This window comes from Homo sapiens, chromosome 9, assembly GCF_000001405.40.
Source record: "Homo sapiens chromosome 9, GRCh38.p14 Primary Assembly".
NCBI classification, from domain to species: Eukaryota; Metazoa; Chordata; class Mammalia; order Primates; family Hominidae; genus Homo; species Homo sapiens.
In genome coordinates this window covers 33,450,348-33,659,459 of record NC_000009.12, presented here as the reverse complement: position 1 = coordinate 33,659,459, position 209,112 = coordinate 33,450,348, and the positions used below count along the sequence as shown (strand labels likewise).

The 209,112-nt window shown below is 42.6% G+C and overlaps 2 protein-coding genes, 1 long non-coding RNA gene, 1 other non-coding gene and 12 pseudogenes across 9 annotated transcripts, besides 31 other annotated features; 6 read left to right on the top strand and 10 right to left on the bottom strand.

Annotated features, from left to right (window-relative positions):
- Positions 663–863: a silencer, noted in NCBI's record as "peak7219 fragment used in MPRA reporter construct". NCBI's record gives its function as "represses an SCP1 promoter by STARR-seq MPRAs in K562 erythroleukemia cells {active_cell/tissue: K562}" and the evidence as "EXISTENCE:reporter gene assay evidence [ECO:0000049][PMID:32103011]".
- Positions 2,495–2,789: a silencer, noted in NCBI's record as "tiled region #11708; HepG2 Repressive DNase matched - State 22:ReprW". NCBI's record gives its function as "represses a minimal TATA promoter and a strong SV40 promoter by Sharpr-MPRA in HepG2 cells {active_cell/tissue: HepG2}" and the evidence as "EXISTENCE:reporter gene assay evidence [ECO:0000049][PMID:27701403]".
- Positions 8,015–8,309: a silencer, noted in NCBI's record as "tiled region #1692; HepG2 Repressive non-DNase unmatched - State 22:ReprW". NCBI's record gives its function as "represses a minimal TATA promoter and a strong SV40 promoter by Sharpr-MPRA in HepG2 cells {active_cell/tissue: HepG2}" and the evidence as "EXISTENCE:reporter gene assay evidence [ECO:0000049][PMID:27701403]".
- Positions 9,808–9,816: a recombination feature (RSS nonamer).
- Positions 9,817–9,839: a recombination feature (RSS spacer).
- Positions 9,840–9,846: a recombination feature (RSS heptamer).
- TRBV24OR9-2 (T cell receptor beta variable 24/OR9-2 (pseudogene)) lies at positions 9,847–10,329 on the bottom strand (annotated as a pseudogene). The gene is given in 2 exon segments: positions 9,847–10,147; positions 10,281–10,329. Coding segments are annotated over 2 exon segments (350 nt in total).
- Positions 20,913–20,921: a recombination feature (RSS nonamer).
- Positions 20,922–20,944: a recombination feature (RSS spacer).
- Positions 20,945–20,951: a recombination feature (RSS heptamer).
- TRBV23OR9-2 (T cell receptor beta variable 23/OR9-2 (pseudogene)) lies at positions 20,952–21,423 on the bottom strand (annotated as a pseudogene). Its single transcript is given in 2 exon segments — positions 20,952–21,249; positions 21,375–21,423. Coding segments are annotated over 2 exon segments (347 nt in total).
- Positions 25,119–25,127: a recombination feature (RSS nonamer).
- Positions 25,128–25,150: a recombination feature (RSS spacer).
- Positions 25,151–25,157: a recombination feature (RSS heptamer).
- Positions 25,158–25,607, bottom strand: TRBV22OR9-2 (T cell receptor beta variable 22/OR9-2 (pseudogene); annotated as a pseudogene). Its single transcript is given in 2 exon segments — positions 25,158–25,426; positions 25,559–25,607. Coding segments are annotated over 2 exon segments (318 nt in total).
- Positions 29,834–29,841: a recombination feature (RSS nonamer).
- Positions 29,842–29,864: a recombination feature (RSS spacer).
- Positions 29,865–29,871: a recombination feature (RSS heptamer).
- TRBV21OR9-2 (T cell receptor beta variable 21/OR9-2 (pseudogene)) lies at positions 29,872–30,317 on the bottom strand (annotated as a pseudogene). Its single transcript is given in 2 exon segments — positions 29,872–30,169; positions 30,269–30,317. Coding segments are annotated over 2 exon segments (347 nt in total).
- ANXA2P2 (annexin A2 pseudogene 2) lies at positions 33,926–35,235 on the bottom strand (annotated as a pseudogene). The gene has a single exon (NR_003573.1). The product of NR_003573.1 is annotated as an annexin A2 pseudogene 2 (transcript).
- Positions 34,894–35,393: an enhancer, noted in NCBI's record as "H3K4me1 hESC enhancer chr9:33624065-33624564 (GRCh37/hg19 assembly coordinates)". NCBI's record gives its function as "activates a minimal SCP1, AML or CMV promoter by ChIP-STARR-seq in naive H9 embryonic stem cells {active_cell/tissue: H9 hESC(naive)}" and the evidence as "EXISTENCE:reporter gene assay evidence [ECO:0000049][PMID:30033119]".
- Positions 40,913–40,921: a recombination feature (RSS nonamer).
- Positions 40,922–40,944: a recombination feature (RSS spacer).
- Positions 40,945–40,951: a recombination feature (RSS heptamer).
- Positions 40,952–41,615, bottom strand: TRBV20OR9-2 (T cell receptor beta variable 20/OR9-2 (non-functional); annotated as a pseudogene). The gene is given in 2 exon segments: positions 40,952–41,255; positions 41,585–41,615. Coding segments are annotated over 2 exon segments (335 nt in total).
- PRSS3P4 (PRSS3 pseudogene 4) lies at positions 45,451–45,612 on the top strand (annotated as a pseudogene).
- CYP4F26P (cytochrome P450 family 4 subfamily F member 26, pseudogene) lies at positions 54,167–78,765 on the bottom strand (annotated as a pseudogene).
- Positions 58,506–59,446: an enhancer, noted in NCBI's record as "H3K27ac-H3K4me1 hESC enhancer chr9:33600012-33600952 (GRCh37/hg19 assembly coordinates)". NCBI's record gives its function as "activates a minimal SCP1, AML or CMV promoter by ChIP-STARR-seq in naive H9 embryonic stem cells {active_cell/tissue: H9 hESC(naive)}" and the evidence as "EXISTENCE:reporter gene assay evidence [ECO:0000049][PMID:30033119]".
- Positions 72,240–72,857: an enhancer, noted in NCBI's record as "H3K4me1 hESC enhancer chr9:33586601-33587218 (GRCh37/hg19 assembly coordinates)". NCBI's record gives its function as "activates a minimal SCP1, AML or CMV promoter by ChIP-STARR-seq in naive H9 embryonic stem cells {active_cell/tissue: H9 hESC(naive)}" and the evidence as "EXISTENCE:reporter gene assay evidence [ECO:0000049][PMID:30033119]".
- SNX18P7 (sorting nexin 18 pseudogene 7) lies at positions 82,446–83,958 on the bottom strand (annotated as a pseudogene).
- Positions 84,018–135,209, bottom strand: ANKRD18B (ankyrin repeat domain 18B). Of its 2 annotated transcripts, NM_001353432.2 has the most exons (20): positions 134,765–135,209; positions 130,619–130,733; positions 130,287–130,460; positions 125,915–126,021; positions 124,953–125,090; positions 122,515–122,582; positions 118,233–118,313; positions 116,205–116,275; positions 110,605–111,522; positions 108,881–109,030; positions 103,640–103,752; positions 101,273–101,402; positions 92,960–93,241; positions 92,146–92,357; positions 90,567–90,789; positions 88,169–88,214; positions 87,091–87,144; positions 86,173–86,261; positions 84,445–84,540; positions 84,018–84,291 (listed from the first exon to the last, which is right to left on the bottom strand). In NM_001353432.2, exons 1-20 carry the CDS (start codon positions 134,968–134,970, stop codon positions 84,019–84,021), a joined length of 3,546 nt encoding a protein of 1,181 aa, NP_001340361.1. In that variant the 5' UTR covers positions 134,971–135,209; the 3' UTR covers position 84,018. The 2 variants fall into 2 exon arrangements, with proteins under 2 accessions (NP_001340361.1, NP_001380540.1); NM_001393611.1 differs by lacking the exons at positions 84,018–84,291; positions 84,445–84,540; positions 86,173–86,261 and adding exons at positions 119,248–119,382; positions 119,958–120,011 and having other exon boundaries at positions 86,447–87,144.
- Positions 84,825–87,030, top strand: bA255A11.4 (melanoma antigen pseudogene; annotated as a pseudogene).
- Positions 96,002–96,202: a silencer, noted in NCBI's record as "peak7218 fragment used in MPRA reporter construct". NCBI's record gives its function as "represses an SCP1 promoter by STARR-seq MPRAs in K562 erythroleukemia cells {active_cell/tissue: K562}" and the evidence as "EXISTENCE:reporter gene assay evidence [ECO:0000049][PMID:32103011]".
- Positions 98,950–99,089: an enhancer, noted in NCBI's record as "active region_28299". NCBI's record gives its function as "activates an Ori minimal core promoter by ATAC-STARR-seq in GM12878 lymphoblastoid cells {active_cell/tissue: GM12878}" and the evidence as "EXISTENCE:reporter gene assay evidence [ECO:0000049][PMID:35858748]".
- Positions 135,793–135,842: an enhancer, noted in NCBI's record as "active region_28298". NCBI's record gives its function as "activates an Ori minimal core promoter by ATAC-STARR-seq in GM12878 lymphoblastoid cells {active_cell/tissue: GM12878}" and the evidence as "EXISTENCE:reporter gene assay evidence [ECO:0000049][PMID:35858748]".
- On the top strand, positions 146,751–146,934 carry VN1R47P (vomeronasal 1 receptor 47 pseudogene; annotated as a pseudogene).
- SUGT1P1 (SUGT1 pseudogene 1) lies at positions 148,294–158,704 on the top strand (annotated as a pseudogene). The gene is given in 7 exon segments (NR_003667.3): positions 148,294–148,641; positions 148,749–148,840; positions 150,124–150,330; positions 151,031–151,097; positions 154,869–154,922; positions 155,617–155,633; positions 158,670–158,704. The product of NR_003667.3 is annotated as an SUGT1 pseudogene 1 (transcript).
- A 10,847-nt stretch (positions 158,705–169,551) lies between these two features.
- On the bottom strand, positions 169,552–185,320 carry LOC107987061 (uncharacterized). The gene is made up of 3 exons (XR_001746648.3): positions 185,263–185,320; positions 172,160–172,220; positions 169,552–169,866 (listed from the first exon to the last, which is right to left on the bottom strand). It is a non-coding gene; the product is annotated as an uncharacterized LOC107987061 (long non-coding RNA).
- NOL6 (nucleolar protein 6) lies at positions 185,536–198,107 on the top strand. Of its 3 annotated transcripts, none has more exons than NM_022917.5 (26): positions 185,536–185,671; positions 187,048–187,254; positions 187,340–187,456; positions 189,269–189,448; positions 189,793–189,961; positions 190,119–190,253; positions 190,339–190,502; positions 190,588–190,708; positions 190,894–190,952; positions 191,038–191,139; positions 191,315–191,430; positions 191,592–191,769; positions 191,944–192,066; positions 192,198–192,346; positions 192,473–192,548; positions 192,751–192,891; positions 193,035–193,152; positions 193,235–193,389; positions 193,563–193,726; positions 194,101–194,253; positions 194,484–194,581; positions 195,299–195,423; positions 195,540–195,629; positions 196,019–196,213; positions 196,326–196,427; positions 196,647–198,107. In NM_022917.5, exons 1-26 carry the CDS (start codon positions 185,618–185,620, stop codon positions 196,794–196,796), a joined length of 3,441 nt encoding a protein of 1,146 aa, NP_075068.2. In that variant the 5' UTR covers positions 185,536–185,617; the 3' UTR covers positions 196,797–198,107. The 3 variants fall into 3 exon arrangements, with proteins under 3 accessions (NP_075068.2, NP_631981.2, XP_047279696.1); XM_047423740.1 differs by lacking the exon at positions 185,536–185,671 and adding an exon at positions 186,723–186,951; NM_139235.4 differs by lacking the exons at positions 192,751–192,891; positions 193,035–193,152; positions 193,235–193,389; ... (5 more) ...; positions 196,019–196,213; positions 196,326–196,427.
- Positions 185,585–185,924: an enhancer, noted in NCBI's record as "active region_28297". NCBI's record gives its function as "activates an Ori minimal core promoter by ATAC-STARR-seq in GM12878 lymphoblastoid cells {active_cell/tissue: GM12878}" and the evidence as "EXISTENCE:reporter gene assay evidence [ECO:0000049][PMID:35858748]".
- MIR6851 (microRNA 6851) lies at positions 191,525–191,591 on the top strand. The gene has a single exon (NR_106910.1). It is a non-coding gene; the product is annotated as a microRNA 6851 (primary transcript).
- Positions 200,107–201,306: an enhancer, noted in NCBI's record as "P300/CBP strongly-dependent group 1 enhancer chr9:33458152-33459351 (GRCh37/hg19 assembly coordinates)". NCBI's record gives its function as "activates an origin of replication core promoter dependent on BRD2, BRD4, P300/CBP, MED14 and CDK7 cofactors, with strong dependence on P300/CBP, by STARR-seq in HCT116 cells {active_cell/tissue: HCT116}" and the evidence as "EXISTENCE:reporter gene assay evidence [ECO:0000049][PMID:35650434]".
- Positions 200,703–200,862: an enhancer, noted in NCBI's record as "active region_28296". NCBI's record gives its function as "activates an Ori minimal core promoter by ATAC-STARR-seq in GM12878 lymphoblastoid cells {active_cell/tissue: GM12878}" and the evidence as "EXISTENCE:reporter gene assay evidence [ECO:0000049][PMID:35858748]".
- Positions 206,315–206,609: an enhancer, noted in NCBI's record as "tiled region #5008; K562 Activating DNase matched - State 8:EnhW". NCBI's record gives its function as "activates a minimal TATA promoter and a strong SV40 promoter by Sharpr-MPRA in K562 cells {active_cell/tissue: K562}" and the evidence as "EXISTENCE:reporter gene assay evidence [ECO:0000049][PMID:27701403]".
- Positions 206,315–206,848: a biological region, named in NCBI's record as "Sharpr-MPRA regulatory region 5008".
- Positions 206,335–206,848: an enhancer, noted in NCBI's record as "H3K27ac-H3K4me1 hESC enhancer chr9:33452610-33453123 (GRCh37/hg19 assembly coordinates)". NCBI's record gives its function as "activates a minimal SCP1, AML or CMV promoter by ChIP-STARR-seq in naive H9 embryonic stem cells {active_cell/tissue: H9 hESC(naive)}" and the evidence as "EXISTENCE:reporter gene assay evidence [ECO:0000049][PMID:30033119]".
- Positions 206,383–206,512: an enhancer, noted in NCBI's record as "active region_28295". NCBI's record gives its function as "activates an Ori minimal core promoter by ATAC-STARR-seq in GM12878 lymphoblastoid cells {active_cell/tissue: GM12878}" and the evidence as "EXISTENCE:reporter gene assay evidence [ECO:0000049][PMID:35858748]".

The window sequence follows — 209,112 nt, the reverse complement described above, 5'->3', positions numbered from 1 at the left end:
AAAACAGAAATATTTCATATATTTTCATATGTATACATCCCCCTTTGCATGTCTTCTTTTTCAAAACTCAGATTCCATTAGGAAAACAGCTTTGATTTCCCCGAACATTCTCCCATGTATGTTTGGGATTATGTCACTTCACTCTATTTCTCAATCATGTAGTACCATCAGATATTAATATCAGATAATAATTGCTACATAAGTCTCTATACATTTTTTGTCCAGTAAAACCCCCTCTTTTTCCAGCCTTCTCTTAACCAAACATATTTTCTTTGTTCTAAAGAGACTTGTAGATGGGAGGTGTGGAGGACTTAAATACACATGTACCAGACCTGGATTGCTCCGGTCTGAACTCAGATCACGTAGGACTTTAATCATTGGACAAACGAACCCTTGACAGCAGCTACACCATTAGGATGTCCTGATCCAACATCGAGGTCGTAAACCCTATTGTCGATATGGACTCTAGAATAGGATTGCGCTGTTATCTCTAGGGTAACTTGTTCCGTTGATCAAATTATTGGGTCAATATATGTATAGTAATTCACGTAAACTTGTTTAGTCTTAGCATAGGTTGCTCGGAGGTTAAATTATGCTCCGAGGTCACCTCAACCAAAATTTTTAATGCAGGGACAGTAGTTTAAGGCCTGTGGGCTTATTTGAGCTTTGTTTGCATTAATAAATTAAAGCTCCATAGGGTCTTCTCGTCTTATTTATTCATGTTTGCCTGTTCATGGGCAGGTCAGTTTCACTGGTTGGAAGTAAGAGACAGCTGAACCCTCATGGAGCCATTCATACAAGTCCCTATTTAAGGAACAAGTGATTATGCTACCTTTGCACGCTCAGGGTACTGTGGCTGTTGAACATATGTCACTGGGCAGGCAGCGCCTCTAATACTAATAATGCTAGAGGTGATGTTTTTGGTAAACAGGCAGGGTAAAATTTGCCGAGTTCCCTTTCTTTTTTAACCTTTCCTTAGAGCATGCCTGTGTTGGATTAACAGTATAGGTAATAATAAATTTGTTGGGTTGATTATTAATATTAGGCTGTTAATTGTCAGTGGGTTATTCTGGTCTGATGTAGGCTTGTGCAGTGGAGAATATTTTCATGTTGCTTATATTAATATTATTGCTTCTATAAAGTAATAGATTAGTCCAATGTGGTGTTAGGAGTTCAGTGGTGTGATTAGAATTTAGAGTGGTTGGATGTTGATCTTGAACGCTTTGTTAATTGATGGCTGCTTTTGGGCCGACTATGGGGATAACGTTTTTTACTCTCTACATGAAGGTTGTTTCCTAATGTCTAAAGAGCTGTCCCTCTTTAGACTAACAGTTAAATTTACAGGGGGATTAAGTGGCTCTGTAGGTAAATTTAAAGTTGAACTAAGATTCTATCTTGGACAACCGCTATCACCAGGCTTGGGAGGCGTATCACTGCTGCTCATGAATCTCCCCACTATTTTACTACATAGATGGGTGTGCTCTTTTCGCTGTTCTTGGGTAGCTCGTCTGGTTTTAGGGGCCTTGGCTTTGGTTCTCTATGTAAAGATATTTCTAGTTAATTCATTATGCAGAAGGTATAAGGGTCTATTTTTGCTATTTATGCTTGGTTAACTTTTTCATCTTTACCTTATGGTACTATGTCTATTGCGCCAGGGTAAAATTTCTATCGCCTATACTTTTGTTTGGGTAAATGGTTTGATTAAGGTTATTCAGTAGTACTATTAGTTAAGTTTAGGGCTGGAGTTGGCTCAAGGTGGTCAAATTATGGTGAAATCTTCCGGGTGTAAGCCAGATGCTTTGTGTTAAGCTACACCTTGGTTCATCCAAGTGCACTTTCTAGTACACTTACCATGTTACGACTTGTCTCCTCTATATAAATAAGTAGGGGTTTTAGTTAAACTAATCTCTAAAGTAATATTTGAGGAGGGTGACGGGCATTGTGTGCGTGCTTTATGGCCTCATTCAATTAAGCACTCTGCTCTTAATGTACTGCTAAATCCTCCTTGAGCCCTTAGATTTCATAAGGGTTGTCGTGAGATTTTCTGGGTGTAGAAAATGTAGCCCATTTCTTACCACCGTGGGCTACACATTGACCCAGCATTTTTACGTAGATACTTGTGCTTACTTTGCAGCCTTTGCTAGGGTTTGCTGAAGACAGTGGTATATAGGCTGAGCAAGAGGTGGTGAGGCAAATTGGGTTTTATCCATTATAGAACAGGCTCCTCTAGAGGGATATAAAGCACCGCCAAGTCCTTTGAGTTTTAAGCTATTGCTTGTAGTGTTCTGGTGAATAGTTCTGTTGATTTAACTATTGGAGTTTAGGGCTAAGCGTATTGGGGGGTATATAATCCCAGTTTGGGTCTCAGCTATTGTGTCTTCAGAAGTATTAAAGCCTCCTTCGTAGTTTATTTTATTTCAGCTAGGGTTTTTTACAACCTAGATGACGCTTAGCGTTGTTAAGGATAGATCTAAAACACTCTTTATGCCGAGTTCTATTAGCTCAGGTTAATTGTATGGCCGCGGTGGCTGGCATGAAATTAACCAACCCTGGATATTAGTATAGCTTAGTTAAACTTTTGTTTATTGCTAAAGATCTATCACTGCTGTTTCCCGTGGGGGTGTGGCTGGGCAAAGTGTTTTGAGCTGCATTTGTGCATGCTTGATACTTACTTCTTTTGATCAAGGTGATTTAGAGGGTACTTTCACTGGGATGGGGATGCTTGCATGTGTAATCTTACTAAGAGTTAATAGAAAGGCCAGGACCAAACCTGTCTGTTTACGGGGCTGTATAAGCCCATCTAGACATTTTCAGTGTCTTGCTTTAAATAATTAAGCTACATTAACTGTATATATGTTAAGTGCAAAATTGGAGTATAGAAGAAGATACAAGCAATATTCACAGTTGTAGGGTTCAGGGATTTAAAGTTGAGTTAGCAGGAGTTGGTGGAGTAGATGTTAGTACTGGCGAGTGGTTGGTGTAGTACGAAGTCACAGGTTTTTTGGGGTGTGTAAATTTAGGGTATGGGCTTAGTAATGGATGGGCATGCATATTAGATATAATTGTTGTAAAAGTAGAATTACATTGGTGGGGGCTTAGTTTCTTTAAAAAATTTGCATTAGTTGAGGGGTAGCTGTTGGGGATAACCAAAGCTAAAATACAAATATTTTGGGGTCTGGCAGAGTTGAATTAAGGCTTACTTGTTTTTGGAGTTTGGCAAGGTGTCTTTTTTCCTGGGTTGATGGAGTCAGAGATGGGGGAGGGGGCATTGCAGATTTTTATTTTAAAAGTCCAATAAGGGGAGCGGTTGTGTGTGTTTGTCTATTAATTACTGTTATGTCCTTCAAGTATGAATTAATTAGCACCTTAGGGTGGTTACGCCCAGTTGGAATATTGAATTTAGGCACAGCTAATATAGGTGATTGGTAGGAATCAAAGACAAGTCCGGCTGCAGGTGATGGGGAGGGGACCAGGCCTTCTGTGATGTGATAGCATACCCGAAAACTAAAATACCAAATGCATGGCAGTGCTCCTGTGACTGGTTAATAGGGTGATAGTCACTGGTCCATCGAGATGTCTACTCTTAACTAAAGAATATATAGCCTTGTGAAGAGCCAGTATAAAAAGAAAACCAGCACAAGACAAAGATACCCTCTTTCACCATTCCTATTCAACATAGTAGTGGGAGTCCTGGTCAGGGCAATCAGGCAGAAGGAAGAAATAGACATCCATATAGGAAGAGAGGAAGTCAAACTATCCCTATTTGCAGATCATGGTCCTATATCTAGAAAACCCCATAGTCTCTGCCCTAAAGCTGCTTGATCTGATAAACAACTTCAGCAGTTTTAAAATACAAAATCAACATTAAGAAATTGGCATTCCAATACACTAAAAACATACAAGCTAAGAGCCAAGTCAGGAACATAATTCCATTCATAATTGCCACACACAACAAATATCTAGGAATACAGCTAACCAGAGAAGTGAAAGATCTCTACAACAAGAATTACAAAACACTGCTCAAAGAAATCAGAGACGACACAAACAAATGGAAAAACATTCTATGCACATGGATAGGAAGAAGCAATATCATTAAAATGGCCATACTGCCCAAAGCAATATAGATTCGATGGTATTAGGTTGGTGCAAAAGTAATTGTGGTTTTGGTGAATTTTAAATCATTATAACTAGGCTCAAGCACATCTTTATTAATCAGAATAGGAACCATTACAATCAACACATTTTTTGCCAATGAGAAATAAGTTTGTTTATTCCTGTAGCATAAAAATCTATGCTTTAGAATTCAACGAACTCTTGGAAAGTATTTTCTGCATCTTGTTGGCTGTGGAAGCATTTTCCCTGCAAAAAGTTGACAAGATGCTTGAAGAAGTGGTAGTTGGTTGGTGAGAGGTCAGGTGAATATGGTAGATGAGGCAAAAGTTTGTACCCAATTTATTCAACTTTTGAAGCATTGGTTGTGCAACCTGCGGTGAGGTGTTGTTATGGACAAGAATTGGGCCCTTTCTGTTGACCAATGCCAGGTGCAGACATTGCAATTTTTGGTGCATCTTATCAATTTGCTGAGGATACTTCTCAAGTGTAATGGTTTTTCCGGGATTCAGAAAGCTGTGGTGGATCAGACTGGCAGCAGACCATCAAAGAGTGACCATGACCTTTTTTTGGTGCAAGTTTGGCTTTGGGAAGTGCTTTGGAACTTCTCGGTCCAACCATTGAGATGGTTGTTGGCAGTTGTCATATAAAATCCACTTTTCATTGCATGTCACAATCTGATCAAGAAACGGTTCATTGCATAGAATAAGAGATGACACTTTAAAATGACAATTTAAAAAAAGTTTTGCTCACTTCATGAGGCACCCACTTATCAAGCTTTTTCACCTTACCAATTTGTTTCAAATGCTGAACAACTGTAGAATGGTCAACCTTGAGTTCTTTGACAACTTCTCGCCTAGTTGTAAGAGGATCAGTTTCGATGATTGCTCTCAACTGGTGATTGTCAACTTCTGATGGCCCACCACTATGCTCCTCATCTTCAGGGCTCTTGTCTCCTTTGCAAAACTTCTGGAACCAACACTGCACTGTATGTTCATTAGCAGTTCCTGGGCCAAATGCGTTGCTGATGTTGCGAGTTGTCTCTGCCACTTTACAACCCATTTTGAACTCAAATAAGAAAATCTCTCTAATCTGCTTTTTGTCTAACACCATGTGGATAGTCTAAAATAAATACCAAATAAGTATCAAGTAATAAGTAATTAGCAAAAAGCATAAAGTGAAAACGTGCATTAAAATGATGTATAACATAACCACATTTACTTAAGAATGTATTTCAATACCAAATGGCAAATTTCAACAATGCAAAAACTGCAAATACATTTGCATTAACCTAATATTCCTATCAAACTCCTAACGATGTTTTTCACAGAATTAGAAAAAACAATATTTTACAATTCATATGGAACCAAAAAAGAGCCCGAATAGTCAAGGCAATTCTAAGCAAAACGAACAAAGCTAGAGGCATCATGTTACCCAACTTTAACCTATACTGCAAGGGTACAGTAACTAAAACAGCATGGTACTGTACAAAAACAGATATAGACCAATGGAACAGAATACAGAGCCAGGAAATAATGCCACATACCTACAGCCATCTGGTCTTTGACAAAGCTGACAAGAACAAGCAACGGGGAAAGAACTCTTTATTCAACACATGGTGCTGGGGATAACTGGCTTGCCATATGCAAAAGATTGAACTGGATCCCTTCCTTATATCATATACAAAAATCAACTCAAGATGGATTAAAGACTTAAATATAAACCTAAAGCTATAAAGCCCCTGGAAGATAACCTAGGAAATATTATATCATCCTAGTCATATGACTTCGCAAAGATTTCATGATGAAGATACCAAAAGCAATTTCAACAAAATCAAAAATTGACAAATGAGACCGAATTAAAGAGCTTCTGCACAGCAAACGAAACTATCAACAGAGTAAATGGATGATCTACAGAATGGGAGAAAATATTTGCAGACTGTGTATGCATCAAAGGTCTAATATCCAGAATCTATAAGGAACTTAAACTTACAAGCAGAAAACAGATAACTCCATGAAAAAGTGGGCAAAGGGCATTAACAGACACTTTTCAGCAAAAGGTGTACATGTGATCAACACGCATATGAAAAATGCTCAACATCACTAATCATTAGAGAAATGCAAATCAAAACTACAATGAGATACCATCTCACACCAGTCAGAATGGTTATTATCAAAAGTCAAAAAATAACAGATCCTTACGAGGCTGCTGAGAAAAGGGATTGCTTCTATGCTGCTGGTGAGAGTGTAAATTAGTTCAGCCATCATGGAAAGCAGTATGGTGATTCCTCAAAGAACTTAAAACAGAACTTCCATTTGACCCAGCAATCCCATTATTGTGTATATACCCAAAAGAATAGAACTCATTCTGTCATAAAGACACATGCACACAGATGTTCATTGCAGCACTACTCACAATAGCAAAGACATGGAATCAACCTAAAGGTTCATCCAACAGTAAGCTGGATGAAGAAAATATAGTACATATACATCATGGAATACTATGCAACCATAAAATAATGCGATCATCATCACAGTTTGCACATAACTGTTTAACAAACCTGTACATGTCCCCATGAACCTAAAATAAAAGCTAAAGAAAAGAAATATGAAGGAACATAACAACTATGATAACTTTGAAATGCATAAACTATCACACACAAGAGAAAAGCTGAGTCTTTGTCTACAGAAGTTGTAAAAACTGTTATAGATAATCTTTGACCTGAGAATTAAAGGATGTGTGAGGATTAGCCAGGCACTCAAGATTTATTTCAAATAATAGATGTTGGTGAGGCTGCAGAGGAAAGGGAACACTTATACACTGTTGGTGGGAATGCAAACCAGTTCAGCCACTGTGTAAAGCAGTTTGGAGATTTCTCAAAGAACTTAAAATGGAGCTACCATTTGACTCAGCAGTCCCACTACTGGGTATATACCCAAAGGGAAATCATTTATTCTATCATAAAGACACATGTACCCATTATGTTCATTGCAGCACTATTCACAATAGCAAGGACATTGAATCAACCTAAGCACCCATCAACAGTGAATTGGATAAAGAAAATGTGGTACATATACACCATGGAATACCATGCAGCCGTAAAAAAAAAAACAAAAAAAAAACAACCAAAATCATTCCCTTTATGTAACATGGATGGAGCTGGAGGACATTATCTTAAGCAATTAATGCAAGAACAGAAAATCAAATACTATGTTCTTACTTTTAAGTGGGAGCTAAACATGGAATACGCATGATTGTAAAGATAGAAACCATAGACACTGGGGCTCACTAGACAGGGGAAGGAGGGAGCAGGGCATGGGCTGAACAACCACCTGTTGGATTCTATGCTTATGGCCTGGGTGATCGGATCGTTGGGACCTGAAGTCTCAGCTTCACGCAATTTACCCATGTAACAAACCTGCACAACATGTGCCCTTTAATCTGTAATAAAAGTTGAAATTAAAAAATTAGTTTTGACAAAAAAGGAATAGAGAAGCTCATTTCAGATGAAGGAAAGAGCTTTGGCAAAAGTACACCTGTGCAATTCAGCGTGGTATATTCAGGGAAATATAAAAAGTTCAATTGAACTAGAGTCTAAAGTGCTGGAGTGAATTCGGCCAATTTGGCCAGATGTTTAGTTTGAGAACTATTTCTGAAGGGCTTTGTGTATTGTGTAAGGAACATCGTACATGGTCATGCTGGTGGCAATGTGAGAAATAGGGTAAGGGAAAGAGGTAAGAAGCTAGTAAGCCAGGGAGAGGGCATTGCATTTATTTCTAGGCAATGGATGATGAGGGTCTGCACTGAGGTAGAAGCAATGAGGAGGGAGAGGGGTAGCTGAATCAGACAAATATGTGTGCATTAGAAACTGTGATGCTGACATCTCTCTGTGAATGGCCTTGTTCTAAAGAGACACTTCCTCCCCATTAAATTCATGAGTGCTTCTCAGAGCAACTCATACAATGACATGGTTACAAGGAAAGTGGGAATAAGACCTGCCATCTCACCTTGGGATGGCGCTAAAGGACCATCCAGACTCAGAGCTCCCTGTGGGGTCAGTGAAGGACTTTGTTGAGGATACAGCACAGCCCAACTTCTCCCTCTGCCCCATTTCTCTCTGCCCACGTGGACTGCAAGGGCAGTTTCCACAAACATTCCCGCACACTAATTTCCCTCTCAAAATCTGCTTTTGGAGAACACAAACCATGACAATGTGGGATATAGAAGTAATAGATTTAGAAACTGATTTAATATGAGGCATAGCAAAAATGAGGAACCTAGAATGGCTGTTCCAATCACTGAGATAGAAATACAGTGTGTGGCCAAAATGGGCAAGTGCAAGGATGGAGAGACAGTTCATTTCAGGGGTAAACTGAGTTTGAATTGCCTGTGGAGCATCCAGCTGGAAGTGTCCAGTAGATAGTTGAATTTGCCAGGCAGGAACCTGTGAAAGAAGTTGTCATGACAATGAATGGGAAGGTTGAGGAAAAATATGTATACTGAGGAAAAAGGAGGGCAGAAGGAAAAATCCTGGGGTAATCTATCAGAAATGTCCAGGAGACAATTAATTGGGATAGTTAATAGCTTATGAGGAAAGAATTATTGCTGATAAGACTTGACGAGGTGTGCATAGAAAGCAGGAAACAAAACTCTGGAGAAACCTGCTTTTTAAATAGAAAGCAGATGAGAAAGAATCCCTAAGCGTAACATTCTTTTCACATGAGAACAGGTAGAAAAGGGAACAAGTTGGATTCTTTCTTTCTGAACAGTCACCAAGTCCCATGGATTCTTTTGCTGAAATAATTGAGGCTTGTGGGACAAGAAGACAAAACCCATGAGGACGACATCAACTTGACTCTCAGGAAGACTTTTACATCAAGCTCTGGCAGTCCTTGATCAATGTGCCTGGGCCTCCCTGGCTCCTAAAAGAACTCCCACGGCAGGGGAACCAGGGAATTATTCCAGTGCCTGGAAAGAAAACAGGCACCTCCAAGCTCCTAGCTTTGACCTCATACTGGGGACAGGGAATTTTATTTTTTGAAATTCAGTACATCCAGATAATATTGCAAGTCTGTCTGCATCTGCACGTTAAAATGAATCTCAGCAGAGATGAAAGTGTGGGGTAGTAGATGAAAAATTACTTTTGTAAATCAGTCTCTGATACTTGAACTTTAGCTTCTGAGTCAGATTTAATGATAATTAAATTTACTTACAGTGAAGTTTTAGAAAACAAGCTAGTTATTTTGTTTTTAGTAGAAAGGCAATCAAATATAGAGCTAAATGGTGGAGCTGAGCTTGGAAGAACTGGGGCAGAGAAAGGTTAGACAGGATAAAAGAGTTGTCTGTGGGAACAGAACAAAGTGTGGGATATTGCAAAGCAGGTGGAGATAATGGCAAAGAGACTATAAAAACTACGTTGTATTGAGCTTATAAGAAATGCTCTTGTTGAAAATCATGAGCTTCTGTCAAATGCTCAAGTTCATTCTCCTGAAAGGTCACCATTGGGCTAGCTCCCTAGGAAGAATAAAATAGGGGAGATTGATTCTGTGGTTTCAGATTCATCACATGGCTTGAGGACATTGATCCAAAGTGGCCCTTAGCTCACACTACCTAAAACCACTGAAAGCTCTAAACACCCCACATCCCACAAACCACATCCAGGTACCCTTCAGAGCAAACAACTCACCCATGTGTCTGTCTTTCTGTGTAGAGAGCAGGTGGCCAAGAAGCACTGTGGAAATCACTGGTGGCACTGAAGTAACCTAGAAGCTGTCTGGTTGGGGGTGGCAGGCTCTAGGGACAGGGAGAATTTAGCCTGTTCCTGTCAAGAGACACTGTATCCATCAGAGATCTCTCTTTTGTTTATATATTTTGACATCAAAGGAGCAATAGATCAACCGTAGCCCCAGTCCTGGGTCTTGTCGATACCAGTACATTCCATCATGACCCTTAGTCTGAGAACATGCCAGCATAATCCTCTTTCCTGTCTTTGTGATCCTATTCCTTGGGGTCTGGATAACATCAGCATCCATGGACCCTGTGGAGAAATAAGACAGAAACTGAAGACAGAGACTGGTAAATGTCTTCAAGCTGCAATCTCTATGGATAGGCTTAATCCAGAACCTGGAAAATTTAAGGCAGTGATTTCCCCATCTGTTTTCCAAACTCACCTGTTCCCAGGAGACAAAAGGCCACACAGAAGAGGAGCAGGGAGGCCATGGCATGAAGAGGAATGATGGAGGTGTTTCCAGCTCTGGATGTTGAGGGAAGCAGGGCATGGAAATAGAAAACTAGGAGGATTCAGGAAGTGATGTCATTGTCCCTTCCAAGGTACTGGGTCTTAAAGATGCCATGTTGGCTTATGTATTAGATGTTCTTAGCAGATGCTGAAATTCCTGTACTTGCTTCTCTTCTCTCTCTGGTGCTTTACTGACAACCACCAGAGAGTTGTATCTCTCCCCTTTCTCAAGGCATATCTATTTCAGTTGTTCAAGGAGACATCATCCTCCTGATAAAGCAGGCTGGAGAAAATTCAAAACCAAGTTGAATTTTGAATAAAGGGAGTCTAGTCTCACTTGAATGATAGGACAATATAATTGTTCTCCTTTTTTTTCTGTGCTTAATCATTTATTCTAACTCGGTTCTTGGTAAACTATGCAATTTGAATACATTCTCTGTAAAGTTTGAGACTTTTTTGTTTTAAGAATGACAGGATTCCTAACTTTGTTTCAAATTGCTCCAATTTTTTAGTGGCTCCTGCTTTTCTGGTCAGTGTTTTCTGGGCACAGAGCTTTATTAAAAATATTGGTTTATTGTAGAAAGGTGTTAGTTTAATGTGGGTATGTGCTTCAAAGAAGCACTTAACACCTTCATTCCTATTTTGAATTAGCTGAAAATACAGTGGTTCATTAAATAATTCATTTTATTCTAAATAAATTATTCCTGACTTTAGGAGGCAAGAGTTTAATATTTAATGCAGCAGATTGCAAGCACAGAACAGTTATAGTGATAGTGTGAGATATTGTCCAATGTAATAAACAACTGGCTCTTTGCTGCTTCAGATCTGTGCTTGTCCTGGTGAAAAAGGAGAGTTCCCTGACCCCCCTGGAAGGACGTGCAACAGGAGTGTTGCTCACCTCTTCGGTTGCTGCAGGGGCTCAAACCCCTGAGGGGAAAGGGAACACGCAGACGGACAGATGCAGGAGCCCAAGTGTGCAGATAGTTCTGCCATCCGCGCACGGCTTGAGTGTTAACCAGCTCAGTGGACCCTCTGCCTTTCTGCAAAGGCGGAGGGCCGGTGTGACAGCTTTCTGTATCCCGAGCTCTTGCCCAGTGTCCTGGAAGAATTGGGTCACACACGGGCTTGAAGGATGAATGTGGGGTTTTATTGAGTGGTGGCAGTGGCTCTCAGTGGGTTGGATGGGGAGCTGGAAGAGGGGATGGGGTGAGAAGATGATCTTCCCCTTGGAGTTTGGCCATCCAGGGACTGAACTCTTCTCTGACCACCCCCAGCTGAACTCCTCTCGCGGTTCAGACGTTCCTCCTCTTTTTCTCTGCCATGTCGTTTCGCCCTCCCTCTGCTTGTCTCCTAGCCTGCTTGCCTGCCTCTGAAGCCTGGGGTTTGGGGTTTACATGGGTACAAGAAAGGGGGCATGGTGGGTCAAAAGACAACTTTTTGGGGATGAAAACAGGAATGCCTGTCCCTATTTACAGCTGCACGTCTCCAGGCTTGAGGGTGGGGCCTTTGCTGGGAAACCACCCTTTCTACCCAGTACTTCTGTCTCCTGTCCATATCACTGTCACTGGCTCTCCCTCACGCATGGGTACACCATGGCATCCTACCCTAATCATTCCTGCTGCATGTCAAATTGGTAAAGTCTTATTTTTAGATATTTTTACTTTTAATTCTAAAAATTTCAAACATATACAAAGTAGGCTTAATAAAATAATGAGCCTTTGTGTCCTCACATGAGTCATCTTTGGCAATTACCAACTCCTCATGGCCTCTCTTGTTCATCTGCCACCTCCTTCACCACTTCTGCCTCTTCTGTGTAATTTTGAATAGTTGTTGCTTTATTTAGGAGTACCCAAGCAAATTTTTTTTATTTTTAATTTTTTTAATTTTTTTTTTTTGAGACGCAGTCTCGCTCTGTCACCCAGGCTGGAGTGCAGTGGCGCAATCTCGGCTCACTGCAAGCTCCACCTCCCGGGTTCACGCCATTCTCCTGCCTCAGCCTCCCGCGTAGCTGGGACTACAGGCGCCCGCCACCACGCCCGGCTAATTTTTTTGTATTTTTAGTAGAGGCGGGGTTTCACCATGTTAGCCAGGATGGTCTCGATTTCCTGACCTCGTGATCCGCCTGCCTCGGCCTCCCAAAGTGCTGGGATTACAGGCTTGAGCCACCGCGCCCGGCCCCCAACCGCATTTTACAGCTATTGTCTACACTCCAGATGACATATTCCAGTGTCCCCTCCCTTTTTCTCTTTCTGGTTAGGGTTCTCTGTTAGCAATATGAATAAAAATGTGGATTTGTTCCAGTAAATGGCTTAGCCAGGGGTCTGATGAATATAAACAAGACGATGATCATAAGAACTTTTATTTTGGGTTTGTCTTCAATGTAAAAAAAAAATCATTGCCCTTATTTGCATTTCTTAAAGTAAACATGCTGTTTTGCTGTCCCCTGCTGTGGGCACTAATCTGAGTGGAATTAATATTTGGGAGCTGAATATGAACTATTCGTGGTGATCACACTAGTTGAGAGAAGAGGGGACTCATATCCAGTGGTTGAGAGACCGTTTTCCTGGGCATTTCTAACAGAAGTTTGTAGGTGCAGAGCAAGGAAAGGAGAAGCAGATATCATTCTGGGAGCAGAATCTATGCCCGAGGAGGAGTGAGTGAGCATTATCAGAGGAATGAATGGAGGGGACACACATTTGCCTGGGAAGGAAATTGAAAAAGGCATCCCAATTTCTGGTCAAATGAGAGGGTTCCTAACGGCACAGGCCAATATATTCTCTACTCTGGGCTGGCTCACGTACCTCTCAAATCGTATTTATAATCCACTTTTGCTCTGACCTATACTCTACCACAGGCAGAACACAGACTTCTTTGTCTTACCCACAGACCATGTCCATCTGTGTGCTGTGCGTATGTACGTGATTCTAAGGACTGTTGAACCCCTCATTCCATGTGTGAGTTATTGATCTGTATAACACACATCCTCTGACATAAAAGGCTGCCAAAGGATAAGTAATTTTATTTCTTTACTACTGCTTAGAGTTTTTGGTGTCCTAAGAGAATTTTGCCTACTCTCAACTCACAAAGATGTTTTTCTGTATTTTCTTCTAGAACATTTGTGGTTTCAGCTTTTATAATTACATCTATGAAACATCTCAATTTAATTTTCATTTATGGTGGTAGGTGGCAGTAAAGGTTCATTTTTTCCATATGATTATCCAGGTTTTCCAACATACTTGTTGAGAATTACCATCTTAATGCATTGAAACTTCCAATCCATAAGCATGATATATCTCTCCATTTAAAAATATTTTCTTTAGTTTCTCTTTGTGGAGTTTTGTAGTTTTTAATTGAACATCTATTGCTAAATTTTTCTTAAGTAATTTGTTATTGGTACTATTGTAAATGGTATTATTTTCTGAAGTTCGTGTTTCAATTGTTTGCAACTAGTAAAAAAATTTGATTTTTAAAATACTGATGTATCCTGTGATATTGGTAAATTCACTAATTATTTCTAGTTGTTGTTCCTTGATTTCTTATGATTTTCTATGTAAACAATCATGTAATCTGCAAATAATTGTACTTTTACTTCTTCCTTTTCAATGTTTAAAACTTTTATTTTTGTTGCTTTATCACGCTGGTTAAGATCTCCAATATAATATTGAATAAAAATAGTGAGCAGCTTAGCACAATAATTTATTAAGCCCAAGAATTCAAGTCCCACCTGGGGAATATAGTGAGCCCTCATCTATAATTAAAGCAAAAAGTAATGAGTAAACTTCATGGCTTGTGTCTTATTATATTATAGGAGGAAAGTGCTCAACACGCTATTCAATCAGATGTTATTTGTAAATTTTTCATTTACAACTTTAATCAGATTGAGATAACTGTCTTACCAGTTTACTGATAGTGTTTCTTTTGATTTAGTACTGATTGTGTCAAAGGTTTCTCTGCATCTGTTGAGATGGTCAAGTGATTATTCCTCATTATTCTGCTGATATGGTGAAGTATATTGATTTTGGAATGCTAAACCACTGTTTCTCCCGCAATAAACTCACTTGGTCATGTTGTAGAATTGTTCACATATACACATATGTATATGCACACAAATATATACATATATTCATACATATTTGGATTTATTACTTATTTATTTTTGATCCAAAAGTATATTTTCTATTTTTTGAAGAAAATTAATTTTTGGAAGACTTTGCTAATCAAAATTTGAGTGAATTATCTAGTTCCCGCCCCCCCCCCCCCCCATAGAGTACTTTATAGCAACTCTACTTTTTTTTTTAGTTCTGGAGTACATGTGCAGGATGTGCAGGTTTGTAACATAGGTAAATGTGTGCCATGGTGGTTTGCTACACCTATCAACCCATCACCTAGGTATTAAGTCCAGCATGCATTACCTATTTTTCCTAATGCCCTCCCTCCCCCCACTCCATCCCCCAACAGGCCCCAGTGTGTGTTGTTCCCCTCCCTGTGTCCATGTGTTCTCATTGTTTAGGTCCCACTTATAAGTGAGAACGTGCAACGTTTGGTTTTCTGTTCCTGGGTTAGTTTGCTGAGGATAATGGCTCCCAGTTTCATCCATGTCCCTGCAAAAGACATGATCTCATTCCTTTTTATGGCTGCATAGTATTCCATGGTGTATATATACCACATTTTCTTTATCCAGTCTATCGTTGATGGGCATTTGGGTTGATTCTGTGTCTTTGCTATTATGAATAGTGCTGCAATTAACACATGCATGCATGTTTCTTTGTAATAGAATGATTTATAATGCTTTGGGTATATACCCAGTAATGGGATTCCTGGGTCAAATAGTATTTCTCATTCTAGATCTTTGAGGAAGCACCACATTGTCTTCCACAATGGTTGAACTAATTTAGGTTCTAACCAACAGTGGAGAAGCATTCCTATTTCTCCACAACCTTGCCAGCATTTTCATAATGGCTTTTCTGACTGGTATGAGATGGTATCTCATTGTGGTTTTGACTTGCATTTCTCTAATGATCAGTGGTGTTGAGTTTTTTTTTTTTTTGGTATGTTTGTTGGCCGCATGAATGTCTTCTTTTGAGAAGTGTCTTTTCACGTCCTTTGCCCACATTTTAATGGGGTTGTTTGTTTTTTTTTCTTGTAAATTTGTTTGGATGTCTTGTAGATTCTGGATATTGTCGGATGGGTAGACTACAAAATTTTCTCCCACTCTGTGGGTTTCCTGTTCACTATGATGATAATTTCTTTTGCTGTGTAGGAGCTCTTTAGAACCCATTTGTCAGTTTTTGCTTTTGTAGTAATTGTTTTTGACGATTTCATCATGAAATCTATGCCTGTGCCTATATCCTGAATGATATTGCCTAGATTTTATTCTAGGCTTTTTATTGTTTTGGCTTTTACATGTAAGTCCTTAATACATCTTGATTTAGTTTTTGTATAAGGTGTGAGGAAGAAGTCCAGTTTCAATTTTCTGCAAATGGTTAGCCAGTTCTCCCTGCACCTTTTATTAAATAGGGAATCATTTCCCCATTGCTTTTCTTGTCACATTTTTCGAAGATCAGATGGTGTAGATGTGTGATCCATTTCTGAGTTCTCTGCTCTGTTCCATTGGTCTATGTGTCTGTTTTTGTACCCGTACTATGCTGTTTTGGTTATTGTAGCCTTATAGTATAGTTTGAAGTCCGGTAGCATGATGCCTCCAGCTTTGTTCTTTTTGCTTATGATTGTCTTGGCTATTTGAGCTCTCTTTTGGTTCTATATGAATTTTAAAGTAGTTTTTCCTAATTCTGTGAAGAACGTCAATGGTAGTTTAATGGGAATAGCATTGACTCTATAAATTATTATGTGCCGTTTGGCCGTTTTCATGATATTGATTCTTCCTATCCATGAGGATGAAATATTTTTCCATTTGTTTGGGTCCTCTCTGGTTTCCTTGAGCAGTCAGTGGTTTGTAGTTATTCTTGAAGAAGTCCTTCACTTTCCTTGTTAGCTGTATTTCTAGGTATTTTATTCTCTTTGTAGCAATTACAAATGGGAGTTCATTCATGATTTTGCTGTCTGCTTGCCTGTTGTTGATGTATAGAAATGTTTGTGACTTCTGCACTTTGATTTTGTATCCTGAGACTTTGCTGAAGTTGCTTATCAGCTTAAGAAGCTTTTGAGCTGAGACAGTGGGGTTTTCTAGATATAGGATTTTGTCATCTACAAACAAAGACAACCTGACTATCTCCCTTCTTATTCGAATACCATTTATTTCTTTCTCTTGCCTGATTGTGCTGGCCAGAACTTCCAATACTATGTTGAATAGGAGTGATGAGAGAGAGCATGCTTGTCTTGTGCTCGTTTTCAAGGGGAATGCTTCTAACTTTTGCCCATTCAGTATGATATTGGCTGTGGGTTTGTCATAAATAGCTCTTATTATTTTGAGGTATGTTCCTCAATACCTAGTTTATTGAGAGTTTTTAACATGATGATGAATTTTATTTAAGGCCTTCTCTGCATCTATTGAGAAAATCATGTGGTTTTTGTCTTTAGATCTGTTAATGTGATGACTTATGTTTATTGATTTGCATATGTTGAACCAGCCTTGCATCCCAGGATAAGCTTTTTGATGTGCTGCTGGATTCAGTTTGTCAGTATTTTGTTGAGACGTATTTGGATTTAATCTGTTCATATATTGTGAAAAGTTTTCTTTCATTTGCAGCCGTGAAAGATACTGTTCTGTAATGCATTTGACAGATTTTGACATTAGGGTTCTGCTGGGTTTATAAAAGTGTTGTGAAGTGTTTCTTCCTCTTCTATTTTCTGAAAAAGTTTATGTAAGAAGGATAGTCTTTTTTCCTTAATTTTTTTTATAGAATTCATGAAGAAATAATTCAGGTCTAGAGTTTCTTTGAGAGAAGATTTTTGATAAAAAATTTAACTTCCTTCATTTGAAGTTCTTTACATTTCTTATTTCATTTTGAATCATTTTGGTAAATGGTGTTATTCAAATAATTTCATTTCATCTAAGTTGAAGAATGTATTGCATATACTTATAATATTCTGTCACTATTTTAATGTCTTTTGTGTCTATAGACATATGCTTTCCTTCATCATTGATATTGTAATTTGTGTCTTTCCCCATTTTGTCTTGATTGTTATGGGTTAATCAATTTCATCAGTTGATTAAATCATGACCATATTTTCCTCCAAATTCTTGAACATATTTCTATAATAGCTGCTTAAAATTTCTCATCTGAAATTTCCAACATTTGTGTTATTTCAGGGTTGGTTTTTATTGTTTATTTTTTTTCCCCATGTGTAACATTTCCTAGTTCTTCCTATGTCTAATATTTTTTTCATTTCAAGATCAAAATTGTAGATGCTACACTGTTGACACTCTAGAGATATATCTCTCTCTACAGACATATATATCTACAGATTATATATATATGTATATATTTATATATATATTTGCCTTTATTTAGAGAGTGCTGAGATATTTTTCTTCAAAAGGCAGCAAACTTAACTGGCAGATCAGTTAGATCCTTTTGAGACTTGCTGAGCTTTGTTAGGGCAGTTCTGGGGTGGTTTACTCTACGACTTTGGTAGTCCTTCTCTTGAGATGTGACCCCTATGTGGTGCCAGCTGCATTCCCAGGGGTTTCAGCAAGGCCTCTTAGCTCTGCCCGGTCAGGATTCCTATCTCCCATGCCCGTATGACTGTCAGAATCTCCATTCCTCTCACAGCTACCCAGCAACTGCTCTCTGCCAGGTCTTATGGAGGCTTTTCCTATGCATTTGCTGCTAAGTTTTTGACCAAAGAGTTAAGGAGACTTCATACAATATTTGGAGGTCTTATTCTGCATAGCTTCCTTCTCTGCAGTAGCTTATCCCTATCACTATCAGCCATGTCCACAGCTCTGAATTCAATCTCTGCCTCCCTATGCTGGAGAGACCACTGCCCCCTCCTTGGGCTTCATATCCTGGAGCTGCGGCCCAGAAATCATACCAAGACAGAGTCTTAGGACAATAGTGAAATTTCCCTTCTAGGTTTCCTCTTTCTCAGTGATGGCAACCCCATACTGCCTGTTGTCTGATGTCTGAAAATAGTTGTCTTATAATTTTTGTCAAGTTTTATAGTGGCTTAAGGCAATAGGACAAGTACAGTAACAACTATCTCTTTTGATTTAAAGCCAAATCCCAAAAATAAGCATTTTAAAGGTTTTTGTTCCATATTGTCAAACTGACACCATTATAAGTAGTTTAAAAGAGTAACACTTTGACTAGACTCTTAATCAAATTGGACAACAAAATTCATTTGTAAGTGTTCTCAAGCACATTTTTACTAATATCTCATTCCATATTCATATGAATTTTCTGTATTCATATTTTCTCATTCATTATTAAATTGTTTGTTGGATTTTTTTAGATTGTTATCTTTATGGTAAACCCTGATGGTTTTCAGGATATCATTTAAAATTTGTTTTCCTAAATTTATTTTTTCCCAGACTTCCTCAGGAATTTGTTTTAATTTATCCAATGATAAATCACTCCCAAAGAGAATATAATGTTCTAATGTTTTTCATGAAAGTAATCTATATTTTGTCATCCTTATACACATTACTTGAAATACATTTTTATGGTTCTTTTTACTCTTCTCCCTTTCCCCAGAAATCAAAATTCAATGTAGTGTAGCTGAAAGTTTCTCAGTGCCTATATGTCTCAGTGAATGGGAGTTGCTTTGCAAGCATTTGCGGAATCAAAATGGATCAGCTGTCATATCAAGAGCTCAAGGAGATTGGTGTTTGCAGTGGATGGAATTTGGCCCTAAAAGAGATAATGTGTGGGCAAGTATTAAGTCTTCCAAAAAGATGTGTGAAGTTTTTCTGTCCTTTGCTATAATCAGACAGCATAATCTACTTAGAGCAATGAAAATTAATTTGAATCAGATTTACCCCAGATTGTAAAAAAGCACAGCTAAATGAAGTGAAGCATTTTTTTCAGCAGTTCTGGATGGAAAGGGATGTCGATGGGTGACAGTAGTTTGGGGACAGCCATGGCTGGTAACTTTTCTATGCTGCTTAAAGACATGAGTAATAATGGAAGAGACAGCATGTTGAGCACTCAGCAGAGTGGAAGTGAAAGATAGAAGTCTCATTCACATAATGGAGATAACACGCATGCACCTACTAAGGTAAGAGACCACCTGGCTCCTCCCACATCTACTAATTCTTTGAAGTCTGGGACAGGGGTGGTGCCATATTGGGTGGTGGTATTTCCAGTGCCTAAAATTTCAAAAAGGAGACTAATATCTTGTATATCTTAGGACTTCCTACAAATTGTTGAGGAAAATATAGAACTCTCAATAGAGAATTTTGCCTGAGGATATGGATAGGCCATTTTGAGAACAGAAATCCAGGACCACTATCACATGAAGAAGTGCTCAAATTCATTAGTAGTTAGAAAAATGCAAGGGAAAGAAAAGGAGGGAGAGAACATTATTCAGCTTTCTAGATTGTTGCCACCTATTATTATAGTAGTATAAAGTAATCTCTCAGTTCCTTTAAATTATTGGTTTTATTTAGTTTTAAAAGAATTGTCACCTGTTTCTTTATGGTAAACACTGATGATATTCTGGTGTTGGGTGAGCAGGGCTGAGGGGATGGAGAGAGAGGGAGATTGGAACCTCTTTACATCGCTATACTGATAACAATCTAGATCACTGGATAAGGATTAAAGGAGGTATTAGGATGTAGGAAAACACCCTATTCACTTTTATGTGGGATTGCAGATGTATACGGTGATCCTGAAGAACCTGTGGTGGCATTTAGATAGATAAAATATGCATAGAATTACATGTCTCAGCAATCACAACTTGTTCTTGGTATATAATCCTATAAAGCAATCATACAAGTCTATGAAGGTATTTGTACAATAATTTTCAATTCTGGCCGGAAACCAGAGAAAATCTGGGTATGTATTTCTGAAGAAATGGGTATGAGTACTCTCTATCATACAGAACCAACAGACCGAATGTACATACTGAAAAACAGAGCATTTCCCTTGCTTGAGCTGAGTGGAAAAGTAACGTTTATGTGATTTTAAATACATACATACATGCCTACTGCTGAGTGCTCTATGAGAAGGTTCATGGCTGGATCATGACGGATCTGTTTTTTTCTCCTGGGATTTTGAACTCAGGCTTAGAAAGAGCTGGGGTGGTATTTGTCACTGTAGGGAAATTATGGCAACTGAATTTGTAATCTTTAGTGACCATCTCATTCTCACCACGAGGCCTGGAGAAAAAGGGATGGTGTACAGGGAGAGAAAAGCATGCAGCTGCAAAACTGAATAAAAATCAGAGCTGGAGAGATAGTCATTCTAGAGCCTGGCCCTAGTGGTGCCTTTTCAGAACTGTCTGTCCTTTTCAGAACTGTCTGTCCATCACCTCTTGACTTCTGCTAAACACCCTTTATCCTTGTGTTAAATTCCACTGTGGCTTAAGCTGGCTCCAGTTATTTTCTGTTACTCCCTTCCAACCTAATACATCACCTGCTTCCTGAGCTGGGTCTGTGGCAAGTTTGTGTGCTAACAGGAACTGACATTTCAGTGCTGTGGACGGACTGGTGGCACAGAGATACAGTGCGGTGTCTCCCGGTTCCGAGGACAGGATTGCCAGGCTGCAGGGTGGGTTCTTGGGGCATTGAGATGAGAATCGCTTCTTGTGCATCTCCATTTCTTGAAGAACTTGTTCATTCTGAAAGGAAATCAAAAACATAAACTCTTTATTCTGATTCTGCTGATACCAACAAACAAAAGTATGTCCGTTTTTGGGGGTACAATACATCTTTGTTTTCCTTCCTTTTCCTTTGACCAAATATCCTGGAGTCTGTGTGACTTTGGCATGAAAACAGCCTGTAAGAGAAAGAAACAGATGCTGTAGACAGAGTCCAGGAAAGACCTTAACAACAACAGCAAAGCTTGGATCTGGGGGTTGGCCAGCCCAGGACAAGGGTTTTTATTCTGTGCTCAGAGCTCACCTGCTGCCAGGAGACAAAGAGCTACCCAGCCGAGAAGCCTGGTGCCCGTGGTCGCATTGACGTCGCAAAGGGATGAGGCTTTTTCATCCCCGTCTGCACCTTCTTGTGACGTGATTGCTCCACAGATTCATAATCATCTTGTTACTGCTTCATGTTTCTGAGCAAAAACACTTCATGGTATCGGGAAAAAAAGCTTTTATTCCTAACTCAGTAAATATAACTAAGTTATTTTGTATTCATTTAAAATATTGTATGTCTATTTTTGCTAATATAAGCAAAGCACTGATATTTTAGAAAGTTAGAAAATAAAATAACAAAATAAAAATATACCACTGCCAGAAAGCAATTATCACTGTTAACACATTAGTGAGAGTCTTTCTAGATCCTTCTCTCCCCATATATAAATGTGTAGATATATAGACACATTATTTTTTATTATAAACAATATTCTTGAAATTCTGTTTGATAAGCTTTTTTTTTCAGTTAATGATCATCATCCTTTCTCATCAATGCAGTTTCATCTTATCTGCTATTTAGTTTTTATGCAGAGTTTTACAGTTGTTTCAAAAATGTCCTTTGCCATTAATTTGAGCATCAGTTTCTAACTCACGACTAGACATTTCTTCTGGCTATTAATTATCTAATTATCTTTTAGTATAATATAGATCTCTATTGTAATTGCTATTTTTATGATTCTGAAACTAGCCACTGCTTTGAAAAATACTTCACCTTTTAGCTCTTTTTGGTGTATTTTAGCTTGTTCATTTACTAGTGTTTCTTTTAGATAACCTCCCTTTTTTGCTTTTCTTTCTGTAACTATTTATTTTAAATAGTGCATTTTTGGTGATTTATTTATTTTTTTACTTTTTTCTTCCTCCATCTCATCCTCATTTCAGGTAAGTAATGTTAACAGTTTAATGTATATCTTTCCATAGATTTCTCCTTACTTATTTAATTGTTCAGTGAGGTTGTTTCCTCCACATTACAAGATTGTCTTTGAATATATAGACAATAACTTGATAACATACCAACAAAATGACCACTTAAAAAAACAACTTGGCACAGGAAATAAAATATTACCAGAATATTTGAAAGCACTCATTTCTTTTCCCAGATCCCATGCCTCTGTTCTCTAACTCTACTGAGGTGTTTGCTTTTATATTTATTTGCTTCTCTTTCATATTTTAACACATAGGTACATAAGCAAACAAAAGTGTTTAGTTTTACATGCTTCCAAACTTTATACAAATGAGACAATACTGTACCTTTCTTCTGTAATGTAATTTTTCTTCAAATTTGTGAAATTCAGTCATGTTTGTGTGTTTAGTTTTAGTTCATGAATTTTTACTGCTGTGTAATTTCTTTATAATAATAAACCATAATTTATTTACTCTTCTGTTAAGTTACATTTGGATATTGTATGCATTTTTGCTATTACAGATGTATTACAGTGAATATCCTTGTCCTGATTTTCACAGAAGTGTTTCTCTAGAAAAGCCTTTCTCAAGGGTGGAATTGATGGACAGTGGGTACACACATCTTGAACTTTACTAGGTAATGCCAAATTGTTTTCCAACTTAGATCTACCAATATACACTCTAGCCAGTGATTCAGAGAATTCTTGTTGACACTTTTGCCTTGCCAACACTTGATAGATTACTATTTTTACCATCGTAGAGATTCTTGTGGGTATATATTTCGTTGGACTCAATTTCCATTTCCCTGATTATTAAATTTAGCAACATTTACATGTTTAATGACCAGTGAGATTTTGCTGGGAGCTTATGGTTTTCACTCACTTTTTCTATTGACAGTTACCTTTTTCTCATTGATCTGGAGAAAAATTAGTTTCTAGGTTTTTAAAAAATAAATTATATATACTAGCTTTTCTTGAATATATAAATATAGATAGGGATATTAATTTGGTATAAATATATAGATATTTAATGATATGTCACTATACAGTCAATCTTGTCACTCTTATATAATTAACTTTGATAAATTCAATATCAGTTTTTATATAGCCATTTTTATCAATCGGTTCCCTACTGATTGAGGGAATAAGAAATCTTTCCCTGCTTTAAGGCCATGAAGATGTCCTTTTATATTATACAGTATTCTAGAAGCCTTGTGATTTTATTACAATTATGCTTTTAATATAGCTGGGATTGATTTTGGCTATGTATTGAGATGTGTCCAATTGCACTTGTTTTCCTTTATATAGATACCCAATTTTCCCATCACCATTTGTTGAAAAATGTATTCTTTGATTATTGCAGTACCATTGCTGTGTGTTTATGCACATGTATTTTTTTCCTTGGATCTATTTATATATCAATGCCCCTATATTATACCACTTTTATTATTGTGGTTTTATAATAATTCTCTTATAATAATTCTTCATGTCTGTTAGATTTAGTCCTCTCACTTGGAGCTTCTACTTCAGTGCCTCAGCTATTCTTTTATCCTTTGCAGCTATTCTTTTATCCTATCCTTTATCCACTGGTAGGCAGACTCATGCAACTTCATTCATGGAGGTTTTTCATTTCCTACTTTGGTGATTTCTTGGAATCTTAGCTAAGTCTTATGTCTTTCCAAATGGAACCTCAATGGAAAAGGTTCTGTTCACCTCAGTAAACTAACATATAACATTTTACCGACTATTCCCTGTTACCCAAGAAGTGTTTGTGGCTTCTTCTGCCTGGGTTACCTTTATTTTTTTCCCTAATTTTCTTAGAAATATCAGACAAAACAAAACTCTCACTCTCTCTCTTTCCCTCTTTTGTTTTTACATCCCATGTTCTAATCACTCCTCACTCTCAGGCTTCTTTATTCTCCATAAGGAACCAGAATACTACAGTCTTAATTCCCATGCATTTTATCTCTGTGATCTAAATCTATATTTGGGTGGAATTTTCTGTCCCCACAGTTCAATTATTGACATGCTGTAATCTGCAGAATCTCAACCTCTAGTCCAGCTTTATGGCATCTCAATTTCACATCTTGTCTATGCAGTTGCGTACTTCTAGTTTTTATCTGATTGTTCCATAGACAGTTGAACCCTATTATCCCAAATGGGAACTGCTACTGCTAACGTGATTTCATATTGTTTGAAATTGTGCCCTTTGTAAATGATCAAAGTTATATGAGGAAAATTGAAAAATTGTATCATTTGCTTGTTTGCTGATAACAAGCTTCAGCTCTCTCTTTTGAGCAACAGCCTACAAAGGACTTTCATACTTATTATATTCATGGAACCAAAAACTCAACTTTTTCAAAAACTCCTTTCTACTTCCTCAGATATATTCCATTTCTTTTGATTCATATACATTGATCATCATCTTTCTCTTTGTAAACTGTTCCCCAAAGTGTCAAACTCTTTAATATGCCTTTGCAAAAGTTGTTCTCTTTGCCTGGAATGCTCTACTCAGAACCAGGTCTATCTGGTGAGGTTCTAATGGGACTTCCTCTTTGCTTTTTCTCATTCAATCAAACAGAATTGTGCATGTCCTCCCTGAAGCTCCCAAATGACTTCTGATTGTAGTATTATATATGATATTTTCCGTTCTATTATAATTACTTTCTTGCTAGACTCTTAGCTCCTTGGATAAAGGATCTATTTTCTTTTCAGTTTTGTATCCTTTGTGTTTGCAAAAGTAACAGGACATAGGAAAATCTCAAGAAAATATTAAAAATGAAAAAATTAAACTAGAGGATGTGGTGGGGACTACAGGGCTAGGACACATTTCCGCACAGAGAGACAATGGCTGTGCTTCCACTGTGGTGCACTCCCAGGACAGAAGTACAGAGCTGTTTGGCTGGTGTGGGCCAGCTTCACCATGAGAAGAAACAGCCCCTTCTCCTCTCGGGAGACACCGTAGCCTTCAGTTAGGTCTCCTCTCTGAATATCCTTTTCAACCCTTGAGTAATAGATCAGTCTCAGATTTTGCTTTGGGTCCTGCCAGTACCAGTACCAGTACATGTCATTGTGTCTCAAATTGTTTCTACTCCAGGGTCACATCCCATCCAGCCCCAGTGAGCTGGAATGGCGTCTGATAGATGTCAGCATCCAAGGGTCCAAGAGACAAAGGCTAGAGATCATGCCCAGAAGGGAGGTGCTGGCCGGGGAGGGGCCTGGCAAGCCCAGGATAGGAATTGACCAACTGGATGTGTGCTGAGCTCACCTGCTCCCAGGAGACACAGGGTCACATAGCAGAGGACACAGCTGCCCATGGCAGCGATGAAGTCTCTCTGAAGTTACAGACACAGGCTCTGAGAGAGAGAGAGGCTGAGATCTAGCCCCTCCCCAGGGCTTAATATAAAGAATTTGTCATTGCTACATGATGACTGATTGTCACAGCTGATTTTGCAGATGGTGAGACTAAGAATTAGAGAGATCAAGTCACATGCACCTCCTCTTCTGCTTATAGAAGCTTTTTATATCCCTTCTAAATGGACAAGTGCCTGCCTGCATGGTCAGAAGAGCCAATCCCTCATTTCCTGGTCAGAGTCATACACAGAGTGCCATGCACCTGTGCTCAACTCAACACAAGAAGGGGTTTGGAAGTTTAGTTTTTTGTGGTTGTTTTTTTTTAAAGAACCAATTCTCGACACTCTCTGTATTTACTATAAATAATTAATACAGTAGAGATGGGGTAGGCGCTACTCCTGTAATTTTAGGAATAGCAAAGCGTCTGAAGTGCCCCTCCCCTTGTGACAATGGATTAGAGCAGGGACTTGGGACACGGCATGGGCTTTAGTCCTGTCTGTGCCATTTAGCATCTACGTAACCTTGTAAAAGTTACAGAGCCTCTCTTCAATCTGACTTTACCTGTAAAATTGAGATAATAAGTAACTACCCCCAAACCTGTGATGAACATTACATAAATAAAGCATTTAGAACAGTTCTTAGTACATAAGAAACACTATATTTGTGTTTGCTATTATTACGTTCTGGACCTGATATTCTAATTCACAGGAAGTTAGGAAGTCAATACTATATCAAGTGAAATCAGACATTTATGGTCATAGGGTTGTACCAGCTGACTAAAGTATCATTTTCCAACACGAGTAGAAATTTGTATGAGTGTAAATTCACTGTATAACATAGGTTCTTCCCAATAGATTTAGTAAATAAAAATAGGATCCTAGATGATTTCTTTATTATTATTATTATTATACTTTAAGTTTTAGGGTACATGTGCACAACGTGCAGGTTTGTTACATATGTATACATGTGCCATGCTGGTGTGCTGCACCCATTCACTCGTCATTTAGCATTAGGTATATCTCCTAATACTATCCCTCCCCCCTCCCCCCACCCCACAACAGTCCCCAGTGTGTGATGTTCCCCTTCCTGTGTCCATGTGTTCTCATTGTTCAATTCCGATGATTTCTTAATGAATGCTTTTGTTTTGGTAGACAAATGTTGTTCTGAGGTTATCTGCCATTAAAAGATGCTTTCATGATGAAACTTTTGGTTGCAAGCTGGTGGGGTTTAGAAGCTGTTGCTATTTCCTCCTAGAAGAAAAACAGAAGGCAGAGAGAGAAAATAAAAGAGCAGGAGAGCGAGAGTGAGAGAGAGAGAGAGAGAGAAAGAGAGAGAATGCAAAGTAATTATTTAAAGTGAGAAGCATTAAGAGGTGCAGCAGTGTGGGTAAAACTCTGAGAAAGAATGCTTCCAACATGGTTGCTTCCAATGCGTGAGTCTAGGTTTCAGGTTGTCAATCATGCCTGCGTTGAGGATCTAATTCTGTGTCCAGGAGTTCTTCACATTGTACCAGGGACCTCTTTGTCAGACTGGTAAATCCTAGGGACCCCATCTCAGGATAACATTTTAAATGCACAAACTAGAATATAGAAAAACAATTATTTTGAAATGCAGACATCAAAATATTTTTTTAAATTTTCATATATTAATATAGGAACACTTTTAAATTTCATTAAATAAAATATAACCTGATGAATCTGAAAACTGTCACGATTTCAACATAGTGATGAAGGTATATTTACTGCATGTAACATGATATGAAAATATCTGACTTTTATATCAACTGTCACTTATGCAACATGTAAGCAAATGTTTGTGATTTCTGCAATTGATTTTGTCACTGGTATTACTAAAACTACTCTGGTTTACTCACTATATCTTAGAGGGAAAGGTATATTTCAGTTGGAGATTAGTTAAAATAAAGATCTATTTTCCCATTCAAATTTATGGATTCCCTGAATTTTATCTGTGCACTACTTGGAGGTCCATGGATCCCAGGTTAAAAACTTCTGCCTTAGAAGAGAATATGCATTATGCTGGAATCCACAGAGAGGAAATGTTTTTTAGGAAGTTCATATAGCCTCGGAAGTACTTAGCCTATATGTGTAGTTTGCAGATTTGTCAAGGTGTCAAGGGAAAAAAATTAAACTACTTCTTTAGACTGTTTACAGACTTCAATTATAACAAGTTTTATATTATACTTACCATGATTGTATTCTAGTCCTGGAAACATGGTACAAATTCTATCATCTATCTTTCTACATACTGTCTGCATTATCAATTATATTCATCATTATCCACGTCATCATCATGATTATCATGTATATTTTATTCCTAAGGAGCATTATTGGAATAGAAAACTACAGGGACGTAGTATGATAGTATATACTCTCTTTCATGAAAGAGTGAGGCTTTACGCTAAGAAACCATGTAATCAGAAATAGTATTCCTAAAATGGAATCACAAAATTATCTCCACACTACGTTTTAAAATAATCTCTACAGTACTATGTGTTACTAATTCTGAGACACCTCAGATCCCTATATTGGTAATATATACACTATTCTTAATGATAGAATTTAGACAGTTCTACTGTATTTAAGATCCTCGTTGTAGTCAGTGTTAAATAGTGTCCTATTTCCTAGACAAAGGAGTAATAAAGTTTGTCATTAAACACTCTTCCTGTATTGCAACAGATTCAACAGTATGTTCCCATTTCGTGCCTCCAATATGGTAATTCTCCATCTGAATACTTGTATCCATTTTTAAATTAGTGAATTGTATTTTTGGAGCAATTTTAAGTCCGCAGCAAAGTTGAGCAGAAACTACAGAATCCCAAGTATTCCCTGTTCTCACATGAACGACCTTCCCTACTACTGACACTCTGTATTGTAGAACTGTAGACCTGATGAAGGTGGCCTATGGGAGAAACAAGAATGGAATTCAGAGGCTTGACCAGCAGGGCTTCAACACCCAACCCCTCATTCCAAATCATGTGCTTAACTGCAAAATATTCCCTTTAATTAATCTTAACTCATAGGTATGTTTTCATTAACAAAATATACCTCTTCTTAAAGTACACCTTGCAGAAATTTCACAGCTTTTCCAATACATGTGAATGCGTATAATTTACCTGGAAACAGAGCAGCACTAACACTTGATTGGTTCACATGGCGAATGAGGCTGACGCTGTGAGCTCACATATGGTTGCTCCAAACCATATGCAATTTCTGGAGAAGGTATTTTTATGTAATATGCTGAGGTAGAGATGTCAATTGAAAAATGTAAAGATGAAATTGAATTAGGCTGAGTCAGGCTGATGTGAAATCTTGGCAGAGAATATTTTTATTGAGTACATTTATAATTTATTAAAATAAAATTTAGGAAAATATGTATGAGATCTGTATAATAAAAACTACAAAGCAATGCTGAGAGAAATTAACGAGACCTCAATAAAGAGATGTGGGGGACTTTTTGAGATGATGAAAATGTTTTGTATCTTGATTGTCATCATGGTTACATGGGTATAAAAATGTGTTAAAATTTGTTGAAGTATACACTTACAATGAGGGTGGGTTTTGTTGCATCGGTTGCATATGTTTATTGCCTACGTATTCTACATGTATCTTATGTCTCAATAAAGGTGCTTTAAAAATTTTTGTGATTGTAACATTCCAGAGGGTGGGAATTGCTAATGGTTCCTACTAAACTTCTATGGCAGGAAGAGCTGTGAGAAGCAGTCAAAAAGCCCTTTAGAGTCTGTCTCTAGTTCAAGGAAATGTGCTGGGTCAGATGATCAGGGTCTACCTGAAAGACACAGTTGATTTGCTTATTCTTATTTCTGAACTCACAGCTTTACCAAGTGAAAAGCACAGAATCCCATTCTTTAAATAAAGATTGTTAGAAATCCCTAAAGCTCATATGAAAAGAGAGACAGAAGGTAACTTAGTATATCTTAACTAATATCCTGAACACGGAGGAATCCGAGCTTTTTATGCCTTCTGCTTCCTTCCCTGGGGTTTTGTCCCCATCAGCTGTTTTAAGTACCCCTCCCCCTTTGTTTTTTGCTCACTTAGAGCTGTTATTTACAAGTTTTTCCTTCTGATTTATTGTCTTTCAAGTTGGCTTTCTGTTATTATAGTGTGTACCAACCTGACATACACTTATTTCCTGAGCTGGGTCCATAATGAGTTTGTGTTCTAAGAAGGGCTAACATTCGGCACTGTGGCTTTGCTGTTGGCACAGAAATACCGTGCTGTGTCTCCTGACTCCGTGGACTGGATCTCCAAGGTACAGGGTGAGTTTTGGGGGCATTGGGCTGAAAATCGCTCATTGATTATTTCTGCTTTCTGAATAATTTCTTCATTCTGAAAGTAAATAAAAAACTTGAGCTCTTCTTCCAGCGTCTTATGATACCAGTAAACATAACTATGTCTTTTTATAGGAACACAGTCCATCTTTGCTTTCTGTTCATTTGCTTTGACCAGAAATCTAGGTCTCTGGGTGACCTTGGTGTCCATGGAGGCTGTGGAGGAAGGAAAAAAAGCCCAGGAGGGAGCCTGATACTGCAGCCACAGGAGAGAGTCTTGGAACTGGAATTCACCAGTTCAGAACAGGGACTTACCTGCTCCCCAGAAAGAAAGGGCCACACAGCAGAGAAGTCTGAGGCACCTGGTTGGCTCAGACAGAAATCGTGGTGGTAGCTTTTTCTGTAAGGCTTCCTCACCCGCTCCGCCCGCTCCCCCCGCCCCCGTCAGCAACCTGCTTGTGATGTGATCACTTCCCATAGCCTTTGTAGATGCTCTGTACATGGGACAGAATCATTTCAATTTCAGAGAATGTAGGAGGGCAGGCTTTGTTTTAGCTGTTAAAAATAGTGTAAGTTTCAGCCTGCTTTTAGTTTTTTTTTTCTGTGACTCACTGTTTTGCTATTTTTTTAAGTAAAATCACTCATACATTTATTAAAAAAAATTATTATACTTTAAGTTCTGGGGTACATGTGCAGAATGTGCAGTTTTGTTACATTAGGTATACACATGCCATGGTGGTTTGCTGCACCCATCAACCCATCATCTACATTAGGTATTTCTCCTAATGCTATCCCTCCCCTAGCCCTCCATCCCCCAACAGGCCCCGTGTATGATGTTGCCCTCCCTGTATCCATGTGTTCTCATTGTTCAACTCCCACTTATGAGTGAGAACATGCAGTGTTTGGTTTTCTGTTCTTGTGTTAGTTTGCTGAGAATGATGGTTTCCAGCTTCATCCATGTCCCTGCAAAGGACATGAACTCATTCTTTTTAATGGCTGCATAGTATTCCATGGTGTATATGTGCCACATTTTCTTTATCCAGTGTATCACTGATGGGCATTTGGGTTGGTTCCAAGTCTTTGCTATTGTGAACAGTGCTGCAGTAAACATACATGTGCATGTGTCTTTATAGTAGAATGATTTATAATCCTTTGGGTATATACCCAGTAATGGGATTGCTGGGTCAAATGGTATTTCTGGTTCTAGATCCTTGAGGAATCGCCACACTGTCTTCCACATGGTTGAACTAATTTACACTCTGTTTACTTTTTTAACTTGTCAATTTGCTTCTTCCCCTCCTCCCTTCCATCTCAGGTAAGGAATCATACAACTCGGTCTTTACAGATAGTAGCTTTTGACACACTTATAAAATCACATAGCAGCAGCTTTACATTAAGTAATTTTTTCTTATTTATTTATTTATTTATTTTTGAGACGGATCTTGCTCTGTCTCCCAGGCTGGAGTTCAGTGGCTTGATCTCGGCCCACTGCAGCCTTTGCCTCTTGGGTTCAAGCAGTCTCCTGCCTCAGCCTCCTGAGTAGCTGGGATTACAGGCCCCCACCACCACACCTGGCTAATTTTTGTATTTTTAGTAGAGACAGCCTTTCACCATGTCACTGGCTGGTCTTGAATTCCTGACCTCAAGTGATCCGCCCACCTCAGCCTCCCAAAGTGTTGGGATTACAGGCATGAGCCACCGCGTCCGGCTACATTAAAGAATTAAATGTTGAACTATACAGAACAATATTTATGACAAATATGCAATGCATATATAGAAGCAATAAAATGAATACCTTTGCCTGAACCAATCAGCTTAAGAGTTAGATTATTGCTGAAAATTTCTCAGTCCATGTTACTCTTTTAGATTTCCTCATTGTTTCTCCATCATGCCCAGGTAGATGTAAACTGAAGTTTAAATTTGTCATTCACTTGCTTTGCATTATAGTCTGTAGCATTTACACAAGAATCTGTAAATTATGTAGTATTTAATTTTGTGTGTCTTTGAAATGTGTCTAAGAGGAATCAGCTAGTTTATATATTTTTCTGTAATGTTATTTTTTCATTCAACATTAGGTCTGTGATAATATGTTGACACATAATCTAGACAATTTACTTCCATTGCTATCTAGTATTACGTTATATTCATTGGCTAGAATTGATTCATTCTTGAATTAATACACACTAATTTTTCCCTGGGTGTTTGTGCTGCTACAAACAGTATGGTATTCTTGAACATGTCTCTGCTTACCTAGGTGGAAGATTGTTGCCATACCTGGCAATGTAAAGACTGAGTCTTCAAGTCAGCATGTCAACTTCATAACATAACAAAATGCTTTCCAAAGTGATTAAGCCAAATAAATGATCCCACCAACAGTTCATGAGTGTGTTCAAATGTTCCACATCTAGGACTACACTTGCTATTTAATATACTTTTAATTTTGCCAGTCTAGTTTGTTAATATTATCTCATGGTACAATATAGTTTTAGCTTGCTTCTTCCTGGTTGCTAAGAAGGTTGAACATATTTTATATATTATAGGCCACCAGTGTTGCTGTAAACTGCCCTTTGTCCATATTTCTTTTTGGTTGATTAACTGTTATTTATTTGTAACAGATTTTATAGACTCTGGATACCCAACGTTTGTCAGCTATATGTGTTCCTAATATCTTTCCAGTTTGTGGTTTATGTCTTTACTCTCTTTGTGCTACTTTTTGTTGGATTTCTTAATTTAGTAGAATGCATTATTCTTTTATTTGGGGTGAACATGTTTTTAAATTCTTTATATAAAAAAAACCCATAGCCCAAATTCATGAAGATATAATCCTTATTATTTACCAAAACACCTAACATTTTGAATTTTGCATTTAAGCATTTAATCCACTTGTGATTTATTTTAGCATATATTGTGAAGTAAGGTTTAAATTCATCTTTCCTTGTATGGATAACCACCTGTTCCAGAATAACTTATTGTATATTACATAATTCCTCCATATAGCTTCAATAACACCTCTATCATATGTGAAATTCCTATATATTCATGGACCTATTTTTCATTTTCTCTTTTCCATTTGCCTGTTTAATCACGCTTCTTTTTTTTTTTTTTTTTTTTTTTTGAGACGGAGTCTGGCTTTGTGGCCCAGGCTGGAGTGCAGTGGTGCTATCTCGGCTCACTGCAAGCTCCGCCTCCCGGGTTCACGCCATTCTCCTGCCTCAGCCTCCCGAGTAGCTGGGACTACAGGCGCCCGCCACCATGCCCGGCTAATTCTTTTGTATTTTTAGTAGAGACAGGGTTTCACTGTGTTAGCCAGGATGGTCTCCATCTCCTGACCTCCTGATCCACCTGCCTCGGCCTCCCAAAGTGCTGGGATTACAGACGTGAGCTACCGCGCCCGGCCAATCACGCTTCTTTCATTATCCTAAGTGATAACATAATTTGATAATTGGTAGAGCAATTCACGTCACTTTCTGTCCTTCTTAAATAATGCTTATTTTTGTTCTTCTTTTTCACTTAGTTGTAGATTATATGCCAAATTTCATGAAATAAATATTTTGTAGTTTGATTACTGTCGTATTGAATATATAGATAATACTGCAGAAATTAAAATAAACTTACTATTGGATTATTGGATTCACTTTTTCATGATCATGTTGTATATCTTTACTTATTTCAAACTTTTTTTTTTTTGTTTGAGACAGAGTTTCACCCTGTCGCCCAGCTGCCTGGAGTGCAATGGTATGATCTCAGCTCACTGCACTCCCGGGTTCCAGCAATTCTCCTGCCTCAGCCTCCCGAGTAGCTGGGATTACAGGCACCCGCCACCACGTCCGGCTAATTTTTTGTGTTTTTGGTAGAGACGGGGTTTCACCATGTTGGCCAGGCTGGTCTTGAACTCCTGACCTCAGGTGATCCGCCCACCTCGGCCTCCCAAAGTGCTGGGATTACAGGCGTGAGCCACCGCGCCCCTTACATTTATTTATTTATTTAGAGACAGAGTCTAGCTCTGTTGCCCAGGCTGGAGTGCAGTGGCATGATCTCGGCTCACTGTAACCTCTGCCTTCCGGGTTCAAGCCATTCTCCTGCCTCAGCCTCCGGACTAGCTGGGACTACAGGCGAGCGCCACCACGCCCGGCTAAACTTTTGTATGTTTAGTAGACCTGTTAGCTGGAAGCATGGTGAGCACCATTTCTGGACGCTCAGGCTGTGTCGGGCTTCAGTCGTCTCCACCACACAGGTACAGCAGCGCTTTCTGGTAGTCGCCCTTAGTGTCTTGCTGGATGTAATAGTACAGGGACTTGCCGTACTTTCTCTTGAATTCAGACCTAATTTTCAACATGTCCACTTCACTGCGGGAGACCATGATTCTGATCAGGACCTTATCTCGCGTCCCCTTGCCCTTCATGGAGTCGTACAGCTGATCAGCAAAATACAAGGGCTTGTTCTGAATGCGCTGGACCAGGTTCAGGAAAGCATTTTCCAGGTCTCCTTTAACCTCTTTCCTGATGCTTTCCAACATGTCATAAGGGCTGTAACTCTTGTACCTATCAAATACTTTCTGGAGGTGGGGCACGCTCCGCTCGGTCATGATGCTGATCCACTTGGGAACATCAGTTCCTTTCCTCTTCACTCCAGCGTCATAGAGATCCTGGGCATCTTGGTCAATCAGTTCATAATCAATGACAGAGCCATCCTCTGCTCTTCTACCCTTTGCCAGGGCAACCATCAGCTTGCGGAAGTCACCAGATGTGTCCGAAATAATGTCCTTCTCCAGATCAGTCTTGTACATTTCCTTGTAGACTCTGTTAATTTCCTGCAGCTCCTGGTTGGTTCTGGAGCAGATGATCTCAATGAGAGAGTCCTCGTCGGTTCCTAGCCCCTTCATGGAAGCTTTTAGCTCAGAAGCGTCATACTGAGCAGGTGTCTTCAATAGGCCCAAAATCACCGTCTCCAGGTGGCCAGATAAGGCTGACTTCAGTGCTGATGCAAGTTCCTTTTTGGTCCTTCTCTGGTAGGAGAAGACAATATCCTGTCTCTGTGCATTGTCGCGGTTGGTCACAATGTTGACAATGGTGACCTCATCCACACCTTTGGTCTTGATGGCTGTTTCAATGTTCAAAGCATCCCGCTCAGCATCAAAGTTAGTGTAGGCTTTGACAGACCCATATGCACTTGGGGGTGTAGAGTGATCACCCTCCAAGCTGAGCTTGCACAGGATTTCGTGAACAGTAGACATTTTGAAGGAAGCTGGGCCGTGCGCCGAGAGCTGAGAGCGTCCCCAAATGCTGAACACAGGTGAAGCTCTTGAGTCCGCACTTGATGAGCAGCAGATATTTTACAGAAAGATCCACATCACCCTCTAGTGGTCAAAGGGGCGAATTCATCCGATGCCCGCTGAGCTCTGCCTCGGCCTGCCTGGGTGGGGAGTGGCCCGCCCCGCAGCGAGGCAGCAGGGAGGCATCCCAAGTATCAGAGCGGAATTAAGAAAAAAGCAGCACTTGGTGTGGTACCAGGCACGTACTCCACAGCATTATTACTAGCAATTACTTACACAATTACTCAGCCATTAGTCTAATGCCGATGGTGGTTTATCAGTGCATTTTGCCTCCCTCAACCTTTTATAGTCCCCCAAGGCAGGTGTGCTGCCTAAATCTCTATCCTATGTTCTCTGCTTTTTTCATTGTAAACTCTATATCAAGGGATTGGAGGCACTTTCATTCTTCCAGTGATGCTAAATGTCCCAAAGGTGTACTTCTTATCCAGATCCATTTTCTGAGTCCATGACTTGTACATCCAACTGCTCCCTGCATATTCTTGTTTAGATTACTGTCCCAAAGGCACTCCCAATCTCAAAGTAAATCTTGATCTTCTTCCCACTTGGTCCTCCTTATTTGTCTGTCTGTCGCAGTCTCTTAATCACCACCCCCCACCCCCTGCATATTGCTGCTCATGTCTAATCAATTGCCAAGTCCTTTGATTTTCTTCCTTTTAAATGTCTCATTTTCCCCATATTTCTAACACCATCATCATTATCCCAGCTAAACTACTGCTTGCCTGAGCTAACTTTTTTCTCCGCATCAACTCTGTCCACACTGCTGGAGGGTGGCAGCATAAGCCCCCAACCCTCCGCCCAAAATATGCCACTTTGGCATAAGGATTATTTTGAGCTAGAGTCATTAAAGACAATAGCAGGTATAAGAGTACTCTGACCCTTCCCCTTTTCTTCTTGAAAAATGGAATAAGCCTCCCATATAAAAGATGTCTTATCTATACCAGAAAGAAAGAACATTCTTAACATGAAGGGTAGGAGGGGATGATGTTGAGGCCAAGGAATCTATACCAAAAAAGCTTGTTAAACTAACCCTCACCTTCCTAGTCACTTTGCCATTCAACCAGCAACCCTAGCCCAAGCCCCTTTTTCACCTTTCCACAATGTATGACTCTTTGCCCAACTGAGTATATGAGTATTGAATTCTAACTGCATATTCAGGTCTTCCTTTAATTATGGGGCCTTTCATGTGATGTAAAACTTATATTAAATACATGTGTATGCTTTCCTCCTGTTAATCTGTTCCATTCTCAGGCCCAGCCGAAAAACCCTAAGAGGGAAGAGGTAACATTTTGTCTTCCCTGCACAGTCCATTATTTCTTCACTTTGTGACCAGGGTGATTAAATACACAGATACACAGCCACGAATCTGATTACTACAGAAGTCAAATGTTGAAAACCTCAGTGTCTCCTGTTAAGCTTTATGTTGAATTCTGTATAATTTACCTTGACCAGTAAGGTTCTGAGTGGTCTGATGCCTTCCTGCCTTCTTCAAGTTTGCCCTGTACTCACCGACCTCCCCCCAGCTCCTGCCATGCTGCTGACTTCTTTTCTGTCATTAAACACACCAATTTCTTTCCTGATTAAAACATTTTGCATTGGTTCTTTAATCTTTCTTAAATGCCCTCGAATTCATTATCCCTCGTCCCACTTAATTAACTCTAGCTCATCTCGATGTAAGGTATTTAGGAATAATATTTAAAATTTCTTCCCATACCTTTTATTAAAAGGAGGATAACCATTAAATATACAATATCAGGGGCTTCAGACTCTCCAGGGAGTATTTCATCAATAATTACTTTCCAGAAATGCAACATAGTTCATTTTTTTAGGATAAAAGAGTCTTAACTGGTTTCCAAAAATGGCACCAGATAGGGGATTACAGATACAAGACACTCACATATTTATGGGTAGTTGAAATTGACTACTGGTCAGTTAATAGGAGTCACACTGCTTTCCACATTCCAGAATGGAAAAACAGCAGCAGGGGTATGAAGCTGTGAAGTAGTTAATCAAATATTCACCTTTGGACACCTGAGATGGTGCATGTACTGTAGCAAATGGGTTGAGACTCCTGGAACCAGCTCCAGAGATTATTTTTGACATTAAGAATGGAGATATCCAAGGATATAGAAGAATTAGAAAACCCTAGCTCCCTCAAAACTTCTGAAATTGGCCAGGTGCAGTGGCTCACGCCTGTAATCCCAGCACTTTGGGAGGCTGAGGTGGGCAGATCACAAGGTCAGGAGATCGAGACCATCCTGGCTAACACGGTGAAACCCCGTCTCTACTAAAAATACAGAAAATTAGCCGGGCGTGGTTGCGGGCGCCTGTAGTCCCAGCTACTCAGGATGCTGAGGCAGGAGAATGGTGTGAACCTGGGAGGCAGAGCTTGCAGTGAGCTGAGATCGTGCCACTGCACTCCAGCCTGGGCGACACGGCGAGACTCCATCTCAAAAAAAACCTCTGAAATTCTCCCCATGGCTTCTCCGTTACTGGGAAACACAGTGCCTCTGTGTGTGTGTGTGTGTGTGTGTGTGTGTGTGTGTGTGTGTGTGTGTGTGTTGGGGAGGAAGATGTAAGAGTCTATCTCTTACCTCACCCATCACTGCCTCTGAAAGGTGAACTTGATTTCAAGTACAACAAAGCCCAAAGAGTAGAATATAAAATCAGAACAGAAAGTCCAACACTCCAAAAAGAATTGCTCATGAAAAGTTTATGGCATTCAAAATTTATAGGAAATGTGATAGGATTTCATTTTGTTGGTACTTGTCCAAGGAAGACAGAACACAAATTTGGACTGAATGCTGTTCAACGCTGTTGTCTTCTTTCCTAAGGTAATGTAGGTAGGCAGTGGGCTGTGTCCTGACAAGTCAGCTTGTTTGGGAAAGGCAGGTCTGAACCCAGCACTGTTCCATGCTAAATGTCACTGAAACACTACACTCCTCAGCTTAATGTAGAGGGAAATAGTGACTGCATGAAATAGGAATGTAACAACTGTCTCCCTATTTCATGCCAGAGCCTTAAAAGCTCTTGTCTTTTCCATGCCATTAGTGAAGCGGTGGAATATTTTAAAAGAATTTTACTAGCTCTGTTCTCCAGGCTGAAAGCACGAACAGAGTAAAAGGCTACAATTAAAATGGGTCCTTGAGTTCAGTGACAATGGCACAGTCTGAGGTGACTGAACCCAGGTGGGGTATTTAACCACCAGCAGCACGTGGTCATAGTGGAGATGAAAAGCAGCAGCGTGTCCACTGCGGAATTTGCTCCCATCTTATTCCAGGCAGTTCCACCTTGGTCAGGGGCCAGGCGTCATCTCCATGCTTTCACGTTCACCCTTAGTGTCTAAACCCCTGCTCTCTGTTGCAAAGGGGTTGACAAGGGTCCAGGTCTGTTGGGTGGTAGGTTGTCCGCTGTGATTAGTTCAGCAGCCGATGTCTATATGAGGATGGTAGCAGGTGACCCACTGCTATTTCACTCCTGGTTTTGACTATAAAATGTTCTTAATCCTTTTCTTGTAAGAACTCTAATCTATTCATTTATTTGTTTTATTTTCTCTTCTTTTTGATTCTATATGCATACAATTTTATTTATCTTAACCTGTGGTTAATAACACACAGGACTTTCTTGTCAATGAATAATTACTTATTTAAAAACATAATAGGAACTTGTAAAATATCTCCTCCTCAACATTATGCAAGATAGACCTTTAGAATATTTAAATGTATAGCTGTGTAGTTCTCTCTCATTCTATCTCCTGCCATGCCCCAGCCTTATAAAAATCCTGAACTTGGGTCATTATTATTCCCTGCCAGTAGTGTGTTGGTAAAGGGTTGACAACTAACTCTCTGGAGGAAAATAAAGCAAAGCGTAATTTGTTGTGTTTGCTGATTTCTGTAGTGTAAATACCCTCACTATGGCCAGTTTCAAGCTAACAAAATGATGTCACTAAAACTGGAGTTGGGAAAGATGTATACAGTCAGCTCCCATGAGCTGATAAGGTAGGCTGCAGCATACAAGTGGTCTTTGCTTTCTTTTCAATATAATTTGATCTAATATATTTTAGTCCTGAAAATTACTTTCTTGACTTGTTTTTAGCTTTATGAAAAGCACGTTATACTTTGCATCATCTCATTAGGCTTAGTTTTTACATTTGCTATTATATTGCTAAGATTCACCTATAACCTTGCTCTTCACTATAGTTCATTCATTTTGACTCATATGAATATGCCGCAGTTTATTCATTCACTCTTTTCAGTGCATATGTGGGTTGGTGCCATGTTTTTCTACTGTTTGGTGCTGTTGAAAACACTTTTGTATTTATGTCTTCTGATATGTGTATGCAAGAGCTTCTCCTGATGTAAACCTAGGAGTGGAATTGCTGAGTCATGTATGCAAGAGCCTCTCCTGATGTAAATCTAGAAGTGGAATTGCTGAGTCATGGGATATAGGAATCTTCAACTGTGAGATAATGCTGAACTGTTTCCCAGTGGTTTATAGTACTTATGCTCCCATCAGTAATTTATAAGTAATCCTATGAATCCATACCCTCGCTAACATTTTATATTTCTAGACTTTTTATATTTTGCTAATCAAGTGGATATAAAGCTATGTATCATTGGATCCTGATCATCAATGAAGTAAAATATCTCTATATGTTTATTGGTCATACATGTTTCTTCTATTAAATGTATGATCATATGTTTTGCTCATTTTCTATTGGCTCATACAGATTTGTGGTCAATGTAAATGTTTGGTTTCTCCTAGGAAAGGATTTTCACTGTTCCACTTACTGTCTTCTAGCTACTGGCAGAACTTTCCAACTCTTTAGACAAGCCATGTTGTCTGAGGTCTTCCTTCTAGGTACCTCTGCCCCCTCTTTCCCTTGACACCTTTCCCAGGAGCCAGGTCACCAGCACCTTCCCTAGGGATACGTTCCGTATGGTGTGTACCTAGGCATAGAGGTGCTCCCCTCCCTTTGTACCGAGTCTTACCCTGTTCATTCATCAACTGAAACACCGTGGAGAACATGATGGCATTCAACATTTACAGGAAATGTGATAGGATTTTATTTTCGTGGTCCTGGTCCAAGGAGGACAGAACACAAATTTGGAGTGGATGCTATTCAATGCTGTTGCCATCCTCCCCTAAGGTAATGTGTTCATGCATAACTCTCTACTTGGCTGCCTCTTGGTTATCTTTGTCTTGAGAGCCCAGCATGATGACAAGAAAGAGAGCCAATTGCTGAAGTTTATTATAGGAAGTACACAGTGGTTATACAACTGTCTTCATATGTACCTCTAGGATTATATGTAGATCTATTCAAGAACACATGACTAATGTGGCAGAGTCAGGGCAAAATTCTAGGTTTTATAATTTTCAGGGAACTTTCCATGTTCACTTACCTCTTTAGGCCCAACTCTATTGCCATTTCGTGGGTCTCAAACACTACACCTCCTCCATACTCCACACTCACAGTGCTTCTTTTCTTTTTCTCCCCCTACCCATCCCCTGCCCCACCCCCTGCACACACACTCCCAGATGTCTCAGTCAGGAAAGCTGTGGTTTTCCATTCTCCACGCCTCCCTTCTCAGCACTCAGTGGGCCTGCTGGGGTGGAGGAGCAGCTGCAGGGGTTCTTGCCGCGGTCTCTGATCCCCTCCTGGCGCTGTGTCTCTAGCACTGCAGATGTAGAAGCTGCTGTCTTCAGGATGGGCACTGGTCACTGTCAGAGCGGAGAAGGTCAGGTTTGGATGGTTGATGGGAAACTTGTCCTTCTTGACGCCTTGCTCGTATGTGACCTCGGAGCCCTCATTGGAAGTTGCCATCAGCATGAGGCTCTGTTTCCGGAGCTGACGATACCAAAACATAGTTGTGGCCTGAAAGTCCAGGGAACGGCACTCGATGTTCACAGAGGTTCCACTCTTACAGATAACCCTGCTCGGATGTTGAGAGACGACAGCACTAAGCCCGGAGCCTGCTGAAACAGAAGCCAGAGAGAGGAGAGCCCAGTGGGAGCCGAGTCAGACAGGATGCCAGGCCGAGCTCAGCCTCCCTCCCTCCCCGTGCTCCCAGCTCCTGGAGAATCCTGTTTGTTTTGTGCAATCTTCCTGTCATCTCCCTAGGGCTATAATCCCCTATCTCCTCTGACTGGCGGCTCTCACCTTACCCTTTACACCTCTAGAGAGCAGGGCCGCTCCCTCTCCCTTCGATGAGCATAAACAATCCACATTGCCTGGCCACCGCTTGACCATGGCAACACACGCACATGCCCACCCAAGCTCCCAGGTAGAAGGAGGCTCATACCTGGCCCCAGAAGCAGCAGAAGCAGCAGCATCTTCCGTGATGGCCCCACACCACCTTCTCTGGGGAGAGTTGTGACCACTGTCTCCATTCACCAGCGAGGAGGGATGACTGATCACAGAATCCCAAGGATGCTCTAGTCTGCCCCCTGGTGGTAATCTTTGCTCATGACCCGTGTTACATCCATCTCTCTGCCTGTCAAAGAACCATACAGGTCGGCGAGGTGGCTCACGCCTGTAATTCCAGCACTTTGGGAGGCCGAGGCGGGTAGATCACAAGGTTAGGAATTCAAGACCAACCTGGCCAACATGGTGAAACCCCGTCTCTACTAAAAACACAAAAATTAGCCAGGCGTGGTGGCGGGCGCCTATAATCCCGGCTCCTCGGGAGGCTGAGGCAGAGAATTGCTTGAACCCGGGAGGCAGAGGTTGCAGTGAGCTGAGATCGTGCCACTGCACTCCAGCCTGGGCGACAGAATGAGACTCCGTCTCAAAAGAAAACAAAAAACCCATACAGTGTCTAAAGTGGCCTAAAGATTTCCCAATTCAACTTCCAAATTTATTAAAGATACACTGAGACGTAGAGCATTGCAATGACTTAAGCGAGTTTCTTGTAAGGAAAGGAGTGTATGTTTGGGTAATGAATGGCATTGGAGTCTGCTGCTTCTGTTTCATATCCTCAAAGTAATTACACCAAGACAACTCATGGTTGTTAATCACTAGACCTACAGGTTGGCACTACCATAAATATTGATAATGCCCAGGCCAGTGCCTCGGCTGGAAGTCCAATGTTTCTTCATAATCATGTTGAAGCCACTTCGTCATTTTCTAAATGAGATAGTTACCTCGTGAGTATCTCATGACAATTTCCCTCACATATAGATGGACTTAATTCTAAACATTCTAATAACATTTCTCGATTTAGCTTGTATGTTTCTGTGTTAATCACTGTTGAGGTTGTGAGAATAATTAGTTACATTTATTCTCTTGTAATGGAGGTCATACTAAGTACTGGACAGTGAAACTAGTTTCTAGGAGGCATAAGAAATTCTTTGATTTGAACATGCTGGGATACTTGTTTTAATGGATTGACGTTGAAAATGTGTAGCAATTACAAGGAGCTGGAAAGTTGTTTTGAAAGCCCTATGTTTTCATTTTTATAACAGCCTCCCAATTGTGCTTTCATTTAATATTTAGTTCTACTTCTCTGGCATAGGTAGCTAGAAAAGATAAGATTAAGACTTCGCCCATCATATTATGTTTGTGCAATAGTGAAATCATTTTATAACAAATATAGCTATTGCATTATGTTAATATTGACATATCTATTGAAGGGCATCTGTATGCTCCTGTGGCTGCATTTTTATTTCTTGGGTATGTTGGGCCTCATTAAAATGAGGCCACTTCATACTGTAACTGTACTTTTTCTGCAAAGAGTAAGTAAGGACAGCTTGCTATGGGTGACCTCTGGCCCAATATTATGATATGTCTGGGAGGGAGTGGCTGGAAGACCTTCAGATCGGAAGAAAATCTTCCTATTTATTTTGAGAAACACTAATTGTCAGGTACAGATGGTCTCATGATGGTTCAATGACTTTTCAGCTTTACAATGGTGCAAAAGCAATATGCATTTCAGTGTGCTCCTTGACTTATGATGGGGTTATGTACAGATAAGCTGGATATTGTAAGTTGAATTATGATGTTTTCAATCTATGCTGGATTTATCAGGATATTACCCCACTGCAAGTCAAGGAGCATCTGGATATTCCTGTGGTGTTTTATCACTGTGTCAACCTAGCTAAGCAAGGAATGTGTTTCAGATAACTTTTTTTCCTAGTATGGTTCTGGGTTAGAGTTGAACATGAGGGAAGAAATGCATGAAGTTTGTAAGGGGAAAGTAAAACAGCTGCCACTGAGTTCTGAAGTCATCACTGGCTCCAGGCAGTGAGGAGTAGCATCAAAAGTGCCAGTGAGTTCCAATTTATGCTGACTTTCCCCTGCTTCACATCCAGCTCTTTATACCGACTGCCAGCCCTGCTGACCAGGAGGGACTACAGTCCCACTACCAAACTTGTCTGAGAACTCACAGGGCTGTTGGCACATAGAGTCAGCCATCTTCCATAGATTCCTACACCAGCCCCTTCAGGGTTCCATGTAGTGCATGGATATACCCAACTTAATGCAAAACTTAATGCAAAGTCCAGTTCATCCACCTTCACCAGAGCTGGTTAGAGTTGTGTTTTCTGACCCTTTTCAAACTTTCACTTATCCATCTTCTCTCCAAATTGTGTCAGGCCTAATTCCTATAATATACTCTTTTGTTCCTTAATGCTCATGGCGGTTTTTCTTCCTTGACACTTCCATTTGTGTTATGGGTTTGCCATAGCCCAAGCCATACATTGTCAACAGCTAGTATGTGCTATGACTTTTCATTTTTTGAGACTACTTCAATGCCATCTCTTAAAATTAGTCAATGTGACCAGTTTTCTTGGTGTCTGGGGGACTTCAGTATCCATGAGAACTGTTGGAAAAGGAGATAGAAGTTAGAGTCAGAGGCATGGGACCAAAGGGCTGTGGCACAAGAAAAGCCATGGTATTGGGGTCTGATAGCCCATAATAGGGCTCTACATCTTTGCCTGGGATTAATCTGCTACCAGGAATCAAAGACCATGCAGCAAAGAAGCATGCTTAATGGGGCAGACACAGAATATGATGGATCCTCTTTCTGCTCTGAGTTGGTATAGTAAAGTTTTGTGCAAAAACAGTGACGATTAAAGATGATGGTTAACACATAGATAGGTAATTGTAATTAAGTATTGGTAAAATAAAACAATAATACTTCTAGTTGTGATAGACCTAGCATTCTGATTATCCAAAATATTGGAAATCATGAAGGGAACCATAGGTGTTAATTGTTCCAAAGTTCGCATAGGCTTCAGGAGAAGGGTAACGATAAGACTAATCTCAGATTTTCTTAACATAATTATATAATAAAATGTTACAGTTAATCATGAAAAAATGAAAAGAACTGTGGACTTCTGAAAGGCAAAATAATGAAATGACAAAAATAGTGAACAAAAATAAGGTCATGGACAAGGGAAGAAGAAACCAAAATGTGAGAAAAATTAATGTACAAAGCAAAATAAGAAACATAACTCAAAACCAAGGAAATCACCTACTATAGAAAACTATACAGAAATACATTTAAGACAATGGACTAAGGATTCTAGTTGTATAAATCATGAGGCTGAAAAAATACACAATGCTTATGAAATACCCACCTGAAGAATAAAAACAACAAAAAGGCTACATGTAGAAAGGTTGAAAAAGAAATACTAAACAAATACAATCTTAAAAACATGAAAGAGTTTTATTGACGTCATCCCAAAAGGACTTCAATGCAAAAAGAGCAGCAGGGAAAAAAATAAGAGTACCAAGTAATGACAAATTCAAATGACTGTGGTGTGGTATCATGCCTGTAATCCCAGCACTTTGGATCACTGGAGGTCGGTGTGGTATCTGGTCTTCAAAGATGCCAGCCTGATGAAACACACTGGCCAGTGGTCATCTTCCCATGAGTGCCCTTTGCTTGAATCCGAGCTGGCTGGATTGTGGTGGAGGTGACACTGCATATTTCCCAGGCTGGGCTGTAAGGAGATCTGAACCCCCGCAGGGTACCTAAGTGCCCTGCAGACACAGAGACTTGGGAGCCACATCCAGTGATGCTCACCAGGGGTGGGGTGGCAGCGCTCCCTCTCTTGCCTGCCTTCACTGTGCTTATTAAGGATTTCTAATTAGCAGGAAGCAACCGCAGGCTGGGAGCGCCACCCCTAACATACTACTGACTTCTCCCTTCCTATTTCCACTCCAGTTGCTGTCCCCTTTGACGACGATGACAAGATCATTGGGGGCTACACCTGTGAGGAGAATTCTCTCCCCTACCAGGTGTCCCTGAATGCTGGTTAGCACTTCTGTGGTGGCTCCCTCATCAGCGAACAGTGGGTGGTATCAGCAGCTCACTGCTACAAGTCGTTGGAGCCCCTGACTGCAAAGCTCCCAGCCAGGCTGCCTGGGAGAGCTTGGCTTCAGCCCAGGGAAGTACTGAGTATGGGTAAGATGAATTGGAGAGGTGGTGGAGAAGAAAACTTGTTGACAGCAGCTGACTCTCCAGAGCAGAGAGTGAACACAAGACAGGAACCGCTCACACTCAGGCCAATCCACGAAACAGCAAGGGTTGTGGTCATAAAAGCATGCAGGGATGATCTTGGGGTGGTCAGAGCTAGTGAGAAAAGCAGGCAAGTACCTCACCTACTGGTTGTGATGACAAAATGAAAAAAAATTCTTAACTTGTATGAGTTACAGGCTGTATACTAAGTTACGTGGTATATAGTAAGCACACAGAAATGATTCACTGTTATCATAATTGAAGGACAGTGGTTTGGTGTGCTAAGCACTAAATACAAGCCAGAAAGATGTCTTAGAGAAGCAGACAAAGAAATCTATAGTTCAGAATGAACAGTACCAAGAATGGCAGGTACTCCAAATTGAGCTTGGCAGCTGGATCTGAACCTATCCTACACATCTGAGTCTACAGTATGAGGTAACAGTCTCCACCTATAGCTATCTTCTCTGCCTGTAAGGTCATTCCTTTTTGAAGAAAGCTGACCTCAGACTATATTGTGATCATTTAAGGAAGAGCGCAAAATACTGGAGAAGGCTAGTCTTCAAGCTCTAGATACAGAAAATCCTCATATTCTTGGGTGTTCCTTTCAGAAAGAGAGTCAGAGCCACAAGCACTGATCCAAAAATCCCCTTCTCCAAAACAATTTTCCTTCTTCTACGAAGGTTCACCTCCCTCTTTAGCGCACACCGGTGTCTACAGTTGCTAGAGCAAGAGCCTTTCCTTATCCTCTAAGACAGGAGTTCTGTGAAGACCCCATGACAAGGGGACAAAATGAAACAACATGTTTAGGGGCAACACAGGAAAAGCCCATATTATCAATGCTCCAAAACGTGGCTACCTCAGGCTTGGCCAGTTATTTGTGAGCAGAGAGGTGTGTCATCTACATGGCAGTCATGGCCTGGATGGGTCTGGAACTGTGGCAAGGGAAGTCTCTGAGACAAGGTGCCAGGAGAAAGATGAATTCAATCATCTATTTCTGCCAGGAAGAAAAGCAGCAGGAAGGAATCAGAGGCACAGTTTGTCCTCTGGGGACCTCTGCCTTGATCCTCAATAAATCTCCTTTTAGATGTCACCTGCAGCAATTCCCACACTTCACAACGATCTCCATGGCTTCCTTTGGCCTTATGGTCAGCTCTGCCAAGATCTGTATTCTTGGGCAAGACAGAATCTTTCTGAATCTCAGTCTCTTCCTCTATAAATGGAAATAATTATGCTCTGCACAAATCACAGTTAGCATGTTTGTGGGAAGTTAAACTGTGAAACTCGGCATAAATGAAAAGCAATGTACCACTGTTGCTTACGTGACAACTCTTGTAAAGCTGTCAGGCACCATGCACTATCCAAGTATAGCCATGTTAGGTATGAGCCCATCAGTGATTAGAGGGGATACGGGGTGGAGAGCGGGTCTCTGAGCAGTGGATCTCATGGCTGTGGGGAAGTTGGCTCAGCGGCCATGCCAGGAACTGAACCCGAAGGTACTCTATGTGTCTTCTCAACTCCATGGGCCCCACTTTGGCATTTTTTCCCAATTCCCTCTGGTTTCCATTTGCTTCCTCCCTCTAGCCCCCTGGCCATGTCCAATTTCAACACCAAGTTTCTGAGCTTTTCTCATTTTGCTCACCATCTCCAGAACATCCCTGCTTCTTTTACCTTTCAAAGAATTCAAACTTGAACTCTGCTCACTCCTGCCCATCACCAACCTAAGCTCAGAGTTGCTGAGAACGGAAAGTACTCTCATAAGGAAGCTCCTCCTTTCCTTACATCATTAGACTTGAGCGCAGACGGCATCTCCATCTCCACACTGCTCTGGCCAGCTTGTGCTTCAGTCAATTACACAACTGTGTCTTAGTAGCCTTGGTGGGGTCCAAATCAGGATATTCTCTGGGAAGATTCACTTTGTACTGAGCTCAGCATAATCTCACTGCATCTAAAATAGAAAACTCTAGACCCACCCCTCCACATCTTCGTTATTGAACCCAATATGTGACCCATTTACCATATGCTAAAATCTCTACCTTGAACTGACAATTTACAAAAGAAGATATATGGGAAATCAGCACATTAAAAGATGCCCAGCATCATTAATCATCAAGGAAGTGCAGATCAAAATTGCCTCCTGACATGATTATAGACCTACCAGAATTGCTAAAATGAAAAAGGCTAATCACTACTAACACAACAGCAACTCTCATACATTACTGTATGGTGTAAAATGATACAACCATTTTGGAAAACTGTTTGCAAGTTTCTTAAAACATTTATACATACCTCTTCCATTTAACTCACAACATGTACAGAAATGCAAACACATGTCCACAAAAAGCCTTGCACAAAAGTGTTTACAGCAGCACGCAACTAGAAACAACCCAAATGTCCATCCACTGGGAAGTGAATAACCAAACTGTAGTATGTGCATGCAACTGTCTTCTGCTTCTGGGCTAAGTTCTTTGCTTTTAAGCACTTCTGGGATTAGATTGGACCCACCCAGATAATTCCAGATAATCTTACTTTAAGTCCCACAAACACCACCATCCCCTGCACCACCTCAGCCCTCCTGCTCTTCAGAGCTCAGTGCACAGGGCTCATTTCCTCTCAGATGACCTTCTCCACTAAGTCAGTTTATACAGTGTTCACTTCTTATGCAGAGCTAGACCAGCTTCCCACATGTTCCAGGGCAGACTCACTTTGAGCAGGCTGTATGTGTGTGTGTGTGTGTGTGTGTGTGTGTGTGTGTGTGTTCCTTGCTTTCTGCTATAAATTGAAGATTGTGGAGGGCAGGGCTTTTATACATTTTAAAATTTAAATATTAGTCTTTTTATTATTGAATTGTAGCAACTTTTAGAAAATATATTCTTGACATAAGTCCCTTGACAGATACATATGAATATTTTCTCTCAGTCTGAGATTTCCCTGTTTCTTAATAGTGTCTTTTGATGGTTAGAAGACTTAAATTTTAATGAACTCAATTTTTTTGAAACAATGTGGCCAGTGCTTTCTGTCAATTCCTTAACAAATTTATGTCCACACCCAAAGTCATAAAGATATTCTCCTAGTTTTTCTTCTAAAAGCTTTCTAGTTTTACTTTATTTATGAGTAGGCCTATGATCCCTTTGGAATAATTTTTATATAGGGTGTGAAGTAAGGGTTGAGGTTTGTTTCCCCCTCATATGGATATCTAGTTGTTTCCACATTATTTTTTGAAAAAAATTGTTTTCTTTTCCTATTGAATTGCTTTTGGGTTTTTGTGGAACAAATTATTTGACCATATATGTGTGGGTTTATTCCTGGAATCTTTTTCATTGATTTATTGTGTTGTCTTCACCAGTACATTATAATCTTGAAGACTGTGACTTTATCTTAAATCTGGAAGTCAGGTAGTGTAATGTCTCTAAATTTCTTCATTTTCAAAATTCTTTGGGCTATTCTAGGTTGTTTTTTCCATATATATTTTATATATTCTAGGATGAATTTCCATATATATTTTTAAATCAGCTTGTTAGTTTCTATTTTTAACAACCAACTAGAATTTGGAATGGTATTCCATTGCATCTATAGATATATTTGGAAAGAAGTTATCTATTAACAGTAGTTTTATTTTTCTCTGCAAAGTTTTAGTTTTCATTATAGTCTTCTTACACACTTTTGTTAAATGTATCCCTATGTATTTGGATGCTATTATAAAAGGCATTCAAAATTTTTTATCTTCAAATGCTACATAATTATGCATGAATGTACTATGGGTAACTTTGGGTTTAACCAACATGGATTCACAGAACTTTTTGGATTTGTATATTTACATCTTTCCTCCAACTTGGGAAGTTTTTGGCCACTACGTCTTCAAATAATTTTTCTGCCCTTTTCTCTTTCTTTTGTCTGGAGATTTCAATAATGTATATGTGTTTGGTGCATGGTGTCTTTTAGGCTCTGTTTACTTTTTCTCACTCTTATCTTTTGCTCCTTAACTCGATAGTTTCAATGGACTTATCTTCAAGTTTGCTAATTCCTTCTTCTGCCTTTTCAAGTCTGCTTTTGTATCCTTCTAGTCAATTTTTCTGTTAGGTTACTCTATTTTTCAGCTCCAGAATTTCTATTTGGTTCTCTTTACAATTCCAATCTCTTTGTTGATATTCTTATTTGTTTATATATTGTTTTCTTGATTTCCTTTATTTCCTTGTCTGTGTTTTCCTTTAGCCCTTTAAGCATATTTAAGACAGCTGTTTTGAAATCTTAATTTAGTAAGTCTGAGACCTGTGTTTTTTCAAAGATGAGTCTGGATATTCATTTTCTTGCTTTGAATGGGCTATGCGTGTTTTCCCATTTCCTATATGCTTTGTAAGTTTTTGTTGAAAACTGCAATTTGGATTAAATGGCCACCTCTCCCAATCTTTGAAGAATGGCTCTGCACAGAGGAAGACCTTTGTTAATCACTCTAATGTAAATGCTTATGGTCTTTGGACATACACCTTCCATGGGCCTATGTGTGCACTATTTTTCCAAATATCCCACATAGACAGCTGTTATTAATGTCTTAATTTCCCTAGGAGATTCACTCCTGCCTCTTCTAGAGGCCTCAGCATTCTATTGCATTCTTTAATCAAAAATCTCTTTCCGCTGGCATCCCTGCTTCTGTAGTTTGGTACGTTTTTCACAAGCCTTACCCACTCTTCCTGCAGATTTCACTAGCCTGAGATTTGAGCTAGTCAGTTTTGCCATCCAAGTTCTGATTTAGGCCACACAAAGACCAACTCCTCAGCCACCCCCAACAGATGAGGATGTAACAAATCTGGCCTCTGCATTTTATAAGTTGAGGTTTCATGGCTGCTAGGTATATTTCATAACTTATTTTATTTTTAGCTGTTACTCCACTCTTTACTATTAAAACTTCCTAAGCATACAGATATTTCCAAGGAAGGTCTTGGAGAAAATTAAGTAGAGGCAGAAAAAAGCTGGCATAGAGATCCACATGGAGATTTGGAGGAAGTCATGGCGTTACGACAGTAAAATAAAAGTTTCTTTGTCCTCATGCAATTCAATCGTTCTTTTAACAGGCATTTACTGTGTGCTTACTCTGTAAGAGTCATTGGAGATAAAGCAGTGACAAAGTGGAAAAAAATCCTGCCCTCATCAAACTTACAATCTAGCAATGAAGGAGAGAAATACACAAATAAGGATGGTATTTGGCATGCTGAATGATAATGAGGGCTGCAAGAGAAATGGGGCAGGAAGTTAATAGGGGGTGGTGGTTTGGGGGTGGGTGTCAACACTGTTCCTAATGGATGATCACTACAAGTGATCTGGGAAGACATTATTGACAAGGTGACATTTCAGCAGAGATTGGAACAGAAGAGAGACCATCATTTGGGTATCAGGGGTAGCAATTCAAGGCAGAGGGAAGAGCAAATGCCAAGCCCTGGGGCAGATGCATCTTCGTGCATTCAAGGAGCAGCAAGGTGACCTTTTATACTGGAGCAGAGTGAGCGAAGGCCCAGCTCTGGAGTTAGATCAGAGAGATAACCAGTGGCCAGCTCAGCCTGGACTTCATGGGTGATGGGCATAATTTGGCTTCTACTCTGATGAGTGGAAATATATTGGGGTTTTGAGCTGGGGAGTGACCTGGGAGGCTATTCTGGTGCTGGCTGGAGCACAGACTGGGTGCAAGGGCAGGAGAAGGAATATTGTTAGTAGGCAGCCACAGTCATCCTGTCAAGAAGTGATGGTGCCAAGAACACATGAAGGCAAAGAAGTGGTAAGACACAGGCACATCCTGAAGGTAGGGATAGAGGCTTTGCTGATGGGATGGAGAAGAGACAACCAGGGAATAAGTCAAGAAATACCACAAAGCTGTATTCTGAACACCTGTCAGGATGATGTTGCTTTCACAGCAAAGGGGTACTGAGGGACAGTAAGTTTGGAGAAGTCTAAGGTTTGGTTCTGACACGTCAATTGTCCACATGAACAGTTTCAGAGGAGTTAGTTTTCAGGGGCCTTTTAAATATCAAAGTAGAAATAACCAGTGCTCAGGAGGATATAAGGGTCTGAGGCTCAAGAGAAAGGTCATAGCTGCAGGTATAAATGTGGTGGCTCATCGGGGAGTGAGCTGTCCAAGTTCTGTGCAGATTTCAAGGGGTAAATTCAATGAGCCTGTTTGTGGCCACAGCCTTCCTCAGGCTTCCCAGTATCCACATTACCACAAAAAGCCTCAGTGGTGATCTACTTGAGTCTGTCCCCACATGTTGGGGCTTGAGTTGTGCAGAATCCCCATCTTGCTCCCTTTCTCCAACATGACAAGAAGACCTCAGTTAGCCAAAATGTCCTGAAGAGGGCTGAGGAATTTGGTCTGAATCATCCCACAAATTCATGGTACAGGAAATAAGTGCTGCTCTTGTCGTTGGCTCTAGAAAGATGATATCGGCCGGGCGCAGTGGCTGATGCCTGTAATCCCAGCACTTAGGGAGGCCGAGGCAGGCGGATCATGAGGTCAGGAGATCAAGACCATCCTGGCTAATACGGTGAAATCCCATCTCTACTAAAAATACAAAAAATTAGCCGAGCATGGTTGTGGGTGCCTGTAGTCCCAGCTACTCCGGAGGCTGAGGCAGGAGGAGAATGGCGTGAACCCGGGAGGCGGAGCTTGCAGTGAGCTGAGATGGTGCCATTGTACTCCAGCCTGGGTGACAGAATGAGACTCTGTCTCAAAAAAAAAGAAAGAAAGAAAGATGATATCAACCAATGTTTTGCCATGAGACTTTGCTTTGGATTGGGATTTTAACTCTGGGGTCTGGCTCCAGGCCTCTTGCCTTCCTCTTTACGAGGTTGACTGGGGATGGTTAGCCATCCAACCAAGTCCTCATGTTTCTGAGAGTCATTCCCAGCCGTATCATCCTATTAACCATTGAATCCACTGTCTACCACTGCCCAAGGCTGGGATGCATTTTTTTTTTTTTTTTTTTTTTGGCTAGCTTCATTGAGATATAATTGACAAGTAAAAATTATGTCTTTAAGGTGTACAATATATTTTGATATGTGTATACATTGTGAAATGATTACCACAACCCAGCTAATTAACATTCCCATTAACATACATAGCATTTTTTTTTTGAGACGGAGTCTCACTCTGTCACACAGGCTGGGAGTGCAGTGGCACAATCTTGGCTGACTGCAACCTCTGCTTCCCAGGTTCATGCAATTCTCCTGCCTCAGCCTCCTGAGTTTTTTGTGGTGAAAATATTTAAGATCTACTCTCTTAGTATATTTCAAGTACACAATACATTATTATTAACTAGAGTCTCTATGTTCTACATTAGGTTTCCAGAAAGTTACTCATTTTATATTTAAAAATTTGTACCCTTGAACCAATATCTCTCCATTTTCCTCACCCCCTGACTGCTGGTAACCACTCTTCTACTTTTGGTTTCCATGAGTTCGACTTTTTCAGATCCCATGTATAAGTGAGACCATGTAATATTTATCTCTCTGTGTGGCTTATTTATTTCACTTAGCATGACTTCCACGTTCATCCACATTGTCACAAATACTAGGATGTCCTACTATTGCTTGAACCCAGAGGGTGGAGGTTGCAGTGAGCCGAGATCGCACCATTGCACTCCAGTCGGGGTGACAACAGTGAGACTTCATCTCAAAAAAAAAAAATCTTTGAAAAGAAGTGAGGATTTGAGGCTTGGCACAGTGGCTCATGCCTGCAATCCCAGCACTTTGGGAGCCTGAGGTGGGTGGATCATTTGAGGTCAGGAGTTCAAGACTAGCCTGGCCAACATGGTGAAAGTCCATCTCTACTTAAAGTACAAAAATTAGCTGGGCATACATCTGTAGTCCCGGCTACTCAGGGGCCGAGGCAGGAGAATAGCTTGAATCCAGGTGGTGGAGGTTGCAGTGAGCTGAGATCACACCACTGCACTCCAGCCTGGGGAACAGAGTGAGACATTATCTCAAAATAAAATAAATAAAAGAATAAAAAGAAATGCAGATTTGGGACAATGGGGACACTTAGCTGATGCACAGCGCAGGTGAGCAGTCCTTTTGTGACCATGAAGACACAATTCCCAGGAGCCCACCTTGGGGTCTCCTAGAAAAAGCATGTGGGCTGCTCACCAGCTGCATATCCACCTTTCCTTTCCTGCACTCTCAGGAAGATGAGAGTTCTGGATTCAGCTGAACTGAGTTCAAGTTCAGACTCTGTGACTCACTGGCTGTGTAATTCTGGGTAAGTTACTTGCTCTCCTTGAGTCCCGTATCCTCCATGGTGAAATGGAGAAGTGGAGTTATTGTAAGGATTTGAAGGCAAGGCAAGAGTTAAAGACACACACACACACACACAGACACACAGACACACACACACACACACACACACACACACACACACACACACACACAGAGATTGGCCGCTTCAACAGCAACACAGGTTTATTACTAGCAAAACCCTGCGGAGGGGGAAACCAGCTTAGTGTCAGCGCCCACTGCCACTTACAGGCTGGGGTAATCATGGGGCTGGGAGGGAGGGCTCTGGACAGTATAGCTTGCTGCTCAGTAGAAGATGATAAGGATGTTCCTGAAGTCAGGCTGTTGGGCCCTTGCCCAGCAGGATGTGATAAGGATGTTTCTGCAGTCAGGTGGTTAGGATGTTTCTCACAGCCCGAGTTCCCATGGAATGTTTTACTCTGACCAGGATCTGCAAAACATCAAGGGGTTTACCAAATAGTGCAGCTTAGACTAACAGTAACCTCTCCCAGGTAGACAGTTCTTCAACAGTAAACTTCCCTTGAGCATCTACACTGTACCAGACATGGTGCTAGGACCCAGGCCACAGGAGGAACAAGACAGATGAGGCCCCTGCCATCCTGGTGCTCATGTCTGATGAAGGAAGCTAACAGGTCATAAGACTAGGTCAGATGGTGGTGGTAATGAAAGACATTACCAGAGTGAGATGAGCTAGAAAGAAACTGAGGGAGCTGTTCCAAACACAGTCACAGGGAGAGACCCCTCCAAGAGGTGACCTGTGAGCAGCAACCTGAGAGATGTGGGGTGGGGGGAGGCATGGAAAAGGAGCTGCCCCTGAAGCCATCCCAGGAGTAAAGACCCAGCACGAGGTGGGCAACAGAATGGCCTGACCTGTGCATCCTTCATGCTTCCTTCCTCAGTGGTGCCCAAACAGAAACATGGGGCAATTCCATGCAGGGTCCATAGAGGGAGCAGAAAGCAGCTGCAATGAAGAACCACGGTGGGGATGAAATCTGGCCCAAAAGTGAAGCTAGAAGCAGGTGCTGCTTATCACTCACCACAACACAGGTCATAAAGCATAACCAGCACCTGAAGGCACGTCCAGGGCCAGACCAGCTGGCTGGGCTGCCAGCATCCTAGTAGAGATCCCAGGAGATCAGATAAGCTGGTTGAAGGTGGGGGAGAAAAGGAAAGCTTCAGAAAATTCCATAGGACCCATGACACTTAGCATGAACTTCCCCTGAGTGGGATCTGTTTGACATTGCTGGTTCTAAAGAGTTGGTCCCACCACCCCCACCTGCCCGGTGCCCGACCAGGGGAAAACCTGGGGTAAGGTCCACAGAAACAATCCCTGTGGAACGGGAAAGGGTGTTCTCATCCAAAACCAAGGGAGGAATCCCACAAAACACCACTCATATGGAGCAGAGGGGCCTGCAGGGAGAAACAGGATTCTGCTGCTCATTGGGGAATCTGCTTTTCAGCAGGAAAGGGGAACATGCAGGATACAGAAGCAAAGTGGACCCTGAGCTGTGGGGTTAGGGGAGCTGGTGCTGACACTGTCAGGGATAAGCCACAATAGGAGGCTTAAAACCCCTTACTTAGAACACACTAACTCAGAGGGCACCTGAGTGTAACCTGAGATGGTCCCTGAAGACTTTTCATCCAAGCAGGATCCCTCCCTTGCCATCTCCAGACCTGCCCCACAAGCTCCCTCCCTGGTCTCCTGGCTCTTGTTCACTCCTTCCAGGAAGACTTCCACAGTCATTTCTAAAACGTGGCTGACTGACCCTCCTTTATCCAGAACCTTCCATGGCTCCCCAGAGCCCTCCAGATCAAGTTCAAGTTCTTTGATCAGACACCTGATCTCAAGCTGTATTCTGCCTCCTGAATTAAGATACCAGAGATGCCCACCTTGCTCAGCACAAGTGCATCAATGAAGTCCAAAGTCTTGAATGTGGCCCTGGCCTTGAGGATGTCAACACTCTGGCTAGTGAGGGTGCAGTGCTGCTCCAGGATGATGGTGTCTAAAGTTGTGCACCAGGTCATAGGCCCTGCAGAAACATCTCCCCTCAGGAGTGAGGTAGTACAGGAAGTCCATGCACAGGCAGATCTGCTGGTGCCATTACACTATGAGGGCATGGAGCTCCAAGATGGTGGCAACATAGTCACTAGAATTCCTACAGGGTAAGGCTGGGGAGAGGAAGTAACTGCATAACACATATGATACCCTGGAAGCACTTCCCAGCCAGTCTCAGGACCACATTACATCCAGATACAGGTGCCCTCTGAGCACACTTCTCTGCCTCCCACTCTGAGCTGCCTCCTGGCCCCACATGGGCAGCCTGGCCCAGGGCTTGGAGCCCAGCAGGTGTTCAGTCCATGGTGTTGACTGCTCCCTGGGCCAGGAGAGCCCTTGGTGACTCTGTGACTCCTCCTGTGGAACCTCTGACTCTGCCTTGGGACCTCCCAATTCCCATGGAAAGCCCCCATGGCTCTGGATTGCCCCACGTTGCCTGGGATCATCCAGCCCCGTAGGCCTAACTTGATGCCTTAGCCCTCCCAGAACATGACATGTTTCTCAGAATGTGGCTGATGTCCAGGGCCATCTGTGGATGTTTGCTGGGGGCCTCTTGCTGTTCTCCTTTATGGTCTGTAGGGCAGGGCAAGGCCAAAAGAAGAAACCAATCCAACCTCAGAATGGACAAAATGCTCACTGCCACAAACGGCAACCACCTACAGTCAGCAGTGCTTCTGGATGGAAAAGAGGTTTCATTCTGCAAAACGCTCCTTGTTGGCTTCTTTCTGAAGCCAGGGAAGGGTACCAAGCCCAGCTTACCTGCAGTGCCTACATTAGCATCTGTGCCTAGGATGTGCGATGGGCCCCTGCTCCCACTGCAGGGTTGACGTTCCCTCCAGCTGGAGACCTGGGCTCCTGACACCACCTGGCCTGTTTGTCCTGCTCTGGATGAGGGTGGAAAGGCTGTATCTGGCATTTTCCTAGGTCCTTAGTTTCCATCTTCTAGACATCCAGCAGGAGTGACCATGCCCAGCCCCACACCTGAAATGGGACTCCCTTGTAGAGCCGCTGAGACATCTACAGACAGAAGAGTGCTCTGGTGAGACAGGCCACAGGGGTCCCCAGGGAGGGTTGGGGGCCAGCAGATTCTGAAGGTTTCCAGTCTTGGGCTCTGTGGTTCCTCAAAGAGGTTAGGTTTACCTAAAACCAGGCCTCTCCTCCAACGATTGAAAGAGTGGATGAGTGCTCTGCATCAGGAACTCTGATCTGGACCTATTTTTTCATGTAGGTCACCAAGAGACAACCCCTAACCTCTGAGCTAGGGATGGTCCAAGCTCTGGCATGAGATTTTCTTCTAGCAACGTGATGCTTACAGGGACAGGTAGAAAAGCTGGTGATCAGGCCTGCTGTCCTCCGGGTAAGGACAGTGTGCTACCCACCCTCTGAGAGGCCAGTGGTGCCAGGCCACAACACTGGGTGCCTGTACCCCTGGCTCTGCAGACACCGGTCATGGAGGCCCTCCCCTCTTCACATCACATTCTTGCTGCTCCTATATTTCTTCTAGTCATTAAACAATTTGGGCCATTTTTCTGTGCATCCAATCTGACTTTTTTTTTATTTTTTATTGATCATTCTTGGGTGTTTCTCGCAGAGGGGGATTTGGCAGGGTCATAGGACAATAGTGGAGGGAAGGTCAGCAGATAAACAAGTGAACAAAGGTCTCTGGTTTTCCTAGGCAGAGGACCCTGCGGCCTTCCGCAGTGTTTGTGTCCCTGGGTACTTAAGAGTAGGGAGTGGTGATGACTCTTAATGAGCATGCTGCCTTCAAGCATCTGTTTAACAAAGCACATCTTGCACCGCCCTTAATCCATTTAACCCTGAGTGGACACAGCACATGTTTCAGAGAGCTCAGGGTTGGGGGTAAGGTCATAGATCAACAGGATCCCAAGGCAGAAGAATTTTTCTTAGTACAGAACAAAATGAAAAGTCTCCCATGTCTACTTCTTTCTACACAGACACAGCAACCATCCGATTTCTCAATCTTTTCCACACCTTTCCCCCTTTTCTATTCCACAAAACCGCCATTGTCATCATGGCCCGTTCTCAATGAGCTGTTGGGTACACCTCCCAGACGGGGTGGTGGCCGGGCAGAGGGGCTCCTCACTTCCCAGTAGGGGCGGCCGGGCAGAGGCGCCCCTCACCTCCCGGACGGGGCGGCTGGCCGGGCGGGGGGCTGGCCCCCCACTCCCTCCCGGATGGGGCGGCTGGCCTGCCGGGGGCTGACTCCCACCTCCCTCTCGGACGGGGTGGCTGCCGGGCGGAGGGGCTCCTCACTTCCCAGACGAGGTGGCTGCCAGGCGGTGACGCTCCTCACTTCTCAGACGGGGCGGCTGCCAGGCCGAGGGTCTCCTCACTTCTCAGACGGGGCGGCCGGGCAGAGACGCTCCTCACCTCCCGGATGGGGTCACGGCCGGGCAGAGGCGCTCCTCACATCCCAGACGGGGCGGTGGGGCAGAGGTGCTCCCCACATCTCAGACGATGGGCGGCCGGGCAGAGACGCTCCTCACTTCCTAGATGGGATGGCGGCCGGGTAGAGGCACTCCTCACTTCCTAGATGGGATGGCGGCCGGGCAGAGATGCTCCTCACTTTCCAGACTGGGCAGCCAGGCAGAGGGGCTCCTCACATCCCAGACGATGGGCGGCCAGGCAGAGACGCTCCTCACTTCCCAGATGGGGTGGCGGCCGGGCAGAGGCTGCAATCTCAGCACTTTGGGAGGCCAAGGCAGGCGGCTGGGAGGTGGAGGTTGTAGCGAGCCGAGATCACGCCACTGCACTCCAGCCTGGGCACCATTGAGCACTGAGTGAACGAGACTCCGTCTGCAATCCCAGCACCTTGGGAGGCCGAGGCTGGTGGATCACTCGCGGTTAGGAGCTGGAGACCAGCCCGGCCAACACAGCGAAACCCCGTCTCCACCAAAAAAATAGGAAAACCAGTCAGGCGTGGCGGCGCGCGCCTGCAATCGCAGGCACTCGGCAGGCTGAGGCAGGAGAATCAGGCAGGGAGGTTGCAGTGAGCCGAGATGGCGGCAGTACAGTCCAGCTTTGGCTCGGCATCAGAGGGAGACCGTGGAAAGAGAGGGAGAGGGAGACCATGGGGAGAGGGAGAGGGAGAGGGAGAGGGAGGAGAGGGAGAGGGAGAGGGAGAGGGAGAGGGAGAGGGAGAGGGGGGGCGATCTGACATTTTTGCTCTCAGATGAAACATGATAAAGGAAGCCAAGCTGCCAGGATTCCTGGAGGGGACCTTGGGTGCTGGGTCTTGGGCTCCAGGGCCCTAATGGGACTGAACCAGAAGGAGCCAGGGAAGGGCAAACACTGGGACTGAGGCCCTAGGACCCAATGGCCATTGGTGGCCAGACCTTATGGCCCCAACATACCCTGTCCTCAGGCCACAGACATCATGGGCTTCAGTCAGGTCCCAGCCTCCCAGTAGTGTCCTGGTACTAGCAGGTGCTGACCCCTGAGCCACGACCATAGTTCTGGGTTTTGGGTTTTGGTAAAACCACCTCAGGGACAGAGTTCTGGGGTTGGGTTTGGCAGGAACCATGGTGCCTCCCAGGGATGGTGTGTCACTCCTACTTGCCACAAAATGTGCACAAAGGCTGTCCCACTGTCCAGCCCATCCTGCTGGACAGGATGGAGGAAGTCAGGGAACAGGTAGGGTGGACATCTGGGGTGCAGGGAGAGGCAGGTGCATGCTGGGAGGTCAGACCCTGTGAGGGCTGTGGGGGCATCAGTTGGAGTGGGCTCCAGGTGCAACCTCAATGCACTAGGCAGGTCTCAGGCCAGGCTCCCTGGACCCCGGCTGGGTGATGTGGTCACTCCCTGGGGGACTGCTGTCAGGCCCTGGCCACCCACCCTGGGGAGCACTGTCCCATCTCAGGACTGGACTTTCTGAGTCCTGAGACAGGACAATACTGTCTAGGCCTGACAGACTGGGAGGACCTGTTAAGTCCTCCATCCCTAGACCAGCCTCCCACACAGCAAGGACAGTCTCTTAGCTCTACCTTCAGGGCACTGACTGATCCTGCTCACTCTAAGGCAACCAAGGCAGAGCTGAGGACCTGTGCCAGGCTGGGAGCCAGTCCCCTCCCTAAATGGGCCTGAGGGAAGCACCATCCCTGTCCCAAACCGCTGCAAGTTTCAGCCCAGGAGACACATAGGGAAGGGAGGACGGAGCCCCTCTGCTGGCTGACACTGGAAAAGCGGGACCCGGGAGAAGAGGGAGCGCAGGGCTGGCAGGGGACACTCCAGGCCAATGGATAGCTCCGGCTGCACCATGGGGCTGCCCCTCCTGGGCTGGAGGCTGTGCCCTCTGCAGTATCTGAGAAAGTCCATTCCTGAGATGGGACAGTGCTGCCCATGGTGGGTGCCCGGTGCCTGACAGCAGTCCCCCAGAGAGTGACCACATCACCCTGCTGGGGTCCAGGGAGCCTGGGCTGAGACCTGCCCAGTGCACTGAGGGTGCACCTGGAGCCCACCCCACCTGACGCCCCCACAGCCCTCACAGGGTCTGACCTCCCAGCATGCACCTGCCTCTCCCTGCACCCCTGCTGCCCACCTTGCCTGTTCTCTGGCTTCCTCATCCTGTGCAGCCCATAGACTGTGACCATCTATCCGGCCACTCTGGCCCTTCCTTTACCTTTGTCCTGTCAGAATCTCTGAGCAAGATCTCCCAGGTCCATCCAAACACCTGCTTTGTCCAGTTTTGACTGGGCCTTTGGGCACTACTGGGCCATCCTGACTGTCCACAGCGCCCTCGATAACGTGCATTGCACCTGACATCTCCCAGCAGTGCTCAGCAGCCCCCGCTGACCAGGTCCCTGCTGACCATATCCCGCACATCAGGTCCTTCCTGACCACACCCTCACTGATTAGAACCCCATGACCAGACCCCACTAACCAGGCCCTTGCTGCTAGGCCCACAGTGTCCAGGACCCCACTGACCAGGACCTTACTGACCAGGGCCTCACTGACCAGGTCCTTACTGACTAGGCCTCACTGACCAGGTTCCACTGATCGTGACCCCAATGCCTGGCACCACAGATGAGGCCCCACTGACCAGGCCTCCAGGGAACAGGCTGCCACTGATCAGGCCCCTATTAACCAGGCCGTAGGGGACCAGATGCCCCTGACTGTGACCCTAGTGAGTAGGCCCCACTGAATAGGCACCCACTGCTCAGATCCCTGCTGACCAGGTCACCCCACAGACCAGAGCTACAAGAGCCACCACAGAATGTGCTCTCTCTGAACAGGCCCCCACTGATTAGGTTCCACTGACCAGGCTGCGCTGACCAGGGCCCCACTGACAAGGGCCTCACTGGTGAGGACATGGCCAGCAGGCCCTGCTGACTGGGTCCCATGTGACCAGGCCTCCACTGAATAGCACCCCTTGAGCTGGTCACCAGTGACCCAGCCCATGCTGACAAGGCCACCACTAAGCCCCAGCTGACCAGGTCTCCATTGACAAAGTCCTGCAGCCTAGTTTTTACACTGACCAGACACCAAACAAGTGGCTGCCACTAGGTCCCCACTCACCAAGACCCCACTACTAGGTCCCCCTAATGAGACCCTCTCTAAGTAGACCCCTGCTGACCACGCCCCCAATAAATAGGCCTCACTGACCAAGTCCCAGCTGACTAGGTCCACTGATGAGGCCCACACTGATCAGGGCCCTCATAACCATACCAGAAGGCCAAGCGACAATGAGATATTTCATATGGCAGAAGTAGGAGCAAGACAGAGAGAGAAAGGAGGTGCCACATCCTGTTATACAACCAGATCTCATAAGAACTCACTATCAGGAGATCAGCATCAAGAAGATTAACCATTGGTGAAGGAACCACCACCCACACCACCGCCCACTGTTTGCAGGCAGAAGCCTCCTGCAGAGGCAGAGACTCTTGGGAAACTTCTACCATGGCGGTGCAGAAGGGAAATATGGGCTTGGAGCCCCCACACAGGAGGTCACCATCCTCCAGACCCCAGATTCATAAGCCCACCAACAGTTCACACCCTCAGTATGGAAAAGCTATACGCACTCCACACCAGCCTAGCCCATGAGAGAAGACATGGGGGCTGAAGCCTGCAACGCTGCAGGTGCACTGCCCTAGCAGAGGTTTCCCATGAGCCTCTGCCTCTGAAGCAGACTACTCCCCCTTCCTACTACCCACCACCCTCCCACCACCCTACTGCCAACCTACTTCCCACACTACCCACCCCTTTTCCTTCCAACCCCAACCTCCTCCTGCCATGATTAAATCACCTCCCACCAGGCCCCACCTCCAACATTAAGGAGTACATTCCACAGGAGTTTTGGAAAAGAAACACAGCCAAACCATATTATTCTGACCCTGATACCCCAGAATCTCATGTCCTTCTCACAGAGCAAAATACATTCATGCCTTGTCAAAAGTTTCCAAAAGTCTTAACTCATTCCAGCATTAACTCAAATGTAAAAACTTCAACATCTCATCTGAGACAAGTCTACAGTCCCTTTCACCTATGAGTCCCTGAATTTAAAAGGATGTTCTTTTCTTTCAGGGTACAATGATGGTACAGGCATTGGGTAAGCTTTCTCAATTGAAAGGGAAGAAATTTCCCAGGAAAAAACCACAAATAGAACCACACGCCCAATGCAAGTCCAAAACCCAGGAGGCCAGTATCCATTCAATCTCACAGCTCCAAAATCACGAAGAGAACTCACTAGCATAAGCACAGCAATAAGGAGATGGTGTTTAATCATTTGTGAAGGATCCACCCCCCCACCACCACTTTTCACCCCTCACCCCCACCATAATCCCCTCATTCTCCCTACCCCCCACCTTCCAACCCTCACTCTCCACCATGATTAAATCACCCTCCACCAGGCCCCACCTTTAACTTTATTATTCTGTCCCTGGCTCCCAAATCTCATGTCCTTCTCACATTGCAAAATATAATGATGCCTTCCCTACAGTCCCCCAAATCTTGTATCATTCCAGCATTTATACAAATGTCCAAAGCTTAAAGTCTCATCTGACACAAGGCTACAGTCCCTTAGGTACAAGAGCCTCTGAACTATAAAGCAAGTTAACTACTTCCAAGGTACAATGCTTCTGCAGGCAATGGGTAAGCATTCTCAACTGAAAGGAAGAATTTTGCCAGAAAGAACAAAACACATACAGGTCTTACAGGCCCCATGAAACTCCAAACCCAGAAGGCCAGTCATTCAATCCTACAGTTCCAAAATCACCCTTTTTGAAACGTTGTCCCACATCCAGGGCACAGGGACATGAGGGCTGGGCTCTGAAGGCCTTGGGCAGCCCTGCACCTGTGGCTTTGCAGGGTTTATGCCCCACAGCTGCCCCCATGGGCTGGGCGGGTGTGGAGTGCCTATAGCTTTTCCTGACTGATGGTACAAGCTGTTGGTGGGTCTATGAATCTGGGGTCTGCATGATGGTGGCCTCCAGTGTGGGGGCTCCAACGCCATATTTTCCTTCTGCACTGCCCTAGTAGAGGTTTCTTATGAGGCTCTGCATTTTTGGGATGCTTTTATCTGGTCACCTAGGCATTTCCATACATCTTCCAAAGTCTACAGAGAGGCTCCCAAGCCTCTAGTCTCATGATCCATCCACCTAGTGGCTTAACACTATGAGGAAATTACCAAGGCTTCTAGCTTGCACCCTCTGAAGCAGTGACCCAAGCTGCATCTGTGCATTTTCAGCCATGGCTGGAGCTGGAGCTGCAGGGACGCAGGCAGCAGTGCCCTGAGGCTGCACATAGAGCGGAGCCACAGGACTGGCCCAAGAAACCATTCTTCTCTCCTAGGTCCCAGGGCCTGTGACAGCAAGGGCTGCTGCAAAGGTCTCCAAAATGCCGTCAAGGGCTTTTCCCTATTGTCTTGGCTATTAGCACTGGGCTCCTTTTCATGCAAGTTTCTGAAGCCTTCCTGAATTTTTCCCCTGAAATTCAGCTTTTCTTTTTGACCACTTGGCCAGGCTGCAAATTTTCCAAACTTTTGAGTCCTGTTTCTCATTTAATGTAAGAGTTGGGACTCATTTAATATAAGTCCCATCCAGAGGTCATTTTCGCAGTCACACATCACAGCACAGGCTGTTCGATGCAGACAAGACACCTCTTGAGCTTTGCTTCCTAGAAGTTCATTCCACCAGATATGCACTAAGTCATCACCTTCAAGTTTAAAGTTTCACAGATCTCCAGGGCAGGGTCACCATGCAGCCATGTTCTTTGCTACAGCAAAACAAAAGTAACCTTGGCTTCTGTTCCCAGTAAGTTCCTCATTATTATCTGAGACCTTCCAAGTCTGGTTTTCACTGACCATTTTCCTGTTAGCCTTCTGATCACAAGTAGTTAACAATTCTTTACAAAGATCCAAACTTTTCCTCATTTTCCTGTCTTCGAAGCCCTCCAAACTCTCCTGGTCTCTGTCTGTCACCCCCTTCTGAAACTGCTTCTACATTATCAGCTATCTTTGTCGCAGCCTGGCAATGTGGTAAAGGAAGACAAGTCCATTTTCAGGGAGAAAATTCAAGAAGGTCTCAGATACTTGAATGAAAAGAAGCAGAGTGCTGATTGCCAAGACAATAGGGAAAAGGTCTTGAAGACATCCACTTCCCAGTACTAATTTTCTCTATGATCATAAAGAACCTCATGATTCTGCAGGCTGTAAGGAAACATACTGGCTTCTGAATCTGGGAGGACTCAGGAAGCCTCCCAATCGTACCAGAATGTCAAGGGGCAATGGGATGATTCACGTGGCAGGAGTAGGAGCAAGACAGAGAGAGGAAAGAGGTGCCATGCCCTATTATACAAGCGGATCTCATGAGAACTCACAAGGTCAGCATCAAAAAGATGGTGCTTAACCATTGGTGAAGGATTTGCCCCCCACCCCCAACTCCCACTGTTTCCAGGCAGAAGCCTGATGTAGAGGCAGATCCTCTTGGAAAACGTCTACTAGGGAAGTGTGGAAGGAAAATATGGGCTTGGAGCCCCCACGCAGATGGCCACCAACCTCCAGACCCCAGATTCATAGACCCACCAACAGCTCACACCCTCAGTGTGAAAAAGCTATGGGTAGTCAACACCGGCCCACCCCATGAGAGCAGCCACAGGGGCTAAACCCTGTAAAGTCACAGGTGCACTGTCCTAGTAGAGGTTTTCCATGAACCACTGCCTCTGCAGCAGGTTACTCCCCCTTCCTACTACCCACCACCCTCCCATCACCCTACAGCCAACCCATTCCTCCCCACCCTACCCACCCTTTCTCCTTCCACCCCCAACCCCCTCCCATCCATGATTAAATCCCCTCCCCTAGGCCCCACCTTCAGCATTTGGGATTATAATTCCACATGAGTTTCACAGGGACACACAGCCAAACCATATTATTCTGACCCTGATACCCCAGAATCTCATGTTTTTCTCACAGAGCAAAATACAATCATGCCTTGTCAAAATTTTCCAAAGTCTTAATTCATTCCAAATGTAAAAACTTCAAAGTCTCATCTGAGACAAGGCTACCTTCTCTTCTGCCTATGAGTCCCTGAATTCAAAAGGGATTTCTTTTCTTTCAAGGTGCAATGATGGTACAGGCATTGGGTAAGATTTCTCAATCCAAAGGGAATAAATTTCCCCGAAAAATAACACAAATGCAAGTCCAAGCCCAGGAGGACAGTATTCACTCAATCTTAAAGCTCCATAATCATCAAGAGAACTCACTATCATGCAGACAGCATTAAGGAGATAGTGTTTAACCATTTGTAAAGGATCCATCCCCATCCTCATCTTTCGACCCCACCCCCAAAATAATCTCCACCATTCTCCCCACACCCGTACCTCCAACACCCATGCTTCACCATGATTAAATCACCTTCCACCAGGTCCCAACTTTCATATTCCCCATTACAATTCCACGTGAGTATCGGTAGGGACACAGAACCAAATCATATTATTCTGACCCTAGTTCCCCCAAATCTCATATCTTTGACACACTGCAAAATACAATGATGCCTTCTCTACAGTCCCCCAAAATCTTAAGTCATTCCAGCCTTTACTGAATATCCAAAGCCCAAAGTCTTATCTGACACAAGGCTGCAGTCCCTTCTGCCTCTGAGCCTCTGAAATACAAAGTAAGTTAATTACTTTCAAGGTACCATGATTGTACAGGCATTGGGTATGAATTCCCAGCCAAAAGAAAAAACTTTGCCAGAAAGAAGCACAAAATACAGATGAGACTTACAGATCTGATGCAAGTCAAAAACCCAGCAGGCCAGTCATTCCATTGTACAGCTCCAATCATCACTTTTCAATCCAAATCCCACATCCAGAACACAGGGGTGTGATGGCTGGGCTCCCAAGGCCTTGGGTAGCTCTGCACCTGTGGCTTTGCAGGGTCTTTCCCCCACAGCTGCCCTCATGGGCTGGGCTAGTGTTGAGCACTTGTAGCTTTCCACACTGAGGGTGCAAGCTGTTGGTAGGTCTATGAATCTGGGTTTGCAGAATGGTGCCTCCATGTGTGGGGGTTCCAACTCTATATGTTCCTTCTGTAATGCCCTAGAAAAGCTTTCCCATGGAGGGTCTGCCTCTTGGAAAAGCTTCTGCCTGGAAACCCAGGTTTTTCTGTACATGCTCTGGGGTCTAGACGAAGGCTCCCAAGGCTCTCCTCTTTTGCTCTGTGCACCTGCTGGCTTAACACTATGTAGAAGCCACCAAGGCTTGCATCTTGTACCCCTGAAGCAGTGACCCAAGCTGTGCCTGTGCATCTTTCAGCCATGGCTGGAGCTGGAGCTGCAGGGATGCAGGCAGCAGTGTGCTGTGGCTGAGCACAGCAGTGGAGCCTTGCAGCTGGCCCAGGAGAACATTCTTCTCTCTCAGGCCTTAGGGCCTGTGACAGCAAGGGCTGCTGCAAAGGTCTCTGAAATGCCTTCAAGGCCTTTTTCCCATTGTCTTGGCTATTAGCACTGGACTCCATTTTATACAAATTTCTGAAGCTCTCTTAGATTTTCCCACGAAAATCAGGTTTTCTTTTTGACCACTTGGCCAGGCTGCAAATTTTCCAAACTTTTAAGTTCTGCTTCTCGTTTAAATATGTTTCTACTTGAGGTCATTTATTTGGTCACACCGAAGACCACAGGCTTTTGGACACAGACAGGATACCTCTTGAGCTTTGCTGCCAGAAGTTCACGCCTATGATTTAGATACACCCTATGATTTAGATATACCCGAAATCATCACCCTCAAGTTCAAAGTTTCATAGGTCTCCAGGTTAGGGGCATCATGCAGCGACGTTCTTTGCTAAGGCAAAACCAAAGTAACCTTGGCTCCTCTTTTCAGTAAATTCCTCATTTTCATCTGAGACCTTGTAAGCCTGGCCTTCACTGTCCATCCTTCTGTCACCCTTTTAATTATAACAATTTAATGAGTCTCTACAATGGTCAAAACTTCCCTTCATCTTCCTGACTTCTTCCAAGGCCTCCAAACTTTCCAACCTCTGGCTGTTACCCTATTGTGATCCTGCTTTTACATTTTCATCCATCCTTATTGCAGCCTATCAATGCGGTAAAAAGAAGAAATGTCCATTTTCAGGGGAAAAATTCACAAAGGGATCCGATATCTGCATGAAGAGAAGCTGAGTGCTGATTGCCAAGACAATAAGAAAAAGGCTTTGAAGGCATTTCATAGCTCCACTTCCAAGCACCAATTTTCTGTAAGATCATAAAGAAAAGAGGTTGAACTGGCTCATGGTTCTGCAGGCTTTAAAGGAATCATAGAGGCCTCTGCTTCTGGGAGGAATCAGGAAGCCTCCCAATCATACCAGAAGAACAAGTGGCAATGGGATGTTTCATATGGTAGAAGTAGGAGCAAGACAGAAGGAGGAAAGAGGTATCACACCCTGTTATACAACCAGATCTCATGACAACTCACTATGACAAAATCAGCATCAAGAAGATGATGCTTAATCATTGGTGAAAGATCTGTCCCCCCCAACTCCCCCACCCCACCACTGTTTCCAGGTAGAAGCCTGTTGCAGAGCCAGAGCCTCTTGGAAAACCTCTACTAGGGCAGTGCAGAAGGAAAATATGGGCTTGGAGCCCCCACACAGGAGGTTACCATCCTCCAGACCCCAGATTTATAGACCCACCAACAGCTTGCACCCTCAGTATGAAAAAGCTACAGGCACTCAACACCAGCCCAGCCCATGAGAGCCACCAAGGGACTAAACCCTGCAAAGCCACAGGTGCACCGCCCTAGTAGAGGTTTTCCATGAGGCTCTGCCTCTGCAGGAGGCTACTCCCACATCCTACTACCCACCACCCTCTCACAGTTTACTGCCAACCTACTCCTCCCCACCCTACCCACTTCTTTTTCCTTCTACCCGCAACCCCCTCCCATCCATGATTCAATCAGCTCCCACCAGGCCCCACCTCCAACATTCAGGAATACAATTTCCCATGATCTTTTGTAGGAAAACACCACCAAACCATATTACTCTGACCCTGACACCCCTGAATCTCATGTCCTTCTCACAGAGTAAAATACAAACAAGCCTTTTCAGAAGTTTCCAAAAGTCTTAACTCATTCCAGCAGTAACTCAAATGTAAAAAGATTAAAGTCTCATCCAACACGAGGCTGCAGTCCCTTCTGCTTCTGAGTCCCTGAATGTAAAAGGGAGTGCTTCTCTTTCATGACATAATGATGGTACAGGCATCGGGTAAGCTTTCTCAGTCCAATGGGAAGAAATTTTCCAGAAAAATAACACAACTGGGACACAGGTCCAATGCAAGCCCAAAAGCCAGGAGAGTATGTACGCATTCATCACGAGAACTCACTTTCACACAGACAGCATTAAGGAGATACTGTTTAACCATTTGTGAAAGATCTGCCCCCCCAGCCCCATCTTTCACCCCCACCCCCAGCATAAACCCCCCAAACTTACCACACCCTCACTTCCAATCCCTACTCTCCGCCATGATTAAATCACCATCTACCAAGCACCACTTTTAACATTCCCCATCACAATTCTACATGAGTTTTGGTTGGGGCACAGAGACAAATCCTATTGTTCTGCCCCTGGCCTTCCAAATCTCATGTTACTTTCACTTTGCAAAATACAGTGATGCCTTCTCTACAGTCCCCCAAAGTCTTAACTCATTCCAGCATTTACTCAAATGTCCAAAGCCCAAAGTCTCATCTGAGACAAGGCTGCAGTCCCTTCTATCCCTGAGCCTCTGAAATACAAAGCAAGTTAACTACTTTCAAGGTACAATGCTTGTCCAGCCATTGGGTAAGCATTCTCAGCCAAAAGGAAGAAATTTGCCGGAAAGAAGCACAAAACACAGATGGGACTTACAGACCCCACGCAAGTCAAAAACCCAGCAGGCCAATCATTCCATCATAGAGCTCCATGTCATATTTTTTGAATCTACATCCCACATCCAGAGCAGAGGGTGGTTTGATGGCTGGTCTCCCAAAGCCTTGGGCAGCTCAGCACCTGTGGTATGGCAAGGTCTTTCCCCAAAGCTGCCCTCATGGGCTGGGCTGCTGTTGAGTGCCAGCAGCTTTTTAACACTAAGGGTGCAAGCTGTTGGTGGGTCTATGAATCTGGGGTCTGGAAAATGGTGCCTCCCAGTGTGGGGGCTCCCACCATATATGTTCCTTCTATACCATCCTTGTAGAGGTTTACCATGAGGCTCTGTCTGTTGGAAAAGCTTCGCCTGGAAACCCAGGATTTTCCATACATACTCTGGAGTCTAGAAGATGAAGACTCCAAAGTTTCTAGTCTTGTGCTCTGTGCACCTGCTGACTTAACACTATGTGGAAGCCACCAAGGCTTGGAGCTTGCACCCCTGAAGCAGTGACCCAAGCTGTACCTGTGCATCTTTCAGCCATGGCTGCAGCAGGAGCTACAGGGATGTAGGCAGCAGTGTCCTGAGGCTACACACAGCAGGGGACCATGGGGCTGGGCCAGGAAACCATTCTGTCCTAGAAAACCATTCTTCTGTCCTAGGCTTCAGGGCCTGTACAGCAAGGGCTGCTGCAAAGGTCTCTGAAATGCCTTCAAGGCCTTTTCCCTGTTGTCTTGGCTATTAGCACTGGGCTCCATTTTATGCAAGCTTCTGAAGCTGTCTTGAATTTTCCCACTGAAAATCAGCTTTTCTTTTTGACCACTTGACCAGGCTGCAAATTTTTCAAACTTTTAAGCTCTGCTTCTCATTTAAATATGTTTCTAACTGAGGTCATTTATTTGGTCACACAGAAGACCAGGACACAGACAGGACACCTCTTGAGCTTTGCTGCCAAAAGTTCATTCTGCTGGATACACCCGAAACATCACCCTCAAGTTCAAAGTTTCACAGATCTCCAGGTTAGGGGCATCATGCAGTGACATTCTTTGCTAAAGCAAAACAAATGTAACCTTGGCTCCTGTTCCCAGTAAACTCGTCATTTTCATCTGAGACCTTCTAAGCCTGGCCTTTACTGTCCATCCTTCTGTCACCCTTTTAATTATAACTATTTAACAAGTCTCTACAATGGTCCAGACTTTCCCTCATCTTCCTGTCTTCTTCCAAGTCCTCCAAACTCTCCAACCTCTGGCTGTTACACAATTCTCAACCTGCTTCTACATTTTCAGCTCTCTTTGTTGCAGCCTGTCAGTGTGGTAAAAGAAGAAAAGTCCATTTACGGGGGGAAAATTCATGCAGGCTACAGATATTTGCATGAAAAGAAGCTGAGAGCTGATTACCAAGACAAGAAGGAAAAGACCTTGAAGGCATTTCATACCTCCACTTCAGAGCACTAATTTTCTGTAAGATCATAAAGAAAAGATGTTGAACTGGCTCATGGCTCTGCAGGCTTTAAAGGAATCATAGAGGCTCCTGCTCCTAGGAGGAATCAGGAAGCCTCCCAATCATACCAGAAGACCAAGCAGCAATGGGCTATTTTATATGGCAGAAGTAGGAGCAAGACAGAGAGAGGAGAAGGTTCCACACCGTTATACAATGAGATCTCATTGGAACTCAGTATCACAAGGTCAGCATCAAGAAGATGGTGTTTAACCATTGGTGAAAGATCCACCCCCTACCACCCCCCCACCCCCCACTGTTTCCAGGCAGAAGCCTGTTGCAGAGGCAGAGCCTCTTGCAAAACCTTACGAGGGCAGTGCAGAAGGAAAATATGGGCTTGGAGCCCCCATGCAGGAGGCCACCATCCTCCAGACCCCAGATTCATAGACCCACCAACACCTCACATTCTCAGTGTGGAAAAGCTACAGGCACACAAGAACAGGCCAGCCCATGAGAGCAGCCATGGGGCTAAATCCTGCAAAGCCACAGGTGCACTTCCTAGTAGAGGTTTTCCATGAGCCTCTGCCTCTGCAGGAGGCTACTCCCCCTTCCTACTACCCACCACCCTCCCACCACCCTACTGCCAGCCTACACCTCCCGACCCTACACACTTGTTTTTCCTTCCACCCCCACCAATCTCCCATTTATGGTTCAATCACCTCCCACCAGGCTGCACTTCCAACATTCGGGAGCACAATTCCCCATGAGTTTTTGTAGGTAAACACAGCCAAACCATTTTATTCTGACCCTGAGACCCCCTAATCTCATGTCCTTCTCACAGAGCAAAATACAAACGTGCCTTTTGAAAAGTTTCCAAAAGTCTTAACTCATTCCAGCAGTAACTCAAATGTAATAAGTTCAAGCTTCATCCAGGACAATGCTGCAGTCCCTTCTGCCTATGAGTCCCTGAAGGGAAATGGGCGTTCTTTTCTTTCAAGTTACTTTCAAGTTACAGTGATGGGTAAGCTTTCTCAATCCAAAGGGAAGATTTTCCCAGAAAAATAACACAATTGGGACACAGGCCCAATGCAAGCCCAGAAGCCAGCAGGAGAGTATTCATTTATCATGAGAACTCACTATCACACAGACAGGATTAAGGAGATAGTGTTTAACCATTTGTGAAGGATCTGCCCCTGTCTCCATGTTTCACGACCACCCCCACCATGAACCCCCATTCTTCTCACACCCACACTTCCAACTCCCACTGTCCACCATGAATAAATCACCTTCCACCAAGCCCCAGCTTTAACATTCCCCATTACAATTACACATGAGTTTTGGTAGAGGCACAGAGCCAAATCATATTATTCTGCCCCTGGCCCCCCAAATCTCATGTCCTTCTCACACTGCAAGATACAATGATGCCTTCTCTACAGCCCCACAAAGTCTTAACTCATCCCAGCATTTACTCAAATGTCCAAAGCCCAAAGTCTCATCTGAGACAAGGCTACAGTCCCTTCTATCCCTGAGCCTCTGAAATACAAAGCAAGTTAACTACTTCCAAGGTATAATGCTTGTCCAGGCATTGGGTAAGCATTCCCAGACAAAAAGAAGAAATTTGCCAGAAAGAAGTGCAAAACACAGATGGGACTTACAGACTCCATGCAAGTCAAAAACCTAGCAGGCCATTCATTCTATCCTACAGCTCCAAATAATCTTTTTTGAAACTACGTCTCACATCCAGACCACAGGGTGGTGAGATGGCTGGGCTCCCAAGGCTTTGGGCAGCTCAGCACCTGTGGCATGGCAGGGTCTTTCCCCAAAGCTGCCCTCAATGGCTGGGCTGCTGTTGAGTGCCAACAGCTTTTCAACACTAAGAGTGCAAGCTGTTGCTGGGTCTATGAATCTGGGGTCTGGAAAATGGCACCTCCCTGTATGGGGGCTCCAACCCTATATGCTTGTTCTGCAATGCCCGAGTAGAGGTTTACCATGAGGCTCTGCCTGTTGGAAAAGCTTCTGCCTGGACACCCAGGCTTTCCCATACATGTTCTGGAGTCTAGACAAAGGCTCCCAAGCCTCTAGTTTTGTGCTGTGTGCACCTGCTGGCTTAACACTATGTGGAAGCCACAAAGACTTGGAGCTTGCACCCCTGAAGCAGTGACCCAAGCTGTACCTGTGCATCTTTCAGCCATGGCTGGAGCTGGAGATGAAGGTGTAGGGGTGCAGGCAGCAGTGTCCTGAGGCTGCACATAGCAGTGGGGCCATAGGGCTGGCCCAGAAAAAACATTCTTTTTTCCTAAGCCCCAGGGCCAGTGACAACAAGGGCTGCTACAAAGGTCTTTGAAATGCCTTCGAGGCCTTTTTTCCCATTGTCTTGAATTATTAGCACTGGGCTCCTTTTTTATGCAAATATCCAAAGGCTTCTGGAATTTTCTCCCTGAAATTCAGCTTTTCTTTTTGACCACTTTGCCAGGTTGCAAATTTTCCAAAGGATTAAGCTCTGCTTCTCATTTAAATATAAGTTTCAACTCAAGGTCATTTCTTTGGTCACACATAATACCACAGGCTGTTCGACGTAGGCAGGACAACTCTTGAGCTTTGCTGCTTAGAAGTTCATTCCACCAGATAGACCCTAAATCTTCACCCTCAAGTTCAAAGTTTCCCAGATCTCCAGAGCAGGGACACTGTGCAGCCAAATTCTTTGCTAAGGCAAAACAACAAAACCTTGGCCCCTGTTCCCAGTAAGTTTCTCATTTTCATCTGAGACCTTCTAAGCCTGGCCTTCACTGTCCATCCTTCTGTCAGCCTTTTAATCACAACTAACAAGTCATTACAATGGTCCAAACTTTCCCTCATCTTCCTGTCTTCTTCCAAGCTCTCCAAACGCTCTAACCTCTGGCCATTACTGAATTCTGAACCTGCTTCTACATTTTCAGCTATCTTTGTCACAGCCTGGCAATGTGGTAAAAGAAGAAAAGTCCATTATCAGGGGAAAACTTCAAGAAGGCTTCAGATATTAGCATCAAAGAAGCCCAGTGCTAACAGCCAAAAGATTGGGGAAAAGGCCTTGAAGGCATTTCATAGCTTCACTTCACAGCATTGATTTTCTGCATGTACATAAAGAAAAGAGGTTGAATTGACTCACAGTTCTGGAGGCTGTAATGAAAGCATAGTGGTTTCTGCTTTTAGGAGGACTCAGGAAGCCTCCCATTTATACCAGAAGGCCAAGCAGCAATGAAATGTTTCATATTCCAGGAGTAGAAGCAAGACAGAGGAAAGATGCCACATCCTGTTATACAACCAGATCTCGAGAGAACTCAGTATCAGGAGATCAGCATCAAGAAGATGGTGCTTAACTATTGGTGAAGGATCCACCCAATACCCCACATCCACCCCCCAGTGTTTCCAAGCAGAAGTCTGAGGCAGAGGCAGAGCCTCTTGGAAAATCTCTACTAGGGCAGTGCAGAAGGAAAATATGGGTTTGGAGCCCCCACGCAGGATACCACCATCCTCCAGACCCTAGAGTCATAGACCCACCTAAAGCTCCCACCCTCAGTATGGAAAAGCTACAGGCACTCAACACCAGCCCAGTCCATGAGAGCAGCCATGGGGGCTAAAGCCTGCAAAGCCACAGGTGCACTGCCCTAGTAGAGGTTTTCCATGAGCCTCTGCCTCTGTAGCAGGCTACTCCCACTTCCTACTACCCACCACCCTCACACCACCCTACAGCCAACCTACTCCTCTGACCTTACCCACTTCTGTTTACTTCCAACTCCACCCCTCTCAAGTACAGGAATAAATCACCTCCCACCAGGCCATACCTGCAACATTTGGAATTACAATTTCCCATGTGTTTTGGTAGAGACACACAGCCAAACCATATTATTCTGACCCTGATCCCCCGAATATCATATCCTTCTCAGCGAGTAAAATACAATCTTGCCTTTTCAAAAGTTGCCAAAAGCCTTAACTCATTCCAGCATTAACACAAATGTAAAAGGTTCAACATCTCATCTGAGAAAAGTCTACAGTCCCTTTTGCCTATGAGTCCCTGAATTTAAAAGGGAGTTCTTTTTTTCAAGGTACGATGATGGTACAGGCATTGGGTAAATTTTCTCAATCCAAAGGCAAGATATTTGTCAGGAAAGTAACACAAATGGGATCACAGGCCCAGTACAAGTCCAAAACCAAGCAGGACAGTATCTATTCAATCTTACAGCTCCAGAATCATCACGAGAACTCACCATCATGAGGAAAGCATTAAGGAGACGGTGTTTAACCATTTGTGAGGGATCCTCCCCAACACCCACCTTTCACCCCTCACCCCCACCATAATCCCCCCATCCTCCCCAATCCCCACCTTCCAACCCCCACTGCCCTCCATGATTAAATCACCTTCCACCTGGCCCCACTTTTAGCATTTCCAATTACAATTCCAAATGAGTTTCTGTAGGGACACACAGCCAAATCTTATTGTGTCCCTGCCTCCCCCAATCTCATGTACTTCTCACTTTGCAAAATACAATGATGCCTTACCTACAATCCCACAAGGTCTTAACTCATTCCAGCATTTACTCAAATGTCCAAAGCCCAAAGTCTCATCTGAGACAAGGCAGTCTCTTCTGCCCCTGAGCCTCTGAAATACAAACAAGTTAACTACTTCCAAGGTACAATGATTGTCCAGGCATTAAGATTTCCCAGCCAAAAGGAAGATTTTTGCCTGAGAGAACAAAACACAAATGGGACTTACAGGCTCCATGAAAAGTCCAAAACCCAGCAGGCCAGTTATTCAAACCCACAGCTCAAAAGTCATCCTTTTTTAATCCTTGTCCCACATCCAGGGCACAAGGGCGTGAGGGCTGGGCTCCCAAGGCCTTGGGCAGCTCATCTGTGGCTTTGCAGTGTTCAGCCTGTGCAGCTGCCCTCATGGGCTGTGCTGGTGTTGAGTGCCTGGGGTTCTTAACCCATGGAGGGTGCAAAGCTCTTGGTGGGTCTATGAATCTGGGGTCTTCATGATGGTGGCCTCCAGTGTGGGGGCTCCAACCCCATATTTTCCTTCTGCACTGCCCTAGTAGAGGTTTCCCATGAGGCTCTGCCTTTTTGGCAGCCTTCTGTCTGGACACCCAAGCACTTTTATATATCTTCCAAAATATATATGGAGGATCTCAAGCCTCTGAACTAGTGCTCTGTGCACCCACTGGCTTAACACTGTGTGGAAGCCACCAAGGCTTATAGCTTGCACCTTCTGAAGCGGTGTCCCAAGCTGTACCTGTGCGTCTTTGAGACAAGGCTGGAGCTGGAGCTGCAGGGATGCAGGCAGCAGTATCCTGAGGCTGCACACAGCAGCAGAGCCATGGGGATGGCCCAGGAAACCATTCTTTCTCCTAGGTCCCAGGGCCTGTGACAGAAAGGGCTACTGCAAACATCTCTGAAATGCCTCCAAGGCTTTCTCCCCCATTGCGTTGGCTATTAGCACTGGCCTTCATTTCATGCAAATTTTTAAAGCCATCATGAATTTTCCCTCTGAAAATCAGCTTTTGTTTTGACCATTTGGCCAGGCTGCAAATGTTACAAACTTTTGAGCTCTGCTTGTCATTTAAATATAAGTTGCAACTTGAGGTCATTTCCTTGGTCACACATAAGGGCACAGGCTGTTTGACATAGAGAGGGCACGTCTTGAGATTTGCTGCCTAGATGTTCATTCCACCAGATATGCCCTGAATCATCAACCTCAAGTTTAAAGTTTCACACATCTCCAGGGCAAGGTCACCCTGCAGCCACGTTCTTTGTTACAGCAAAACAAAAGTAACCTTGGCTCCTGTTCCCAGTAAGTTCCTCATTTTCATCTGAGACCTCATAAGCCTGGCCTTCACTGTCCCTCCTTCTGTCAGCATTTTAATCACAAGTATTTAACAAGTCTCTACAATGGTCCAAACTTTCCTTCATCTTCCTGTCTTCTTCCAAGTCCTCCAAACTCTCCGACCTCTGGCTGTTAGCCACTTCTGAACCTGCTTTTATATTTTCAGCTATCTTTGTCACAACCTGGCAATGTAGAAGGAAAAAAAGTCCATTTTCAGGGGCAAACTTCAAGAAGGCTTCAGATATTTGCATTAAAAGGAAGACCAGTATTAATAGCCAATGTGATGGGGAAAAGTCATTGAAGACATTTAATAGCTTCAATTCGCATAGTAATTTTCTGTAAGATCATAACAAAAAGGGGTTTAATTGGCTTATAGTTCTGCAGTAGGCTGTAAAGAAAGCATAGTAACTTCTGTTTCTGGGAGGACTCAGGAGGCCTCTCAATTATACCAGAAGGACAAGCAGCAATAAAATGTTGCATATGGCCAGAGTAGGAGCAAGACAGAGAGAGGAAAGAGGTGTCACAGACTGTTATACAACCAGATCTCTTGAGAACTCAGTATCACAAGGTCAGCATCAAGAAGATGGTGCTTAATCATTGGTGAAAGATCCACCCCCCAACACACTTCCACCCCCCACTGTTTCCAGGCAGAAGCCTGCTGCAGAGGCAGAGCCTCTTGGAAAATATGGGCTTGGAAGGAAATATGCAGAAGGAAAATATGGGCTTGGAGCCCCTATGCAGGAGGCCACCATCCTCCAGACCCCAGATTCATAGACCCAACAACAGCTCATACTCTCAGTATGGAAAAGGTACAGGCACTAAACAACAGCCAAGCCCATGAGAGCAGCCACGGGGCTAAAGCCTGCAAAGCCACAGGTGCACTGTCCTAGTAGAGGTTTTCCATGAGCCTCTGCCTCTGCAGCAGGCTACTCCCCCTTCCTACTACCCACCACCCTATGGCCAGCCTATTCCTCCCCACCCTCCCCGCCCCTTTTTCCTTACACCCCCACCCTCCTCCCATCCAGGATTAAATCACCTCCCACCAGGCTTCACCTCCAAAATTCAGGATTACACTTCCACAGAGTTTTTCTAGGGAAACACAGCCAAACCATAGTATTCCGAACTTGACCCTTCCAAATCTCATGTCCTTCTCACAGGGTAAAATACAATCATGCCTTTTCAAAAGTTTCCAAAATCCTTAACTCATTCCAGCATTAACTCAAATATAAAAAGTTCAAAGTCTCATCCGAGACAAGGCTACAGTCTCTTATGCCTATGAGTCTCTGAAGTTAAAATGGAGTTCATTTCTTTAAAGGTACAATGATGACACAGGTATTGGGTAAGCTGTCTTAATCCAAGGGGAAGAAATTTCCCAGAAAAATAACACAAATGGGACCAGAGGCCCAATGCACATCCAAAACCCAGCAGAACAGTATTCATTCAATCTCACCACCACAAAATCATGAAGAGAACTATCACAAGGACAGTATTAAGGAGATTGTGTTTAACCATTTGTGAAGGATCTGCCCCCCACCCGCCTTTCACCCCCAACCCCACCACAATTTTCCCCATTTCGCCCCACCACCCCCACCTTCCAACCTCCACTCTCCACCACGATTAAATCACCTTCCACCTGTCCCCCACCTTTAACATTTCCCATTACAATTCCACATCAGTGGGACACAGAGCCAGATCATATTCTTCTGTCCCTGCCCCTGCAAATCTGTCTTTCTCACATTGCAAAATACAATGATGCCTCTCCTACAGTCCCCCAAATCTTAACTCATTCCAGCATTTACTCAGATGTGTAAAGCCCAAAGTTTCATCTGAGACAAGGATACAGTCCCTTCTGCCCATAAGTCTCTGAATTATAAAGCAAGTTAACTACTTCCAAGGTACAATGATTGTACAGGCAATGGGTAAGCACTCCCAGCCAACAGAAGAAAAATTGCCAGAAACAAAAACAAAACACCGATGGGACTCACAGGATACATGAATGTCCAAAACGCAGTAGGCCAGTCATTCAATCCTACAGCTCCAAAATCATCCTTTTGGAATCCTTGTCCCACATCCATGGCACAGGAGTGTGAGGGCTGGACTCCAAAGGCTTTGGGCAGATCTCCACCTGTGGGTTTGCAGTGATCAGTCCCCGCAGCTGCCCTCATGGATGGGGCTGGTGTTGAGTGTCTGTAGCTTTCCCACATTGAGGGGGCAAGCTGTTGGTGGGTCTATGAATCTGGGGTTTGAAGGATGGTGCCTCCCTGTGTGAGGGCTTCAACCTGATACATCCCTTCTTTCCTGCCCTAGTAAAGGTTTCCCATGAGGCTCTGCCTCTTGGAAAGGCTTCTGCCTGGACACCCAGGCTTTTCTGTACATCCTCTGGAGTCTAGACAGAGGCTCCCAAGCCTCTAGTCTCTTGCTCTGTGCACCTCCTGGCTTAACACTATGTGGAAGCCATCAAGGCTTGGAGCCACCTCTGAAGCAGTGACCCAAGCTGTACCTGTGCATCTTTCAGCCATGGCTGGAGCCGGATCTGCAGGGATGCAGGCAGCAGTGTCCTGAGGATGCACACAGCAGCCAGGCCATGGAGCTGGCCCAGGAAACAATTCTCTCCTTGTCCCCAGGGCCTATGACAGCAAGGGCTGCTGCAAAGGTCTCTGAAATGCCTTCAAGGCCTTTTCCCCATAGTCTTGGCTATTTGCACTGGGCTCTTTTTTTATGCAAATACTTTAAGTGCTCTTGAATTTTCCCCCTGAAAATCAGCTTTCCTTTTTGACCACTTGGCTAGGCTGCAAACTTTTCAAATTTTTGAGGTCTACTTCTCATTTAAATAGAAGTTGCAGCTTGAGGTAATTTCTCAGGTCACACATAAGAACACAGGCTGTTGGATGTAGAGAGGACACCTCTTGAGCTATGCTGCCTAGATGCTCATTCCACCAGATACATCCTAAATCGTTACTCCCATGTTCACAGTTTCAGAGCTCTCCAGGGCTAAGGCCAATCAAATGTAACCTTGGCTCTTGTTCACAAGATGTTCCTCATTTTCATCTGAGACCTTTTAATTCTGGCCTTCACTGTCCATCTTTCTGTCCTTCTGATCACAAGTATTTAACAATTATTTTCAGTGGTCCAAAATTTTCCTCATCATGCTGTCTTCTAAGTGTTCCCAACTCTTCTGACCTCTCTTTTTTACCCACTTCTGAACCTGCTTCTACATTCTCAGATATCTTTGTCACAGCCTGGTAATGTGGTAAAACAAGAAAAGTCCATTTTCAGGGGAAAAATTCACAAAGGCTTCAGATATCTTCATGAAAAGAAGCTGAGTACTGGTTACCAACACAATGGGGAAAAGGCCTTGAAGGCATTTCATAGCTCCACTTCACAGCACTAATTTTGTGTACAATCATAAAGAAAGAGGTGTAATTGGCTCACGGTTCTGCAGGCTGTAAAGGAAGCATAGTGGCTTCTGCTTCCGGGAGGACTCAGGAAGCCTCCCAATCATACCAGAAGGCCAAGGGGCAAGGAAATGCTTCATGTGGCAGCAGTAGAAGCAAGACTGAGAGAGGAAAGAGGAGCCCGCCCTGTTATACAACCAGATCTCATGAGAACTCAGTATCACAAGGTCAGCATCAAGAAGATGGTGCTTAACCACTGGTGAAGGATCTGCCCCCGCAACCCCCACCTCCACCTCCCACTGTTTCCAGGCAGAAGCCTGCTGCAGAGGCAGAGCCAGATTCATAGACCCACCAACAGCTTGCACCCCCACTGTGGAAAAGCTACAGGCACTCAACAGTAGCCCAGTCCATGAGAGCAGCCGTGGGGGCTAAAACTTGCAAAGCCACAGGTGCACTGCCCTAGTAGAGGTTGTCCATGAGGCTGTGCCTCTGCAGCAGGCGACTCCCCACTCCCACTACACCCCACCCTTCCACCACCCTACACCAGCCTACTCCTCCCCACCCTGCCCACCTCTTTTTCCTTCCACCCCACCCGCCTCCCATCCGTGATTAAATCACTCCCACCAGGCCCTCATCTTTTTGTCATTTTCCAATCCCTGCAAACCCTCCCAATCTTTGTTTGTTACCCACTTCTGAACCTGCTTCTACTTTTTCAGGTATCTCTATAGCAGGTTGGCTATGTAGTAATAACACAAAACCCGATTTAAGGGGGAACATTCAAGAAGACTTCAGAAATTTGCATATAAAGAAGCCCTGTGCTAATGGCCAAGACAAATGGAAAAAGGCCTTGAAGACATTTCACAGCTCCTCTCTGCAGTTCTAATTTTCTGTATTATCCTAAATAAAAGAGGTTTCATTGACTCAGGGTTCTGCAGGCTGTGAAGGAAGCATAGTGTCTTTTGTTTCTGGGAGGAGTCAGGGAGCCTCCTAATTATACCAGAAGGCCAAGGGACAATCAGCTGTCTCCTATGGCAGGAGTAGGAGGAAGACAGAGTGAGGAAAGAGGTTCCACAGCCTGTTAAACAACCAGATCACATGAAAACTCACTCACTATCAGGAGGACAGCATCAAGGGGATGGTGCTTTATCATTCGTGGAGGATCTACCTGCACCATTTTATGACTAAATCTTTTTCCACCTAGGCCCCACCTCTAACGTTAGGGAGTATAATTCCACACGGGTTTTGATAGGGATATAGAGACAAACCATATTATTCTGTCCCTGACCCCACGAATCTCTTGTCCTTTTCACATTGCAAAATACAATCATGCCTTCCCAGCATGAGTCTTAACTCATTTCAGCATTAACACAATGTTACAAAGTCCAAAGTCTCATCTGAGTCAAGGCTGCAGCCTCTTTTGCCTATAAGCCTCTGAAATAAAATGCAAGATCACTGCTTCTAAGGTACAGGGGTGGTACAGGCATTGTGTAAGCTTTCCATATCCAAAAGGAAGACATTTTCCAGAAAGCTTCTTATTTCTATCTGAGACCTCCTCAGCCTAGCCTTCACTGTCCATGTTTCTGTCAGGATTTTGGTCACAACCATTTAACCAGTCTCTAAGATGGTCCAAACTTTCTCATCTGTCTTCTTTTGAGCCCTCCAAACTCTTCCAACCTCTGTCCATTACCTAGTTCCAAAGCTGCTTCCACATTTTCAGGTATCTTTATAGCAATGCTCCAGTCCTCATTTGCCATTTTCTGTATGATTCATTATGAAAAAGAGGTTTAATTGGCTCATGGTTCTGCAGGGTGGACAGGAAGCACAGGGCTTCTGCTTCTGGTAGGCCTCAGAAATCTTTCAATCTTTGTGCAAGGCAAAGAAAGAGTGAGTTGTCTCACACGGCAAGAGGAAAACATGCAGAGTAGGGAGGTGACATAGAGTTTTCAATGACCAGGTCTCATGAGAAGTCACTCAGGCTTTATCCAGCCAGCTTCTTTGAGACTCTTCACAGGGTTTGAGGTCTACAGCATATACATGAAAATATTCATACTTCAAAAAGCAATAAAGTAAGTGGTATCATTCTTCCAAAAGTTACAATGGTAGTGTAGGAATTCATAGCATGGTTTAGGTCATGTTTGCTACTGTTTCTATTCTATCGCCATATTAACTGTTTCCTACACAATTCTATATTCAGCTGAGTTTCAATTGAGAACAAAGCCATCCTTGTACTACCGCCAATACCTGGCACTAGCTCTTTGCTAGTGTTATTATTCTGCTGTAGAAAGCATCCTTGAACTGGAAACAGTGCACAATCGAGTATCTAGTCATTCAACACTATCAATTCCTGGGTGACCTTTTGAAAAAATAGTATCTCTTGTTGCAAGAAATCCTGCATCTGTGAGTCCATGTTTCTCACCGGAATTGGATGGAAGTGGTGAATTTCAGCCACAGTGTCCAAAGAAATCCTGTTCCTGTGATTCTGACATCATCAGCCTCTGCACCTCTGTCTTCCCTTCTGCCACATGTTGCCTGCTCTCCATGACTTTGGTAAGAGCTTCCTTGTGTATGTGGATGATGTCCGGGATGTTGACCTGGTGTCCCTGAGACAGCACTAACAGGTCCATGACTGGGTCCAGTTCCTGGATGGGCTGATTGGCAGAGCTCACCAACGGTGTTGAAGGCATCTCTGGTGAAGTGATGGCCTGGCCCAGCTCCAAGACCTGGCTGAGGCTGAAGAACTGGCCACCTTCTGATGCTCCTTCTTAAAACCCATCACCATAATCTGCTTGCATGTCAACTCATTGGCTGAGAAGTTGAGCTGAGTGCCCTGTGTTTCTATCTTCTTGGTGAAGCACTCGAAGCCATCAATTTTGCTCTCCCACTCTTAAAGGTTGAGGGCCACCTTGGGGGTGGGCTCAGGGTCAGGAAGAAGCTGGAATTCACCACCTCATCCTTCTCAGCCTTCCTCTTGCCCTGTCTCCAGGCTGTCTCTTCAGTGCTGGTGTGACACATCAGGAAGTGATGGAAGATGTGGCACTGTGCCTGCACCCAAAAGCTGGCTGTGTGGTTCATCTACCAGATTGGGCCCTTTCTGCACTTGAACACGGAGTCCTTCTCAAGATGGCCTGTGGTCTGCCTCTTGGCACCCAAGAAGCCCACAGTTCTGTAGGAGCCCTCATGCATGGACTGGAGCCCCAAAGGCAGTGCACACCCTGCTCCTGAGCCTGCTGCTCATTTCCTCTATGTGGCTCCATCTGCAGCACAGTGGTTGCATTGAGGCCTGTGCATGCCAGGCAAGGCCAAGCTGGCTCAAAGAGCAACCAGCCACCTCTGCAAGGGTGTGCCAGGAGCAGGTGGACCAGCCACCAACCTCACTCGCTGCCAGTCAGGGTAAATCAGTTATTCTGCCCTGGAGGTAGGGCCCCAGTGCCATCTGCTTTTCCTCAGGCCTCCACTCCATCAGCCGTCAAGTGGCAGCCCCTCAGGCTGTGGGAACCTGGCCACCCCTGATTCCTTGAGTGGGTGAGGCTGGTGGCTGGTCCATCTGCTCCAGGCACACCCTTGCAGAGGTGGCTGGTTGCTCTTTGAGCCAGCTTGGCCTTGCCTGGCATGCACAGGTCCTGGGTACTGACACCCTGCTCTGAGTGAGCTTGTCCTGTCTTGGGCCAAATTCTAACTCTGGCCAGGGCCACAGAAGGCTGAGTTCCCTGGGTGGTAATGCTGACTGCTGCTGGGGGGCCCATAGTGCCCCTCCCCTCCCAGGGCCCAGGATGAGGCCTGACTGGGCCAGGACCCTTTAGGTATGGATCTCATTCCCAAGCAGGGGGCCTCTGTCCCACAGGTTGGATGAGAAGATGCTGCTGGCTGCCAGGGTTGTTCAGATGCCACGTTCACCCTTCCCTCCAGGGACATCAAAGTTTCCAGCTTCCCCTTTGAGAATGACTTCCCAAGGCCCAGGTGCCATCTGGGGCTGCAGGGCAGCTGGCTGCATGCTGCCCTGGCTTCTTCCATGTTGGGCTGGTCACTACCCACCAAGGGGGGTCAGATGCAGGCACCAAGTAGGGCGGTTGTCTCTGGACCTGCATCTTGGTTATCATGGAGCCAGACTGGGCCTGGTGACAGGGCCATGATGGGGTTGTCCTGGTGGTCCTGGGGGTGTCCAGAGGAGATGCAGAATGGAATTGCTGCAAGGATGAATGAGATGACTGTCAGCACAGAACAGGCACCCGGTGAGTGCTCAGGTATTACCCTCAGTAGCTGCCCAGAGGCCAAAACCACCCACTTGATAGTGACTGTCCCCAAGCCAGGAGGAAGAGAAGAGAGCAGGTCCCACTCACCTGAGTCTGAGCAGTCAGCTGTGTTGAGATGTGCATCTCACCTAGAAAACAATCCTTCACGCAGAGCCACTCACAGAGACTGCTGTGTGTCTCTAACTGCTCCAAAACACAGAGGCGATGGGGACTCAGCAAGAGTGACATCGTGGGATGACACAACCCACCACAACAGGAGCCTGCTTGGGTCAAGAGGGCCCAGAGTCAGTGTCCTCTATCCCCTGAACTGACATGTGTGCATGCATTGTGTTTGTGTATGCATGTGTTTGTGTGTGTCTGTACATATGGGTGTGTTTGTTTGTCTTGCTTCTCTGGCCAGGCCTAGCTGCTCCACTCACAGGTGCACCCAGGTCCTCATCACTGTCACCACCAGGGCCCAGGGCCAGGATTAGAGCCTCCCACAGGTGCTCCCCAATTTCTGCCCTCTCCACCAAGGGTGGTCCTAGGGATGCAGACAGAGGAGGGGCGCCGAGCAGAGCAGAGAGGGCTGGCACCCTCTCTAGGTGGAACCCAGGTCGTGTGTAAAGTTGGAGGTCTCCCAAGCAGTGCTGAATTCAATACATCTTCTCACGTTCCCTTTCCAGGCACCCTCCAGGGTGCCCTGACTCACCTTCCCTACAGATGGAGGCAAGGAGACTCCACAGAAAAAACCCCTGCCTGAGGTCACACATCGGCTAACTGGCCAGGTTCCTACTGACCAGGTGCCCCCAACGAGGCCCCTAATGAGCACTCCTCCATTGACCAGGCCCCACTGACCAAGTCCCCACGGACCATGTCTCCGTAACCAGGCCCCCATTAGTAGGCCTCATGGACCAGACCCCACTGACCAATTTCCCACTGACCTGGTCCCCACTGACTGGGTTCCCACTGACAAGACCACAATTTACCAGGTTGCTGCTCACCTCACCCCCACTGAATAATTCTCCATGGATCAGTCCCCAGCCGACTGAGCCCCCTCTGACCAGGCTCTCACTGACCAGGCTCCAAGCCACTAAGGCCCCACACTGACCAGACCCCTAATATACTGAATACACCCCACCGACCAGTTTTTTATTGTTTATGTTCCAACCGATCAGGCCCCACTAATAAGGCCACCACTGACCAGGTCCCCACTGACTAGGCTTCCGATGACTAGGTCACAAGGTACCCACTGGGTGAGGCCTTCACTGAGGAGGCCACCGCTAACCAGGTCCCTGCTGATCAGGTCCCAACTGGCCAGGTCCTGATGGCTAGGTCATCTCTGACCATGGTCCACTGATGAGGCCCTTGAGCAGCTGTGTTCAAAGTCTCATTACAATGCTGCCATCAGCCCACAGACCCTCCCTCCCTGCATGTGTGCCCAGGGGTCAGGCCCGGGGGGTTTTCTTGGGCTGCAAGGCCTCTCCTCCAAGACACAGGGAGGGAGTCAGCCTCAGGCTCCAGGTACCCAGCTTCACACTCACCCCGCAAGGCCCTCTGGGCCCATCTGAAAGGAGACAATGAGGTGGCCTGGCACTGCCTGGACATGCCATCTTCCCTATTCCTGAGTGTCAGAGTGGGAGGAAGGGAGGGACATTTGGCAGACAAGACACCCTGTGCTGCTGGGTCTCCCAGGGCCCTTCCCACAGAGCCCCGATCTAGAGACACAGCACAGAGGCTGCAGAGAGACTAATCAAGAACCCTTGAGGCTGAGCCAGGGACCACATGAGGACTGTCCCCAGACAGCTAGAAGGCCCTTTGCTAGTTTCTTGGTACCTCAGTGGATGCGACAGTGGTTCTTCTGTTGGGGACTAGTGAGCGCATGATGGGAAGAGCTCGCCTGTGCTTCCTCGGTGGCTCCAACTCTGCTTTTAAGAAAAATTACTCATTCTAGGGTTGCCGCAGAGAAAATACAACATTAGTTTAGAACACCTTGTGCCAGAAAGTAAAAAAGTGCTGACAGAGTAATGGGGACAAATCAAAAAGACATAAAGTCAGCTTGAAATGTCTACCACTGGCCTAATCTTTGGGAACTGGAGCACCAGAATCATGACTTTCCCTTCTCCTTTATTTATTGGTTTTATTTCTCCATGTAGAACAAAGAAGAAAATAAGAAAAATAATCATCTGGCAACCATCACAGTAATACTTGTTCAAACACAAGTCATCCATGAAATGCTAAATCTAGTGGGTTTTGAGGAGTAACCAGATATTTACAGAGCTTCAAAGTATCTCCACACAAAATACTATTGAACTACAAAAAGAAAATCATAACACTAGTATGGACAAACCTGGCAGATACTCTTTAAGTCTCCTACTATATATGGTAATAAAAAGTGTAAAATGCAAAGATGACCTTTACTACAGTATCAATGATGACTTGGTTGTTTGGCTGTTTAAACAGCTGACATTCAGGCAATTTGAGTAGGTCAAACTCAATAACACTGGTGTTCATTTGCAAGATCCACTTAAAACTTAAGGAGGCTAAAAAAATCATTTAAAATAACATATAAATATACATCATATGATATGAAAATATTCTACTTTAGTAAAGATTGTGATGTTTTATATTTTATGAGAAACAATTAAAATTTCATGTAAATAGCCCAGTAATAAAGTTTTATGATCTTTTAAATCATACAACTTTTCCTTAAGATTTTATGGTTAAATATTCTCTTCATTAGATGTGGCTTACCAGTGGATTCTAGAGAAGAAAGTAGATAGGAGCAAGGGCCCAACGCAGCAAAAGCTGGAAAGAAAAAGAAAGGATTATGTTCTTTACCTAAAACATTTCAGTTAACGAAGTGTAAGTTTAAAATGTAGAGTTGAGAACATTATCAGAGTTAATAAGAATGAGAAATATGTACGTGCAATTACAATACAAGATTACTATTAAATCATTTACACATGGCACTAATTCTAATTGTGGTTAAATATCACAGCTTTTTCATTCTTCATTCATGCACTCAACAGCCACGTGCTAAGGTACTAGAGCCAGCACTGGAATTACAAGATGAAGATGGCATGGTCCACCTCCCAATAGTCATATGCTATAACCTAAAAGACCGGCAGGTAATGTCCATATAGAGTCATAGATATCATGACAGGTATACAGCGGGGCACTACTGGAACACACAGAAGGGACATCTATCCCACTTTTGTGTCAATATCATGGGCTTTCTGGTGGAGGGGATACATAGGTTGATGACTGAAGGATGAGGAAAATCTTGCCAGAAAGAGGGAAGAGGCGAAGGCAAAGATCCTGAGGTAACAAAGAGCCCTGCGGAGTTCTACTCTGTCCACTTTGGTGCTAGAGCAAAGGGCAGAATGCAGTAAGTGGTGAGAGACAAGGCTGAGTAACCTGACAAGAATTACATTGACATGGGTGTTTTTATTTCATGGTGAAATTTCTGGAACTTTTCCTGAGAACAGATGTAAGCCAATTGATGCTTTTGTTTTTGGAGAATCGTTTCAGTGTGCTGGCTGACAGTTCCATGAGGACGGCAAAAGTGAAGAAATTGCAGAATCAGTAAAAAAGAGATGGATCCACTTCTTGGGAATTTTTTAAGCTATGGAACATGATGAATTAATGATGCATAAGTATACTCTTCACTGTGAAAGTTTTTGTTTTCACATCTTTCATTAGATGTGTGTAAGAAAAAGATACTGAATGTAGTATCTACTAACCCAACAATGAAAAGGAATGCCATTTGCTATTTACACTTTATTACTAAAATAAACCTAAATTTAATTAATACATTTTGGCAACATACTTTTCTTTGTTTCTGTAATTATTTGTTCTGCACAGTCCAGCTCCATCTAAAATAAGTAAAAAAAAAAATAATAATAATGTTTAAGTTAAACAAGAGACATTATCATGAGATTAACATATTACTTACAAAATGTGGCCTTTAGTATTTTTAGTGACTAGACATAACATGAAGTTTGCTTAAATAGAAAAATAATCACATAAGTAAAGTAAAATTTCTACTTATTCTAAGTTTAGATAATAGAGGATGTATCTGTGTAATGCTGTTTAGAGTAATCTGACAAAAATAGATAATATTGGTCTATCGGATATACATAATTTTAGAAAGGTGGTGTTTTATTAGTACAAAGGTTAAACAATGACCGGGCATGGCAGCTCACGCCTGTAATCCCAGCACTTTGGGAGGCAAATGTGGGCAGATCACGAGGTCAAGAGATCGCGACCATCCTGGCCAACATGATGAAACCCTATCTCTACTAAAAATACAAAAATTAGCTGGGTGTGGTGGTGCATGCCTCTAGTCCCAGCTACTCGGGAGGCTGAGGCAGGAAAATGGCTTGAACCCAGGAGGTGGAGGTTGCAGTGAGCCGAGATCATGCCACGGCACTCCAGCCTAGTGACAGAGCGAAACTCCATCTCAAAAAAAAAAAAAGAAAAAAAGGTTAAACAATTAAAGTCATATTTTGCAATGAATGCATTGCTTTGAAATTCTTAGCAAAAGTCTGTCCTTTATAAAAGTTTAATCCATTTTTTACTTCAATAAATTTTTTCTTAAAAAGAAATTTATATTCTTTACTTACTGAAAAAAATATGTATAGTAAAGTTTTCTTTTTTTTTTTCTAGTTTGTATTCTAAATTAAAGTGGTACCTGTGTAAGTTTCTTCCAAAAGTATATTGAGGAATGCTGAGGTTTGGAGTACAATTGAACCCATCACACAGGTAGTGAGCATAGGACCCAAGAAGCAGTTTTTCAACCCTGGCCCACTCTGTCCCTCCCCATTCTTATTTCCTGGTGTCTATTGTTCCCATGTTTATGTCAATGGGCACCTAATGTGTAGCTCCCACATATGAGTGCAAATGAGATATTTGGTTTCTGTTTCTGCGTTAGTTTGCTTAGGATAGTGGATTCCAGCTGTATCCATGTTGCTGCAAAGGACATGATTTTGTTCTTTTCATGGCTGCATAGTATTTGGTATATATGGAATTTTCCAATCTACCTTGGATTTTCAATCTACCTTGGGTGCACCTGGATTGACTCCATGTCTTTGTTATTGTGAATAGTGCTGCAATGAACATACATGTGCATGTATCTTTTTGTTACAATGATTTATTTTCCTTTAGGTATATCCCTAGTATAGTAATGGGGTTGCTGCATGTGGGATTACAGGTGCCTGCCACAACACCTGGCTAATTTTTGTAGTTTTAGTAGAGATGGGGTTTCATCATGTTGGCCAGGCTGGTATCAAACTCCTGTCCTCAGGAGATCTGCCTGCTTCAGCCTCCCAAAATGCTGGGATTACAGGCGTGAGCCACCACACCTGGCCAAGCACAAAGGTTTTAACAGAAAAATGGAAATGAACTTTCAGTGTTTTATTTAATTCATAAAATGCACTTATTTTGGGTTCTATTAAATAATAAATATCTATATGTTGTTAAGTGTTTGGTTGCCTGTCATTCGCTTGTGATTATGGGTGGAAAGAGTTAAGTTGGTGCAAATAAACTTTAAAAATAGTATGGGCTGGGCACAGAGGCTCACCCCTGTAATCCCAGCACTTTGGGAGGCTGTTGTGGGTGGATAACAAGGTCAGTTCGAGACCTGCCTGGCCAATATGGTGAAATCCTATCTCTACTAAAAATACAAAAATTAGCCAGGTGTGGTGGCAGGCACCTGTAGTCCCAGCTACTTGGGAGGCTGAGGCAAGAGAATCACTTGAACCCAGGAGGCGGAGGTTGCAATTAGCTGAGATCATGCCACTGCACTCTAGCCTAGGCAACAGAGTGAGACTCCATCTCAAAAAAAAAAAAAAAAAAAAAGTGATATGAACCACAGACAAACTACAGTCACGTAGAGTAAGACAAAGCATTTCAAAGTATACCATCAGTTATTAGGCAATAACATGCATTTTTTAAAACCTAACAAATGCAGCTTTTAGAGAAATTTTAAATGTGTCAGTTTAACCACATTTATTGAATAAAGTTAGCAAATGGGTGTCTCTTGAAAATGAGAGCTCCAGGGAATTAAAAAATGTAAAGTTTCCATTTCCTTTCTGTGTTAACACAGCTAATTATAATCTTTACTTAACATGCATAAGTCAACAGAACAACTCAGTATTTCACCAAATTATAAACAAGAATTATATTAGAGAAATGAAACCCAAAAGAGAAATGGTCATATAACTAACCTCAGTCAAGGAGTTCTTGCAGTTATTTGAAGTCTGTGGGTTTGAAGTAGGAATTCTTATGGCCATTTTGGGAATATATTTTCTGTTGAGTTCTATACTATTAAGATTTTCAACACAAGGTAACTCTGGGTCTGGCCTCATAGGAAGAGTGCTGAGAAAATATTCCATCCGCTCTTTCTCCATAAAGAGCTTGGTGCTGATCACAGCTATTTTCTTATCCGATCTGTAAAGAGAGCAAAGACAAATGCTTAGTATTTCATTTTACCTTGAATGATTCTTAATGACTTGCATTTTTTAAACAGTTGCCCTGAGAGTAAACCAAATTACCCATTAAACAGTGTTTTCACACGAAGATGTGTGAGAGCATACCTCTTGTAAGTAACGGTAATTTTAAAATCATTCTAAATAAGTATATGTGTTTCTAAGGTGATTTCTACTGAACAAGCAGTTCAAAGTAGACAGGGAAGAGAAATGGCTATCAGTGATGTACAGCTCAACAGGTAACCTAGCTGCCTTCTAAAATAGCTCTACTTATAAGATTCTAAAGATTCCTTTAGATATACTTGTATTTAAAGGGTAACTATGTGGGAAAATGATTATGTTAATTTGCTTGACTATAAGAACTACTTCACTATAAATAATTATATGAAAACATCATGTTGTACTCCTTAAATAATGTAGATTAAGGAAACTAAAATGAACAAAAATAATCTAGAAATACTTGTGTTTAGTAAACCAGTTTCAGGTTTCACCCTTGTACATTTCACCCATTCTCTAAGAACACTTAAGTATTTGGCACTGAGGAATAACTCAGAGCAACAACTCCTGGGGGAGAACTAGACTGGTTGGTTGGTGATCAAAAAGAACTACAGCATCTCTGAAGGCAATTAGCCCTCAACACTGTGACCAAGGCACTGGAGGTGGGGCTTGTTCTTTCTGCCTTCCACACAGCCCTTCAGGCTGAACAAGGTGTTATTTTTGAACCACCTTGTGGATTACCCTTCTTTTCATTCCTGTGATAATTATTCCCTCTTTCACAAGGATGCCTTTATGTAACACCTTGAAAATGTTACACAAATAGTTTTTCTTGAGGTACCCTCTAGTGATAACACCTAAAGATCACACTCAAAAACAGTCCCTGCCTGAGTGCCAGGATGTGCCCAGAGTAGCAGTATCACTTGACACTTTGGGTTCAGGTTGTGATCTACCAAAAAATAAATTAAACTCATTAATATTCCCATTTAGGAAAATTCTGACAAGTAATTTTATAACAAGATCACTTTATTTATCATAAAGCTTCAAAAATACTTAGTGAAAAAAACTAACTGGTCAGGTTAACTACATGAGACTTTTCAGGGAAAAAAGCCACACAAAAGCAAAAAAAGAGAAGAGAGACAGAAACTATCCTTGATGAACATTTTAAAGGAGGGATTATTTACTAACATTATTTTCCAAAATTACATTACCAAATTAGCATTCACTTCCTACTGATCTCCTGAAGCCATCTCACTAAAAATTATGCTTTCAAAACAAATTAATGAGTTTAATTCATTTTCTATGAGTATATGTTTTGACTTACTTCGTTATTTTTTCTGACATGGAACTGTTAGCTTTCAATGCTACTGCAAAGGCTTCCTTATACTCTTCTAATTCAGTTGTAACATCTTCATAAGCTGTTTTCATTTTGGAGAATTTACATTCCACATCTTTAAGTGTGAGTTCCTTCTTTTTTAGTGAAGCCGTATTATCCTTGTTTAACTGCTCTAATTGTTTTTCATATTCTGCTTGTTTCTAAAACAAATGAAAAGAATACACTTTTAAAACAATTATAAGTTAATTACCATATGTTTGTTGCCTTTCATTTTGAATCAGTGATTCAAAGAGCAATTTTGAATATGTTAAAAAGAGGCTGAAGCTTAAAATATTTATCAGCAATATCAACAAAACTAATAACTGAATTCAGAATTGTCTGATTTATAAAAATTTGGAATCATAATTATGTTAGTATTAATGTAATCTGGTCCTATAAAAAGTAATAGAATCCATTTATAATTTTAAAAAGTGAACAATGAACAACGTAGCTTAAGACCAATTCAAAAGTATCATATAATTTCTAAATCACAGTTTTCTCTTATGCCAACTGGTCTTAATCATCAAATTCCCCCTTTTACTGTATAGTGAGAATCATTACTTTGAAAGATTGATTTTGTTATAATAATAATGGAAATTTAAATATTTAAAAGGAAAAAACGTCACTTTTTTCTAGAGCTCTACAAAGGAAATTGCCGTAAGAGAGGCAGAGGAAACACAATATATACACATCCAAAATACAGTTTGCAGTGAAATAAATGAAAGCCCATTACAGATAAACTTACCTGATTTTAAAAACTAACCTGTAAATGGATTTCTTCTAATTTTTCTATTGCCTGCATTGCCCTTTCATCCAGCTCCGATTTATATTCTTGTACTTTACCAAGTTCTACCATATCTTTTTCCATATGTGTCTTAAGATTTAATACTTTTTCTTCCAACATCTTTTTATCCTTCTCAAGTTTTTCACATTTCTCTTGTACTTTTCCCATAGATAATAACTCCTGATGAAGAACTTCATTGTCTTTGGCCAAATTGACACATTTTGAAGATACAGCTTCCTTCTCGGCCATAAGATCATCAAACTGCATTAATAAAATAATAGAGCTTGATAATGAAGTAGGCTGAGAATAATCTAATACAAAACCAATAGCAAATTTTGAAATGCATCCACTTGCAATAAAATGTTATCTATAATGTAGTAGATTCTTCAAATGTGAACCCTTAAATTACTCAGAATTTTAAGAACAAAGTTAAAGCTACCATGAGTCACAAAAATATGCTTTACTGACATCATCTTTGCCACAGAACTTTTTCACTTGCTTTTACTTTTATTTTTCTGATAATTCATTTTTGTTCCTCCTTAAATGGCACTAAGTTATCTCTTAGTAAAAAGTGTCTAACCCTCTTCCCTCATCATCATTCCCCAAAATTTGTCAAAAAACCTTTCAGAGATATCATATTGAGTTATTTAGGCCAAAGTCAATAAATGGCTCCCAGAATAAGACTTTGAAAATAATATAATACTCTACGCTAGGCATGGTGGCCCATGCTTGTAATCCCAGCACTTTAGGAGGCTGTGGCAGAAAGATCACTGGAGGCCAGGAATTTGAGATCAGCCAGAGCAACATAGTGAGACCCCCATCTCTACAAAAAAAAACAAATTTAAAAAATTAGCCAGGCATGGTGGCTCAGGCCTGTAGACCCAGCTAGTTGGGAGACTGAGGCAAAAGGATGGCTTGTACCCAGAGTTCAGGGCTGCAGTGAATTATGACCACATCACTGCACTTCTGCCTGGATGATAGACAAAGACCATATCTCAAAAAACACAAAATAATGAATCCTGTAAATAAGGATTCTGATGCCATAAGCCTTTCCCTAAACCGCAAATGTTTCATGCTAATTTGAATTGCATTTTAAGAAGTAATGATTCTTGGGGTAAAGGCCATAGAATACAACACCCAGAAACAAATCCACATATTTACAGCCAACTTATTTTGGAATAAGGTGCCAAGAACATACATTGGGGAAAGGACACCCTCTTCAAATGAATGGCACTGGTAAACTATCCATATGAAGAATGATACTAGCTTCCTATCTAACACCATATAGCAAAATAAACTCAGAATCAATTGAAGATTGAAATGTAAGGCCCAAAGTTATCAAACTATTGTAAGTAAACATAGGGAAAATGCTTCAGGACATTAGTCTGCACAAAGATTTGTATAGGTAAGACATCAGAAGCATAGGCAACAAACAAATGATAGACAAATGGTACTACAACTGAGTGAAGAGAAAACCTGTAGAATGGAAGAAAACATTTTCAAGCTATTCATCTAATAAAGGACAAATATCCAAAATACACAAGGAACTCAAACACCCTGACAGTAAACAAAAATAATCTGAGTTCAAAACTAGGCAAAAGATCTGATTAGATATTTCTCTTTTTTTAAGAGAAAAAAAAGAAATACAAATGGCCAATAAATACATTTAAAAATGTTCAGTATCACTAATCATCAGGGAAATACAAATCAAACCTACAATGTGATATAATCTTGCTCCATTTCAATAAATGGCTATCATAGAAAACACAAAAAAAAGTGCTGGTGAGGTTTCAGAGAACAGTAAACTCTTACATGCTGTTGGTGGGAAGGTAAATTAGTGCAGCTACTATAGAAAACAATATGAAGTTTTCTCAAAAAATGAACAATGGAACTGCTGAGGGATCCAGCAACCCCACTACTGGGTATTCAGGCAATAGAAAAGAAAACAATAGATCACAAGGATACTTTTCCTCACATGTTTACTGTAGCACTATTCACAACAGCTAATGTATAAAATCAACCTACATGTCCATCAACAAATGAATGGACAAAAAAATTGTGGTACACATACACAATGGAATACTCACCATATAAAAAAATGAAATCTTCTTACTTGTAGCCACGTGGATCAGTCTGGAGGATATTATGTTAAGGGCAGACACAGAAAGATAAATACTGCACATTCTCACTCATGTGTGGGAGCTAAAGAAAAATTGAGGGCTGGGCAACATGGCTGATGCCTGTAATTTCCTAGCACTTTGAAAGACCGAGGCAGGAGAATCACTTGAAGCCAAAAGTTCCAGAGCAGCCTGAGCAACATAGAAAGACATCTCTACAAAGTAAAAAATCAGACAGGTGCAATGGTGCACGCCCATAATCCTAGCTGCTCAGGAGGGTGAGGTCGGAGGATGACATGGGCCCAAGAGTTTGAGGCTGCAGTGAGCTATGATCAAATCACTGTCTCTAGCCTGGATGACTCTACAGTTGCCCAGAGCCCAGACTACACTAGCAAGACCCTGTCTCTTAACAACAAAAAAGCTCATAGAAGTAGGAGAGGGGAGTCTGGTTAATGGATACAGAATTACAGTTAGATAAGAGGAATGAGTTCTGATGTTCTGTGGCATTGTAGAGTGAATATGGTTAACTATGATTTATTGAATATTTTTAAAAAGCTAGAAGATTTTGAATGTTCACAATTCAAAGAAATGAAAAATGATTGAAGTAGTAAGAAGTAGTAAATATGCTAGTTAGCTTGATCATTATGCACTATATAAATTTATCAAAATGTCACCCTATAGCCCATAATTATGTATATACATGTCAATTAAAACAAAAGAGAATCTATATTCATCCCATTAAAAGAATAGAATATGGGCCATCCTTACTGATGGCCTTCTCCTAATGAATAGAATGCAGTAAAAGGGATACCATGTAGCTTCCCTATCTCAGACTGCTTTCCCTTCGAACTCAGCCCCCAGATTGTGAGAGAGATCAGTCCACAAAGACAGCCTGGGAGTGCCAGTGTCGGTGTTCATGCTGCCTGCCCCAGCTGAGGTTCCAGCCAATGGCCAGCATCAACCATCAAACACATGGGAGAGCAAAGCTTCAGATGATTCAATTTCTCCAACTTCCTAGGGAAGCTGAGGGGAGCAGAGACAAGCTGTCCTGGCCAATCTTTTTCCAAACCACAGGTTCATGAACAAAATAAATGTTTTTCTTTTAAGCCACAAAACTCTGGGTAATTGTTAGAAAAATAAGTTTTAAAAAGAGACAACAGGAAACAACTTAGGTAGCAGAAAAGAGTCTCCTTTAAAGTAGATCTAATAAATGTTGAGATTAATTTATTGATGACAAACATTATTGAGAAGCAGCAGATAACCAGGAGAGAGGTGTAAGCTGCTGAGGAGGAACTTTTCCTAAAACCCCCTTCAATTATGAGCTCTGATAATAAGGCAAGGGTGTCTCCTTACAATTTCCCCTCAAGTTAGGAAATAAGACTGCAAAGCAAGAAGACATATGATTTGAAAAACAACTGGAAATACTTGGTTACATAACCAAAATCAGACATTTACCTGATTTCAATTAATGAAAATTCTAAAAGAAGAAGCTTTGAGTATTTATTAATCAATCTAGTATTCGATTTTCATTTTCCTTTTTCTCAATGAGGAAATAAGGAGAAAATTATGGAATGACTTTTACTCTTCACAGAAGTAAAATAAACACAGCATACTTTGAGTGTTAAGACATCAAATGCAATTTCTCCTTTACCTTACTTCACGTTTGTTTGCATGGAGAAGTTAAGACCATCCCATCTCTGTATTATACCACAATGCTTCTCTATAGCACACAACTTGGCTCTGAAATTTTGAAATTCAAAATACTAATCTACTATTTGTCTCTGATAAATTGCCTGAATATTACCTGATTTTTAAGTGCTGCACTCCTAAAACTTTTTCTTGGAATGAGTTAAACTTTTTATTCCAAGAATCCTCTACTGAGCTAGAAAGCAGAGCTGTGCATCTCTGTTTCAGTAAAAGGAGGTCAATACAGAAACCGTGGTTTCTGAGAATGCAAGATCTGCACCAAGAAAAGGATTAGCCACAGTGTTACACAACAGAACAAGATGCCAGGTGGAAAGAGGATCTGTGAACTGAAAGATGATGACTTCACTTGATTTCCACTGAGGAAAGCTGGCAGCTCAGACTTAAACTCCTCCTTCCTGGATGGTAAACATCTATGGATGATTCTATGAATTATAATGAGTTAGTAAAACATAAGGCACTAAATAGTAGACTATTTCAGCAGATACTGCGACCAAAATTTACTGAAAATGAAACCATAGAGGGAGGCACTGGATAAGAGACTAAAGGTTTAAATGGAGAAAAAAAGAAAGAGTGTGTCTCGTAAGCCTGACTTGCCATCATGTCTTAGAGTAAGTAAGGTATAAGCTGGCCACAGACTCCTTTGAGACACAAAAGGTGAAGTTAAAGATATTCTACTACATTTAATTTTTATTATGACATAAGACAACTGGTAATATGCAACATGATTGAAAAAATTTTCTCAGTAAATTCAATTTGGTCCTGGTATAAGAATAGACATAAACTAAGAATAGACATAAACTAAGAATTGATAATCTAAAAATAAGCCTGCACATTTACAGTCAATTGATTTTATACAAGGTTAACAAAAAAACAGAATGGGAAAAGAATAGTCTTTTCAATAAATGATATTGGAACAACTGGGTATCCATGTGCAAAAAAAATTATAAAGTTGGACTCTCACCTAATACCATATTTAAAAATTAACTCAAAACAGTTAACTGTAACAGCTAAAACTATAAAACTCTCAGAAGAAAACGTTGGCATAAATCTTTGTGACTGCATTTGGCAGTGTTTTCTTAGCCATGACTCCAAAGGAAAAATGGATTCAATGAACTTCAAAATTGAAAACTGCTGTGCCTGAGAAGACAGTATGAAGAACTGAAAAGGTAAGACACTGAGTAGAAGAAAGTATCTGAAAAGCATATATCTGATAAGGGACTTACATATATAGGATATATAAAGAACCCTTGCCATTAATAAATAACAAGATAACCCAATTTAACAAATGGGCAAAGAATTTGAATAGATATTTCTGCAAAGAAGATATAAAGATGGATAATAAGCACATTAATAGATGCTTAATGTAATTAGTCATTAGGAAAATGTAAATCAAAACCACCTTGTGGTATCACTTCACACCACAGGACCAAATCTTTGTTCAATAAAAAAGAGAAAATAAGTGTTAGGGAAAATGTAAAGAAATTAAAGCCCTTATCCAATGCTGCCGGGGATGTAAAGTGGTGCAGCCACTTTGGAAAACAAATTGTCAGCTCCTCAAAAGGTTAAGCATGAAGTTACTGTATGACCCAGAAATTCCAGTCATAAGTATATACTCCACAAAAATAAAAACATATGCAAGCACAAAAACTCATACATAAATGTTTACAGCAGCATTATTACTATATTTTTTTGAGACGGAGTCTTGTTCTGTAGCCCAGGCTGGAGTGCAGTGGCATGATCTCAGCTCACTGCAACCTCTGCCTCCTGGGTCTGGGGTCAAGCAATTCTCCTGCCTCAGTCTCCTGAGTACCTGGGATTACAGGCACACACCACCATGCCCAGCTAATTTTTGTATTTTTAGTAGAGACAGGGTTTCACCATGTTGGCCAGGATGCTCTTGAACTCCTGACCTCGTGATCCACCTGCCTCGGCCTCCCAAAGTGCTGGGATTACAGGTGTGAGCCAACACCCCTGGCCTACAGCAGCATTATTAATAAGAGTCAAAAAGTGGAAAGAACCCAAAGGTCCATCACCTCATGAATGGTTGCATAAAATGTTTGATGTATTCATACAATGGAATATTACTCAGCAATAAGAAGAAATTTAGTACTGATACTGATAGAAGCAGGAGACAGCAAAATGCCTAGGCAGATATGGAAGGGTCCCCAGAGAATCTCCAGGCCCACAAGTGTCTACACCAGATAAAACATCCGGTGCAGATAAGGGAACCTGCACAGGGGCTTGCCTGGACATGCCAGCAGCAGACTGGAGGCCCACATGCACTGGGGGGTTGGGGTGGAGCCACCAGGAATTCATGCCTTATGCAGAGGAGGAGCCTGGCCTCTTCAGCTCATGTGTGCCTGTCCTGGTATTCAATTGTGAGGTGGAAATCTGTTTGCAGGACCCCTCTCTTTGCTGAGAGCTTCCCTTTCACTTAATAAATTCTGTCCTTCTCACCCTTCAATGGGTCCACATGGCTAATTTTTCCTGGTCATGAGAGAAGAACCCAGATTTAGCTGAACTAAGGAGTGAAAGCCCTGCATCAATACCTGCTACAGCACAGATGCAGCATGAAAAATTATGCTAAGTGAAATAAGCCAGTCCCAGTCGACCACTTGCTTTTTATTTCAGAGGCTTATACGCAAATCTATACGAAGAAGGTGGGTGGTTCCCTAGGGCTGAGGGAGGAAGGGAAAACTAGTGAAGATAGCTAAATGATGTGGGGTTTGTTTTTAAGGTGATGAAAGTGTTCTAAAATTGATGTAACAATGATTACATAACTCTGAAAATACTAAAATTGAATGACTTGTATATTTTAAATGAGTGAATTGCATGGTATGTTAATTACTTCTCAATAAACCTGTTACACCCCAAAATTTATTTGGTACTAGTGATCTGGAGACATGGGCTGCTTCGTTTCAGATCACTGGCCAGGGTTCAAGACATAAGAGAATCAACAGCACGTCTTTTGTATAGAAAAATATATACATATATATTTTTTAAAGTATCTTTTTATTAGTATCAAGTCTGTAAAATTAAATGAAAAATCTGTCACTGCTTAAAGCACTGAGAGATTTATATTGAGGAGCAAGACCTTGTATTCTTTTGCCCCAATTTCTATCTAAAGGGTCTGGGAATCACACCCTTCAAACAATCAAATCTCATCAGATGGGTTTTATTAACTCTTATAATGTGGTTTACTTTCTAACCTGATTCTGGTACAGCATCACAGAGAGAAGAAGCTGAAAAAAATCAAAGTATTTTACCCCCAAATATATATTTTTTGACATATTTTGAAATGGCTGTTGCAGGGCCAAGAGATTGAAATGGCCGTACAAAGCTGCCATCTGTGGGGGAATTTGCATCTGTAAGAAGTCTTCATTAATGTAGCCCAATCTCTCCCCTTCTAGGTCTTCCCAGATCTAGGGAAGATAAACTAAGATCCTGATGCATTTCAAGTCTGAAAAGATATATTTACCCTCTATTTTCTCTGAGGACTGCCAGCTAGGAGGCTTCATCTACATAATAAGAACCTTAACCTCCATAATGACCTTATCTTAATTAAGGCCTTCCTTTATACCTATTTCCAGTTTTAGACAACAGATTTTGTTTATCAATTGTCACTGAAAGAATCCTTAAAACCCACCTATGACTTGTTAGCCCCTCCTTTTTGATGTCCCACTTTTAGGCTGAGCCAATGTATGCCTTCCTCATATTGATTTATGATTTTCCCTACAACTCTGTCTGCTGGAAATGTACAAAACCAAACTGTAATGTGACTGTCTCATGAAGCATTCTCAAGAGCTCTTGAGATTGGGTAATCCAGGGCCACAGTCACCATACTGGCTCAGAATCAACCTCCTTAGATGTATTTTGGCTGAATTTGGGTTTATCCATCATTAATATTTCTCCAAATTACATAATTTTAATCCCCAAACTGATTTAAAATTACCTTACGTTTAAATATAAATTATTGTATTATAAAGATACATGTATTTGTATGTTCATTGCAGCACTATTCACAATAGCAAAGACATGGAATCAACCCAGATGTCCATAATGATAGACAGGATAAAAAAATGTGGTGTATATACATCATGGAATACTATGGAGCCATACAAATGAATGAGATCATGCTTTTTGCAGGGACATGGATGAACTCGAAGCTGTTATCCTCAGCAAACTAACACAGGAACAAAAAACCAAACACTGCATCCTCTCACTTATAAGTGGGAGCTGAATGATGAGAACACATGGACTCAGAGGGGGAACAACAAACACTGGGGCTTGTTGGGGTCAGGAGGGGGAGCATCAAGATTAATAGCTAATGCCTACGGGGCTTAATACCTAGGTGATGGATTGATACGTGCAGCAAACCATCATGGCACACATTTACCTATGTAACAAACCTGTACCTCTCACACATGTAATCTAGACCTTAAGATAAAATAATAATTTTTTAAATTACCTTCTGTTTTAGCTTCTTAAACAGAATATCCATTTTCAGTTGGTCTGTATTTAAGTCTCCATGGCAACTGAAGTCTTCATTTGCAAATGCATTTAACATATTTATTGTCATTTCTAGGCATTTCTTATATCTGCAGAAATGTAAGAACTGGTAAGTCAAGAATTTTTAAGAGTAAATATTTAATAATTGTTTAAACAGATACTATGTTATGGCATATCAAAGAAACAAATCTATAAACTATGATCCTCTCAGTTTCAACTGAACATAGTTTGAAAGCATTCTATATGAAATTATAATCTTATATAAATAATATGAAGAACAATTTTATGGTATATATAGCAGGTAAAGTGATAATAGCCATACAGTTTTTTTTTTGTTTTTGTTTTGTTTGTTTTTTTTGAGATGGAACTTCACTCTTTTTGCTCAGGCTGAAGTGTGATGGCGTGATCACGGCTCACTGCAACTTCTGCTTCCTGGGTTCAAGTGATTCTCCTGTCTCAGCCTCCCAAGTAAGCTGGGATTACAGGCATGTGCCACCATGCTTGGCTAATTTTGTATTTTTAGTAGAGATGGGGTTCACCATGTTGGTCAGGCTGGTTTTGAACTCCTGACCTCAAATGATCTACCTGCCTTGGCCTCCCAAATTGCTGGGATTACAGGCATGAGCCACCACACCTGGCCTAACCATACAGTTTTTTATAAATAAACTATTCATATCCATTTTGGTATGCTAAGATGAAATAACGTATTAGTAAATATAAGGCATAACCAAGAGATGAGTAACCAAGACTTTAAAAAAGTAAAACATATATATGTATGAAAAAGACACAAAAATAAATTTTGATATCCGTTGACCACAGTCTATAAGAAGAAAAAAAAGTACACCCAAAAAGCACAAGGACATTATTCAATGTAGAAAAAGAGAAGAAAACATCTTTAATGTCTGAATTGAGGAGAAAAAGAAAACAGGCAGTTTTAGAAAAAAGGAAAGGTGGAGAGAGATATGTGATGATTTAAAGACTTTGAAGAAGAGATCTAGAGATCTTTACTGACATAATGTCAACAAAATGAAAGATACAAAACCATGTAGAGAAAGACAATGGCAGAAAAATATTGATTAGAATCAGAAAACCAACTTAAGTGCTCAGTAAATACATGGAAAAGTAGCTGTGTTCAGGGCTTCAAAGACACATTCCATTTTTTTAAAAAAAGTCTGTGATCAAAACATGAATGCTCATTTTACTCTTTTTCTTTAGGTTATACTTTTTCTATATATAAAATTTATTTCTGTAAAACAGAAGTTTAATAAGATGTATACTTCATGTATACAATGGAGCTACCCATGTAAAATGAGTAAATTTCCATGATATGTTTTATATCTAAAAGAAAAACAAAGAAGCAGAAACAAAATACAAGCTATATATCCAGATAAATTTTGATGTTAAAGAAGGACACAAATAGGTCTTTAAAAAATTTGAATGCAGCAGTGAAGAATATTACAAAAGGAAGAAAAGATGACCAAATACAGCAAAAATATCTTCAGAAATAAAAATTCAAACTAGATAATGAAAAGTGCGCTTGACATTACATGTCCAAAGCATTGTCATTATTGTTTTCAAAATCATTAAAGAATACATTGCTAAGCGCAGTGGCTCATGCCAACTTTGGGAGGCTGAGGCAGGTGGATCATGAGGTCAGGAGTTCGAGACCAGCCTGACCAACATAGTGAAACCCCATCTCTACTAAAAATACAAAAATTAGCCAGGCAGGGTGGTGCACACCTGTAATCATAGCTACTCAGGAGGCTGAGGCAAGAGAATCACTTGAACCCAGGTGGCAGAGGTTGCAGTGAGCCAAGATCACGTCATTGCACTCCAGCCTGGGTGACAGAGCCAGACTCTGTCTCAAAAGATAAATAAATAAATGAAAATAGGTGTAATGTTTTGGCATTCAAAAAAATTTCAGATTGTGTTGTAAGTTTCTTTTTTCACATATTTTTAATATAAATTTTTTCATCCCAACCTCACCCCAGCAGCTCAGCTGACTCCCAACCCCTGTTTCTCCCCTTCCATTGGACTCTATGACACATGGTCTCATCCAGAGATCTATTTTTCATCACTTATTGTGTTTTTATACTGAAATTTGATTTTTTTAATAATTCCAACAAAAAAGTCCAAGGGTCATGGACTCCTGCTCACATGCCTATAAAGTTGTGTTGTGAGTTTCTGAAATATATTTTAAAACAGAATTCATTTAATTATGAAAATGAAGACATAAAATGAATTTGTATCAAAGTTTTAGTCAAGTAAAGTTAGAGTTAAATCAATTACTAAATGGCTAAAATGTTCTACAATATGAAAACCATACCCAGTTGCCTCTTCTTCTAATTCACGATTTTTCTTTCTTATTTGATCCGCAGTATAGTTCAGTAATGATATTAATTCAAAAACTTTTCTGAATTCTTCATGTTTTTCTTCAGGCTTGAAAAAAAGTGTTTAAAATTATTTTTGTAAAATCTAGAGACCCTCTTCTATCTTAAAAATATTATTTCTCATAAGTTGATGAATAATATGTATTTAGGCAGTTGTATAAAGTGCATTTTACAAACCTGATGCCAATAATGAGATTTCAAAACTAGTCATTTTCTTAAAACAGCTAAAAAAGATTCACACTTTCATCATTACCTTTTCTGAAATTTAAACTGCCAAAAATGTTTGTTAAAAATGAGAGTTTTTACACATAAAGTACTAAGGGTTAGTAAGATGAATTAAGAGTAGTTATATTTACATTTTAGTTTTTAAAGATGCTCTAGAAACATTGTCATTAATAGTTTAAGATATTCCAAGTTAAATTACATCTTACTAAGATGATTTTTAGAAAACTCTTATCTAGTTCCCATTACATTTTTGATCCTCATCTACCTTCAGGCTGAGCTAAATACTGTCATTCTCTGTAAGTATTCACCTGTAGGTTTCAGTTTTTCCCTGTCTATTAACCATTTCTCTTTAAACAAAGTTTATTTTTTCTATAATACACAAATAATAACTTTTGTCTACTTTTTGTGGCTTTTCTATTATCCTGTTTCTCCCCTTCCATTGGACTCTATGACACAGGGTCTCATCCAGAGATCTGTTTTTCATCACTTATTGTGTTTTTATTGAACACAATAAGTGTTATATTGAAACTTGAGATAAACCAGTGCAAGGCTCTTTAGAGCAAAACCTAGGTAACAGACATCTGGGTTGCTTGGCAAAGGTCATGTGTAATCCTAAGTTATGAACCTGTCACAATTTAATTAATTGTTCTGCCTCTGTATCCGTGCTTTCACACCACTGTAACTGTAAGCCTGCTTCAAGCTAGCCCACCTCATTTTTGAAGTGTATATAAAAGTCAAGTGCTGTCTTTGTTCTGGGCCCAGTTTGTCAGATGTTGAGTCCGCTGGGTCTGAGTACACTCGATAAAGATATCCTCCTGTGTACACCCCAAGGTCTCTCTCTGGTCCTCCTGATTCTGCAACACCACCTCACCCAGCTAATTGTTTGTATTTTTAGTAGAGATGGTGTTTCACAATGTTGGCCACGCTGGTATTGAACTCCTTACCACATGATCTGCCCTCCTCGGCCTCTCAAAGTGCTGAAATTACAGGCGTGAGCCACCATGCCTGGCTGCTACTCCTCTTTTTAAATTCTCTCAGAACTCCTAATATCTCAAAACGTTAACCTGGATTCCCTAATATAAATTTCCAGCTCTGACCTTTTTACTGAGGACTCTTCCCTCTAGTACACATATTATAGACAATATTCTCAACCACACACTTATACATTTGCTACTTGGTGCAGATTACTTTTGTAGATAGTGAATCTTGTCTATTTTATGTTGATTCTTATGGATGTTACTTTGAGTACACTGTTATTTTCTAATCTTGAAGGGGGGCTGTCTCACCCTTAGGATATTCACCAGTATACTTTGCTTTGTCCTTTCTTTTTCTTTCTTTCTTTCTTTCTTTTTCCTTCTTTCTTTCTCTCTTTCTTTCTTTCTCTCTCTCTCTCTTTCTTCTTTTTTGGGCCAGTATATTTTGTCCGTTTTTTCTTTTTCTTATTTATTTATTTTTTTTTTGAGATGGAGTCACACTCTGTCATCCAGGCTAGAGTGCAGTGGTGCCATGTCGGCTCACTGCAACTTCCACCTCCTGGGTTCAAGTGATTCTCCTGCCTCAGCCTCCCAAGTAGCTGGGGCTACAGTTGCACACCACCAGCTAATTTTTGTATTTTTAGTAGAGACAGGGTTTCACCACGTTGGCCAGGCTCTTCTTGTACTTCTGACCTCAGGTAATCCACCCACCTCAGCCTCCCAAAGTGTTGGGATTACAGATGTGAGCCACGGCACCCAGCCCTTTTTTCTTTTATAATGAAAACTTTCCCATGAGAAACAGATTATCAATTGTTTGCCTTTGTTTTCTTTTAAAGAATTTCCTTTTCCATAGAGATATGGCATGATGAACATCTTGTTCTAAAGTTCCTTTTGGGGGACACTCAACTATGTCATTGGGAAGCTCCAGTCAAGTAGAGATCTCCCTTCTTCCTGATCGAGATTCTTCATCTCAGAATGGTGTCCACCAAATGTCTTAATCCAGGTAGTCTCCTGCTTAGGAATTCATGAAATAAGAACCTTCTGGAGAAGTTAGAGGCTATTGATTGAGATGGTTTAAAGCTGCCCCTTATTATATGTTTTACTCCCAAGGCAGACATCAAAGTGGCTAATAATCCTATGCCTGATGTCTAACTCAATTCTATGGGAATCTATACAAAACGTTTTATTTATGAGACAGAGCTTGCTCTGTTACCCAGGCTGGAGTGCAGTGGCTTGATCACCGCTCACTGCAGCCTTGATATTCTGAGCTCAAGCGACCCTCCTACCACAGCCTCCAACGTAGCTGGGATTACAGGCATGCACCACCATGCCCCAGCTGTTTAATTTTTTTTTTTTTTTGTAGAGTCAGGGTCTCACTTATATTGCTCTGGCTGGTCTCAAATTCCTGGGCTCAAGCACTGTTCTTGCCTCAGCTTCCCCAAGTGCTAGAATTACTGGCATGAGCCACCTCACCAACCAGGTGTTCCATGGAATGGTTTGAGAGGCAGTTCTACACAGAAGCCAGAAGGGCTGGGTCTGAATCCCAGATCTACCAGATACTAGCTGTGCGACCTTGAGCAAATTAATTTTCCGTGTCTCCGGTTCTTTATCTATGAAATGGAGAGAATAATACCATCTACTTCACTGGGATGTTGGGAAGATTAAACCAGGGACTGACGTGAAGCACTTAGAAGAGTATGTGGTGCATGGTGAGCTACAGGTAAGATTTGCTTAGAAGCACTTAGAAGAGTACATGTACATAGTGAGCTACAGACAATATTTGCTATTAGCATGATAATTTTCACTCTTTTTTATCTCTTGACCATTGTATGTGTTAGGGAGGTGGCATTCCAATGGAAGTGGCCTCCTATAGATGCACTGAATCATTCTTCACACCACTGAAAGTGGCAGCAAATGGGGAGTGTATAATTTATAGCTTACTCTTCTCTCTGTGTGACTCAGTGGGCAACAGTCATGTATGTACTACAATGGAAACAGCACCTCCTGGATTGAGTAGTACATAACCGACATGACCAGCAGAGACAGGCTGAGCCACGGAGCTGAAAACCCTGGACTCTATTGCTAAATCAAGTCTTCTGAATCAATTCCCTCCCAGCAGCTGTTGCTGTGGCACTGCCTTCACGAGTACTCTGCTGAGCGCTAGGATTAAGGAGCTGTGCTGTCCTTCATCAGACAAGCTGCAGCCAGAACTATTCAGCTGACAAACTGGCAACCATCCAGAAATACAGTTTTGGCTACATAGTGAAGGAAGGCAAATTTAGATTCTTTTTTCATACTGAGAAAAACATGAGCACTTGATTGAACAATTCTCCTCTATTAGACTAATTGGTTTTAATTTCATATTTAATTGCTAAAAATACACTTAGAATAAAAGATTTACTGTGTTAATGTCTCAAAGAAGAAATAATTGGTATGGTATATTTTGTTCTATGCTAAAAGCTGCCAAGCTAAAATATTTTCAATTTATACAAGGATAGGTGACATTCATGTCATATATTATTTTCCCTTTAAGTGAATTTATGTTAAGACAAAATTATCTTCCATTAAAAATTAAAATCCATGTCAAATTAAGGGCTAAGTTGTTCTGCAGACTGGGCAACAAGTGCTGAGATGTAAGGTCAGTGAGAGAACAGTCAGAGAAAGCTTCAAGAAGAGGACATTGCCTGTCAGGTCTGAATGAATGAGGCTAGATGAGCAGGAACTGAGAAGGCAGGAAGGACAGCATGGGTAAAACTGGTGCTGACATCTGCCCAATTAACTCTGAGGATAGAGTCCAATGGCAGGGAAATAAAAACATATGTCCATACAATAACCTGTAAATGAATGTTTGCAACAGCTGTTTTCATAATAGCCAAAAAGTGGAAACAACCTAAAGGTCCATCAGCTGATGAATGAATGGAAAACTGGTGTAGCCATGAAATAGACTATTATTTGACAATAAGAAGGAATAAACTACTGATATGTGCTACAACATGGATAAAATTCTGAAAACATTCTGCTAAGTGAAAGAGCCAGTCAGAAAGGACTTCATATTGTATGACTCTATGTATTTAAATATGCAGACCATGCAAATCTATGGAGACAAAAGTGGATGGTGGTTGCCTACAACTGGGGTAGGTGGAGAGACATGGAGTGGGGTTGCAGTCATGGCTAAGAGATGTAGGATTGCTTTTCAGAGTGGTGAAAATGTTCTAGCATTGATTATGCTGATGACCACACAGCACTGTGAATATACTAACAGACACTGAGTTGTACATTTTAAATGGTTGAACTGTCTGACATGTGAATTATCTCTCAGTGAAACTGTTTTTAAAATCCCATGGTAGGATCCAGATAATTTTCTGAGCTCTCTATTTTGGATGTACATACTCTATTAGATCTGAGTATTTCTACGCCATTACAATATATTTTAAATGAAAGGAAGATGAAGGCAATGCCTAACTTTTCAAGTAGTTTGTAAATTAACCTAAAACATGTGCATTTCAAAGAACAGTATGATGGCCTTTCTGTACAAGTTAACCTAGAATCCATGAAATGAATACGCACAGCTGCTGTGTCCATTCACAAAAGTGAAGAAATAAGACAACTTGATGGAATATTCCATTAAACATTCTCTTCTGACTTAATCTGGCTTGCCTCACCAAGGCATTAAGGAAATTATCTAAAAATACTGTTTAACAGGAAAAAAGTCAATTTTCTGTGAGGAATGATGTATCATTCTCAACTTTCCCAAGAGTAGATATTATAAGAGAAAACATATGCAATTATTATTTCAAAATGGCAGAACAAGAGCCAGAGTTGAAGAAGTACGTTATAAAGATAATAAAATGGTAATGATCAATTATAATGAAAATACAAAATCAAGCTGTCCACTGAAATTAGTATCCTAAGACACTTAGGATACTGGTATTCAACCAGCTACAGATTAACTGTCTACATGTTAAATTCCATACATACTTGAATTTCTACTTGAAATAATTTCTTCTTTGAAGTCCATGTCTCATCCAAATTAATATGACAATGTGATGTACCTTCCAGTGGAGACTCTGACATTGAAAATTTTTTAAGATGATCGACCAGTTCTTCTTGAAATTCTCTCACAATCACCTGACAAAATATTTTTGTTACCAATTTTATAAAGTGCCTTATTATTAAATTATGTTAATATTTAACTCTAGCATACATACTTTGAAAATTATTACCACACACACAGATTCACTTTCTTTTCCTCATATGTACACTTTCTTCTTTATTACTGAATTCAGTGAGGGACATAGAAGGTGTTATATTCTGCCAAATTGATATTCTCTTACATGACAGATTGATCCAGCCCGCTATTCATTCACCTTAGACCCTCAACTCAACCTGAGTTCCTCACATATTCAGTCACCTGTTGAAATCCTTCCAACGGATTCCTACCTCAGAATAAAAGTAAAATTCCAACAGCCTTCAAGGCCCTAGGTAACATGGCCTCTACCTCCCTCCCTGACCTCAGCTCCTACAACTCTGTCCCGTACAAACTTCAATCCCACTCTCCGTGAACTCTGCCACCCCTCATTAGTCTGAAAATGGGGATTCAATGTCAAACTCATAAATCACAGACAGCTAAAAGTATCTTTGTACTGGAAAGAATTATATCCAAATGATAGTCATTGAGACTTAAAATGTAAATTATGAGCTAATTACCCATAAAAATATTCACAGTAAATTATAAATACCTGCCAGTGGAAACATTACATCAAATATTTTTTTGCTAAAATTTACCACATTTATTCCAAATTGTGATTTTATAACAAGTAGAAGTCTTTAAAATACTAAGTGGTCAGAAAAATACATAATGTGAGACTGACATATTTTCAGACTTAAGTCACATTGGTATGAATCAGAACAAAGTTATACTAACTAAAATACATATAAGAGAGAGCCACTGAAGGAAAAGCATCACAAGACACAGCAACACACTTCAGTTCATCTGGAAAATCTAAGTGTCAAAGCGGCTCACTTAATTGAATCTGAATTTCAAAATACACATTTCAGGTGCAAGCATTTCCACTTACCTGCTTCATTATGCTCTTAAAATGCGGCAACATAAAGACGTTACATTTCTTATTTCAGTAGTCTAAGACTACACACCTTATCAGCATTGCTCTGCATCTACTAACATTTCATAGGTGACATAATGTCTTTACTCAAAGGAAAGCAACTGTCAGCTCTACCTTTTATCTCCTGGAAACAAAGCATGTTTCCAAGCTGATACAGTAAACACTTTTTTGGTTTACTAAAACAGCTTCGTTGAAATATGATTTTTATTCAAACAGCTTTGTTGAAATATGATTTATAGAATTTATCTGTTTTAACAAACAGTTCAAAGATTTTTAGTAAATTTACTGTGTCGTGCAACCATCTCTACAATCCAACTTTAGAACATTTTCATCACTCCAGGACAATCCCTAATGCCCATTAGCAGTCACGACCCGCTTCCAGCCCCAGGCCTACACAAACATTAATCATCTTTCTGTCCCTATACATGTATTTCCTGGATGATTCATGTAAATGGAATTATACAGAATGGTAAACACATTTTCATCTATTTATTTTTATATTGAACTACGTTCAACATATAGCCACAATGAAATGTTTAAATTTTCTTTCCAGAAGGTTATAGTTTTCTTCATACTTACTTCTCTTTCTGCTTTTTCTTTTTCATACTGAAGCAGTTTTTCTTTTAAATAATTATATTCATTCATTAATTCCTTATTTCTTTCTTCTAGAAGATCTTCCTTTCCATTCTCAAGACAGTCTCTGTGGATATTAATGACTATCTCTTTATTATCACCTTCCTTACGAGCATCCTCTAGTTGTCGTTCAAGCAAGAGATTTTCAAGTTCTCGTTGACGTATTCTCTCCTCTGAAGAGTTCTGCTTTCCAATGGATTGACTTTCTTTAGCTTCCCCATTTGGATGCATCTGCTTCATTTCCTTTATTCGATGCTGCGCTTGCTTTAGGTCCAGCTGTACACTTTCTAAAGCCAATGTCTTTTCCCTGAGAGCATCTCTTGTCTCACGGAGCTTACCTTTTAAGGTATTGAACTTCACCCGAGCTTTATGGACCTGTTCAGTAAGCAACTCATTCTTATCTGTTAGTTGAGAAATATTAGAACCCATTGTTTCATGTCTAGAAACATCATCTGCTCTCCATAAAACTAGTTCTAGGTCTTTTCTTTCCAAAATTTCATTGTACTCATTTATAGCAGTGGCCAAGTTAGAATGGAGGGATTCAACTTCAGCTTCTAGTCTTTCTTTGTTGTGTTTTTCCTTCTCCAATTTTGAATTCAGCCTTGCATTCTCAGCTTTCAGATCATTAAGCTGTTGCGAATACTGGGCCACTTTTTTTGTTATCATTTCTTCATTGAGTCTTACACTCTTTTCAAAGTTAGCATTTATTTCTGTAATACTTTTAATTTCCTGAATATATTTCTTTTCCTTTCTGAGACTGTCATTTTTTATTGCATATAATTCCTCTTTGAGCATGGCAATGTCTCTCTTCAACATAAAATTTCCAAACATCTCATCCTTCTTTTTTCCATAACTTTGAGAATCCTAAATAAAACAAAACAAATTTTTAGTTAGCACTCAAAATAATCTATGATGGTTATTTCTGAAGTGAAAGAGCAACCTATACATTCATGCAATTAAAAGTTGCTGTAAGTGGATAACCAACTGGAGAAAAAAATTGAAGCAAAACCTTGAACCTTAGAGAACATACATTTCAAAAAGTTCAAAAATGTATTTGAAGTCAATGAATCCATAAAACACACACACACACACACACACACACACACACACACACACACACTCTAGAGAATTTTTAAGAATATCAGAATTGGAAAAGCATTTCTCTGAATTACAACAAACTCAAAGCATAAAGTTGTTTAAAAATTTGACTAAATTAAAATCTTGGAAAAAGGAAATTGCATTTATACTCTGATATCTAACCCAGACACCACCCTATAGTAAGAGCTTTACCTCCACATCTATTTGGACAGATAAAATCTCTCAAAGTTTTAAAAGTTCTGTTTCCCTGATCATATTCTATTGTGATTTGACTCAACATTTTTTAGTCAGTTGTAAGAATTACATTTACTAAATCATAAATCTAGACATTGTACTAAGCACTTCTACATACATATATTGATGAACTTATTTAGTTATCACAATCCTTAAAAAAGACAGGTTAAAAATATAAGCAAGCTGCAGGATTTTCCTCACGGCTTCTGACTCTACTTCCAGTTCTCCATCAGATCACAGTTACCTCTGTGGTGTAAATATATCAACACAAAAACAGAGAAACAAAAAGACACAGGCATAAAATGTGTCTTCTGCCTTTGTCACTTGGATTCTCCATGAAATAGCCAGATTGAGAGGATGTGACCTTGTGGGGCTTCAGAAACAGAAAAGAACCTTTCCCTTTTCTGCACTAAGATATTCTTTTCCCCACTGCCTTTTCTCCTTATTTTTTCATTTGGTTCCTGGGATATCAAAAAAGTGAAGGTGCTCACTGAAATAGAGGAACCAAAGTTTGCCACAACACAAGGAGCCGAGTGAAACTGCTGAGTTTCTAGTGTGGAATCCTGGAAAATGAGATGTTCCTCAAATGTACATTCAATCACCACAGAAGTTTGTAGCTGGAAGATACACAGTATAGCTGTCCACTCTAGCCCCATTATCTACTTGATAATGGAAGTAAAACCAAGAAATATTAAGTAACTCACCCAAAGCCCCTAAGGTGGCATTGCCTAGCATTTCGTGGCACCAAAAGGGAAGATACAATTACATATTGCTGAATTACATCAATTACCAGATAAATACATCCAATTCGTCAAATAAATTAAAAGTGTGACTTTGGCAAAACAATTTAATGGCTCAGAGGGTGGTGGGAGGCCTCATCTGCTTTTACTTTGAAAGAAGAAAATCTCTAGATTTTTGTCTATCTTTAGAACATAATGTACAGGACTCAGCCTTCTACTATAGAGTCAAATGCTAAATTTTTGGCTGAGGAGTTACGCTACTTATATGATAAAATCATACATGTCAAAACCTACCATATTTTATTAAACAACATCATGTAAAAGTCTGATTCAACAGAAACATTGGAGTGGTGATTTTCTTAAATATGTGAAAGTATGTGTATTTGTTTCCAAAAACATTTAAAGTGGCCATGATGGAATTATAAGTTTAAACAGTTTGAGTCAAACAGATAAACTTGCATGCATGAAAGCATATTAAACAGACTGGTTTGGCTGGGAATATTTGTTGCAACTCTCAAGGTCAGATACATTTTCATGTCTCTTCTCAGTCATTGCTTTCCTCCCACTGTATTACCATTTTATCATTTAAATAAATGTAATTCATCTTTAAATGAATATAGAAAAAAGAATCTAGACAGTATTTCTTTAGCAATTTCCCTTATGCTTATCTGGTTCAGAAGGTCACATGGTATATGGCTAAATAATTTTCCCAGCCCATATGCCACTTGGAAAACTCACAGTGAGACTTAGGTTGATGAATGAACAAAGATTATGAGAATGTTTTCCAGAACCGCCATTTAGACAGCAGCACTAATCTACTTTGACACATAATTACACATTTAGATAACCCCACTGTAACTATACATGTGAGATTTTCTTGAGTAGAAAACCAGAACGGATCAGATAACTTATAAAAAGAGAAGCAGCAAGGGAACCTCTTTTATAGTTGAACTTTTTTTCTTCAAAGTCAGGAACTCTACTTGTAACAAGCCTGTCTCATTCTTAAGCCTTTGCATATCTTGCTGTAAGTCTTCCTCTAGATATGCTTTTGATGTTCTGTCACTATGTGGTGGAGAATAACTCACATTTTCTAATTCATGTTTCATGCTTTTATAGATATTAGCAGTGGGACTGTCATATGTGGGTCCCTGAAACACACTTGCCAAACACCTTCTAAGCTTTAGAAGAGCTTCTAAGTTCCATATGGCTTGTGGAACAAGCGATGTATTGGTTTTCGGCTTTGTAAATGTCTGCAATAGCAGAAATACTGTAGCTTTCTATTCGTATCACATGCTTCCATTCTTTGGAGTGAGCAAACCACAAATCAAAAAGACTTTTTGGATCTACAGACTGAGGCCAATGTCTACTGACTAATTTCCAATCTGTGGTATTTTGGGTTATATTTTCTCGTATTTGCATATCAAACTCTTGGTCTTTTTTCATTTCAGCCATAACTACTGGGTTCCTTAATTTTTCAATTTCTGTATCATTACAACAATTCTCTTTCTTCTTCATCTCTGTGAGAAACAGGCTGCATGTCTGGTTTGTTACAATCTTTACAGTCTGATCTATTTTCATTTGAATAAAGCTTAGAAGATGACTGGCAAGTGTGTTGGAGGGACCCAGAGTATAAATGCAACGATAAGACCTGAGTGAGATGGGCTCCTTCTGTTCAGCCAATGCCTGGAATAGCACAGAGTTAGACACTCCAGGTGCATCTGCTTCCTCACCATCAGGGATAGGATTCATCAGATTACAGGGCACTCCCTTTAAGTTTGTCCCTCTTTAGAGTTACAATGTAAGAGCTCTTCCTCAGGACAAACAGTAATTCTGGATTTTTCAAAACTTTCACCAATCTTCAGTTGAACTTTTTTGTAATGAATTTTTTTTTTGAGATGGACTTTCACTCTTGTTGCCCAGGCTGGAGTGCAATGGCATGATCTTGGCTCAACACAACCTCTGCCTCCCATGTTCAAGCAATTCTCCTGCCTCAGCCTCCCGAGTAGCTGGGATTACAGGCATGCACCACCACACCCAGCTAATTTTGTATTTTTAGTAGAGATGGGGTTTCTCCATGTTGGTCAGGCTGGTCTTGAACTCCTGACCTCACATGATCTGCCTGCCTCAGCCTCCCAAAGTGCTGGGATTACAGCTGTGAGCCACCACGCCCAGAATTGTAATGAATTTTAAAGGAAGTCCTGAATATACAGATATATCCTCTTTATTACAATTCTTACTCAGTTCTGGTTCTTGAGACATTTTTTTGCAGGTGCAAAAGTGGAAAATTAATTTGCTTCTTTTGTTTCTCAGATGTCTTTTCTGACAGGGTGCATGTTTTAAAATTAACTTTATTCTAAATTAAGTATGAACAAAGAAAAAATAGAAAATAATTAAAACTCAACTGTGAAACTTAATCTATGTTTTACTACTCCTAAGTTACTGGATTATAACTAAGAAGTAAAAATAATTTCCCTTGGCTTAATATAGGGGAAAAACGTGAACCAGGAAGCTTAACTCTCACTGTTTGTTTGGAGTAAACTTAATTCATTATCAATTAAATCTGACAGAAATAGGTTCACAGAAGATATGTAGTATCTAAAGGCTTTCTCTCTTGAAAAGATTTTTACCTCAGCATACCCTAAATAGTGAACCCCTACAGTGAATTCATATTTCTAGGATTAATTAAAGAGTAGGCAAATGCTAAATTATTAGAAGCCAAAATGAATACCAATCAGAAAGAAGAAAATTTTGATTCTACTTCAAATGTTATACTGTAATATGATAGTGTTATCTAGATAGGTTATCTGCTTATATCCAGGTCTAATATATTCTAAGCTCCACTAGTGACAGCGCTTTACAAATTTTAACAGCATTTTCTACTTATGTTAAAACAAGAAAGTTATTGTTTGCACCCTGACACCAAAGTCCCATTCTGGAAAGCATAATTCTCTCAATAGGCAGTTGGACTGCTTTTATGACCCCATCTTCTCCCTGAACATAGACACTGAAGGCAACCAGAAACCAAAAAACAGAAGAAGTCTTTAACCTCAGCACTGGTGACTGGCAACATAAAATTGCAGTTTGAACCACCGGGAATGATGACTCCTTTCACATGAGGTGAACTCAGTGGCCATCACCGTTCAATTGCTCATCATTTCTCTTGCTTAGTAATACAACTCAATTTTTGATGTTACCTTCTTTATCAGGAAGAAGATTATAAAAATAAAAGAGCAAAGAGAGTTCTGGAAATTTCTGGCCTCAATTCCAAGGGTACAGATAGCTATGATTTACTATAGACTATAAGAATATTTTACATTTTATAACAGGCTAAAATATTTTAAAATTCAACATGAAATTATGCTCTGTTGGATTCTAAAAGGATAGTCTAAAAGGTCACTTCATTTGGACTATGCTATGTTATTAAAGAAAAACAAACAAACCAATATTAAACCAGAAATTTAAATTGTTATATACCTGCGGCTGTTTATTTTCACTTCTTTCAAGCCTTTCTTGCTTTTCCTCTGAAGCCACTTTTAAGTTGTGTTCTGCTGACAAATCCATATGTTTAGTTAAAATGAATGACTTAAAAACTATAATCTTTATAAAAATTGATACAAAACAACACACACTTTTCTTTTATAAATTGAGAATTTAAATGAAGCTTAATGTTTACTGGAATATTTACATTTTTAAGAAACATTTCTAATTATCTAAAACTTTAACAAACCACTTGGGGAGACACTAGATATCAGCAGGTTCAAGCCATGCAAAAGTCTCAGGGTCACCCAAAAATTATTCCACCCAATATAAAAAAAAAACTGCTGGAAACAAACCAAAATTTAAAAATACAGTAAAAACACATAAAGTAACACTTTACTATTCTCTGCTTCATAACAGTATCTTTTTAACAACATGCTAAGCACATTATTTACTAATAATTTGCAAAATTTTTGTTACTGTTATACCTTTATAGTGTACACCCTGTTTTTTACATCTGAAATATTTTCCTCTACAGTTCTGATGAATTTATTTTTGTGTTTTAAGACTCAGAATGTAGGCTGGGGACGTAGCTCACACCTGTAATCCCAGCACTTTGGAAGGCCCAGGTGAGATAACTGCTTGAAGCCAGGAGTTTAAGACCAGCCCAGAGACCATAGTGAAACCCTGACTCTACAGAAAATTTGTCAGGCATAGTGGTCTGTGCCTACAGTCCCAGCTACTCAAGAGGCTGAGGCAAGAGGATCCCTTAAGCCCAGGAGTTTCAGTTTGCAGTGAGTCTCGATCATGCCATTGCACTCCACCCTGGGTGACAGAGTAAAAACTTGTTTCCAAAAACAGAAAAAAAAAAAAAAGGAAAAAAGGCTCAAAATTCTATGTGAAGTCCTCCCTGAATCTGGCTATCTTTTCTCCACGTACACAGGTGTCTCCTTTCTTGGGGCTCCCTTCGTACTTTTTGAATTTTTCTAGTGTCACTTCACCATCTGAGCTGCACATCAGGTCTTTGCATGTCTATCCCCTTTGTTGCTAGACTGTAGCAATCATCTCTGTGTAGACAGTCTTTATTTTACTAAATATTTATTGAGTTCCTGCTAAGTGGTAGGCACAGGTGTTTAAAGAATGAGAATAAAAGCTGTCAGGGATGGCTTTTCTAGAGATCATGCCTGAGCTGAGACTTAGACAGTGAGATTCACCAGATTAAAAGAGGCAGAGGGCAGGAAAGATAGCACATGCCAGGCAGCAGCAAGAGAGGGAGAGAAGCCTCCCAGAGCGTATGTTTTTGTCTACATGAGAAGGATGGTGACAGGGGCATCACCAGCAGCTCAGTAATGCCAGAAAAAGGGGCAGACAGAGAAAGGGCTGCAGATGGAGATTTGGGCAGAAGCCAGTTTCTGAAAGCCTTATATAAACCAACTATTATTGTCATTTCTTAAATTTTTTTAAAAAGCAAAACAAATTAGAAAAGCATAATTCCGAGAAAAAGACCAACATTTTATTTTATTGTATCTTATCTTATTTGACTTGAATTTTCTGAGAGATGGGGTCTCACTCTGCCACCCAGGCTACAGTATAATGTTGCTATCATAGTTAACTGCAGGCTCAAAGTTCTAGGCTGAAGTAATTCTCCTGCTTCAGCCTCCCAGGTAGCTGGAATTACAGGTGCAGAACACCACACCAAGTTACAGTTTTTGCAAAATAGTCACGAGGTCTGGCGATGTTGCCCAGGCTGCTGGACCTCCAAGCCTCAAGGGATGCTTCTATCTCAGCCTCCAACACTGACTCATTACAGGCAGGAGCCACCGTTCCCAGCAACACCAATATTTTCAAATGAATAAACTGGAGCTCTATCATTTTATTTTATCATGGATGGGTGAAAACCTTGTAATAGACTGATGTACTCCATGGATTTGTGACAAGGAAACTATACCATTAACTACGGCTGAAGCTTCCCTTGTCTCCCAGTCTCTTTACATGGTTAAGAGTAGAGATACTCAAGTGTCTTACCTTTTGCACCTTCTTTTCTTTTTTTCAATTTTTTTCTTTTTTTTCTTTTTTTCAAATTTTCAGGCTTCATAGCTGCTGTTTCTGTCAAACACGCAAACTTGTTAGATATTCCTTCTGGAAAACATCATCCCTCTGCCTCCTTACCTGGCAAAGTTTCACTTACTCTGCATGCTTACCCTAAATCCTACCCATTAGAAGCTTGCACTCATCACCACAAATTTAAAAGTGAATGGCATCTAATGAACATACTAAATACATAGTAAATAATAACTATATGCTCCCAGGTGACATCTATCCTCCATCTATCCTCTACATAATGGGTCAGCACACTGCAGACTACAGGCCAAATCCTGCCTACCATATGTTTTTTCTCAATGAAGTTTTATGAGAGTACAGTCATGCCTATTCACTGACATGCTACCTATGACGGCTTTCACACTACAATGGCAGGGTTGAGTAGCTACGACAGAGACCACATGGCCTTCAGCTGCTTAAATCGTTCTTGAAAAAGAGAGAGAGAGACCACATGGCCTAAAATATTTCCTATTTGGCCCTTTACAGAGAAAGCTTGCCAATCCCAGCTTTATACCCTGAACAGAATGCCCTAAATCTCAAATTGAATCTAATGCCTCCCCTGCTTACAATTTTCCAATGAATTTCTAGAGCAAACACTGCTGGCTCCCTATCCAAGAGCAGTTCCTTGTTGTTTCTTGCTGGAGAATCACAAATCTATGTGGATATTTATTATCCCAATACCCCTCCTCAGCTTCAAAACATAAGTGATTATTCTAAGCTAATCATATAACTACATTTGCTTTCCCGGTGCCTGGTTTAGGAATGAGCATGTGGTGTGACCCAGCTAATAAAATATTACAGAAAGGGCTGAGCACAGTGGCTCATCTCTGTAATCCCAGCACTTTGGGAGGCCGAGGCAGGCGGATCACGAGGTCAAGAGACTGAGACCATTCTGGCCAACATGGTGAAACCCTGTCTCTACTAAAAATACAAAAATTACCTGGGCATGGTCGCATGTGCCTGTTGTCCCAGCTCCTCGGGAGGCTGAGGCAGGAGAATTGCTTGAACCTGGGAGGTGAAGGCTGCAGTAATCTGAGATCATGCCACTGGACTCCAGACTGGTGATAGAGCGAGACTACATCCCCGAAGGAAAAAAAAAATTTACAAAAAGTCCCCTGCATGCTTCTGAATTTTCTCCCAATTTAAAAGACACATGTGAAGAAAAGCAGCCCTTCCAGCCTTTAGATACTGTCTTGTGAGAACATGGTGTTTGGAGCTGTTGCTAAGTAGCCAACCATGAAGGGAGACATGAACAAGACACTGCCAACAGCATAACTGAAAGAGGAACAAGTGGAATCCAATAATATCACTGGACAACCAAAACAAGTCTGGTTCTTATGGTTTTGGCCACTGTTAGGTCTTCCAGTATTTGCAGCCAAAAGCATTCTACCTCAGAAGTTTCCCCTGGCCTACAGGATAAGATCTACTCATTTCTATACTATTAGAAGTCTTTTATTGAACTTGTTTCTAGACACAGGTAAAACAACAACAAAGTCTTTCCTAAGCTTGCCTTCACTGACACGTACTAAGTATAATAAATAATAACTATAAGCTATTTTCACCTCATTACCAAGCACTCCATATATTTTTTTTTGCACTAGTAAATTTGAACTGCTCATAAACTCTACAAAGTTCACTCAGGTGTCCTACCTTTTGAACTTGCTCCTTGTGTTTTAAAACTTTCATTCTTCATGGCTGCTGCTTCTGTCAAACATGCAAGCTTGTTAGATACTATTTCTGCCAAACATCATCCCTCTGCCTCCTTACCTGGCAAAGTTCCACTCACTCTGCACGCTTACCCTAAATCCTACCCACATTTTAGAAGACTGCATTCATCGCCACAAACGTAAACGTGCCTGGCACATACTGAACGTGATACATATGTAATAAATAATAACTATAAGCTCCCAGATGACATTGGACACACAGTAAACACTATTTCAGGTAGTAAATAAAATAAATAACAGTGGTAATAACAATCTCCCAACTGTATTTTTAAATGTATTTTGTAACATTGGAAAAATGCTTAGTCTGTAACAGATACATGATAGTTATTATTTAAGTGGACAAGTATTTGAATGAATTAAAATATTTTTCTTAAAAACTCTGTTGAAAAAACACAAAAATTAAATAGTTATCTATATTCTATTATGAGCACCCTAAAGACAAAAACTATGTCAATTCCATCTTTGTCTCCTGCAATTTGCCAAACCTAACTTATAGAAGTGGTTTGATAATTATGTACTAAATTAACGGTGTCTTTATACAGTTCAGATTGTACAATGCATTAGGTGTTACATTTTTGTTATTGTGAACCATTTTTATAATTTTATTATAATTTTTGGAGCCTAGAGTTTGGCTATTGGAATATTTATTATGATTATCTCTTGCCTAATGGTAACAGAGTATTTTTTTTTTTGAGATGGAATCTTGCTCTGTCACCCAGCTGGAGTGCAGTGGTGCATTCCGGTTCACTGCAATCTCCACCTCCTGGGTTCAAGCAATTCTCCTGCCTCAGCCTCCCGAGTAGTTGGGAATACAGGTGCCCACCCCCATGCCTGGCTAATTTTTGTACTTTTAGTAGAGATAGGGTTTCACCATGTTGGTCAGGCTGGTCTCAAACTCCTGACCTCAAGTGATCTGCCTTCCTTGGCCTGCCATGTGCTGGGATTACACATGAGCCACCAGGCCCAGCCTGGTAACAGATTATCTTGTTCCAATAAAATTACTATTATTATGATAATTATCCAGCACATAAAAAAACACAGCTTGTTCTAAGAAGTGAATATATCTCATGAGGTTCCACCTTATGGTGAATAAATTAAAAATAGACCTTGTTTGTATAAGAATATGAAACATAACTTCTGCCTCTTGGAAAGGAATTACTTTTCTGTCTTCTGCATTCAGTAGCTATCTTCAAAAATAATCTCCTATTTGTATGGGTGCACATTAGCTCAGTTTTATGGTTCTTATTGCCATTTGTTTATGGTGTCAGAAAGGGATTGTTGAATTCCTAGTTCTAAAGACAGTTACTTTCTTAGTGACACAAATTCCTGTGTAATGCAGTTGACCCTTGAACAACAAGAGTTTGAACTGCAGGGGTCCACTTATATGCAGATTTTTCTTCTGCTTCTGCAACCCAGAGACAGCAAAACCAACCATTTTCTTCCTCCTCAGCCTAATCAACCTGAAGATGATAAAGATGAAGACTTTTGGGAGGATTCGCTTATGTTTATGAATACTAAGTATATTTTTTTCTTTTCTATGATTTTCTTTATAACAGCTTCATTTCTCTAGCGTACTTTATTCTAAAAGCATAGTATATAATAATGCAACACATACAAATACGTGTTCACTGACTGTTCATGTTATCAGTAAAGTTTCCAGTCAACGGTAGGTTATTAGTAGTTACGTTTGGAAGGAGTCAAAGTTATACTCAGATTTTCAACTCCACAGGGATCAGAGTCCCTAACCCCCGCAATATTCAAGAATCAACTGGAATTAATATTTATTTACTAAATGTAAACCATTTGCTATAAAAATTAAATAGAGGATCCATTTGCATAACAAGTCCAATTCGTAACAATGTAATTACAGAGGAAATTGCAACATATTAACTTAAACTAATTTCTTATTTATATTAATACAAAAATATGTAGAATTTCAGGGATCATAAGTAGGTAAATGAATTTTTTCAGACAATACGGTTTGAGATTGAGAATTAGCTACAACTTCTTAAATAACTCTGAATTCTAAAGAAATTAAATTTAAAAAATTAATTTATATATAAACATATTTTTTTAAACTGCTCTTTTATGATTAAAAATATGTAATCTTACTCTTTTTGTTTTCTTTGGAGATAGAGTCTTGCTCTTCCATCCAGGCTGGAGTGCAGTGGTGCAATCTCAGCTCACTGCAACCTCCACTTCCCAGGTTCAAGTGATTCTCCTGCCTCAGCCTCCCGAGTAGCTGGGATTACAGGCGCCCACCATGATGCCCAGCTAATTTTTGTATTTTTAGTAGACATGGGGTTTCACCATGTTAGCCAGGCTGGTCTCAAAATCCTGACCTCAGGTGATCCACCTGCCTCGGCCTCCCAAAGTGCTGGGATTACAGGTGTGAGCCACCATGCCTGGCCTGTAATTTTGCTTTTTAAAATCAGTAAGATCACCAAGGGAAATGAGAAATTTACTATCAGAAGTCTTACCTTGATTGTCATTTCGAAGATGATTTTTAAGCATCTTATTTTTATGTTCCAAAATTTGTTGTTGGATGCTATGCATAATAAATGTAATAAAATTAGTATTTTAATAGTGATATGAAAAATATTTACCAAACAGATTAAATTCTTAAAGCATTTCAGACAATATCAGAGCTAATATCAGAAATCTAATGTCCAATACACTTTAAAATTTTAAGCTCTATAAACTTATTAAGCTTCTAATTAAACAAGAAAAACAGGAAGTACTCATAAACTGAGAAAAGCATAGCTCAGTAAATTAATTCTAGTTAGCTTAACAGCCTGGAAACTGTCCTGCATTCACAGTAAGTCCTCGCTCTGTAACCAATAGGTATTTTGTTTTCAGATCAGTTGCTTCTCTTAGCCTCCATGGCTTCTTCTAAAAAATCAAGGTTTTACTACTTGACTTCACTAGGTAATTAGGAGGATGCAATGAGAAAACATGTTTAAATGTTCAGAGAAATAGTAAAGCAATGGAAAAATTTATTCTTGAACTGCATTGCTGAAACCATTTTGGAATCTCAAATAAAACCTGATGAGTGTTTTTCCATAGTTTCTAATATTTGAATGTCACAGTTTTCAGAGAATGTTATTAAGTGCTAATTTTGGTTATTAGTTCTATTCATTGTGGCTTGTAGTTCAGAGCATTTTAGCTAGTTCATAACTTGTAACTAAATTTATATACAAATATATTATTATCTCATTAAAACATATACTCTAATTGTCCCCTGTTACTGAGCTCATCAATCACACCAAGGGCAGAAAACTAATAGGTGTCAAAACCTGGCTGGGACAACTACCATTCCTTCTCTACCTCCTCAGACTCAGAGCCAGCAGGTCTGTGTTAGAGGCTGCACCTTTTTGGTCCTCTCCAACTGGCATACAAGACAAAGCCCTGCTTGTATTGTTTTTCAGTTCCATGAAAGAGATGGAAGTTGATGTTTCCTCATTTCCAAGTCATGTACTAACAACATATTTGCATGTAACATCCCGTGTGCTACTCAGCTCTGTTCTCATTTCACAGATCACCTTACATGAATACTTTTATAATGATTTTCATTATAATATAAGAGATTATATAATCTATATATAATATATAGATTATATAATCTATAATAATTATATATAATATTTATAATGATAATATAAATATTAAATATAAAAATATAAAATATAAATAAAATATAAAATAATATAAATATAAAAATAATATAATTACATATAATATACAATAATTATATAATATATAGATTATATAATCTATATGCAATATAATCTCATATAAATATGAGAGATTTTCATTATTATGGAAACACTGTAGCTGTGGGCCGGGTGTGGTGGCTCATGCCTGTAATCACAGCACTTTAGGAGGCCGAGGCAGGTGGATCACAAGGTCAGGAGATCGAGACCATCCTGGCTAACATGGTGAAACCCCGTCTCTACTAAAAATACAAAAAAAATTAGCCAGGGATGGTGGCGGGTGCCTGTAGTCCCAGTTACTCGGGAGGCTGAGGCAGGAGAATAGCGTGAACCCAGGAGGGGGAGCTTGCAGTGAGCCGAGATTGCGCCACTGCACTCCAGCCTGGGCGACTGAGCAAGACTCCATCTCGAAAAAACAAAACAAAACAAAACAAAACACTGTAGCTGTGGACTCTGTGTATGAGTCACCATGAAGAGTGAGGGATCTGAATCAGTAAGGGCATCCTGGTGGCAAAAGTCAATCATTACCAGATTGCAGGACCAGTTACAATGGCAGCAATACAGCAAGTGAATCAATGGAAACAACAGAATGACTAGAATGGCCTTTTCCCCTCTTCTTCTGACTTGTAAAGCAAGATTGTCTTCCTTGGGCTTAGGGAACCCCTTAGCTTTTTGAAAAATTCAAAGGAGGAAGGCATAGGAGGTAGCCCCAGGGGATAATACAAGATTTTCTGCTAAAGTGGACATTTCGAGACCCAATAACTAATTAGAAAAGTCAGGCCAGGCATGGTGGCTAGCAGTTTGCGAGGCCAAGGCAGGAGAATCACTTGAACTCAGGAACATGAGCAACAGAGTGAGACCTTGTCTCAAAAAAAAAAAAAAAAAAAGGAAGAAAGAAAGAAAAAGTAAAAGATGTGACATTATTTCTATCTCATATATAAGAGTTATACTTGGAATAAAATGAACAACACTGACATTCCTAGGGATAAAGGTCTTTAAAAGTCCGGAAAGAATCTTGCACTCATTGCTACTTCTAACTAGTCTAGCTTTCTGTGTGATTTCTGGCTAAGAAGTGGACTAACTTGTTGCCATTCCAAACTACCTCAACCAAACTATGAACTGTCACCTAATGTATAAGATGCAATAGTTATAATTATTTAAAACCTTAATTTAGTATTAACCGGTCTTTTAATATAAGCACATACCTTCTCAAATCACAACAAAAAGCATAATCCTCGGCAGTTTGGCCAAACATGTCTTGAGAAGAGATATGTATATTTTGTTGAAGCAGGAGGGTGACGATACTTGACAAGTTATGCTGTACTGCAAGTATGAGGGCTGTTCTAAAACAATAAAGAAATAACAGCACTCAAGAACTTTGATAAAGATATTTAATTAGCAAATTGGATACACTTTACCAATTTCATATCTTGCCTGTCAGGATAGACATAATAACCATTTACATGTACTAGCTTATGTGTATAAGCATCTTGGGTGCTCAAGTGTTCATCTTGTTAAATTACCACCAAGGCTAAAAGGCAGGGACAACAAGCAAGCTTCGTGTCCCATTGGGATATGATGTAATACGAATTGCTAATTTATAGTCCTTTGATGGCCAAGAAACTGTGCTGAGGTCACTTATTGAAAGTGGGCAAAGATTTAGGTGAAGATTTTCCCATTGCTTTCCCATTGCTTCGAATTATATTGTAATTCAAAGTCAGCTAGGGATCAAATAAGTAAGAGCTATCTGCAGGCTGAAAACAACAGCATCAACAACAACAGCAACAACTATAATAATAATAATAATAATAATAATAATAATAATAATGATAATGGTAATAGTAGTAGTTGTAAACTGAAAGTTAAAGTCTACACTTCATAAAATTAATAAAATACAAAACCCCTTTAGCTAATATAAGATTACAGGACAAAAACATCAAATTACAAATAACAGTCTATAAGAGAAGATGAATCCTACTATATACTGTTTTTTATGTTGCTTAGTCCAAATAACTTCTTTTCTACCTGATTATTCATGTTATTTTTTACTATATGCCAATAATTATAAGTTTAATCTTATTAACATTTCTGACTTGAGCGACTGTTACCACTCTAGAACACTCAGGTTTTTAGGAAAAAAGAAAACAGAAAACAAAAACTATTGCACCTTTTGAAATTGTCAACGGCATGTATATTTGCCTGGTTCTTCAATAAAAATTCCACCATATGCTGTCTCCTGGAATTTATAGCAAACAAAAGTGGAGTGTTTCCCTCCTGTAAGAAAGCAAAAACAATTTATAATTCACAAAATTACATATTTCTCCACTGAACTAAAAATCTTCTATAAGATGCTATGAACTTAAACATGCAATATAGACAGAAAGTAAATGCAAAGCAGTCCCGTCCCTTTCACTCCTCTGTGCTTTCCCACACACTGCCTTGAAACACCCCTCCTCTGCCTCCCCATGTTAACTTCGGTCATCTCCAAAACTCACTTTATTTACCAGTCCCAAAAATCCTTGCTTCTATCTCAGCATTTAGCACAGTCCATTGTAATTATTTCATTGTTTCCCACTGAAACCAAGAGATTCTCAAGGGCAAGGGCTGTATCTTTTTTCTCTATAACCCTAAAACCTAAGACATAGTAGCGAATGCTTTAAGTTTTTAAAATAAATTAATGATCTAAATTATTACCTCTAGAGAAGTGTTTCTTAAACTATATTTCAAAGAGTAGTTGTTTTACCGAAAGAACTGTACCCTAACAAAAAGATTCCATGATCATCTGCATTTGAGAAGTATTACAAAACTATATTACATGGCCAACAATCTAGAAATCCCTTGAACTTTGCCTAATCTCAGTTTGACAATACTTTTTGTGGCAAACATTAACATTTTAGGAACTAGAGTTTCAGGGATACAGTTGCCAGAGCTTCCCAATACAAGTGGAGGTTTCCTCTGGGTGGCACAAACTTGCTTGATTTACTTCTATCAATGGTCTCAGGATGCCAATGTCAGGCACTCCTGATCCAAAGGGGCCACTAAGGAAATGAGCTCTGAATTAAGAGAGATTGGCTTCAAATGCACTTATTTTCCTTATTATTAAATACTCCATGGGATTTCTCCTAATGCAAGAGGATAGATTTTTATCTTAACTATTAGAAAGCTCAGTATATTCTGTGTAAGAGAGACCAGTGAAAATTTTTTGAAAATAAATATTAAAAAGCAAAGCTCAGTAAGAAATTCTATTCTCAATTATAATGATAATCCTGGGACATTAATGCAACTTTACTTTTTAAATCCATTTGTATTGATTTCCATTTAAATTGCTATTTAACATTATTTTTTTACTTTAGGCAAAATATAAATCAGAAATAAAAATACAATGGCTTATCAAAAAAAGTTCTAATACTGATGTATAGGGCTTGTTTCTAGCATAATAAGAGCCAATAAGTCACTTGCACTTTTTTTCTTTTTTTTTGGAAATGGGGTCTCACACTGTCGCCCAGGCTGGAGTGCAGTGGCATGATCTCTGCTCACTGCAAGCTCCACCTCCCGAGTTCATGCCATTCTCCTGCCTCAGCCTCCCAAATAGCTGGAACTACAGGCACCTGCCACCACACCTGGCTAATTTTTTGTATTTTTAGTAGAGTTAGGGTTTCACCGTGTTAGCCAGGATGGTCTCCATCTCCTGACCTCGTGATCTGCCCTCCTCGGCCTCCCAAAGTGCTGAGATTACAAGCATGAGCCATCGCATCCAGCTGTCACTTGCATTTTTAAGGGACATTGCTGAGAAGAAAGATATAATGTCTGCAATATTCATAATCTATCCACTTCTCAGCAGGAATAACCTAAAAGGGCTTCTAGGCATTCTTATGAGCAGATGACTATTTGTGGTATAGATATAAAAAAAGAGTTAAAAAAACTTCTGAATTCTAAAATTCAACTCTATAATTGAGGGATTTATATAAACTATAGACTATATATTATGAACCAATATATGCTGTCTTGAAAACCTTGAAATCTTTATGAAAATATACTATAAAAAAGGAGTTGTAAACTCAAATACTTATAAGGATGAAGGAGGTTACCTAAGTAAGTGAAGTACTCAGGTGGGCACAGTAGCAAACTGGAGAATATGTGCCTCCTACCCAGGGCAACCTCTGCGCAGCAGACCAAGCAGTGATGTGGTTCTGGGGACACCAGATTTGTTTCTTAAGCCTGAGGTCCAGACTTCTGCATGAGTCCACTAAAGTTTACATGTTGACTCAATTCAAAGAGGCAAAGAACAAATCTATACACCACATTTAGACTATAGCTCTTGTGTTTTTATATTTGCTATGAATGTGTTGCTAAATGATTGTGTATAAACCAAGTATTTGCATGTGGAACTTTTTCTCTGTCTAGTATCGTATGTTTAATAAAAAAACTCAGGCCCTGATATATACATAATAAAAATTGCTGTTAACACTCATAATACCCACCTCAAGAATTTTCCCAACATTTATTCATTTGCAATCTATGTGTATATAATTTTCCCAGATTGTTAACCAAATAGACAATTAGTTCATAGGAATGCTGAAACTAAATTATTAAAAGAATTCCTATTGCATTCTCACTGACTTCAAGGATTTCAGTGTTTAAAACTGACATCCCGATAATGCCAAAGCTCTATAACCTTAACAGACATACTGAGATAGTCCCTAATACAACTGCAACTGAAAAAAAAAGGTTCAAGATTTGCTACTGATCTAACTGAGAAAATCTCACTTGTAATGAACATTTGTTGATACATAATCACTTGAATGGTGACAAAGGAACATGAAATTGTGAAAGGGTCAGCCTCTACTTATTGAAAGATTACCCACAAGTAAATTGCTAAAGACTTTCTGAATGGCAGTGAATGATTCATGGTGGGAAGCAAAAAGTGTCATTCTGTAAGCTGAGTGATATTGCCAATGATATTTCCTTTCACTTCCCAGTCACAAACGTAGAGAAAGACAGATAAGTCAGTTTAATGTTATTGGAAAAGAGAACTTTGAAGAAAGTAGCACCTATCAAATGCCAACTCTTTTAGAGATTTCTTATGTCTTTGAGATACGGGAATTTATATCCTGCACTTATCTATTCTGTGCTTCTTAATCAGGAGTGTATTCGAACACTGAGGTTTTTTTTTTTTTTTTTTTTTGCTCTTGTTGTGGTAAGAGACAAGAGTCTTACTATGTATTTTTAGTAGAGACGGGGTTTCACCGTGTTAGCCAGGATGGTCTCCATCTCCTGACCTCGTGATCTGCCCGCCTCAGGCTGGACTCAAACTCCTAGGCTCAAGCAATCCTCCCACCTCAGCCTCCTGAGTAGCTGGGACTACAGGAACATGCCACTGTGCATGGCTTCAAGAAAATATTTTTAACCATACATGTTCAGAACTTATTAGATCTATTACATCAAAATCCTCAGGGGAAAGCCTACACTTGTAGACTTTTAACAAAATTTCCCCAGGTCATTGTAATGCACAATCCTAGCTGAGAAATACTGCAGCAGACAATCACTTCAGTTTCATCTCTCACCCACATGGCCAATATCCTTTATCAACTTGGGATGTGGCCAGAGAGAAGAGTATGAGATAGAGTTATGTATTAAAACTCCAATTAATTTTCCTGGGTGTGGGTATAACAGGGACAAGTAAACTCAAAATCCCAGTTGATTTTGCTATTTATAAGCTGCTTATCTCCCACATTCCCATCAAGATATTCTAGATTTGAAAGGAGAGTTTAGACTCTTATCTAAGTGGCTGTTTTTGCCGGGATGGGTAATAAATCAGTTACTAATTTGTTCCACCCTTTGCTGAAGTGTTTCTCACTTCATCACCGTATATTCACTGCCAATCTGTTTTCCTCAGAGTCCTCTAAAAATTAATCTTTAGGCAAGTTTCAGTCACTCTTTTTACCAAACCAAAAATGATTACCCCAAAGCTGAAGAGCGCTTTGTCTCAATACATAAACTGGAAAAACAACAAACTAAAAAACAAAACCTATTCTTGGCATTTTCCCTCATTACCTAATTTCCAAGTGACCTGCATGTTTTTGATTGCTCTCCTTTTCCCTTCCTATTTTTCCGTCTTAAACCTTGCCCATGAAAGATACATCCATTTTGTTAGAAAACCATCAGCAGCAATACTTCTATTTATTGTAAGTTGCTTTAGTTTTGAGTTTTAAGATAAAGCCTATTTCCAGGGCAATTTTTTTCCTGTGATGTTTTCACACTAATTAGAAAAAAAATACACCTGGGGTAGGAAACAAATACTTGAAAAGAAGAAGTTTTACCTTAACAAATTCACAAATACTTCCCATAAGTGCACTAAAATAGCTGTGCCCTCTAATGCTCCTTTAAAAGTATCAACATTTAAAGTAAAATTTTAGACAATTAAGTTATTTCAAAACATTTTCATTCAGGAATACTTGAGTTCCAAATATGAAAAATTGACTCTTACCTATGTCAATATTAAAACAAACATTTTGAAAAGAAAGTTGATTGATCTGTACCTTGTTTAGTGCTTCAATATTTGCATGGTGGGAAAGCAGTCTTTCTGCCAGTGAAGTCCCCTCATTATACACGGCATAATGGAGAGCAGTGTTGCCGTAGATATCCTTAATGTTTGGATTGGCGCCACGTTTCAGGAGAATAATGGCACAAGCCTCTTCCTGGCAGTGTACAGCCTATTAGTGTTAGATAAAAAACTAGACTATAAATTCTAAGAATTCAAAATACATATTCCACAGGTTTCACCAACTAGCTATATTTAAATGAGACAAATTCATTTTAATTCTATGTATTTAAATCAAATCCATTTCATGCTGAGTTGGCTACTATATACCTTCATTAAAGGTGTCCTGTTTAGTCTGTCACAGATGTTGATCTGGCATTTTCTGTCCAGCAAGAGAGTGACCACTTGCACACGGCCATGGGCACAGGCCAAATGTAGAACAGTCCTAGGAGAGCGAGAGGGGTTTTCAGGAAATGTAGTGCAATATCTCAAAACCTACAATGGTTCATGTCATTGTAAACATTGAATGGCATTATTCCTCTGCCTTCAAAACAAATAATTTTCTTTTGAAGAAAGTACAATATTTATTAGCTCTTACTGCTCCCTACCTTAATGAAACAGCAGCCTATTTGGATAGAATGAGCTTGGTGTTTGGATTCAGCTTAACTAGGGCTTGAGTTCTACTTTGAACTCGGTCACCTACCAGCTATTGCTTAGCCTTTCTGTGCCTGAATTTCCTCATTAATAAAGATGACAACAGCAGCTAGCTCACAGGACACCACTGTGATGCTTAAATGAAAATCTTCATAAAGCATTTAGAACTGTTTCCAGAACAAGCAACAACTCAATAACTGTTAGACTTTTGTTTGTTGAGACAGGGTCTTGCTCTCTTGCCCAGGCTGGAGTGCAATGGTGTATTTATGCCTCACTGCAGCCTGGCACTTGTAGGCTCAAACAAACCTCCTGCCCCAGCCTCCTGAATAGCTGGGACCACAGGAGTGCACCAGCATGATCAGCTAATTTTTAAATTTTTTTTGTAGAGTAGGAATGTCACCTTGTTGCCCAGGCTGGTCTCAAACTCCTAGCATCATGGGAACTTCCCACCTCAGCCTTCCAAAGTTCTAGAATGACAGGTGTGAGCCACGCACCCAGCCAGACGTTATAATTATATTACTACTATTTAACAAAAACATTTTAATTAAGTAAAATGATACAATTATTGCTATTTTGCAGGATGATTTAAAGATTAGGTCACATTTTAGCATATCTCATATTGGAGCGGTATTTACAATTCATAATTTTTTATAACTATAATTGGTAGCATTTAAAAATCATCTCATTAATGTAGAAAATAGTAGGATATCACACAATCCATGAGGCCTTACATTAAGTAGAATACTGTATACACAGCAGGTCTAGGGCCGTTCTAGGCATCTAACTGACACTTAAATACATTTTAATTCCTAAAAGTACCATGGGGAAAGAGCACTGAAATAACAACATATTTTTTAAACAAATTACTTCTTACTTTGATTTTTAAAAACATGCAGCTGGCCGGGCGCGGTGGCTCACGCCTGTAATCCCAGCATTTTGGGAGGCCAAGGCGGGTGGATCTCTAGGTCAGGAGTTCAAGACCAGCCTGACCAACATGGTGAAACTCTGTCTCTACTAAAACTACAAAAATTAGCTGGGCGTGGTGGCAGGCACCTGTAATCCCAGCTACTCGGGAGGCTGAGGCAGGATAATCGCTTGAACCTTGGCAGCAGAGGTTGCAGTGAGCTGAGATCACGCCACTGCACTCCAGCCTAGGCGACAGAGTGAGACTCTGTCGCAAAAAGAAAACAAACAAACAAACAAACAAAAAAAGAAACATGAAGCTAAAGGAAACTCATGATTGAGATGAATAGGTATGGCTCATTTTAGTCAACACTTAAGATTTACAGAATATATGCAAATCAGACTTTCCAATGATTAATATTAGTATTTAAGACTGATAAATTTTCAAAAGGGCAGTTAAAGGTTATCTCTTATTGTTTTCTACCTTCAGAAATGCTTTTGCTTGAAAGGTGGGAGAAAAAGCTTCAATGAGATTAAGTCCTACTATTCCCATTTTAAATCTCTCATCTTGCTCAGGCAGAACAGGTAAACATAAAGTTTTTAAGTATGGAAGCATCCTGAGAGATAGTGCAAAATGTCTGCTACATAACATATTCAGGTTATGTTTGATGAATAAATGGATTGATAGAATACAGTTGGGGAGCTCAAAATTTTTAAATACAACTTCTATAAACCAATATTTTTGTGATAGTAATAATATTTGCTATTTGTTATTTTGATAAGACAACTATAATGAAATGATTAATCTATCAGTTTGCCTATATGTAATGAATCTATACATAAGAAAAACATATATACATAATAAAGTATATACATAAAATCTGCAAGCACAGATAAAAAGATTCCCTTTTTACTTCTGAAGAAGCTAAAAGTTCAAACAAGATAACAACCCTCACAATAATGATAAAAAATAGTGAGAAATTATTTTTATCTGTACAAGATTCACATTTCTCTCTTCCCAAAATTTATTCCATTAATAATAAATTTTTACTAGAAATTTTATAAATGCTCACTTCAGAAATCAAAGGTAAGAAAAAGGAACAAAAAACTTTAAAATACAAATGCTCAGAAGTTACAAATTTTATCCTATTTTGTGCATAGTTTTGCCTAACACAAGACCATAGTATGTTTGTGTGTATGTGCAAGCAAACTGATTTGTTTTTCCTCACTGGCTGTAACAAAATGCATCTTCACATATCAACATACTTCTCCACCTATTGCCACCTTCAATGGCCACATACCCATTCTATGGGTTCTTGTTAACATAAATGCTGGGGAAAAAAAGTGCATGTATCTGTATTTTCTGAAGGTATTTTAATACAATGGAGTTGATGGGTAAAGGGCATATACATTTTTAAAATGTGGTAATTATCTCCAAATTATCCACTTGAAAAGTCATCAGCAACTTACACTTCAAGCAGCAGTGTAAGTGCCACTGCTCTTTATTCTCACAAACACTGTGGATAGAAAACAGTCTCATTCCTCTTTTAACTTAAATTCTCTTAGGAGAAACACTAAGGATTTTTTCCTATGTAAATAAGTAACTTGTGGATCTGCAAAAAGTACTTTGCTCACTGTTAGAGTTCTTTTCTTGTGGATTTGATTGGAAAGAATTCCCTGTAAAATAAAGATGTGCTTTTTATCTGTATATATGTATAACTGATATATATAACATTATGTTACTAATATATACAATTTGTTATACATATAATCAGTAATATATATATTATATTTAATAAAGAATAAATTCCCTGTAGGATGAAGATACACTTTTCATCTGAATATATATTTTTATATATTAGTAAAAATATATATAGTAAATATTTTTCAAGTGTGTTATCTTTTGTTAATTTTTTTCTGATACACAGGGGATTTTAATTTTAGTTTGCTAAATCAACCTTCAGAATGCCTGCTTGTGAGGTCATTCTTAGGAAGGCCACTGTTAACGTAAAATGTACCTGTATAAATAAGTCTTTGTGTTTTCTTCTGGTATTTTTCTAATTTTGCATATGTAAAAATTTCAGTCTGTATTCCATCAGGAACTCATTTTTGTGACATAAAATTTCATTAGTTTTCTTCACACAGCAGGCATTTTATTAATAACTCGTCCTTTCCTACTCATCTGAAATGTTACCATTATCAATCCCTATGTATATATCTTACATATATTTCAGTGTTTTTGGATTTCCTATTCTGTTCCATTTATTTATATGTGTTTGTAGCTGTTAGTAAATAATTAATTGTGGGAATTAATAGCACGTTTTGATATCTAGAGGAGCAAGTCGTTTTTCACTCCATCATAAACATTTTAAAATGTCATCACAATGGTAAGACAGACAGCAAGTGTCATGCAAAAATGATAAAACCTTGATATTTTCATTCGGTTTATGTAAAACTGATAAACATATTAAGAGCTCACATTTTGAGAAAACTGAGTCTTCTCATTCAAGGAACCCACCTCCCACTTCCAAGTGTCCCTCTAAGAAGCCCCAGTAAAGAACCTATCTACCTAGGTGGATTTGGATGTAAAACCGACACAGGGTTTTATCTGAGAACTCTTCGCCTACTGAAAATGGCTCATGGTATTTTTGACATGGGAATGAGTTCTCATTAGGCACCTCCCTATCATGTATATGGCTCCATGTTTTAAACGTAGATATGCTTAACTTTGTGAGTTAAATCACTCCAATTATCCACCAAGCGCTACAGGCGGGAAATTCCCAGCGATGGAAAGCAGCTGAGGCTCCATTTGGCTCCGCGGCTCCCAGGGTCCCGGCGAACTCCGACGACCCCGCCTCAGGCGGTGCGGGGAAACCGGGCCTGGGGGCCCCCTCCCACCGAGGGCTGAGCCCCCGCTACCTGTCTTTTCTGTCGCGGACGTCCAAGTCCCGGAACCTGCGCGTCAGGCAGTGCTCCACCTCTGCGGCGTCGCCCTTGATGGCCGCCCTGTGGATCTTCCGCAGTTCCCAGTCCCGAATGTGGTACCCCCGACCCGCATACTCTTGGTCCATGGAGCTCAGGAGCGCCTGGCCCAGGCGTCTCCCAAAACTGAGGAGCTTCCTCATGGTGGCGACTTCTCAGATGCCCACCACCCGCTCCTGAGACGCCGCGGCTCCTCGTGGCCTTTCCACCCCCACCCAGCTCCAAATTCGAGATCCCCCTCCCCACCCAGCGATCCACCCCTAAATCCAAGATGCACCCCCAAACCCGCGATGTAGCTCAGAATCCGCGATCCAGCCCGGTCCACTACAGCCTTCAGCAGCGACACTCGCAGCCTCCGACCTCTCGATAGAGTGAGCCCAGTAAAGCGGTTAGGCGCGCGCCTACAGCTCAGCGCCAGCCCGGACTCCGGAAGGCGCCCTCGAGCTCGCGTGGCCCGCAGAGGGTGACTGCAGCTCGGGCTCAGGCGCCGCTGGCTTGCGGGTTCTCCTGGGCTGGCGCGGGACGTTCCGGAATCTCAGGCGCGCATCCCTTCCCGCCTGGCCGTGACTCCCGCCCCTCTTCTCCGAAGAGAGATCGGGGCCGCTCCAGGGACCGTCCGCGGGGATGGGGCTGAGGGTCGGTTCCTGCCCCGGTGCAGCCGCCGCCGGGCAGACCGCCTGGCTTGGCCGCAGCCACGGCGACATCTAGCCCCGGTTCTGCGAGGCTGGGCGCGCCAGCCAGCTTGGGAGTTGCCCGGCGCCTGTAGCTGGGCGCCCAGGTGGTGGAGCATGGCCTGGGCGGCCTCTGGATCGCGGGTGCCCCTGGCCTGAGAGCCCGCCAGACCCTGCCCCCTCCCGGCTCCTCCTCTGCCAGAGCTCGAGACCTCTAGCCAGGGGCCCTCTGCAGCCACCGGGGATGGGGCTGAGGGCCGGTTCCCGCCCCCGTGCAGCTGCTGCAGGGCAGACCGCCTGGCTCGGCCGCAGCCACAGGGACATCTGGCCCTGCTTCCGAGATGTGGGGAGTGCGGGCGGGCCCAGGAGTTGCCTAGAGGCTGCTGCCTGCACACAGAGGGCGACTGCAGCTTGGGCGCCCAGGCAGCGGAGCATGGTCTGGGTGGCCTCTGGAATGCGTGCGCGCCAGGCCTGAGGGCCCCCCTGGTGGTGCCACCTGCCCTGGTCTTCCTCTGCCTGAGCCTGGAGCAGCTGAAATGGCCACTCTGCAGTCACAGGGGATAGAGTTAAGTTTTCTTATCCCACGCATGCACACGAAAAGGTAACTATTCTGTGAGGTAATTAACATGTTCATTGACTTCATTTTGGTAATCATTTCAGAATGTGCATATAAACGCATCACATGTACAATTTTTATTTCTCTATTACACCTCAGTAAAGCTGAAATAATTAACAGGATTGAAAGGATAAACCCACAGTTCTATAGTCACAGTTGGACACTTCAATACCTCATTTTAATTAATGGATAGAAAAACCAGACAGAAGCTTCATGAGAAATACAAGACTTAAACAACAGTAGAAGCCACTGAGAGCTAATACACATATACAGAACAGTCCATCCCAACAACAGCAGAATATACATTCTTTTCAAGTTATGTGGAACTTTCTCTAGGATAGGCCATATCTTCATCCACAAAATATGTCCTAATCATTTTTAAAAGTTTGAAATCATACAAAATATAATTTACAACCACAATGGAAGAAACAACAGATAAATAAGTGAAAACTGGAAAATTCATGAAAATGTGGAAATTAAACAATACAGTCTTCAACTACCAGTGAGTGAAAAAATAAATTACAAGCAAAATTATAAAATATCTTGAGACAAATTAAAATAAAAACAAAACATACCAAAACTTATTGAATGCAGTGAAAGTAGAGTTCAAAGGAAAATGTATGGATATAAACAACTACATTTTAAGAAAAAATCTCAAATCAATATCCGCACTCTATACCTAAAGGCAGTGGAAGAAAACAAAAAAAGACTAAATCCAAAGCTAGCAGAAGGAAAGAAATAATAAAGAGCATAATTAGAGCATAAATCAATAAAATAAAAGGTTGGAGAGCAGTAGAATAAATAAACATAGATTCTTTGAAAGATCAAGCCTTTCACTATATTGACTGAGCAAAAGATGGAAGACTAATTATTAAAATAATAAATGAAAGCAGAGCCATTACTACCAACTTTACAGAAATACAAAAGGATTACAGGAGTATACTGTGAACAACTGTCCAACAACAAATTAGGTGCCCTGGATGAAATGGACAAATCACTAGAAAGACATAAACTACCAAAGTGGCTCCAGAAAAAAGAGAAAATCTGAATAGACCTATAACCTAGGAGACTGAATTAGTAATCAAAAGCGATTATTTGTTATTCATTAATAAAATGCAAGACAAAACCAAAATGAGATGCCACTTTGCATCCACTAGTAAGGCTTTCATAACAACGACACAGAAAATAAATGTTGCTAAGGAGGTGGAGAAATTGGAGCCCTCGTGAACTGGCTGCTAGGAATAGAAAATGATGCACTTGCTGTGGAAAACAATTTGGTGGTTCCTCACAGAATCACACGGAGAACCAGAAATTCCACTCCTAGGCATTATTCACACACAAAAAATTGGCAGCAGGGTCTGGAACAGATATTTTTACACCGAAGTTAATTGCAGCATTATTTGTTATAGCCAAAAGGCAGAGACAACCCGTGTCCATCAACAAATGAATGGATACACAAAATATGATACATAAATAATAGAATATTATTCAGCCATTAAAGAGGATGAAGTTCTGATACATGCAACATGGGTGAAACTTGGAAACATGATGCTGAGTGAAGTAAGCCAGACACGAAAGGACAGATGTTCTATTATTCCACTGATATGAAATATCTAGAATAGGCAAATTTGTGAAAATAGAATGAAGATTAGTGTTTCCCAGAGACTGGGGAGAGGGAGCAAGGCTGAGTTATTGTTTAATGGGTACTTTATTTCTGTTTGTGATAGAAATGAAGATGCTGGTTATACAAAACTGGGAATGTACTTAATGCTGCTGAATTATATACTTAAATTTAAAATTTTAACACAATTTAAAAATTTAAATATAGATCTGAGAATTATTCCTATATCCATTTTTATTTAAAAGTTATTTGCTCAATTGCCAAATATTAAGGTTTTTCTGAATATATTTTTGTTATTGACTTAATGTAGTCCTATTTTGCTCAGAGTACAAACTCTGAGCAAAATTTTGATTTATGATTTAAATCCTTTTATATTTATTGAGAATTATTTTATGGTCCAGTATTTAATCTATCTTGATTAATGTTCCACATACACTTGAAAAGCAGATCTGATGATCGTCACCTTTACTCTGTTGATGTCTGTTTCACACATTTTGAAGTTTCACTAGGTTCACCCATTTAAGATTGTTAATTTTATGAACTGGCCTATTTTGATTATGACTCGACACCTTTATCTTTGGCAGTACTCCTGTTCTGAAGACTTTATCTAATATTAATATGGGCACACCAACTCTTTTAGGATTAGTATTTGCATGGCACATTTACATCTATACTTTTGCCTAAATGTTGTGTCTGTATCTAAAATGTGGTTCTTGTGAGCAGCATAGTGTTGGGTCTTGTTTATTTATTTACTGTTTAATCTCATCTGAAAATCTGAACTTTGAAATTGAGATATCCAGTCCTTCTATATTTATGTATTAGAAACAGGGTCTGGCTCGGTCACACAGGCTGGGCTGCAGTGGCATGATCATAGCTCATTGCAACTTTGAACTCCTAGAGTCAAAGGATCCTCTCACCTCAGCCTCCTGAGTAGCTAGGAACGCAGGGATATGGCACTGTGCCTGGCTAATTTTTTATTATTTAAATTTTTTTTTTGCAGACACAGGATCTCACTATGTTGCCAGGGCTGGTCTCAAACTCCTGGTCTCAAGTCATCTTCCCACCTCAGCTCCCAGAGTGCTGGGGTTACACGCGTGAGCTATGAAGGCTGGGCCCTTTTATATTTAATGTAATGGTTGAAATGACTAGATTTAAGTGTACCCTGTTGCTATCTGTTTTCTGTCTCTGTTTCTTTTTTTCTTGATTCTTTCTTTAGTGTGATTATTTTTTAGTCTTCTGTTTTCTCTCTTCTGCTGGCTTTTTAGCTATATCTGTTTGTTTCAATTTTTTAAATTGTTAGTTGAAAGATTACAATACATAGGCCGGATGTATTGTGGCTCACACCTGTAATCCCAGCACTTTGGGAGGCCGAGGCCTGCAGATCACATGAGGCCCAAAGTTCAAGACCACCCTGGCCAATATGGTGAAACCCTGTCTCTGCTAAAAATACAAACCAATCCAGGTGTGGTGGCGTGCTCCTGTAATCCCAGCTACTTGGGAGGCTGAGGCATGAGAATCGCTTGAACCCAGGAGGTGGAGATTGCAGTGAGCCGAGATCACGCCACTGCACTCCAGCCTGGGTGACAGAGCGAGACTCCGTCTCAAAAAAAAAAAAAAATTACAATATGTATCTTTATCACAGTCTACCTTGAATTTATATACATATATATATATATATATATATATTTTTTTTTTTTTTTTTTGAAATGGAGTCTCACTCTGTCGCCCAGGCTGGAGTGCAGTGGCACAATCTTGGCTCACTGCAAGCTCCACCTCCTGGGTTCGTGCGATTCTCCTGCCTCAGCCTCCCGAGTAGCTGGGACTACAGGCGCCCACCACCATGCCCGGCTAATTTTTTGTATTTTTAGTAGAGACGGGGTTTCACCATGTTAGCCAGGATTGTCTTGATCTCCTGACCTCATGATCCCTCCATCTTGGCCTCCCAAAGTGCTGGGATCAGAGGCGTGAGCCACCGCGCCCAGCCTGAATTAATATTTTAACACTTTTGTTAAAGACAAGAGCCTTAAAATGGTATAATTCCAATTACTCTCTTCTGTCCTTTATGTTAGTTTTGTCACTTATTTTTTTTCTGCATGTTTGTTGTGAGTTATCAGGAATTATTGTTGGATTTTGCCAAAATTCTTTTATGTCTTTTGACATGATTCTATTGATTTTCTACTTTATTTATATGATGTACAATGTTCGTTGTGTTTTAGATAGTAAGCCAAATTTGCATTACTAGTATTAATTCCAGAGACATGTAGTGTATGATCGTTTTACATACTGTTGGATGTAATTTGCATCCAGGTTGTTAAATACATTTGGACGTAAACTTATGAGAGATATTGTTTGGCACTTTCCTTTTCTTCTGATGTCTCCATCCTGCTTTGGTATCAAGCTAATACTGGCTTTCTAAAATGTTTTGGCATATCCTCTCTTCTGTATTTGCTGGAAATGTTTGTGTATGACTGGTATACTTTCCTCCTTAAATGTTAAATGGAATTCATGGGTTAAGGCATCTAGCACTACACTCTTCTTCAGGGGGAATATATTTAATTACTAATTCAATTTTTTTTTACTTTATATACATCTATTAAGATTTTCTATTTGTTCTTTAGTCAATTTTGCTACTTAATGTCTTTATCGGAATTTGCTTATTTCATTTATGTTGCTAAACTTGTTGACATTTGTTGTTCCTCATAATATCTTAAATTCCTTTAAAATTTCTGTTGAATCTGTTGTGAGGTTCTATCTTTCATTCTTTTTTTTTTTTTCTCAGACAGAGTCTTGCTCTTGTCACCCAGGCTGGATCCAGCATCCTGCTACTGGATATATAGATAAAAGAGAAATATTATATCTTTGAGATATGGAATCAACCTAAGTGCTGCTCTAAGCATACAAGTGCAGATATCTTTTTTATATAGTATGTCTCCTTTATGTATATATTCAGTAGCAGGATTGCTGTATTCCATATCTTTATGATAGCAAAGATATGAAATCAATCTAAGTGTCCATCAATAGATGATTGGCTAAAGAAAATGTGGTATGCATACAGTGGAATACTATTCAGCCATAAAAACAACAAAATCCACAATATTCTCATGTAACAAATCTGCACATGTATCCCTATGTCTAAAATAAACTTCAAAATTTTAAAAAGAATGAAATTATGTCTTTTGCAGCAACATGGATGGAAATGAAGGTCATTATCTTAAGTAAAATAACAGAAACAGAAAGTCAAATACTGCATGTTCTCACTTATAAATAGGAGCTAAATAACACATACTCATGGACACAGAGTGGAATAATAGTCATTGGAGGCTCAGAAGGGTGTGTGAGTCAGAGGGGTGAGGGTTGAGAAATTTCATAGTGGATATAATGTGCACTCTTCAGGGAATGTTTACACTACGAGTCCAGACTTCACCACTACCCAGTATGTTCGTGTAACAAAACTACACTCGTACCCCTTAAATTTATACAAATACAAATTAAAACATGCATCAGAGAGGACCTTAATTTTTTTCTCTTTTTCTCTTTCTTTCTTTCTTCTTTTTGACAGAGTTTTGCTCTTGTCACCCAGGCTGGAGTGCAGTGGTGTGATCTCAGCTCACTGCAACCTCTGCCTCCCGGATTCAAGTGATTCTCCTGCCTCAGCCTCGAGAGTAGCTGGGATTCCAGGCCTGAGCCGCCACTAGTAGAGTTGGGGTTTTAACATGTTGGCCAGGCTGGTCTTGAACTCCTGACCTCAGATGATCTGCCTGCCTTGGCCTCCCAAAGTGCTGGGATTACAGGCGTGAGTCACTGCGCCTGGCCAAAATCAGTTATCAATTAATTTTTAAACATGTAACTAGCAGGGGTCCCAGTAGTGGGGGGACCATTATTGCATGCTTTGAAATTTGAGGGTCCCATTCTGCTTATTAATCTCTAGGGAGCAAAAAACAAAACAAAAAAAACAGAACAAACCAAAAAACTCTACGATGCCTATCAGGGAATGTTTAAGATTTGTACCAGTGTTCTGTGTTACAATGTGTTTGACACAGAATTTTGTTTTACTTGATGGGCAGGCTGTGATCTAATTGCCTAGTTGTGACCAATTTTTCCCTAGATGCATAAATTTTTTTCTGAGACTAGCTGACCACTAGGGGTCACCTTGCCTGCCTGTGTACTGGTTAATTAATCCTTACCCAACAGACTTTTCCTTCCAAGACTTTTTCTTCCAAGACTGTCCTAATAGCTTTTTAATTTTTTTTGTTTGTTTGTTTTTGCTTTTGTTTTTTAGACAGAATCTTGCTCTGTTGCTCAGGGTGGAGTGCAATGGCATAATCTCGGCTTACTGCAACCTCTACCTCCCAGATTCAAGTAATTCTCCTGTCTCAGCCTCCTGAGGAGCTGGGACTACAGGCGTGCCCACCATGCCCAACTAATTTTTGTATTTTTTCTAGAGAAGGGGTTTTCCCATGTTGGTCAGACTGGTCTGGAACTCCTGACCTCAGGTGTTCCACCCGCCTCGGCCTTCCAAAGTGCTGTAATTGCAGGCATGAGCCACCACACCTGGCCCCTAATGGCTTCGAAAGGGTTGACTCAGGCCCACCTCTATAGAAAGTAGATTTTGCTTTCAAGAAACATTTAGGGCCAGGTGCAGTGGCTCATGCATGTAATTTGGGAGGCTGAGGCAGTAGGATCCACTGAGGCCGGGAGTTCAGGACTGGCCTGGGCTACATAGTGAGACCCTGTCTCTACGAGATACAAAAAAAAAACAAAAAATTAGCCGGGTGTGCTGGCATGTGCCTATAGTCCCAGCTGCTGGGGAGGCTGTGGTGAGAGGATCACTTGAGCCCAGGAGGCCGAGGCTACAGTGAACTATGATTGCACCACTGCACTCTTGCCAGGGTGACAGAGCAAGACCCTGTCTAAAAATATGTATATATTTTACACTAGTTCCTTATCAATTTTTTAAATATGATTTTCTGCATAATCCTGGCAATGTCTTTTTTTAAATCTATGAACATGAACACATAACATTCTGATTGATTCTGTTAACATAATTTATTACATTAATGGATTTCCAAGTGTTGACTCTCACTTGCATTTCTGGCACAAAAGGCAGTGGGATTATGATGTAATGTTGCAATGTGCTCACACAGTGGCTTCTAGTGCTGACACAATGGCTTCTAATATTTAAAAAGTCTACATTTATATTCACATGTCCTATACTTTTGTAATACATGGCTCAAACCAGGGTAAGATCTCATATCACCTTTATGCACCCTTCCTGAAAACTATTGGGAAGATTGACTAAGACTTGAATAGTTTAGGTAGCGTCAGGTTATCAGTTAGTTTACTAGTAGAATTTCTCTCTGGATCATATGAACTTGGTGCTTCTGTGTATTTGAGGGACTCTGATAAATGTCTCTTTTTCTTTTATAAATATTGTACAATTTAGAATCTCTATCTCTCTAGGGGTAAACGTTAATAAAATATATATTTATAGAATATATAACATCTACATTTGATTAATTTACATTGGAATGCCCAACATTGTTCCCATTTATTTTTCATATCAGTATTTGACTTCAAGTTGCTGTTTGCACTGTAATCTGTTCACATATCCTTCTCAAGTTCCTCGCATGATCCCGTCTCTCCGTTCACAGTGAAATAATAGTTTGGCTCAGGAATCTGAGGATTAACAGAAAATTGGGTTTTCTGTAGGGGACCATCTCAGGAAAGCACAGACTCCAGTAAAACATGTGCACTCTGCTGCCAGCCCCTAGTCTAGACTCACCCCTTCCTGCTCCCTCCCTAGGAGCCCCTTCCTGTTGCCTCCAGGGATTATGGAAAGCAACAGCCTCTGCCAAACACTCTCATCTTGCTAGAGATGCCCACTAGAATGTGGGGAAAAGAAAGAGAGATCAGACTGTTACTGTGTCTATGTAGAAAGAAGTAGACATAAGAGACTCCATTTTGTTCTGTACTAAGAAAAATTCTTCTGCCTTGAGATGCTGTTAAATCTGTAACCCTAGCCCCAACCCTGTGCTTGCAGAGACATGTGCTGTGTTGACTCAAGGTTTAATGGATTTAGGGCTATGCAGGATGTGCTTTGTTAAACAAGTGCTTGAAGGCAGTATGCTTGTTAAAAGTCATCACTACTCTCTAATCTCAAGTACCCAGGGACACAATACACTGTGGAAGGCTGCAGGGGCCTCTGCCTAGGAAAGCCAGGTATTGTCCAAGGTTTCTCCCCATGTGATAACCTGAGACATGGCCTCGTGGGAAGGGAAAGACCTGACCATCCCCCAGCCCAACACCCGTAAAGGGTCTGTGCTGAGGAGGATTAGTGAAAGAGGAAGGCCTCTTTGCAGTTGAGACAAGAGGAAGGCATCTGTCTCCTGCTCGTCCCTGGGCAATGGAATGTCTCGGTGTAAAACCCGATTGTATGTTCCATCTACTGAGATAGGAGAAAACCACCTTAGGGCTGGAGATGAGACATGCTGGTGGCAATACTGCTCTTTAATGCACCGAGATGTTTGTGTATGTGCACATCAAAGCACAGCACCTTTTCTTAACCTTGCTCATGACACAGAGACCTTTGTTCACATGTTTTCCTGCTGACCCTCTCCCCACTATTACCCTATTGTCCTGCCACATCCACCTCTCCGAGATGGTAGAGATAATGATCAATACATACTGAGGGAACTCAGAGACTGGTGCTGGCACGGGTCCTCCGTATGCTGAGTGCTGGTCCCCTGGGCCCACGTTTCTTTCTCTATACTTTGTCTCTGTGTCTCTTTCTTTTCTCAGTCTCTCGTTCCATCGGATGAGAAACAACCACAGGTGTGGAGGGGCTGGCCCCCTTCACAGAAAATTGTACTTGTTTTTGGTAATTGGTAACTGGGACAAAGTTTATTGAAATATCTTTAGCTCCCCAAATGTGCACTGTCATTGTTGCCACAGGTGAACTGCTCATTGCAGTGATGTGAAAAGGTGAGGTCACAGGACACAAACCCATATCTGAGACCTGGATGCCTCCCTCCACGCACTCACCCACTGGCTGTCCTGAGCATCACCCTGCACCTGTTGTCCCAGCAACAAGGGAAAAATAAGGTGAGTATTTTCCATTTCAGTCTAGAAGGCATAGCCTGCAAGGGAAGGAAGTGTGCTGGGAGATGGAGCAGGGCTTTTGTCTGGAAAACAGGATTCTGGTCTAGAAACTAAGTCAGTGCCAATGCAATGCAGGGAAGGGGAAATCATCACTGGGTCATGGGCTGCACTCGTGGAGAAGGAATGGAGGTCAAGACCATAAACCAGCCCCTAACTGCTTCTCATTTAATGTAATCCTCACTGTTCATCATTGTTGGTTTGAATAAAGTCATGAAATCTTTTTTTTTTTTTTTTGAGACAGGTCTATTGCTCAGGCTGGAGTGAAGTGGTGCAATTGTGGCTCACTGCAGCCTTGAATACCTCAGCTCAAACGATCCTCCCACCTCAGCCTCCTGAGTAGCTGGGACCACAGGCATGTGCCACCACACTCAGCACACTTAAAAAAAATTTTTGTAGAGACAGGTTCTCCCTATGTTGCTCAGGCTGGTCTCCTGGCCTCAAGCAATCCTCTTGCTTCAGCCTCCCAAAGTGTTGGGATTATAGGCATAAGCCATTCACACCCAGCCTATTTTTAAGTTCTCTAATATAATTTGGAAATTAATTTGCCAGCTGCCCTGTCTTATCTGCATGAACATTTCCAAGATTTGTAGAGGTGTTTCTATGACACCTCCATGCCTGTGATCATGTATAAGATGTAGCTGATTGAATTACCTTATTCTGTTCAGAAATAGTAAATATAGTGTTTTCACCAACTCTGTGCACAGAATATACCAAATGGAGACCATAAGTGTGTCATGACAGAAAAAATCTATTGTCTCTTTATTATGGTGAGACTCCTTTCCCTCATGAAATCAGCAAAGAAAAGTAAATGAATTTAGCTTTTTGTGTTAGAAAAAAACATTATGCTCTTCAGCGGTTTTCAGAATTGCATTATTTTTGATCTTTCCTCTTGTTTAAGAATGTTTTCATGTCATCCCCAGGCTCAGTGCTCATGTTGGTACTATTTTGGGTCAATGTATAATCATTACCTCCAGTTTTTCTTGTGCATAATGGACTTGAGTTTTAATATAGTGAACCATCCTGACATTGAAATACTGTATTTGATATTTTCATATTCACAAGTCCTCATTTTCTTTCTACACTCATGGTAATTTAGTTTCTCCTCTGCAGTGTTTTCCCTCCTACTTGTTTTCCTGCTCCCTTGCTTAGCACATGGTCATTCCATTATGCCCTCCTTCTTGGTTAAGATGGAAAAGAACCTCCTCTTTTAATTCCATTTGTGCATTTAAGAAATTCCATTTGGTTGTATATAATTATTCTTCTAAGATTATGCTAAGATCAGCACATCTATATTTTACTTGGATCTCTGATCACTATAGATGATATTTGCCTATAAAACAAGCATTGGTGTTTTCAATCACAATCAAAAAGAAAAAATTCAAAACGATTCTTTTAAAAACTCACAAGAGATACAAAAATATTTTTTAAATACATGGATTGTCTTAAAAATTATTTCTCTCTGTTGCTATGACAGCATAGTGGTCAAGTCCATTGTCAGCTTCTGACACTGCCTCTTACAAGGAGGTGACTTTGGAAATGTCATTCAGCCTTCCTGTGCCCGAAATCACCTCACCTGTCAAATGGGAACAATAAAGCACTTCAAAGAATTGTTGTAAAAGTTCTATGTAAAACACTGTTACAGCACTCTTATGCTGGGAATATATATCTATACACACATATATTTTTATAGCGAAACTCTCAGGAAGAGGAAAATGAAGTTTAATAGGAAATTAATGGCTTGAAAACAATGGTACATGGAAAAGAGTGGCTTTCAGTTGCCATAGTACAACAGGCCTCTTGTTTTCACGCCAGATCCTCTCACTCTGAATAGGATGATCAGTCATTGAAAAAAGAAAAATGGCCTCCAGGGATGTGGCAATAGGAATGATCTTCTTATCTCAGACCACAGTAGGATTCCTGGGCAATTGCTTTGTTCTTCACCATTATAGTTATTTATTTCACCAGATGCACATTAAGGTCCACAGATCTGATTCTGCAGCACCTGACTGTAGCCAACTCCTTGGTCATTCTCTCTAAAAAATGCTCCTATCCTTGTCAATGCTTGGTATTGGAAATCCTTTTAATTTAAGTCATTCTGGTGGTAGTTTTATTATCTCATTATAATTTCAATGTCCACGATACAGCTATTTTTTTTTTTTTTTTGAGACAGAGTCTGACTCTGTTGCCCAGGCTGGAGTGCAGTGGTGCCATCTCGCTCACTGCAACCTCTGCCTCCCAGGTTCAAGTGTTTCCTGTGCCTTGGCCTCCTTAGTAGCTGGGATTATAGGTGTGCACCACCAAGCCCAGGTAATTTTTGTATTTTTAGTAGAGATGGGGTTTTGTCATGTTGCCCAGGCTGGTCTCCAACTCCTGGCCTCAAGGGATCCACCCGCCTCGACCTCCCAAAGTGTTGAGATTACAGGCATGAGCCACTGTGCTCAGCCATGACATAGCTATTAATATAGAACTTTTCATGTGGGCCTATAGGTCAATCTAGGAATTTGCCCTTTCAGAGGCTATTCATATTTATATGCATATTGGTGCATGGCAGGGGTTGGTGTATACACCTTGGTGTATGGCTGAGCCATAAATGGAGCATACCTGAGAATAACCCTATTCTAAGTGTGTTTGGAGTCCCAGGCTAAGGAATCCAGGAGTAGCCAACACTGAGATTCACTACTTACCTATGAAGGACAGCCATACCCCTGCCCCATCCCTTGGAACACAGCCTGTACAGGTGATCAAGGCCCTTTATTTTGGGTTAAATGGAGACTGCTAGAAGGAGGGTTCTAAGTGAAAATGCGATATGCTATATGGACTACATGCTTTTTTTTTTTTATACAAACGGTAGCGTTTCTCCAGGCCAGCCCACCACCACTGGACCACCCCTGTATGTAACTCCTGAATAAACGTTATGTTTCCTTCACTGGTTCTGCCTCTCCTATAGTGTCATCCCAATCGGAATCAATGGGGATCCGGAAGGACAACCGGCCATTTAGATAACATTTGAAAATTAACCAATGTAATTGGTCACATTGTAACATTATTATTAAAATATTATTTTAAAATTATTATTATATAACAGTAACATATTATTATTAAAAATACATATGAACATTTCAATAAAGGTAGAAAAAGCACTTGATATTGAATGCTTTCCTCTTGATTTTACAACCAAGACAAGGAAGTCCATTATCACTATTTCTATTCAATAGTGGACATACTAGCCAGCAACAAAACTAAAAGGTATAAAGATTACAGGAAAGTTAAACCATCTCTATTCACAGACTGCAAGATTGTAATCACATAAATTCCAAAAGACTCTACAGACTCTACAGTCCCACGGCAGCCCCTTCCTCCGCGCCGCGGCGGCGCCTCCGGCCCACGTCACGCTCGCGCCATTGTTTCCCAGCCGCTGCTCGCTGGGACCCCGCCAGCCCTCGAGCGCGGCCATTCGCCGCGTTCTGCCCTCTCCCCCCTTTCCTCACGCTGGTGGTGGCCCTTTCCTCAGTCCTGCTGATGTCCTCCAGCTGATTCCAGGCTGTTCCCGGCCACCCCTGAGGCCGTCCTTTCGCTTCTTGTAAAAGCCTCCCCGCCTCCTGAGCTCCCTCGGTCGCCTCCCGAGAAGCCAACGGGCCTCTCTGGTGGAGCGTTAGGTTGACAGCGTTTTAGCAGGACCGCGAGAAACCGGGGAGATCCTCTTACGAGGAAAAACTCCAAGATTACATCCCTGTTATCTTTCCTCCAAGTAGTTTCTGATCATAAGTTATTTGTTTAAAAATGATGTTTTAATTAGAATTTATTTGATGGCTTTTAAAAAACTTTTACTGACACTCAACATGTTTGTTTTTGTAGGAGCTGACTAAGGCTTTGGAACAGAAACCAGATGATGCACATATATTATCGTCAAAGAGCTTATTGTCACATTCTTCTTGGGAATTACTGTGGTAATTTTTCTTATAAAGTATATTGCCCCTTTTTAATAAGTTACTTATACATTTTACCCATGACCAATTAATCAAATAAAATAAAGGTTGTCTTTGAGGATTTTTGAGTTGGTCTTTCATACAAGGTAAAGTAGCTCAAGTGTGACAGACATGTTGAGCAACACCTATTTAAATTTTATGGATGTCTCTTTTTTCGTTCAGTGGGTGGATAATGTATATAGGTTTCATTCGTAGTTATTGAGTAGGCTGATAAAGAATAGTATCACATTTACTGTTTAACAGAGTATTAAAATGACATGCTCTTCTTTGTATTTTTTTATAAAAAAGAATGTGGCATGGTGGCTCACGCCTGTAATCCCAGCACTTTGGGAGGCCAAAGCGGGAGGATCACATGAGCCCAAGAGTTCGAGTCTAGCCTGGACAACATAGCAAGACCCTATCTATATTAAAAAAATAATGTATTCCTGTACTGTGTAACTTTAAAAATTATTCTGATGAAGAATCTGGATAGGGAAAAACTGAATATCTTTTTTTTTTTAGATGGAGTTTTGCTCTTATTGCCTAGGCTGGAGTGCAGTGGCACAATCTCATCTCACTGCAGCCTCTGCCTCCTAGGTTCAAGTGATTCTCCTGCTTCAGCCTCCCAGGTAGCTGGGACTACAGGTGTATGCCACTATGCCTGGCTAATTTTGTATTTTTAGCAGAGAGGGGGTTTCACCATGTTGGCCAGGCTGGTCTCAAACTCCTGACCACAGGTGATCCACCCACCTCAGCCTCTCAGAGTGCTGGGATTACAGGCGGGAGCCACTGCACCCCGCCAAATTACATAAGTGATGCTAATGAGAAAAGGAGATGAATTTTGTCACACAGCTTTATTCACTGACCGAAGAGCTTTAAGAAGAAAGCTAAATGTTAAGCCAAAAGGAAGGTACAAGAGTAATATTTATTTGAATTCTGTGTTGGATTAGCTTTTCCTAATTTAAAACCATTTGGCGTTTCTATTAACTCGAAAACTTGGAAATCTAAAACTGATCAGTATTCTGTGTGTGTTTGCTAGAATCTGTAAATAACTGACAAAAAACATCTTTTTCTTTCTTTCTTTTTTTTTTTTTGAGACGGAGTCTCACTCTGTTGCCCAGGCTGGAGTACAGTGGCGCAGTCTTGGCTCACTGCAACCTCTGCCTCCCAGGTTCAAGCGATTCTCCTGCCTCAGCCTCCTGAGTAGCTAGGACTACAGGCGCGTGCCACTGCATCCGGCTAATTTTTAATTTTTTTTTTCATAGAGACGGGGTTTCACTGTGTTAGCCAGGCTGGTCTCGATTTCTTGACCTCGTGATCCACCTGCCTCGGCCTCCCAAAGTGCTGGGATTACACGCGTGAGCCGCCATGCCCAGCCAGAAACGCATCTTTTTCTACATAGTTGCTGTTGCTGATGCAAAGAAGTCTCGCGAATTCAATCCAAATAATTCCACTGCTGTGCTGAGAAAAGGGTATGCAATAGCTACTCTTTTTGTTGAGCTTGGACTGTAAATAGGAGATGTGTAATTTGTTGAATGAGTTCAGTGTAAGCTTTATAAGTAGTAAAATTCTGTATTTATAGCAGAGATATGATTCAATTTTAAATATGAAGTTATAGTTCTATTATTTTGTTAACCATAGTATGTGATGGAGATCTATACTTAATATATTTAAAAATAGCGATGATTGAAATAACTGCAAGGTATAGATGAAACTGATGGATTTCACATTCTTTTTTTATTTAAAATTTGGAATTTACCATATTTAACTGACTAGAGGACATCCTATTCTTCAACCAAGCTGAATGGGCTACGCTTAATGGTGTGAAAGCTCTGTATCTATGTGCTTTATATCCCAACTTGTTTCTGTTGATAAGTGTAACTTTATTCTTTAAGTAAGAAACTGCTTTAATTCCTTTGTATGTATTTTGGAATAAGCAGGTATGTACAATTAAAGTGAAATTCCTTCTGAAGTAAGTTCTAAAATTGAATTTTACTGGAAATTGTACTAGATGTTAACAGTATTTTAGAAAGTCTCTTGGCTTACTAACATATACTTAAAAATAAATTTTTTCTTTCAACAATAGAAAATACTAAGATGTTTTCATTTAGAAAGAAGGCTATTTTCCAGATCTTGTATGTGTGTTAATTTGTTTTAAATATGTTCATGCAGGATATGTGAATACCATTTAAAAAACTATGCTGCTGCTCTAGAAACTTTTATAGGAGGACAAAAATTAGTAAGTATTAAATTATGGTTTTATAAACTTACCTATTTCTGTCTTAAATACCAAAGCTGAATTTTGTTAATGTTAATCTCAAGTTAATTACAGAAACCCAATACCTGTTTTTCTCACCGTAATTACATTTCATATTGATCGCAGATATGAGATCACTTAAAATTGGTTAAATTAGCCTTTTAGCATTTAAACCACAGATAAACTTACCATTAGAAGTAAAAAACTATATGGAAACACTTAACATGCTCTCTCTACTTAGTCTGGCTTTGTTTTTTTCTTTTCTTTATTTTATTTTATTTTTTTTTTTGAGACAGTCTCGCACTGTCACCCAGGCTGGAGTGCAGTGGCGTGATCTTGGCTCACTGCAACCTCCGCCTCCTGGGTTCAAGTGATTCTCCTGCCTCAGCCTCCCGAGTGGCTGGGACTACAGGCGTGTGCCACCATGCCCAGCTAATTTTTGTATTTTTAGTAGAGGTGGGGTTTCACAATGTTGGCCAGGATGGTCTCGATCTCTTGACCTCGTGTTCCACCCGCCTCGGCCTCCCAAAGTGCTGGAATTACAGGTGTGAGCCACCGGCGCCTGGCCTGGCTTTGTTTTTTCTAATGGAGAAATGAAAGTTTAATTTGCTTTCTTGGTCAGAAGTCTGTTCATTTTAAGTTATTAAGAATGCTGAGATGGGAAATCTTAACAATAAGGTTTTTATGGAGAAGTGAAGTGTACATTTGGATAAATTATGAGAGAGTACAGAAGAAACCCAGCGTTTTGAGAGTATTGTTAGTTTTTAATGTTATATTTTTGAGGGGAATATATGAAAATTATCACAGCATTGTGGATATTTAGACATATATAGGAATTGTGAGAGCAAGAATTTTAAAATCGGAAAAATACTAAGAGGTTGTGAGTAATCCCAGGAAATTGTAGACTACATAATCCTACTTGTACTATTATTTTATCTTTATGTTATGATAGAGTTTTATCACAATTCTGTAAAGCAGTGGTTCTTAACTGGAAACAATTGTGTCCCAGGAAACTTTAGGCAATGTTTGAAGAGATTTTTGATTATCATGATTGGTGGATGGGGGATGAGCTACTGACATCTAATGAGTATAAACCAGGAGGTGCTACGAAACAGCCCATAATGGCCAGGACAGTCCTGCCCAACAGAGAAGTATCTGGTTCAAAACGTCAGTAGTGCTGAGTTAAGAAACTCTGCTCTTACGTATTATGTGTTAAATTCTAACTCTGTACTGCTTTGAATGTTTGCTTTTCTGCTGTATACCTACTCAAAAAAGGGATTTTAGGCCTGATTACACAAATGGAAGCTACAAATTAGGAAAGGAAAGGACTGGGTGACAGGGCTTATTGTCAAATTTGCTTATCCCAGTTTCAGTTTTGGTATGTGAATAATAGGGTTATTCAGTCAGGAAGACAGCATATCTACACTCCTAGGAAATTCCAGAGTCAAGTTATCTAGTGCCTTGATACATACTTGAAACCCCTGAAAAAACATGAGTCATACCATCTTCTACATTTTCTTTTTTTTGAGACAAGGTCTCACTCTGTTGCCCTGGCTGGAATGCAGTGATGTGATCTTGGGTCACTGCAACCTCCGCCTCCTGAGCTCAAGTGATTCACCCACCCCAGCCCCCCAAGTCACTGGGGCTATAGGCACGTGCCACCACATCTGACGAAATTGTGCTTTTTTTTCACAGAGACAGGGTTTCGCCCTGTTACAAAGGCTGGTCTTGAACTCCTGGGCTAAAGTGATCCACCTGCCTCAGCCTCCCAAAGTGTTGGGGTTACAGGCGTGAGCCTTCATGCCTGACCTCATCCTCTGCATTTCTAGGCCTTATTACTTTTAAGAGCAATAGAAAAGTTTCCTGCCTAAATTCTTTTCTTTTTTTTTCTTCTTTTTGGACCTGGGGGCACAGAGCCTTACTCTTTCACCCAGACTTGAGTGCAATGGCACCATTATAGTTCACTGCAGCCTTGAATTCCTGAGCTCAAGCTGTCCTTCTGCCTCTGCCTCCTGAGTAGCTGGGAATACAGGCACGTGCCATCACACTAAGCTAATTAAACATTTTTGTGTAGAGATGAGGTCTTGCTACATTACCCAGACTGGTCTCTGAACTCCTGGCCTCAAATGATCCTACTGCCTTGGCCTTCCAAAGCTCTGGCATTACAGACATGAGCCACTGCACTTGGCCCCTAAATTCTTTTCTTGAGTTTTCTTTCTTTCTTTCTTTCCCTTCTTTCATTTTCTTTCCTTCCTTTCCTTCCTTCCTTTCTTTTTTTTTTTTTTTTTTTTTTTGAGACAGAGTCTCGCCCTGTCTCCCAGCCTGGAGTGCAGTGGTGCATTCTCGGCTCACTGCAACCTCTGCCTCCTGGGTTCAAGTGATTCTCCTGCCTCAGCCTCCAGAGAAGCTGGGATTACAGGTGCGTGCCACCACAACCAGTTAATTTTTTTGTCTTTAGTAGAGATGGGGGTTTCACCATGTTGGCCAGGCTGGTCTCAAACTCCTGACTTCGTGATCCACCCGCCTCAGCCTCCCAAAGTGCCGGGATTACAGATGTGAGCCACTGCGCCCGGCCGAATAATATCTTAATATCATGCCATTGACATTTATTCTGTAATTACTTCAGAGGTGGCCTTCAGAAGAAGGCCTCTTTGGTAAAATTGCTATTGAGGATATTTCACTAAAAAACAAATTTATCTTTAAATTCAAATCCAGGAAAAATTTAAGTTAAACTTTTAGGCTTCTATTTTTATCAGACAGGGTACAAAATTTATAACTCAGAATATTACCTTTTCCCCTCTTTGTGTGATAGACTGCTTGGTTTTAGTTACTGATTATTTAAAATAATAAGTTATTCAAACCCTCTTCCCTAGAATATAGTGTGTGTGAGAGAGTATATTTAAAATTTTTATTAAGGTCCATGTAGTTGTATTTCTTTTATAAATTAGTAAATTAGAAAATTTTGTTTTAAGAGATTTTTAGTTTAAAATTTCCAGATTACTCTTGGCTGGAGTTAACTTGAATTAGTAGGCTTTTATTTAGAGTACTTTCAAGGTTTTTAACGTATTTCACTATGCACTGTGTATAAATGTAATCATTGTTCTGTGTCTCCAGAAATGAATAATTTGTTTATGCATACATTTACACTATTATCTGTAAGTATATAATTTATCACCTGTAGCCTTTTGACCCCCATGTAACTTGGATATATGAGAAAACTTCACAGAATTTAAAGATACTTCTTGGTGTTGGTAGGAAAGGGATGGGAACAGATAAAGCCACTGAGAGAATAGTGGACTGAATAGGTAGCCGCATTGAAGAGCGAGTTGGGACTGGGAAAGGCTTATGGACCTCAACTCAGCTCCCAGTTACCAAGCCTCCTCCCCACCCTAACTAATGGCATTTTGGGAGTCTGATTTAGATCTGACTTTGTTGTGTGGGTGAGGAAGCTTCTCTAAGGGCAGAGGGATTGAGGGAAATGTACATTATTTATATCTATGAAATTAGTGAGGTTGACTGTAGTTAAAATTAATTTTAAAAAATCAAAATGTTTCAGGATGAAGAACTAAATGTTAAACTATTGGTATGTTTATAGCTATAACAGAGTTTGCCATAAGTTCTGTTAAGACAGGTTTTATTCACTGCTGACTCCCCAGTGCCTAGAACAGTGCCTGGGATGCAGTAGGTATTTAATAAGTATTTGCTGATTAATAGGTTATGCAGATGAGTGATGTGATAGGTTTTTCTTTCTAGGTGCAGATGCTAATTTCAGTGACTGGATTAAAAGGTGTCAAGAAGCTCAGAATGGTATGTAGATCTCCCTTGGTATTTCAATTTAAAAAGAAGCAAACATTTGAAATTTTTTGGTTTAAACAAATTTGTTTTTACCTTTATAATTTATTTTAAATAGTACATGTTTCCTTAAATGTAGACTTCCAAAAATATACTGTTTTTTGCCTAGCTTCTTAGGTTGAAAAGGAGATTTGGGTGGATTGCTGGTATGGCATATCAGTGAGAAACTACTAAGGAGTCTAGGCTGGGCACGGTGGCTCACGCCTGTAATCCCAGCATTTTGGGAGGCTGAGGCGGGCGGATCACGAGGTCAGGAGATTGAGACCATCCTGGGCAACATGGTGCAACCCCGTCTCTGCTAAGAAAATACAAAAATTAGCCGGGCGTGGTGGTGCGTGCCTGTAGCCCCAGGTACTCGGGAGCTAAGGCAGGAGAATCGCTTGAACCCGGGAGGCGGAGGTTGCAGTGAGCTGAGATCACGCCACTGCACTCCAGCCTGGGCGACAGAACGAGGCTCTGTCTCAAAAAAAGAAATTACTAAGGAGTCTAAAATGAATTCAGGAGGCAAAATGAACCCACTTTTCTTTAGTTGAAAGGTATGGAGAATTGGCTTGCTTAATCAGTATGTTTGTGCAATAAAAATCATATAAATACCTTTGCCTTTAAATGTGCTGTTAACTGAAAATGCTTCCTTTTTATGTTTTAATAGGCTCAGAATCTGAGGTGGTAAGTCCAGAGTTTTCATTCTTCATGTTTTTACTTACTTAGGTTAAATTTCAAGTACCAAGTATATTTGAGACAGGACACAGGATGAACTCTTTGTCAGTTAAATACTAAGCAATTCCATTTAAGTACTGGTTCCTCTAGGAACTGAAATAAAACCATTTTTTCATAAATATGGAAGTTTCTAGTCATGAAATTTATTGGGCTATTTTAATGAATTTATTGTGTGGTTCAAATCTATTTGGTATGTTTTAGTATGGTCAAAATGATTATTTATCTGTTCCTTACTAAAACCTTATTACATTTATTTAGGTCCAACAGTTTGAATCACTTGTAGGGCTTTTTATGATAGGCTAAGACAAAAGTTAAGGAAAATTGGAAATGTTTATCTTTAATTCAGTATAATGTTTATTGTTTTGGGCATGAAGACCTTCAAGTCTTTTCAGTTATTAAAAATTATGGTGGAATTGAATAAAAGTAACTTTTAGTTTTTTTTTTTTTTAAAGACAGGGTCTTGCTCTGTTACACAGGCTGGAGTGCAGTGGTGCCATCATAGCTCACTGCAGCCTCAAACTCCTGGGCTCAAGCAGTCTTCCTACCTCAGCCTCCCAAGTAGCTGGGACTACAGGTGCATGTCACCCCACCAAGCCCCCTAATATATTCTATTTCTTTAAAAAGCTTTTTAGGCTGGGTGCAGATTCTTATGCCTGTAATCCCAGCACTTTGGGAGGCTGAGGCAGGCAGATCAGTTGAGGTCAGGAGTTCAAGACCAGCCTGGCCAACATAGTGAAACCCTGTCTCTACTAAAAATACAAAAATGAGCCAGATGTGGTGGTAGGCACCTGTAATCCCAGCTACTCAGGAAGCTGAGGTGGGAGAACCCCTGGAGCCCAGGAGGTGGAGGTTGCAGTGACCCAAAATCATGCCACTGTACTGCAGTCTGGGTGACAGAGCGAGACTCTGTCTTAAAAAAAAAAAAAAGAGAAAAAAGGACACACTACCATAAAGATGAATCTGCTTTTTTGTTTTGTTTTGTTTTGTTTTTTAATTACGCTAAATATTATGTTACTTCATTATGAGGGAACAATGAAAAATTACAGTTTAAGTAACTAAGTTTTAGATTCCTTTATATTTTCAAAAAGAAATAAAGCTATACAATAGAATTAATATTCAGAGAATATTTAACTATCACTCAAAATATGTAGATAATAGCCAGGCGTGGTGGCTCACACCTGTTAATACCACCACTTTTGGAGGCTGAGTTGGGCAGATCACCTGAGGTCAGGAGTTATACACCAGCCTGGCCAACATAGCGAAACCCTTTCTCCAGTAAAAATACAAAAATCAGCTGGTCGTGTTGGCACGCGCCTGTAATCCCAGCTACTGTGGAGGCTGCAGCAGAAGAGTCACTTGAGCCTGGGAGATGGAGGTTGCAGTGAGCTGAGATCATGCCACTGCACTCCAGCCTGGGTGACAGAGTGAGACTCTGCCTCAATTAAAAAAAATGTAGATAATAGTGTAATTTAGTAAGAAAAGTACTGAACTGAAAATCAAGAAATCTGACTCTGGATCTTTGCTAGCCCTGAGAATTTAGTCTAGGCACAAAATGACTATGACTAAATTTTTAGTACCTTTGAAAGGAAGTCCGTGGACCAAATGAGCTCTGGAGTCCTTTCAGCTGTAAAATTATATGAAGGTATAATGATAAATGAGTTCAGGCGAATAAATGATATAGGTAGGCTTTTTCCATGGCTACTCCTTTTTTATGTTTAATTAATTAATTAATTTTTGAGACAGAGACTCTCTCTGTTGCCCAGGCTGGGGTGCAGTGGCCCAGTCTCAGCTCACTGCAACATCTGCCTCTCTGGTTCAAGCGATTCTCCTCTCTCAGCCTCCTGAGCAGCTGGGATTACAGGCATGCGCCACCATGCATGGCTAATTTTTGTATTTTTAGTAGAGATGGGGTTTCACTATGTTGGCCAGGCTGGACCCAAACTCCTCACCTCAAGTGATCTGCCCGTCTCGGCCTCCCAGTGTGGGTGACAGTGAGACTCTGCCTCAATTTTTTTAAAAAATGTAGATAATAATGTAATTTAGTAAGAAAAGTACTGAACTGAAAATCAAGATATCTGACTCTGGATCTTGGCTTGCCCTGTGAACTTAGTCTAGGCACAAAATGACTATGACTAAATTCACAGTACCTTTGAAAGGAAGTCCGTGGACCAAATGAGCTCTGGAGTCCTTTCAGCTATAAAATTACATGAAGGTATAATGGTAAATGAGTTAATGTGAATAAATGATATAGGTAGGCTTTTTCCATCACTACTGATTTTTTTAATGTTTTATTTATTTATTTATTTGTTTATTTATTTATTTTTGAGACAGAGTCTCTCTGTTGCCCAGGCTGGAGTGCAGTGGTACAATCCCAGCTCACTGCAACCTCCACCTCCTGGGTTCAAGTGATTCTCCTGCCTCGGCCTTCTGAGTAGCTGGGACTACAGGTGCCTGCCACCATGCCCAGCTGATTTTTATATTTTTGACAGAGATGGGATTTCACCATTGTTGGCCAGGCTGGTCTCAAACTTCTGACCTTAAGTGATCCACCTGCCTTGGCCTCCCAAAGTGCTGGGATTGCAGGTGTGGGCCACGGCACCCGGCCACTACTCCTTTTTATACAAAGTCCTGCAGCAAACTGTGTTACTATTTATTAAGTTAAAGTTCTAAGGACATGTGAAGTTTCCTGTTGTGGAATAGGATCAGGGATGGCCTGTGTCATGAAGAATGGTAAGTAACTGGGCCTGCAGAAAGGAGACAGGTTCGGAGGGTTGGAGCAGGAAGTGCAAAGTGAAGTAGTTTTTTGCATCTAGCTAAGAAGGATCTGCCTATTTATTCATTTAAAGATTGTGAAGAACAGAGCTGGTTAATTATGAGGCAGATTTATGAAATAGCTGCTTGGGACAATAGAAAGTGAGAAAAGGGATGAAATCTTATCAAGTTTTTTTGTTTTTTTTGTTTGTTTGTTTTGTTTTTTTGAGACAGAGTTTCGCTCTTGTTGCCCAGGCTGGAGTGCAGCGGCATGATCTCAGATCATTACAACCTCCACCTCCTCGGTTCAAGCAATTCTCCTGCTTCAGCTTCCTGTGTAGCTGGGGTTATAGGCACACGCCACCATGCCTGGCTAATTTCTGTATTTTTAGTAGAAACGGGGGTTTCACCATGTTGACCAGGCTGGTCTCGAACTCCTGATCTCAGGTGATCCACCCACCTTGGCCTCCGAAAGTGCTGAGATTACAGGCGTGAGCTACCATGCCCGGCCCTTACCAGGATTTTGGTCTGCCTCTGGTCCTGTCCACATTGTGTAGAATTTGTTTAATAAAATAATTTTGAGTAATCAAGCACAAAACTCTAGGTGGATTTGAAAGGGAGATATTTCCGAAAATTATAAATTTGATTTTTTGGTGTATGTCTATCAAGAGATTGGTAATGCATGTCCATTTGAAGTAATTTGAGTGTGAATTAATGATAAATGACTTAAGAGCTTGTATTACTTAGCCATCTCATATATTGGTGGAAGAATAGCATGTGTGATAAATACACAGATCTGTGTGGCTAGAGTTGAGGATGTAATTAAGCACTCTCATCTCTCATTCTTTTTTCTGTTTTGTATCTTGCGTTTGTTGATTTTAACCATTCTTCAGTCCTACTTAGTATGTTCTCAGTTTGCCTTTCTTCCCCTTTCCTCTTTAAATGCTAAACAACTACTTTTCTTCCTTGTATAGTAGTTCGTTTATGTATACATTTCATATCCCTCATTCCTATGTAAGTCTCTGAGGTTAAGAAGCATGACTTTTTTTTTTTTTTTTTTTTTTTTTTGAGACAGAGTCTCACTGTGTCGCCCAGACTGGAGTGCAGTGGCACGATCACGGCTCACTGCAAGCTCCGCCTCCTGGGTTCATGCCATTTTCCTGCCTCAGCCTCCCGAATAGCTGGGGCCACAGGCACCTGCCACCATGCCCGGCTAATTTTTTGTATTTTTAGTAGAGACAGGGTTTCACCGTGTTAGCCAGGATGGTCTCGATCTCCTGACCTCGTGATCCGCCCACCTCGGCCTCCCAAAGTGCTGGGATTACAGGCATGCGCCACTGCACCCGGCCAGAAGCATGTCTTATTTGTATGTTTGTATGTGCCCCAGTTAGGGTTCACAGATGAAGTACAGCATGCTCAATTAAGTTTGTATTTTTGATAAACAATGAATTATTTATTTAGGTTTTTTTTTTTTTTTTGAGACAGAGTCTCACTCTGTCGCCCAGGCTGGAGTGCAGTGGCCCAATCTTGGCTCACTGCAACCTCTGCCTCTCTGGTTCAAGCGATTCTCCTTTCTCAGCCTCCTCAGTAGCTGGGATTACAGGCATGTGCCACCACACGTGGCTAATTTTTGTATTTTTAGTAAAGACGGGGGTTTCACTATATTGGCCAGGTTGGATTCGAACTCCTGACCTCAAGTGATTCACCCGCCTCAGCCTCCCATATGTTGGGATTATGGGCGTGAGCCACTGCACCTGGCCTATTTTTTTATTATATAAGTGTGTTCTGTGTTGCATTTTTGTTTGCTAAACTTGGCAGCCCTTGCCATGTGTATTGCACAGTGGGTGCTTAGTTCAGTGAATCAATCAAAATTGGGTTCTAGTTTTAGTCCTGTGACACTGGCAGAGTATTTTTATTCTTAGTTTTGAAGGTGGAAAAAAATCTGAAGTTAATGGACTCTAAATCTTTCCCCAAGGTTACCTAGTTAACTAATTGCTCAGCCTGGCCCAGGACACATACATACACTTGACTCCCAACCAAACTAGTATGCCTTTGCTTAGTTTTTTCCCAAGTTTTGAATTGAAGAACTTAGATTCTAAGGATTTGTTCTAAAGGATGATTATTTTTCTTGTCCTGTCCCTGGAATCTCCATATTTTATACATACATACATACATACATATATATATATATATATATATATATATATATATATATATGTATAATATATATACACACATATATAATATATATTATATATATTAATAATATGTAATATATATATATATACACACACACACAAACAATCTTGTTAGATTACTAACTCTAAAAACTATTTGGGGGAAAACAAATTGAAAGAAGTTTTCTTAATTATGTCTTAAGGGAAATAAATGGTAAAAATCTTTCAATTTCCTTTTTTGTACAGTAGAGGGAGACAGTATTAGAATACTGAAAATAAAATCTGTGGGTTACTGAGGCTTACTTTGTGGACACTAAGAGAGAACAGTACTAAAATAATTTGCTCTCCATGTATTCAGATATCTTGATTGTATTTCACTGTTCGGATATCTTGGACCTTTGTGCCTTAAGAAAAGATGCATTTTGCTGGGGAGAATCTGCTTAGTATTAGAGCTTCTGTAAAATTTGCAGCTTAAAAGGGTGATTTCTGTGCTTTTGAGAATTCTCTTTTCTTTCCCACCTTCAAGGTTGAATGAATGTTGCATGTCCATGTGTAGTCGGTGGTTAAATGTTATTAATTTGAGTGATAAATAATTTGCGATGAAAGTAGGAAGAGAAAGAGGTAAAACCCTGAAATTAATGAAATAGCATTTCTTAACTGTTTTACAATATAATATCTAATATGTTTTTCCAAGCCAGGATTCATATTTTTTCAGTATCTCTGATAGTTATTTCTACCTTTTGCTGAATATAACTTTCATGTTAGCCTATTAATTTTTTAGAAATTAAGAAACTATAATTTTGTATTTCTTCTTGTTAATTTAATGACACTCTTCTCTGGTCACAGTCTCAGAATTGTGACTTTAGTGTCACCTATATTGTGAAATATTCATTTTAAAAATTAGTTTTTTTTTTTTTGAGACGGAGTCTCACTCCGTTGCCCAGGTGGAGTGCATTGGCATGATCTCGACTCACTGCAACCTCCGCCTGCTGGGTTCAAGCAATTCTCTTGCCTTAGCCTCCTGAGTGGCTGGCACTACTACAGGCACACACCACCATGCTCAGCTAATTTTTTGTATTTTTAGTAGAGATGGGCAGGCTGGTCTCGAACTCCTGACCTCATGATCTGCCCGCCTCAGCCTCCCAAAGTGCTGGAATTATAGGCATGAGCCACCGCGCCTGACATTAATTTTTATTCCTTTTAAGAATTAGAATTCTCAGTCTTTTGGGGTGAATTTGCCCTTGTGGAAATGTTGTTTTCTTCCTATTTTTAGTCAGAATAATTTTTCTGTATTAAACAATACAAAATGTGAAAGCCTGGAATTGTGGGAATTAAAAATGTATGTCTTAGAAACAAAATAGCCTCCTTTTCTCTCACTAAAATTTGAGAAGTTTTAAAGTAATCCCTTTTTTTAATGTTCAGAGAAGAATATTTGTATGTTAAAGAATCCTGGTGATAATGTAATGGAATGGGGTATCTGGGCATGATGCTCCTGCTTATCTGAATACATATATATGGGAATTTTAAAAATTGTTGCGTTAACATCTTGCTTCATACAGTGGTGGTGATAATAGTGAGAATTGTTTAATTTTTTTTTAACTGAGTTAGTTAAAAAAAATCCACAAATTGTAGATCTTGGAATGTATTCTTGTTACTTTTCATATATTTTGTAACATATATTTATATATTTTTAAAGAAGACTTTTACTCTACATAATTTTTAAACAGCTATACATTGTCAATATTTTTATCATGTCCTTACATATTCAACAGCAAAGTATTTCGTCATATGCATGCACTGTACCTTATTTAGCCAGCTCCATTTTGTTTGTCCTGTGGATAATTATAATAGCTGTTTTGACTGTTTTACCACATGCCAGGCACTGTACTGTGTATTATCTCATGTAATTCTCATAGTTACTGCATGGTGTAGGTATTTTTATCCCCAGTTTACAGGTAGAGAAACTGAACTCAGAGATGTTAAATAATTTGTCCAGGTTTTTCGGATTATACTGATGAAGCTACTGATAACATTCTGTTGTCAGTTATTTGCCAGAAAGAGTTCTTTATTTTTCTTATACATAATATCATTTATTCTTGAGAACCCTAAATGAGTTATTCTTGGGAACCTAAATGAGTTAGGGCCTACTAAGTCATTTGCAATACAATGCAATAGGAGAAACTGAGGCTCGCTGAGATTAAGTTGCTTGCTTATGGTTATACATCCAACAAATGGCATCTATTTCCGACTCTTTCTGTTTACACAACTGATTGTTTTTGTCCCAACCCCTGCTTATTTCTGAGGAAATAAGTAAAAATTCTAGCTGAAAAATACATTTCTAGCAAATTTTTTCATATTTTGACTCCCTCTTCTCTGAAATACGGATAACAGTCTTTTTTTAATAGGGTGATTTTATTAAGTGAGATAATGCATGTGAAGCATGTAGCACACAGGGTATATAATAGTCAATAAATGTTACTAGTACTATTTCTATTATTTTATTTTGGTTATTTAGATTTTTATTCGGGCTGTAAAAGCAGTAAATGCGTATTATACCATATCATAGAAAATCTGGAAAAGATAAAGGAACTTAGGAAGTAATCACTCAGACTCACCACTGATGACATTTTAGCCTGTTTCCCTCGGGATAACTCATTATTTCCTGATACATAGGTCGATCACTACACATGACACATACTGGAATCTTTTTACTTATGGGAATGTCTCTTCTGATTAATTACTTTAAGAAGAACAGAGGCTGTGTCCTCATGTACCAGCACTGTTTCTAGCTCAGAGTAGGTACTCAGCAAATATTTGAAATGAGCTGTTAGAAGCTTGAGAGAAGACCTTTCAGGTCTTCTCCATTCATTGCCATTTTTTGCATTTAAAAAATGATTATAAAAAGATTTTAGTTTAAAGACAAAGAAGGTAGATGTACTAGTTTGAGCTCAGGAAGACTGAGCTATTATCAGACAAAGGAATTTGATGTAACAATGAAATGTGCAAAGAGCTCAGTAAGAGTGTGTTGGGAAGGTTGCATTCTGTAGATCGGGGGAGCAATTATTTAATGAGTACAGTCTTGAAGTATATGGTTCTCAAAAGTTTGCCAATAAATTGCCCCAGCTCTTTAGTCTGTGGGAAATATCTCTTCTTGTTAGTCTGTAGTGGCAAGTGGAATCTTACTTACCACTTAAGATGGTGGTGTCTGGATATCATGGTTGCTTAACTGTAATGACATCTCTTTAATTTTGAAGTTTCTTTCATTGGAAAAAATTAAACTCTGTGCTATGCAGAGGAGACTTTAGAGGTGGATGGATGGTAATACATATAATGTTGAGAACTAATGATCCAGCACAGTAAGGATTCTTACTGATAACCCATGAATACTCTTTCGGGATATTAACACCTTGAGAGCCTTCCTGGTACATGTGAGAGTAACATTCAAGCAAACTACCAAAGTTTTAAGTTAACTTTTAAAGTATTTTTGACTTAAATGAAAATAGAATGGTTTCTTAATGGGTGCAATAAAAACCTCTGAAATTGGACTAGTGCTAGTTCTAGAACTATCTTCCAGAATCAAGACTTAAAACTTCATTTTTAAAAACATTGAACCATTTGAAAGTGCAAGCATTGAAAGTGAATTAAGTGTAAAAAGGAATTCATAGAAAATTAGCCCCTCCCTTCTTTTCCTTTTTTTTTTCTTTGCTGGGGGAGACAGGGTCTTACTCTGTTGCCTATGCTGGAGTGCAGTGGCACTATCATGGCTCACTGCAGTCTCAACTACCTGGGCTCAAGTGATCCTTCCACTTCAGCCTCCCAAAGTGCCAGGATTACAGGTGTGAGCCACTGCACCCAGCCTCCTTTACCTTTCTAAAAAATATGCTTTAAGTGGTTTATTACATGCAGCTATTTTGGTGAATGATTAAGTACCATTTCAAAAGTGGAGGTCAGCTTGTCTCAGCTGAAACGGGTCATTACTAAGAGCTTTTCCTTTGGCTTTATAAAGGCCTCTCTGCGCATACTGCACACTTACTCAGGTTATGATGGCTATCAGTAGATGTGAATACTAGTCTGTGCTGCTTTTCAGGTGAAACAAGGAACTTTTTATAGATGATGTGTACATAGTTACAGGAACATGAAGTGTGAATATAGGGTGCCCTGTGGCCAAGTTTAGTGTGGTGGTGAACACAGTACTTTCCAGGCCCTCATTTTTCAGACGAGTTGAAAATTAAAGGAGCAAGATGCAGTTTTAATCTTTCAGATAATATTAACAGTTCTTTTCAGTAACTGTTGCTGTGTCATTGCCAGCTATTGGATTTCTGTCTCCTTTTGATAAATATCCCAGCAGTGACACCTTAAAGTAACCAGAGTACTGTCATTTAATACTGTGTATGAGAAATTATTGGTGGTATATTACTTTATAAAAAACTAGCTGGGCACAGTGGCTCACGCTTGTAATCCTAACTGCTCGGGAGGCTGAGGCGGGAGAATCACTTGAACCCGGGAGGCAGAGGTTGCAGTGAGCCAAGATCACACCACTGCACTCCAGCTTGGGTGACAAAGACTCTGTCTCAAAAAAAAAAAATCATAGTTTACTTTAGGGAATTCTAGAGATTCTTGTGAAATATTTGTTTTTATGTATGTAGAGTTTAAACATGTAAATTACACTGAAGATACTATACTCTGCCCTTATCCCGGTGACATGGTTTTATATTTTTCTTATTATGAAAACAGTTGTTTATTACATTTCTTTGCTCCTAAAGAAAATAAAAATAAACACTCAAAACCACATACCCCACATACACATACCATCACGTGATGTCTGATTAAAAATGTTGGCAACTTTCCCTATGTTAGCACTTTGTTAGGGTATTTTAAGGTGCAAATTTTGAAGGTCTTTTTGCTAAAGGCAGATGGTATAAAGATTACTAGGAATTGCTAGTTTAAGTGAGTCATCTGATAAAAAGAAGTCAAAGAACCTAGGGGTGAATGGGCTTCTCTTTTTGTTAAGTCTGCCTTTTGATTTTTTAATTCTGTTTGCAAAAGTAATGATCCTTTTCATGGAAAAAAGTTAGAATATAACATTCTAACTCAATTCTTCATTTAAACTGTTTTATATAATGTTATGGTGCTTACTTTAATATTTGCGTTAAAAATTCTGATTTTAGCCAGTTAAAAATAGAGGTGAGAGCATTATTTGAATAAAGAAAACAAAAGGTAGGTATAAACGCTATGTGAGTGTGTGTTTAGGCGTGAGGATAGACTCAGGACTAGCCTTGATTAGAGAGTAAAAGATGCTATTAGGATACTATTAATTTTTCATTTTAATAAGTGAACTTAGTCTAGCATTCAGAAGTTCTTAACAGTCTGCCTTCTGCTTCTTTTTCTTTTTCTTTTTTTTTCTGAGACGGAGTTTTGCTCTTGTTGCCCAGGCTGGAGTGCAGTGGTGCAATCTTGGCTCACTGCAACCTCCACCTCCCAGGTCTCAGCCTCCTGAGTAGCTGGGATTAGAGGCATGTACCACCGTGCCCAGGTAATTTTGTATTTTTAGTAGAGACGGGGTTTCTCTATGATGGTCAGGCTGGTCTCGAACTCCTGACCTCAGGTGATCTGCCCACCTCAGCCTCCCAAAGTGCTGGGATTACAGGTGTGAGCCACCACGCCCGACTCTGCTTCTTTTTTATCGTGTTTTTCACTGCTCTGATTTTTTTTCAAGTCAAGTCCTGAACTTGACGCAAATTGATCTTCTCCATACTCCCCTATGTAGTGTCCTTGCATACCCCAGTGCTCCAGTTAGGCCATTCCCTGTGCCTCTTGCAAATGCTTTTGCCCTCCAAAGCCCTTCAGAGTGTATAAAGCCTTTCCTCTTCACAGTCAGGTGTGGTCTCTGCTGAGCTTTTAGCACATTTATTTATTTAGAACTTCAGTAACTTTCTTAAAGTATCTCACGTACTTCCAAATGGTCGAAGATGTGTCTTTAATATTTTAAAAATCCAGCCAGGTGTGGTGGCTCATGCCTGTAATCCTAGCACTTTGGGAGGCCGAGGTGGGAGAATGGTTTGAGGCCAGGAGTTTCAGACCAGTATGGGCAACATAGTGAGACCACGTCTCTACAAAAAATAAAAAAATAGCTGGGAGTGGTGGCACATGTCTATAGTCCCAGCTACTCAGGAAGCTGAGACTGGAGAATCACTTGAGCCCAGTTCAACACTGCAGAGAGCTGTGATCCTTCCACTGCAATCCAGCCTGGGAGACAGAGCAAGCCCCTTTCTCTACAAATAAAATAAAAATCCCCACCATCTTGAGGACTATACCATCTTATACTGGGTGTTTAGTAATTCTTTGTTGAATGAATGAATGCAAAAATGTTAGTATTAGTTGTATTATGTTTACACAATGAAATGTTTCTCCACTGTAAAACAGGTGAATGCACATGTAAACACAGTAATTATTTTAGAATCAGATTTCTTAATAGTGGCATTATTGACATTTTGGGGGATTGCCCTGTATACTATAGGATGTTTCGTAGCAACTGTGGTCTCTACTCACTAGATTTCATTACCACATCTCCCCTCAACTCCAGTTGTGACAACTCACAATGTCTCCAGACACTGCCATATATATTTTTGGTGTTTCAGAGAAGCTGAATAAAAGTAGATCTCTCCATATTAACTAAAGGATAATGGTTAACATCTGTGTGGTACTTTGCGTATAAAGTGCTTTCACATATATCACTCATTCATTCATTTGTTAAGCATTTATTGAGCTCTGCTACGTGCTATACGCCTCTACTGGACACCAGAGTATAATATACTGGTGAAGTACTCCTTGAACTTGAGGCATCATCAAAAATGTGACTTCCCATGAAAAGCCTTCTCCCACTTTGTTAAGTCACTCTGCCCTTCTTATTGTCTAATGCCGCACTCTGTCTCCTTTGCAATATTTTCTATTCTTCTCTCCTTAAGGGTAGGTGTCGTGTCAGTTTCTGCCACCTCTGTGAGGTCTTGAATGCAAGACCTAGTGTACTGCTAGGCCCAAAACAGGCACTCAATGAAACCAGTTGAGTCAGTGGAAGAATGGATGAAAGCAACATGCTTATTGGAAAGAGACAAGCCAAGATTCATTGCTACACAATATGATGGGTACCAAGGCAGAGAAGTGGGTTGCGGGCATTGCGTTAGTCTGTTTTGAGCTGCTATAACAGGATACCACAGACTGGGTAATTTATAAAGAACAGGAATTTGTTTCCTCACAGTCCTGGAAGTTAGGAAGTCCAAGATGAAGGCACTGGCAGGTTCATTTATCTGGTGAGTGTCTAGTCTCTCTGCTTCCAAGATGGCGCCTTGATTGTTGCATCCTTGAGGAGTGGGGGAAGAATGCTGTGTCCTCATATAACAGAAGGCAGAAGAACAAAAAGGGATGAACTCCCTCTTTCAAGCCCTTTTATAAGGGCACCTAATCCCATTCACAAGATAGGAGCCCTCGTGGCCTAATCACCTTTTAAAGGCCCCACCTCTTAATAGTATCACATTAGCAACACTTAGTTTTAGATGAGGCACATTGAAACCATAGCAGGTATAAAAGACAAGCATTTAATCAGACTGTTTGTCAGTTGATAATTTTTCTTTCCCTCCAGGAGACATGTCTATGAGTGGCTGAGAGACCTGTTTAATTCTGGGGTATAGAATTAAGATGGCCACCTGCCTGCAAGTAGAGATAAGCTGCATTCTCCCAAATCAACTTTGTTCATAATAAAAGGAATGTTCTGGCCTCCATATGCCATACTCTTTATTGTCAATTTCTTAAATAGTTCACAACTTGGTTAGAGAAGAGGCAGGCTATCTATTGCCCCATCCTCTACCTTTTTTTCTTTTTTAAAAAAACTAAATACCTAATTGCTATATTGTTATTCTTTTGTCTGTTAGTGCTCTCTTTAACACGTATAAAAATAGACCAAATTGACATGATCATATTTTAGAAAAATACTATTTTCTTTTTTTTGAAAAGGAAACAGAAAAAAAAGATAGATGGCTTAAATTGTCTACTTATCATAACATAGAATTAGAAATCCCAGTCTTTGTGGCTGCCAAAAAAAAAAAAAAAAAAAAGAATGGCCAAAAGATGAAATCAAATAAAAGTCTTTCACGACTCTCTTCCTATGACTGTTAATATGAAGAAACTTAATAGTTCTGAAAATAAAGATGTAAATTGCTGCAGAATATAAAACAGGATAAAGTCACAATAGCCAAAATGTGGAAGCAACCCAAATGTTCATCTGTGGATGAATGGATAAACAACATGAGGTATATATGTACAATGGAATATGATTCAGCCTTAAAAAGAAGTACAATTCTTACATATGCTACAACATAGATGAACCTTGAGGACATTATACTAAGTGAAATAAGCAGGTCACGGAAGGACAAATATATGATTCCACTCATGTGAGGTACCTAGAATAGGCAAATTCATACAGACAGACAGTAGTTTCCAGGGGCTGGGGGTAGGGAAGAATAGTTAGTGTTTAATTAGTATAGACTTTCTGTTTGGGATGATTCTTTTAAAAGTTCAGGGGATTGATAGTAGCGATGGCTACATAACAATGTGAATGTACTTCACACTACGGAGTTGCACAATTAAACATGGTTAAGATGGTACATTTTTGTGTATTTTAGCATAAGAAAAAAAATTTAGGGCTGGGCAAGGTGGCTTACATCTGTAATCCCAACACATTGAGAGGCCAAGGCGGGAGGATCACTTGAGCCCAGGAGTTTGAGACCAGCCTGGGCAACATAGTGAGACCCCATCTCTAACAAAAAATAATAATAATAATAAATTAGCCAGACCTGGTGGTGTGCGCCTATAGTCCCAGCTACTCAGGAGGCTGAGGCAGGAGGATCACTTGAGCCCATGAGTTCAAGGCTGCAGTGATCTGTGATCATGCCACTGCACTCCAGCCTGGACGACAGAGTGAGAACTTGCCTCGAAAAAAAAATTAGTATGATAAAGCGCAGACCATGTATATAATGAAGATACTTCAACCATTTGAAGGAGTGTTCTGTTCTCAAGCCAAATAGAGAACCACATACTATCCCAGAAAAAAACACAGTTAGCAAAGGATCCAGGGAAGCTAGAAAGGCTGGTGTTTTGTGGCTGAGGTCAGTAGAGATGACTGCTCTGTTCATGGAATCCCATGGGTAGTTATCTTCATCTTCTTAGCCACCAGTGACAGGGTACTGCTTGACAGACTGACCCTGTGGTGTGAATATCACATACATTATCATTGAATTTTTGAAACACCTTATAAAGTAGACATTCTCATTTATAGGAATTTAATACCTTTCTGAAATTTGCTAAGTAAGTGGTGCAGCCAACACTTAAACCCTAGATCAGCAGACTCCAAAATTGAAGTACTTTCCTCAGTATATCCCAAGAATAGCTTTAGGAAGAATTATATGGATAATCTGGAGTAAAAGGAACAGGAATTTCTTCATTTAGGTCAGCGAGATGTGCTGACAAGATGACCACAAATGCAGGAATGTTGGAGTAGTGGTTAATATTTAGATGAGAAATCCTTAGAGTTTAAAGAGTGGAATAGCAATGCAAGTTTCTGGCACTACTTCAGTAGGGCTATCTGGAACTGATTGAAGGGGAAAAAATTAAAGCCAGAAAGCTCAGTGGAGCAGATGTCATAGTGGCCACAGCGAAACAAAGATTTTCAAAATGAGATGCTAAGTGAGAAACAACAACTGAGGAGAGAAGTAATTTCTCCAGGGTCACAATGGGCATAAGGAGAATCGTTCTTTTAGACTCTGGGTGAGCTCATAGTAATCCAAGCATTGGTGATGTAGGCCACTGAGTTCTGGCTTTGAGTACATCTCTAATCCTTAAACCTTCACTAAGAGGGAGGTGAAGGGAGTCAGGTGTGCCACATGTCTGGCCACTGAAAAATGCCTAGATGGGAAAGGAGTTTGAAATATTGTCCTAAAATGAAGTTTCTGAGTTAAATGGGCCAGATTTCACCATGTGTTCACTGTTATTATTGTGTAAAATGAAGAGATTTAAATGAGATTAAGATCTTTAATTAGCTTTCTGAGATATTGAAATTTAAGAACCTGGCCAGGCACAGTGGCTCACGCCTGTAATCTCAGCACTTTGGGAGGCTGAGGCAGGCGGGTCACCTGAGGTCAGGAGTTCAAGACCAGCCTGGCTAACATGGTGAAACTGTGTCTCTACCAAAAATACAAAAATTAGCCAGGCGTGGTGGCGCATGCCTGTAATCCTAGCTACTCGGAAGGCTGAGGCAGGAGAATCGCTTGAACCCTGGAGTCGGAGGTTGCAGTGAGCCAAGATTGTGCCACTGCACTCCAGCCTGGGTGATAGAGTGAGACTGTGTCTCAAAAAGAAAAAAAGAAAAAAAAAGAAAGAAAAGAAAACTAAGAACCCAGTGACCTCTGCCGCATACATTGCCTGACTTTGGTTAATGTGGTGACATACTGAGCCCCAAACTGGCATCTGTAATCTCTGATCACTTCTGCACCAAAGCTGTTAGCCTAACTTGGCAATGAAGGCCAAGCTAAGAAGAGTAAGGAATTATGAAGCACAAAGCATAGAATATCAAAACTAGAAAGAAAAATATCTGTTTTCCTAATGCTTTCATTTTATAGGTGTGGAAAATTGAGGACCAGGGAGAGTACCTTGCCAGCAATTTTGTAGTTATGGTTTTAGATAAGAGCTGCACAGTGTTAGGGGAAATTCTGAATGGTGTTCAAGTCCTCCAGCCAGCAGCAGCAGAATGTGGTTTTTCATGTGCACTATGCAAGTAGTGCTTCAGATGGAGCTTATTCTTATTTTTAAGTTATTTTATTTTTTATTTGATTAATTCATTTATTTTTATATATTTTAACAGATTTAGTGACATAAAATTATATATGGTGTACAATTTGATGGTTGATACACACATGCATTGTGAAATGATCATCACAATCAAGCTAATTAACCTATTATCACCTCTTCACAGTTACTATTTTGTGCATGCATGCGTATTTATTTTATTTCTGAAATAATTTTAGACTGACAGAAAAGTTGCAGAAATAGTACAGAGTTCACATATATCTACCACTTTGCTTCCCCGATGTTAAAAACTTATATAACTACAGTTCAATAATCAAAATGAGGAAATTAACTTTGATACAATACTATGAATTAAACTACAGCCCTTTGATTTTCACCGTCTCCTCCCCCACCCCCTACCATGCCTTTTTAATGTTCTAGGATATAATCTAAGATCCCACATTGCATTCGTTTCTATGTCCCCTCAGTTTCCTCCAGTCTGTGACAATTGCTCCGTATTTCCTAGTCTTTCATGGACTCTTGATGAGTACTGGTCAGCTGTTTTGTAAAATGATCCTCAGTTTGGGTTTGTCCATGTTTTCCTCATGATTAGACTGAGGTGATGGGTTGGAGGGAAGAAGAACACAAGGTGAAATGCTCTTGTTATTTCCTATCGGGTACAGGATGCCAATGTGGCTTATTAGTGATACTTACTGCGATCATTTGGTTAAGGTGGCATCTCCCCGGTTTCTTTATTGTAAAGTTTCTTTTCTCCCTTTGCAAATGATAAACATCTTAGAGATGCTTTGAGACTATGATAGCATCCTGTTTCTTCTCAAACTTTTGGCTGCTGATTTTCGCATTCCTTGGTGGATCTTGTCAACGGTTACTAATGTGGTGTTCAAGTGGGGATTTTGTATTTTACTCATTCCTTCTACATTAATTGGAATTTTGTAAGGAAGAAGTGTCTTTTCTCATACACTTATTTACTGAATTATTTATGTATGTCCATATGGATTTATGGATATTTATTTTGTCCTACGGGATTGTGTTAGTTCTTGCCTTGCTATAAAGGAATACCTGACACTAGGTAATTCATAAAGAAAAGAGGGCCGGGTGTGGTGGCTCACTCCTGTAATCCCAGCAGTTTGGGAGGCCAACGTGGGCCAATCACTTGAGGTCAGGAGTTCAAGACCAGCCTGGCTGAATAGTACTTGGTTGTGTGAGTGTATATGTGTGTGTGTGTGTGTGTGTGTATATATACACACACACACACACACACATATATATAGTCACCCAGGCTGGAGGGCAGTGGTGCGATCTCGGCTCAGTGCAACCTCTGCCTCCCGGGTTCAAGTGATTCTTCTGTATCAACCTCCCGAGTAACTGGGATTACAAACGTGTGCCACCACACCCGGCTAATTTTTGTATTTTTAATAGAGACAGGATTTTACTATGTTGGCCAGGCTGGTCTTGAACTCCTGACCTCCAGTAATCCACCCGCCTCAGCCTCCCAAAGTGCTGGGATTACAGGCATGAGCTACTGCACCTGGTCAAGAAAGGCACTTTAGACAGTGCCCGAGTTGAGGATTTGGCCTGTGACTCGCTGCAGTTGCCACACTGTGGCCTTAGAACAGTCTTATCCAGTCCTGAAAACCCCAGTGCCTTGGAAACATCAGGACTGGTCAGAAGGACAGTAAGTCCTCAAGGCACCAGCCCCTGCTCCTCCCCCAAGATCGCGGGGTATTACAAACTCTCTGCAGGACCCATATCCTGGGTGTGGACACCCAGTCCTGCTAGGACCTGCTTTGAGAAGAGTTGATCCCAGCCATGAAACAGCCTGATGCCTTCAGTGAAGCAAGCAGGAAAGGCCCAAGTGATCCTCCTGTATCAGCCTCATGAGTAGCCAGTAGCTGGGACCACAGGCGGCCACCACCACAGCTGCCTAATTTTTTTTGTAGAGACAGGTTTCATCATGTTGCTGTTCTGGAACTCCTGAACTCAAGTGATGTACCTGCCTCAGTCTACCAAAGTGCTGGGATTACAGGCATGAGCCTGTGTATACTCTGTATGTATATATATATATATATACACACACACAATAAGGTATGAGTTTATAGATTCCTGTTCTCTGTAACTAGTGACTATGTTCCCAGGCTGGTCTTGAACTCTTGGGCTCAAGCGATCCTACTGCCTTGGCCTCCCCAAGTGCTGGGATTACAGGCATGAATCACCAGACTCAGTCTAATTTTTGTATTTTTTTGTAGAGATGGGGTTTTTCTATGTTGCCCAGGCTGGTCTCAAACTCCTGGGCTCAAGCAGTCCATCTGCATCAGCCTCCCAAAGTGCTAGGATTACAGGCATGAGCCATAATGCCTGACCCTTTGCCCACTTTTAAATGGAATTATTATCATGTTTTACTGTTGAGGTATTTGAGTTCCTTGTGTATTCTGGATGTTAATTCCTTGTTGGATGAACAGTTTGCAGATATTTTCTCCCATTCAACAGGTTGTCTCTTCACTGTGTTGTTTCCTCTGCTGTGCAGAAGCTTTGTAGTTTAATATAATCCAATTTGTCTACTTTTGTTTTTGTTGCCTGTGGTTTTGAAGTCTTAGCCATAAAATCTTTTCCTAGACCAGTGTCCTGAAGTGCTTCCCCCTATGTTTTCTTCTAGTAGTTTTATGGTTTCAGGCCTTATGGTTAAGTCTTTAATCCATCTCGAGTTGATTTTTGCATATAGTGAAAGGTAGGAGGTTAGTTGCGTTCTTTTGCATATGGATATCCACTTTTCCCAGCACTATTTATTGAAGAGAATGTCCTTTCCCCAGTGAATGTCCTTGACACCTTTGTTGAAAATCAATTGGCTGCAAATGTATGGATCTATTTCTGAGTTTTCTATTCTGTTTCATTTTATACCTGTTTTTATACCAATACCATGATGTTTTGGTCACTAGAGCCTTGTAATATATGTTGGAGTCAGATAGTATAATGTCTCCAGCTTTCTTTCTGCTTAGGATTGCTTTGGCTATTTGAACTCTTTTTTTGTTCCATATGAATTTTAGGATTATTTTTTCTACTTCTGTGAAAAATGACATTGGTATTTTGATAGAGATTTTATTAAATCTGTAGATTGCTTTGGGTTGTATGGTCATTTTAACAGTATTAATATTTTCTGATCCATGAGCATGGATTTGATTTCCATTTCTTTATGTCCTCTTCAACTTCTTTCATCAGCGTTTTGTAGTTTTCCTTGTAGAGGTTTTTCACCTACTTGAAACCCCGTCTCTATTAAAAATACAAAAATTAGCCGGGCACGGTGGCTCACGCCTATAATCCCAGCACTTTGGGAGGCTGAGGCGGGCAGATCACGAGGTCAGGAGATCGAGATCATCCTGGCTAACACAGTGAAACCCTGTCTCCACTAAAAAAATACAAAAAATTAGCTGGGCGTGGTGGTGGGCGCCTGTGGTCCCAGCTACTCCGGAGGCTGAGGCAGGAGAATGGCATGAACCCGGGAGGCGGAGCTTGCGGTGAGCCAAGATCGTACCACTGCACTCCAGCCTGGGCAACAGAGCGAGACTCCGTCTCAAAAAAAAAAAAAAAAAAATACAAAAATACAAAAATTAGCTGGGCGTCATGGCGGGCACCTGTAGTCCAGCTACTCAGGAGACTGAGGCAGGAGAATGGCTTGAACTCGGGAGGTGGAGGTCGCATTGCACTGAGATCATAACACTGCACTCCAGCCTGGGCAACAGAATGAGACTGTCTCAAAAAAAAAAAAAAAAGTTTGATCCCCGTAAAAGTCATTGTTTATAAGGTCAGAATTAACCTTCCTAAAGCAAATATTGTTCCCTCCTGTTTATCTTGCCAAGATTTCCATATCTTTTCTTTTTGAAAGAAAGATAACCAGTTTAAGAAGTGCCACAGGCTGGGCGCCGTGGCTCACACCTGTAATCCCAGCACTTTGGGAAGCTGAGGCAGGAGGATCACAAAGTCAGGAGATCGAGAGCAACCTGACCAACATGATGAAACCCCGTCTCTACCAAAAATACAAAAATTATCTGGGCATAGTGGTGCGTGCCTGCAGTCCCAGCTACTCGGGAGGCTGAGGCAGGAGAATCACTTGAATCAGAGTCAGAGGTGGAGTTACAGGTTGCAATAAGCCAAGATCACGCCACTGAACTCCAGCCTGGCAACAGAGTGAGACTCCGTCTCAAAAAAAAAAAAAAGTGCAACCAGGTGCGGTGGCTCACGCCTGTAATCTCAGCACTTTGGGAGGCTGAGGTGGGCAGATCACCTGAGGGCGGAAGTTCGAGACCAGCCTGGCTAACATGGTGAAACCCTGTCTCTACTAAAAAAAAAATACAAAAATTAGCCCAGCGTGGTGGCTCATGCCTGTAGTCCCAGCTACTTGGGAGGCTGAGGCAGAAGAATCGCTTGAACCCGGGAGTCGGAGTTTGCAGTGAGCCAAGGTCGTGCCACTGCACTCCAGCCTGGGTGACAGAGTGAGACTCTGTCTCAAAAAAACAAAACAAAACAAAACAAAACAAAACAAAAAAACAGTCTGAGTCTGAGCAACATAGTGAGACTCTAAAAAAAAAAAATTCTTCCCGCCTCAGCCTCCTGAGTATCTGGGATTACAGGCGCACACTACTGCCCCCAACATGACAAATGTTTTGAGGGTTTTTTTGAACTTTTTATTTATTTATTTGGTCTTGCTGTGTTGCCCAGGCTAGTCTTGAACTCTTTGAGCTCCTGCTTCCACCTCCCAAACAGCTGGAATTACAGGTGTGAGCCACCATGTCCAGCCAACAAGTGAGTATTTAAAGTAAAAAAGAAGATGCAGTTTCCAAGTTGTTTACCAAAAGTTTACATTAAAATAACAAACTATAGATTGGCTATACCTACCTTTTTTTTTTTTTTTTTTTTTTGAGATGGGAGTCTTGTTCTCTTGCCCAGGCTAGAGTACAGTGGTGCAATCTTGGCTCACTGCAACCTCCACCTCCCGGGTTCAAGCGATTCTCCTGCCTCAGTCTCCCGAGTAGCTGGGATTACAGGCACATGCCACCATGCCTGCCTAATTTTTTTATTTTTATTTATTTATTTATTTATTTATTTTTGAGACAGAGTCTCGCTGTTGCCCAGGCTGGAGTGCAGTGGCATGATCTTGGCTCACTGCAAGCTCCACCTCCCAGGTTCACGCCATTCTCCTGTCTCAGCCTCCCGAGTAGCTGGGACCACAGGCATCCACCACCACGCCTGGCTAATTTTTTGTATTTTTAGTAGAGACAGGGTTTCACCGTGTTAGCCAGGATGGTCTCGATCTCCTGACCTCGTGATCTGCCTGCCTCGGCCTCCCAAATTGCTGGGATTACAGGTGTGAGCCACCACGCCCAGCCCCAGCTAATTTTTTTTTTTTTTTTGTATTTTTAGTAGAGATGGGGTTTTACCATGTTGGCCAGGGTGGTCTTGAACTCCACAGCTCAAGTGATCCACCCACCTTGGCCTCCCAAAGTGCTAGGATTACAGGCGTGAGCCATTGAGCCTGGCCTATACCCTTGTGTTTTGTATCACAAGTTCCAGGAACATGAAGATAATGGGTGAGGCAGCTAGTCAGGATCAAAATGCTTTTATTTGTATTTATTTATTCATTTATTTCTGAGACAGGGTCTCACTGTTTCCCTTAAGTGTAGTGGTGCGATCTTGGCTCACTGAAGCCTCAACCTCCTGGGCTTTCGCAATCCTCCCACCTCAGCACCCCTAGTAGCTAGGACCAATAATTAGCTGGGCTTGTGCAACACCAAGCCCAGCTAATTATTTATTTATTTTTTATTTTTTATTTTATTTTTTTGTGTGTGTCAGAGTTTTGCTCTTCTTGCCCAGGCTGGAGCAACCTCCACCTCCTGGGTTTAAGTGATTCTCCTGCCTCAGCCTCCCGAGTAGCTGGGATTACAGGCATGCACCACCACGCCCAGCTAATTTTGAATTTTTAGAAGAGATGGGGTTTCTCCATGTTGGTCAGGCTGGTCTTGAACTCCCGACCTCAGGTGATCCACCTGCCTTGGCCTCCCAAAGTGCTGGGATTACAGGCATGAGCCACCGTGCCCGGCCTATTTATTTTTTTGTAGAGACAAGGTCTCACTATGTTACCCAGGCTGGTCTTTAACTCCTGACCTCAAGCCATCCTCCTGCCTTAGCCTCCCAAAGTGGGGAGATTACAGACATGAACCACTATACCTGGCCAAATGCCTTTAAATCAGCGGTCCCCGCTGGGCGCGGTGGCTCACGCTGTAATCCCAGCACTTTGGGAGGCCGAGGTGGGTGGATCACGAGGTCAGGAGATCGAGACCATCCTGGCTAACACGGTGAAACCCCATCTCTACTAAAAATACAAAAAATTAGCTGGGCGTGGTGGCGGGTGCCTGTAGTCCCATCTACTCAGGAGGCTGAGGCAGGAAAGAATGGCGTGAACCCAGGAGGTGGAGCTTGCAGTGAGCAGAGATCCCGCCACTGCACTCCAGCCTGGGTGACAGAGCAAGACTGTCTCAAAAAAAAAAAAAAAAAGTCAGCGGTCCCCAACCTTTTTGGCACCAGGTTTCGTGGAAGACAATTTTTTTACAGGGTTGGGGGGAATAGGATGAAACTGTTTCACTTCAGATCATCAGGTATTAGTTAGATTCTCATAAGGAGTGTGCAACATAGATCCTTTACGTGCGCAGTTCACAATAGGATTTGTGCTCCTATGAGAATCTAATGCCCTGCTGATCTCACAGGAGGCAGAGCTCAGGCAGTAATATGCCCCTGCCGCTCACCTCCCACTGTGTGGCTGGTTCCTAACAGGTCATGGACTGTACCACGACCATACCGGTCTGTGGCCCAGGGGATGGAGACCCCTGCTTTAACAATAGCCTTTGGGCCAGGTGAGGTGGCTCATGCCTGAAGTCCCCGCACTTTGGGAGGTGGAGGCAGGATGATGATTTGAGCACAGGAGTTTGAGACCAGCCTGGGCAAGATGGCAAGACCCCATCTTTTAAAAAAAAAATTTTTTTTTTTTTTTTTGAGACGGAGTCTCGCTCTTGTCCCCCTGGCTGGAGTGCAGTGGCGCGGTTTCAGCTCACTGCAGCCTCCGTCTCTTGGCAGTTCACAGGTTCAAGCGATTTCTCCTGCCTCAGCCTCCCAAGTAGCTGGGATTACAGGCGCCTGCCACCACGACCAGTTAATTTTTGTATTTTTAGTAGAGATGGGGTTTCACCATGTTGGCCAGGCTGGTCTCAAACTCCTGACCTCAGGTGATCCACCCACCTTGGCCTCTCAAAGTGCTGGGACTGCACTTTGGCCACTGCACCCGGCCAAAAAAAATTATTTTTTTAATTAGCTGGGTGTGGTGGCATGTACCTGTGGTCCCAGCTACTCGGGAGGCTGAGGCAGAAGGATTGCTTGAGCCTAGGAAGTCAAGGCTTGCAGGTAACTGTGTTTGCACCAGTGCATTCCAGCCTGGGCTATAGAGGGAGACCCTGTATCAAATAAACAAAATAGCACAAAACAAAAATACATAAAATGACTTTGGACATGTGTGTGAGGGGTGCATAACTGAAGTCCTGTCCTCACCTCCTTGGGCCTGATGAATGTTGCATACCTCACATAGCTCAGACTGCTCTGAACTGTTTTCCTTTTCTCACAGTAATCTTTCTAATGTGCCCACGGCAATCTGTGCATATCATAGCACCACCCATGCTGCACTGCATTTATGTGTCTATTTCCTCTCAGCCTGTGAAGTGCCGTTGAGAATGAGCCATTCATTCATTCATTCATTCATTCAAAAAATTTATTGAGTGCCTCCTATGTGACAGGCCCTGTGCTAATATCAGGGATACAGTAGTAAATGAGACAGAAATAAGTGGTCCTTGCCCTTGTGGAGCTTACCTTCTGTCTCTGAGACAGAAACAGATAAAAACAAGTAGTTAGTAGATAATATTGTTACAAGTTTTGGTGAGTACCAGTGAAAGTGACTAAAAAGGTGCCTAATACTGAAAATGTTAGGGCAGGATACAATTTTATTTTAATTATATATTTATTTATTTTTGAGGCAGGTCTGCTCTGTCACCCAGGCTAGAGTACAGTGGTGCAGTCATGGCTCAATGCAGCCTCAACCTCCCGGGCTCAAGCAATCCCACCTCCCACCTCAGCCTCCCGAGTAGCTGGGACTACAGGTATGTGCCACCACACCCAGCTAATTTTTTTTTTTTTTTGAGACGGAGTTTCACTCTGTCACCCAGGCTGGAGTGCAGTGGCACGATCTCGGCTCACTGCAAACTCCACCCTCCGGTTTCAAATGATTCTTTCCTCAGCGTCCTGAGTAGCTGGGACTACAGGTGCCTGCCACCGCGCCGGCTAATTTTTTGTATTTTTAATAGAGATGGGGTTTCACCATCTTGGCCAGGCTGGTCTTGAACTCCTGACCTCGTGATCCACCCACCTCGGCCTCCCAAAGTGCTGGGATTACAGGCGTGAGCCACCATGCCTGGCCCACACCCAGCTAATTTTTGGTTTTTGGTTTTTGTTTTTTTGAGACAGAGTCTCACTCTGTTGCTGAGGCTGAAGTGCAGTGGCACAATCTCAGCTCACTGCAACCTCCGCCTCCCAAGTTCAAGCAAGTCTCCTGCCTCAGCCTCCCGAGTAGCTGCGATTACAGGCGCGTGCCACCAGGCCCGGTTAATGTTTGTATTTTTTTTAGTAGAGACGGAGTTTCGCCATGTTGGCCAGGCTGGTCTCAAAACCATGACCTCAGATGATCCACCCGCCTTGGCCTCCCAAAGTGCTGGGATTACAGGTGTGAGCCACCATGCCCGGCCTTAATTTTTATATATATAATTTTTGAGACAGTCTCACTTTGTTGCCCAGCCTAGAGTGCAGTGGCACAATCTCAGCTCACTGCAACCTCTGCTGCCTGGGTTCAAGCGATTGTCTTGCCTCAGCCTCCTGAGTAGCTGGGATTACACCTGCCACTGTGCCTGGCTAATTTTTGTATTTTTAGTAGAGATAGGTTTCACCATCTTCGTCAGGCTGGTCTTGAACTCCTGACCTGGTGATCCACCCGCCTCAGCCTTCCAAAGTGCTGGGATTACAGGCGTGAGCCACCACACCCGGCCTAATTTTTGTATTTTTTTATAGAGATGGAGTTTCACTATGTTGTCCAGGCTGGTTTTGAACTCCTGGACTCCCACCTCGGCCTTCCAAAGTTCTGAGATTACAATGCGTCAATTCTTGACCATTCTTGACCACGGGGCTTGATCATTAAGTATGGAATGAATAGTCAATTCATTTCACAGCTTTTTGGTCTTTCTTAGACTTCAATGATGCTGCTTCTTCCCCTCTGTCAATTCAAATTCAAACCATGCTTCAACACTTAGCACAAGCTCCATTTCTCCAGTAAATCTTATCAATCAAAACATTCTGAGCAAAGAGAGCAGCAAGGTCAAAGGCCCAGGAAATAAATCAAATTAGAGTAAGAAAACTCCCAAATAGTTCAATGCAACTGGGGCATAAAATTTGAGGGAGACAATGGTTAAAGGAAAGACGGAAAGGATTGACTATGGTCACAATCATTCAGTAAACATTTATTAAGTACCTACAATGTGCTAGGTATTGGGCATGTACACATGGTCCTCATTTTCACGTATTCACAGTCAAGGGCAAAAAGAGACAACTGGGCTGGGCAAGTGGCTCATGCTTATAATCCCAGTGCTTTGGGAGGCTGATGAGGGAGGATTGTTTGAGATTCTGAGGTCAAGACCACTACCAAATATTTAAAAATTAGCTGGGCATGGTGGCATATACCTGTAGTCCTAGCTACTTGGGAGGATCACTTGAGCCCAGGTATCCCAAGCTGCAGTGAGCTACAACTGCACTGCAGCCTGGGTGACAGTGAGATCCTGTCTCTAAAAAAATAGTAATAAATTTATAAATAAAAGTAAAACAAAAGGAGAGACAATTGATAACCAGAAATTGTAAAAAGCACTAAAAGGAAAATGGATGATATAAGAGAAACGTTTTAGAAAACATATTGGCCAGGCCGGGCGTGGTCGGTCACGCCTGTTATCCTAGCACTTGGGGAGGTTAAGGTGGGCTGATTGCCTGAGTTCGGAGTCCAAGACCAGCCTGGGGAACATGGTGAAACCCTGTCTCTACTAAAATACAAAAAATTAGCCAGGCGAGGTGGTGTGCACCTGTAGTCCCAGCTACTCGGGAGGCTGAGGCATGAGAATTGCTTGAACCCCGGAGGTGGAAGAGGTTGCAGTAAGCTGAGATCTTGCCACTGCACTCCAGCCTGGGCGACAGGGCAACACTCTGTCTCAGAAAAAAAAAAAAAAAAAAAAAAGAAAAAAGAAAATAAAGGAAGGAGGGTGGGAGGGAGGGAGGGAGAAAGAAAGAGAAAACATAACAGCCTGGGCGTGGTGGCTCACGCCTGTAATCCCAGTACTCTGGGAGGCAGAGGAGGGCAGATCACTTGAGGACAGGGGTTCAAGACCAGTCTGGCCAACATGGTGGCCTACTCTACTAAAAATGCAAAAATTAGCCAGGTGTGGTGGTATGTGGCTGTCATCCCAGCTACTCCAGAGGCTGAGGCAGGAGAATCACTTAAACTTGGGAGGTGGAAGTTGCAGTAAGCTGAGATCTTGCCACTGCACTGCAGCCTGCGTGACAGAGAAAGACTCCATCTCAAAAAAAAAAAAAAAAAAAGAAAGAAAACATATCTATATTTGTTTAGAGAACATATTTTAGGACTTTAGTTAAGACCTTGGCCGGGCACAGTGGCTCAAGCCTGTAATCCTAGCACTTCGGGAGGCCAAGGTGGGAGGATCACTTGAGTCCAGGAATTTGAGACCAGCCTGGGCAACATGGTGAAATCCTGTCTCTACAAAAAATTAGTCGAGTGTGTGGTGCACGCCTGTGGTCCCAGCTAGCCAGGAAGCTGGGGTGGGAGGATGGTTTGAGTCCAGAGGTGATATTTATGCTGAGAGGTGAAAGATGAAAAGGAGAAAAAGCCAAGAAAGCAAAATTCCAAATGGAACAAACAGCTTGGGTGAAGTCCCGGAGTTAGGAAAGAACTTAATACAACGAAGGAACTGAAAGAAAGCTGATGTTGCTGTAGCTCAGGGAACCAGGGGTGGAGTAGCAAGAAAAATGATGAGGGCCAGGCAGTGGCCGATGCCTGTAATCCCAGCATTTTCGAAGGCCGAGGCCGGCAGATTCCTTGCGCTCAGGAGTTTGAAACCAGCCTGGGCAACATGGCAAAAGTCTACACAGAAATACAGAAATTAGCCAGGCATGGTGGTGCGCGTGTGTAGTCTCAATTACTCAGGAGGCTGAGGTGTGATTCCACCACTGTATTCTAGCCTAGGCAACAGAGCGAGAACTTGCCCCTCTTCTCCCACAAAAAAGATGGAATAGCTGGGCAAGGTGGCTCACCCCTGTAATCCCAGCACTTTTGGAGGCTGAGGTGAGCGGATCACTTGAGGTCAGGAGTTTGAGACCAGCCTAGCCAACATGGTGAAACCTTGTCTTTACTAAAAATACAAAAATTAGCCGGGTGTGGTGGCATGTGCCTGTAGTCCCAGCTACTCTACTAGGGAGGCTGAGGCAAGAGAATCGCTTGAATCTGGGAGGCGGAGGTTGCAGTGATCTAAGATTGCACCTCTGCACTCCAGCCTGGGTGACAGAGCAAGACTCTGTCGCAAAAAAAAAAAAATAAAATAAAATAAAAAGAAGGAATAGCAAGTGAAGGGCCATATTGATCATGACTTTATGGAAGTTGAAGTTTGTGTTTAGTTTTAAGTACAATTGGAAGACACTGATGAGTTTTTAAAAGGAAGTGACATGATAGAATTTCTATTTTAGAAAACTAATTCTGGCAGCTGTGTGGAAAATGAATTGAAAATGGACATACCGCTCTTCTGAAACTTCCTTAAAAAGCTATCGCATAGCCGGGCGCGGTGGCTCACGCCTGTAATCCTAGCACTTTCAGAGGCCAAGGCGGGTGGATCATGAGGTCAGGAGATCAAGACCATCCTGGCTAACACGGTGAAACCCCGTCTCTACTAAAAAATACAAAAAATTAGCCGGGCGTGGTGGCGGGCGCCTGTAGTCCCAGCTACTTGGCAGGCTGAGGCAGGAGAATCACTTGAACCCGGGAGGTGGAGCTTGCAGTGAGCCGAGATCGTGCCACTGCACTCCGGCCTGGGCGACAGAGTGAGACTCTGTCTCAAAAAATAAATAAATAAATAAATAATAAATAATAAAAAAGCTATTGTATAAACTGACCTGCACTGTTTGAAGTCAGAATAGTGATTGTTGGGGGCAGAGTTACTAGAGGGCAGCATGAGGGGAGATTCTGAAGGTGCAGGAAATGTTCTGCTTATTTTCTGGGAGCTGACTATATGAGTATGTTTGGTTTGTTAGTATTCAAGCTTTACACTTGGGATATGTACATTTTTCCTTATGTATATTGTACTTCAATACAAATTTTTAGACTGGGCACGGTGGCTCACCCCTGTAATCCCAGCATTTTGGGAGACTGAGGAGGGCAGATCACTTGAGGCCAGAGTTTGAGATCAGGCTGGCCATCATGGTGAAACTCTGTCTCTACTAAAAATACAAAAATTGGCCTGGTGTGTTGGCGCATGCCTGTAATCCCAGCTACTTGGGAAGCTGAGCCACAATAATCAATTGAACCAGGAGGTGGATGTTGCAGTAAGCTGAGATCGACCCACTGCACTCTAGCCTGGGCAACAGAGGGACACTCACTCTCTCTCAAAAAAAAAAAAAAAAAAAAAAAAAAAAAATATATATATATATATATATATATATATATATATATATATTATATGGTAATAGTTGAATTTAGATGATCCTGCATTAGGAAATAAAATGAAACATATAACGGTTATTACTGGAATAACTGACAAAATTTAAAGATGGAATTTGTATACTAGTATTGAATCACGATTAAATTTCCTTAATTTCATAATCGGGCTGTGCTTACATAAGAGGTAGTCCTTGATCTTAGTAGATACATACCTAAGTATTTAGGGAGATGTGTGATTGGTTTTCAAATGGTTTTGCAAAATAATATGTAAATACATAGGTAAAGATAAACTTGGCAAAATAGTAACACTAAGTGAATCTAGGTGAAGAGTATATGCGCATTCATTATATTATTCTTGCAACATTTGTTTTAAATTTTTAATAGTTTAAAAATAGGCCGGGAGCAGTGGCTCAGGCCTGTAATCCCAGCATTTCGGGAGGCCAAGGTGGGCGGGTCACTGGCAGTCAGGAGTTTGAGACCAGCCTAGGCAACATGAGGAAACCCCATCTCTAGTGAAAATACAAAAATTAGACGGGTGTGATGGTACCTGCCTGTAATCCCAGCTCCTCAGGAGGCTGAGGCACGAGAATCGCTTGAGCCTGGGAGAGGGAGGATGCAGGGAGCTGAGATCGTGCCACTGCACTCCAGCCTGGGCGACAGAGCAAGACTACTCCAAAAATAAATAAATAAATAAATAAATAAATAAATAAATAAATAAATAAAAATAACTAAATTACTTGAAATTGTAATAAGCTAAGTAATAAGTAAAAACTGGAGAAAAGTCATAACAATAATTCGGGAACAAGATGATGTGACGGGCTAAACCTGGCAGTGAAGACACAGAAAAATGAATAAATTCAAGGTATGTTTTGGAGGTAGAACTGACAAGATTTGTTAACTGATAAGGTGTAGCAAATAAAGAAAAAGGGAGGAATAACTGCTGTAAACAAACCTGACCAAAAGGAACAAACTAGCTCCGCCCTTCCCGATTGCAGCCACGCGAAGGAAGTGAGGAAAAGAAAGCAAAGGCCTAGCTACGGGCAGGCTTCCGTTCTAGCGTCGCGAAGAGGCCGTAAAGCACAGAAACCCGTTTGTCCCCTCCCCTAATGGGCGGGCCTTGAGACTGCCCGGCCAATGGCAAGCGAGTAATCGACTGATAATCCAATAGCTCTGGAGTGGGTGGAGTCCTGAGGAATTGGGGTGGGCTGGACTTGGGCCTGGAGTTAGGCATTTCCGCCCACGTGGGAAGCTATGAGGTATAGACCCGGCTAGAATCTGAAGTGCGGGAGAGTGCTGGACCCTGAGTGATGGGGCCGGCGCCAGCTGGAGAGCAGCTTCGCGGAGCGACTGGAGAGCCAGAGGTGGGTTGAGCCATCGGGGAGGAACAGAGGCTCAATGTGCGCTCCCTTGGCTGCAGGGCCCGAGATGGCGTGATCTGACAGCTTGCGGGTGAAAGCCATGCCGGCGGCCCATTCTGGAGGATGTTTCCAGCCAGTGGCACTGAGACAGGGCTTGCTAGGGGTGATGGAACCTGGCAGTATTTGGTTAGAAGCAGTGAAGCCGGTAGAGCCTCTGCTCTCTTCTGGAGCTCTGCACCTCAAAGTTGAAGAGACCCACACTTGGGTCGTTTCTTTTATTTGGTGGTCCTTGACGATAAGCGGGATCTTCCTCCACAGAATTTGTGTCCAGTTCTGTGCTCCCCGCTGTAGCGGAGGGCATACGGTGCCTCTCCTGGAGCGCTCCAGTAAGGCTCTCTGGGATGAGAGGCATCGTGGAGCGGATGGGCCCACGGCTGTAGGGGAAAAGGTTTGGGATCCTGCACGCTTGCCTTTGAAGCCTGCTCATAGTACGGGTGTACCAGTTGTGGAACCTCGAGTGAATAGTGGGACTTCAAGTGTCTTCAAGAATTATTTTGAGGATTTAATGACTTGCTAAATGTGTCCTCTGGGGTCCAGTCGGTTCTAGCTCCTTCCATCAGTGAGTATTTAGTGTAAACTGAGGCAGTCAGGTCTTCCTAGAGGAGGTGGAACCTGGCAGGATTTGGTTGGAGCGAGAATGGGAAAGACATTTGAGAAGTCCCAGGCCTATATCAGCAGAAGAGGAAACTTCCTGAAAATACAAGGGGCCTGGGCATTACTTAGGGCAGGGCTCAGTCAGCTTCTTTTTTTTTTTTTTTTTTTTGACAGTCTTGCTCTGTTGCCCAGGCTAGAATGCAATGGCACGATCTCGGCTCACTTCAGCCTCTGCCTCCTGGGTTCAAGTGATTTTCCTGCCTCAGTCTCCCGCGTAGCTGAGATTACAGGCATGTGCCACCACACCTGGCTAATTTTTGTATTTTTAATAGAGACGGAGTTTCCCCATGTTGGCCAGGCTGATTTCGAACTCCTGACTTCAGCTGATCCGCCCAGCTCCACCTCCCAAACTGCTGGGATTACAGGCGTCAGCCACCGTGTCCAGCCTGGGCCCAGTCAGCTTCTATCACTACCAATTCCAAACAGAGCTCCATGCTTGTGGTGTCAGGTAGACAGGAGAGCTCTTAACTCAAGGAATTTTCGGCTCAGCGCTCAGTGATGTTCATCCAAGTAACGATTCTCCTGAGTTTTACAAAATCTGACTCCTACTCAAAAGAGGGACAGAGCAGGTGAAGCTTTTACCCACAACCTATCATGGTGGCACTTTAGGCAGCAGATGCTAGATACCTATTACCTCAAAATGGCTTCTCCCTCACTGGCCACAGGTGATGGAACCAGCCCTGGAAGGCACAGGCAAAGAGGGGAAGAAAGCATCCTCCAGGAAGCGTACATTGGCTGAACCTCCAGCGAAGGGCCTCCTGCAGCCAGTGAAGCTCAGCAGGGCAGAACTGTACAAGGAGCCTACCAATGAGGAGCTTAATCGCCTTCGGGAGACTGAGATCTTGTTCCACTCCAGCTTGCTTCGTTTACAGGTACTGTTGAGTGTCTGCAGCTTTTGTTCGAGGTGTGTACCTGGGACCCTGAGGCTGATGGACTGTCTTCTACCCTCTCTTACAGGTAGAGGAGCTACTAAAGGAAGTAAGGCTGTCAGAGAAGAAGAAGGATCGGATTGATGCCTTCCTACGGGAGGTCAACCAGCGGGTTGTGAGGGTGCCCTCAGTCCCTGAGACAGAGGTAAGCAAGTGGCCTGGGGAACTGGGAAGCCCAAGAGAGACCTCCAGTGGGGGTATATCAAACAGGGGCCTTGCTGTTACTCTGTTTAAGGGTTGGGGTGCAGGGAGCTCATTCTCACAGCAAGGAAGCTTAGCTGGGAGCGTGGTCATTTGTGTATTCATTCAGCAAGTACTTCCATGCCTTGCAGTATTTGTGTTCTTAGGATATATCAGTAAATAATAGCCTATGCTGTAATGCTGAGGTTATAGTTAATAGATAAGCATAACAGGTAAACTCTATGGCAATGTTAGAATGTGGTAAACACTGGAAAAAGGAAAAAGTAGGACGAGCAATGTAAGGGGATTGGGAGTATTAGAGGATGGGAGTGGTTTACAAGTTTAAAGGGGGTGTTCACAAAGTAGGCCTTATTGAAGTGACATTTGTGTAAAGACTTGAAGTAGGTGAGTCAGCTATATAGATATCTAAGGGAATAAAAGCATTCCAGGAAGGGGGAACAGCCAGTACAAAGGCACAAAGGCAGGAATGTTCCAGTTACATTCCTTGGAATGAATGAGGAATACAGAAGGAGATGAGTTCAGAAAGGTGATGGGGAAAAGTAGCATATCATGCAGGGCATTGTGTCCCGAAGTAGGGACTTTGGCTGTTGCTCTGGGTGAGATGGGGAGCCACTGCTGGATTTTATTTTGCAGAACAGTGATGCCCTCTAACTTTTAAAAGTTCACGTTTTTGTTTTTGTTTTTGAGACGAAGTCTCGCTCTTGTCCTCCACACTGGAGTGCAATGGCGCGATCTCAGTTCACTGCAGCCTCCACCTCTCGGGTTCAAGCTATTCTCCTGCCTCAGCCTCCCGAGTAGCTGGGATTATCACACCCGGCTAATTTTTTTGGTATTTTTAGTAGAGAGGGGGTTTCACCATGTTGGCCAGGTTAGTTTTGAACTCCTGACCTCAGGTAATTTGCTCTCCTTGGCCTTCCAAAGTGCTGGGATTACAGGTGTGAGCCACCGTGCCCAGCCTAAAACGTTCACTTTTCCAGCCTTAAAAAGTTTAGTTTTAGAAAAATTTACTCCGGCTGTTGTGTCAAAAGTAGAATCGAGAGGGACAATGATGAGATTAGAGAGACCAGTTAGGAACTAGTCTAGGCACTGAGAAATGGTGGCTCCTCAAACTAGGGAGGAAAGTAGTGAAGTGATCCATTTCTTTCTTTTTTTTTTTTTTTTTTAAATCTTTTCCTCTCTCTGTTTTAAAAAAGTTTTCTTTTTAGAGAAGTGATCCATTTCTGAATACATTTTGGTAGTAAAATGGGTATTCTTTTTTTTTTTGAGACAGAGTCTTGCTCTGTTCCCCAGGCTGTAGTGCAGTGGTGCGATCTCGGCTCACTGCATGCTCCGCCTTCCGGGTTCACGCCATTCTTCTGCCTCAGCCTCCCCAGCAGCTGGGACTACAGGCGCACGCCGCCATGCCCGGCTAATTATTTTTGTAGAGACGGGGTTTCACCGTGTTAGCCAGGATGGTCTCGATCTTCTGACCTCGTGATCCGCCCACCTCGGCCTCCCAAAGTGCTGGGATTACAGGCGTGAGCCACCACGCCCGGCTCGTAAAATGGGTATTCTTAACAGAGCTAAGTTAAGGTGATTTAAGTGGTTTTGGCTTGAGCAACTCATATGGAGTTGTCTTAGCAAGGAAGACATAGTTATGGGAAGATTGGGAGTTTGGTTTCAAACATATCGATGTGTTAAAATGTCTTCTAGACATAAAGGGTACATGTGAGGAAGGCAGTTGAATCAGTATGTGTCCCTGTCTCTGCCCCCACAGCTCACTGACCAGGCATGGCTCCCAGCTGGGGTTCGAGTGCCCCTCCACCAAGTGCCCTATGCCGTGAAGGGCTGTTTCCGCTTCCTGCCCCCAGCCCAGGTTACTGTTGTGGGCAGCTACCTTCTGGGCACCTGCATCCGACCAGACATCAATGTGGATGTGGCACTGACCATGCCCAGGGTAAGGTCCAGGGTTTAGGGGATAGAGGCCCACCACCTGACTACCTACAAATCCTGGATCCCTCTTTCTTATCTGCCGCTTGCCAGGGGATTGAAGTCAGAATTCTAAATCAGAAGAGCAGACCATTGCAGGCATCCTGAAGGCAGCTTAGATCCCTCGGGCCAGTTGCTGTCCTTTTGGAGCTTTGCTCTCCAGATATGAGAACTGGGCCTAGTGTTGCTAACCGTGGCTCAGGCACTTCTGTCAGCAGAGGAGCCCTGGCTCTCTCACCTTGGTTTCACCTTGGCCCACAGCTCCACAAGCACTTATGTGCCTGGCCTTCTCTTCTCCCCTGGCCCCTCCAGGAAATCCTACAGGACAAGGACGGGCTGAACCAGCGCTACTTCCGCAAGCGTGCCCTCTACCTGGCCCACTTGGCTCACCACCTGGCCCAGGACCCCCTCTTTGGCAGTGTTTGCTTCTCCTACACAAATGGCTGCCACCTGAAACCCTCACTGTTGCTGCGGCCGCGTGGTGAGAGGCACACATTGGGCTGAGGGCATAGCATGGGATGGTAAATCTGGAGGAGAAGGCACAGAGGCACGGAGGCCTCAAGTATGGGGGGACAGGATGGGGAGCCCTCTGGCTCCAAGGGCTCCTGCAGAGTCTCAGCACTCACTGTCTCTGGCAGGAAAGGATGAGCGCCTGGTCACTGTACGTCTGCATCCGTGCCCTCCACCTGACTTCTTCCGCCCGTGCCGCTTGCTGCCAACCAAGAACAATGTGCGCTCTGCCTGGTACCGAGGGCAGAGTCCTGCAGGGGATGGTGAGCAGGCCCTGGTGTTGAGGTGGAGCTGGAGGGAAGAGGTGTGGGGACTTTTCCTCTCATGGCTTCCCTTTTCATCCCACAGGTAGCCCAGAGCCTCCTACCCCCCGCTATAACACATGGGTCCTGCAAGATACAGTTCTCGAGTCCCATTTGCAGCTGCTGTCAACCATTCTGAGTTCAGCCCAGGGCCTGAAGGATGGCGTGGCACTTCTGAAGGTCTGGCTGCGGCAGCGGGAGCTGGACAAGGTGAGTTGGGGGTGGCGCAGCCTCCCTACCTGAGCGCCTGTGTGATGGGCAGGCTCTGACCTCAGCCTCTCCCTGTCTCTTTCAGGGCCAGGGTGGGTTTACTGGGTTCCTTGTCTCCATGCTGGTTGTCTTCCTTGTGTCTACACGCAAGATCCATACCACCATGAGTGGCTACCAGGTCCTGAGAAGTGTCTTGCAGTTTCTGGGTGAGGCAACTAGGTGGGGAAAGGCCAGGGGCTCCACTCCTCCTGGGAATCCTCTCATCCCAGTAGCAGTCTTTTGGTGTTTTGCCATCAGACAGATGAGCAAACTGAATCGGCTGAGGGAGGGTGTCATTAGGGCTGGGTCCCCAGAAGGGGATACCTTCTAATACACTTGTGATTCACTTCAGCCACTACAGACCTGACAGTCAACGGGATCAGTTTATGTCTCAGCTCAGATCCCTCTTTGGTGAGTTGGGGAAGGGCCAGGTCTATGCCAGGAGGCCTGCAAGTAAGGTGCCAATCCTGACCTGCTTCTCTCTACACCCCCCAAGCCGGCCCTGGCTGACTTCCACCAGGCCTTCTCCGTTGTCTTCCTGGATTCCTCAGGCCATCTCAACCTCTGTGCTGATGTCACTGCCTCTACTTACCACCAGGTACCAATGGGCCCCCAATCTGTGTTCCCCTGATGTCTCAGCCCAGACTCTGTCCCTTTTGCAAGTACCAGAACCCCAGAAACTCCTCTTCAAAGAGTTAAGTTTAGGGCATGTCTCCTGGTCTAAGCCCTTGGATCAATGAAGGGCACAGGGATGGTCCCTTCTGTGGCTCCAGGTACAGCATGAGGCACGGCTGTCTATGATGTTGCTGGACAGCAGAGCTGACGACGGGTTCCACCTGCTGTTGATGACTCCCAAACCCATGATCCGGGCTTTTGACCATGTCCTGCAGTGAGTTTAGGGGTGACAGGGTATGTTGGCGGGTCCTGTCTCTTCGGGGCTACAGTGGTGGGGCAAAGGTCTTCAGACAGGTGCTCAGATCATTCAGGGAGGAGGTGGTACTAGGGGCCAGCAACCTGATTACCCCTCTTTGGCCCTTTGTACCCCTCCAGTCTCCGTCCACTGAGTCGCCTGCAGGCAGCGTGCCACCGGCTGAAGCTCTGGCCAGAGCTGCAGGACAATGGTGGGGACTATGTCTCAGCTGCTTTGGGCCCCCTGACCACCCTCCTGGAGCAGGGCCTGGGGGCTCGGCTGAACCTGCTGGCTCACTCTCGACCCCCAGTCCCAGAGGTGAGGTGGTGTAGGTTGGGGAGTTTGGGTCTGAGTTGGGCTGGATCCAGGGTCCCAAGAGACACAAAGGACACACCATTCCTCCAGCTAGGCGTTTCTAGCTAGCTAGAAAGTAGGTTTCTAGGCCAGGCTGGAGGATTGGAGGACTGAGCTCAGCCTTTTGAAATCCTGCAGTGGGACATCAGCCAAGATCCACCAAAGCACAAAGACTCTGGGACCCTGACCCTGGGACTCCTTCTCCGGCCTGAGGGACTGACCAGCGTCCTTGAGCTGGGTCCAGAGGCAGACCAGCCTGAGGTGGGGGACCCCAGCATGTACACTGGAAGGAATGGGGTGGCTCGTCCTCATGGCACCTGGACTGAAGCTTGTTGGGGAGGGTCCACAGAGCCCTTCCTTCCCCAGCTCTACTACCACCCTTGCCTCCTCAGGCTGCTAAATTCCGCCAGTTCTGGGGATCCCGCTCGGAGCTTCGGCGTTTCCAGGACGGAGCCATTCGGGAAGCTGTGGTCTGGGAGGCAGCCTCTATGTCCCAGAAGCGCCTTATTCCCCACCAGGTGGTCACCCACCTCTTGGCACTGTGAGTGTTGGCATCTGGATTCCAGAAGGCAGTGTGGGCTGGGGAGCCTTTTCAGGGGTCTGGCCCAGGCAGTTGAGCGAGAACATAGCCCCAAATTTTCTCACTGTGTCTCTGCCTCTTTTTCAGCCATGCTGACATCCCAGAAACCTGTGTCCACTATGTGGGGGGCCCCCTGGATGCACTTATCCAAGGCCTGAAAGAGGTAAGGGTCTTGGGGTCAAGGCTAGTGATTGTAGAGTAATCAATCTGCGGGGAGAGAGTCCTCTCAGCCTTGGCCAGCTTGCACTTCCTGGCATGTCCAGCAGGCGGCGGTGCTGGCTCTGCTGCAGCCTGAGCTGGGGCAGAATCCAGGTGAAGCTGGCCTTCTGTAGGGTCCAGCCTCCTGACCGTCTTCTCCCTCTCAGACCTCCAGCACAGGTGAGGAGGCCCTGGTAGCGGCGGTACGTTGCTACGACGACCTCAGTCGCCTACTGTGGGGGCTAGAGGGTCTCCCACTGACCGTGTCTGCTGTTCAGGGAGCTCACCCAGTGCTGCGCTACACAGAGGTGAGGTGCAACGGTGCAGGTGACCTTTCTGCTTAGTGGCCCCACCTCTGCTCCAGTCACCCAGTATTCCCCACTTCCAACTCCTGACTCTGGGCACTCCCTCCCAGTCCTAGGCCCATTCCTCAGCCCCTCTTCTTCCACAGGTGTTCCCACCAACTCCAGTCCGTCCAGCCTTCTCCTTCTATGAGACTCTGCGGGAGCGGTCCTCACTGCTGCCCCGGCTCGATAAGCCCTGTCCGGCCTACGTGGAGCCCATGACCGGTAAGAGGGCCCTTGGGAGGGAGTGGGAGGGATAGTTCCAGCTCCAGGCCACAGTATGAGACCTCTGACTCTTCTTCCTCAGTGGTTTGTCACCTGGAGGGCAGTGGCCAGTGGCCACAGGACGCTGAGGCCGTGCAGCGGGTCCGAGCTGCCTTCCAGCTGCGCCTGGCAGAGCTGTTGACACAACAGCATGGTCTGCAGTGCCGTGCCACTGCCACGCACACGGATGTCCTTAAGGTTAGGCTGGTGCAGGCAGATATGTCCCCAGGGAAGGGGGGCACCAGGGATGTCAGGGCGTGGAAGAAGACACCCCTGTGGGTACCACGCTGGGTAATAGGGCTGTAGGCCACAGAGTACTCCCGGGGTTCTGGGCTGACACATCCTTCTCTTTCCATACCTTCTTCCAACAGGATGGATTTGTGTTTCGGATTCGCGTGGCCTATCAGCGGGAGCCCCAGATCCTGAAGGAGGTGCAGAGCCCAGAGGGGATGATCTCGCTGAGGGACACAGCTGCCTCCCTCCGCCTTGAGAGAGACACAAGGCAGTTGCCACTGCTCACCAGTGCCCTGCACGGGTAAGGCCACTGACACAGCTTCTTCCTGTCTGTAGGCCCCCTCCTGCCCCCATTCTCCTCACCTAGCCACCTGTCTCTCCAGGGGCCAGATGGTATCATAGTTAGGGGTATGAGTTCTGGAGTCAGGCAGGTTCTGGAATCCTGGCTCTGCCACTTACTGACTGTGACCCTATGGTCAGATTTTCCTCCTTGGTCCCTATATTTGTCATCTGTAAAATGGAAATAACACTAGGGTCAACTTCTTGGTGCATTTCTTAAGAGAATATGAGATTACATATGTAACCTATTATCACTGAGGCTGGCCTTGGGTAGGGGCTGGATGAACAGTGGCAGTGGGGCCCTGAGTCTCGCTGACACTCCCCTTCTCTCTGCAGACTGCAGCAGCAGCACCCAGCCTTCTCTGGTGTGGCACGGCTGGCCAAGCGGTGGGTGCGTGCCCAGCTTCTTGGTGAGGGTTTCGCTGATGAGAGCCTGGATCTGGTGGCCGCTGCCCTTTTCCTGCACCCTGAGCCCTTCACCCCTCCGAGGTGATTCCCTCCACTTTTTCCCCAGCTGAGAAGTTTCCTTGCGGCCAGCCATCATCCTTCGTGCTGCACCCTAAGTCTACATGGGAATGGGTGGTTGAGCAAGTGGCAGAAGGGGTTCTAAGATGCCCTGCCCTGCCAATCCACACCAGGGGGTCTGAGCTCCATAGCCTGAGAGAAGCCTGGGGATATGTGGCTGGGCCCTGGATTCTTTGCTTACTCCAGCCCTTTAGTTCCCCCCAGGTTGGCTTCCTTCGATTCCTTTTCTTGGTATCAACGTTTGATTGGAAGAACAACCCCCTCTTTGTCAACCTCAATAATGAGCTCACTGGTAAGTGGTAGAACAGGGGTCAGACTGCTGGAAGAACAGCTCTTTATGGATTGCAGGCAAGGGTTTCCCTGGCAGTGTTAGGTTTTCTCTGTGCCTCCCCAGCCCCAGATGTCTAAGCCTGACATGAAGAAGAGGTCCAGGTGAACAGCCTGACCATTATGACATGGTTTGCTCTTAATTGTCAGAGACAGAATGATAGGGTGGTAAGCAAGCTACCTGGCGGGGGGCTGTGGAAGGAAGAGGAGAATAGAAGGGGGATCCTGAATACCACGTAAGAAGTATTAGGGCACGGAGCTAGGAAGTGTAGCACAGATACTCAGACCTCTTGGTGGGGGTGGGAGTGGTGATTTCTGGTTGTAACGTGAGGCACTCGGTCTCTGCAGAGAGCAGGGTGTCAGGTTCCTAATTCCCCAGGTGTGTGGAAGCCCATGGTGGGAGGGGGCCAGGGGCAAGACTCAGCTTGTGCAGGCCCGGAAACCAGACTGGGGGTGCCAAGCAGTGGAAAATTTTGCCTCTGGGCTGAGGTTGGGCGATTAATGCCCCACCCAGTTGAGGCAAATGCGATGTCCCTTTCGTCACCTTTGCCACTTGGTGGGGGGGAGTGTTGAAAAATACCTGTGATGAGCAGCCGTTGGGGGCACCGTAGGAGGACCTGGGGGAGTAGAGGGTGTCTTACAGGGAGGAGCAGGCTGACCCAGGACCCATTCTTGTCTCTAGTGGAGGAGCAGGTGGAGATCCGCAGTGGCTTCCTGGCAGCTCGGGCACAGCTCCCCGTCATGGTCATTGTTACCCCCCAAGACCGCAAAAACTCTGTGTGGACACAGGATGGACCCTCAGCCCAGGTTCAACCCCATACCTGCCCCCTAATGTGTGGTTTTCTTCCCAAGGAAAAAGCAGGCCCAGCCTGACCTGGGAGAGACCCACTTCAGTTCCAGTCTGATGTGTCTGTACCCCGCAGATCCTGCAGCAGCTTGTGGTCCTGGCAGCTGAAGCCCTGCCCATGTTAGAGAAGCAGCTCATGGATCCCCGGGGACCTGGGGACATCAGGGTAAGCTTCTGACCAGCAGTGACTCCAGGGCCTCTGGGGATTCTGTCTTTGGAAGTTCAGCGTTCAGGGATCTCACAGGAGACCCGGTCCCCTTGTTTGGTGAGACTGAACAGAGGAGGTGTTGAAGCTGCTGTGGTGCCTGGGGTGGCAGAGCCTGGGGAACCTGGGTTCCATCTGGGTCTCCTGTTTCTAGCCTGTGCTCCTTCTGCCGGGCTATGCAACAGCTGTTTGCTCTGTGGGTCTTGGTGCTTCAGTCTTCAAATGGGCAGGTGGGCCCATAGAGGGTGGTCAGATGGAAGGAGGAAACCAAGGTGGGCGTGTGGAGAGGTTTGTGGTCCAGTTCCTCAGTCAAGGGGGTCCTGCTGACCCCTCCTTCTCCCCTTCCTTAGACAGTGTTCCGGCCGCCCTTGGACATTTACGACGTGCTGATTCGCCTGTCTCCTCGCCATATCCCGCGGCACCGCCAGGCTGTGGACTCGCCAGCTGCCTCCTTCTGCCGGGGCCTGCTCAGCCAGCCGGGGCCCTCATCCCTGATGCCCGTGCTGGGCTATGATCCTCCTCAGCTCTATCTGACGCAGCTCAGGGTTGGTCCTAAACAGCTGAATGACCTGGGGAGGGGACTTCCAGGTGAAGCTGAGGCTGTGGAGGAGCTCTTAAATGCCTGCCTATAATCTTCTCTGTTCTGTCCCTTTCTAGGAGGCCTTTGGGGATCTGGCCCTTTTCTTCTATGACCAGCATGGTGGAGAGGTGATTGGTGTCCTCTGGAAGCCCACCAGCTTCCAGCCGCAGCCCTTCAAGGTGTGCTGGCTGGTGACAGCTGTGTTCCTGAGTGTGTGCACGTGGTTCTGTGTGGGCATGCATGTCTGTGTGTAGTCTGTCCTATGGGCAAACCCGTGTCAGGTGCGGAGTGTATGGGCTTGTGTTTCTATCCCCACCACCCCCACTCTGTACCCAGCTTGGTGTCTCTGGGTGTGCCGCTGTGACACTCAACCCACATCTCTTCTCTGATTTCCCCAGGCCTCCAGCACAAAGGGGCGCATGGTGATGTCTCGAGGTGGGGAGCTAGTAATGGTGCCCAATGTTGAAGCAATCCTGGAGGACTTTGCTGTGCTGGGTGAAGGCCTGGTGCAGACTGTGGAGGCCCGAAGTGAGAGGTGGACTGTGTGATCCCAGCTCTGGAGCAAGCTGTAGACGGACAGCAGGACATTGGACCTCTAGAGCAAGATGTCAGTAGGATGACCTCCACCCTCCTTGGACATGAATCCTCCATGGAGGGCCTGCTGGCTGAACATGCTGAATCATCTCCAACAAAACCCAGCCCCAACTTTCTCTCTGATGCTCCAGCATTGGGGCAGGGGCATGGTGGCCCATGTAGTCTCCTGGGCCTCACCATCCCAGAAGAGGAGTGGGAGCCAGCTCAGAGAAGGAACTGAACCCAGGAGATCCATCCACCTATTAGCCCTGGGCCTGGACCTCCCTGCGATTTCCCACTCCTTTCTTAGTCTTCTTCCAGAAACAGAGAAGGGGATGTGTGCCTGGGAGAGGCTCTGTCTCCTTCCTGCTGCCAGGACCTGTGCCTAGACTTAGCATGCCCTTCACTGCAGTGTCAGGCCTTTAGATGGGACCCAGCGAAAATGTGGCCCTTCTGAGTCACATCACCGACACTGAGCAGTGGAAAGGGGCTATATGTGTATGAATAGACCACATTGAAGGAGCACAATGCCCTCCTGTGTTGATGCCACTTCCCAGGGTGGAGACAGTGGAAAAGAACCGAGGACAGGAAAGGATTGGGTAGGTGAAGGGGTCAGGGGACTGGTAGTCACCCAATCTTGGAGAGGTGCAAAAAGCACTGGGGGCTACCCGTTAGCTGCATCTGCCCTGGCTGTTTGCCCGTTCATGTCACAAACTGCCACTACTATGTACCTGCAGTGGGGTTGCAGAGATGGGGGAGACTCAAGTCTTACTCCCCAGGAGCTCCCAGGGCCCAAGGAGGAGAATGCTGCCTCCTTTCAGTCTGGTCTACACCCACTTTCTGGTAGCCTCTCTGCTTCCTGTAATTCTGGCTGTTTTTCCAGACTCAGCTCAAATAGTGCCCCTCCTTAAGCCCATCCCTCGCCCCCAGCCTGAGGTGATCTTTCCCTCCTCTGAACTATTAGAGCAGTTACTGTCTGTTCAGTTCGTTTGGCAGGCACACACAGTGGCATAAATTCTATTGTTTTGAACTCTGATTTAAAATTAAATTGCAGCTGGGCGTGGTGGCTTATGCTTGTAATCCCAACACTTAGGGAGTCAGGAGAATCACTTGAGCTCAGGAGTTCTAGACCAATCTGGGCAACAGAGAGACCCCATCTCTTTTAAATAAAAAGTTAAATTGCTTAATTTCCCCCGTATTCCTGGCCTGTCTGCCCCTTTCACATAATTTTAACCTGGTTTCTTGTATGTAAACTCCTTGAGGGCAAGAACATGTTTGAACATAGACTTCTTCGTGTCCTTCCTAGCACCTATTACAGTGCTTTGCTCAGGGGCCATCCAGCACAGGCAGATGGGGGGCAGAGAAGCCCACTGGAAGATTGCAGAGTAAAGGGAATCCATTTGTGAAATCTGCCTGCAAGAAGTGGGTGGTGACGGTGAAAGAGAAAGCCTAAGAGATTATAGAGTTGACGTTTATTGAGGGCTTAATAGGTGCCAGGCGGGGTTAGGTGGTGGTATCCGTATCTTATGTGCGGAAACTTGTCGTACAGTCATAACGAGCCGTATGGAGTAGGTACTTTCATTTACCTTCATTTTCTGAGTGAGAGAACAGGCTCAGCGCAGGGGCCCGTTGTGTGAGGAACTTTGATGCCTGGCTAGCAAGCTCCATCCTCAAGATGAGAAGCTGCATGTGGGAACTCTGGCCTCCAGTTCTGTCTCAACTGTTGGTCTTTGTGAATCACTGCTTGCCTCTACTGTCACTGCCATGGAGCAGCTCAGCCCAGGGTTGAAATTAGAATAGGGAGGGAATAAATTGGCTGGCTGTGTGAGCTGGAGTCCACATCTCTCCCTCTGCTATTCATTCTTGAGCTTCAAGCATCAACGTGCCAGGCTTTATTTTCCAGGAGTGAAATGTAATCCCATCCCTTGTGGAGCCCCGTGGTCCATGGTCACCCTTGGCTCTTCCTCTTGCCTCCCTTGGTCCCTTGGACTATTTGTCCACAGTCACTCCATGGGCTCCTGGGAGGGCCAGGGTTGCTGGAAGCCTAGCAGGAATCCTTATGTGTGAGCAAGTGTACACAGGATAATGGTTAAGCATCCTCATGGATGTGCCTGCCTTGGCGGGTCTCTGCCTTTAACTTTGCAAGTGTGGCAGATCACCTGTTTCATCTCCAGGTCAGTTGTCTGTAGCTTCAGGCCCTTCACAAACCCAGCTCTTGATTATCCCCATGGGGGAGGGGGTGGAATCTGCCCCCAGGCAGGACTGTAGCAGGTGGCTCTAAGAGGTGCAGTTACCAGTCCCAATGGGAAATGAGCCCTGGCCCTGCCACCTCATGTGGCCCTGTGCAAATCACTTACCTTTGCTGGGTTCAGTCTTCCAACCCATAGAATAGGCATGGTAATGGCTTTGTCAGCTGACCATTGCCCAGTGTGGCAAGGAAAGAGGGCTGAGAATTTAGAACCCTAAGGCGCTGCACCATACCTTCCTGTTCTCCCTGCTCCAGTTCCACTGGGGAGGTGGCTGGGCAAGAAGCCCTGGGTCCAATTTCTTTCTTTCTTTCTTTTTTTTTTTTTGAGACTGAGTTTCACTCTTGCCCAGGCTGGAGTGCAATGGCATGGTCTTGGCTCACTGCAACTTCCGCCTCCCAGGTTCAAGCGATTCTCCTGCCTCAGCCTCCCGAGTAGCTGTGATTATAGGCGCCTGCCACCACGTCCTGCTGATTTTTTGTATTTTTAGTAGAGACGGGGTTTCGCCATGTTGGCCAGGCTGGTCCCGAACTCCTGACCTCAGGTGATCCACCCACCTCAGCTTCCCAAAGTGTTGGAATTACAGGCGTGAACCACTGTGCCTGGCCCTAATTTCAGTCCCTCACAGTTACAGCTCCAACCTGTTTTCCTCAGGTTTTCTCTGGAAAACAGGTGAGCAAACTAGTGTTCAAGATGACTGCCCTAGGCTCCTTTGCCCCAGCCCAGGATGACTCTTGTCTAGCCACAGAGGCCCCAGCTCCAGAGTAGGGAGGTGCTCAGGCTTTAGCTGAGGGGCCAGGGGAGGGGAGGGTGGAGATGGGCAGTCAGGAACCAGAACCCCAGGGGAAGGGAAGGGGAAAAGCCTAGCAGGAAGCCTTATGTGTGAGCAAGTGTACACAGGATAATGGTTAAGCACCCTCATGGATGTGCCTGCCTTGGTGGGTCTCTGCCTTTAACTTCACAGGTGGACAGAGACAGAGTGGATCTTAAGTATGGCATGATTTGTCTGTTCTGTGTGTGGTGCACGTGCACGCCTCTGTATGCACTAGTCTGTCTGTCTGTCGGTATTCACCTCCAGCTCTGGTTTGCTGCAAAAGGGGAACTCTGCCCTGTTTTTTAGAGGGCAGGTTAGAAAAAGCTCTCAAGTCAGAGGCAGGGACCCTGGATTTCTTCCCCTGGCTTTAAATGAAGCTTTCTTCTTGGGGTTTCACTTTTCCCAGTTTTTTTTGTTTTGTTTTTTTTTTAAAGAGACTGGGGGTCTCACTATGTTGCCCAGGCTGGTCTCAAATTCCTGGGCTCAAGTGATCCTCCCATCTTGGCCTCCCAAAGTGCTAGGATACAGAGTTTCCCGTGTTCTGACTGACCTAAGCCTCATTTGGTGAACTCAACAAGGGCCCTCCTTTCTGGCTATGGCATCTGACAACCTCCTCTACCCCCGAATCCTGTTAGCTGAAGACCCTATTTTCCTCTGCCCAGCTCCATACTTTGGGGGAGGAAAGCAAGAACCCCAAGCCTAAGGGGTCCATATGGCATGTTATATCAATGAAATCCTCAGGGCTGCTCAGTCCCTGACCTATTAAGTCAGATTTAGGCTAGCCAGCCCCCCTCCCCCAAGTTTACATGTAACCCCCCCAACATCCGGTACTTGCTTTATGAGTCACAGATTAATCCAGGTGAGTGATAAGGGCGAGGGGAAGCCTGGGGCACGTGAGTCACCCGTACCCTTCACAGGAAAGGCCAATCTGCTCATCTACCCCTGAGAGGGAGAAGGAGGAGGCATCTCACACTGCCCCAGGGAACCAAGGAGGACCAAGAAGAAGGGTGTTTCAAACCAGAGGGAGACTTCCTCTTCTACTTCAGAAATGAATGGGGAGTATAATTTTCTGGTTTATATCAGGCCAAGATGTGTAGGAACTTGTCTAGGGTCACACAGGAACTTGTGGGGTACAGCTACTGAGAATCTAGGTGTCCTGGCTCCAGGCAAGCCACCTGCTTGAACTTGGCTTTCCTGGGGCCAAGGGGTGGAGTGTGGAGGAAGAAAGGACTAGAAACGCCTGAGCTGCAGACCTCTCCAGTGGGGCAGGGGAGTAGGGAAAAGCCAGGAGCCTCACCTGTTTTGGGCCACTTGCCAGCCTAACCCCTTCTCCTTCTTCCCAAGCCTTTTATTTATTTATTATTATTATTTTTTTTTTTATTTGAGACGCCCAGGCTGGAGTGCAGTGGCCCGATCTCGGCTCACTGTAACCTCCGCCTCCCAGGTTCAAGCGATTCCCCTGTCTCAGTCTCCCAAGTAGCTGGGATTACAGACACTCGCCATCATGCCTGGCTAATTTTTGTAGTTTTGTAGAGACAGGGTGGGGGGCGGTTTCACCATGTTGCCTAGGCCGGTCTTGGAACTCCTGACCTCAGGTGATCCACACACCTCAGCTTCCCAAAGTGCTGGGATTACAGGCATGAGCCACTGTGCCCGGCCTGCCCAAGGCTTTTGAATGCAGCTTTTATCAGCAGCCCAGAGGAGCAGGGTGAAGGATATGGAGAGTGGGGTTGTGCAGGGAGAGAGGGAGTATGAGCATTCTGGTCAACCTCAGCTCAAGCCTAAATCTCCTCTGTTCCCTGGCCTGGGAGCTCAAAAGCAGGACCCAGCTCTCCTCTATTCTCCCAGATTGGAAACTTCCACAGGTCAGGGCTTGGGTCTCCCCAGGACTGAAGAGGCCAAGGTTGGGCCCTGTCTGGAGGGGCAAGGAAGCACTCAGACTGAGCCCCAGTTCCACTTGATGACCAACGGTTTGGATGAAGAGGATAGTTATGGCCAGGCACGGTGGCTCACGCCTGTAATCCCAGCACTTAGGGAGGCCGAGGCGGGCAGATCATGAGGTCAGGAGATCGAGACCAGCCTGGCCAATATGGTGAAACCCCGTCTCTACTAAAAATACCAAAAGTAGCTGGGTGTGGTGGCACGTGCCTGTAATCCCAGCTACTCAGGAGGCTGAGGCAGGAGAATTGCTTGAACCCGGGAGGCAGAGGTTGCAGTGAGCTGAGATTGCATCACTGTACTCCAGCCTGGGTGACAGAGCAAGACTCCATCTCAGAAAAAAAAAAAAGAAAATTATGGCATCCTGCCCTCTCCCCAGTCTCCCTCCACAACCTCCACAATGCCCCCACCCCCATCTCCCAACCTATGGGGGTCCCTCTGGAGCCTAGTTCTCACTGACCCCCAGTCTCGAGACCAGGAAGTCATTCTTGAAGTCTGACTTTGGAATCTCCTGCTGCAGCCTGTTCCCTCCCCTGGATTCTTCCCCTGACTCCTCTCACCTGGGGTGGGTTGCTAGTGGCTCCCCTATAATTAGCCACCAGACGGGGCTGGCCAGAGGGTAGAGTGTACTGGGGCTCATGCACAACCATCACCTAATGCATTGCCAAATGCATAGCCTCCTTCTGCCACCTCCTCCCCACCCTTCACCCGCACCCCCTGCCCTTAGACCACAGGCCTTTTGGAGAACCATTGTCTTACTGGCCTCTCGGTCCCCACCTGAGGTTCCTGTCCACCCAGTTCTGCCCCCTTGAACTTCTTCAGCTGCTTGCCAGCTTGCCCTCCTCACTCTGCCTCCTAAACCCTTCTCCCTCCCCACAGCCATTGCCGGCCATCTGGCCTCGCTTCCTCCTCCATGGCCTCCCTCCCAGGCTTCCAGCCTCTGTCTCTCTCTTCCAACCCATCTTCCACTCAGCAGCTGGAGGGGTCCTTCTAAATGGTAGATTGAAACCATGTCACTTACCTGCTTAAAACCTTCAGGGCTGCCATTAGCCACTGTTCTTAGTGGTGTCACATTTGTCAATTGTAATCTCGTTCAGAACCCTGATGTAAGGCTGGGCGCAGTGGCTCACACCTGTAATCCCAGCACTTTGGGAGGCCGCAGCAGGTGGATCACCTGAGGTCAGGAGTTTGAGACCAGCCTGACCAACATGGTGAAACCCCGTCTCTACTAAAACAAAATTGGCTGGGTGTGGTGGTGCATGCCTGTAATACCAGGTACTTGAGAGGCTGAGGCAGGAGAATCGCCTTGAAAAGGAGAATCACTTGAAAACCTGGGAGGTGGAGGTTGCAGTGAACTGAGATCGTGCCATTGTACTCCAGCCTGGGCAACAAGAGCGAAACTCAGTCTCAAAAAAAAAAAAAAAAAGAGCCCTCATGTAAAATGGTTAAGATGTTTCGGTTGAAGCAGGAGGTGGGGCCAAGGCTCTGCCTTATCGGCTTCCTTCTCTCCACCTCCAGCTGCAGCAGTCCCTATAACAGCTTCCTTAGAACCTCAGGGCTTAACAAATATCTAAGTTCAAATACCTCTTGGCCCTGGGTAAGCTTCTGCCCATCAGTATGGAACCCAAGGCCCTTCCCACACTACCTGGGTCCTTTCCTCGCCTCCTTGCTGCTGATCTCGTCCTGCCTAGGCAGGCAGTCAGCCCTGCTAGGGTCTGGCCCTGCAGTCTCTCACCTGGAAAACCCTCCGTAAAATCCCCAGCCAAATGTTTCTTCCTCTAGTAAGCCCTCTGATTGTCCCAGCCCAAAGGATGCTCCATGTGCCCTTCCTGGCTGCAGGGGCCAGGCTAATGCTGGGCCTCAGTTTAGGCTACCTAGGAAGCCTGTGAGCTTTGTTTCTTTTCTTTTCTTTTTCTTTTTTTTTTTTTTTAAGATGGAGTTTCACTCTTGTTGCCCAGGCTGGAGCGCAACGGCGTGATCTCAGCTCACGGCAACTTCCGCCTCCCGGGTTCAAGTGACTCTCCGGCCTCAGCCTGCTGAGTAGCTGGGAACACAGGCGTGTGCCACCACACCTGGCTAATTTTGTATTTTTAGTAGAGATGGGGTTTCTCCATGTTGGTCAGGCTGGTCTTGAACTCCCAACCTCAGGTGATCCACCCACCTCCCAAAGTGCCTCCCAAAGTGCTGGAATTACAGGTGTGAGCCACCACGCCTGGCTGAAATTTCTTTTTTCTTTTCCTTTTATTTTATTTTATTTTTTGAGACGGAGTCTTGCTCTGTTGTCTGGGTGGAGTGCAGTGGTGCAATCTCGGCTCACTGCAACCTCTGCCTCCCAGGTTGAAGCGATTTTCCTGCCTCAGCCTCAGCCTCCTGAGTAGCTGGGACTACAGGTGTGCACCACCACGCCCAGCTATTTTTGTTTGTTTGTTTTTAGTAGAGAAGGGGTTTCACCATGTTGGCCAGGATCATCTCAATCTCTTGACCTCATGATCCGCCCGCCTCAGCCTCCCAAAGCGCTGGGATTATAGGCGTGAGCCACTGCGCCCAGCCACCTGTGAGCTTTCTTTTCCTCCTCCATCTCTGGTCCTGACCCCTCATCCTCTTAAGCAACCCTCTCCTAGTTCCAGAAGCTTTCCTGCCAGTGAGGATGGAGATAGGAAATCAGAAAACCTAGGGGCTCCAGGCATCCTGAGGTGTGAACCAGAGCCCTCCAGACCCCCTAGGCCTGTCACAGTGATGACTGGTCTGTGTCAACTCCATATCACTAACTCCCTTCCCCCTGAGGCTGGCATGGGGCAGGCCCAGCAGTTTATCTCTAGACCTCGCAACAGATGCGCATCTCCTATCTCTGGTTTTTATAAACACGTGACCCAGACCCACAGCCTGGCCCAGACAGGGGCACACAAGGAGATGCACACATGAGCCTCCCAAGTAGCTGGGATTACAGGCGTGTGCCACTACGCCCAGCTAATTTTTGTATTTTTAGTAGAGACGGGGTTTCACTATGTTGGTCAGGCTGGTCTTGAACTCTTGACCTCGTGATCTGCCCGCCTTGGCCTCCCAGAGTGCTGGGATTACAGGTGTGAGCGACCACGCCCAGCCTAGTACAGTTTTCAAAGCCGGAAACATACAATCTTCTTTGATTCTTACAAGGGCCCCACCGGGAGGTGGGGGCCCCCTTCAACTGAAACCTCCAGGTGACAGATGAAGACACTGAGAGAGACTCTGTGGGGGTGGGAGAAGAGAGCCATCTAGGTGACCTTACTGTTCAGTGGCCAAGCCAAGCCTGGAGCTCAGATTCTGGGTGTGCAAGAGAGTTTTGTCCCCATCAGCCTAGTCCCTAGGACTCTGCACTCTTAGCCTCTAGGTCTAAGCCTCCATCCTATCGCTCTGCTGTCTCAACATGACCCTTAGCTGTCCTAAACCCTCAAAGGCTGCTGAGGGCAGGTCAGGGACACCAGGCTGTGAACCCAGAGTCCCCAGGGTATGGGTCAAAGGTTGATTCTTCTCAAGGCCCAGCTGGACATCCAGCTGAAGGTGCCCAAGGCTGGCGGAGTTTGTATTCATGGGCTCTCCCCCAGGTCACCCATTTAAAGATGGAAGTAGCTGCGTTGGCGCAGGAGGAGGAGTCTGGGGACACTCTTAATAGGGCAATTCATCTCAGCTCTCTGCTCCTGATTCCAGTCCACAGCCAGCTCCCCACCCTTGAAGCCTAGATGCAGGAACAGTTTTCAACAGTGGCCTAAGAGTGGGAGCACACTCTGGAAAGCAGGGTTGAGCATGGAGGGACTCAATGGGGTTCTGTGCCCGGGGTCCCTGCTCTCCCTGTGCCTCAGACCTGTGGCTCCCTAGTCTTTCTGCCCTGTTTACCTGTCCTCCCCATCCCTATGGGGTTTGAATCCCGGATCAGCACTCAGTGGCTGAGTGACCTCAGCAGGTGACTTCTCTCTAAATCTCAGTTTTGTCATCTGTGAAATGGGGAAAATACACTCATTTCTGGGAGCTGTTTTGCAAAGTGGGAGGAAGTGCTTCCTAAACTAGAATATGTCTGCATGTCTGCTTTGCTCTGCCCCTCCCCCACCCCACTCCAATGCTCTGGAAGAGATTAGGGGTTTGGGGGTACTCTAGAGTGAGTAGCTTCCTATGTCTCCACCCCCACCTCTGACTCACTAACAACAAGGAAGGCCCAGGTCTCTTTCTTTGCTGGTTCGGGCTGCTCCCATTCAAGCAGAAAGAGTTTGGGGTCAGGAAATGAAAGGTGTGGCACTCCCACCCCTTAAAAGGGCCCCAGCCAGCCCCTCTGGTCCAGCAGGCTGAGACTTGCATCCTTAGCCCTTCCCTTGCCTGGGAACCCACTCCTCCAGCTCTGACCTTAAAGAAGTCATGGGCTCCCACGGGGTGGATGGGGATGTTCAGGCCCCTTCCCTGGCTCAGCTCCTCCCACCCAGGTGAGACACAGGCCTTGCTCAAGATGCCCTGGGAGGAGGGGGAACCTCCTCATCAGCCTCCTCCCAGAGCACCCAGGAGGGCTGGCTCCCAGCCTGCACTCAGCCCTGGCTCTCCTTCCCAAAGCACAAGCGGAAGCCCTGAGGACCCTGGGCAAGCTGTGACTCAGAGGGCTGGGGCCTCACCAAGCTCAGTCTCTTCTCTGTGGAGCCATGCTTTCTTCCGCCTTTGGCTCTAGGGGGCGCCAACCACATTGACTACAAAGGGAATGCTGCTCCCAGGGTCGCAAAATGGAGCAGTGGGCTTCTGCCCCCCCGAGTCAGGCCAGTCCGGTGCTTCTGCACAGGCATCCTCAGATCCTGACCCCTTTCTGTCCCAGGTGACCCAAGGAGGGCTGACAGGAATAAGGGGCCCATGGAAAGTACTGCATCCTTCCCCTTCCTCCAGCCAGAGTCCTCTCACATCCATTAAGAAGAAGCACGAAGATCTACCCATGTCTTCTCAGTTCCAACTCTAGCCACTCCAATGTGTATGTGTACGTATATGTATGAACATGCGTGTACACATGAGGTATGGACATGAATGAGTTTGGTGAGAGTTCACGGAGTCATGGTCCTGAAGGTTGGGCCCTGATGGAGGGGGTGGGGAACAAGGACATTGAGACCCAGCCCTTGTTCTGCTAGCTAAACCATGTGCCTTGGCATGCAGCTGCATTGACTGGAGGGGGTTGCAAAGATACTCTATGGTGAGCTGCAGTCCAGGATTATAGATAGACACATACATGCATGCATACATGGGTGAGTACAGGTAGCTGCATATGTATAAATAAATGCTGCTCAACGTATATAAGACAGACAAATCCATAATTGTGTGTGTAACTAGCTACTTCCTGGTGCAGCCCACGAGAAAACCCATGTGAGGTGAATGCAGACAGATGTGTGTGCAGGTTGCTTTTTTGTTTATTTGCTTTTTGAGACGGAGTCTGTCTCTGTCGCCCAGGCTGGAGTGCAGTGGTGCGATCTCTGCTCACTGCAACCTCAGCCTCCTGGGCTCAAGCGATTCTCTGGCCTCAGCCTCCCGAGTAGCTGGGATTACAGGTGCCTACCACCATGCCCGGCTAATTTTTTTTTGGCGAGGGGATAGAATTTCGCTCTTGTTGCCCAGGCTGGAGTGCAATGGCACGATCTCGACTCACTGCAAGCTCTGCCTCCCGAGTTCAAGCGATTCTCCTGCCTCAGCCTCCCAAGTAGCTGGGACTACAGGCGCACACCACCACACCTGGCTAATTTTTGTATTTTTAGTAGAGATGGGATTTATCCATGTTGGCCAGGCTGGTCTCGAACTCCTGACCTCAGGTGATCCATCTGCCTTGGCCTCCCAAAGTGCTGGGATTATAGGAGCAAGCCATCGTACCCGGCCTAATTTTTGTGTTTTTAGTGGAGACAGGGTTTTACCATGTTGGCCAGGCTGGTCTTGAACTCCTGAGCTAAAATGATCTGCCTGGCTTGGCCTCCCAAAATTCTGGGATTACAGGCATGAGCCACTGTGCCCGGCTCCAGGCCAGGTTCCTTTTTTTTTTTTTTTTTTTTTTTTTTGTGATGGAGTCTCGCTCTGTTGCCCAGGCAAGAGTGCAGTGGCGCCATCTTGGCTCACTGCAAGCTCTGCCTCCCAGGTTCATGCCATTCTCCTGCCTCAGCCTCCCGAGTAGCTGGGACTACAGGCGCCCACCACCACACCCAGCTAATTTTTTTTTATTTTATTTTTAGTAGAGATGGGGTTTCACCTTATTGGCCAGGATGGTCTCGATCTGCTGACCTTGTGATCCGCCCACCTCAGCCTCCCAAAGAGCTGAGATTGTAGGCGCGAGCCACCATGCCCGGCCTCCAGGTTGCTTTTATAAGGGAAGAGGAAAAGAAATAAAAAATAGAAGTGTGTGTAGTGTCTGCTGGTGAAAGAGCTTCCCCTGTTTTTCTCCCCTGCTCTGGTTCCCAGGCTAGATTTGGATGCCAGCAGACCCAGGATGGGACAGGGTGACAATGGGGTGTTGTGGGCTGGGTTTCCCTATTTTCTTTCGGTGTTGAGGAGTCCCTTGCCAGTTTCTGCCCTGTGCTGCCTTTGCAGCTCCACTTGAGGCAGGGATGGGCTGGATGCATATTATAGGGTGGGAGGAAAAGGGGGCAGCATGGCAGGGGTGCTCTACCACTCCCATAGCCTGTGATCTGGGCCCTGGCACCAGGAGTCTATGGTTCTGTCTTGAGTCACAGGCTGGCAGTGGGGCCAGAGGGCAGGTACTCAGTGATGGCTCCCTGATTCACCACGGGGCCTCCCAGCCTATAGAGGCCTGGAGGGTAGGGTGCATCTTTCTGGGTCAAGGGTCATTAGAGTCCTCATGTGGGGGTTCTATATATGTGTGAGCCCATGGCGAGGCTCTCATGTGAATGGGATCCCTGATCATGGGAGCAGAGCTCAGTGTCTATAGGCAAGTGTGTGACTGCAAACCACAGGGTGTGTGTGTGTGTCTGTGTGTTTGTGTGTGTGTATGCGCAAGCACCTGCATGTATGTGAATCTACTTCATGTGTATGCTAAACCCATCTCTTTGGGCATGAACCACCTCTGGGACTGGGAGCCCTTATTTCCTTTCTTTTCTTTTCTTTTTTAACATGCCTATCTAGGCCAGGTACGGTGAATCATGCCTGTAATCCCAGCACTTTGGGAGGCCGAGACGGGTGGATCACCTGAGGTCAGGAGTTCGAGACCAGCCTGGCCAACGTGGTGAAACCCCGTCTCTACTAAAAAAAACAAAAAACAAAAAACAAAAAAATTGGCTGGACATGGTGGTGCATGCC

Coding starts and splice junctions, on each gene's coding strand:
- NOL6 (NM_022917.5), top strand. CDS start 185,618: ATGGGGCCGGCGCCAGCTGGAGAGCAGCTTCGCGGAGCGACTGGAGAG. Junction 185,672..187,047: donor GAGCGACTGGAGAGCCAGAG/GTGGGTTGAGCC, acceptor CACTGGCCACAG/GTGATGGAACCAGCCCTGGA. Junction 195,424..195,539: donor AGGATGGACCCTCAGCCCAG/GTTCAACCCCAT, acceptor TGTACCCCGCAG/ATCCTGCAGCAGCTTGTGGT.
- ANKRD18B (NM_001353432.2), bottom strand. CDS start 134,970: ATGAGGAAGCTCCTCAGTTTTGGGAGACGCCTGGGCCAGGCGCTCCTG. Junction 122,583..124,952: donor TTTTGTTGTGATTTGAGAAG/GTATGTGCTTAT, acceptor TATTATGCATAG/CATCCAACAACAAATTTTGG. Junction 90,790..92,145: donor ATGTCAGAAAAAATAACGAA/GTAAGTCAAAAC, acceptor CTCTCTTTACAG/ATCGGATAAGAAAATAGCTG.